We start from the raw sequence: 288358 nt of genomic DNA, 5'->3' as shown, positions 1-288358 counted from the left end.
AGAGTACACAACATTGGTAAGGATGCAGATCTCCAGGCAATTTGGGTCACCCTTCAGATAGCAGGAGTCCAAGTAAAGATGGAATTGGACACTGGATCGGCATTGATGGTCATGAATAAGAAAGATTACAAAAGGTTATTCCAACATATTCCCTTACGGGATACGGAGATTATATTGAAAACATACACGGGGCAAAGAGTGTACCCCATCGGAAAGATAGAGGTAAAAGTGGTCCACAAGGGCGAAGAAAGCCAAGTAATGGACTTATATGTGCTACCTGAAGGAGGTCCACCACTACTGGGACGGGAGTGGATTAGGAAAATGAATATGGACTGGCACTCCTTGAAGGCACTAACGGTAGATTCCGGGGAAACAGATGTCAAACCTAAACGATTGTCCAGAATATTGGATGATGCTAAAGAGGTGTTCCAGCAGGGACTGGGAACACTGAGAGGAATTACGGCAAACATCAAGATTGATGAACACGCACACCCAAAATTTTTTAAAGCCAGACCGGTACCCTATGCAATACGACCTACTGTAGAAGCGGAACTGGAAGCGCTAGAACGTTCAGGTGTACTGTCTAAGGTAGATTGGAGTGAGTGGGCTACGCCCATTGTTCCCGTTATGAAACGTCCTTCGAGCAACAAGCCAGGAGAACCAGGGAAGGTTCGCATCTGTGGAGATTTCAAAATCACCGTTAATCCGGTGCTTCACACGGTGCAGTATCCACTTCCGCGGATTGAGGATATTTTTGCTTCGTTGTCTGGCGGGAAACACTTCACCAAGATAGACCTGGCGCAGGCGTACTTGCAGATGGAGGTTGAAGAAGAGTCACGCCAATACCTCACGATCAACACGCATCGAGGTTTGTACCGGTACAATAGGCTGGTTTTTGGAGTGGCATCGGCTCCAGCAGTTTGGCAGAGGGTCATGGAGCAGGTATTACAGGGAATTCCAGGCACACAATGTTACCTGGACGATATTCTGATTACAGGTGATGGTGATGAAGAACACCTCGCAAACTTGGAACTGGTGCTCAACAGACTGAAAGAGTATGGACTTAGAGTTAATCGGCAGAAATGTGAGTTCTTCCAGAAGCGGATCTCGTACTGTGGTCATGTCATTGACCGGGAGGGGCTTCATAAGTCTCCTGACAAGATAGAGGCAGTTGTAAAGGCTCCCGCTCCGGATAATGTCTCTCAGTTGAGGTCGTTTCTAGGATTGATTAACTATTACCATAAATTTCTACCAAATCTATCCATGGTACTGCACCCGCTAAACGCTCTTTTACAGAAGGGGGTACCATGGGAATGGAGCGAAAACTGTAAGAAGGCATTTCGCAAAAGCAAAGAATTGATCACCTCAGAGGAAGTGTTGGCTCACTTCAACCCGACACTGCCTATTCGGTTGGCTTGTGATGCTTCTCCATATGGTATTGGGGCAGTACTCTCACACAAGTTGCCAAATGGCACGGAAAGGCCAGTCGCGTTTGCATCCAGATCATTGACCTCCGCTGAGCGCAACTATGCACAGATCGATAGGGAGGCTCTCAGCCTTGTATGGGGAGTGAAGAAGTTTAATCATTACCTGCAGGGCCAAAAATTCACACTTCTGACAGACCATCAGCCGTTGGTATCCATTTTTAACCCTAAGAAGGGTGTTTCAGTGATGACAGCACAGCGTCTCCAGAGATGGTCCCTTTTCCTAGGGGCACATCAATATCAAATAGAATTCAAAGGTACGAAGCAGCATGGCAATGCTGATGGGCTGTCGCGCCTGCCACTACCTGAAGAAGAAGAAATGACGAAAGTTGACCCTGTTGAGTTATTTCATTCGACCATCATCGAGTGTTTACCAGTCACCAATGCAAGTATTGAAAGAGAAACCAGGAACGACCCGACACTGTCCAGAGTCTACGAGGTGACAGTGAAAGGATGGCCAACACGTGGTGATCCTCTGTTACCGGCATTCTCGGCAAGGCGAGACCAGCTGTCCGTCTGCCATGGTACTTTGATGTACGGGACAAGAGTGATTATTCCTCCCAAGTTAAGGGAAAGAGTTCTAAAAGAACTGCATGAAGGTCATCTGGGGGGAGTTAAGATGAAAAGTCTTGCTAGGGCTTATGTATGGTGGCCGGGTATTGACCAACAGATAGAGGAGTTGACGAAAAGCTGCGCTGGGTGCCAAAAAGTGCAAAATGCACCTCCGATCGCACCACTACACCCATGGGAATGGCCTTCAGCCCCATGGTAACGCGTACATATTGACTTTGCTGGTCCATTCATGGACTCCATGTTCCTAATTGCGGTGGACGCACATTCCAAATGGCCAGAAGTGATCAAGATGAATACCACTACTTCAGAAAAGACAATTGCGGTGTTAAGAACAATATTCGCAAGGAACGGATTGCCAGAACAGATCTGTTCGGACAACGGACCACAGTTCGTGTCGGAAGAATTCCAAAGATTCTTAAAGAAGAATGGGGTGAAACATTATACCTCTGCCCCATATCATCCGGCGACAAACGGGTTGGCCGAGAGATTTGTCCAAACATTCAAAAAGGCAATAAAGGCCATGAACGATGATCAGATTCCGCTACAGCACAAGGTGGACAATTTCCTAATGGCGTATCGAAACGCCGCTCATGCAGTGACTAACCAAAGTCCTGCCATGATGTTTTATAACAGGAGGTTGCGGTCCAGGTTGGACTTGTTAAAACCAAATGTGCGGCGGGAAGTGGAAAACAAACAGTTCCGGCATATTAATAACAAGACCACTCGAAGTTTCGACGTAGGACAACCAGTGTTGGCAAGGGGCTATGGAAACGAAAAATGGCAGTCCGGAACAATTCGGGCCAGACAAGGACCTCTAATGTACACATTAGATATTGGTAACAATGTGATAAGGCGTCATGCGGATCAACTGGTAGAATCGAGAGCAAGGGTCGAACCCATGGTTGCGACAGAGACAACTGTGGAAGACGTTAATGAACCTGAAGCATCTACCTCGGCAGGGAATGTACCTGAGGATGATAACACCCAATGCATGGGAGACCAACTAGAGGAGTCACCTCAGCAACAGGAATCAGAGACCACTGAAAGGCGTTATCCAAACCGAATCAGAAGGCCTCCTGAGAGACTGAACCTTTGAACTGTTTATACCTGAAGTTATATATGTTATTATGTTATGTTAAATGGGGATATGACTGTTAAGCTAAAAAGGGAGGATTGTGGTGTATGTAACCTGTTCCACCTTAAGAGAACTTAAGCCTGTTCCACCTTAAGTGATGTACTACTTTCTCTGGCTGCTGTATACGTAATACCGGTGGTGACCACCGGTACATAAGCACTGTGTAGTAATATTGTATTTTAGTATAGTCCTGACCCCCAACCAGTAAAGATCTGTTGAACTTTAATCTTGTAGTCTGTGTTAGTAATTACAACTAGAACACACAGACTTAACAATTTCCATAGAAATGAAAGAACCTGCAATTATATAAAGCCTTATTATCACATCCTCAGGATGTTCCCAGGTGCTTCACGTTAAATAAACTGCTTTTGAAATGATGTAGGCAAACACAACAGCCAATTTGCACATAGGATTGTTGGCGAGGACATCTCTTTGCTCCTCTTCAATTAAAAAGAAAAAGAAAGACTTGCATTTCTATAGCGCCTTTCACAACCTCAGGACGTCTCAAAGCGCTTTACAGCCAATGAAGTACTTTTGGAGTGCTGGCACTGTTGTAATGTAGGCAACGCGGCAGCCAATTTGTGCACAGCAAGCTCCCATTAACAGCAATGTGATAATGACCAGATACTCTGTTTTTAGTGATGTTGGTTGAGGGATGAATATTGGCCAGGACACCGGGGAGAACTCCCCTGATCTTCTTCGAAACAGTGCCGAGGGATCTTTTATGTCCACCTGAGTGGGCAGACTGATTTACGGCACATCCGAAAGAGGGCCCCTCCAGCAGTGCTGCACTGGGAGTTTCAGCCTTGATTATGCGCTCAAGTCTCTGGAGTGGGACTTGAACCCACAACCTGCAGACTGAGGCCAGAGTGCTACCCACTGAGCCACGACTGACATCATTAACATCCATCCCAACAGACAGACCGTGTCCTCGTCTTTACATCGCAGCTGAAGTGCAGCGAAGATTCACCAGGCTGATACCTGGGATGGCAGGAATGACGTATGAGGAGAGATTGGGTCGATTGGGCTTGTACTCGCTGGAGTTTAGAAGAATGAGAGGGGATCTCATTGAAACTTATAAAATTCTAACAGGACTGGACAGACTAGATGCTGGAAGGATGTTCCCGATGGCGGGGGAGTCCAGAACCAGGGGTCACAGTCTAAGGATAAGGGGTAAGCCATTTAGGACAGAGATGAGGAGGAATTTCTTCACCCAGAGAGTGGTGAACCTGTGGAATTCTCTACCACAGAAGGCAGTAGAGGCCAATTCATTAAATATATTCAAGAAGGTGTTAGATATATTTCTTAAGGCTAAAGGGATCAAGGGATATGGGGAGAAAGCAGGAACAGGGTACTGAATTTGGATGATCAGCCATGATCTCATTGAATGGCGGAGCAGGCTCGAGGGGCCGAATGGCCTACTCCTGCTCCTATCTTCTATGTTTCTATGAAAGACGACACTACCAACAGTGTAGCATTCCGCTAAAGTGTCAGTGCCAGATTGTGTGTTAAAGAGTTGGAATGGGCTTTGAATCCACAGCCGCATGCCTTAAAAGTGAGAGCACGACCAGCGACGCCACACTCTCGCTTTAAGAGTTACTTTCCAGGAATAGATTGCCATCCAAGCAGCTAATCCTCTGCCTTTGTGGTTGGGACTATGGTTGATGCATTGGCATGAAATATAGGGGGAGGTGTTGTGGTTCATGAGTTGTTATGTCTTTGCGTCATAAATGCAACCATGTAAATAATGGATTTCTTTCGTGGTGCACCATAATTTCCTGATGAAGGCGCTCAAGCTGAAACATTAACCTGCTTTTTCTCCCGTTGACAGATCTGCGATTCTGGCATTTACTGTTTCATGTATAATTTTACATTGCAAATGAAATACAATATTTACGCGGTCACATCTTGAATTGTTGAGTGAAATGGAATGTGTGTCACTCAGTGGCTTCAGGCTATTTTTGTCTCATCTTCACGAAGGTAATCCAAGCTGAGCCCAATTGTAACGGTCCCGCTGGTGGCTACAGCTGGCAGTGTTCGCATGCTACATCAGCTTGGCTCTTCTACCTCGCAAGGGCTGGGAAAATGTGGCATCCTTCAATAGCGTGGGAAGTATCTCTGTCTGAAAATGTGTAAGTCAATCCACCTTCAAAGTCTGGCTCTCATGGGCCTGGAGGCAACACGAACTAGTGTGGTCACAGCGTCTCTCCGTGAGACTTCTTTTTCTTTTGTTTGTTCAAAAGCAGTCCTTCACAACATCTGAGTCCACATCAAATATGCTTGGCGTGGCTCGGATCAGCAGATGAAAGTGACCTCAGGAGTTTTCTGCTGTAAGCAATCAGAACATAAGAAATAGGAGCAGGAGTCAGCCATACGGCCCCTCGAGCCTGCTCCATCATTCAATAAGATCATGGCTGAAATTCTACCTCAACTCCACTTTCCTGCCCGATCCCCATATCTCTTAAGTATCCAAAAATCTATCGATCTCTGTCTTGAATATACTCAACGACTGAGCCTCCACAGCCCTCTGGGGTAGAGAATTCCAAAGATTCACCACCCTCTGAGTGAAGACATTTCTCCTCATCTCAGTCCTAAATGGCCGACCTCTTATCCTGAGACTGTGACCCCTGGTTCCAGACTCCCCAGCCAGGGGGAAACATCCTCCCTGCATCTACCCTGTCAAGCCCGGTAAGCATTTTATACATTTCGATCAGATGGCCTCATGCTTCTAAGCTCCAGAGAATCTAGGTCCATTCTACGCATTGAACAGGTGACTTTGTTGCTAAATGTCCCGTCAGGTATGAGACAGAACCATACATACCAGCAAGATGCAAGGGTGAATTGCCGGTCGGTGCTGGGTTACTTGATCTCACGTTGCACTGTCCTCAGTGGCCTCCCTGGGCTAATAAGGTTAAAAGTCAGCCACAGATGCTGCTGCTGCTAATAACAATTTAGTCACCCTGGCTAGAAAGTGTGGAAACCAGATGAAGAGGGGATTAGGCCTAACTCTGATGGTTAAATAACCCATTGACACCCCACTGCCCAGGCAACAATTTAAGAATTGGGGTTCTCTTGGGTTTAGATACCAGAGGATTGCAACTGTGGAACTCTTCTCTTAGGCAGTCCCTCGGGACCGAGGATGACTTGCTTCCACACTAAAAATGAGTTCTCAGGTGACTGATGAGTCCAATGCGGGACCTACAGTCTCTGTAGCAGTACGGCGTTTCGGTCTGTCGCTGTTGGGGTTGTCCATGAGGGTCCTGGCGTTCCAGGTCCCGAACTTCATTTTAAAGGGTGGCAGATGCCTGTGCGTGAGTTCTTTTAAAACGGTGGAACTGTACCCAGCACGAGTCACTGCCTTGAAGAGAAAAGAAAACTGTATCGATGATTTCTGTTTTAAAAGGCTGCGCAGGAATGACTAGCATCCGTCTTTCGGATGAGACGTTAAACCGAGACCCCGTCTGCTCTCTGGGGTGCAGAACATAATTATACCTGGCATCTATTAATCTGGGTTCCTATTTGTGTTTATTTTTGGACTGCGTGATTCTTACCTGTATTCAGGTAACACGTGCTTTGTGATCTCTTGTTATTGCTTTCTGTTGTGTGTGTGTGTTCAGCTCCGCTGATTGTAAAATGCAGAAAACAATAATTTGGTAAGTGTATATGCACGTATGAGAATCTTATGCATAATTGACTCTAGACGAGTATTTACAAAACAGTGACATTGGATCACAAATAAAGGAGGATCTAGTGACAATAATTGGTACTTTAAAAAGGGCTTAAATTGGGAAATTGAAACTGGAGGCTCTAATGCATGAAATCTATCTACAAAAGAGCAATATGGTAGAATGAGTAAAATGTGAATTACAGTACAATTAGTTTTCTTCAAAGTCTGGGAAAAAAATTATTTCCTTGGATTTCTGCATTTCTCTACTGTCCTCTCCTAAGGGCACTGGGGCATGGCTCCACAAGTGGCTAATCTTCTTGTGTGAGCTTGGATGGAGGGGCCCGGCCGGCTACTTGACTGTGGACGGCATCACATCTGAGCCGATCCTTTCCTCGCCTGACATCTGCGTGTGTGCACTCGCCAGCAAGGGTCGCTCCGTGTCCTCTCCCCCTTCCCCCCTCCTTAGCTGAGGGGTGCTGAAGCCAATCTTCCCACTCCCACTGAGATCAGAGCAAAATGTCAAACTTGGAACCGTCTGGTCTTTGGGGGGGTTAGAACGACACCAGATTGTTCCTTGACATGCTAGGTCATCAGGGGATGACTAGGAATGATATTGTGTGTTGTGATCTGACTTTGGTACTTTTAATAAGCTAGTGGGGGAAATAAAAGTCCAAATTTTCAAATGTGCTGGTGTCCGTCGTGGCTCAGTGGGGAAGCACTCTTCATCTCTGAGTCAGAAGGTTGTGGGTTCAAGTCCCACTGCAGGAACCTGAACACAAAATCCAGGCTGACACTCCAGTGCAGTGCTGAGGGAGCGCTGCACTGTCAGAGGGGCAGTGCTGAGGGAGCGCTGCACTGTCGGAGGGGCAGTACTGAGGGAGCGCTGCACTGTCGGTGGGGTGGTACTGAGGGAGCACTGCACTGTCGGAGGGGCAGTACTGAGGGAGCGCTGCACTGTCGGAGGGGCAGTACTGAGGGAGCGCTGCACTGTCAGAGGGGCAGTGCTGAGGGAGCGCTGCACTGTCGGAGGGGCAGTACTGAGGGAGTGCTGCACTGTCGGTGGGGCAGTACTGAGGGAGCGCTGCACTGTCGGAGGGGCAGTACTGAGGGAGTGCTGCACTGTCGGTGGGGCGGTACTGAGGGAGCGCTGCACTGTCGGAGGGGCAGTACTGAGGGAGTGCTGCACTGTCGGAGGGGCAGTACTGAAGGAGCGCTGCACTGTCAGAGGGGCAGTACTGAGGGGGCACTGCACTGTCGGTGGGACAGTACTGAGGGAGCGCTGCACTGTCAGAGGGGCAGTACTGAGGGAGCGCTGCACTGTCAGAGGGGCAGTACTGAGGGAGCGCTGCACTGTCAGAGGTGCAGTACTGAGGGAGTGCTGCACTGTCGGAGGTGCCGTCTTTCAAATGAGACCTTAAACCGAGGCCCTGTCTGTCCTCTCAGGTGGATGTAAAAGATCCCCGGCCACTATTTTGAAGAAGAGCAGGGGAGTTCTCCCCGATGTCCTGGGGCCAATATTTATCCCTCAACCAACAGCACTAAAAAAACAGATGACCTGGTCATTTTCACATTGCTGTTTGTGGGAGCTTGCTGTGCGCGAATTGACTGCCGCGTTTCCCACATCGCAACAGTGACTGCATTTCAAAATAGTACTTCCACTGGCTGTAAAGCGCTTTGGGACGTCCGGTGCTCGTGAAAGTCTTTCTTTCTTCATTTGGAAGGTAGAGTATGACCTCCTGCCAGACCAAACTGGTTGCACTGACTGCTGTGGGCTTGCTGAAACTATGTAAATGAGTTGAGCTCAATGGCTGTGCTTTCTGGTCCCGATCACTGTGTAACCGTGCCAGAGTTTAGTCTGTTGGAGTGTACATAGCTGTTAATAATCTGCAAGCTGATCCTTTTTACTGTGTTTTACAGTGGTTTAGAAACAACAGTTCTTTCATTCTCCGCATATTTGGAATACTCTGTTTACGACTGGCGGCACATGCGCTGATTTACAACCGGGGCCTGCTCCGGGAGCCCAGCTACAAATATGGAGTTTTAAATGGAGCAAAAATCAACATTATTTCTTCCCCAAAGTAAGCATTTTCGATGCTTAGAGAAAGTTGCATACGTGCCAACCTAGAAAACTAGAGAAAAGCTGACAACTCCAAAAACAAAAACCTGATAATGCGAGAACGGACCAGGATATAGGTGTGTGACATGTCTGTAAGCTGCAGGTATATCCAATTAATTGTTGCTATTATGATGGGAGTTTGTGGCTGAACTTCCAGGAATTCTTCCTCACTTCCTATGGAGAAAGGGCACGCTATTGTGGACATGTGCCGGGGACTCTCTTGGTTTGTTAAATAGTTTATATATCTGTCACGGTGACGCCTAGGCATTCCTCTCATCCCCCACCCAGTTGAAATGAGCTCTCACCTTCCATCCCCTTCCCCCCACCCCACCACCCTCCCTCACCAATGCCCCAGCCCCCGCCCCTCCCTCACCAATGCCCCACCCCCACCCCACGACCCTCCCTCACCAATGCCCCACCCCCACCCCACGACCCCCCCTCTTCAACGCTCCTGGCTCTTACCTGCTGCTGCTGCTCTCAGAGAGGGCAGTCTTCCGAGCACTGTGAGAAGAATTCCCACAAAGAGTGTGAGGCAGTGCTTTATCCCTGGAACTGGTGGAACGGTACAAAAAATAATTTAGAAGGCTAATGGAACGTGGGCGTTTACCTCAAGAGGGCTGGAGTACAAAGGGGTGGAAGCTGTGCCACAGCTACACAGAGCTCTGGTTAGACCCCGTTTAGAGGACCTGATAAATATAAATGTATAAATACAGGGGGGTGTGAGGAAAAACTTTTTTACGCAGCGAGTGGTGAGGGCCTGGAACTCGCTGCCGACGGAGGTGGTGGAAGCGGAGACACTCAGGGATGAAAATTCGGCGCTACCTTCGCCAAGGTTAGCGCCCCTGCGGCTGATTTTCCCGGGTAGCGCCCCGAGAGGGAGGAGGGGCGCTACTGGAAGCGCCCCGCGTCCCTCTTGGGGCGCTGTGAGCCAAAACCACGGCGCTATGTGCCGTGGTACTGCAGGCCTTCCTCCCCTTCTTAAAGGGGGAGGGGCCTGGCCCAGCGCGTCCCGGCGCCCAGCTGGGCCACCAGGGATCGGGAGTGCCGGGCTCACGGAGAGCAGCCGGCACCCCGCGGGGAGGCTTCACGGGGGCCGGGGACGACAGAGCGGGCAGGTGCTGGCAGGCCGGCCAGCAACAAAGATGGCCGCCCGCCACCTCCCGTTTAACTAGCGCCGCCCCTGCCACAGGTAGTTCCCCCTGACCCCGTCGGACATAGCGTCCGGCGGTAAGTCGGGGGGCGCCACCCAATATTACAGCCGGGGCGCGACGCTAACAGTTAGCGCTGCTGCTAACCTCCTGCTGAATTTTGCAGGAGGCGTTAGCGGTGCCATGTCCAGGCGCTAGTTGATTTGCACCCCGTTAGCGCCCTAGGCGCTAACGGGAGGCGCAAATCAACCGAATTTAGCCCCCTATGACTCTAAATACAAGTCTTTCTTTACAGCAATCTTCTTGGCTGTAACATTAAGAGGAGATATCAAGAAAGGAAGGACAATAGTAGCTGCCTGTATGACATGCTGTGTTGACGTATGATCTGAGGAGATAAAACAGCCCAAGAAACGTCAAGAACAAGAAATGGGCCAATTGACCATCAAAACCTCAGCCTTCTACTGTCCTAACTCTTCCATTGAAGTATTCATGTGCAATTTTGAATGTCTCTAATGTTTTATCTCCGCTACCCTCCCTGGAAAAATATCAATCTTTCCGTAAAGCAGTTACAACAAAAGTCATGAAAAACCCTTTCACACCTTCGGGACATCCCAATATGCTTCACAAGCTCATCCAAAACTCGGCTGCCCCGTGTCCTAACTCACACCCAGTCCCGTTCACCCATCACCCCCTGTGCTCGCTGACCTACATTGGCTCCCGGTCCGGCAATGCCTTGATTTCAAAATTCTCATTTTTGTTATCAAATCCCTCCATGGCCTTGCCCCCACTTCCCTATCTCTGTAACCTCCTCCAGCCCTACAACCCTCCCAGATCTCTGCGCTCCTCCAATTCTGGCCTCTTGCGCATCCCTGATTTTAATTGCTCCACCATTGGTGGCCGTGCCTTCAGCTGTCTAGGCCCTAAGCTCTGTATTTCCCTCCCTAAACCTCTTCGCCTCTCTACCTCCCTTAAGACACTCCTTAAAACCTACGTCTTTGGCCAAGCTTTTGGTCACCTGCCCTAATATCTCCTTCTGTGGCTTGGTGTCAAATCCTGTTTGATAATCGCTCCTGTGAAGCACCGTGGGGCATTTTACTACGTTAAAGGCGCTATATAAATGCAAGTTGTTGTTTTTGTTCACAGCCAATGAGTTACTTTTGAAATGTAATCACTGTTAGGTAGGAAAACTAGTCCTTCTAAGTTTTTAATCATAAGGGTTGACTGTAATAAATTAAATGCTTCTTAAAGCTTTCAAACCTTTAATCTATGATAAATATTTACCGCCTTGGAGACCGAAGAAGGAAAATAAAAATACTTAAATCAATTGGTACATTGGTCAAATGGTTCATTTATCTGTTTTGTAATCTGTTTCAGTTTTTTTTTAAACTTCAATTGAAACTTGAAGTAACCTCAACTATTTTGGTTGATCTATCTTGCAGCTGTTAATACTTACAATTATTTAAGGCATTTTGTGCTGTTTGCAAGATGTAATCTTTCAAAATAGCAAAAGAAACTCAAATCATATACTGATAAGCAAACTTCAGTGCATAATCCACAGAGGCTCCGCTGTCCTGCAATCCTTAATCCACATAAGTCTCCTCTAATGTACTGTCCAGCCATCTCTTCGAGTAGTCTTTCCCTGGTATAATGCTCTACTTAACCCATACCAGCATGTACTGTAGCTAGATTTTGTTTTTAAAGTGAAAATGATGAAGCAATGCTCCAGTGTCTGTAGGAAAGTACGAGCAGAGTCTGAGAATGCCAACACATAACGAATGATCAAATAGTCCACACCTGTATTTCATAGGAATACATCGGATTTACAGCACATAAACAGGCCATTCGGCCCAACCAGTCCATGCCGGTGTTTATGCTCCACTCGAGCCTCCTCCCGTCTTTCCTCATCTAAATCTATCAGCATAACCCTCTATTCCCTTCTCCCTCATATGCTTGTCCAGCCTCCCCTTAAATGCATCTATACTATTCGCTTCAACCACTCCCTGTGGTAGCGAGTTCCACATTCTCACCACTCTCTGGGTAAAGAAGTTTCTTCTGAATTCCCCATTTGATTTCTTGGTGACTTTCTTATATTGATCTTTTACTGATCTCCATTTATCTCTTTTGACCTTCTCCAACTTCACCTACTAATGAAATTTCCCTTCTAAAACAATTGCTTCCCTGATGAGGCGAGCACACTCTTTCCTTGTGGGTACACAGCTCATGTACCCAAGCCCAGAAAACCTCAGTGCAGGTTAGCAAGTGCTAAGATTTAGCACGATAGGGTTCCCCTTGTCCTCACCTTTCACCCCACCAGCCTCCACATTCAACGGATCATCCTCCGCCATTTCCACCACCTCCAAAGTGATCCCACCACCAAACGCATCTTCCCCTCCCCTCCTCTTTCAGCATTCCGTAGGGACCGCTTCCTCCGAGACACCCTAGTCCACTCCTCTATCACCCCCAGCACCCCTTCCCCTTCGCCTGGCACCTTCCCGTGCAAGCGCAGGAGATGTAACACCTGCCCTTATACCTCCCCCCTTCCCACTGTCCAGGGCCCCAAACACCCCTTCCAGGTGAAACAGCGATTTACTTGTACTTCTTGCAATCTAGTATACTGTATTCGCTGCTCACGACATGGTCTCTACATTGGGGAGACAAAGCGCAGATTGGGCGACCGCTTTGCGGAACACCTCCGTTCAGTCCGTAAGGGTGACCCCGAGCTTCCGGTCGCCTGTCATTTTAATTCACCGCCCCAATCCCACTCGGACCTCACCGTCCTCGGCCTCTTGCATTGTTCCACGGAAGCTCACCGTAAACTCGAGGAACAGCACCTCATCTTCCGATTCGGCACTTTACAGCCTTCCGGACTCAATATCAAGTTCAACAATTTCAGATCATAACCTCGGCCCCTATTGCATTTTTACTTATATTTTTTATCCACACCTTTGTTTTGGTTTCCCCCCCCTTTCCTTTTTTTTCTCTCTCCCACATGGCAGCTGTCTCCCATTCTGCCAGCGCATTTCACACCTAATCTAGAGCCGTCTTTTGTCTCCACTAGTCCTATCACCATCTCGTCTCGTTTTGAATACCTCTTAATGTCTCTTCTCTTTTGTTCTCTCCCAGCCTGGCCTCTTAATCTATTTCATTTCCTGTGCTTCTTTAGTCTTGACAAAGGGTTCACCCGAAACGTTGACTCTAATTTCTCTCCATGGATGTTGCCTGGCATGCTGAGTTTTTCCAGCATTTTCTGTTGTTACTAAGGTTTAGCATCTCTTCTAAGTGTGTATAGATGAATATACACATGTACCAAATCCTAAATATATGGGCTCTTGTGTCTTGTTCACTGCCCAGACTCCAGTAATGTCTTCCAGGGGCTTATGTTCCAACCACAGTTTCCCCATCATTTAGTTGATGGACATCTGCCTTTAGCAAAGTAGATGGACATACACAAGGCAATTTGTAATGTGCCAGTTACCTGGATGCTCTTGACATTCAAGATCAATACTGTATACTAGTGATCACCAAATGTTTCATTCAGATCCTCGTGTAGGGATCTTTGAAAGAGATGTGCCTACTGTAAGAGTGACTCTCTCTGCAGGCTCTGAAATCTGAAGAGAAAGAACAGAGTGTCCACCTTCTCAGTGTGGCCCTGAAGAACCATGTCCTAGGTGAAACTGCTATCCATCACATAGAAACATAGAAGATAGGAGCAGGAGTAGGCCATTCGGCCCCTCGAGCCTGCTCCGCCATTCAATGAGATCATGGCTGATCATGCAATTTCAGTACCCTGTCCCTGCCTTCTCCCCATATCCCTTTAGCCTTAAGAAATATATCCAACTCTTTCTTGAATATATTTAATGAACTGGCCTCCACCGCCCTCTGTGGCAGAGAATTCCACAGGTTCACCACTCTCTGGGTGAAGAAATTCCTCCTCATTTCAGTCCTAAATGGCTTACCCCTTATCCTTAGACTATGACCCCTGGTTCTGGACGCCCCGGACACCAGAAACATCCTTCCTGCATCTAGTCTGTCCAGGCCTCACAGAATTTTATAGGTTTCGATGAGATCCCCTCTCAATCTTCTAAACTCCAGTGAGTATAAGCCCAATCGACACAATCTTTCCTCATAAGTCATTCCTGCAATCCCAGGTATCAGCCTGGTGAATCTTCGCTGCACTCCTTCCATGGCAAGAACGTCCTTCCTCAGGTAAGGCGACCAAAACTGCACACAATACTCAAGGTGTGGTCTCACCAAGGCCCTGTACAATTGTAGCAAGACATCCTTGTTCCTGTACTCGAACCCTCTTGCTACGAAGGCCAACATACCATTTGCCTTCTTAACCGCCTGCTGCACCTGCATGCTTACCTTCAGCGACTGGTGCACAAGGGCACCCAGGTCTCTTTCTGGTAGATCAAAAGCTGGGGCAGAAACTCCTTGTATCCTCTGATAAATCTCCTTGGCATCCTCTTGAGGTGAACAGAGCCATAATATTGCACTAGGGAGCACCTCACCAAATCCAACTGGTTGGCTCCTTGTTGAAGATGAAGAGTGCAGTGCGCTAGATCCCCAGGTGAGTCCACCAAAACACATTGTAGAAAGCACTACAATTCTTTCAGAAATACTTGCAACAGCCACTAAGACCATCGTGGCGGCATCTTATACTTCACTGATGATGGCATAGAATACAATAAAAAGAAAGACTTGTATTTCACGACCACCGGATGTCCCAAAGCGTTTTACAGCCAATGAAGTACTTTTTGAAGTATAGTCACTGTTGTAATGTAGGAAACGCGGCAGCCAATTTACGCACAATTTTTTTGTAGGGTCAGGCATTACATTACATAGGGCTGGATTTTGTCAATGGGGGCGTGATGGAGGCGGGACTCCCACTTTTTGAGTTGTAGTCCCGCCTCCATCGACTTGTGGCCAACCCACGCTATTTAACCTTGATTGACCTTCTTAAGCCCGCCCAGCATTTCAAGTGCTCATCTAAATGCTTCTTGAATGTTGTGAGGGTTCCTGCCTCTACCACCCTTTCAGGCAGTGAGTTCCAGATTCCAACCACCCTCTGGGTGAAAAAGTTTTTCCTCAAATCCCCTCTAAACCTCCTGCCCCTTACCTTGAAACTATGCCCCCTGGTTATTGACCCCTCTACTAAGGGGAAAAGTTCCTTTCTATCTACCCTATCTATGCCCCTCATAATTTTGTACACCTCAATCAGGTCCCCCCTCAGCCTTCTCTGCTCTAAGGAGAACAACCCCAGCCTGACAAGTCTCTCTTCATAGCTGAAGCGCTCCAGCCCAGGTAACATCCTGGTGAATCTCCTCTGCACCCTCTCCAATGCAATCACATCCTTCCTATAGTGTGGCGACCAGAACTGCATAGTATTCCAGCTGCGGCCTAACTAGCGTTTTGTACAGCTCCATTATAACCTCCCTGCTCTTATATTCTATGCCTCGGCTAATGAAGGCAAGTATCCCATATGCCTTTTTAACCACCTTATCTACCTGTCCTGCTGCCTTCAAGGATCTATGTACATGCACACCAAGGTCCCTCGGATCCTCTGTCCTTCCTAGGGTCCTACCATTCATTGTGTATTCCCTTGCCTTGTTAGTCCTCCCAAAATGCATCACCTCACACTTTTCAGGGTTAAATTCCATTTGCCACTGTTCTGCCCATCTAACAAACCCATCTATATCGTCCTGTAGCCTGAGGCTTCCCTCCTCGCTATTTACCACTCCACCAATTTTCGTGTCATCTGCGAACTTACTGATCATACCTCTTACATTCATATCTAAATCATTAATGTACACTACAAACAGCAAAGGACCCAGCACCGATCCCTGCAGTACACCACTGGACACAGGCTTCCAGTCACAAAAACAACCTTCGACCATCACCCTCTGCCTCCTGCCACTAAGCCAATTTTGGATCCAATGTGCCAAATTGCCCTGGATCCCATGGGCTCTTACCTTCTTGACCAGTCTCCCATGTGGGACTTTGTCAAAAGCCTTACTGAAGTCCATGTAGACTAAATCAACTGCATTATCCTCATCCACACACCTAGTCACCCCCTCGAGTGACTAGGTGTGTGGATGAGGCCTAGTCTACTCAATCTCTCCTCATAGGTCAATCCCCTCATCCTAGGATAACAACAGAAAATGCTGGAAAAACTCAGCAGGCCAGGCAACATCCGTGGAGAGAAAATAGAGTGGACGTTTCGGGTCAAACCCTTTTTCAAAACTGGAAAGGAAATGAAATAGATCGAAAGGCAGGGCTGGGAGAGAACAAAAGAAGTGAAGAGACATTAAGAGGTATTCAAAACGAGACGAGATGGTGATAGGACTAGTGGAGACAAAAGACGGCTCTAGATGAGGTGTGAAATGCGCTGGCAGAATGGGAGACAGCTGCCATGTGGGAGAGAGAAAAAAAAAGAAAGGGGGGGGGGAAGGGCCAAAACAAAGGTGTGGATAAAATATAAGTAAAAATGTAATGGGGGCCGAGGTTATGATCTGAAATTGTTGAACTCGATGTTGAGTCCAGAAGGCTATAAAGTGCCTAATCGGAAGATGAGGTGCTGTTCCTCGAGTTTACGTTGAGCTTCCATGGAACAATGCAAGAGCCCGAGTACAGTGAGGTCTGAGTGGGGATGGGGCGGTGAATTAAAGTGACAGGCGACAGGAAGCTCGGGGTCCCCCTTACGGACTGAACGGAGGTGTTTGCGGAAACATGGAAGAATGGTACAACATGGAAGAACGGGCTCCAAGTTTTTCGGACGCGGCACTGGAGGTCTTGGTGGAGGAGGTGGAAAGTAGGAGAGATGTCCTGTATCTGCAGGGGGCCAGGAGGCCATCCAGACACACGCTCAAAAGGCATTGGGAGCAGATAGCCCTGGAGGTCAATGCCAGGGGTCTAGCCCCGAGGACCTGGATGCAGTGCTGCAAGAAGTTCAATAACCTCGCACGAGTGGTCAAGGTCAGTGAATTCATCTTCAAATGCCATATCCTACCAACTGCACCACTAGCCTCAGCCACTGCTCAATGCACCACACCCCCATCATTCGCCTACATACAATCTCTATCAATCAGGACTCATACCTCACATTCATAGCTTCAACTCACCCTCACACACTTAGCACTGCTGCAAGCCTCATACCCACATCTCACACACACTGCCAGCTATTCAACCATAGCAGCGACATCACCCACACACTGACACACTTCCCTTTTTCTTGTAGTAGAAGGTTGTGCAGAACCAGAGGCAGCAGAAGTTAACCAGAGGGGGACAGGCACGCTCGCATGTCCTAACCCCCATGGAGGAGACAGTGCTGACCATTATTGGAGTGGCCATTGCTGAGCCCGTGACCAGCGGTGGGGCTGAATCAATTGAAGATGACGGTATCCTCATACATAAGAACAAATAAGTACATAAGACGTAGGAGCAGGAGTCGACCATTTGGCCCCTCGAGTCTGCTCCGCCATTCAATAAGATCATGGCTGATCTGATCTTGGCCTCAACTCCACTTCCCTGCCCACTCCCCATAACCCTTGACTCCCTTACCATTCAAAAATCTGTCTATCTCCACCTTAAATATATTCAATGACCCAGCCTCCACAGCTCTCTGGGGAAGTGAATTCCAAAGATTCACGACCCTCTGAGAAGAAATTCCTCCTCATTTCTGATTTAAAAGGGTGCCCCCTTATTCTGAGACTGTGCCCCCTAGTTCTAGATTCCCCCACGAGGGGAAACATCCTCTCTACATCTACCCTGTCCAGCCCCTTCAGAATCTTATACGTTTCAATAAGATCCCCTCTCATTCTTCTAAACTCCAATGAGTATAGGCCCAACCTGCTCAACCTTTCTTCATAAGACATACCTAATCCTCCTTCTCACATCCCACTTCCTCCTCATCCCACAATCTCTTATGACTTACAAGTTGCAGATGATGTAAGCATGCACCTCTTACTTGCCCCCCATCCCCTCACCACAACATTTCTCCTTTCAGATAGCCAAGAAGTGCAACCTGGCCAAGCAATGGAGGAACAGCAAGAAGAGAGTGATGATGAAGGCGCACTGTCACTTGATTTCACGGTCGCGGCCACCAGCTCAGATGCTGATGCTGCGCGTATCTCAGAGGATTAGAGGCGGGATCAGCGCGTGGTGAGACACTGGGCATGAGTGGGCTGCTGCCAGGGCAGAGGGCAAGGATAGCGCAGGTGCCAGCTCCCTGGAGGGCGAGGTCGCTCACAAGTTCTGCTGCAGAGGATTCAGATGAGGACTTGGATGGGGCAGGTTACAGAAGATCGCTGATGGCTATACACAACAAAATGTTTGGTGCATTGGGAAGCCTGCCAGAAAGCCTGCGTTCAATGTCAAGGAGCATGGAGGATTCCAGCACCAACCTTGCAGAGGGCTTTGCACAGAGCCCATTCTTTCCAGCATGGAAGTGATGGCCAACTCCATTAGCACACTTGTGGACCCAACCACGATGCAGCGTCTGATGGCCGATGTCTCAGCTTCCATTGCAACACAAGCAGCTTCTACCAGAAGTCTGGCTGCTGCAGTGGAAGCTCAGACTGAAGACATACAAGCTCAGCTTGCTGCCATGCAAGTTCCGACTGCTGTTAGCATGGCGACAGATACCAGTGTTCAAAGGGGCTTGCAGGGTGTCACAGCAGTCTAGCAATATGTCCTCCAACAGATTATTAGGATTGCTGAGGCACCACCCCGGGGGAGTGGCAGTGAGCATGGAGCATGAACCTGCTGTCCTCTCTCAGGATGACGCATTCATGTTCGCACCACTGCCACTCCGCCAGTGCCCTTGCTGTTGCCTGTCAGCCAGCCAGCCCAGACTGCTGCCGCCCATGCCGAGATGGTGCAATCTGATAAGCCAGGCCTTCTAGGCCCAGGGCGGCTTGAGATCATCCTCCAAGGCCATCTGCAGTTTCCTCTACTGAAATTCAGCAACCTTCAATCAGCCATGTTGCAGCCACTGGGGTAGCACTACGTAGGAGCACTAGGACAGGCAAAGGCACATGGAATAAGACACTTAGGGAATGCACAAGGGTGATTAATTTATGTTTGTATGCAATATGGCATGATTTAATTTATAAAGTTGGCTTGGAATATTTATTTTGTGTTGGCTTTTATTTTTGCATTGTGGCCAAGAGGACGCTGTGATGGTCAGTGACAGAGGGAAGGTAAGGAGTGTGGAACTGTTGGTGAATGGGGAATTGGGTTTGCAGTTACTGGTTTCTTACTTGAAATAGTTGTTCACATACAGCCCGGGCAGAAAGGGGCTGTTTAGGTTGTCGCCTCCCTTCCTCTTCCTCCTCCTCAGGCTCCTCAGCTGCTCGCCTGATAGCTTGTGAGGTTGTGAACACTTTTTAAAAATTTGTTCCTGGGATGTGGGCATCGCTGGCAAGGCCAGCATTTATTGCCCATCCCTAATTGCCCTTGAGAAGGTGGTGGTGAGCCGCCTTCTTGAACCGCTGCAGTCTGTGTAGTGAAGGTGCTCCCACAGTGCTGTTAGGGAGGGAGTTCCAGGAATTTGACCCAGCGACAATATTTCCAAGTCAGGATGGTGCGTGATTTGGAGGGGAACTTGGAGGTGGTGGTGTTCCCATGCGCCTGCTGCCCTTGTCTTTCTAGGTGGTCGAGGTCGCGGGTTTGGGAGGTGCTGCTGAAGAAGCCTTGGTATGCAATAGACCACCATGAATCTTGAGATTTGCTCTGCCAAGTACTGCAGGGCTCCGCCAGAGCAGTCCAGGCAGTGGAATCGTTGCTTCAGTACGCCAATGGTCTGCTTTATTACATTTCTTATGGAGCATGGCTTTCAGTGTATGCATGCTGCCCACGTGTGCGTGGGTTGTGAACTGGAGTCACCAGCCAGGTCGTCAGTTGCCCAGTAGACACCCTTTGGTTTGTCGTGGTGGCTGAAATGCAGTTGACACAGTGGACTGCCGCAGAATGATGGCATCATAACTGTTGCCAGGATACTGGGCGTTGACCCGCATGATGTGCTGCCTACGGTCGCACACCAGCTGGACGTTGAGGGAGTGGAATCCCATTCGGTTCCGGTACATGGCAAAGTTGACATGCGGCGCCCACAAAGCGATGTGCGTGCAGTCAATGGCACCCTGCACCATGGGGAAGCCTGCAATCCTAGTGAACCCTCGTGCTCACTCCGCCTGCTGGTCTCTGCCAAGAGAGAATGAAATGTAGTCAGCTCTCTTTGAATAAAGAGCCTCAGTGACCTCCCTTATGCAACAGTGGATGGCAAACTGCGAGATGTTGCTAATATCTCCAGCTCCAGCCTGGAAGGAGCCCGACACATAAAAGTTCCATCGCCACGGTCACCTTCACAGCCAATGGCAATGTGGTCCTTGCCCTGCTCTGAGCTTGGCGTTCTGGCTGCAGCAGGTGGCAGATTTCAGTGAGGACCTCCTTAGTGAAGCGCAGACGTCTCACACATTGTTCCTCACTGAGGTTCAGGTAGGAGAATTGCTCCTTGAACACCCTGGGTGGATATGGGCTCCTGCTGAGAGCCCTGCTCCCCCTCCTCCTCCTCCCTCTTCCAGCAGCTTGTCCTGCTCTGCGTGACCTCTGCTCATTGTCCCAGTCATGCTCGATTCCATGGTGAAGGCCTACTGGTACACCCATGTCTGGGAGCAGCTGGTTTGTGCAGAAGCCTTGCAGTCAGCAAAAGGTCCTGCAGCACCTGCCCCACTACACCCTGTAGGTATTTGCAACTTGAAACAACTATGGAAAGCACCAAACACTTGTAGAATTGTAGCATCAGCCAGGAGAAATCAACCAGCAACTAACCTGCAAGTAGTTGATGATCCCTTTAAATAGTGCTGGTGTGGGGGGTGTCCCTTCCTGCTGCTTAATGCGTGCTCAGCTGTGTGAGGTTAAGAGCGAGCGTTGGCTGGAGCGTGGAGCTCCAAAATGGCAGCGCTGACGTCAAATCAGCGCTGCATGCTGATTGACATCAAGATCTGCCTGCTCTGCATACTTCTGGCGGGCGTTAGCGCAACGCCTTCACCAAGATAACGTCCGGCGTGATTCACAGCAGAAGTGCGTGCTTGCAGCAGACGCCATTGTGGGCCCCGAGAGGCACCCGTAGCGCCCAAACAACGGGCGCTACTGAGCCCAATTTCGCATGCTCTTGCTTTTCAATTCTACCCCTCAGAAATAAAATGAACCTCATTTCACATCTCTCCCGGTTTCTATTTCCATTGACTATCACACAAGGTCAAAATCTACCCCACAGACTCCCATATTTATATTCGTAACAATTATTAGATTAATTCACTTTCACTTAGTAATGCTGGTGGCAGACTAGTCGCTTGCATTATTTGCCGGTTAAGAATACCCCACTGACCCTGCATGCCACACACTTAGTGTAAGAGATAGATACAGAAAATGCTGGGAATACTCAGCAGGTCAGGCATCAGTTGTGGAGAGAGAAGCAGAGTTTCAGGTAGATGACCTTTCGTCAGAATTGGGAAGGAGTTAGAGATTTAACAGTTTTTAAGCAAGCACAGGGTCAGGGAAAGGGTGCGGGGTGGGGGCGGAAGGAGGGGGGTGAGAAGCTTACATATGCCTTGAATCGCAAATTGGATTATATTACTGTATCGCAGCACTCAAACACTGGGGTAGATTCTGACTGTGTGGTAGTGCAAAACGGGTGAGAGCGAATCAGCCTCCCTTCCCCCTTTCCCTGGCTCTGCTCTTGATTGAAATCTCTAACTTCTTCCAGTTCTGACGAAAGGGTCATCGACCTGAAACGTTAACTCTGTTTCTCTCTCTCCACAGACGCTGCCTGACCGGCTGAGTGTTTCCAGCATTTTCTGTCTTTATTTCAGATTTCCAGCATCCGCAGTATGTTTTGCTTTTGACTCAGTTTAAGAGTACAGGTTTGTGACATGTTTTGTGTGACTTTGCCCAGCCTTTGTGTGTAGTAAGTTAGCACTAAAGGAGGAAGAATTTCAAATTCTAGAATGTTATGAAAGTGATTTGGGCGGTGAGGCGGTGGAGCGGTGGGGCGGTAGGGTGGTGGGACGGTGGGGCGGTGGGACGGTGAGGCGGTGGGGCGGTGAGGCGGTGGGGCGGTGAGGCGATGGGGCGGTGGGGCGGTGAGGCGGTGGGGCGGTGAGGCGGTGGGACGGTGAGGCGGTGGGGTGGTGGGGCGGTGGGACGGTGGGGCGGTGAGGCGGTGGGGCGGTGAGGCGATGGGGTGGTGGGGCGGTGGGGCGGTGGGGTGGTGGGGCGGTGAGGCGATGGGGTGGTGGGGCGGTGAGGCGGTGGGGCGGTGGGGCAGTGAGGCGATGGGGTGGTGGGGCGGTGAGGCGGTGGGGCGGTGAGGCGATGGGGTGGTGGGGCGGTGAGGCGGTGGGGCGGTGGGGGGGTGGGTGCAAGGTAGTTGTATAAAGTCATGTTGAAACACATAGTCAGTTAAATAAAAAGAGGCAACCTATTTGTAATGTCACACCAAAGACCGGGAGTAAACTCCTTTTGACAGACAATCTGATAGTCAGCCAAGTTGATCATTTTCAGTGTAAAGAGCTGCAGGGTGTAACTATCATAGCAGATGAAACAGTCTGAACATCTGGTTTATATATAGTCATACCAATGAGCATGGGTTTACAAAGAGCTTGTAAGGGTAGCAATGCCATTTGATCTGACTGCGGGAGTATTTTTCAAGACCCAGTGTAGCATTGAGGTCTTGCTGGATTGTCAGCGGTGCAGTCTTTCGAACGAGACATTGGGCCTGAATTTGCGATGGGAGGCTTCCTGCGGGCGGATGCCTCCGATCATCAAATTTTCTACGCCTTTACCTGGCGGTCCGGGAGTTGGGAGGCTCGCGATCCTGGTCCTCTCCGGGTAGAAATGCGCAGAGGCCCACGTATCCCAGGGGCGCACACGCGGTTCGCAATCGCCCCTGGGATCACGTGGGCCGGTCCAACCAATGAAAGACGGGAATCCACATTCATACTTATGGGGATTCTGTACATACGGATTTGTCAGAAGTATGAGTGGGGATGACTTAAAAAATACTCCAATGCGTGAAATAAATTTAAAAAAATGACATATATAAAATTAATTAAAATGGCATTTAATTAAATATTTTAAACAATAATTACATTTTTTGAAGAATAAATTTATATTTTTAACGGGGCTAAAAATAAACTTACCTTATTGGACAGGGTTTTTAATGTATACGTGAGTGATAACATTTTATTTTTCTATTTTTTAAAACTCTTATGCTGGTAAAAGCAGGCTTCACGCTTGCTTTGACCAGGCGTAAGTTTTCCACGGCCTTTCAGCGGGCAGAAGTTGGGCAAATAGCGCAACGCTCCGCCCGCGGAGACCCTTTTCCCGTGGATGCGGAGGATCTGCCAAGAAGGTTCTTGGCAGATCGCAAGTGCCGGGTTTCAGCGCATGCGGCTTCGCGTGCCCAAACCCGGCACTCGTGCGGCCCCTACGGGGGCGTGCCCACCTCCTATGCACCCGTGGGGGTCGCAAAATACGGCCCATTAAAAGTCGAGGCCCCTGCATGAGATCTCGGAGGGTTGTAGGACTGGAGGAGGTTACAGAGATATATTGAGAATCCGCAGCTTTCTGGGGTAGAGAATTCCAACCCATTTGAGTGCAGAAATTTCTCCTCATCTCAGTCCTAAATGGCTGACCCATTATCCTGGGCTGAAGACAATGCCCAGAGTCGTTGAATATATTCAAGACTGAGATCGTTAGATTTTTGGACACTAACGCAAATAAGGGATGTGGGGATAGGGCGGGTAAGTGGAGGAATCACTTTCACAAGCAGTGTACTTTTGTTTAGGCGAAGGTAAATGATCCCACAGCACTATTTGACGAAGAGCAGGAAGTTCCTCCGGTAGGCTAGCCAACATTCCTCCCTCAGGCGACATTGCCAAAAACAGATTGTGTCGTCAGTCGTTCATTTGCTGTTTGTGGGACCATGGTTTGTGTTGATTGGCTGGTGCGTTTGCCTGCAAAACAGCAGTGATTGCAATTCGAAAGTAATCTGTTGGTTGTAAAGTGATTTGGAACGTGCTGAGGTTGTGATAAGGTGCTATATATAAATACAAATTCTTTCTTTCATCAAAAGCTGGAGACATTGATCTTGGTGCTCAGTAAATCATGCAGTCGCTACTCCGTATGAACAGGCTCATTGCAATAACTACATGATCCAAATATTAAAGTTTCTCCCCTTTAGGTACCCTGATGCACCATTCGCTGTTTCAAATAGCAAACAACAACAACAACAACTTGTATTTATATAGCGCCGTTAACGTAGTAAAACGTCCCAAAGTGCTTCACAGGAGCGTAAATCAGACAAAATTTGACACCGAGCCTCATAAGTAGCTAATAGGACAGGTGACCAAAAGCTTGGTCAAAGAGGTCGGTTTTAAGGAGCATCTTAAAGGAGGAGAGAGAGGCAGAGGGGCAGAGAGGTTTAGGGAGGGAATTCCAGAGCTCAGGGCCCAGGCAGCTGAAGGCACGGCCGCCAATAGTGGAGCAATTAAAATCGGGGATGAGCAAGAGGCCAGAATTGGAGGAGTGCAGAGATCTTGGAGGGTTGTGGGGCTGGAGGAGATTACAGAGATATATTGAGAATCCACAGCCCTCTAGGGTAGAGAATTCCAACCAATCCGAGTGAAGAAATTTCTCCTCATCTCAGTCCTAAATGGCCGGCCCGTTATCCTGGGCTAAAGACAATACCCAGAGTCGTTGAGTATATTCAAGACTGAGATCGCTAGATTTTTGGACACTAACGCAAACAAGGGATATGGGGAGCTGAGGTAGAAGATGATCTTACTGAATGGCGGAAAGGGCTCCAGGGGCCCTATGACCTACTCCTGCTCCTCTCTCAGGATGACAGCATTCGTGCTCGCACCACTGCCACTCCGCCAGTGCCCTTGCTGTTGCCTGTCAGCCAGCCAGCCCAGACTGCTGCCGCCTATGCCGAGATGGTGCAGTCTGAAGCCGGGCCTTCTAGCAGCCTTCCACCAACCATGCTGCATCGTGGCCAAGAGGACGCTGTGATGGTCAATGACAGAGGGAATGTAGGAGTGTGGATTGTTGGTGAATGAGGAATTGGGGTTGCAGTTACTGGTTTCTCACTTGAATTAGTTGTTCACATACAGCCCGGGCAGAAAAGGGCTGTCTAGGTTGCCGCCTCCCTCCCTCTTCCTCCTCCTCAGCTGCTCGCCTGATAGCTGGTGAGGTTGTGCAGCATTCATTTTTTATTTGTTTATGGGATGTGGGCATCGCTGGCAAGGCCAGCATTTATTGCCCATCCCTAATTGCCCATGAGAAGGCGGTGGCGAGCTGCCTTCTTGAACCGCTGCAGTCCGTGTGGTGAAAGTACTCCCACAGAGCTGTTAGGGAGAGTGTTCCAGGATTTTGACCCAGCGATGATGAAGGAACGGCGATATATTTCCAAGTCAAGATGGTGTGTGACTTGGAGGTGGTGGTGTTCCCAGGCAACAGCTGCCCTTGTCCTTCTAGGTGGAAGAGGTCGCGGGTTTGGGAGGTGCTGCCGAAGAAGCCTTGGTGAGTTGCTGCAGTGCATCTTGTAGATGGTACACACTGCAGCCACGGTACGCCGGTGGTGGAGGGAGTGAATGTTTAAGGTGGTGGATGGGGTGCCAATCATGCGGGCTGCTTTGTCCTGGATGGTGTCGAGCTTCTTGAGTGTTATTGGAACTGCACTCATCCAGGCAAGTGCAGAGTATTCCATCACACTCCTGACTTGTGCCTTGTAAATGGTGGAAAGGCTTTGGGGAGTCAGGAGGTGAGACACTCGCCACAGAATACCTAGCCTCTGACTTGTTCTTGTAGCCACAGTATTTATGTGGCTGGTCCAGTAAAGTTTTTGGTCAATGGTGACCCCCAGGACATGTGCATCGTGGAAAAAGGGAACACTGATACAGTGGATGGTGCTTTTCCCAAGGGTTAAGGCATCTTGTTGAGTATAGAGGAATCACTTTCACAATCAGTATATTAAGTCTTGAAGGCAAGGTTTATGCCATTGCAAACATCCCTCTGTTTGTGTTCGATGATTTTAGCTATCTCAAGGAAAGGAAAAACATTTGCTGCCTTTCTCTTGAATTGTGCCACCTGTTAGATACTTCTTAACATTTTTTTTATTGGTTTCTGGGATGTGGGCGTCACTGGCAAGGCCAGCATTTATTGCCCATCCCTAATTGCCCTTGAGAAGGTGGCAGTGAGCCGCCTTCTCGAACTACTGCAGCAGCGGTTTGGTACAATTGAGTGGCTTGCTAGGCCATTTCAGAAGGCAGTTCAGAGTTAACCACACTGCTGTGGGTCTGGAGTCACATATAGGCCAGACCAGGCAAGGACAATAGATTTCCTTCCCTAAAGGACATTAATGAACCAGATGGGTTTTTATGACAATCCAGTAGTTTCACAGTCACCATTACTGACACCAGCTTTCCATTCCAGATTTATTAATTGATTGTAGTGGGATTTGAACTCACGTCTCTGGATACAAGGGGCTCGATTTTGCCAGGCCCGAGGAGGCGGGTGAGGTGTTACAATCACAAAAATGGTGGGCAGATCCGATCCCGTCTCCAGCCCGCCTCCGAGCACTTTTCCCAAAATCGGGGTTTCAGACCCCGTTTCCATCCCGCCTCCAAGAGGCGGGACAGGCCCTTAACAACCAGTTAAGTGCCTCTATAATCCCATTTTGAGAGGCCGTTGTGAATTTAAGACATTTCCCCCGTGCTGCACGTCTCCTCTGGAACACGCCAGTTAATCCTGGCGGCCTCACAAGTGGGTTGCTTACTAACAGCTGCAGCTCCACCATTAAAAAGGAGTTTTCAGCAATGATCATTTGCAGGTGGCAGAACTTTGTTGCCTCAGGTCTGGGGGAACTTTTAGCGGCCTACTCATTGTTGTGGAAGTTTGGAGCCTGAGATCCATCTCCAGTGTGACCTCCTGGGAAACCCCTCTCCCCACCTTGACTGAGCGCTTCCTCAACTGAGGTATATACCAGAAGGATGGGAACCATTTATTTCCTTTCCTCCTGGACATCAAATTCGGACAAAGACCAGCCGTGGCAGCAGCAGCACCCGGAGCAACAGCAGCACCAACAGCAGGAGCGCCAAGCTGTTGCTCACCCACCTGAAGCTGCACAGACCAGAAGGCGCCAGCACATGGAAGCACTTCGGCGCAGGAGATACCCCCAAAACAGGGTTTACAGACAGAGGATGAACTACCTCAACATGGCTGAGCAGCAGTGCCAAAGGAGGCTCAGACTTTCGCGAGAGGTAGTGGGTGACATCTGCGCAATGCTGCAGCAAGTCCTGGAGACCAGAGGAGCGGGTGGACACCCCTTACCAGTGGCCATCAAAGTCACCACCGCACTCAACTTTTTTGCTTGCAGCAGACATCAGCGGCATCTCCCAGGCGGCCGCACACACTTGCATCACGCAGGTAACCGATGCCCTCTTTGCCATCGCGCACAATTACATCAACTTCTCCAAGGATCAAGCAAGTCTCACGGCGCGCGCGGTTGGATTAGCTAATCTGGCAGGCTTTCCAAGGGTGCAGGGTGTCATTGACTGCACACATGTGGCCCTTAAGGCACCCCATCATAATCCAGGTATTTTTGTCAACCGCAAGGGCTTCCACTCCCTCAACGTACAGCTGGTGTGTGACCACAAGAAGGAAATTTTGCATGTTTGCACAAAGTACCCTGGCAGTTGCCATGACTCCTTCATCCTGCGCCAGTCAAGTGTGCCTCCGCTATTCAGTCCGCCAGACCAACTTTACGGATGGCTACTTGGAGACAAGGGCTATCCCCTGAAGACATGGTTAATGACGCCGTTGAGGAGCCCATCCAACGAAGCTGAGGAGCGCTACAACTCCAGCCACATTTCCGCTAGATTCATAATCGAGCAAACCATCGGCTTGCTGAAGATGCGATTCAGATGCCTTGATAGATCAGGTGGAGCCCTGCAGTACTCAGCAGTCAGGGTCTCCAGAATCGTCATGGTCTGCTGTGCACTTCACACCATGGCACAGCATCATGGCTTGCAACTGCCTGAGGTACAAGTGGCTCATCACATAGCCTCCTCAGATGAGGAGGAGGAGGAGGAGGAGGAGAGCAACAACGACCAGCTTGCAGAGGCACATCAACCAGCGCCAGCAGCACACGAGCACATTGCTTCCCGGGATGTAAGGGACGCACTCATCTTGGCCAGATTTGCTTAGCCTGCCCAAACAAACACTTTTGCCTCGCACCTTCTTCCCAGAGCATCGACAATGGCCAAGAACCTGCGGATTCCTATCACTCTGACCACCATACTGACAATTGCAAGTCGCCCTAAGCCCTCAGTGTGGAAGTCCCATTTGTGAAATGACACAGGCCACAACTTCAACAGTTTGCCATCAAGTTTTTTTATCACAAAGTCACGGATGGCTTTTCAAAAATAAACACAACAGAACACCCAAGTGACTACCCTTGTGACTACTTGTGCTTTATCTTCCTCTTATGCGTGCTCCTACGTGGTGCTTCCACTGTGGCTTCAGCAGATGTGGATGCCCCTTGCTCACTTTCTTGCTGCTCCTGTCTCAACACCTTTGGCGGGTGTCCTCTGGGGTTGCGAGCCTGTGAGGGCTTGGCAACAGTCTGCTGCTCCTGTGGCTGTGCAGGGGCTGAGACGCCGATCTCAGTTGGGTGAGGACTCTGGTGGGGCTCTGACCGAGGGCTCTGCAGTGGCATGGTCGTGTGAGCGCTTGGAGAGGAGCCTGCACTTCCTTGTTTTCTGCCACCAACATCCCTCTCATAGGTCAGCCCCACTTCAGAGCTAGCAAGTGGCTTGACAGCACCTTGCTGCACTTCAGGGGGGCCATGAGGACCCGTTTCTGCACCAGAAGTCCTACTCCAGAGGACTTCCATGAAGGTCTGGTTTCTCTGCTCAATAGCTGACCATCGCTCTTCAAGAGATGCCAGTCTATTCTGAACAATGACCATGTTTTCAACACTCTGGCGACTTAGCTCCTCCATGGCCGTAGCCATCATCTCCTCTACCGTAGCCATCCTTTCCACGTAGGTTGCCATCCTTTCTGGGGTGATGCGTTCATGCGCCAATGCCTCCACAAAGGCTCTGCTCATGTTCGCGATGGACTCCTCCATTCGCTCCACACTCGCCGTGACCCTGGAGATAAAACCTGCCAGAGACTCCTGCACCTGTTCCTGGAGTTCCAGCACCGCTCTCCTTCTGGATGGACCCGGAGGCACAGGGTCAACATGCAGCGGAGTCGAGCTGGGAGAGTCCTGCGCCCTCTGATGAGAACTCTCCACTGCTGTCCCTGTCTCCACCATATGCTGATACTCACTTGTGAGCTGTGATACACCAGGTGACAACTCTACTCTATGTTCTGAAGGTCCCACCGAGGTGTGAGTGTCTGCGCTGGTGCAGGGTGCGCTTAATTCTGCTGACGCTGCGCCCTCAGAGGTTGCAGCTTCCTCTGAGGAGTCTGGGGGCTCAGGCTATTCCTCCTAGACAGTGGGGAGGGGAGCTGTCGATGGTCCTGTGGGGGAGTAAAGGAAAGAGTTAGACATGTGAGATAAACGTTGCATGCACATTGAATTGTGCAGATGATCATAAATCAATCTGTTAGAGCATCAAAATCAATATCAGTCACTCATGCAATGTCAATGAGAGAGATGAAAAACTATTCTGTCACCAGCTTGCTCTGATGCGCCCGTCTGTCTGTCCCCCACTTGCGCATCCTCCTCCACTCCCACCATTTCCAGGGCCGTCTCCTCTGCAGTGGTGAGCTGGGCTATTGAGGGTGGCCCTCCTCCTGTCCTTGCCCTCTCCCTCTTATTGTGGGCTCTCTTTTCCTGCAATGAGGGACACAAGTGGAGTTTGAGTGAGAATGAAGGAGTGAGTGTAGAGAATCCATAGCATAGATGCTTAGAAGGACTCAAAGATGGGGTGAGGTGCCAATACCAAGGGCCCTCCCTGTGTGTTGTAAGTTGTTGTCATTGCATCACAGTGATAGGGAGTGTGAGGGCTGCATAGTCGAATAGTTAAGTGAATGTGAACATACAGAGAGAGGGAATGGTTAAGGGTGCAGGGATGTAAGGGTGAAGTGGGATATGGAGGAGGAGGTTGACAAAACAGAGTGCTGGTGATGAGAGGCGATGGGGATCAGATTGAGGGTCTTGGGGATGGAATACTCACCTTTCCTGTGCAGAGAAGGTCATAAAACCTCTTTCTGCACTGCAGCCAGGTTCTGCTGCACATTGAGATGGCATTCACCTCCTGCGCCACTTGCAGCCACACAGCTTTGGTCTGTTGGGGAGGCTTTTTCCTCCCTGAGGAAGGAAAGAGCACCTCCTTATTTGCTCTTGCTCCCTCCACCAGAGCTTGGAGGGAGTTCTCATTGAATCGGGGTGCACACTTTGGTCTGGTGCTGGACATGGTTGCAGTAAGAATTCCTCAGAAGTATGATGCTAAAGTTGAAAGGCTGAAAAAGAACCAAGGCTGCTTGCAGGCCTTAAATGCAGCTGCATAGATGATGTCATCGGAGGCAAGTTTCAGCATCAAAGGACTCATTGGGCCAGGGGTTCTCATACGCTGGAAAGCAAGTGCCCAATTAGGGCAAAATCGCTCATTTGTCCTGCCTCACATCAGAGGCGGAATCTGGACACAACGACCACCTGACACACCCCCAGCCCGCCCTCAATGACAAAATCCAGCCCATGGACTCATCAAACAAAGAGAATGTCACTGTTTGACAGCTTCACAGAGCTGTCAAACGATGACAATTCATCTGTCAAAAGTTTTTGACAGATGAAACGTCATACGCTGACGTTCTCTGTCACTGGCTTTCCCTTAATTGGCCTGCTAAGCTCGCTGGGCGGGCTTAACAAGGTCAATCAAGGGAAAATAGCGTGGGTTGGCCAGAAGTCGATGGAGGCGGGACTGAAACCCGACAAGTGGGAGTCCCGCCTCCAAAAGCTCCCCATTGGCAAAATCCAGCCCGTTGCATTTGAATGCCAGCCATGTTACAGGAGCGTTTAAAGTTCTGCACCAATAATGGCTGCAGATCATGTCCTCCACCAACTCATCTCCGTGCAGCAGGACTGTTTCTGACAAGACGGGAAACAGGAGCCAGAGTCAGGAAAATGGGAAACCTCTGTCAAAGTAGGATTAACAGGCTCTTAACTGCCTTAACTACCGGTCCCACCGGTTGGAGTCGGTTCAGTTTGGGAGCAGCTGAACAGACACTCAGGAAAATCGTGTGGGGGCGGGATGGAGGCGGTTTGGGTGTCTGAAGCCATTTCTTTCCGATTTTACCAGCTGACACGCCTCCAAACCCACCTCCTCAGGGCTGGTAAAATCGAGCCCATTGTGTCGATTGCGACATTTCATAAAGTCACAAAATGTTAAAGCAGGGAAACAGGCCATTCTGCCCATCAAGTCTGTTTCATTGTTTTTCTCCACCTAGTCTAACCGTGTTCATTCCTCATACCCTTCAATAGTCCTGCTTTTCAAACAACCGTCTCACTCCATTTTAAAGGAGTTTTCAACTCCGCTTCAACACTGTTGCCGGCAACAACAAATAAAGCCACATCCTAAACACTTTCTGTGGAAAGATTTTTTTAAAACTGCATTTTCATTCATTTTTGACTCAATGGCTTCCTTGATCCATAATTACCTTGTGATCTTGTCATGGGTTCATTTGAGTGCTGTATTCTGTAGTGGGTATGGGGGGATATTCTGAGTGAAGAAACTAAGATGGGCTGAATGGCCATCCACAACTGTAATTATCTTGTGATCTCCTTGAAGTCTGGATTTGAGCCCTAATCAGATTCTAGAGCTCAAACGTCTAACTGAACCCATCTCATACTGTTTGAACTTGCCAACCCGGGGGTCTAGAAATCCAATATGGTGTAGAAAAAGGGTTTAAAAAGTGCTTAGGGCAGGGCTGGGGGTTGGGAGGGGAGGTCTGTTGGATCTCCTTTGCGAACCGAAGCAATTTATTTTTAATGTTTTGAAAGTTACGGACACTCCCTGATGTAATAAAACTCACTATGCACTTGGTTCGAGTATAAAGCAAGGCTTTAATCAACTTGTTTCAAAACATGGAGGTCTAGTTATCTTTCACTAGTTCCTGTTTACAAAATGTCCTAGGCAAGCTGGGCCCACGCCCGAGTATTTATACTCCTTGGACGGTGCCACCAGCTGGCCGTCCAGTGTTATTTCATGAATCTTTCTTCATGGATCATAAGATTCATAACACTCCCACTCTCAAAAACTGTATGGTTAGAATCATAGAATGATTACAGCACGGAAGAAGGCAATTCGGCCTGTCAAGCCCGTACCGACTCTCAGCTAGTCCCACTCCCCAGCCCTTTCCCCGCAGCCCTGCAATTTTTTTTCCTTCAGACACTTAACCAACTCCCTCTTGAAAGATAAGATTGAATCTGCCTCCACCGCCATTTCAGGCAGTGCATTCCAGATCTTAGCCACTCGCTGCGTAAAAAACAGTTTTTTCTTACGACACCTTTGGTTCTTTTGCCAGTCGCCTTAAATCAATAAGGTTTACTGTCTGGGAGCAGAACTCTGCACATGCCTGTAACTGTTGTTATTTGCATGTGCAATGCAAGTGTGAATGCAGATCCCCAGTCACGGGCAGCCTGCAGTATAACTCCAGTACTGTCTGCTGCAAACTGCTCCCTGTAGCTACCAATTTCCGACTGGCAGCACGGTATAACCACAGCTCATGGTGACGCGGGTGGGCTGAAAAAAGGATACAATAAAATGGCGCAAAAATAATGAAAATGAGTGAATCTGAATATAATTAGCAAGGATGGCAATGAACAGGAAATGAGATACACAGTAATCCAATCACTTGTCAGGTGGTGGGATTTGCAATCGTAACCCTGATGTTTGAATACGTTTTTGAAATATATTTCAAAATATGGCAAAGAAAACACTTTTGGATTTTTTAATTACATAGGGGGTGACTTTGCCAATGGGGAGCTTTTGGAGGCGGGACTCCTACTTGTCGGGTTTCAGTCCCGCCTCCAACAACTTCTGGCCAACCCACGCTATTTTCCCTTGACTGACCTTGTTAAGCCCGCCTAGTGGGCTTAGCAGACCAATTAAGGGCAAGCCGGTTGCAGAGAACGTCAACGTATGATGTTTCATCTGTCAAAGATTTTTGACAGTTGAATTGTCATTGTTTCACAGCTCTGTGAAGCTGTCAAACACTGACATTCTCTGTAGTTTGATGAGTTCTTGTATTCAAGACCTCATCAAACCTCTTTCTTTCGCAGAAATTAGATGGTTGCTGCACTGGAGAATGCAACGGCCATCTGTCATCTCAAGCGCGGAGGTGCGAGACTCTCCGCATACCCACCGATTGAAGCCTGCAGGAAGACACAAAGGTAAGTACACTTTTACTAACACTTTGCACTTACCTCAGATACTCCCCTCTCCACACTTGCACCCATCACTTACCTTTACAGCGCACTTCTGCACCCTGCAGACCCACTCCTCGCCTCAGTGACCCTGGCGGGTTTCAGAGCCTTCGGGAAACCAGCACTTGTGAGGGCAAAAAGGGGATAATCCTATTTTCTGCCTGTTAACTACCTGTTAACAGACAGTTAATAGGCTTTAATCACTTCCCGCCTCCAAGGAGACGGGACCCGGCGCGGGTCGGCTACCCGCCTCCTGGGAAGGTGGCACGGAGGTGGGATGGGCACCCGCCCCCAGATTCTGCCATTTTCCCAGCAGTCCCGCCTCCATACCCACCTCCCCAGGGCTGGCAAGATCGCGCCCATAGAGTTACATAGAATTACATCGAGCCTACAGCACGGGAACAGGCCATTCGGCCCAACTGCTCCGTGCCGGTGTTTGTGCTCCACACCAGCCTCCTCCCACCCCTCTTCATCTCACCCCATCAGCAGATCCTTCTATTCCTTTCTCCATCATGTGCTTATCTAGCTTCCCCTTAAATGTATCTATACTATTCGCCTCAACCACTCCCTGTGGGAGCGAGTTCCACATTCTCACCACTCTCTGGGTAAAGAAGTTTCTCCTGAATTCCCGATTGGATTTATTAATGCTGCATGCGCCTCTGTAATTTTGCAAGTTTAAAATCCATTTGTGAATTTAGTTTTATGCGATTTAAAGTCTACTGTAATTTTTTTTTTAATGATAATTTAGTAACTGAATTGAATGATAATAGTGACTAAATATATTAATTATTTAGTGTCAGCCAGTGGCTCAGTGGGTAGCACCCTTGCGTTTGAGTCAGAACGGTTGTGGGTTCAAGTCCCACTCCAGAGACTTGAGCACAAATAAATGGAGGCTGACACTCCCAGTGGAGTACTGAGGGAGTGCTGCACTGTTGCAGGTGCCATCTTTCGGATGAGATGTTAAACCGAGGCCCTGAGGTAAAAGATCCCATGGCACTATTTCGAACAAACAGCAGGAGAGTTATCTCTGGTGTCCTGGCCAATAGTTGTCCCTCAATTAACATCATTAAAAAAATTAAGATTATTTGGTCATTATCAAATTGCTGTTTGTGGGACATAATAATTAGGGGCAGGAGTCGGCCATTTGGCCCTCTGAGCTTGCTCCGCCATTCAATAAGATCATGGCTGATCTTCTACCTCATCTGCACTATCCCCATATCCCTTGATTTCCTTAATATTCAAAAATCTATCGATCTCTGTCTTGAATATACTCAACGACTGAGCCTCCACAGCCCTCTGGGGTAGAGAATTCCAAAGATTCACCACCCTCTGGGTGAAGAAATTTCTCCTCATCTCAGTCCTAAATGGCCGACCCCTTATTCTGAGACTGTGACCCCTGGTTCTAGACTCCCCAGCCAGGGGGAACATCCTCCCTGCATCTACCCTGTCGAGCCCTGTAAGAATTTTGTAAGTTTCAATGAGATCACCTCTCATTCTTCTAAACTCTAGAGAATATAGACCCAGTCTACTCAATCTCTCCTCATAGGACAATCCCCCCATCCCAGGAACCAGTCTGGTGAACCTTTGTTGCACTCCCTCTATGGCAAGTATATCCTTCCTTAGGTAAGGAGACCAAAACTGTACACAATACTCCAGGTGTGGTCTCACCAGGGCCCTCTATAATTGCAGTAGATGTCTTTACTCTTATACTCAAATCCTCTTCTAATAAAGCCAACAAACCATTTGCTTTCCTAATTGCTTGCTGTACATAGAAACATAGAAGATAGGAGCAGGAGTAGGCCATTCGGCCCCTCGAGCCTGTTCCGCCATTTAATGAGATCATGGCTGATCATCCAAATTCATAACCCTGTCCCCGCTTTCTTCCCATATCCCTTGATCCCTTTAGCCTTAAGAAATATATCTAACTCCTTCTTGAATATATTTAATAAGTTGGCCTGAAGTGCCTTCTGTGGTAGAGAATTCCACAGGTTCACCACTTCCTGGGTGAAGAAATTCCTCCTCATCTCAGTCCTAAATGGCTTACCCCTTATCCTTCGACTGTGACCCCTGGTTCTGGACTCCCCCGCCATTGGGAACATCCTTCCTGCATCTAGTCTGTGTAGTCCTGTTAGAATTTTATAAGTTTCAATGAGATCCCCTCTCATTCTTCTAAACTCTAGCGAATCGACCCAATCTCTCCTCATACGTCATTCCTGCCATCCCAGGTATCAGTCTGGTACCTGCATGTTAACTTTCAGTGATTTGTGTACAAGGACACCCAGGTCCCTCTGAACACCAACATTCCCCAATGTTGTGTGCCATGGTTCCTACATTACTACAGTGACTACACTTCAAAAAGTACTTCATTGGCTGTAAAGCGCTTTGGGATGTTTAGTGGTTGTGAAAGGCACGATATAATTTCTTTATTTTACACCATGGATTGTTTTAGCTCTTGCTTTCACATCCCAAAACAATCACTGGCTGGCAAAAGTTCTGATGGGTCCAAGCCTTCTTATTCAATGCTTAAAGGTCGAACAGATAGCATCTATTGCTGACCTATACCATGCTGCTTTTAAACTATGTAACTGGCTACCTGGTCAATACAACACTGAAGTGCTAAGAAGATCTGAGGTGGAATATCAGCTTGAAATGACCTTCAAACTCAAGTTTCAAGTCTCTGCCTGATCATAGAGATAGGGTAAAAAAACTAACTTGCAGGTCTTTTAATATAGCAGTCAAGTGGAGATGACTAAAGAATTGTCTGAAGGTTAGATTTCCAAGGGGAATAAATAGATTGGGGGATGGAGATCATAGTAAAATATCTTATTACTGTGTCACTGCAATTTACAGTAGAAATATCACTGTCGCCGCTCAACTTACAAAGTCAGAATTTCATAACTTGGACCATGGTTCCATTTCTATGCAGTGCACATTCTTCTGATAATACACCTATGCAATATTACTCTACACCTTATTGTACAATAATGCTTTTTGATATCTGAATGTATTGTCTTTGGCATAACCAATGTAGTTTAATTTGGCTCAAATATCTATTCAAAGAGTTTAAATTACCAAAGGGCATTCTGTAAATTGCATTGTAAATCCATTTAGTGTAGGAATGTGATTACTTTCCATCTGTGGGTTATAAAAATAATCATTAAGTTGAATTTTACAGAGGTTATGACTGATTAAACAAAATGGAAATAACTGATTAAGCAAGACTGGGAATCTTGAGATTGTAGATGGCTTCATTATCAATTGAGCTTTGAAATCACTGCTCTATACAACCACCGTACCTCAAACCTCAGGTAGAAAATGAAACTTGCATTCTTTTGTACTGACACTTTAACCTTAATAAAATGCAAGATTTTTTCACTTTCAGTCTGACTCAACAGGATTTATGAATTCTCCTGGTTTCTGATATTCATTGGTACAAGTCTCTGTTAAGCATATGATTGGAGTTATATTTGTGGTTAAAGGATTTAAAAAATGGTCTGCCCATCCTTGCTTAAAAGAATTACCTGCTTCCAATTCACACTCCGCTGTACAGCATTGTTTATTTTAAACACAACTTACAATAGCTTTCCTGATGGCTTCAGTGCATAAATACCAGACGATACTATGGTAAATCCACCAAGTAACAAAGAAAGAACTTGCATTTCTATAGCGCCTTTCACAACCTCAGGATGTCCCAAAGCGCTTTACATCCAATAAAGTACTTTTGGAATGTAGTCACTGTTGTAATGTAGGAAACACGGCAGCCAATTTGCACACAGCAAGCTCCCACAAACAGCAATGAAATAAATAACCAGATCATCTGTTTAATTGAGGTTGGTTGAGGGCTTAATATTAGCCAGGACACTGGGGATAACTCCCCTGCTCTTCTTTGAATAGTTTTTTAAAATTCGTTTATGGGATGTGGGCGTCGCTGGCAAAGCCAGCATTTATTGCCCATCCCTAGTTGCCCTCGAGAAGGTGGTGGTGAGCCGCCTTCTTGAACTGCTGCAGTCCGTGTGGTGAAGGTGCTCCCACAGTGCTGTTAGGGAGGGAGTTCCAGGATTTTGACCCAGCGACGATGAAGGATCGGCGATATACTTCTAAGTCAGGATGGTGTGTGACTTGGAGGGGAACTTGGAGGTGGTGGTGTTCCCATGTGCCTGCTGTCCTTGTCCTTCTAGCTGGAAGAGGTCGCGGGTTTGGGAGGTGCTGCCAAAGAAGCCTTGGCGAGTTGCTGCAGTGCATCTTGTAGATGGTATACACTGCAGCCACGGTGCGTTGGTGGTGGAGGGAGTGAAAGTTTAAGGTGGTGGATGGGGTGCCGATCAAGCGGGCTGCTTTGTCCTGGATGGTGTCGAGCTTCTTGAGTGTTGTTGGAGCTGCACTCATCCAGGCAAGTGGAGAGTATTCCATCACAGATCAGAAATTATATCTGCGACAAGTGCCTTGGAATCTTTTGCGTTCACCTGAGAGAGCCTCAGTTTAAAGTCTCATCTGAAAGACAGCACCTTCAACAGTGTGGCACTCCCTCAGTACTGCGCTGATTCGTCAGTCTGGATTCTGTGCTCAAATCAATGGCTTGAACCCATGACCTTCTGACTCAGAGGGGAGAGTGTTACCACGGAATGGAGATGACACTCAGTTCCGCACTCCTCACGGGGGAACCGCAGTTGAAGCTAATGAGTCGGTGAATCGGTGCTGCAGTCCTTGCGAGCACAGGATTACTGAAATGACACCGGGTTATATAGAGTGCCAATGTCGCAGGTGTAATTCCTGATCTGTGCTGAGCTAATACTCTCAATCGGTGACAGTGGTGGGGCACTGTGATTGGCCTCGATGTCCCTAGACTAGGGAGGGGTTAAAGGGCTCGCAACACTGCTGCTAGAACAACGCAGGTTATAGGGTGATATAATAGAAGTGAGTGGATGAGACAGGGTAGATAGAAGCAGACTGTTCCCAGTAGTTGAGGGGTCCAGAACAAGGGGCCATAGATAAAAGATTAAATGTGAGAGATTTTAAACAGAGAACAGGAAAAACCCCTTTATGTAGAGAGTTGTGAGGCTGTGGAATTCACTTCCGGGGTTAGAGCTTCAGGTGGAAGCAATGCCAACATTCAAGTTTAGATTGGGTGGGTAGATGAAGGCAAAGGAGACAAAGGAACATGGGATCAGGATGGGTAAACGTGATTCGGACTATTTGTTCACATGCAAGGTAAACCCCGATATGGACTGGATGGGACTATTGGCCTATTTCTGTGTTGTAATTTATATGTATTTCTATGAACTCACTAACTGGAGTCCATTGGACCAAAAATGGCAATTGTAAAAACTTACCAATTTATGCTTTGAAGGACAATTAATATGGTTGCAATCTGATATGTTTTCCTGTTCTTATGCAATTTTCTCACTAATTCTTCTCTCTAAAGGCAGTGACTCACTTTGAAATGTATATCCACAGGCAATGACTCTACAGTGAAAAGATTTAAAGAAATATACAGCTAGAAATTCGGTGCATTTGTGCCTCTCGTTAGCGCCCCCGGGGGGCGTTAACGGGGCGCAAACGACTTTTCACCTGGGCGCAGCGCCGCTAACGACGCCCGCTAAATTTAGGGTTAGGGTTAGGGTTAGGCAGCGGTAACCAGTAGTGCCCCGCTCCGCTGCACAGGCGATGACGATGTCATCACTGTGTGCATCACCCCGTTTTTGCCCGGCCTGCAAAATTGGCCTGCGCCCCCTGAATCTGCGCCGGGCAATGACAGTGACCGATTCAGGGGGCAGGACCGGAGCAGCAGGAGGTTCGCAGAGTGGTAAGTAAAGAGGAGGTGGTGGGCGGGGGAAAAAAAATCGGCCGACTTACTTGTCGCGGCCTGTTGCGTCTTTGAACCCGGGGTCTGTGCCGCGACCTGGCTGCCCGGCTCTCCTCTCGAGTGCCGGGCCGCTGGCACGGTACCCCGCTCCCCGGTGGTCAATGTGGGGCCCCACAGAGTTGTTGCCTTGTGCCCTCCCCTTTACTGAGGAGAAGAGCCCTTCCATGCGGCAGCGCTACGCGGCCCAGTGTGCAGCGCCGCAGAACGCACCGCCGTGATATTCGGGGTTAGCGCTCTAAGAAGGAAGTGGAGCACTTGAATTAGCTCCACCTCCCTCTTGGGGCGCTAAAACTCAAGTTAGCGATCGCCGGCGCTATCTTTCGCCGGCCGCTAGATTTAGCGCCCAGGCGATGTTAGCGACCCAAAATGGTCGCTGACTAATTTTTCCCCCATAGCACCTTTCACGACCTCAGGATGTCCCAAAGTACAGTACTTTATATCCAATGGAGTACTTTTCAATTGTAGGTTGAGGGATAAATATTGGTAGCATCAGAGAGAACTCCCCCAACTCTTCTTTGAAACAGTGCCATGGGATCTTTCATGTCTACCTGAGAGGGCAGACAGGACGTCAGTTTAATGTCTCATCTGAAAGACGGCACCTCCAACAGTCCAGCACTCCCTCAGCACTGCACTGGAATGTCAGCCTAGATTATGTGCTCAAGTTCCAGGAATGGGACTGTGAACGTTCTGACCCAGAGTGCTACTCACTGAGCCATGGCTAACGCTTCAAAAAAAGTGTCTATTTCTTACGCCCGAGTCGGGATAGGAAGTTATCAGTGGGTTATTTTGTCATTGGGGTCATCTTAGTCAAATCTGACTCTGTCTTCACGTAATGGGGTCAGAGGGACCTTGGAGTGCATGTCCACAGATCCCTGAAGGTAGCAGGACAGGTAGATAAGGTGGTTAAGAAGGCATACAGGATACTGGCCTTTATTAACTGAGGCATAGAATATAAGAGCAGGGAGGTTATGCTTGAACTGTATAAAACACTAGTTAGGCTGCAGCTAGAATACTGCGTGCTGTTCTGGTCACCACATTACAGGAAGGATGTGATTGCACTAGAGAGGGTGCAGAGGAGATTTACGTGGATGTTGCCTGGGCTGGGGAATTTTAGCTATGAGGAAAGATTGGATAGGCTGGGGTTGTTTTCTTTGGAACAGAGGAGGCTGAGGGGAGACCTAATTGAGGTGTATAAAATTATGAGGGGCCTAGATAGAGTGGATAGGAAGGACCTATTTCCCTTAGCAGAGGGGTCAATAACCAGGGGACATAGATTTAAAGTAATTGGTCGGAGGTTTAGAGGGGATTTGAGGGGAAATGTTTTCATCCAGAGGGTGGTGGTGGTCTGGAACTCACTGCCTGAAAGGGTGGTGGAGGCAGAAACCCTCATCACGTTTAAAAAGTACTTGGATATGCACTTGAAGTGCCGTAACCTACAGGGCTACGGACCAAGAGCTGGAAAGTGGGATTAGGCTGGAGAGCTCTTTGTCGGCCGGCGCAGACACGATGGGCCAAATGGCCTCCTTCTGTGCTGTAAATTTCTATGATTCTATGAATTGCAGCATGGGCACTGACCAAGATGGGAAGACAAAATGATTTTTCTTCACTTAAGCTCAGGGTTGCTGTAGCTAAGTGGCTCCAATGGCACCGTGCCCACGATTGACTAACACAGCACAGACCAAGGATTGGACCAGGGACCTTCTGCACATATTTTAAGCAACGTTTTCCAAATATGCTGTAAATCTGACAAATGTTTTGAGAGTAAAGTGCTAAATATTTGGCTCAGTTTTCAATTTTTTGATGTGATAACAATCAGCCAAAAATTTCCCCCATAAAACCAAGAGCATGTGATTCGGATATTATTTTACGGTCAACATAGCAACAAATCAGATGCTTGTGAATGACCAGCATAGCCACAGCAAAATATTCATATTTTCATAAAGTAAATAGTTTGTCAAACTTGTAAATAATACTAAGGGGCACCAGTTAGATTTGTGGAGTTGACTTACTCCGAGGTCAGTGACTGCAATGTTGGAGTCTCTTGAGACCCTATCTAATGGAAATGTAGGGAAGCATATTAAAGGCTATAAGTAAAGCTATGTTGAGAGCGCCCCAGATAGTTCAGCGAGTTTATGCAATCAGTAGCTGTGCCAAAGAAATCAGGAAGGAACTAGGTTTGATCCACGGTCTGTGCTCGGGGCCCCCGAGGGGAGATGGGGGAGTGGGGAGTGTTGGGGCGAGGTGTGGGTAAGGCTGGGTTCCTGCTCTTCATCGTTATCCCGTGGACCCCAGTGTGTGTGATGATGCTGGGCAAGCTCGGCTGTCCATGACCCGTGGTTGAATAATCTTATAGGGTTATATAGAGTTACTGTATGTAGATTCTACAGCACAGAAACAGGCCATTCAGCCCAACTGCTCTATGTCGGTGTTTATGCTCCACACGAGCCTCCTCCCACCCCTCTTCATCTAATGCTAGAACTGGCAACTTCTCTAATAGCCTGGGAATAAAGTCCTTGTCCACTGCAGCATCAGCCATACAGATCTGAATCATAGAATCTTACAGCACAGAAGGAGGCCATTCAGCCCATTGTGCCTGTGCCGGCTCTTTGAAAGAACTGCCCAATTTAGTCCCACACTCTAGCTTTTTGCCCATAACCCTGCAAGTGCATGTCCAATTCGAGTACCTTTTGAAAGTTCCTATGGAATCTGATTCCACCACTTTTTCAGGTAGTGCGTTCCAGATCATAACTAAATCTGTGTGAAAATTTCTCCTCATTTCCCCCTCTAGTTCTTTTGCCAACTATTTTAAATCTGTGACCTCTGGTTACCGCCCCACTTGCCAGAGGAAATAGTTTCTCCCTACTTGCTCTATCAAAACCCCTCATAATTTTGAATCCCTCATAACTGAAGTCTCTTATCCCTGGTATCATCCTGGATAACCTCCGCAGCACCCTCTCCAAGGTCTTGACATCTTCCCTAAAGTGTGGTGCCCAGAATTGTACACAATACTCCAGCTGAGGCCTAACAAGTGATTTGTAAAGGTTTAGCATGACTTCTTTGTTTTTTTATTCAATGCCCCTATTTAGAAAACTCTAGGGGGAAAAATTCGGTTGCTTTGCGCCTCCTGTCAGCGGGAGGTTAGCGGCGGCGGTAGCAGGTAGCACCCCGCAGCGCTGCGCCTCCGGTGATGACATCATCGCGTGCGCAGCGCCCCGGCCGCAAACTTGGCTCGCGTCCCCTGCCTTACCACTGGACGCTATGCCCGACAGGGTCAGGGTGGCGTTTTTGCAGCCGGGGCGGTGATAATTAAAGGGCAGGTGCCGGCGGCCATTTTTTATTGGGCCACCTGCCAGCACCTGCCCCCTCTGGCCTCCTCCTGCGGGGTGCCGGTTGCAATCGGTCAGCCCAGCACGCCTCTTGAGTGCCGGGCTCTTTTGCCAGCAATCCGCTCCCCGGTGGTCTAGCAGGGTTCCAGTGCGTGCTGCGCTAGGCCCCTCCCCTTTAACCAGCGGAGGGAGGCCTGCAGTACCACGGCGCTACATGCCAATGCGCGTGGCGCTGTTGCGCGTAGCGCCGTGATATCCAATGGGAACACCCCAAGAAGAAGGGGGAGTGCTTCCAGTAGCGCCCTGCCTCCTGCTTGGGGCGTTACCATTGAATTTTGAGGCGCAGGGGCGCTAACTTTTTCGGGGCGCTAAAAGTAGTGCCCCGGCGAGGTTAGCGACCCAAAGGGGGGGGCGAGCCAATTTTTACCCCCTTAGGTTTTATTTCCAGTGTATGCTGAGTCAACTGGGGCAGTAGGAGCACTATAATCGGCCTGAGCACCCAAGGGCTAGAGACAAGAGAATCAGCCAAGGGACCTCTCTTTTGATTCCTAAACAGGATCTCCAGCTGGAATGTGTGCATGTGTAGATATTAGGTAAGCAGGTGAGGATCAAGCTCAGCTATGGTGTCCTCTGCAATTGAAGAACCTGCCAACACTTGCTGTCTCTGACTGAGGTACCAAATAGCTGCTGGCATCCCAGAGCCATAGGCAAGCAAGCCTTGAGGAGAGGAAGAGTTAAAAATAAGATAGGGATGGAATCAGCTAAAAAAAAAGACCAACTGCCGTCAACAACAACAACGACTTGCATTTATATAGCACCTTTAACATAGTAAAATGTCCCAAGGCGCTTCACAGGAGCATTATCAAACAACATTTGGCACATAATGAGATATTAAGACAGGTCAGAGCTTGGTCAAAGAGGTAGGTTGTAAGAAGCGTCTTAAAGGAGGAGAGAGAAGTAGAGAGGCGGAGAGGTTTAGGGAAGGAATTCCAGAGCTTGGGGCCCAGGCAGCTGAAGGCACGGCTGTCAATGATGGAGCGGTTAAAATCGGGGATGCGCAAGAGGCCAGAATTGGAGGAGCGCAGAGATTTCAGAGGGTTTTAGGACTGGAGGAGGTTACAGAGATAGGGAAGGGGATGGGGCCATGGAGGGTTTTGAAAACAAGGATGAGAATTTTAAAATTGAGGTGCTGCCTGACCGGGAGCCAATGTAGGGCAGCGAGCACAGGGGGTGATGGGTGAACGGGACTTGGTGCGAGTTAGGACACAGGCAACAGATTTTGGATGAGCTGAAGTTTATGGAGGGCGGAAGATGGGAGGCCGGCCAGATAAGCATTGGATTAGTCAAGTCTAGAGGTAACAGATGTCAGCCGCTCGCCTGTCCTCATCGTGATGTTGACAAAACTAATGGTGACAGGCCTACAGGGGAACGGTAGCATAGTGGCAATGTTACTGGACTAGTAATCTAGTAGGCCTTAATCTAGTTGACTCTTAACTGCCCTCTGAAATAGCCTAGCAAGCCACTCAAAGGCAATTAGGGATGAGCAATAAATGCTAGCGATGCCCACATCCCTCGAATGAATAAAAAAAAATCTATGTGCAGAAGCTTGAATTCTCCCTTATTGTGTATTTTCATAATTTTTTTAATGGACTGGCCAACTCTGAGCAAAACCATCCCAAAATATGGACGCTGGTGACTTTAACAAATAGTTCAATTCAGGTTAGTTTTTGGGTTTTGAATGTTTGGCTCAGTTCTCATCCCTATGAATTAACAAAAAAGCAAGAGGAGCTATTTTAAATGCCCCTTCGCTGCATTAAACCCTTAATTTGTGAAAAGGTTTTCATTTATATCAATTTCTGATCATACATATATTAATAAATGTAGAAATGGAGAACAAGTAACAACAGTAGATGTGATTGTCACTGGGTAGGGTGTGTAAAGGAAATAGCCATATTCCATGAACGGAATTTTGACTTTATTAAAACATGAAAACTGGGTTTAAAAATCTAAAAGCCTCAAAGACACAGGCTGCAAACAGAACACAGGCTTCTGAGATAAGATGAAGTGTTAACACAAAAGCTGTAAACACCATACAAGCTTTTGAAATGGGAATGGGTTATTGACAATAAAACAATGGCCCTATTGAAGCAAACCATTGGAGTTTCCAGAAAGTCTGCAGTTTGCAACCAACACAATTACAATGCCCAAGTAAAGTGTTAAAAACTGACACTTTGAACAGAAACACAGAATATTAAAAAAACCATGTGCCTTGATAAAAGTAACATCAAATGAGAAAGAGGAAACATGATTATATATACAACCAATTGAAGTAGCTAGAAAACAAGTAAATACTCAGTTGAAGTGTTTTCAATTTACATGTTGTAAAATATACAAACGGAACACTTTGTAGATATGAAATCAAAAGATGCACCAAGCAATCACATTGTGTTTGTGTTGAACTTGGAACACATAGGAGGCACGACGTCTGCTTCCAAACAGTTAGGTGATTTTAGAATTGAATGGAAGCTCTTCGATAAAAATGGCATCAAATAGATACATAAGTTATAACCGTTTTTTATGATACGTTTTGAAACACTTATACAGCAGACAGAATTCTGACAGTTGGCAGCTGAAATGACAGTAAGAATAGAAAAGAATTCAACAGAAGATGACTAGAGATAATTAGCTTACATCAGCAGAAAACTTCAAAGGATAAACCACTAAAAAAAGGTATAAAAATAGAGCTTTTCAGATGGAAAGTCAGAAGTCGCTGGAAAGGGGCAAAGTAATTCTCTCACTCTTCAGAGGCATCTCTGTAAGTTTTCAACTCTTTGAGTCTTGGGGATCAAAAAGGTACTCTTATTTGATTTTGGTGGATATTCTGGATTAGAAATAATAAGAAATGTAAAAATGTACGAAGTTAAGATTTGAGAATAAGGATCTCTGAGAATAAGAAATGTAAGCTATTTGTATTTTGAACTGTTAAAGTCACGATTGACTCACATGCTGTTAACTGTATGTCGGCTCTTAAATAAATCTATATATTTTTAGAATTGTCTCAAGTAGTATTTCTGTATCAAACTCGCAAACTCAATCTCTGTACACTCTTTTGTGAGGAGTTGCAGAATTCTGCGGGGGGAGGGGGGGTTCCGGACCCTCATAATATCCGGAATGTTAGAGTCTAGTTAAACTTATTAAAGTGCTATCTGGAGGACGGTAACATCTTCAAGTCGTTCCTTTCCTTTAGGGAGAGATAGCCTGAACATTTAGACCCAATTAAGCGTCTTATAGAATTCGGCTATCTCCAACTTTAGTTGAAGGTGAACGTCTGGAGAATACACCTGATCTGGGATAGCCCGAAAAGGGCTAGGACTAGTAATGATCCCTTCAGGGGTAGGGAAAATATCATGTTTGTGAGACTTCTAGGAGTCAAATATCGCCTCAGCAGCAGAAAAAATTAATTTAAATATGCGCAGAGAGAAGAGTTTGCATGCTCTGATGATTATTTCTTTAGCAGAAACATTAGATTGTAATAGGCTTTAATTCCAGTGGTACATAGAACTTGTTCCACCTTACCTCTACAATCTTCTCCAACACCATGTCCTAGCACAAGTAAGGAGTGTGATGGAATACTCTTCACTTGCCTGGATGAGTGCTGCTCCAACAACACTCAAGAAGCTCGACACCATTCAGGACAAAGCAGCCCGCTTGATTCGCACCCCATCCACTACCTTAAACATTCACTCCCTCCACCACCGGCACACCGTGGCTGCAGTGTGTACCATCTACAAGATGCACTGCAGCAACTCGCCAAGGCTTCTTTGACAGCACCTCCCAAACCTGCGACCTCTTCCACCTAGAAGGCAGCAGGCGCATGGGAACACCACCACCTTCAAGTTCCCCTCCAAGTCACACACCATCCTGACTTGGAGGTATATCGCCGTTCCTTCATCGTCGCTGAGTCAAAATCCTGGTACTCCCTCCCTAACAGCACTGTGGAAGTACCTTCACCACACGGACTGCAGCAGTTCAAGAAGGCGGTTCGAAGGCCTTCTCAAGGGCAACTAGGGATGAGTAATAAATGCTGGCCTTGCCAGCGACGCCCACATCCCATGGATGAATTAAAAAAAACACATCAATCTGCTCTTCTGAATCTTTGGGGGCGATTTTTCTCACTGGAGGCGAGATGGAGGCGGGTTTCGGTTTGGGTGGGTTTTGAAACCCGCCTCAACTGATAGCTTTCAAAAATTTGCGATTTTCTCATGATTGGCCACTTGATTTTGGAGGCGTGGGATGTCCTTGGTCAATTAATATTTTGGGACTGAAACTCACCTCTGCTGACATCACTTTTCCGGTCTGATTTTATTGCTTCTTGCTGCCTTGGCTCTTAGAAACATAGAAAAATAGGAGCAGGGGTAGGCCATTCGGCCCTTTGAGCCTGCTCCGCCATTCAATATGATCATGGCTGATCCTCTATCTCAACACCATATTCCCGCTCTCTCCCCATACCCCTTGATGCCTTTTGTGTCTAGAAATCTATCTATCTCCTTCTTAAATATATTCAGTGACTTGGCCGCCACAGCCTTCTGTGGTAGAGAATTCCAATGGTTCACCACCCTCTGAGTGAAGACATTTCTCCTCATCTCAGTCCTAAATGTCCTACCCCGTATCCTAAGACTGTGACCCCTTGTTCTAGACCCCGCAGCCAGGGGAAATATCCTCCCTGCATCCAGTCTGTCTAGCCCTGTCAGAATTTTATACGTTTCAATGAGATCCCCTTTCATTCTTCTAAACTCTAGTGAATACAGGCCTAGTCCACCCAATCTCTCCTCATACGACAGTCCTGCCATCCCAGGAATCAGTCTGGTGAACCTTCGCTGCACTCCCTCTATGGCAAGTATATCCTTTCTTAGGTAAGGAGACCAAAACTGCACTCCAGGTGTGGTCTCACCAAGGCCCTGTATAACTGTAGTAAGACACCCTTGCTCCTGTACTCAAATCCTCTTGCAATGAAGGCCAACATACCATTTGCCTTCCTAACTACTTGCTGCACCTGCAATTTTGCTTTCAGTGACTGGTGTACAAGGACACCCAGGGCCCTTTGTACATCAACATTTTCCAATCTATCACCATTTAGGACTGAGATGAGGAGGAATTTCTTCACCCAGAGAGTGGTGAACCTGTGGAATTCTCTACCACAGAAGGCAGTAGAGGCCAATTCATTAAATACATTCAAGAAGGAGTTAGATATATTTCTTAAGGCTAAAGGGATCAAGGGATATGGGGAGAAGGCAGGGACAGGGTACTGAATTTGGATGATCAGCCATGATCTCATTGAATGGCGGAGCAAGCTCGAGGGGCCGAATGGCCTACTCCTGCTCCTATCTTCTATGTTTCTATGAGAGATTTGGATGGTGGAGGGATTTAGCAAACTGTCATTTCACTTCTAACCCTGGATTTGATCCCAGTCCTGAAAGAAAAACTCTTCCCTCTGTAAGGATCCTTAATGAAATAAGGTGAACACGAGTCGAAAGTTCAAACTGCTCATAGATTCATAATTATTGTTCAAGTAGTGCAATTTTCTTTCTGCTGATTTTCTCTTCCTAATTTGTCTCATGAAGGTGGCAACTTGTATTAAGCAACAAGAACAACAACAACTTGCATTCATATAGTTTCTTTAATGTAGAAAAATGTCCCAAGGCATTTTACAGGTGTATAATCAGACAAAAAATGGCACCGAGCCAAAGAAGGAGATATTAGGATGGGGGACTAAGAGCTTAGTTAAAGAGGTGGATTTTAAGGAGGATCTTAAAGGAGAAAAGAGCTGAAGAGACGGAGGTTCAGGGAGAGAATTCCAGAGCTTAGGGCTATACAGTTGAAGGCACGGCCACCAATGGTGGGGCAAAGGGAGTGGAGGATGCACAAGAGGCCAGAATCGAAGGATCACAGTGTGCTGCCTTCCTTTAGGAATTTATGTTAGTTTTCCAGTTAATTCAGGGGTTTGAGTAATTTGGGTCGATTTCCATTGTGTGCCGCCACCTAGTGGATATTTGGTACCTAGCAAGTGCAGTAAAGCGCAGTAAAGTGCAGTAAAGCACAGTAAAGTGCAGTAAAGTAAACTACTGTATATCACAGACCTGCAGCCACACATGGTCTGGGAAGTTATATTCTTGTCACGCTCCAGCCTTGGACACTATTTGTCTGTAAGTACTTGAGAATGTCATAGATGATTAGTGTGCACTATATTTTGCAGAAAATATTTAGTTTGTAACTTTTCTCTGTAAGCAAACTTACACAGCTAGCTGTGAAGTGCTCGCTCTCTGTCTAGCTGGTTAACTTGTAGCTGTATTTTGATGCACTATGTACAGGGCTAATTTAAAGAGAATGCCTTTCAGTTTGCTAAATGTATATTCACAGTAAGCTGTGTTTCCACGTGTTTTGGTAAGTTACATGCCAAATGTACTGTGTTGCTCAGGCGTACCTAAATTTGTGTATGCATATCAGTTATGTGCTTGTATACTAATGTGTGCTTCCATTTCTGTATTGTATTTCAGTTTCACAATAAGAATCTTTCAGTAAAGTTTACAAGAAAAGTCAAGCCTTGTGATTTTTATGGGAAGATATCAATTTGTTAACTACCTGTCTAGCTCTGCATAGGAACGCGCTGCAAGGGCAGAATACACAGAGTTCTTGGAGCGAAAGAAAAAGGGAGATAGAAGTACTTGAGAAACTGGAATAAAAACAGAAATAAAAACTATTAGAGAAACTGGAGTTGTTCTCCTTAGAGCAGAGAAGGTTAAGGGGAGATTTAATAGAGGTGTTCAAAACCACAAAGGGTAAATATGGAGAAACAGTTTCCAGTGGCAGAAGGGTCGGTAACCAGAGGACACAGATTTAAGGTAATTGACCAAAAGAACCATAGGCGAGATGAGGAGAAATTGTTTTACGCAGTGAGTTTTTTCTGATCTGGAATGCGCTGCCTCAAAGGGCGGTGAAAGCAGAATCAATAGCAACTTTCATAAGGGAATTGAATAAATACTTGAAGAGGAAAAATTTTCAGGGCTAAGGGGAAAGAGCGGGGGAGTGGGACTAATTGGAGAGCTCTTTCAAAGAACCGAATGGCATCCTTCTGTGGTATATCATTCCATGATTCTACTGGGCTCAGGTCCAGAGCAACAGCCGAAATGCAATTGCGAACGGACACAGAGGAAATTCTAGTTACATAGGCGTGGCGACTATAAGGATAGATATGTCCTGGTTGTAAACGGAGAATAGGGAGGAGACAATAAGAGAGAGGCCAGAGTTAAAGTCAGAGGTCCCGTCGTGGGATGAAGTTTACTTGTGGATCAGCTGGGGTCAGATTGGTGCACTGACAAGCTTAACGTCCAGGTTTGGAGACGGATGTGGAGGTGGAGGGTTTCTGAGTCTAGGAGCTGTTTGAGGGGCAGGGCATCAGTGGGTGCACTGCTGGCGGGATTCTTGTGGAGAATGGAGGGCTGAGGAAGCCTGGAGAATCGACCACGAACCAGCATTAGGTTTGACCCAAGAGTCCAGTGGAGGTGAGTAGTGTCCTCGGTGATTAGCAATGTGCGCCAACGGATCCAGTATACCAGCGGAGGAATATCGGCGGCAATGGGAAGCAGGCGGAAAGCAGCAGAGCAAAGGTCATTCGGCAGCAGTGGAGCAGAATCCTGATCAGATGGCACGCGTCCCACCGAGCCATCAAAAGGTACACACATTTTGTGACGTTCATCAGAACTTTTGTTGTGCCGCCTCATCCTCCCACGTGCCATAAGACAAAATATCTGTCAACCTAGTTCTGTTTTAGTAAATCCATGCCTCATATACAAAAACTGGGGAAGATTCTGTCATCTAAAACAGTCTGTGGGGAAAGCTGACAGAATGACAAATAAAGATGACTGCTCTTTAGGGATTGACATGAATCCTGTCATTCATGTGAAAATGACTTATGTAATAATACTGGGCGGCCTGCTGGTGGCGCTGTCCAGGGAGAGTATAAATACTCGGGCATGGGCCCAGCTTGTGCAGGACATTCTTTAACAGGAACTAGTGAAGGACACAACTAGATCTCCATGTTGTGAAACAGTTGATTAAAGCTTTGTTTAATACTCAGACCAAGTGCCTCGTAGTTTTCTTACATCAGGGATTTTCTTCCCAAAACTTTCAGATGTTTCAGGCGCCTTACTGTAGAGCTGAGAATCATGTTAGAATATAGATCACTGGAAATACTTTACACCTCATGCCTGTTCTGGTTCTGTCACACCGTGATGATTAATAAACCAGGCTAGTTCCTCCTGGAAGAACTATGTGTGACTTGAACCACACTCTGGCTCCGACTATTTGGCTTATAACCAGATAAAGCCGTTATAAAATTACGTTTGGGAAAAGATTGTATTTCAAATTCTTGTATGCAATCAGCTACAGGCTTCAGATCCCTCTCTCCCGACTCACAACTTCTAACTGCAGCTCAGAGATGACTGCACCCCAGATTAGAAAGCGCAGGAAGGCCAGAACAAAAAGCTCAGTAACAAGCAAGCCTTCAGATGAGAAAGATTATGCAGAACGCCATAGGGAAGAAATGAATACTTCCTCAACTGACTAAAGTGGTGAGAACATTGGAAGGCATTCCCAAAGAAACTTGCCGGGTCATGAAAATACAGAAATGTCTTTCCAACTTTATATTTATCTCTGGTTAATTGTCCCCTAGCGCTGCTAAATTCAAAATGAGCGTATCATGGGAAAAAATGTAAGGACATTTGTAACATTGTTTGAATAGTTTTAGTACTAGACTGAGATTAGTCCAGACTAACATCCTGAACAGGGTGTTTTACATTCTCAGATCAACTTCACACAATAAGTGATAGGTATTCTCCTTATGCTTAGTCAAGGCGCTATACAATTGCAAGTTATTATATAGGATTACACAGGATATACAGCACAGAAACAGGCCATTCGGCCCAACCAGTCCATGCCTGCCTTTATGCTCCACTCGAGCCTCATCTATCAGCATAACCCTCTATTCCCTTCTCCCTCATATGATTATCTAGCCTCCCATTAAATGCATCGATACTATTCGCCTCAACCACTCCCTGTGGTAGCGAGTTCCACATTCTCACCACTCTCTGGGTAAAGAAGTTTCTCCTGAATTCCCTATTGGATTTCTTGGTGACGATCTTATATTGATGGCCTCTAGTTATGCTCTTCCCCACAAGTGGAAACATTCTCTCTGTATCCACTCTATCAAAACCTTTCATAATTTTAAAGACCTCTATTAGGTCACCCCGCAGCCTTCTTTTTTCACGAGAAAAGAGACCCAGCCTGTTCATCCTTTCCTGATAGGTATACCCTCACATTTCTGGTATCATCCTTGTAAATCTTCTCTGCACCCTCTCCAGTGCCTCTATATCCTTTTTGTAATATGGTGACCAGAACTGTACACAGTACTCTAAGTGTGGTCTAACCAAGGTTCGATACAGGTTTAGCATAACTTCCCTTATTTTCAATTCTATCCCTCTAGAAATAAACCCTAGTGCTTGGTTTGCATTTTTAATGGCCTTGCTAACCTGTGTTGATACTTTTAGTGATTTGTGTATTTGTACTCTGAGATCCCTTTGTTCCTCTATTCAGAATTCCCTGTGATATTGGAGCCACAGTTAATGGGCCTTATTTGGTGAATGCCCAAATCTCCCTTCCTTTTAAGCAGATTAATCTTAGAAGGATATGGTGATAGGGTAGATGAAGAGGAGTGGGAGGAGGCTCGTGTGGAGCATAAACACTGGCACGGACCAGTTGGGCCGAATGGTCTGTTTCTGTGCGGTAGACTTGATGTAGTTCAATGTAATTCCAAACTCAAAGACATAACTAAAATGTGCAGCACATTCTACATTTAGCTAGGTTGGGAAAACTGATCCATTCTCATGGGCCCGGGGTCACATATTCTTATTCATGAATAACGAGAAAAGTGCGGAGCATGCCAAAGTAGAGGAACAGTCAGCAAAAATAATCAGAGTTGCTTTTGAATAAGTTGCAACTGTTGACCTAAGACAATGTAATCTGCTTAATGAGAGCTGGGCAAGGTGCAGAAAGATGAAGAGTGAGCACCATGTCAGGAGACTACTCAACCGTGTCTTATAAATAACATGTTGGGGTTTGCTACCAGATTAGACGGAATGTTTTCAAGTTACAGTCTGATTAATGTTGCAAGGAATAGTTTTATTCAAAGAAAAGAAATAGCTTGCATTTATATAGCGCCCATCAATGTTCCCGTTAATTTTTTTTGGGGGCGCGCGGCCCATTCAAAATACCGCGCATGCGCAGGAGGCCCAGAGAGCTTAAAGGAAACACTGGCGCCTATCATGATCTCAGGACATTCCAAAGTGCTTTACGACCAGTGACGTGCTTTTGAAGTGTAGTCACTGTTGTGATGTCGGAATATCTCAGACAAAGTGTATGAGATCCAGTAACAGTCAGTTATAGTTGTTACTAAGTAGTACTTTTGTTAATGATATACTACCGAGAGTACTCATGATTCCATAATATCTGTAGTTTGCTACATTACTTTGTAGATGCCGGAACTTTCAATTTAGGTGGGGGTGTAAAGCAGGCCATATTGATATCAATGGAGAGGAAAATTGAGGTTAATAACAGGCTGCTGATCCAATATTGCCTGTTTTACGTCCCCGCTGTAGTTGAAAGTTCTGCCCATAGAGTTTTGCCTTATAATGGAGATGTTATTTTTAAATAATTGACAGGGTAGATGCTGAGAGGATGTTTCCCCCTGGCTGGAGAGTCTAGAACTAGGGGGCATAGAGTCAGGATAAGGGGTCGGCCATTTAAGACCGAGATGAGGAGAAATTTCTTTACTCAGAGGGTGGTGAATCTTTGGAATTCTCTGCCCCAGAGGGCTGTGGAGACTCAGTCGTTGAGTATATTCAAGGCTGAGATCGATAGATTTTTGGATTCTAGGGAAATCAAGGGATATGGGGATCGGGCGGGAAAGTGGAGTTGAGGTCGATGATCAGCCCTGATCTTACTGAATGGCAGAGCAGGCTCGAGGGGCCGTATGGCCGACTCCTGCTCCTATTTCTTATGTTTTTATGTTAAACAAGTTTACAATTGCAATGATTAATATATTAAATTTGCTATGCGTGTCAAACACTTTTTACTTGTGCATCGCAATTCTGTGACACGCTTCTACCATTAGATCCAGAAGGTGCAGATCCCCATACCTATACTGACAACATCATTAATGCACTCTGAGGGAAATTTGCGAAAGCCTAACTTTCCAAGGGCAACAGCACTAAATAAATCTAAATGCTACACTTGTATTTGTCTTCCGCTGACCGGTTTGGCACTTCTTCCTGTTTGCTTGTCTTGACACTAGACATGCTATTGGAGGGAATGCATTATCCATGTCAGCCTTAACTGAGTGGCAGCCTCTCACCTCTGAGCCAGAAGGTAGTGAGCTCAACCCTCACTCCAAAGACTTGAGCATATCATCTGGGTTGACACTTCAGTGCAGTACTGAAGGAGTGCTGCAGTGTCGGAGGTGCAGTTTTTCGATGGGATATTAAACTGATGTTTCATCTACCTTCTCACATAAAAGTTCCAATAGTAATAGGGGAGTTCTCTCGGCGTCCTGGCCAACATTTATCCCTCAACAACAAATTAACTGGTCATTTATCTCATTGCTGTTTGTGGGAGCTTGCTATGTGCAATTTGGATGTTGCCTTTGCTAACATTACAACAGTCACTACACTTCAGCAGTACTTAATTGGTATTAAGATTCCTACATTACAACAGTGACCACACTTCAAAAAGTACTTCGAAATAACAACAGAAAATGCTGGAAAAACTCAGCAGGCCAGGCAACATCCGTGGAGAGAGAAACAGAGTTAACGTTTCGGGTCGAAACCCTTTGTCAGGACTGAGAAAAAAAGGCAGGAAATGAAACAGATTAAAAGGCAGTTTGGGGGCTGGGAAATGGGGGAGGGGATGAAAGAAGAGACATTAAGAGATATTCAAGGCAGCTGTCTTTCACTCTGCCAGCGCATTTCACACTTCATCTAGAGCCATTGTCTGTTTCTTTACCTGTCCTATTACCATCTCGTCTCCCCTTGAATATCTCTTAATGTCTCTTCTTTCATCCCCTTCCCCATTTCCCAGCCCCCAAACTGCCTTTTGTTTCATTTCCTGCCTTTTTCCCCTCAGTTCTGACGAAGGGTTTCGACCCGAAACATTGACTCTGTTTCTCTCTCCACAGATGTTGCCTGGCCTGCTGAGTTTTTCCAGCGTTTTCTGTTGTTATTTCGGATTTCCAGCATCCGCAGTATTTTGCTATCAAAAAGTACTTTATTGGCTGTAAAGCACTTTGGGACGTCCGGTAGTCATGAAAGGCGCTATAGAAATGCAAGTCTTTCTTTCTTTTTATTAAAGTGTTTTGGGCATCCTGCGGATGCGAAAGGGTTGATATAAATACAAGTTCTTCCTTTCTTTGTTTGAATCGTCCACTATTTCATTTCAGGTGGAGGATTTCTGTATTTCCCCCTATTTTCTCACCTCCCAGAATAGTCTCTCTGTCTCCGCTGTACTACAAGGTCAGACGAATAGGATGGTCCACTGCACTAAATCTTCCCAGATAGCATCAATGAAACCCCTTCATTTACCTTCCAGAAAGTGTACCCCAAGTGCTTGCCTTGACACTAGATATGCTATTGGAGGGGCTGCATTATCCATGTCAGCCTTAGCTGAGTGGTAGCCTGGCCATCAGGGTACCGCACGTGCGCATATGTGGGATTGACATCCTTCAGTTCCACTTCGTCAACGAGGGGATCACTCTTAGAGGATCAGACGAATCTTCGGAGCAGCACGGGGCCAGGAGCTGCCAACCATGATGGTAGAGACGTCCCATGAGTGGAGCGACGCTGGAACCCGAAGAATCGTTCCACAGCTGACCTGGCTTTGACTCAGTGGTGAAAAGCCAAGTAGGGATATTATTTGAGAGATGGCCTTGAATAGAGACTCTTTGCTGTGAGCCCAGATTGTAGTAACATTGCACCAGTCTACTTTATTTGTATAGACTGTTTAACTTTAGGAACTTTTCTGCAGTCTTAGGTTGCATCAGCCCCAGGCATAGCTGTACATTAACTTTACCCAGTGACTGGTAAACTGGGTTGGAAGCTGATTTTAGGGCTCGAACAGTTTAGTTGCTGAATTCAGTGAAACCAGCCAAGATTTACTCGATGTGTGGTGTATCTGTGACAGCTGCCCCACTCCATTTCACCAACCAGAACTGATGGTTCGACCTACAGCATGCCTGTCCAGTTGAGCAGTTTTTAATTCTAAGCTGCTCATGTTTTGCTTGTCACCAGAGCTAGCAACCGAACGGTAACTAATACATAGCCTTGCTGAGTGAATTAGGCAATAGCTAACAGGAAACTATATATTAAGTGCGGGGATTTGGTCAACAGGGAATGTTCAGGCAAGAAGTGAGACGTGGTCCCGAAAAGCAGCAGAGTGCTTTATGGCCTATACGCACAGACCTTCTTCATTATTGCCACTAAGCAATGTATGTTTGATTTTTGGATTTCAAACGGTTTTATTTTCTGATTCTCCAGATTTCAGGCAGAACAATCATGAAAGAAAGAACGAACAAACTGGCATTTCTACAGCACCTTTCACGACCTCAGGACAACCCAAAGCGCTTTACAGCCAATTATGTACTTTTTGAAGTGTGGTAATATAGAAAACGTGGCAGCCAGTTTGCGCACAGCAACTCCCACAAACAGCAATGTGATAGTGACCAGATAATCTATTTCTTTTTTTAGTGATGTTGGCCGCGGGATAAATGTTGGCCAGGACTCTGGGGAGAACTCACCTGCTCTTCTTCGAAATAGTGCCATGGGATCTTTTACGTCCACCTGAGTGGGCAGACGGGGCCTCAGTTTAACGTCTCGTCTGAAAGACGGCACCTCCGACAGTGCGGCACTCCCTCAGCACTGCACTGGGAGAGTCAGCCTGGATTATGTGCTCTAGTCTCTGAAGTGGGATTTGAACACACGATATTTTGACTCAGAGACGAGAGTGCTACCCAATGAGCCACAGCGGAGTAAAATTAACTATTTATGACAAACTTAACAGTGGTTCCAAGCCAATCAGTGCTCTTTTTGTTAATTTTTTCTCTCACCAATTCTTCATCACTGTCTTGCCTCCCCATCTCTCCTGAAGGCATTGATTCCTTTCTGGGTTCCGCTATCATCACTTGCTCATTGGTACATTGCCCAAGTGGTCATTATTCATGTGTGAGTCTTGGAGTATCTTTGGGAGTTGAGGTGACTCCAAAATGACATAGCTGGAGATGAAAGATTGAAGCCAAGCCAACCCTATGTGACAGACACGGGAATCCAATACCAGTGCCAAGTAGGTCCCAGTCAGCTACAAGGCACTGTTGATGATTGATCAGCCAGCCTGGCTCATTAATGGGACCTAGAGGGGTTAATCTATCACAGAGGGGCTGGGATTCTGCCTATTTGGCTCCAGAGAGCCTGCAAGCCAATGCCTTAAATGGTAGGGTGGTCCTGGCTGGACGAACACAAAGATGTTTATCAGTTACCTGTGTAGGTGGCTTGCATGGATTTAGCTGGTTAGATCCAGCAGTAGGCCTGCTTACGTTTGGGGCCCTTGTCAACCTCCACATAAGCCCTCTGGACTTAGAGAAGTGGAATGTGTCCCTGAAGGGAGAGAATGTGCATTCCTCATAAAGCAAACATAAATGGCCCAAAACTCTGCTACCTGTATCCTAACTCGCACCAAGTCCCGTTCATCCATTACCCCTGCGCTCGCTGACCTACATTGGCTCCCAGTCCGGCAACGCCTTCGATTTTAAAATTCTCATCCTTGTTTTCAAATCCCTCCATGGCTTTACCCCTCCCAATATCTGTAACCTCCACCAATCCTACAAGATCTCTGCACTCCTCCAGTTCTGGCCTTTTGTGCATCCTCGATTTTATTCGCTCTACCTTTGGCGATCACGCCTTCAGCTGCCTAGGCCCCAAGCTCTGGAATTCCCTCCCTAAACCTCTCCGGCTCTCTCCTCCATTAAGACGCTGCTTAAAACTTACTTCTTTGACCAAGCTTTTGGTCGCCTGCCCTGATATCACCTTATGTGGCTCAGTGTCAAATTTTGGGTTTTGAACTGCCGAAGACTGTGCATCCACTGTCTGAAACCTACAGTTCCGATCTGAAAGCTAACAGATGCTGGGTTAGACAGTCATGTCTGAAGATTTTTTGTTATTTGTTGCTGGGATGTGGGCGTCCCTGGCAAGACCAGCATTTACTGCCCATCCCTAATCGCCCTCGAGAAGGTGGTGGTCAGCCGCCTTCTTGAACCGCTGCAGTCCGTGTGGTGAAGGTGCTCCCACAGTGCTGTTAGGGAGGGAGTTCCAGGGTTTTGACCCAGCGACGATGAAGGATCGGCGATATACTTCTAAGTCAGGATTGGTGTGTGACTTGGAGGGGAACTTGGAGGTGGTGGTGTTTCCATGCGTCTGCTGCCCTTGTCCTAGGTGGAAGAGGTCATGGGTTTGGGAGGTACTGTCGAAGAAGCCTTGGCGAGTTGAAGATGGTTTTGATCTGCCACCAGCTCTGTTACACGCCATCTTTAGCATTGCAGGAACTGCTTTGCAGCGATGCTAAAGATAATGAACCAAAAGAAATATTGGCAGGCTATTTGACTGTAGTGGCATTATCGTGGAGGCAAAACCCTCCTCATCCAAAGTCAACTTCTAGCTTGACAAGGTGATAGCCATGGCTCAGTTGGTAGCACTCTCGCCTCTGAGTCCCGCTCCAGAGCCATGACCACAGAATCTAAGCTGACACTGCAGTGCCGTACTGAGGGAGCGCTGCACTGCTGGAGGTGCCGTCTTTTGGATGAAACGTTACACCGAGGAGGTGTCTGCTCTCTCTCAGGTGGACATAAAAGATCCCACGGCACTATACAAAGAAGAGCAGGGGAGTTCTACCTGGTGTCCTGGGGCCAATATTCATCCCTCAACCAACATCACAGATAAACAGATTATCTGGTCATTATCGCATTGCTGTTTGTGGGAGCTTGCTGTGTGCAAATTGGCTGCCGCGTTTCCTACATTACAACAGTGACTATATTTCAAAAGTACTTCATTGGCTGTAAACGCTTTGGGACATTCTGAGGTCGTGAAAGGCACTTTATAAATGCAAGTCTTTCTTTATAATAATGAGTGCAAACCTTGGCCTGTTTCCCCTTTTGTAACCCAGGGGTGCAAAGGCCAATGGGGAGAAATTGAGTCGCACCCCCTTCAGGGCGCTAACTTCGCCGGGGCGCAACTTTTAGTGCCTCGGAAAAATTAGCGCCCCCGCAGCCGAAGTTGAGTGGTAGCGCCCCAAGAGGGAAGCGGGGCGCTACTGGAAAGGCCCCGCCTCCCTCTTGGGGTGCTGCAAGGGAATAGCGCCGTGCTATGTGCCGCGGTATTGCAGGCCTTCCTCCCCTTGTTAAAGGGGAGGGGCCTTGCGCAGCTCGACCCGGGGCCCAGCTGGGCCACCGGAGAGTGGAGTGCCGGCAAAAGAGCCCGGCACTCAAGAGAAGTGCCGGGCTCATGGAGCGCAGCCGGCACTCCGCAGGGGGGTGGGTCAGGAGGCTGGGGATGGGAGCGGAGGCAGGCGGCCAGTAACAAAAATGGCTGCCCGGCACCTCGCCTTTAAATAGCGCCGCCCCGGCCGCAGGTAGGCCCCCATGACCGCGTCGGTCATAGCGTCCGGCGGTAAGTCAGGGGGCGTTACCGAAGATCGCTGAATTTCGCGGGAGGTGTTGGCGGCGCCGCGCCCGGGCGCTACTTGCTATGCGCCCCGTTAGCGCCATCTTAGGGCTAGCTAGGGTCAGCTAACTGGGCTTAGACCAGGAATCAAACCTGGAATCTACTTGGTCTGTGTTATTCAGCTACTCAAAATTAACTCCACTGAGGTATGGGGGTTCACTCGTCTTCAATATTAATTTTGAAAATATAAATATATTAAAAACTAGTATCAAGAGTTTATTTTGACGTGTTTGGCTAATCTCAGTGAACACTACTGAAGTTCTTCAAAGGAGATTTCTTTTTTTAAAACAATTTAAAAATGCTATCCACAGAAATAGCTTCTGGGGAGGGATTCATTTGCAGTGTCAAAGCTTCTATAGTCACTAAACACGAACCAAGGCTCTGATGAATGGTCCCTTTTCATAAGAAACCGTGCCCGAGGCCCTGAATCATCATCAACTACTCGGAGCTAACTCGGCCCAAGGAATTTAATCCTCAACGGTTTTTGGTCCAAAGGGACCACTGTAATTGATTGCCTCGATGTTTCCTCACTTTTTTCCAAGGTACTGCACCCTGAGAAATATGAAACTTGACGACAAATTGCTGTTTTTCCCCTGAAATATACACAAGTTGATAGTAAGGAATTCAATGGCCCGGATTTTCCATGGTCTATGACCGCGTACGCTGCCGTATGTGCCTCGCAGATTCCGGGTTTACGGATGGGCTGCGCATGCGCGAAAACCCGGAATTTGCGATCGACAGATCCGCCGCATCCCTGGGAAATGGACATTTGCTGGCGGAGAGTTGGGTTATTTGTCCAACTACAGCCCAGTGAATGCCCATGCGACTCTTACGCCTGGTTCTCATCTGAAAGACGGCACCTCTGGCAGTGCAGCGCTCCCTCAGTACTGCACTGGGAGTGTCAGCCTAGATTTTGTGCTCAAGTCTCTGGAGTGGGACTCGAACCCAACAACCTTCTGAGAGTCGAAAAGGTAAATCATGCTTGACTAATCTACTGGAATTTTTTGAGGATGTAACTGGTAGAATAGATAAGGGAGAACCAGTGTATGTGATGTGTTTGGACTTTCAGAAGGCTTTCGATAAGGTCCCGCATAAGAGACTAGCGTGCAAAGTTAAAGCACATGAGATTGGGGGTAAGGTACTGACTTGGATAGAAAACTGGTTGGCAGACAGGAAGCAAAGAGTTGGAATAAACGGGTCTTTTTCCGAGTGGAAGGCAGTGACTAGTGGGGTACCGCAGGGATCGGTGCTAGGACCCCAGTTATTCACAATATATATTAATGATCTAGACAAGGGAACTAGATGTAATATCTCCAAGTTTGCAGACGACACAAAGCTGGGTGGGCGTGTGTGCTGTGAGGAGGATGCAGAGAAACTCCAGTACGATTTGGACAGGTTGGGCGATTGGACAGATGCATGGCAGATGCAGTATAATGTGGATAAATGCAAGGTTATTGTAGGGGTCGCAAAATCCCCTCAGCCCCCGAAGATTGGGAAATATTAATCCACATCGTGGATGAAGACCTGTGTGATTTAAATTGTCTCTGGGTTGGACAATGTTTTAAAACATACCCAGAACCGCAAAAGGCTGCATTAAAAAGTTCGTAAGCTGGGCAGCACTTGGACACTGGAATCAAAGAACTTTGTGAAAATCGCACACTTTAAGATTGTACATTTTATTAAAAGATGTACTCTTGAGTTTTGGACTGTTTAAATTGCCCAGGGCATAAAAATGGCTGAACAGACCTCATGGAAACAGAATTATAAAAAGGCAGCAGAACAGGACAGACAGGCTGTTAGCATATGAAAAAGCTCAGCGCTGCCCTGTAGTGGGTTTGAATGAAGCCCGAGCTGTCAGTCACCCTGTGGTATTGGGCGGGTCTGGTAACCTACAAGCTGCTTGTTTACACTGGGGAGTAGCCCGTTTGAATCAGCCAATCATCGGACAGCAAGCACAATGGGTGGTTTACACACATCCATTCACTGAAATTGACTCTACTACGTGATGTCTCCATGTATGAATGGAGGAAGTTAAAAGCCCTTCTCTTGTGTATTCGGACTTTTCGGCGCAAAATTGCGCACGGACCTTTTCGGCGCGAAAACAGCAGGGACTCCCAGGGTATAAAGATTAAGCCCAGGAAGTCCTCTCTCACTCTTCTCATTTACTTTTTGGACTGCAGGTGAGCAAGGCTTCTGATCCACTAGCAAGACAATCTAGAAGAGAAGTAAAGGGGTGGTAATTTAAGGGAAATGTTGCTAAGATTGTAAGATTAACATTGTAGCCATTTATCCCTCGTTTTGCCATCTGCCTTCCCCTGTTAAGCAATTTTACCGTGATTACTTTGATCGTGTGATATAGTTTCTTTAGTTTTAATAAAATTTGACTTTCTTGCATCCAGACCATTTGTCCGTTTTTAATATATCATCAATTATAAGTTCCTCCAGTCAGAACTGGAAGGGGTGGTTTAGCGATTCGAAACCGCTGATTGGAATTGGTCACAGTGCAGTGGCAAAAGGCTGCCTGACCAGGTAAATTACCGTAAACCAGGTAAAGGATGCCCCTCTACAAATTGGCGACCGCGGCTGGACTGGAGGCAATTTTTGATATGATAAGTGGTCTGGATCTGGAGAAAGCATCAAATATAGGGGTCGCAAAATCCCCTCAGCCCCCAAAGATCGGGAAATATTAATCCACATCGTGGACGAAGACCTGTGTGATTGAAATTGTCTCTGGGTTGGACAATGTTTTAAAACATACCCAGAACCGCAAAAGGCTGCGTTAAAAAGCTCGTAAGCTGGGCACCACTTGGACACTGGAATCAAAGAACTTTGTGAAAATCGCACACTTTAAGATTGTACATTTTATTAAAAGATGTACTCGAGTTTTGGACTGTTTAAATTGCCCAGGGCATAAAAATGGCTGAACAGACCTCATGGAAACAGAATTATAAAAGGCAGCAGAACAGGACAGACAGGCTGTTAGCATATGAAAAAGCTCAGCGCTGCCCTGTAGTGGGTTTGAATGGAGCCCGAGCTGTCAGTCACCCTGTGGTATTGGGCGGGTCCGGTAACCTACAAGCTGTTTGTTTACACTGGGGAGTAGCCCGTTTGAATCAGCCAATCATCAGACAGCAAGCACAATGGGTTGTTTACACACATCCATTCACTGAAATTGACTCTACTACGTGATGTCTCCATGTATGAATGGAGGAAGTTAAAAGCCCTTCTCTTGTGTATTCGGACTTTTCGGCGCGAAATTGCGCACGGACCTTTTCGGCGCGAAAACAGCAGGGACTCCCAGGGTATAAATATTAAGCCCAGGAAGTCCTCTCTCACTCTTCTCTTTTACTCTTTGGACTGCAGGTGAGCAAGGCTTCTGACCCACTAGCAAGACAATGTAGTGAGAAGTAAAGAGGTGGTAATTTAAGGGAACTGTTGCTAAGATTGTAAAATTAACATTGTAGCCATTTATCCCTCGTTTTTGCCGTCTGCCTTCCCCTGTTAAGCAATTTTACCGTGATTACTTTGAACGTGTGGTATAGTTTCTTTAGTTTTAATAAAATTTGACTTTCTTGCATCCAGACCATGTGTCCGTTTTTAATATATCATTAATTATAAGTTCCTCCAGTCAGAACTGGAAGGGGTGGTTTAGCGATTCGAAACCGCTGATTGGAATTGGTCACAGTGCAGTGGCAAAAGGCTGCCTGACCAGGTAAATTACCGTAAACCAGGTAAAGGATGCCCCCCTACCAATTGGCGACCGCGGCAGGACTGGAGGCAGTTTTTGATATGATAAGTGGTCTGGATCTGGAGAAAGCATCAGCTCTTGCTTTTCTTGCTTTCAGTCTGTGGGTAGCCCTGCAGAAGTTAGCAGCAGCGTGTAAGCTGACCTATTATGGTATAGGTGGCTGGGTTAAGGAGGGTGAGATGAGGGTGCGGGAGGAGGTTACAGAGGCCAAGAATCGGGAGTCAGAGTTTGAAAAATGCCAGGCGGAGGTAGAACGCCTCATAAGAGAGGTGAATGAGGCCAGAGATAGTGGGATGAGGGTGCGGGAAGAAAATGCATGCCTCACACTAGAGGTCACGAAATGCCAGGCAGAGATAGAGCGCCTTGTGCAGGAAGTCACAGAGGCTAGGGACAGTGAGATGAGGCTACAGGAGGAAAACGCACACCTCACCCAAGAAGCTAGCGAGGGCAAAAGCCACGCGAGGCACAAGATCGAGTTCCTAAAGTACCAAATTACAGAAGCAAAGAGTAACGAGATGAGACTGCGGGAAGAGAATGCCCGCCTCACCTCAGAAGTAACAGAGCAGGAGGAAAAGGTTAGGGAGGTAAAGGCAGCTTATAAGCTGGCCTGCGACCAAAGGTTTAGTGGAGCAGATCATACCCCATGTAACAGAAAGATAGAGAGTTTGGGTATGGAGTTACTAAGGACTAAAGGGATGGTATGTCTCATAAGTCCGAAGGGAAGTCCGTCAGACAGTACCAGCAGCCCAAATCAAACCGCCCCACAGGCAGCAGCCAGAACAGAGCTGGCTAGGGGATTAGAGATCCCAAGACCGCAGCCCACAGCTCCGAGTTTTGAGGAGCTCTGGCAGCAAGAAGGGGTGGGCAATGGGGTGGTAGGAGAACGCCAGCAGGTCCCGCTAGGCAGGCGGGGACCAGGACCAGTGTACCCCCTCTGACAACAGAGGTACGGTCCGCCCGTGAACGATAATGACCCAGGGGCTGTTCAGCATACCTATCTGGTACCCTATGATACCCAATAGCTCAGAGGCCTGGTGAAACATATTTCCCTGCTCTCCGAAAAGGGAGACCCCTCAATGCACTTCCAAGGGATAGAACAGGCAGCCTGTGTTAACGGCTGTGATGACGAAGAGAAAGCCAAAATGTTGCTTTTCTCTGTAGATAGTAAGCTCTATCAGACCCTTTCAGATGAGGCTAAGAGAGGGCAGAAGGGTTTTGAGGACCTAAAGGAAGAAATACTGGAAGCCATGGGTGCGAGCGACGGCAGTCCGTTCGATCGCATAGGGAAAACACTGCAGAAGGAAGGGGAGACCCCACAGGCAATTGCAGACAGGCTGTGGCCAGTCTACAACAGCGCGTGTACAGGGGGACAAGATAGGGCACACCTGAACCAGCGGCAGCGGACCCAATGGCTTCGTTGCCTGGTGTCCAATTGCCTGCCCCAGATAAAAGCAAAGGCTGATACTTGGTTTGACCACCGAGACCCCCTAGCAACCGAAGAGAGTGTAATCCGGCAGCTCACGGTAGCATATAGGAATGGTAGGAATAGTGGGACCCCCCAGCAAAAGGGTAAGGTCCACGAGGTTAAACCTGGGGCTCAATACAAGAAAAAGTGGCGCCAGGAGGGGAGCCGTCCCTCCCAGAACAAGGTCACTTGTTACAGGTGCGGGGAGGATGGCCACTGGCGCAGGGATTGTAAAAAGCCTGGGAGAGATGATAAAGCCAGGACCCCCGCAGCCCCAACTCAGAAGGCAGAGACAGAAACTCCTCCCGATACAGTCGAGTCTGTCATGGAGTCGATAAAATCTTTCCTCAGGGCCAATCAGGGAAAGGTAGCAGCCATCAGTGGTGCTGCAGCCCCCTCGCCCACATCTGCCTCCCCACAATGACTGGAGCCCGCGCAGCCTGTCTACCTGTGTAATCTCTGGTACGATGAATGGAAGAGACCGCTCGTACAGATGGAGGTAGAGAAGGTTACAGGGACTTATCTATTGGATACGGGGGCATCATGCACCGTGATCCATACGGATAATCCCACCACCTCATCTCTGTCTAACGGGGTTCCATACATACTATCGGGATTCACCGGTCAGGAGCAGGCGGGGGTATACTCCAGACCCCTCTCAGTCCGTCTGGGCACGCTCCAAACTAAGTGGACGTGCATCCTGGCAAAGTGGAATAAGGAGGAAGGAAAGGGGATCCTAGGGGCCGACTTCATGGTGAGCCATGGGATCCTCGTGGATCTCCGCAACCATTGCCTTTGGGGGGCTAGCACAGACAGGGAAGAAGGTGTAGTGGTCATCCCGGGCAAGGGGACCTTGTGTACTGTGAAGCCCAAAGAAGGTTACGACCTCGGGCTCATGGTAAATGGTGTCCCGGAGGCACTGCAGGCAGTCGTGCAGGCAAACCTCACAGCGTTTGTCACCCATAAACACGACTGCGGGAGGATCATAGGGTTTGAGGTTAAAATAGACGGGCCCCCATGCCTCGACCACAGAAGCAGTACAATTTCCCCAAGGAGGCAGAACCCGACATGAAGGCAGCCATCACCTCCTTAGTTAAACAGGGAGTGTTGAGGCCCATAGCCACTCATGTTAATTCTCCACTTTGGCCGGTTAGGAAACCAGACAATTCATGGAGAGCCACGGTGGACTATCGAGTGCTTAACAGCAATATCCCCGCGTGTGCCCCCACAGTAGAAGCAGTGGCTAATCTTATTAGCAGTATTCCAGCATCCGCGAACACATTCACGGTGCTGGACATTTCGAATGGGTTCTGGTCCATCCCTTTAAAACGGGAGGACCAATATAAGTTTGCCTTCACCTTTAAGGGACAGCAGTATACCTGGAACTGTCTGCCACACGGTTTCCACAACAGCCCCAGCATCTTCCACCAATGCATGAAGGATAGTTTAAAAGAGTTCAGTCAGCCCACTCAGTTACTGCAGTATGTGGATGACCTGCTCTTATTTACCGACTCGGTCAGGGAGCATGGCCCACTACTGGCTGAGCTGCTGCAGAGAAAGGGGTTTAAAGTCAACCCCAAGAAGGCACAGATCGGTCAGCAAGAGGTTAAATTCCTGGGTCTGACTGTCCGCACAGGAGAGAGGGCCATAGATAAGGCAAGGAGGGAAGCGGTCCAGGAGTTACCGATTCCCAATTCAGTAAGAGGGGTGAGGTCGTTCCTGGGATTGACGGGGTACTGCAGGGATTTTATAGAGGACTATGCAGCCACAGCGGCCCCTCTGCTCCATCTCCTACACAAGGGAGTGGAGTGGTCCTGGGATGAGGGATGCCAGACGGCATTTGTTAAGTTAAAGGGAGACCTGCAGACCGCACCAGCCCTAGGAGCGATAGATGGGAAAAGGGAGTTTTTTCTGGAGGTAGCAGCCAGTGGAGATAGCCTGAGTGCTGTGCTGCTCCAAGAGCGGCACGGTAGGCTGAGACCCGTGGTCTATTCCTCCCGAATACTCACCGATGTAGAGAGGAGCTACTCAATATGTGAAAGGCACCTTTTAGCCACATATTGGGCTGTGAAGAAATCCCGGATCTTCGCAGGCACCTCTCCCATTACCCTCCTCACACACCACACACCCACTCAGATGCTTTTGGATGGGAGGATTAAAGATGGGACAGTCAGCAGCATCCGCATTGCGCGCTGGGCCCTTCTCCTCTCACAGATGGATCTGAAGGTAAAGGGCCTTTGCGAGCCAAAGCTTGCGGCCAATATGGTATACCCTGGAACAGCCCATCGATGTTCCATAGATGGGGTATGGGAAGTGAACATAGGTTTACGGGCCGGGATACATCCCATGGGCCGCGAGGTCTATGTAGACGGTTCCAGCATGGTATCCGCTGGGGTACGACTCACGGGTTGCGGGATCTTTGACCCAACAGCAGGCATTGCCTTGGCAATCAAGCTCCCTAACACCATGAGTGCCCAGCAAGCTGAACTGTCCGCGGTGGTGTACATGGTTACACACCCGACATCTTCCCTGCCCCGTATACGATTTGCTCTGACAGTATGTTCACTTGCAACTCGTGTACGGAGTACCTGGCCATCTGGTCTCGTCGTGGGTATACCTCCGCCGACGGGAAGCCCTTGACAGTAAAGCCCCTGCTGGAGAAAATCCTGGCAGCTGTGGGGGAGGAAGATGCAGTTTTCATCCATAAGGTGAAAGCCCATTCCTCCACAGAACCCCGCAGCCAGGGCAACCAGCAAGCCGATATGCTGGCCAAGGAGGGTGCACGTGCAGGCACTTTCTGGGACCCATATGAGTCCGGGCCAGTGGCAGCGATTACAGGCAGGGGTGAGACACAGGGAAAATCAGGAATAGTGTTGGCCCCGGGCCTTAAAACGGTCCAGGCACAGGACCCCGTCCTAAAGGCAGTAATTAGCGCAGTGATGGAGGGCAAAAGGATAGAGGGCCCCTACAGCACAGCCCCTCTCACCGTAAGGGAGGGCATGCTGTTCAAGGCAGAACAGTGGGTAGTACCCCAGCAACACCGGAGGGAGTTCCTTCAGCTGGCGCATGAGGGGCCGGGAGCGGGACACCCCGGGCCGGGGACCACCTGGCAACGGGTGGAACAGGCGGGATGGTGGCCAGGACTCCGGGATGATGTCCGCAAGTTCTGTGCTAGCTGACTTGTGTGTGCAGCAAATAATCCCGATCCCCACAAAAGGAAGGTGCCCATGGGACACATTAGGAGGGTCGAGGGACCATGGCAGTTGATCCAGATCGACTATATAGGGCCCTTGCCCACCACCCAGGGAGGCTACAAATACTGCCTCGTCCTGGTGGGTGTGTTTTCCAAGTGGGTGGAAGCCTTCCCCTGCAGGACGGCCACAGCAATGGGGACTGCAAAGATCTTGGTGAAGGAGGTGTTCTCGCGGTGGGGACTGCCCCAGTTCGTGGAGTCTGACCAGGGAAGCCACTTCACTGGCCAAGTCATGCAGAACACCTTCATGCTGCTCGGTATCAAAGGGAAGTGGCACGTAGCCTACAACCCGCGGTCCTCAGGGATTGTGGAGCGTATGAACCATACCCTTAAAGAAAGATTGAGGAAAGAGGCCGTGGGGTCGCCCCAAAAATGGGCAGAGACCCTACCTCTGATCCTCATGGGGATCCGGGCCAGCCAGTCCAAAAGTACAGGGCATTCACCACATGAGCTCATGACCGGCAGAGTTATGAGGACCCCCACTCATGTCCTTGCCCCAGTCCTCACTGAAAGACAACTGCAGGAAATAAACCGGGATAAATTCGCCCGAACCCTCCTAGAACACCTCAAACGAATTTATGGGCAGGCAGCAGACAGCATGGGGAAGCAGCATCGGAATAACCGGCTGCTGCTCGAGCCTAGCAAGAGCCGCCAGTGGGAGATAGGAGACCTAGTGATGGTAAGAAACTATGCCTGGGTGGGAAGTTTAGAGCCACTCTACATGGGACCCTATAGTATAGTTGATAGGGCCAGCCCCATGGTCTATGCAGTAAAACTACCCCGGTGCACAAAGTGGTTCCATGCCAACCAATGTAAATTGTATAAATCTGACCATACAAGTTCAAGTTCACAGGCTGTAAAGATAGGCGCTGTGGCTTGTTTCAAGGGAAAAGTTGTCTGGCCCACCAATTGGGACACTTCCCCGCCCCAGTGGGACCTAAGTTTTGGCCAAAGTTTAAATTTGAACCAGTTATTTAGTTCAGAAACAGAGAAACCGCAGCCTGAGAGTAGAAATCTGCAGGCTGCTGCGAGTTCATTCACAGAAAATCGCTTGGGGGGGGGGCCCCAGGGAGGAGCCGCCCTGTGAAGAGACTGCCCGCGCATGCGTAGTCGCTGGTCTGGAGACAGGAATTCCCCAGTCTTTTGAACGGTCTGTTCGCGCAGGCGCAGTTCCCCAGCCCGTGACCACAGCGGCTCCTCTTCAGTTTTCTTCGCACAGGCGCAGTCGCCTGTTTGAATACAGAGGTTTCACAGCCTCTGCCGTGGGACTCCGGGGAGGAGGTTCGCGCAGGCGCAGTCGCCTGTTTAAAGGGACAAGCTTCCCAGCCCACTTCTAGAGTGGTTCCCCCTATGGTGTGCGACACTGGGGAGGAAGGGATAGCAATTCCTCTTGCAGGGGACATATGGAAGGAGCCGGTACCAGGTTTTGGACCTGGAGAGGAAAATTTTCAGCCACCAGCAGCGGGTGGTGAGGGGATACCTGCCCCCAGTACAGGAGTGGGTAGGGAAAAGGAGACAAACCCGGATTACTGGCAGGTTGCCAGGTATATTAAACAGTGCGGGCTGTTTGCATCAGGGGGAGAAGGTTCCCAGCCAGCTAGGGCTGTGACCCAGGCTCAGGGTCCGCCAGCCAAAGTTTCCCCCACAGAGACGCCCCTCAGAAGGTCTCAGCGGGTCCGCAAGCCCAAGATAAGATGGTCACCAGAGTACCCACCACAAAGAGCAATCTCCCGAGCCCGGGAGGAAACAGATCACAGAGGTCCCCACCTAGCAGCCATAAGCTGCCAGGGACGAGAAGCAGGAGGCAGTCCAGCTTCGTTGCAGGCAGCAGTAATCTGCGACAGTGACACCAGAGATTAGCCTGGCCATCCGGAGACGGGCGGCATTTGTATTATAGGTTTGTGTTAAGTTACCAATGTTTATAGCTTGCTTTTAAGGTGCTTAAATTTTAAGTTTAGAATGTAACTAGTAGTTTTGAGTTTAAGTTTAAAGTTTAAGTTTATAAGTGTGCCAAATGCTTGTATTTTGGTCCGAGGTCGAGGGACCCGGCCATGTCTCCACCTAAGGCAGCAGGTCAGTGAGAGACCTGGCTGCATGTCCTTTTAAGTTCTTTTGCAGGAGAGTGGACAAAGGAGCAGCCCTGTTCGCCCAGCCCGAGCTGGGCATCGAATGAAGATATGGTTATACAGAACGTTGGGGATCACCTCGCCACTGGACAAATCCAGGAGGAGACCCCGCAGCGACCCTCGGGAGAAACCGGACAGGGTCCGGAGGAACCTGCCTACTCATCCTACGCGGAAGAGATGGCCCCAGCTGGGTGGAGCATGGCCCCAACCCAGCACTATCCTGACCAAATTTTACTTGCGGGAGACCTCGCTATTGAGGAGTCATGGTGGGGAAGCGCAGGCACCTTGTCAGATAGGGACGCGTTCCCCGGGAGTGGGTGGTGATGGCCCGGGAAAGATTGTAAAGGGGAGGGGGAGACCCAAGAGTCGCGTGGGCGCGTTCGGGGAAGGGAGGAACTCACCCGGGGCCCACGGGCAAAGTTAGAGTGTAAGTGTGGTTGGGAAGGATGAGTGGGTGGCCGGATCTGGGATCCATGTTTGAGTGTGGGGCCAGTGAGAGCTGCCACACAGGCACCCATCATTTTCTGCAGCCAGTCGAGGGAGGACGGGAGGGGGAGGGACTGGGAGTCGCGATCCCATACTCCCCGGTCTCGGTCTGTGAAACATGAGGGGTACCCCGCCTCCACAAAGGGACAAGGGAAAGGCTCGGGGCTGGTGGATCAGACTGTTCTGTAAAATCCATTCTGTATGTTTTAAAGGTTTAAGACCATTAAAGGGGGGGGTGGAAGGAACATTTACTGCCCGGGTGGGAGGAGCAATACCCACTCGAATTTCACAACCCATCATTGGCACGTGATGGTCGGGGTTTATTTCAGCATTTTGTTTCAAATGTTTAATGAAGATTTTTGTATTTTATTTTACAGTTCCAAGCGGTGCAGAGGCGTAGGACCCTCTCCGTGCTTGGGATCATTTTGATTACATTGTAGAACCAAGATTGCAACATTTTGTAATATGTTATAATGTAACAAGTGGTGCAGGGGTATGAGACCCCACTGTAACATTTTGTAATTGATGTATCTGTAGTTGCCTACCGTACCACGGTTTTTCTCGGATTTGAAGGGAATAGACGGGTCGGGGGATCAGTGGTAGGTAGCTATAGGTAAATACAGGGGATGATTGTTTGTGGGGGGTCAGAAAATTTTGCTCACTTCTTCAAGAGGATACCACAAGCAAGTTGGAAGTATCCAAGGGGGGAATGTAGGGGTTGCAAAATCCCCTCAGCCCCCGAAGATCGGGAAATATTAATCCACATCGTGGACGAAGATCTGTGTGATTTAAATTGTCTCTGGGTTGGACAATGTTTTAAAACATACCCAGAACCGCAAAAGGCTGCGTTAAAAAGCTCGTAAGCTGGGCAGCACTTGGACACTGGAATCAAAGAACTTTGTGAAAATCGCACACTTTAAGATTGTACATTTTATTAAAAGATGTACTCGAGTTTTGGACTGTTTAAATTGCCCAGGGCATAAAATGGCTGAACAGACCTCATGGAAACAGAATTATAAAAAGGCAGCAGAACAGGACAGACAGGCTGTTAGCATATGAAAAAGCTCAGCGCTGCCCTGTAGTGGGTTTGAATGGAGCCCGAGCTGTCAGTCACCCTGTGGTATTGGGTGGGTCCGGTAACCTACAAGCTGTTTGTTTACACTGGGGAGTAGCCCGTTTGAATCAGCCAATCATCAGACAGCAAGCACAATGGGTTGTTTACACACATCCATTCACTGAAATTGACTCTACTACGTGATGTCTCCATGTATGAATAGAGGAAGTTAAAAGCCCTTCTTGTGTATTCGGACTTTTCGGCGCGAAATTGCACACGGACCTTTTCGGCGCGAAAACAGCAGGGACTCCCAGGGTATAAATATTAAGCCCAGGAAGTCCTCTCTCTCTCTTCTCTTTTACTCTTTGGACTGCAGGTGAGCAAGGCCTCTGACCCACTAGCAAGACAATCTAGTGAGACAATCTAGTGAGAAGTAAAGGGGTGGTAATTTAAGGGAACTGTTGCTAAGATTGTAAAATTAACATTGTAGCCATTTATCCCTCGTTTTTGCCGTCTGCCTTCCCGTTAAGCAATTTTACCGTGATTACTTTGATCGTGTGGTATAGTTTCTTTAGTTTTAATAAAATTTGACTTTCTTGCATCCAGACCATTTGTCCATTTTTAATATATCATTAATTATAAGTTCCTCCAGTCAGAACTGGAAGGGGTGGTTTAGCGATTCGAAACCGCTGATTGGAATTGGTCACAGTGCAGTGGCAAAAGGCTGCCTGACCAGGTAAATTACCGTAAACCAGGTAAAGGATGCCCCCCTACATTATCCACTTTGGTGGCAAAAACAGGAAGGCAGATTGTTATCTGAACGGCAATAGATTGGGAAAAGGGGAAGTGCAACGAGACCTGGGTGTCCTTGTGCACCAGTCGCTGAAGGTAAGCATGCAGGTGCAGCAAGCAGTTAAGAAGGTAAATGGTATGCTGGCCTTCATAGCGAGAGGATATGAGTACAGGAGCAAGGATGTCTTGCTGCCGTTGTACAGGGCCTTGGTGAGACCACACCTTGAGTATTGTGTGCAGTTTTGGTCGCCTTATCTGAGGAAGGATGTTCTTGCCATGGAGGGAGTGCAGCAGACTGACACCTGGGATGGCAGGAATGACGTATGAAGAGAGATTGGGTCAATTAGGCTTATATTCGCTAGAGTTTAGAAGAATGAGAGGGGATCTCATTGAAACATATAAAATGCTAACAAGACTAGACAGACTAGATGCAGGAAGGCTGTTCCCGATGGCAGGGGAGTCCAGAACCAGGGGTCACAGTCTAAGGATAAGGGGTAAGCCATTTAGGACAGAGATGAGGAGGAATTTCTTCACCCAGAGAGTGGTCAACCTGTGGAATTCTCTACCACAGAAGACAGTGGAGGCCAATTCATTAAATATATTCAAGAAGGAGTTAGATATATTTCTTAAGGCTAAAGGGATCAAGGGATATGGGGAGAAGGCAGGGACAGGGTACTGAATTTGGATGATCAGCCATGATCGCATTGAATGGCGGAGCAGGCTCGAGGGGCCGAATGGCCTACTCCTGCTCCTATCTTCTATGTTTCTATGAGAGTGGTACCCATTGAGCCACGGCTGGAACGGGGGGGGAGGAGAGGGGCCGTTGCGTCTGCATGCTGATCGCGTTGGCTGGCTCACATTCCCCGCACGACCCCTCCCTCGCTACCCCCCCCCCCCCGAATAATTCCTCTGCCCTTATTGGCTCAAAGTAGTGGAGGCGAGGTGGGGGGTCTTCTTATTTCGTATGCAAATTAAATGTCAACATCCAAGTCAGATATGCGGGCCAAAGCTTCCAGGCCATGTGTAACAGCGTGGGTATCTTGTAGACTACCTGTGTATTTCCTCCGAGGGCAGTGCTCAATGATGTGCTCCAGGGTCTGATCAGGAGCTCCCAAAGTCGCATGATGGGGATGCTTTAATCTTCCATCTATGGAGAAGGTGGCAGCATCTACCAGGGCCAGTTCTGAAGCAGTTGATGACATGGGGACTGGGCAGCCGTACTGAAGAGCCAGCAGAGGACAGTCGGGCGGGGTGGCGCCGCGCCTGCGCGACGGCCGGCTCGCATTCCCCGCCCGCCAGCCAGCGACTAATTCCTGCGCTCCTATTGGCTCAAAGTGGTGGTGGGCAGGGGCCGACGCCGCACCTGCGCGCTCGGCTCCTATTCCCCACCCGCCCGCGACTAATTCCTGTGATCCTATTGGCTCAAAGTGGTGGCGGGGAAGGAGGCCGGCTCGCGCAGCGGCGGTTGTGCGCTTGAATGTCGAGCCGGCGCGAGGAGGGCTGGCTGGTCGGCCGGCGCGTGCGCGGGGGGCGGAGCTCCGAGTCCCCCAGCTCCCGGCGGCAGAGCTCCGAGCTTTTAGCCAGCGCCAGGGCAGAGCGGAGCGGAGCTCCGAGCTGGCTGCCAGCTCTCCCGGCACAGGAGCGCGGCGGCTGCGGGCGGGCGGCTGACTGTCCGGCCGCGTGTGAGGTAAAGCGAGATCGCGGGACACAGAGACAGAGAGAGATCGGTTTCCCCCGCAGGGATGGCCGATCCCTTACGCCGGACCTTATTCGCCAAACTGAGGAGGGGGAAAAAGTCGGCGAGCGGAGGAGGAGGCGAGAGGACGAGGAGCCAGGCAGGTAAAGCCAAGCTTCCCGATCAACAACAACAAGAAGTGGCGGCCGTAGGGCCCGGGGCGGTTGGCAGCGCAAAACTTTTAACCGGGTCGGGGAGTAGTAGAGCGGAGCAACCGGGACCGAGGCGGCAGGAGGCAGGAGCAGGATCCCCGCCGCCGGAGGTGGACGGCACCTCGATGATGCCGGCGAATGTTTGGGGCCCGGCTGACTGGTTGACGGAGGAGGATGAGGAGGAGGATTACTACGACAACCACTTGCCCGGTTCCTGCCAGCCCGGGTTTGAGGGCTCGCAGACGCTGCTCTCCCCGGGCTGCCGCTGTGCTGGTGGTGGTGGTGGTGGTGTCGGCGGACACAGGAGCCGCCGGAACGGTGCCCAGGAGCGGCAGAGGCTGAGGAGCCAGCTGCGAGAAGCCTATTCTTTGCTGATGCGCGCCGTGCACGACGACGACACCCCCACACCGGCGGCGCCGACCCGCCTGTGCAGCCGGCCGTCAGCCAGGGTTGGAGAGCCGCCTTGGGAGCAGATCAGCCCACCGCGGCGGTGGACCCCCCACCCCGGCTCCGACTCCCTGCCGGACTTGGGCAAAGCCGCCGCCGCCGCCTCTCCCAAGAGCCAAAGCATTGGCAATCTCGCCTCTGCGGCGGCGGCGGCTCGACCGCCTCTGCGCCGGTCACTCAGCGACGGGGTGGTCGATTATTCCGCCTCTTGCCTCCGTGCCTCTGGGTTGAAAGACGCACGGTCGGGCCACAGCCGGCCGGCTCACGGTTCGCCAGCCCTTCCGAATGAAGGTCAGCCCTCCTCCTCCTGTAAGACTGGCAGCTCGCCTCCTCCTCCTCTTATTAACACTCCAGAATGGGCTCAGCCCTCTGAAAGTAGCGGGCGAATGTCGCTGACCGACGCTAGCTGGAACGGGAATAAGTCGAGAGATTCCAGTGATCCGGCCGACGGCTCTTGCGACAAGCCGGACGACGGTCAGGGATGCTCTTTAAAGCCGCCCGCGGTGACCGTCAACAAAATGCAAGAGTGGATGCACCGAGGGCGCATGCTGTCCTTGGAGATGAAAGAGCGCATCAGTGGCTCTGTCAAAGGCAGCCTGCCATCTGCTTCACTGCCAGGTCAGGCACCCACCAGCGCCGAAGTGGAAGGGCACAGGACCAGTCTCCCGGCTGCCGGACGAGGCCACCAAGCCAACAAAACCGCACCGTCCCCTACCAGCCAGAGAGTCTTGCTGACAGGTAGGCAGTTGCTGCGGCAACTGGATCACTTCTTTCACTTGGGCCCTTGTGCACGGGGTCTGTACAGCGCCGCACCGTAAAGCATCCAGCTGATGTCTTCCTCTCCAGAATAGGCCGTCTGGAAATGAGATGCTGCCTCTTGTCTGTTTTACTGATTGGTGGCTAACACTGGTGGAGGCTCTTTCTTTCCTTAGACTATTGAATCTGAATTTTAACGGTGGTGATAGGCTGCCACTAACACTGGGCTGTAGCGCACGATTTACTAACTTTCTATAGGTATGCAATATGTGGTGAATTTATTACTGTATCCTAATCAAGTAGGTATTGAAAATCAATGTTGGCAATTCATATTGTACTTACTGTATGGCCGTCACCTTTGTACTTGTTGCATACTTATTACAGGTTTGTAAACACTTTTAAATAATACTCATTAATGGGAAGATTCATGTGAAATATAAATCACAGTACATAAAGGCCAGGGTAGAACTGGAGGTGCTACTTGCTTCCTCCATTTGCAAGCTCATGTTTGCACCCTGGCCAATGCTGTATTCTTTTGCACCATCTTTTGCTGTATATCTATCAGAACAAACTTGGGAAGCTCTTGGGTGTATTTTCTGTTTTGGTGGGTTTTTTCTTGCAACCCGCCTTGGATTAAAGTGTTAAATATAGACAGAATTATTGTAAGTGGCTATCTGGTCACAGGAAATATCTTTTGGAGAAAATGTTAAATATTGGCTTGAAAAGTGCTTCAATTGATGTGCAGCGAAGATTCACCAGGCTGATACCTGGGATGGCAGGAATGATGTATGAGGAGAGATTGGGTCGATTGGGCTTATACTCGCTGCAGTTTAGAAGAATGAGAGGGAATCTCATTGAAACTTATAAAATTCTAACAGGACTAGATGCAGGAAAGATATTCCTGATGGCGGGGGAGTCCAGAACCAGGGGTCACAATCTAGGGATAAGGGGTAAGCCATTTAGGACAGAGATGAGGAGGAATTTCTTCACCCAGAGAGTGGTGAACCTGTGGAATTCTCTACCACAGAAGGCAGTTGAGGCCAATTCATTAAATATATTCAAGAAGGAGTTAGCTATATTTCTTAAGGCTAAAGGGATCAAGAGATATGGGGAGAAGGCAGGGACAGGGTACTGAGTTTGGATGATCAGCCATGATCTCATTGAATGGCGGAGCAGGCTCGAGGGGCCGAATGGCCTACTCCTGCTCCTATCTTCTATGTTTTTATGTAGAACAAATACATTTATCTACTTTGTAAAACTAACTTAATTGATTTAAAAACAAAGCACTTCTTGTCCTTCTATCACCTTGTCCTTCTATCACCTTGTCCTTCTATCACCTTGTCCTTCTATCACCTTGTCCTTCTATCACCTCATTTATCTTAGGACGCAAATTTCCATGATATTTCTTTAACATTATTATGGATATCTTGCATCACTTTATAGCACATGGGGAAATGGTTCTTTTTTGCATCAGTCACTTTGTTTACAAGTCTATTCAAAATGCTTCTACAATCAAAATGCTGAAAAATTGGCATTTGGACATGTGGAAAAGATTCACAACTTTTACAATGTTTAAAAATAATACTCATTATTATCCTGACTATATCTGAACACTTGCATCATGCTCAAATAAAATGGGTGTCATTTTTGGGGCTGGCAATCATCAGAAGGAATCCATTGCACTCTACCATTACTACCTGCAGTAAAATAAGAATTATAAAATATTTCTAACCTGCAAGCCTTACCTGTGGCTAAACCCGGTTCTCTCGCGATGTTGCATTTTCTTTTTGAGTATTGTGGTGATACTGTATGCAGTGAAAATACCATGCTAAACTGGTTATGCTGTGCTACTGATGGCCAGATTTGTGTTTAACAAATTGCTCCCAACTGCATTTCTGTAATTCATCAGTCCTCGTTAGAGATCACGAAAAGGAACTATGTTTATTGATTTAAGCTAAGGTAATTACATATACATAAAATTAATACAATTATATTGCTGTTGTGCCCTCGTGACTATATAAAAACAATGAAGACATTTTTTGAAGAGTGTGTGAAATCGGCGTTACAGGCACTAGATGTATAACATAGGACAGGTCTCTTCACCAAGCACAATATACTGAACGATATTTAGAGTTTGGTATCTGTCACATTTAGTCCAGTGTAAGAAAATATACATTTTATGCCTGTACATTTCTAGTCTACAAAGCTTTATTTCCTGTTGTCACATATTTAACTTTGGTGTCAACCTTTTCTATTATAAATTTCTGTGTCCATTTTAATGGAAACTTCCTGTATTAGCTTGTCACTATAATTACAGCAGTGGTGACGCTGTAGCATCTAACAGTTGTGTATTTCCCAGCTCCTTGGCTGAACTGCAGAGAAACTTCTATATTCTAGCCAGCTCTACTTCCCCAAACTGGCCTAAGTTTTGCTAAACAACTATAAATAATATGAAATCCAAGTATATAAAACTAAGGACTGAGTGTATACTCTGGTCCAGTTATTTCCCCCCCCCCGCGTAACCTTGCTTCACCTGAAGAGAGTACTTGGTCTCGACTACCCCTGTGCAATATGCCGGGAGATCAACCAGTAGTATTTTAAGTGATGCTTTCTAATAGGATTAACTTGAACAATACAATATAAAGATGAAAGCTTTCAAAACTGCATGGCATTCTTGTTGTAGATTGCTCAATGAGCAGTTGAAGTTTAGCATCCAAGTGGCATTTAGTCTAATTTAAATTGTATTCAGTTGCCTTCTGATTTTTTCCCTTCCCCCCCCCCCCCCCCCCGCCCCCTCCTCTTTCTGGGAAAATCTGTGGGCTGTGCTGAATGTGTTGTTGTCCTCCCCCCCCCCCCCCCCCCCCCCCCACCTGATGGCATGACAACTATCAAGAATTCTGAACCTGAGGAATCCGACTTGTGCTTTCCCTCCTACCACAGCATGTTTGTGTTGCACCAGTGAGTTGTCTTGGCTCTTAGTTTTCTCTTATGGCACCTCTACTGAAGACGGTGGCTGAGGATGAGATACAGTTCCACAGTTTGTAGCCATGCAATATTTTGCCTACGTGGCTATTCTTAATGTAGGAGGCTTTTTAATGAATGGTGGGTAAGTGAGCAGGAACTGGAGCCCTGGGGCTGTGGCTGTTTTATTTCCTCCTTAATCTAGGATGTTAATTGTTGTCCTCCTTTGCTATCCGAGCTAAGATTGGGTAACTCAACATATGCTAAGAAAAGAATTATGAATGTTCCTTCTAATTAAGGAAATATCTTGGGAAAGCTCTGGAAAAAATAAGATTTCCTTTTTTTTATCGTGCATGATTGGATTGGCTTCAGGGCTCTGGGGGTGCTGGGTGGGATGAATCCTGCCAGAGTTCTTGCTCCTGGCTGCTTTCTGGAGCCCCTTACTGCAGAACTTCATGCATCAGTATCCTGGGTGATGCTTTTAATATAACACAGCCACTAATTTCTGACATTGCCTCCTTTGCAAGACTCGCCACATCGCCCACTTTCATGTAGACCAAAGTGGTGCTCTAGCTAAAAAGAAAGCTGTAATCAAAGACTGCAATACATTCGCTGTGGTATCTCAAAATCCGACATGCTGTGAAGAGCTTGGATTTCTGTTATGAAGTATATACTTGCGTTTATATCACCGTTAAAGCGATCTTGCAAAATTGTGCTCAAGACTTTCTTTCAAATCCTCACCGTACTTGTTGCTCTTGTTGAGAGGAAAAGAACAACAAAAAGACGTGCATTTATGTCCCACTCTCAGGTTGTTTGAGGAAATTATGATCAAGCCTTTACATTCTTCCTTTTTGTAATGTGAAATGTGACTTGTCAAACATTCTTGGGCATAAATTAGTGCAAATGTTAGTAATTCTTAGAAAATGCTGAATGCACCTGGGTATATAATTTGCAGTACTGTACTGTATTATTACCATCATTTACCATTAAATGTTAGCTATTTCCAGCAAGCTTTATTTCACTGTAACAAAATGAAAAATACTACGGATGCTGGAAATCTGGAATAAACCAGAAAATGCTGGAAACACTCAGCGGGTCAGGCAGCACCTGTGGAGAGAGAGAAACCGAGTTCACGTTCCAGGTCGATGACCTTTCATGCCAGTACTGCATTTGGAAGTAAACATTGCTGCACTGTGTGGGATGACAAAAGCAGAACTGTTAAAGCAAATTACATTCAATCAATATACACAATCTATATCAATGATTTGGATGAGGGGACTAAATGTAACATTTCCAAATTTGCTGCTGATACAAAGCTAGGTGGCGGTGTCAGTTGTGAAGAGGATGTGAAGAGGCTTCAAGGGGATCTCGGCAGGCTCAGTGAGTGGGCGAGAACATGGCAGATGGAATATAATGTGGATAAATGTGAAGTTATCCACTTTGGTAGAAAAAACAGAAAGGCAGAGTATTTCCTAAATGGTGAAAGATTGGGGAATGCAGATGCTCATAGGGACCTGGGTGTCCTTGTACATGAGTCACTGAAAGTGAATGTGCAGGTGCAGCAAGCCATTAGGAAGGCAAATGGTATGCTGGCCTTCATTACAAGAGGATTTGAGTACAGGAGTAAAGAAGTCTTACTCCAATTACATAGGACTTTGGTGAGACCACACCTGGAGTACTGTGTACAATTTTGGTCTTAACCTAAGGAAGGATATACTTGCCATAGAGGGAGTGCAACGAAGGTTCGCGAGATTGATTCCTGGGATGGCGGGACTGTCGTATGAGACGAGATTGAGTAAACTAGGTCTGTATTCTCTTGAATTCAGAAGAATGAGAGGGGATCTCATTGAAGCATACAAAATTATTACAGGGCTTGATAGGGTGGATGCTGGGAGAATGTTTCCCTTGGTTGGGGAGTCTAGAACCAGGGGCCACAGCCTCAGGATAAAGGGTAGGCCATTCAGGACTGAGATGAGAAGAAATTTCTTCACAGAGGGTGGTGAATCTTTGGAATTCTCTACCCCGGAGGGCTGTGGAGGCTCAGTCATTGGGTATATTCAAAACAGAAGTCGATAGATTTCTGACTGGTAAGGGCATCAAGGGATATGGCGATAGGGGCGGTGAATGGAGTTGAGGCAGAAGATCAGCCATGATCTCATTGAATGGCGGAGCAGGCTCAACGGGCCGAACGGCCTACTCCTCCTATCTTCTATGTTGTGTAGCTGGGATAGATTAAAAAAAACTAGCAGAATATCAAGTCTGTTTAGGCAGGAATATTACCAGACATTAAAATATAATCTCTAACTTTAAACACACAATTATATGTTTTTAGATCTTGATTTAAAAAGATATTTAGTTTAAAGGTGTATATGAAAATACTGCCGTGAAGTTTGTTGAAATTATTTCAGTACTAAAGACTGGTCATGAGAAGAATTGTCAGCCTTGGGCACTGATTCCAGACATGTGTATGGTCTGTTGACTCTGGTGTATGTGGAACATTCTGCAGAGTTTTCTTTAGTTAATGTACTTGTCTTAAGTTGAGCCTCAAGCTACAAATTCCCTTCTCTTCCCCCTTTTCTCCCTGACCCAAAAAAAAAGCCTGAATAAATTGCACAGAAGAGATGATCTGTAATGCTTGGGTTAAGGGTATTAAAGCATTTGATTTATGTTGTATGAAAGCTTTAATTGGTGTATAAAGTAGCTACCAAGCTTAGTTAAGGCATTGTCCAGTAAAATCTACAGACCTAAAGCATGACTAGATGAACGGCTGTACGTTGGGAAGGTTATAATTGCGGACAGGCAGCTTGATTAAAGGATGAGACCTTGCCTAGAATCCTTTAATCAAGTGGCTGTCCTCCATTACAAACACAAGTTCATTATTGTGATTCATTTATTTTCTATAGACATCTATGTCTAAAGAAACTCAGTGGAATCAGATGTAGCACTTTATATAAAAAAAAAAAATGAAAGCTGCACGTAACTTTTTTAAGTGTCTTTTAAGTACGTAACAGCAAAGTTACTGGTAGAATTCATTTACCAATTTACATTGCTACCTCAATGAATTCTGTAACAAGTAGGGTACAGTGGTGTCTCAATTTACTGTCAGCATCTCTATGGTCAGTAGTTAGGAAATGTATCTGGATATATTTGCAATAAGGAAATGCTACCACGAAGATCATACATTGCAGTGAGTGAGATCATCTGATTCACTTACTGGATATGAATTTCATGATTTTTCTATTTCCCCCCAATTTACATAACTAGTTTTCTTCCCTCCACATGCTGGGAGGCAGATCTGCAGATGGCAGTCATCCACCAGTACCTCGCCAAAATGGCTAATATTCATTTGTGATCTTTAACTTTTAAATATCAGCAGACCAATCAAGGAGGGTTCACAGCCAAGCTGAATCCCATTCTCTTCTGGTGACCACACAGTCGCGCTTTCAACACGAGTTACTGGATAGTGCTCAGGAGCAGGAAGCTTGGCTGGCTGACTTCACTTCCCTTCCATTTCCAAAACCAGGAGCAGTGAAGCTAATAATAGTGTCCCTGCAGCTAATACAGCAAAGAACTTGGAACCTTTCTGGTCTGTATAGCTCAGCTACTTGCTGGATAAATCACAGCCATCAGACGAGTTTCTGTTAAAACAAATATTAATTAAGGTTAAAACTGATGATCTAGAATGGGCAGGGTGGTGCAATGGTTCAGATAAGGCCCTTTTACTTCTGAGACCTGGGTTGAAATTCATTGTAGACAGAGAAGAGGAAAGTCTTTTCTCCATTGAGGGGCTGAAGTGAAAAGAGTTTAGGGAGTCTTGATCAAATTCCTGGTAAAGGCAAACTCACAGTAAACATCTACCTATATTCAACACCAGTTGAGCTATTTTGCTTACTGAATGCAGCACGTATGAAATACATTAAACATTTGCCACTTCATTTATGCTGGCTGCATTGTACTTAATCTGCAAGCATTGGCTAGTCTCTTTTCTTCCTAAACATAGGCTGCCACTGTGCATGTGCAGTGGTGCTCATTTCAGAAGAACCCAGAACATGCAACGAGTAACCTAGCTGCACAAATATTGTGCCTACCAGCTATTGCGTACTGGCCAAAGGGGTTGAAGTAACCCTGGGTAATTGGCTCATTTGATGGAAGACATGATATGCACCAGATTCTAGGGCATTGCATTGACTTCAGTTGTTATACTGTAATTGCAAAGCATCCAATGCTCTGCCGAACAACAGATGGGTGGGCTCAGTGAATGCAATGCAACTAAATTGGTTGCATTTATTGGCTGTATATTAATGATTTTTTTGCTGAATTTATCCTGCTCTGATTTCATAGTAAGATTGTCACTTCATAAACTTAGATAATATTGAACTGGAGCAATATACATTCCCCCAACCCATTTTTATCAAGTACCGGTCTGGGACAATTTGTTGCCAGCACTGGATGCAATTGAAGGGGTGAACATTACCCAATACTGTCGACGTTAAATGTTTGTATTTATAGATTGCTGTTGACCAGCGGGCATTAAGTCATATTCTGCTAATAGGCTCGAAAATCCTGATGAGCAATTTTCTAGTTCGATCAATAATCAGAAGATAATTCTTGAGAGAGATGGATTTAGTTTGGGATTAGCCTGGAGAGAGGGGGGGAAGGAGCGCCTCAGGCCTGGCCCGATGGACCCCTGCGAAGGAAGGAAGAAGGCGAGCTCTCCCTTACCCTCTCTCTCTCCCTGCTTTACTCTCTCTGCCTCCCTCCCCCCTCCTCTCCCTCTTTTTCCCCCCCCCCCCTCCTCTCCCTCCCCCTGTCTCTCCCTGATTTCCTCTCTGTCCCTCCCTCCCCCTCTCTGTCTGCCTTTCCCGAGAGCCTGGCCGGTGCGCGGCCTAGCGCGTGAGGCCCGGCCGGACTCACCTTAGCTGAGGTCGCGCTCCGGGCCGCCACCGACGTTGACGCGCGCGCTGACTCCCGCCCCACCAGCCTTTACGAAGATGGCGGCGATGGCTACGCTCAACTCAGCCCCGTGCCACCAGCCTTTACCAAGATGGCGGCGATCGCGGGGCGGGCCCAGCGGGACGGGCGGTGCCTAGCTCGGGCGTGGCTGGCAAGGAGAGGCCGAGGCTTCGAGGCCTGCAGGTGGGGTAACCCTCCAAGGTTGCGGCGCCCGGCGGAGGCAGCGAGTCAAGAGGGGGAAAAAAAGGGTGAAAGGTAGGAAAATTCATCAGCTTAGAAAAAATATTTACAAATTAATTTCCTTTTTTTTAAAACAATTTCCCCTCCACACACACAGAAAGTGGGGAAAAATAAACACACAGAAAGTGGGAAAAATAAATAGTTAGAAATCAAGATGGCGGCCACTCACCTCAGCTCAGAAGGATTAGGCCTGCCCACACACACAATGAACTCCCCACCCCCCGTGATGCACCGATTGGTCAACCATCACGTCACTCAACGCTAATGAGCGGAATTTTGCCGTTTTTTGAACCTTTTTTGTATACTGTCGGAACAATTTTTGTCTGACCAAAAAGTAAATACGCCTATTAGACTCCCCTAATAAGCTTTCTTTTGATATAACATATGTGTAGGTACGCTCTATAACTGTTGATTGTATAGCCGGACAGACAAACAGACAGAGAGACAAACCGCTTTACATAGAAACATAGAGATAGGAACAGGAGTAGGCCATTCGGCCCTTCGAGCCTGCTCCGCCATTCAATGAGATCATGGCTGATCTTCCTCTGAGATCTTAGCTGATCTTACCAGTTCAGTACCCCGTCCCCGCCTTTTCTCCGTAACCCTTAATCCCCTTAGCCTTCAGAAATATATCCAATTCTCTCTTGAAAATATTTATTGAATTAGCCTTCACAGCCCTCTGTGGCAGGGAATTCCACAGGCTTACCACTCTTTGAGTGAAGAAATTCTTCCTCATCTCTGTTTTAAATGATTTGCCCGCTATTTTTAGACTGTGGCCCCTGGTTCTGTGCTCCCCTGCCATTGGAAACATTCTCTCTGAATTCAGCCTGTCCAGGCCTGCCATAATTTTATATGTTTCGATGAGATCCCCTCTCAATCTTCTAAACTCCAGTGAGTACAAGCCCAAACTATTCAATCTCTCCTCGTAGGTCATTCCCGCCATTCCAGGTATCAGCCTGGTGAATCGCCGCTGCACTCTTTCCATGGCAAGAACATCCTTCCGCAGATGGGGCGACCAAAACTGTACACAATACTCCAGTTGCGGTCTCACCAGCACCTTGTACAGCTGTAGTAAGGTATCCCTATTCCTATACTCGAACCCCCTTGATATGAAGGCCAACATACCATTTGCCTTCTTAATCGCCTGTTGCACCTGCATGCTCTCCTTCAGTGACTGGTGCACAAGAACACCCAGGTCCCTCTGCACTTCCCCATCTCCCAATCTATTGCCATTTAGATAATCTACCCTCCTGTTTTTACCCCCAAAGTGGATAACCTCGCATTTATCCACATTATAGTGCATCTGCCACGTATCCGCCCATTCTCCCAACCTGTCCAAATCGCACTGTAGCCTCCTGACATCCTCATCAGAGCCCACCCCTCCTCCTAGTTTAGTGTCGTCAGCGAATTTGGAAATATTGCATCCAATTCCCTGATCCAGATCATTTATATATATTGTGAACAGCTGGGGTCCCAGGACAGATCCTTGCGGCACCCCGCTGGTCACTGCCTGCCACTCCGAAAACGAGCCGTTTATTCCAACTCTCTGTTTTCTATCCGCCAGCCAGTTCTCTATCCACGTTAATACTTTGCCCCCAATCCCATGAGCCTTAATTTTGCATGATAATCTTTTGTGTGGAACCTTATCGAAGGCTTTCTGGAAGTCAAGGTACACCACATCCACTGGCTCTCCCCCATCTATTTTACCAGTTACTTCCTCAAAAAATTCCAGCAGATTAGTCAAACACGATTTACCCTTTGTAAATCCATGTTGACTCTGTCCGATCCTTTCCCCATTTGTCAAGTGCTCCGCTATTTTATCCTTAATAATGGACTCTAGCATTTTGCCCACAACCGATGTAAGGCTTACTGGTCTATAATTCCCTGCTTTCTCTCTACCCCCCCTTTTTAAATATTGGGGTAACATTAGCTACCCTCCAATCCACGGGTACTGTTCCCGAGTCAATGGAGTTCCGGAAGATGATCCTTAGAGCATCTGCTATCTCCAGGGCCACCTCCTTAAGTACCCTAGGATGTAGTTTATCAGGCCCCGGGGATTTGTCGGCCTTCAGTCCCCTCAACTTACCCAACACCATATCCCTAGAGATACTAATTTCTGTCAGCTCCTCCCTCTCATTAGTCCCTATGTTTGCCGATATTCCTGGGAGGTTATTTGTGTCCTCCTTTGTGAATACAGAACCAAAGTATGAGTTTAATTGGTCTGCCATTTCCTTATTCTCCATTATATATTCTCCCGAATCGGACTGCAAGGGACCGACTTGGGATTTTACCAGTCTTTTCCTCCTGATATACCGATAAAAGCTTTTGCAGTCTGTCTTTATGTTTGCTGCAAGTTTACTTTCGTATTCTATTTTCCCCTTCCTGATTAATCCCTTTGTCCTCTTTTGCTGTATCCTGTACTGCCCCCAATCTTCCGGTCTGGTGCTTTTTTTTGCCAGTTGATATGCCCTTTTTTTTGATTTTATGCTGTCCCTAATTTCCCTCGTTATCCACGGTTGAGCCACCTTTTTAGGTTTATTTTTATGCCAAACCGGTATAAACATGTTCTGGAATTCTTCCATTCTATCTTTGAATGCTTGCCATTGTCTATCCACTGTCAATCCCCCCAGAAACACCACCCAATCAATCTTACCCAATTCCCGTCTCATACCCTCGTAATTCCCTTTATTTAAGTTCTGGACCTTAGTCTCTGATTCAATTTCCTCACTCTCCATCTCGACTGAGAGCTCGATCATATTATGATCGCTCTGACCCAAGGGGCCTCGTACAAGAAGATTGCTGATAAGTCCCTTCTCATTGCACAATACCCAGTCTAAAATGGCCTGATCTCGAGTCGGCTCCTCGACATATTGGTCCAGATAACCGTCCCGAAAACATTCCAGGAATTCCTCCTCCTCAGAATTTTTACTAATTTGGGTAGTCCAATCAATATGTAAATTAAAGTCACCCATGATGACAGCTGTGCTCTTATCGCACGCTTCTCTAATTTCCCTTTTTATGCCTTCCCTCACCTCCATATTACTATTTGGAGGCCTATATATCACACCCACTAACGTTTTCCTCCCCTTGCTATTTCTCATTTCTACCCATACAGATTCCGTTTCATCCGAGTTAATATCCTTCCTTTCCATTGCATTAATCCCCTCCTTTACCAGCAATGCTACCCCACCTCCCCTACCTTTTTGCCGATCCTTCCTAAATATTGTATATCCCTGGATGTTAAGTTCCCAGCCTTGCCCACCCTGCAGCCACGTTTCTGTAATCCCAATCAAATCATACTTGTTTACCTCTATTTCCACAACTAATTCATCCACCTTGTTCCTAATGCTTCTAGCATTAAGATACAAAGCCTTCAGGCTTGCTTTTTTCACACTCTCATTATGAATTAGTTTGGCCCTTTGTGTTTCTCTCCTTTGCTTATTGCTTCTCACCTTTCTACCATCTATTTCTGACTTCATATGACTTCCCTCTTTTCCACTATCTAGGTTCCCATCCCCCTGCCAAATTAGTTTAAATCCTCCCGAACCGCCCTAGAAAATATTACCCCGAGGACATCGGCTCCCTCACAGCTCAGGTGTAGACCGTCCCCTTGGTACAGGTCACTCCTCCCCAAGAACTGGTTCCAATGCCTCAAGAATTTAAATCCCTCTCCCTTGCACCACTGCTCAAGCCACGTATTTAGCTTATCTATCTTACTCTCTCTAAACTTATTAGCTCGTGGCACTGGTAGCAATCCAGAGATTACTACCTTTGAGGTCCTACTTTTCAATTTTGCTCCTAACTCCCTAAATTCAGCTTGTAGGACCTCCTCCCTCTTTTTACCTACATCGTTGGTACCTACATGTACCACGACAACTGGCTGATCCCCCTCCCCCTTCAGAATGCTCTTAGGTTATAGATAGATAGATAGAGATACTTCATGTTTATTGCTGGTACGGTCTCTTGAAATACTGGTCTACAAAAAGTGAGAGTATTGTTTGAAACTGTATAATTGGCAAAAAATTGTCTGCCAAGGGAGAATGGCAGACTTACTGGTATTTCATAGCTTGCCACCTCAAAGGAGAAAACAACTGTTTATAAATTGGCATTGCCTGATGGTTAATTAGACACTAGAAAAATTTAGTGGCATGGGAATTATTGTTTTACTTCATCAGAATCTGTAAATGCATTCCTGGTGTTATAAGAACACCATCACTGAACCAATATAGTATATTTTAGCAGGCATGAATTATTATACCTTGCATGACAGTCTAGGTCTCAGTAGGACTATTTGAGAATTTGAATAGCTTTTACATTTTTGTCCAAATTCTAAGGGTTTAACCAAAAAACATGGCTTTCCATCAGCACCTTGTTGCATGTGGACTAGTCTGATTTGAAGTAACAAGAACTTGGATTACTGATAAATGTTTAGTATTATTATCAAATGTGCTTGGGCACAGGGTTTCATAGTTGCTGGGTTCAGACATGTATGTGAATGAAAAGCATGCCATCCCTAATGAGCTAACATGCACTTTTCTTTTAAGTGGATGTTTCCAGTTAAAAAGAGTGGTTCGGTTGTGGGTTAATTTCTGGAGTAAGTACATGTTTAGTAAAATGTACCTGATAATATCAGCATTGGGAAAGAATTGAGAACTAGTTGAATCTGTTATCTGGATTCTCCTGGAATGTAGTGCAAGCACAAACGTGCTTGTATCATTTGTCGTCCCTGAAAAGTAGAAATACACCAAAGTGTTGCAGTGCTTGTGTGTTTTGTGACCACTGCATTCCTGTGAAGGTATTTGCCTAGAAGGCAATATTATGTGGTATTGCCAGCCGCTACTGAGAAGAATGATAGTAAACAGATTTTTGCCACGGTGTCTTGGCTCTGTTTATAGCCAGAACATCATGGCAGCCCTGAGTTGCCTGTTTGCCAGGAGCAAGGGGATATGTTATTTGCATGTTCTATTGTAGTGTTCTGACCCAGATATTGAAGGACCTGAGCACTGGTTCCAAATTCTAAGTGAGTCCCTGCACTGTTCAACTGTAACCTACTGAGGCCAGGTATAGCACAGGGCCAGATTTTTCAGGAAATAATATATAGAAGTTGGCTTTCCTTTTAACTATTCCAGTTCCGCTACAATTTCCTATTGCTATAGGACGAGGTTCAACCACTTGAGTTATTTGTAGACTAACACTGGCTTTCACATTTCACAAATTAGGTATACACCTAGGATTTTAAAGAATGGTTCTCTAAATTTTGAAGATTGCAATTAAAAACCTGGTGGTAGTGCCCATTGCGTAGGATTGTTTACAAATCCAAGGATATGTAAGGATTATACAGCATGAAATAGATGTAAAGAGAACTAGGCCGATTCAACTATGAAGTGTGAACTTCTGTAATTAAGTATGCAACAATTGTGAAGACCGATATTATGGCGGTAATTAATACACACTGTTTGAGTTGAATGTAATTGTAGCCTGTGGCTATTGGCAAATCTAATTCCATACTGTACATAGGCACTTAGCTTATAATGAAGTATGGTTTAATTTCAGTAAACTTTATGAATTGCAGAGTTTGAAATGTTATCTATTTTAAGAGGTGTGATGGCACTTGTATTATTGTATTTGGATGTGCCTTTTTCCTGTTTTGAATGGTGTAAACATTTGAAATGTTTTCACTGCTACACTGATGAACTTTTCATTTTTCCCTCCTGATTACAGACATCATTGAAAATGTTCATACCTCTTCAATTATCAAGAGAGAATTGAAAGCCACTGAAGCGAACCAGCTCAACGACTACAGGCCACACATAAACAACATCACGGTGTCCAAAAAACGAAACTGGCTGCAACAAAGCACTCTCAACCCTTATTTGAACGAAGAGCCCAATGCTCCTGTATCAGTAGAGCTAACAAACCATGCGAGTGGTCCAAGCCCCTTACAAGAAAGCAGGCAGCAGCCTGCGGTTCCACCAAGAGAGCCTGTCCGACAAACTGACCCGAAGCATGCTGTAGAGAGCACTCTGGATCATAGTGAAGAAAATGATGCAGACGATGAGGGAGAGATCTGGTACAATCCTATCCCAGAAGATGATGAAGTTGATCTACCACAAGTTCAGTCCCCTCCCAGGACTTCTGTGGCTAAAATTGATAATCCAGGCAGCAGCTTGCAGATGAAGCAGCCTTCAGTGCCTGCTGGTGACTTGATTAAAGGACCAGTGACCTTGGAAACCTCTGCAAATTGCTCTGAAAGCGTGAGGGAAATCCAGGTAGCTCCAGCGATTGATGGGAATCAGGGGAATTCTGTGAATTCTGCAAATTCCACAGACAGTATGCAGCTGCATAGGCAGATGTGTGTGTGCAAGTCTCGGAGTGGAATGAGTGTGGAGGAGATCTGTGTGCACAGACTTCCAGCTTCAGGTAAGCTGTTTGTGTTGCATAACAGGAAACCCTTGCCCTATAAAGATTATGTAGCTTGTAAATACTTTAATATTATCAAATCAGCAATTGAAATTTAAAATTGTAAAGCCCTGTTGTGTTCATATTTTACTTCAAGAATTTTCTAATTATTGGTTTTAAATAAATTTGCCAACACTTCAGTATTTTTTAAGGTAGAGTTCTTCCGTGTAGATTTTAGGCTTTGTAGCCTCTGGTTTCTAGAGGTTTACGAGCCCCCATTTTTACTTTTGAGCTCAGGCGGAGGGATGAGGCTTGCCCTTGTACCCCTAGTGCCTACATTTTTGGTTCCTCAATTTCATTGTGTACAAACCTGCCATATTTGTTCATTGAGCTGGAGCACTGCCCCTGCAGGAATAACTATTATTTGGTAATGCAGGAATAGCATGTTTTATAATAGAGGTAGAATGAATTGAATTGCACTGTTATTGATGGTGGGATATGCATCTTTCGTGGTGTGCAGGAGTTTAACTCAGTGTACATTTGCTGCAATAGAGAATTGGGCTATTAATATTTAACTGAATAGGAGAGAAATGATGAACACCCAAACATTTAAAGAAGAAGTTTATTGAGACAACATTTATCTCTGGTTAGACTGCATTTGAAGTACTGCATGCTTCACTGCACTGCATTTCAGGAAGTATATATTGGCCTTGGAGTGGGTGCAGTGCAGATTTACCAGAATGATAAGGGGGCTAAAAGGGTTAAATTACGAGGACAGGGTGAATAGACTAGGCTTGTATTCCCTTGAGTATAGAAGATTAAGGGGTGATTTGATGGAGGTGTTTAAGATGCTTAAAGGATTTGAAAGGATGGATGGATAGAAAGAAAGACTTGCATTTATATAGTGCCTTTCACAACCTCGGAATGTCCCAAAACACTTTACAGCCAATGAAGTACTTTTGAAGTGCAGTCACTGTTGTAATGTAGAAATAAACCATTTCCTCGGTTGAGGGAGTCAAGAACAAGGGGCATGATCTAAAATTCGAGCTAGACTGTTCAGGGGTGATATCAGGAATCACCTCTTCACACAAAAGGTAGTGGAAATCTGGAACTCTTTTCCCCACCCCTCCAAAAAACCTGTTGAGGCTAGATCAATTGAAAATTTCAAAACTGAGATTGATAGATAGATACTTGTTAGGTAAATGTATTAAAGGATATGGAACCAAGGCAGATAAATGGATTGAGATACAGATCAGCCATGATCTAATTGAATGGCGGAACAGGCTCGAGGGGCTGGATGGCATGCTTCTGTTCCTATGTTCCTAGTTTTTTTCAAAATAGGAGTCATAAATAGGTGTAATGTATGGAGTTAATTAAAATTATTTGTTCACCACAATCACGCTTCAAAATTTCAGTCTACCATCTAAATATTAATATAGCTAATAAACATGAGGTAGTAAGCTTCCAGTTTAGTGACTGAGGCTGTGTATGCTATTTGGTGACTGGGTAGCACAGTGTGTTGGCACATTGTCATTTCACCTCATTTGTTCTTATCCTGGATTCAAATGCAGCCGATATTGGTAAAGTATAAGTAAAATAGGTTGTGCAGTCTCAAACCAGTTTCCTACTCGCAACATTAACGACTCCTTTTTGGCGTTAAGTTGGCAATGTCATTGGGTGGGCTCACAGGATGGTTTGTGTAGGAAATGTCACGATGCACTAGGTGTGTATCTGAGACACTTAGTGCCATGGTAGAGCAACCTTGACTCTGCTGGTACTAGTGCCCAAAATGAAAGCGTTCCAATCTCCAGTACTCACTATGCAGTCATAAAAACCACAAAACAAACTGCTTAACATTCATGGCGGGAAAGTGGAGCTGAGGTAGACTACCTTATTGAACGGCGAAGCAGGCTCAAGGGGCCGTTTAGCCTACTCCTGCTCCTATTTCTTATGTTTTATACTCTGCTTATAATACCTATATTTCAGTCTTAATAAACTGCATGCATGATGTGAGGCACTTGTATTTATATTGGTGCTTATGCAGGTTTGAAAGTCATTAAAACCCCTTACTCGAACATGCAATTTAAGCACCTGGCATTCCAATAAATAAAATCAAAACAATTATTTTCGACGATGTATGTCTGTAGAAAATAGTGTGCTGGGTTTGGTGTACTCCACTGTTTATATTTTTAAACCTTTAAATTCCCATTGATTGGAAAGAGCTGACTTATACCATCAGCTCTTTTTTTAACATTCGAAGCTTCAGTGGCTGTGAAGAGAGCTCTGTGCAAGGGTTCTTGCATGCGTGTATACAGTTCTGACTTCTCTCACTCAGCAGTGCGAATTGCCCATTTGTACCATTGTTATTAAGGTACAGGTGCACGATCCCTTATCCGCAATTCCGAAATTCGAAAAGCTCTGAAAACCGAAAGTTTTTTCGTGGAGCGTTCCCCGTGGGCTGCATTGTTTGATGTGGCTTGTTTCTTTCAATGCGCGGTATTTCCAGTGTAAAAGCTTGAGCAGCTTGCACGGGAGTTTGCAGATTACTGCGTGGCCGTGTGCAACTTTGAGGAAACATTGCTGTTAACTATTTCTTTATAGTAATCTGGTTACCGAGCCAGGTTTGCATCCACCACTAGTGGTGTAGTTGTGGGGTAAACCCGACGGCTGCCTCTTATCCATTTATAAGCATCATCCGTTCTGAAATCCGAAAAATTCCGAATTCCGAAACACAGCTGGCCCCAAGGGTTTCGGATAAGGGATCGTGCACCTGTAGTATATACTTCATCACTTGTAGGGTTAATAGGTTCTCAGACTTGCTGCTGGTATCATGAATGCTAGTATGTAATCTAGTACTGTGCACTTTATTTGTCCCTCCTGCTTGGTTTTTGTCCACAGCAATCACCAGGGCAAATTTGAGACATTTGTCTTTGCTACAGTTCCCTGTGGCTGCACCTTGCCATGCCAGCAGAAATATGTGTATATATTCATACTATAAATATATATTACGCATATAAAAAAACTTATTTGAGCCAGCTTTAATATGTAGGGGAAGGATTAAGATCCCGATAGATTAAAGCATTGATGTTCAGTCGCTGTGATCTAAATATGTTCTCTCCGGTTGTCTTTAAATAGCAGCACATCCGTTTTTTAAAATACCAGTGTATATTTGAATCTTCTCTGAATTGGGTATCTCTTGGATTAATTTTGCTTACAGGAAAGTATTTGTTTTTATCAGTTGTATGAAAACTTTTCAGTATGTTGCAGTAAATGCCAAACAATTCCTAGCATGAATTCAATATATAGAAGTACAGTGTTTTCATGCATTTCAATCTGGCTGCAATTCTGAATCGTTTGCACTCCCCCCCCCCCCCCCCCCCTCCCCCACTGGCTATCTTTTATTTATTTGAACATATTTCATCACAGTAACAAGCGAACTGATTAGTATTGATGCAGCACTAAATTCCTTTTTGCCTGCTGTCCATAGTTGGACTTAATTTGTCAGATGAGCTGGTGTGTTTGTTAGTTGTTGAAGTAGATTGAAATCAGATAACAGGATGTATCTTTTAAAGTCAAAGTAAAGCAACCCGCTGAGCACTTGACAGTCATGTGGAAATGATTTTGAACAGCAGTCAAACAGGAAACTAGACATTTTTAAAATTCCATCTAGCCTCCCCTGTTGAACTCAGGATTATAAGACATTAGCCAGCTGGGAGATTGAGGCTTTTAACTTCTATGTACAAGATATGCTGGAGCTGGAGAGACACATCGATCACTTTGCCGTGCACACTCCAGTGGCATCGAGCACTGAAGTATGATTCGCCTGAAACGACTCTGATAGTGGAGCTGGCTCGTGACTGTGCTAGTAACCTGTCCAGTGAATCCTGGCCTGAATTATCTTTCCTGCTGGTTCACCAATGAAGGCAGTTCAAGTCTGCAACCCAGATACCATGTCCAAAGAAACATGTGTGGTCGCATGTGAGGTTAGGAAAAAAATCTTGGCAAAGGTTTCTGTTCGTGAGGGGAATTTCCTGTAAAGAGGCTCATGAGTGATCTATACATTTTTCTGAAATTGTTACCAAATGAATTTGAATAGTTTATCTTCTGGCATTGAAACTCCTTGTTACTACAAAGATTGAAAATACACCTGGTTTATATTCTTGACATAATGTGCAACTGCAGTTTATAAATTAAACATAAATGTTATAATAAGGCTGTATATGCTGCCAGCACTTGACACCTGTTGTCATAAGAGAAATTCAAACAACTTCCTGCTATGACTAACCTTAGAAGCTTTGGAGTATAAAAGCAGGGAAGTCCTGCTACAATTGTACAGGGCGTTGGTGAGACCACACCTGGAGTACTGTGTACAGTTTTGGTCTCCTTATTTAAGGAAGGATATACTTGCATTGGAAGCAGTTCAGAGAAGGTTCACTAGGTTAATTCCAGAGATGAGTGGTTGACTTATGAGGAAAGGTTGAGCAGTTGGGCCTATACTCATTGGAATTTAGAAGAATGAGAGGTGATCTTATTGAAACATATAAGATACTGAGGGGGCTCGACAAGGTAAATGCAGAGAGGATGCTTCCCCTCATGGGGAAATCTAGAACTCGGGGGCACAGTCTCAGAATAAAGGGGTCGCCCTTTTCGAACTGAGATGAGGAGGAATTTCTTCTCAGAGGGTCGTAAATCTGTGGAATTCTCTGCCCCAGAGAGCCGTGGAGGCTGGGTCATTAAATACATTTAAGATGGAGATAGACAGATTTTTACAAGATAAGGGAGTGAAGGGTTATGGGGAGCGGGCAGGGAAGTGGCTTTGAGCCCAAGATCAGCCATGATCTTATTGAATGGCGGAGCAGGCTCGAGGGGCCAAGTGGCCTATTCCTGCTCCTATTTCTTATGTTCTTTCTATACGCCAAGTACATAAGACTTAATTGTAGGAAAGATGGTGAATATTCTGAGGTAAACTGAAATACTAGGATAATTTTTATGATTCCTGAGGTAAATTTAAGACACCAAGGTAATTTTCTGCTTTTGTTTGAAATAAATGTTGATGTGTAAATTGACTCTTTCCTTCACGCTTGAAATCGGTTAATATACTCAATTACAAAGTGATAGAAGAAAGCAACCCAACCCTAGAAAAGTTTACACCGTCGCTGCGTAACTGCAATTCAGGTTTAAATGGCCTGGGTGAAATTTGAATTCTGCTGCTCGGGAGAGAATTGAATATGTGTGGTTTTATTCATTTGTAGTTCTCCTCTCGTAGCACTTAAATTTTAAACATTGCGGTACTTATGTGGCAGCATCTGCACTACCTAATTGCAGAGAAATGTAAAAAGTGTCAGGGCAGTCCCAGGGATTCTGCTGGACACTTTTTTTGTTAACACCTGGTTTGACACTGCACTAGACTTCCATTCAACAAGATGTGTCACAGAAATGGTGAGGGACTCGAGCCAGCAAGAAGTCTTGCACCACTTTTCTGCAACATCAGATTGGGCCCTGACTGGATTTACACTACAGCCTTCGTGTCTATGCGAAGCAGAAATGTATTGCACGAATGTTGTAGCTGTAGTGTTAAACCACCTTTTGGGGGTACTGCACTTTGAGAAGCTGCAAAACCTTCTCACGTAGCAGTATAGGGAGTGTCTCTCAAACTGTGCTGACTGTATCCTTCTGCTTAGCAGGTAGCTAATGTGTCTCCTTTGCACCTGCATATTACAGTGTTATTATTTTTGACCTGTATGCTATGTTATCGATCCTTTTGTAAAGAGAGAACTTGCATTTTATATAGAGCCTTACATGTCCTAAGGACTTCCCAAAGTGATTTACAGCTAATTAAATACTTTTGAAGTGTGGTCACTGTTGTAATGTGGGAAACACAGCAGCCAATTTGTGCACAGCAAGCTCCCACAAACAGCAATGTGATAATGACCAGATCATCTGTTTCGGTGATGTTGGGTGAGGGATAAATATTAGCCCAGGACACTGGGAGAACGCCCCTGCTCCTCGTGGAATAGTGCCCTGGGATCTGTTAGGCCCACCAGAGGACAGATGGGACCTTGGTTTAATGTCTCAATCGAAAGACAGCACCTGCAACAATGCAACACTCCCTCAGTACTGCACTGATGTGCCAGCTGGATTATGTGCTCAAATCTCTGGATTGGAACTTGAACCCACGATCTTCTGACATTTAATTAAAAAAAAAAAAAAGTGGAAAGTTTGATGAATGGAATTAAATAATTTCTGTGCTATTCTCTTTCTCAACTCCCTCCCTCCCCGCCCCAACCACCACAACCCTGTAACTTCAGCCTGTCAAAAATGATGCACAACCAACAAGCATTTAAAATGCAGGTTATCTATTGCCCTCTTCTTTTGTGATCTTGGGGCTGAAGAAAAAATTGAGGTGCTGTTCAAATGATATTGGCATAAAAGTGAAAAGTTTGGTTTATATTTTCAATATTAAATGGCAGTTTTAGGAAAAATTATTGTCCTTGCCGGTTGATCTAATTTGAATATTATTTTGGAGTACAAAAAGAATAAGTATTGAGGTCTTAGATGTTTAAATGGCTGATGTTTGCATCAATTCTAGCGACTGCTACTTTACAGGAAGCACTGACTTTAATACATAATGGTTATTCTATCTGGATCCTATTCAGATCAGCAAAGCAACTCATTGGGTAGCTTTTCTACTGTTGGGTAGGTGATAAATTATGTAAAATATTACCAGTAAAAGAATCTTGTCCCAAAGGTGAGTTATGGCTGGTTGGCACGCCACACAAATTTGTTGCCCATAGTATTGTATCTTTGTGTTACACCAGAGCACAATAATAATATCAAGGACCACAAAATGGAAATTCTGCTTCCATGACATTGGGCTGGATTTTCTCGATGGAGGTGGGACTGCTGGGTCTGTGTCCCGCCTCCATCAGCCTCTGGCCAACCAGCGGAATTTTCCCCTGATTGACCTTGTTAAGCCCGCCCAGCAGGCTCAGCAGCCAATTAGGGGGAGGCCCCCGACAGAGCACGTCAACATCTGACATGTCATCTGTCAAGATTTCTTGAAAGAAGAAATGTCAGCGTTTGACAGCTCTGTGAAGCTGTCAAACACTGACATTCTGTGTAGTTTGATGAGTCCAAGGGGGAGAAATTGGGTGCGTAGCGCCACCTGTTAGCGCCTAAAGAGGCAGTCAGTGGCTGTAGCGCCACTGGCTGCGTCTCCCGCGATATTCAGCAGGGGCGCTAATGGTGGCGTTAGGCATTTGTGCTGCGCCGCCACCGATGACGTCATCAGTGTGCGCAGCGCCCCATTCGTGCCCCGTTCGTGATGTTTGGTAGCGAACGCTGCAGTTGCGCCGTTCGCTACCCGCGCCCGGTTCACGGGGCCTTACTGTGCCGGCAGCGGCGCAAGTTTAAGGTGGAGGTGCGGGGCGGCCGCTTTTTCGGCGGCCGCCTGCCAGCACCTCCGTCCCCGGCCTCCTAACTCTTTCCCCCCCCCCCCCCCCCCCCCCCCCCCCCCCCGCGGCATTGCCAGCTGTTTCCCGAGAGCCCGGCACTTCTCCTTGGTGCCGGGCTCATTTGCCAGCACTCGCGAGCGGGGATCATGCTGTTGCAGGCACCTCCCCCTTAACAGTGGGAGGGAGGCCTGCAGTACCGCAGCGTGCCGTGCCGCAGCATGTGGCGCTGTGGCACGTTGCGCTGCGATAATCAGTTTCAGCGCCCTAAGAGGGACGCGGAGCACCTCGAGCCTCGCCCCGCCTCCCTCGAGGGGCACTGAAACTGAATTTCTGGCGATCGGTATTACTCCGATCGCTGCGCTAAATCCTGCGCTCAGCCGACTTTTGCGCCACTTTGGCGCCCCAACCCAATTTCTAGGCCCTTGTGTTTAGGACTCCTCAAGCTTTTCAACTTTGCAGAAATCACCTGGCTGTTGGTTCGGAGGATCCAACAGCCAGTTTGTGAAATCTACGATGGAGATGTCGGGACTCCGGATCCACCGCGGCTGAAGGCTGTAGGCAGAAATAAAGGTAAGTGAACATTTTCTAACACTTAGCACTCACCTTGCATACTCACCACTCCACACTTGCACCCATCGCTCACCTCTACATCGCACTTTCAGACCCCTCTGACCCCCGCAGACCTCCTTCACGTCTCCTCCACCCCAGCGGGGTTCTCCGAGGTCGGGAAGCCTGCGCTTGAAAAGGTAAAATGGGACTAACCCTTTTTTCTGCCTGTTAACTACCTGTTAACAGGCAGTTAAAAGGATTTAATCCCTTTCCTGCCTCGAGGAGACGGGACCTGGGGCAGGAGGGCTTACCGCCTCCTGGCAAAAGGGCACGGAGGTGGGATGGGGGCGAGTTTGCCAGCCGCCCCCACATTCTGCAACGTTACCAGCAGTCCCGCCTCCTTGGGGCTGACAAAATCCAGCCCATAACGTTCACCCACCTATTTATGTTCCTCCCACTCTGAAAAATCCTGCTACGCAAGTTTAACATGACCAAATCTAGAAATGGGACGGATCAGATTGGCCAGTTCAGTTCCGTTTGTGTTGTATCCTATAGTGGGCATCTTTGCATGAAAACGGCAGACATTACACTTCTAGCGATTTGACATTGAGGCTTGCAAGAGCCTTTTTTGCCGCCTTTGTCAAACTTTCAAAATTTCAGATCGACAAAGCAACGTTGCAACATGTAACCAGCTTATTTTGTTGTATCACTGACATAAAAAACTGTAATAGAGAAATTTTTCCCAATTCATGGCTAGCTGAAGAATTGTTGATTTCTGTGGGTGTTGTGCAATGTGGTGCTGATATAAACACTCAAAAGTTCTAATTCAATGCATTGAATTAAAGAAAGACTTGCATTTCTATAGCGCCTTTCATGACCATTGGATGTCCCAAAGCGCTTTACAGTCAATGAGGTACTTTTTGAATTGTAGTCACTGTTGTAATGTAGGGAATTACATTAATTTAACTTAATATTTGTAATTTGGAGGCATAATTTAATATTCTTTGCTATTTTTTCCAATGTCACCCTTTTCTCTTCCCCCATCTCTCCTGAAGGCAACAACTCTTGCTAGGGTATGGCTCCATGGACATCTGGTATCTCCCATTCTTTCATGTTTGAGCATAGACTGGGAGTGTCGGCAGACTGTTTGTCCCTTGGGTGGTGTGGGTGCACCACAGCTGAATCCTATCCTGTTCTCCCCTGCTGCCCATGTGCATGCACCTTGCTCGCCCTCCATCATGCTCTATTGCAAGAATGGAAACCCTGTTTTTTTCCCCTTTGCCTTTCTGTTCCACCCCCGCCGCCACCACCACTTCACAAACAAACCTAGGTGCACTGATATAGTGCTCTACTTGCTGTTCCCAGCAGAGAGAGAGCAACAAATCTCAAGAGAATGAAAAGGACTTTCCTGATAGTTCCTTATTGCATCAGTTTTTTAAAATTTCTTTATGGGATGTGGGCGTCGCTGGCAAGGCCAGCATTTATTGCCCATCCCTAGTTGCCCTCGAAGGTGGTGGTGAGCCGCCTTCTTGAATCACTGCAGTCCGCGTGGTGAAGGTGCTCCCACAGTGCTGTTAGGGAGGGAGTTCCAGGATTTTGACCCAGCGACGATAAAGGATCGGCGATATACTTCTAAGTCAGGATGGTGTGTGACTTGGAGGGGAACTTGGAGGTGGTGGTGTTCCCATGCGCCTGCTGCCCTCGTCCTTCTAGGTGGTAGAGGTCGTGGGTTTGGGAGGTGCTGCCGAAGAAGCCTTGGCGAGTTGCTGCAGTGCATCTTGTAGATGGTACACACTACAGCCATGGTACGCCGGTGGTGGAGGGAGTGAATGTTGAAGGTGGTGGATGGGGTGCCAATCAAGCGGGCTGCTTTATCCTGGATGGTGTCGAGCTTCATGACTGCTGTTGGAGCTGCACTCATCCAGGCAAGTGGAGAGTATTCCATCACACTCCTTACTTGTGCCTTGTAGATGGTGGTTAGGCTTTGGGGAGTCAGGAGGCGAGTGTCTCACCTCCTAATACCTAATCTCTGACCTGCTCTTGTTGCCACAGTATTTATGTGGCTGATCCAGTTAAGTTTCTGGTCAATGGTGACCCCCAGGATGTTGTTGATGGGGGATTCGGCGATGGTAATACCGTTGAATGTCAAGGGGAGGTAGTTAGGCTCTCGCTTGTTGGAGATGGTCATTGCCTGGCACTTCTGTGGCGCGAATATTACTTGCCACTTATCAGCCCAACCCTGAACATCGTCCAGGTCTTGTTGCATGCGGGCATGGACTGCTTCATTATCTGAGGAGTTGCGAATGGCGCTGAACACTGCAGTCATCAGCGAACATCCCCATTTCTGACCTTATGTTGGAGTGAAGATCATTGATGAAGCAGCTGAAGATGGTTGGGCCTAGGACATGAACTCCTGCAGCGATGTCCTGGGGCTGTGATGATTGACCTTCAACCACCACAACCATCTTCCTTTGTGCTAGGTATGACTCCAGCCAGTGGAGAGTTTCCCCCCCCCCCCCCCCCCAATTCCCACTGCCTTCAGTTTTACTAGGGCTCCTTGATGCCACACTCGATCAAATGCTGCCTTGATGTCAAGGGCAGTCACTCTCACCTCACCTCTGAAATTCAGCTCCTTTGTCCATGTTTGGACCAAGGCTGTAATGAGGTCGGGAGCTGAGTGGTCTTGGCAGAACTCAAATTGGGCATCGGTGAGCAGGTTATTGATGAGTAAGTGCCGCTTGATAGCACTGTCGATGACACCTTCCATCACTTTGCTGATGATTGAGAGTAGACTGATGGGGCGGGAATTGGCCGGGTTGGATTTGTCGTGCTTTTTGTGGACAGGACATACCTGGGCAGTTTTCCACATTCCACATGGGGAAAATGCTAGAGTCCATTATAAAAGATGTAATAGCAGAGCACTTGGAAAACAGTGACAGGATCGGACAAAGTCAACATGGATTCACAAAAGGTAAATCGTGCTTGACTGATATGGAATTTTTTGAGGATGTAACTGGTAGAATAGATAAGGCGATGTGGTGTATTTGGACTTTCAGAAGGCTTTCGATAAGGTCCCACATAAGAGATTAGCGTGTAAAGTTAAGGCACTTGGGATTGGGGGCAAGGTACTGACTTGGATAAAGAACTGGTTGGCAGACAGGAAGCAAAGAGTTGGAATAAACGGGTCCTTTTCCGAGTGGCAGGCAGTGACTAGTGGGGTACCGCAGGGATCGGTCCTAGGACCCCAGCTATTCACAATATATATAAATGATCTAGACGAGGGAACTAGATGTAATATCTCCAAGTTTGCAGACGACACAAAGCTGGGTGGGCGTGTGTGCTGTGAGGAGGATGCCGAGAAACTCCAGTATGATTTGGACCGGTTGGGTGATTAGGCAGAAGCATGACAGATGCAGTATAATGTGGATAAATGCGAGGTTATCCACTTTGGTGGCAAAAACAGGAAGGCAGATTGTTATCTGAACGGCAATAGATTGGGAGAAGGGGAAGTGCAACGAGACCTGGGTGTCCTTGTGCACCAGTTGCTGAAGGTAAGCATGCAGGTGCAGCAGGCGGTTAAGAAGGCAAATGGTATGTTGGCCTTCGTAGCGAGGATTCGAGTACAAGAACAAGGATGTCTTGCTGCAGTTGTACAGGGCCTTGGCGAGACCACATCTTGAGTATTGTGTGCAGTTTTGGTCGCCTTATCTGAGGAAGGATGTTCTTGCCATGGAGGGAGTGCAGCGAAGATTCACAAGGCTGATACCTGGGATGGCAGGAATGACGTATGAGGAGAGATTGGGTCAATTGGGCTTATACTTGCTGGAGTTTAGAAGAATGAGAGGGGATCTCATTGAAACTTATAAAATTCTAACAGGACTAGACAGACTGGATGCAGGAAGGATGTTCCCGATGGTGGGGGAGTCCAGAACCAGGGGTCACAGTCTAAGGATAAGGGGTAAGCCATTTAGGACAGAGATGAGGAGGAATTTCTTCACCCAGAGGGTGGTGAACCTGTGGAATTCTCTACCACAGAAGGCAGTTGAGGCCAATTCATTAAATATATTCAAGGAGTTGGATATATTTCTTAAGGCTAAAAGGATCAAGGGATATGGGGAGAGGGAAGGGACAGGGTACTGAGTTTGGATGATCAGCCATGATCTCATTGAATGGCGGAGTAGGCTCGAGGGGCCGAATGGCCTACTCCTGCTCCTATCTTCTATGTATCTATTGTTGGATAGATCAGTGCATCTGAGAACATGTAAGTAAACCCATAATGTAATTTTTACCAACCTAATGATCTTGAATAAGGTTCTGGCATTGTGCATAATGCGGTTGATATCCAGTACTGTATCGAACAAGTTACGAGGTTGTTTATCAAAGATTACAGAAAAATAAAAAAATTGAGCAATTAGTATTTTTTTTCAGTTGTCTAAATATATTTGATTGATAAATGATCAATTGCATCCCTAGCAGAGTGAGTGACTGCTGATTCCTGCTGTTAACTACTTAGTTCTCCTGCCATAAGAAAGTAGTGGATTAAAGCTTTTTAATGTTTCACATGATCAACGGTAATTTATTTCAAGAAGTAAATTGACGTGTGGAAATGATGTGGAATGAGTTAATTTGGATTTTGTGCAGCTTTTTAAAAAGCTTCAAATTTCGCACCCTATCACTTTACCTGGAGAATGTTGATACTGCAACCATTTAAGGTTATCACAACCCATTACATTTATGACATCCATTTGGGTAATGATGTAGAAGCATGGTGCACTGAACGGAGTCTCATGGGACCACATTCTGTACTGCACAGCTCTGTCAGTGGGGAGTTCTGAGATAATTAGAGGTGTCATGATGGCAAATTCAATTCTCTTTTTACAAACTAAAATAGGACAGTAGCAATAGACCTTATGTAAAATGATTTGGTGTCTATTCTTGGGTCTGCTACTTAAAATATTACTGGATCTGCTTTTTTAAACTTTATATTCTTAAACTTAGAATAATTTATGTCTTCCATTCGCACACACACTGACTTAGGAATTTAGGTGCATGGAGTGCGCAGGTTATTTTCTCTGTGCCTGAATGATGAGGCCTAAGACACCCCAATATTGGACCTCTGGCCTCATTACAGTGGAACCAGCATGGCACAACAACAACTTGCATTTATATAGCAGTTCTAACGTAGTAAAACAGCAGCCAGCTGGTGAAGAGGAGACCAAGATCACACCACTGCTAGTGTTGCAGCAGCCCTCGGGTAAGTGAAACCCAGGATCGAGAGGGAAGGATAGGTGATTGAGGGTTGGGAGGGAAAAGTTGGAAAACCGGGGTTGGGAAGGAATGATCGGCAGAGGGTCAGAGGCCATCCATCAGGAGAGGCCACCATTGGAGGGTTGTAGGGGGCGGGATTTGGCGGTGACCTTTCGTTAAATGTGGGGCAAAAGGAGGACTTCCTGATGTGAAAAACTTGGCTTACAGGTGGGCCCGGCGTTTAGCTTTACTGAGTGCAGCTGGCGCCAGCTGCCTCAGGGCAAAGCAACCTTGAAGTGGGGCCTCAAACAGGTAATAGGCCCCTTATTTGCATATGCAAAGGGCCTGCTACCTGTTTCAGGCAAGGCTCCTGGATGCCTATAATTTGTGTTTGTTTCCCAGGATGGCGGGTGTCATATGTCCGACTGGAATTGTGTGCTCACTTCCTGCCTGCCATATTCGAGGCTTTGTAGGGCAGTTAAGCGCCTGACAATGGCCGAATTTATAGGCTAGTATATCCTTAATGCTGATGTTTTAATCACATCATAAACTAAGATCTGGCATCTACAGAGGGAGAAGAATGGGACAACAAATGAATCTTGGATACTCACAATTTCAAAAGTGCTAAAAGATTTCCTCTCCCTCCTCATGATCCCCTTACCATCTTGCTATCCACTGCTCTGTACAGTGCTCTGACACATTGTTTGTAATTTGAGCTATACAGTGTCAGTTATTGTAGATGATCTATTTATTGGTGGTTTTTAGTATGCTCATCAATGAGAGAGGTCAGCGCAATCAAACAATCTTTACAGTTTATGTTCTCTGAAATTGAATTGAGGGCCACAGTTCTTCAACTATGCCCAAACAATCTGCAGTAACCCCAATCTGACGAGTGTGCCTCTATTGCATTTTTTCCCATTTTCACACCAATTTTCCTGAGAACTTTTTTGAGTGAGATTGCCAGTCTCCATTGAATCTGCCAGTTTTATGCTGTAAACACATGTCTAGGCTGCCCGAACTCACTTTATATTCGACCCTTACACCTGGCAGAGAGAGAGGGTGCGGCTTTTACCCGCTCAGACTGAAGATCGGTGTGCTGTTCATTCTTCATTCACTGGATTTTTGCGATTGGGGGTTTAAATTGTGAGAGGCTACTTTATAATTTTTCCTATTTAGTTTAAAAAAAAATCTTATTTAAACATGCTGATTAAACATGTTTTTAAAAAGTGCTACGCTATTGGAATGATATTTTTTTTCTTGGCAATGAACTGCCATGTAAAAAATATTTAAAAATTGTGCTTTTCTCACCAAGTTTTTGTTTATAGATTTAAATCGTTTTTAAACGATCAAAGACATGGATGTGACCAGAAAATGGAAACGATTCTGATTCTGTCTTTTGGCTGATGCAGGATTTACAAAAGACCAGCAGCAGGAAAGTGCAGTGAGTCGAATATAAAATAACCCATTTAGAATCTAAACTAATCTAACCCAATAAAACATTGAATCTCTCCTGCCTTCCACCCTATCACAGACCGTCCCTATTGTTCTTGCTTCCCCGGCCTCTGCATCTGCTTAAAAACCTGTTCCATCTCTAACTTCCAGTTCTGACGAAGGGTCACAGACCTGAAACGTTAGCTCTCGTTCTCTCTCTAAGGATGCTGCCTGGCCTGCTGAGTGTTTCCAGCACTTTCTGTTGTTATTTCAGCTTTCCAGCGTCCGCAGTATTTTGCTATTGTAATCATTTTAGTTGGCATACTTTTGGGGAACATTTTGACTTAAAGAAGGAGGGCTGGATTTTGCCAATGGGGAGCTTTTGGAGGCGGGACTCCCACTTGTTGGGTTTTAGTCCCGCCTCCATCAACTTCTGGCCAACCCACGCTATTTTCCCTTGATTGACCTTGTTAAGTCTGCCCAGCGGGTTTAGCAGGCCAATTAAGGGAAAGCTAGTTACAGAGAACGTCAACGTATGACGTTTCATCTGTCAAATTTTGACAGATGAATTGTCATCATTTGACAGCTGTGAAGCTGTCAAACACTGACATTCGCAGTAGTTTGATGAGTTCTTGAATACAAGACCTCATCAAACCTCTTTCTTTTGCAGAAATTAGATGGTTGCTGCATTGGAGAATGCAACGGCCATCTGTCATCTCTGCCGCGGAGGTGCGAGACTCTCCACATACCCAACGATTGAAGCCTGCAGGAAGAAACAAAGGTAAGTACACTTTTACTAACACTTTCCACTTACCTCACATACTCACCTCTCCACACTTGCACCCATCACTTACCTTCACAGCACACTTTTGCACCCCTTCGACCCCCGCAGACCCACTACTCGCCTCGGTGACCCTGGCGGGGTTCAGAGCCTTCAGGAAACCTGCACTTGTGTGGGTAAAATGGTGATAATCCTCTTATCTACCTGTTAACAGGCAGTTAAATGGCTGTAATCCCATCCCGCCTCCAAGGAGACAGGACCCGGCGTGGGACGGCTACCTGCCTCCTGGCAAGATGGCACGGAGGTGTGTTGGAGGCGGGTTGGGCACCCGCCCCCAATTCTGCCATTTTCTCGGCAGACCCGCCTCCCCAGGGCTGGCAAAATCCAGCCCGACGTATTCTAAATCAGACTGCATATTTGACTGAATTATGTACATTACATTCACATGACTTTAAAACCAGTGTACTTTATGAAGAATCATATCCTGCAAACCTAAAACAGGACCCCACATTTATGTTGGTTGAAGTGTGTCTAAATAAATTAAAAATGATAGTCTTTAGAGTTTGTTTCTTTTTGCTCTTTTCCCACATGCTGCTGGTGCTGAAGTATTTTGTTGAGATGGGGGGGGGGGTGGTGGGGGGGTGGGCAATCTGTGTTGTGGTATTCAGTCAACCAACCATGGAGAATTGCTTGCCATGTGAATAACTGCAAAAATGGTTCATTGGATTTTAACTAAAGTACTTGCAGGAACCAGCTTCCTTTGTTCCGACCTTCTTTAAAGAAATAGCCATGCTGCGAACTGTATGCATCCCATGAGTGCAGAACTCCCAAACTCGAGTCATTCAAAACTTTATGAACTTTAAAGTCAACAGATTGTCCACTCATTGGACACTGAGTGGGCTCCTTTCACAAATGAACTTGCTGAGAATCATAGGTATGCATGTATGTGTCTATAATAACAAACGTATTGCCCCAGTAACTCTTAAAATTGCTATCATTGTAAGTACACTTCAAAAGAAACTTCCTCTTCTCTGCTGGGTTTGTTTCAGAAATCAATGTGCAGGTCTTATTTTGGTCTGGAGTTTTCAATCCGTACCTTCAAGGTTCATTTATCTCAATGGACTAGCTGTGCTAAACTTCGGTTTAAACATACACCTTTGGGTACCCTATTACCATTTGATTTCCCCCCCCCGCACCCCCCCCCCCATTTTACAGATGAAAGCAGAAGTTATTTCTATTTAAGTTGATCTATTACAACTTATTCTCATAACATTCATCTTATTCAGTATGATTATTATTTTGGTTTTTCCCATTAAATGTAGAATTTGGAGCAGCTTTTTTCTCCTTCGATTTTTGTCCCTTTTCCTCCTCCTGCTGCTTTAGATGTTGCTTCTGCTGAGTGTGAATTTTTGTAGCCGCCTTACTCGAGCAGCGAGTCTTCAAGTGTGCACCTAAAGAGTGATTGTTTGTAGACTATTCAAGCATGTCGTAGGTAAGAACATCACAGATCCTGTCCTCACTCAAGTTATGTACACCAACTGTCCATCAGTAATCATTGGATAGTGATCAAGAGCAGAAACCTTGACTTTCTCTTTTCTTCTCCCCATGCCAAGCTCAGGAATGCAAAGGCTACCTCAGCTTAGAGGGCCTAATTTATTACAGATGAGGGCATGTATCTGCGACCTTACTTTAATGCAAGCTTTGGAAATTAATTGCCCACTTATTATTTTTAACAAATTCTGGACACATTGGCCCGGATTTTGCGGCCAGCGGCGAAGGAACGGCGTTCATTACACTTGCAGCTGTCCACAGACTTTTCGTGGGCTTTTGCACGGCAACTTACTGTTACTGGAGATCCTTTTCAGCCTGTGTGAGCAGGCCAAGCAACAGCGTGTCTCTTCAACCAATCAGATTGAAGAATCCTCAGTGAGCCATTCAGATTCTAAACCAGGAAGTATAAATTAGACTATTTAATTCATTGTAAAATCATGTACCGAAAGCAGAATAAAGCGAGGGAAAGAAAGATGGGAAGTAGCAAGCCTGAGGATTGGGAACAGTTTAGAGTTTAGCAGAAAAGAACCAAGAGATTGATTAAGAGGGGAAAAATAGATTGAGAGTAAACTTGCAAGGAACATAAAAGCGGATTGTAAAATCTTTTACAAGTATGCAAAAAGAAAAAGATTAGTGAAAACAAATGTAGGTCCCTTATTGAAACTTATAAAATTCTAACAGGACAAGACAGACTAGATGCAGGAAGGATGTTCCCGATGGCGGGGGAGTCCAGAACCAGGGGTCACAGTGTAAGGATAAGGGGTAAGCCATTTAGGACAGAGATGAGGAGAAATTTCTTCACCCAGAGAGTGGTGAACCTGTGGAATTCTCTACCACACAAGGCAGTTGAGGCCAATTCATTAAATATATTCAAAAAGGAGTTAGATATATTTCTTAAGGCTAAAGGGATCGAGGGATATGGGGAGAAGGCAGGGACAGGGTACTGAGTTTGGATGATCAGCCATGATCTCATTGAATGGCGGAGCAGGCTCGAGGGGCTGAATGGCCTACTCCTGCTCCTATCTTCTATGTTTCTATTATGAGAGAGAGACATAAGAGTCAGAAAAAGTTGGCATTTTTTTTTTATATCTCCAACAATAATTAAATTCTGAAGGAATGCGATGCCACACTTGTAAGATTAAATTTTTAGGGTTAGCAAGATTGTTTGGCAGTAATTAATACTTAACATGCCATTAAAAATTCACTTACACCTGAATGCACCAGCCCTAACTATTTCTGGCGTTGTTAGTGGGTAACTAGTGGGTACGTACAGCACCTTCATGTATTTGAATGCCGAATCTCTCGGCGAGATACTGGCGTAGCGAAACTTGTGAAGGAGCAGGTTAAATCAGTCAGCAACTTCCGGATTTCCCTGTTTAACTGTGCGTGTGCGGACGTCGAAAGTTGCTGTCCAATTTACTCCATGATAACAGTGAGCGCTGATGGCCTTACCGTTATTCCTATCGCAAAAATCTGGACTATTAACTTTGCATCGTCTGGCATGTAACAATCCTAAAAGGTGTTGAAGGATTTTTTTTTTTGTCTTGGCACCATTTTAGGATTTCGATGTAGCAGTATTCTCTTGGATAACATTCCTTGCAGTTAATTGCCAAAAAGAACTTGAAGGAGCAAGTTACCTTAAGCAAAAACTGGGTTACATGTGAGGTTGAATTACTTTTGCCTTTGAATTGGTGGGGCTTGATGAAGTAGCTGATATGCTAACATCATGACAAGAGGGTACGGTAGTGTAGTGGTTAAATCCCAACATGGTAGTTTGAATTCAGTTCAAAAGAAAATCTGGAAATCAAAAGTTGTCAGATTGTTCTAAAGTCCCAACTTGTTAACTAATGTCCTTTACAAAAGGAAACCTGCTCTTTTTACCTGGTCTGGCCTATATGTGACTCCAATCCCACACCAAAATGATTGAGTCTTAACTGCCCTCTGAAGTGGTCTAGCAAGCCGCTCAGCCTTATCAAACCACTACCAGCCGTTCAAGAAAGTAGCCCAATGCCAGCTTCTCGGGGGCAACTAGGAATGGGCAATAAAGACCAGCGATGCCCACATGCTGAGAATTAATTTTAAAAAATGACACTACTAGGAACACAAGAATGGAGCTGTGTGGTTATTGGTGCATTATATAGGCAGTGTGGGTAGCAGCATAACCTAGGACAGTAATGATTATTGATCAGTGTGTCAGCCGTGGCTCAGTTGGCAACACTCTCACTTCTGAGTCCGAAGGTTGTAGGTTCAAGTCCCACTCCAGACATTTGAGCACATCTAGGCTGACACTCCCAGTGCAGTACTGAGGGAGTGCTGCACTGTCAGAGGTGCTGTCTTTCAGATGAGACCTTCAATCGAGGCCCCGCCTGTCCTCTCGGGTGGATGTAAAAGATCCCATGGCACTATTTCGAAGAGGAGCAGGGAAGTTATCCCCGGTGTCCTGGGGCCAATATATATCCCTCAATCAACATCACAAAAACAGATTATCTGGTCATTATCACATTGCTGTTTGAGGGAGCTTGCTGTGTGCAAATTGGCTGCTGCGTTTCCTACATTACAACAGCGACTACACTTCAGAAAGTACTTCATTGGGTGTAAAGCACTTTGAGACGTCCGATGGTCATGGAAGGCGCTATAGATATCCAAGTCTTTAAAGCTAGGTAAGATTTTCAAAATTTTCCTTGGTGTTCTTAATCAACATTCAGCATGGTGATGTTCTTCACGTTAAATTTTAAAGGAATATCATTCGGCAGTCTACCTTCAATTATAAAACATTTTTTCCTTACCAGTTGGGACTTCAGAAATACAGACAGCTTTCATTATTTCTCCACAGATGCTGCCTGGCCTGAGTATTTCCAGTATTTTCTGTTTTTATTTTGGATTTCCAGCATCCACAGTATTTTGCTTTTGTTTCATTATATAATTTTACTGATAAAATAGCTAAAATAAATTTTTGGTTTATATTTCCCAATAGTTCTGTGCTTAAGGAGTTGAAGGTGCAAGTAGTACTGTTCTCTTGATCCTTCACGTATACCCCACCACTTCAGCTGCACTCCAAGCCATCAATGTATAATAGTAAATTAAAATATATATTTGTAGTCCAACTAAAACCCAAGGAGGAGGAAGACTGAAGGCAGTAAGTAAAAAAAGTGTGGGAAGAACATACCCACAGCAACTGGAGAGGGGGAGTTGTATATTGTCTTCAGTACACGAAGGAACTGTTGCATTACGTGAGTAAACAGTCCATCTGTCTGTTGTGTTCTAACTCACGTCTCACACATTAACTTCTTGAGCCACTTACTGGGGAAGAGTAGCTGAGGTGGTTTCCCATTGCCGCCTTCATGGTTTTTATGTTGGGAGCACCTTCTCCTAGGTAAGCTGCAATCACAGATAAAGAGCTTTTAGGATGGGGTTAGAGCACCAGCACGAAGTGGACGCTAGTACCTCCGCTGGATATCCATCCAGTATTCAGAGCCAGCCTCTGTGTGCTGGGGCTGTGTGTAGAGTGTGTGGAGCGGGGCCTCTTCTGACTCCAGAGATGAGAACTACCACTGAGCAAGTGGTCACTGCTTTCCTCCCTTCTGCACCGAGCGACTTCTCATCCGCGATGATTTCAACCTTCATCTCAATTCATCATGCTCTCTCTCCTCTGAATTCACTGCCCTCCTATCTCCCCCTCCATGTAAACTCCCCCACCCATATTCACGGCCACCCCCTTGACCGTGCCATCTCAGTGGCTGCGTTACTCCCATTGTGTCAATCACTGATAAAGCCATCTCTGACCACTTCCTTGTATTGCAGTCCACCCACATCCCCTTCCCCCTCCCAACTCTACGTCTTTCTGTGTCTGCCTCTGGAAAAATTCTCTCTCAATTCGCATACAACTGCACTTTCAAAACCCCAACTGTCCAGCCTTTGGCCCTCCATTCACCATGACATTTCTGCAGCTACCGATCTGCTCAACCACACCCTCACCACCACCTTTGATGCCCTAGTCTCTCTTAAAACAATTACCCTCTCTCACCCTGGCTGTTCCCCCTGGTACGGCCCTCATCTCTGCTCCTTTAAGTCCATGGGACGCAGACTTGAACGGATATGGCGGACAACTGGTTTAACCATTCACCACCAGATCTGGCTGGACCACATAAAGCGTTAGCGGGTCCTGCTCTCGTCTGCCAGAACTGCTCACTGTTCCAGGATCATTCTGGAATGCAAAGATAACCTCCGGCTTCTTTTCTCTACTGCAAACCGTCTTCTTAAACCCTCCTTCCCTGTCTCCTCCATCTCACCTCCAACAAGTGCAAGGAGCTCATGGACTTCTTTGTCACAAACATTGAGACCATCCGATCGGCTGCCTCTGGCTCTTCCCTTCCTTCCCCCAGCTCACCGGGCCAAGCTTCCTAAAGGTTCCCGCCTGCCCTAGACCTGAACTCTCATCTTTTTCCAGTTTCTCTCCGATCTCCCCTCATGCCCTCTCCAAGCTCATCTTGTCCATGAGACCCACTTCCTGCTCCCTCGACCCTATTCCCACTAAACTGCTGACCACCCAACTTCCTTTTCTGGCTCCCATGTTGTTAACCGTTCTCCTCCGGCACTGTCCCTCTCCTTGAAATCTGCCGTCACCACCCCTCTCAAAAAGACCAACCCTTGACCCCTCCGTCCTTGCAAACTACCGCCCCAGCTCCAATATTCCCTTCCTCTTGCGTCCTTGAACGTGTTGTCGCCTCCCAAATCCGTGCCCATCTTTCCCGGAAATCCTTGTGTGAGTCCCTCCAATCAGGTTTCCACCCCTGCCACAGTACCAAAACAGCTCTCATCACAAATGACCTCAATTGTGACTTATGACAAAAGTAAACTATCCCTTCTCGACCTGTCTACAGCCATTGACACGATTGACCACACCATCCTCCTCCACCTCTCCACTGTCATCCAGTTGGGTGGGACTGCACTCGCCTGGATCCATTCTTATCTATCTAATTGTAGCCAGAGAATCACCTGCAATGGCTTCTCTTCCCGCTCCCCCATTGTTACCTCTGGTGTCCCTCAGGATCTATCCTTGGCCCCCTCCTATTTCTCATCTACATGCTGCCCCTTGGCGACATCATCCGAAAACACAGCGCCAGTTTCCACATGTACACTGACGACACCCAGCTCTACCTCACCACCACGGTCTCTAAATTGTCAGACTGCTTGTCCGACATTCAGTACTGGATGAGCAGAAATTTCCTCCAACTAAATAATTGGGAAGACTGAAGCCATTGTCTTTGGTCCCCGCCACAAACTCCTTTCAAAAGCCACTGACTCCATCACTTTCCACGGCAACTGTCTGCGGTTGAACCAGACTGTTCGCGACATGGGTGTCATTTGATCCTGAAATGAGCTTCCGATCACACATCCGTGCTATCACTAAGACCGCCTATTTCTACCTCCGGAATATCGCCTGCCTCCGCTCACCTGCTGAAACCCTCATCCATGCCTTTGTTACATCTAGACTTATCTATTCCAATGCACTCCTGACTGGCCTCCCACATTCTACCCGACGTAAACTTGAGGTGATCCAAAACTCAGCTGCCCGTGTCCTAACTCTCTCCAAGTCCTGTTCGCCCATCACCCCTGTGCTCACTGACCTACATTGGCTCCTGGTTAAGCAACGCCTCAATTTTAAAATTCTCATTCTTGTTTTCAAATCCCTCCATGACCTTGCCCCTCCCTACCTCTGTAATCTCCTCCAGCCCCACAACCCTCCGATATCTGTGCTTCTCTACTTCTGACCTCTTGAGCATCCCTGATTATAATCGCTCCACCATTGGCGGCCGTGCCTTCAGCTGCCGAGGCCCTAAGCTCTGGAATTCCTTCCCTAAACCTCTCGACCTCCCTCTCCCCCCTTAAGACGCTCCTTAAAACCTACCTCTTTGAGGGTCACCTGTCCTAATATCTCCTTATGTGGCTTGGCGTCAAATTTTGTTTTATAATCGCTCCTGTGACGCGCCTTGGGACGTTGTTGTTGTTGGGATGCCATTAACCATGTTAATGAACTGAGTGAAAATGCATTGTTATCTTAGATCAAATAATACATAAGAGTACAAAACTGCATCCGTACTAGTTTATTCAGTGACCAAGTTAGTGATTCCATTGATCAGTTCCCTGCATGTTCACGTCAGAAGTGGTTTTAATGAAATCATTCGGGGTATTCTGCTGCAAATTTCCTCCAATTAAATATTGGGAAGACTGAAGCCATTGTCTTCGGTCCCCTGCACAAACTCCGTTCCCTGACCACCGTTCCCATTCCTTACAGTTGTCTTAAGCTGAGCAAGCCCATTCGCAACCTTGGTGTTGTTTGACTCCGAGATGAGTTTCCGACTACGTATCCGCTCCATCACCAAGACTGCCGACTTCCACCTCCGTAACATCGCTCGACTGCGACCCTGCCTCAGCTCATCTGCTGCTGAATCCCTCATCCCTGCCTTTGTTCCTCCAGACTTGACCATTCCAGGGCTCTCCTGGCCCGCCTCCCATCTTCCACACGACATAAACCTGCGCTCATCCAAAACTCTGCTGCCTGTGGCCAATACTGCGAGGCCGCCTTTGTTGCCCATCTCCAGTGGTCTGTCTCGGGGTTCAGTCCAGGGCCGTTGTTCCTGATGCCGAAAAGTAGCAGTCGAGTTAAGGGAGGTAACCAAAGACACTGTTGGCGACAGCTTTTGAGAAATAGCAAGCTGGAGAAGTTTAGGGAGAGTGTTCAAGTGTGGTCTCAAGACAGATCAATTCTCTGTTACTGAAGGTGAACCAAAGGGATGGAGGATGTAAAGGAAGCTAAAGTGAAGAGTTTAAGGCATATACTGGCACATGGGACTGGAGGAGTTGCAGACGTAGGGAGTAGTGAAGGCATGGATAAGTTTGTAGATGAGGCTGTGCAATGGAGTGAAAATGGAAGTAATGAGGAAGGGCTATGGGAAATGATAATTTGTGTGGATAGAGGTGGGACTAGGTGGCCCTGGTGATGGACAACATTTGGGTTGGAAGTTCAACGGAACACAGAGGCCGTACACCATTAGATTCAGCCTAAATGAGCATTTTGGGAAGAAGATGGAATTGAAGTATAGGGTGTGGAGTATTTGGGGGCTGAACAGGTTGGCTTAGGTCTTGCTGCTGATGCATCTGCGAGAGCCCTCATTCCTCAATTCCACAAAGGAGAGATGGTAGGGGAGGCTGGAGAGGTCAAACACCTCGAGAGGTTGGGGAGGACATAGAGATAGTGCTACGGTAGTAGCCACAAAGGATGATGTTGGTTACTCTGCCCAGGGTGGTCTCAATAATCCGATAGTAAATGCAGGAGAAGTTCTAAAGCTTTTTGATTGAAAAAAGGAATTGCAGGACGAGATATACTATGATTGTTTCAACTGCTCAGCTGGACCTCGGTGCTCTCTTCAGTCTTTGACTTGTTATGGCTGTTCTCGTGGTGAACAGTACTTGTGTGTATAATATAGACGGTACTAGGAGCAGTAGGAGGCTTGCTTTTAGCTCTATCATGTCATTGTCAGGCTAAGCTTGCATTTATATAATTCCTTTATGTAGTGTAATGTTCAAAAGCACTTTAGTATTGAGTGGCCACAGAGCAGTAGTAAGATCTAAGTTTTGAATAATTTCCTGGCTTATTGTTTCAAACCGAACATTTTTATTTTTTGTTTGTTTTATTCATTCACGGTATGCGGGCATCACTGGCAAGACCAACATTTATTGCCCATTCCGAATTGCCCTTGAGAAGGTGATGGTGAACCGTTGTAGTTCGAGTGGTGAAGGTGCTCCCACAGTGCTGTTAGGGAGGGAGTTCCAGGATTTTGACCCGGCGACGATGAAGGAACACCGATATATTTCCAAGTCAGGATGGTGTGTGACTTAGAGGGGAACTTGGAGGTGGTGGTGTTCCCATGCGCCAGCTGCCCTTGTCCTTCTAAGTGGAAGAGGTCGCAGGTTTGGGAGGTGCCTTGGCGAGTTTCTGCAGTGCGTCTTGTAGATGGTACTCAGTACAGCCACGGTATGCCGGTGGTGGAGGGGGTGAATGTTTAAGGTGATGGATGGGGTGCTAATCAAGCGGGCTGCTTTGTCCTGGATAGTGTCGAGCTTTTTGAGTGTTGTTGGAGCTGCACTATTAAAGGAAGTGGAGTGTATTCCATCACACTCCTGACTTGTGCCTTGTAGGTGGTGGAAAGACTTTGGGGAGTCAGGAAGTGAGACACTTGCCACAGAATACCCAGCCTCTGACCTGCTCTTGTTGCCACAGTATTTATGTGGCTGGTCCAGTTAAGTTTCTGGTCAATGGTGACCCCCAGGATGTTGATGGTGGGAGATTTGACGATGGTAATGCCGTTGAATGTCAAGGGGAGGTGGTTAGACTTTCTCTTGTGGGAGATGGTCATTGCCTGGCACTTGTGTGGCGCGAATGTTACTTGCCACTTATCAGCCCAAGCCTGAATGTTGTCCAGTTCTTGCTGCATGCGGGCATGGACTGCTTCATTATCTGAAGAGTTGTGAATGGAACTGAACACTGCAATCATCAGTGAACATCCCCACTTCTGACCTTATGATGGAGGGAAGGTCATTGATGAAGCAGCTGAAGATGGTTGGGCCTAGGGCACTGCCCTGAGGAGCACCTACAAGTGATGTCCTGGGGCTAAGATGATTGGCCTCAAACAACAACAACCATCTTCCTTTGTGCTAGATATGACTAGGCAGTGGAGAGTTTTCCCCTGATTCCCATTGAAATTGAAATTTTACTAGGGCTCCTTGATGCCACACTCGGTCAAATGCTGCTTTGATGTCAAGGGCAGTCACTCTCACCTCACCTCTGGAATTCAGCTCTTTTGTCCATGTTTGGATCAAGGCTGTAATGTAAAACATATTGTAGCTATTTTTTTGTTGACATGGAGCAATATCAATTAAGTGTACAATTGATGAGTAGATTCTGTTTAATTGCAAGTTTTCTGCATTCGGTTTCCCCCCCATTTATTGTAATGGATGCTAATGCCTCAAAACTATTGTATCATCATCCATTTCATAACTTTGTCCCTTCCTGCCATTCTAATGTAGGCCATGATTGCATGTTGGGCTTGTTTTAGTGAGGTGTCTGACAGGTAATTCTGCTATGGATTTTGTTGTAACTTTTACAAAGTTACTGTGTGGTTTCTTTTCTTCAAACGATGTGATTCTAGAGCAACTTATTTCTACTTATTTTTTCGAGGATCAGATAGTGAAGGAAAATTTCAGATGAATGCGTTTAAAGTATCAAAGCATTTCACAAATTCCTTTGAAGTACAATGGCCATTTAAAAAAAAAAAAAGTAATTGTCCTTTTCTGTATTTAAAAGAAACCTCCTGGATCCCAAAGCTGAGAGCAAAGGTTTTGTTGATCTAGCCTTCAATTTTCCCTCCCTTCTGTGATAAATGATCAACCTGTCCCCGGTGGAGGGTCGATCCTTGCTCAGCGATGAGTTGGTAAACCCATGTCCAACAATTTGAGTCCAGTGTGCTGATACAACACAAGGGGAAGCCAACATAGCTTGAAATATGTTTGGTATTTCCATCAGTTTCTGCTGCTTTTTCTGAAGCCATCAGTGTCCCAATGTAAGGTGCCTTGCTTTATCTTTTGATCAGTATGGCATTTTAAACCTGTAAAAGTCAAATTGACAAATGTTTCTATTTCCAGTAATACTGCATCTGCAACAGCTGTTGTGATGTGTTTTGGCACCATGATAATTTTGTAAATGAGGTTTCTGTGCTATATATGCACTACCTCGGCTACTTTCATACAGTCCTTGTTCTCATTCTTTCATCTGTGACTCGTTGCATATTTTAGATTGACACCGTATTTAATGAAATTCCAGAGAATATGAAATGTATAGATGATGTCATCGAAAAACTTGTTTGGAAATCCATTTCCTAGGGTTAGCACTGTGATTAAAGGGTAATATATTACCTATTAAAAGTTCACAAATTCTGAAATTTGCATACTTTAAACTGTATAAAAATACTTTGCCTACAGTGCTTCATTATAGATTTTCATAGTAAATATTCATTTTAGGTGTTGCACAAAAGCAGATTTGGATGGGTGTAAAAATGCACCACAGTTTCCATGTACACATATTTCACTATGCATTACTTGATATTTTTGCAAGATTACCAAATTTTCCCTAATTCAGAAGTATAAATGTCCACAATTTTTTTAGCAACCTGCCCCATATACGGTTTTTCTCTTTTTTTGCTTCTCTTTCTCCACCGCCCCCCGCGCGCCCCCCCCCCCACCCCAATTCTTTCACATCTTCACCGATTCTGAAAATAATACCCTGGAGACATGTCCTGTGTGCTAATGCTGCGTTTGATGGCTTTGAAATTAAATCAGTGTGTCATGGTTGTGATTAGTAATTTCATTAGGATTTAGCTGCTAGAATTGATGGACATGCTGGCTCCATATGTGAGAGAGTGGGTGGGATTGAAGTGGTCTGACTTTGGCGTGTGTTTTGGCAAACTTCCAGAATAGATGAAATGCAGAAATAAATTGACTCTTGTGGTTGGGGGGTTCATTTGAAGAACTAAAAGATAATCGGAACTTGATTTCTAGTTCCAGTGGTATTAACTATGATTGGAGAACCACTTGGCTAATTTGGCAGGTGTAGACAGCACTCATGCTAAATTGCAAAAGCTGATTCATTGAAGTCTAGTGAGGTTTGGAGGGGGAGTGAGACAAGGAGGAGAAATGGTTAACGGTCTTTAAGATCAGTACCAAGAACCGCTGACTTGCCTCGGAGCTGGCCTTCTAAGACTGGAGGATGGAATTCTGTTTGAGACGCACACATCTTCAGGTTTCCAGAACCATCATCTGTGATTGGGAAATCTTAATGAAACTGAAAAGAGGAAGATCCCTGACCAGATAATCTGGTTTTTTTAGTGATACTGATTGAGGGATAACTATTGGCCAGGACACCGGGATAACTCCCCTGCTAGTCTTCGAATAATGCCATGGGATCTTTTACGTCCACCTGAGAGAGCAGACAGGGCCTTGGTTTAACGTCTCATCCAAAAGATCCCTGACCATAGAAACATAAACAGGAGTAGGCCATTCGGCCCCTCGAGCCTGCTCCGCCATTCAATGAGATCATGGCTGATCATCCAAACTGAGTACCCTGTCCCTGCTTTCTCCCCATACCCCTTGATCCCTTTAGCCTTGAGAAATATATCCAACTCCTTCTTGAATATATTTAATGAATTGGCCTCTACTGCCTTGTGTGGTAGAGAATTCCACAGGTTCACCACTCTGGGTGAAGAAATTCTTCCTCCATCTCTGTCCTAAATGGCTTACCTCTTACCCTTAGACTGTGACCCCTGGTTCTGGACTCCCTCGCCACCTTTTAAAGTTTGTATATTGGAAGTGTTGGAGGCCTGGGGTGCAATTAAAACACATTCTGGGCTCTTAAGCAATGTGTGAGGCAAGCTGCGACTCTGGGGAAACCAATTTATATTGGTTTCATTTTGTTTTTTTGTAAGGCAGTCAAGCTAGTGCCTTGTGGCTCTTGTGTAGAGCTGGAAGCTATGGGAGTATGTGGCCAAATCTTATATTTTATCCAGTATACTCTCGATCTAAAATCTGTGTAAATATGAACACAAGAGTCATTAAGCATAGTTCTCTTCAAACCGGATTGTAGCAAGGTTGTCAGCCATCGGCCTGTCAGCCGTGGCTCAGTGGGCAGCACCCTCGCCTCTGAGTCAGAAGGTTGTGGATTCAAGTCCTGCTCCAGAGACTTGAGTGCAAAAATCTAGGCCGACACTCCAGTGCGGTACTGAGAGAGAGTGCTGCACTGTCGGCGGTGCCGTCTTTTGGATGAGACGTTAAACCAAGGCCCTGGCTGCTGCTCTCAGGTGGACGTAAAAATCCCATGGCACTATTCGAAGAATAGCAGGGGAGTTCTCCCGGTGTCCTGGCCAATATTTATCCCTCAATCAATATCACAAAAAAAAACAGATTATCTGGTCATTATCACATTGCTGTTTGAGAGCATGTGTGTAAATTGGCTGCCTCGTTTCCTACATTACAACAGTGACTTCACTTCAAATGTACTTCATTGGCTGTAAAGTGCTTTGGGATGTCCAGTGGTCATGAAAGGCGCTATATAAATGCAAATCTTTTTATTGTATTCTATGCCATCATCATAAGATGCTGTCGTGATGGTCTTAGTGGCTGTTGCAAGTATTTCTGAAAGAATTGTAGTGCTTTGTACAATGTGTTATTGGTGGACTCACCTGGGGATCTAGCGCACTGCACTCTTCATCTTGAACAAGGAGCCAACCAGTTGGATTTGGTGGAGTGCTCCCTTGTGCAGTGTTATGGCTCTGTTCACCTCAAGAGGAAGCCAAGGAGATTTATCAGAGGATACAAGGAGTTTCTGCCCCAGCTTTTGATTGGTATTGCTACCAGAACGTTGTGATGTATAGCAGTTTCACCTAGGACATGGTTCTTCAGGGCCACACTGAGAAGGTGGACACTCTGTTCTTTCTCTCCAGATTTCAGAGTCTGCAGAGAGAGTCACTCTTACAGTAGGCACATCTCTTTCAAAGATCCCTACACGAGGATCTGAATGAAACATTTGGTGATTACTAGTATACAGTATTGATCTTGGATGTCAAGAGCATCCAGGTAACTGGCACATTACAAATTGCCTTGTGTATGTCCATCTACTTTACTAAAGGCAGATATCCATCAACTAAATGATGGGGAAACTGTGGTTGGAACATAAGCCCCTGGAAGACATTACCTGGAGTCTGGGCAGTGAACAAGACACAAGAGCCCATGGCCTAGAAATTCAGTGCAGCCACTTTTGGGGCGGTAAAGTCGGGTGGGCGCTAAAGTTAGCGCCCACCGGAAAGTGGAGGCCACTTCGCCGATATTCAGTAGCTTTGGCCAAGGAGTTTGGGCGAGCGCTGAAACTGGCGTTGCACTCCTATCTTTAGGCGCTAAGCCGGCGGTGCAGACTGATAACGCCGAGGCCGGGCGCAGCGCAGGTGCGGTCATGTCTTGATTGACAGCAGACACCCTGACGCCGGCCAGCTCTTAAAGGGGGAAGGGTCGACTTGGTCTGCTGCCACGCCCTGGATAGTGGAGCCCTGCAGCTAGGCCTGAACACTGCTGGTGGACCCAAATAGCGCCTGAAGCCATGCAGAAGGCCCGTGAACGAGCGCAGCGCTTCTCAGAGCATGCTTTGAGGGTGCTGCTTAGGGGTTTGGAAAAGAAAAGAGAGATCTTTTGCCCAGACAGTGGCAAGAAGGCTCCCAGGAGGCAGTACAGGAGAGCCTGGAGGGAAATTGCCCAGAGGGTCTCAGCCAACAGCGATGTCCCCAGGACTGGTGACCAATGCCGCAAGAAGTACAACGACCTCACTCGGTTGGTCAGGGTGAGTACCCTTTCCAGTGTCCTCCTCATCCTTGCATGTGCACCTCACATTATGGGCAAAGGGACCTCAAAGGCCTAATGGCCAGCCCTCCTCCCGCAGCTATGGCACTGGCATGATCATCAATAGCACTTTCTGCACTTTACACACTGGCCAAGCTATTCGACCATGGGAGGCAGTGCACACAATAACAGGGCACCACACTGTACTTAGAGGCCGTCCTTCCTCTTGCAGGCCAAGCTGGCGCAGAATCTGAAGAGCCGGACTGTCACCGGGGGAGGCCGTGTCCAGTTCCAGGAGCTCAGTGACCTGGAGGAGCGCGTGGCTCGACTCATGCGTGCCCGGGTGGTTGGCCCCGTAGCTATTGGAGATGCCGACCCTGTGCTGGGCCCCAATGGTAAGGACATGACCGTTTGGACCTCTCTCGTTCCCCTTGCGCTTCAGATCTACATCCTTTGCCACTGTCCCACCAATGCGCATAATGCCAACACTCATGCCTCCCTCGCTGACGCCCTGTCCTCACTCTAAAGCTACTCTTGTGCCTTCCTGCTTTCAGCTGGTGAGGAGGAGGTCCCTGAAGCTGAGAGTGCCAGTCCCTCGGAAGAGGAGGACGACGAGGACCAAGAGGAAGGTGGCACATCGGGGGAACCCTCATCCGCGCCAGGGGATGGCAATGGAGGGGACACGTCTTGCCTGGAGGAGAGCCAGGGGGAAGTGTTGCAGGGGGGTGTAGCTCCTGGGCCCAGTGGCATCCAGGCACGCGGGAAGGGTCGGGCAGCACGGCTGCCTTCTCCCCAGAGGGGGGAAGTGTTGCAGGGGAGGGCAGTTGCTGGGTCCAGTGGCGTCCAGGCACGCGGGAAGGGTCGGGCAGCTCGGCGGCCTTCTCCCCAGAGGGAGAGTCCGGCCTCCAGTCCGGAGACGGTCCTCGCCCAGGAGGTGCGCCTCCTTGATGAAATGTCCGCGGACTCGGAGCGGCGCCACACCGAGTTCATGGGGGTTGTGGGACAGTTGCCTCAGGCCATTGAGTCCCTGGCTCATAGTGTGGCCGATTTCGGGGACTCACAGGCCAGGGGTGTCGACCAACTCGCGGCAGCACAGGACGCGAGTCGAGAGTTCCTGAGTGGTGCCGTGCAGACACTGGCTGGTCTGATGCGGGCACAGACCAGGGCAGTACGGGCACTCACTTCTGCCACACTCGCTGTGTCACGGACGCATCGCCAGGGCACCCGCCGCCCTGCTGCAGCACAGCGGTCTGGCCTTCACCAGATTGCTGCGCTTGCTGCAGTGCCAGCCCGGCCGAGTGCCAGTGTCTCTGGCGACCAGCGAGCGCCTGGCATCAGCCAGCTTGCCCCCATTGCTGCAGCCGCCACTGCCACTCCCCCAGCCAAGCTGCGACGAGCTGCTGGTGAGACTGATGCTGCCCAGCCACAGCTGCAGCAGTCAGCAGCCGGCCCCTCCAGGGCCGGACCTCGTCTAGGCCGACCCCCAAGGGCATCTGCCGTCACGCATTGTGCCCCTCAGGAGCCTTCCCCCAGCCTTGCAACACCCACAGGGCCCAGGTTGAGGCGGAGCAACAGGTCGGGCAGGGGCCGGAGAAGCCTGCACAAGGACTCGCCCTCTCGGCACACCAAGTAGTGTGTTGCCAACTTTTTTTTATATGGGGGTGTTTGTGTTCTGTATGGGGGGGTTTGTCTTGGTTAGGCCGAGGATGAAGGCCAATTGGATGGACAAGTTTTGTTATTCCTCCCCAGGTTGTGGGAGTGAGATATGTTTTTGACTGTTTTTTGGGGGTCTTGTCTGTTTTTGTGTTTCATGTGGGAAGGGCCCTGAGTTTGTTAAATAAAGCTTTTTATTTATTCAGCTTGTCCAGGTGTCATGTTTCAAGTGGTTGTTGCGTTAACCGGCTGAGGGCTTGCGGAGCGGCTGCATTCAGGTGCGTTCATTGCCACAAGCCATTCCCTGACGGGGCCTAGAAGTGTCGTTCAATAAGCGGACGGCCCTTGGACCTTGTGGCTCCCTCCTGGGCTGGTACTCCTCCTCCTCCTCATGGTCCTCCTGCTCGTCCTTCTGAGGTGGTGGTCCAACGTGAGGTGGCAGTGCCTGAGTCCTGCGGATAGCCAGGTTGTGCAGCATGCAGCAAACGACGACGAACTGGGAGACTCTATCCGGCGAATACTGTAGAGATCCGCCGGAACGATCCAGGCAGCGGAACCGTTGCTTGAGGACGCCAATCGTTTGCTCTATGATGTTCCTTGTGGCTTGATGGCTTTCGTTGTATGCCTCCTCAGCAGGGGTCCTGGGCGCGCGGAGCGGGGTCATGAGCCATGTACACAAAGGGTAGCCCTTGTCCCCGATAAGCCATCCCCTTGGTGGAGGCTGTGCCTGGAACATGTCAGCCACAGTAGTCTGGCGCAGGATAAATGCATCGTGGCTGCTTCCTGGAAAGCGGGCATTGACAGCTAGGATGCGCTGCCTGTGGTCACACACCAGCTGTACATTGAGGGAATGGTAGCCCTTCCGGTTGCGGTAATCCTCGGCATTGTCGATAGGTGCCCGCATAGCCACATGCGTGCAGTCAATGGCGCCCTGCACCATGGGGAAGTCGGCGATCCTGGCAAATCTGACTGCACGCTGCTCCTGCCTCTCTAGGGTCATGGGGAAGAAGATGAATTGGTGTCTCCTTGCGAAAAGGGCATCGGTGACCTGCCGGATGCAGCGATGCACGGCGAACTGGGAGATGTTCGCTATGTCCCCAGCAGCGGCTTGGAAGGATCCGCTTGCATAAAGGTTCAGAGCCACCGTGACCTTCACTTCCACCGACAGAGACGTCCTGCACATCAGCTGTGGACGCAGATCTCTGTGAAGCAGCTGGCAGATCTCTGCAACCACCTCCCTTCTGAAGCGCAGCCTCTTAACACAATGCGCGGCAGTCATGGTGAGATAGGACACCTGCTGCCGGTATTCCCTGAGTGGGTAAGGCCTACGTTGCCGACGCCTGATGGCCCCTCTACGTCTAGGCATAGCTGGCCCTCTCACACGGCGTCTGCGAGCCCTTCGTGCATAATGCTGGAACTGAGGGTTGCCACCCCATACAGCCCCCATAATAAACTTGCAAACAGTGAAATCACAATGAGTCAAATTTCCAAGCTCTGGCCAGAAGCCAAAAATACCTCTCCTATGTTGTCCCAAATCAGTAAGGTCTGTTCCTTGGTCTCTGTCCAGAAATCCAAAGCACTAAAGTCATTGCAGCAAAATGGCTGGCCTTTATAGTTCAGTCTAAGTGCCCTTTAATTAGCGCTCCCCGAGGCCCGCAGGGCCTCTGCTGCGTTCCACTTCACAGTTCTTAACAGCGCCACGCCCACATTGGGCGGGCGCCATTGAATTTCCGGTTTGGGGCGCACAAACAGCGTTGCACGACGAAATGACGTCACAAGCTGCGCGCGCAGCTGAGCGGGCGCAAACACTTTGCGCCGGCGCTAAATGTCAACTGAAGTTGGGCGTAGGCGCAGATCGGCCTGCGCCCGGGCGCTAAGTGCCTAGCGCTCGAAATCTACCCCTCTTATGGCGCTAACGGCTGGCGAACGCAACTGAATTTCTCGGCCCATATATTTAGGATTTGGTACATGTGTATATTCATCTATACACACTTGGAAGGGATGCTAAACCTTAGCACTTGCTAACCTGCACTGAGGTTTTCTGGGCTTGGGTACATGAGCTGTGTACCCACAAGGAAAGAGTGTGCTCTCCTCATCAGGGAAGCAATTGTTTTAGAAGGGAAATTTCATTAGTAGGTGAAGTTGGAGAAGGTCAAAAGAGATAAATGGAGATCAGTAAAAGATCAATATAAGAAAGTCACCAAGAAATCAAATGGGGAATTCAGAAGAAATTTCTTTACCCAGAGAGTGGTGAGAATGTGGAACTCGCTCCCACAGGGAGTGGTTGAAGTGAATATTGTAGATGCATTTAAGGGGGGGCTGGACAAGCATATGAGGGAGAAGGGAATAGAGGGTTATGCTGATAGAGTTAGACGAGGAAAGATGGGAGGAGGCTTGAGTGGAGCATAAACACCGGCATGGACTGGTTGGGCCGAATGGCCTGTTTCTGTGCCGTATATTCTATGTAATCCTATGAAATGAGAAAGAGGCTTGAAGCAAGAGAAAAATAAAATGAAGATCTAAGAAATGATGACATATTCTTAGTTTTTCTACTATTATAACAATTATCCTTGTATTTTGCATTGTGAGCCCACAGTTAGAAGGAACTGGGTTGAAGTTGGCCAAATTTATTTTGCGTAGGATTCCTTTAGCTGACAAAGCTTCACCACGTTGGACTGAATTTGAGCCCGATTCCAGAGGTGGAGGACTATCCATTTGTGATGTGTAAATCTATTTGGTAGCTTATTAAGGATAGAATTCAAATATTTTCTATTTTGCTGCTGCTGAGGCCTCTAGAAGGAGTTGGCTTTCTTTTCATTTCTTTTTAGCTCTGCTTTGTTGAATTTGTCCCCTTTAATTTTGGTTGTCTCCTTCCCTGTTTATGCTCAGAAGTTGCACTTGAAGCAGTTTTTGCTCTGAGCAAATGGCACTTGTGGGAGAGGGGGAAAGCTAGCTGCCAGCAGACACTTCCTGGCTGCTCTTCAGGCACTTTGCATGGGACCTACCACAGATCTGGCTTCTCTAGTTCCAAAAAAAACAATGCGTGAAGGAATTTTAAAGGTGGGGGTGGGGGCCGGGTGGATGCCGCGGGCCTTCTCGCCTTTTTGAATTATTCGAAGGGGATTCATGTACACGGTGGATGTGAAAACTGCTGAAAGATAGCCAGAGTAGAAGCAGCCATGTTAATAGCCACAGATCTGAGTATGGAGCTCAACAGTGAAATGAGACGTCCAGAACAAAAAAAAAGGGTATTAAACGATGTGGGTTTCATTTGTTGTGAACTATCTAAATGAACACTGTTTATAGTTGGGATGAGTGGCAATTCAGCCCATGTTTTGTCACCATAAAACTAGATATAAAGACTCTGGGGTAACTTGTACTGAAAAACAACTGGCTATGTACAGTAATAGCTCTGGGCTTTATATTGGAAACTATATTGTCTTGTGTTCCATTGCATTTGCTTCTCCTCTCCCCTTAGCTTTTAAGTGTCTGCCACTAAAGGAAAGATTAATTTTGCATGGTCTAAAAATGGCACATGTTGTTGATGAGTGCTGTAAGGCAGCCTTGCTCTTGGGATTTTTCTGATTTACAGTACAAGGAGAGGTATTGTCTGAATTTATCAGATGTCCCATTTTTTTGGACTAGTTTCTTGCCAGAACCCCACAGCAAACAGCTGGAGTATAGACCTTTCACTGTTCGGAAATGTCTGCTGCATCAGTACAGAGAGGCAGATAACGAGAAAAGCTCCGCTTTTGTTTCCCTCGGAATCAGCCTCCTTATTTAGTTGTCTTATCTTGAGTTGGGAACAGGCATTCGATGCGTATGTCCATGATACAGTTTCAGTTTTAAGTGTAACAGCACAGTTAGCAAGATGTAGAGTTCCCAGGCCTTATTCCGACAATCTACTTGCATTAAACTGGGTGCTGGAAATTAAGTATGACATTCTTCAACTGGCCATTGGCCATTTTATTCTCTTGCTGTACTTTATTTACAAAGCCTGGCTGCAGATTGATTTAATTAACAAACTGAGCCATTACTTCCATATGCTGATGTGAGTGCACATCGACAGTTAAATTATTTCAAATAAACTTGATGGCATGCTGAAAGTGACTCACGAGATTAGCTCCGCAATAGTAGCTTCTCATAGGGGTGAATACATCTGTCGACTTATTAACTAAAGTAGTGTCTCTGTTCTGTAGCTACTTACATGAGATGCTTAATGAACATGTGATATATTAAAGCGTGCAGTGTGAATCAATCTTTTTACTCCATTTAAAATGAAGACAATTCAAAAGTTGAAGTTTTTTTTTACAGAGGAGATTGTACTGAATTATTCTAATTAATTAATGCCGACATCAACAGTAGTGTTGGAAATGTTTTGAGCACCTTCTCTACTCAGTGTTGACTACTGGGGTGCTGTCATCTGAGCACCTAATACCCCCTGATATCTTGCTCAAATGACCATTATTTATATAAGCGACTTTACTGACTGCCAGCAAGCTACTTCACAGGGTGGTGGGTGTTGGTTGGGGAGGGGAAGGGGGGGGGAGTAGAGAGGAGAGGAATGATGGTGAAATTATAATAGGCAGATTCTGTCCCAATTCACACTTCCAGTAAAGACCAGTGTGATTAGGAGTGGGAGGGCCCCCATCGGTATTTTTTCTTTACGCCTCTCCCCCAACCCATGGGTACTGAGGCTAATTGCAGCGCCCTTACTGCCACTGAAGTAAGATTGATCAACACAGCACAGCCTGGGTGTTACACTTGGTCAATGTGGCACTTCCTAGATTACGTGCAGGACAATTGAGCGAACCCAACTTTGTTTTATTTTAATAAAATATCAGCGGTGCCCACTAATTATTGGCGGGCAATTGCAAATGTGTTACTGATGTTTTAAGTTTTGGTAATTTTTAGTTACAAGTTTTTCAAAGATTCAGAATACGGTGTTTGAATTGAGTTTAACATAATCTTCATTAATTTTGGTTTTAGTAGCTGCCTCTGATCCCTCCAATGGTCCTGTCTGTGCAGTAGCCGTAGTAGCGACAGCAGCAGCAACGACCGAGTTTTCTCCGCCATCCAGCCCCAACCCTTTGAAAAAGGGGACTGCAATTAATTGGTCCTTTCCAGAAAAGATAAAATCTCCACGAACTGTGAGGAAGCTTTCAATGAAAATGAAAAAACTTCCTGAACTCAGCAGAAAATTGAGTGTTAAAGGGACTTCAAGCCATAACTGTAATGATAATAATTCATCGCCCAAAGGCAACCATGGGTCCTCCTTGTCTCCTGGAATTGTGACTAATGCTGCTAGTAGGAATGTCATCAGTCGCTATCACCTGGATACAAGTGTTGTATCGCAGAACTACAAGAAGAAAAGTTCAGGAAGCTCCAAATCTGCCAGCAAGGGTGGCTACCTTAGCGATGGAGATTCACCAGAACTCGTTGCTAAATCGGGCAAGCACTGCTGTGAAAGCAAACCTGCAAAGGGGAACATTGCTGCAACCTCTCATAAAACACACAGTACAGAAATTGACATTGATGCCTTCAGGCATTACAGCTTTGTGGATCAGCCTAAGTGTTCTCAATATATTTCAGGACTAATGAGTGTACATTTTTATGGTGCTGAGGATTTAAAGCCACCAAGGATTGATTCTAGAGATGTATTCTGTGCCATACAAGTAGATTCAGTCAACAAAGCCAGAACAGCCTTATTGACCTGCAGAACCACATTTTTGGATATGGACCACACATTTAATATTGAGCTGGAGAATGCCCAGCATCTTAAGCTGGTGGTCTTCAGCTGGGAGCCAACGCCTCGTCGGAACCGTGTTTGTTGCCATGGCACGGTTGTGCTCCCCACGCTCTTCAGGGTTTCCAAGATGCATCAGCTGGCAGTAAAACTCGAACCCAGAGGGCTCATTTATGTCAAACTGACTCTGATGGAGCAGTGGGAAAACTCATTGGACAGCCCAGATGGCGAGCGGGAGCCAGTGGTGTTTGGTGTTGAGGCACGGAAAATAGTTGAGAAGGAAAATACGGGCTTGAGGGTGCCATTGTTGATGCAGAAATGTATTGTGGAAATTGAAAAACGAGGCTGTCAGGTAAGCCCATAGTCGATTTAAGTTCTAATTAGGAAAGTTCTGTCTTTATAACTACATTATGTGCTGGTATAACTACATTATGTGCTAGATTCCGTGCTAAGTCCGAAGGCCCGTTCCAGAACATTGAGTACATTATCAAGGCTGACACTCCAGTGCAGTATTGAGAGAGTGCTGCACTCAGAGGTGCTGTCTTTTGGATGAAATGTTAAACGTCAGCCATTTTGGGTGACGCAAAAAAACCCCATAGAGTTCTCCCGGTGTCCTGGCCAACATGCATCTCTCAGCCAACACTGCCCAAAAAAACAAATGATCTGGTATTGAATCTCATTGCTCTTGGTGGGATCTTGCTGTGCGCAAATTGACTGCTGTGGTTTCCCTACATTATAACAGGGACTACACTTCAAAAGTACTTAATTGGCTGTGTTGAATTTGTCCTTTTGAGTTATTCCATTTTTTTGAAAGGGGGGAATATCACTGCTGTGCAAGTAGGAATGAATAAAGCACAAACAATGCTTCATTCATTAGTGACTAAAGATACGAAATGTTATTTGAAGGACAGTGGTGACCTTCACTCTTGTGACTGATTAATACAGTACAGCCCTCTGCAAAGCTACCTTTTGGGAGCTGTACAAATAGTATGTAGCAGCGAGTGGTGCGTCATATCTTATGTGGTTTGTCTTAGTGAGGTGATGCAAACCATCATTGTTATGCAACAGTTTGCAGTATATCTGCGATTGTTATGGTGCGGAGAGGCCGTGCGTTATCCTTGCTGTGCGGCACTGAACATTTCTCAATAATGCCTACTATTGGCTAGCTATAGTAATTCCGATTGTGGGAAGAGCAGCTTCAGCCCTAAATCTACCGTATACTAGTTTGCACCTGTGTCCTCTTGTTCTACTCTTGCAATTTAATTAAAAATAATCTTCCAGAATTAACTTTTATTCCTCTAATATCACCTATTAAAGGCATCCTTTCCAAGTTGAAAAGCCCTAGTTTCTCCATTTTTTGCTCTGAATGACCTTTGACGTTGGGGATCAGTCTCGTGGCTCTTCTCTGCACTCTCTCCAGTGTTTCAACATCTCCCTTATGTCTTGATGGCCAGAACACTGTGCAGTACTCAAGGTGCAGTCTGATCAGAGCACTGTGCAGCCGGGTCATGACTTTCTGACTTGTATTCTGCTGTTTTGGCTATGTCGTTCAACATTCTACTGGCTTTGTTGTTTAATCCTTTGCATTGGTTAGACCCCCTGACCATTGAACCTACTAAAACTCTTCCAACTTATCCATGAACTATTTCAACACCTGCGTCTGTGGGTCACTTACCTTTTTTTTTCTTCCTACGTCATTAAATTTATCTGCATTGGCTCTGCTCACTTACATATTTTATCCAACACCACCTTCTGTAATTTATGAGCTGCCTCCTTTAATTCCACGGTCCCTTCTAGTTCACCAGCACACACCCTGCAACAAAGTCCTTCTCACCAACATCTGGGGGACTTGTGCCAAAATTGGGAGAGCTGTCCCACAGACTAGTCTGACATAGTCATACTCACAGAATCATACCTTTCAGCCAGTGTCCCAAACTCCTCCATCACCATCCCTGAGGTGGCGGCACAGTGGTATACAGTCGGGAAGGAGTGGCCCTGGGAGACTTCAACATTGACTCCGGACCCTTTACGTCTCATGGCTTCAGGTCAAGCATGGGCAAGGAAACCTCCTGCTGATTACCACCTACTGCCCTCACTTAGCTGATGAATCAGTACTCCTCCATGTTGAACACCACTTGGAAGAAGCACTGTCCATCACCAAGAGTGGCCTGGTAGCACCACTACTGACTGAGCTGGCCGAGTCCTGAAGGCCATATCTGGGCCTGTGACAGGTGGTGAGAGAACCAACATGAGGGAAAAACCTACTTGACTTCGTCCTCGTCAATCTACCTGTCGCAGATGCATCTGTCCATGACAGTGACCACCGCACAGTCATTGTGGAGACGAAGTCCCATCTTCACACTGAGGACACGCTCCATCGTGTTGTGTGGCACTACCACCATGCTAAATGGGATAGATTCAGAACAGATCTAGCAGCTCAAAACTGGGCATCCATGAGGCGCAGCAGAATTGTATTCTACCACAATCTGTAACCTCATGGCCCAGCATATCCCTCACTCTACCATTACCATCAAGCCAGGGGACCAACCCTGGTTCAATAAGGAATGTAGAAGAGCATGCCAGGAGCAGCACCAGGCATACCTAAACATGAGGTGCCAACCTGGGGAAGCTGCAACACAGGACTACATGCATGCTAAAAAGCAGAAGCAGCATGCTATTGACAGGGCTAAGCGATCCCACAATCAACGGATCAGATCAAAGCTCTGCAGTCCTGCCACATCCAGTCGTGAATGGTGGTGGACCATTAAACAACTATCACGTGAGTGCAAAAGACAAGGCTGAAGCGTTTGCAACCATCTTCAGCCAGAAGTGCCGAGTGGATGATCCATATCGGCCTCCTCCTGAGGTCCCCACCATCACAGAAGCCAGTCTTCAGCCAATTCGATTCACTCCACGTGATATCAAGAAACGGCTGAGTGCACTGGATATAGCAAAGGCTATGGGTGCCGACAACATTCCGGCTATCGTTTTGAAGACTTGTGCTCCAGAACTAGCCGTGCTCCTAGCCAAGCTGTTCCAGTACAGCTACAACACTGGCATCTGTCTGACAATGTGGAAAACTGCCCAGGTATGTCCTGTCCACAAAAAGCAGGACAAATCCAACCCAGCCAATTGCCGCCCCATCAGTCTATTCTCAATCATCAGCAATGTGATGGAAGGTGTCACCGACAGTGCTATCCAGCGGCACTTACTCACCAATAACCTGCTCACTGATGCCCAGTTTGGGTTCTGCCAAGACCACTCGGCTCCCGACCTCATTACAGCCTTGGTCCAAACATGGACAAAGGAGCTGAATTCCAGAGGTGAGGTGAGAGTGACGGCCCTGGACATCAAGGCAGCATTTGACCGAATGTGGCATCAAGGAGCCCCGGTGAAACTGAAGTCAATGGGAATCGGGGGGAAACGCTCCACTGGCTGGAGTCATACCTAGCACAAAGGAAGATGGTTGTGGTGGTTGAAGGTCAATCATCACAGCCCCAAGACATCGCTGCAGGAGTTCCTCAGGGCAGTGTCCTAGGCGCAACCATCTTCAGCAGCTTCATCAATGACCTTCCCTCCAACATAAGGTCAGAAATGGGGATGTTCGCTGATGACTGCACAGTGTTCAGCGCCATTCACAACTCCTCAGATAATGAAGCAGTCCATGCCCGCGTGCAACAAGACCTGGACGATGTTCAGGCTTGGGCTAATAAGTGGTAGGTAACATTTGCGCCACAGAAGTGCCAGGCAATGACTATTTTCAACAAGCGAGAGTCTAACCACCTCCCCTTGACATTCGATGCATTACCATCGCCGAATCCCCCACCATCAACATCCTGGGGGTCACCATTGACCAGAAACTTAACTGGACCAGCCACATAAATACTGTGGCAACAAGTGCAGGTCAGAGGCTAGGTAATCTGCAGCGAGTGCCTTACCTCCTGACTCCCCAAAGCCTTTCCACCATCTACAAGGCACAAGTAAGGAGTGTGATGGAATACTCTCCACTTGCCTGGATTAGTGCAGCTCCAACAACACTCAAGAAGCTCGACACCATCCAGGTCAAAGCAGCCCACTTGATTGGCACCCCATCCACCACCTTAAACATTCACTCCCTCCACCACCGGCGTACCGTGGCTGCAGTGTGTACCATCTACAAGATGCACTGCAGCAACTCGCCAAGGCTTCTTCGGCAGCACCTCCCAAACCCGTGACCTCTTCCACCTAGAAGGACAAGGGCAGCAGGTGCATGGGAACACCACCACCTCCAAGTCACACACCATCCTGACTTAGAAATATATCGCCGATCCTTCATCATCGCTGGGTCAAAATCCTGGAGCTCCCTCCCTAACAGCACTGTGGGAGCACCTTCACCACACGGACTGCAGCGGTTCAAGGAGGCAGCTCACCACCACCTTCTCAAGGGCAACTAGGGATGGGCAATAAATGCTGGCCTTGTCAGCAATGCCCACACCCCATAAACGTATATAAAAAAATTTAAAAATCGCCTTTCATGCGGAACTTTGTCAAATGCAAGTTTGGGTTAGTCACATTGTATGGCTTTCCACAGTCCACTTGGGTTGTCATTTCCTTAAAGAAGCCAACAAGGCTGGTCACCAAGACCTTCCACTCTAAGTCGATGCTGACTGCACTTTACTAGGTTGTTATTGTTTAGCAGTCTGTATGGCAAAAGTTACTGTTTGGCTGAAATGAGGACTTGCCAGTTAAATCACCCAAGTATCCAATTGACTAAATGTGAACAAATCAAAAGCAGTTCAGTTGGTTAACACCAATGAGGAGCAAGTAAATCGCAGAAATCTGTCAGTCACTTTTCTCTTGAAAGCTACCATTTCCCAACTAAGACATCTCAAATTGACAAGTACTAATCAAATTGGTCAAATAATTTTGTGAATTTGATTTGGTCAGTCATATTACATTTTTCACCTACCTGAAGATTTACAGGTTAAAAACAATTATAACATGATGCCCATTACAAATTACACATCAGAATGAAACTCCTAATTGATTAACACCAATTTTGGGGGTGCAGTGTCTCGTACTCAGTCTCCCCCCACCCCCCCACCCCCCACCCCCCCCAGAAGTGCACAGGCAGCCAAATTCAAGTGATCTTTAAGGCCGTCCACAAAAAGGTAAGTAATGTTTTTGAGCCTTTTATTTCTGTGGAGCCAGGTGGAGCTGGGGCTAGTGCCAGCCCGAGCACACCCCCCTACGTATCCCCTCACAACTTGCTTGCGGGCCAGCTCTGCATCAGAGCCAAACAAATTTTTAAAGGCACAATCGGTAAGCTGCACCGGGGAGGCCCAATTGGTGTCCACAACTGGTCAGCTTTATGCAGAGGAGGCCCACAGTTTCTCGGAGTGAAATCGGGAAGCACTTTTTCACCCAAAGGGAAGTAGAAATATGGAACTGTCTTCCCCCAAAAGGCCGTGGGTGCTGGGTCAAGACTGAGATTGATAGATTTTTATGAGTTAACGGTAACGAAGAATATGGATCAAAGCCGGGTAAATGGAGTTAAGGTACAGATTGAATCGAATCTTGCTGCACAGAAGGAACCTGTGCCGGATCTTTAATGGAGCTGTGCAATTTAGTCCCACACCCAGCATTTTTCCCATAACCCCGCAAATTAGCCTTCAAGTACTTGTCCAAATGCCGTTTGAAAGTTCCTCTGGAATCTGCTTCCACCAGCTTTTCAGCTTGTGAGTTCCAGATCTTAACAACCCTCCGTTTGACAAAATTTCTCCTCATTTCCCCTCTAGTTCTTTTGCCAATTATTTTAAATCTATGACTTCTGATTACCGACTCACTTGCAAGAGGAAATGGTTTCTCCCTACTTGCTCTATCAAAACCCCTCATAATTTTGAATACCTCTGTTAGAGCAGTGATGGTTAAGGGGAAACCTAACGAGAACAATCCCAACTTCTCCAGTCTCTCCACATAACTGAAGTCCCTCATCCCTGGTGTCGTCCTGATAAACCTCCTCTTTACCTTCTCCAAGGCCTTGGCATCCTTCCTAAAGTGCGGTGCCCAGAATTGGACACAATACTCCAGCTGAGGCCTAACCAGTAATTTATGAAGGTTTAGTATTACAGTACTTCCTTGTTTTTGTATTCAATGCCCCTATTTACAAAGTCAAGTATCCCATATGCTTTCTTAACCAGCTTATAAGAACATAAGAATTAGGAGCAGGAGTTGGCCATACGGCCCCTCGAGCCTGCTCCACCGTTCAATAAGATCATGGCTGATCTTTGACCTCAACTCCCCTTTCCCGCCCAATCCCCATGTCCCTTGATTCCCCTAGAGTCCAAAAATCTATCTCTCAGCCTTGAATATACTCAAAGACTCAGCATCCACAGCCCTTTGGGGTAGAGATTCACAACCCTCTGAGTGAAGAAATTCCTCCTCATCTCAGTCTTAAATGGCTGACCCGTTATCCTGAGACTATGCCCCCTAGTTCTAGACTCTCCAGCCAGGGGAAACAACCTCTTGGCATCTACCCTGTCAATCCCCCTCAGAATCTTATGTTTCAATGAGATCGCCCCTCATTCTTCTAAACTCCAGAGCATATAGGCAAAATCTACTCAATCTCTTCTCGTAGGACAACCCTCTCATCCCAGGGATTAATCTAGTGAACCTTTGTTGCACCGCCTCTAAGGCATGCATGTCCTTTCTCAGATAAGTAGACAACCGTGCCCCGCTACCTTCAAAGATTTGTGAGTATGCACCCCCAGGTCTGTTTGCTCTTTTATCTCCCTCAAAATAGTACCTTTTTAGATTATACTGCCTCTCCATGTTGTTTGTCCCAAAGTGCATCACTTCACACTGATCCGTATTAAATTGCATCTGCCATGTGTCTGCCCATTTCACCAGTCTGCTCCTATCCTGCTCACGATTTACTATGTTGCCAAGTTTTATATCATCCGCAAACTTTGAAATTGTACTCCCTATACGTAGGTCATTTTATATATAACAAAATAATGGTTCTAATACTGACCCCTGGGGGGACCCCACTGCGTACTTCTCTCCAGTCAGAAAAAGATCCATTCGCCACTACTCTCTGCCTCCTATCCCTTAGTCAATTACGTACCCAAGTTACCACTGTCCCTTTAATACCATGTGCTTCTATTTTCTGAATACATCTGTTATGTGATACTATATCAAATGCCTTTTGAAAGTCCATATATACAACATCTACTGCACTACCTTCATCGATCCTCTCTGTACTCATCAAAGAACTCAGCCAGGTTAGCCAGACACGATTTGCCTTTAATAAATCCGTGCTGGTTGTCCCTTCTCCAAGTGAGAATTCATTTTGTCCTTGACAATGATGGTCTCTAGTCGTTTTCCCACCACTGACGTTGGACTGATTGGCCTGTAGTTACCAGGTTTAGCCCCTCTACCCTTTTTAAACAGGTGTGTAACATTTGCAATCCTCCAGTCCTCTGGCACCACTCCCATATCCAAGGAGGATTGAAAAATTGTGGCAAGAGATTCTGCTCTCTCCGCCCTAGCTTCCCTCAACAACCTAGGATGCATCCCATCTGGACAGGGTGACTTGTTAACTTAGTGATGCAAACCTATTTAGCACCTTTTTATCTATTTTTATCCTCTTCAATATCTCTACTCCCCCTTCCAGCAACATTAACTTCATCCTCTTTTGTGAAGACCGATGCAAAGTACTCATTCAGTACCTCAGTCATGCCCTCTGCTTCCAGAAGAAGAATTCCTTTTTTGGCCCCACCATTCCTTTAACTATCCTTTTACAATTTATGTTTATAAAAGATTTTTGGGTTCCCTTTTATGTTACCCGCTAATCTTTTCTCATACTCGCTCTCTTTGCCCTTCTTGTATCCTATTTCAATTTCCCCCTGCACTCTCTGTATTCTGTGTGGCTTTCAATTGTATTCTGTACCTGATATTTGTCATAAACCTCCTGTTTTGTTTTATTTAAACCTCTTTTTCCTTTGCCATCCAGGGAGCTCTAGTTTTGGATGCCCTATCTTTCTTCCTTGTGGGAATATGCTTGGTTTGTATCCGAACTATCTCTGCCTTGAAGGCCTGCCTTTGCTCATTTACTGTTTTCTTGGCCATTCTTTGTTTCCAGTCCACTTGTGCTGGATCCCTTCTCAAATCAGGGAAATTGGCTCTCTTCCAGTTGGGTATTTTCACCTTTGGTTTTCCTTTGTCCCTTTCCGTAACTACTTTAAACCTAATTATATTATGATCACTATTACCCAGATGTTCTCCCACTGCAACACACTTCACTTGCTCTACTTCATTCCCCAAAACTAGATCCAGCACTGCTTCCTTCCTTGTTGTGCTAGAAACGTACTGATTAAAAATGTTCACCTGTACACATTTTAGGAATTTGTCACTCTCTTTGCTCTTTACACGGTTTTTAACCCAGTCTGTATTGGGGTAATTGAAGTTCCCTACTATTATTTTTACATTTCTCTGAAATTTGCCTACGGGTTTGCTCCTCTGTTTCCTTCTCACTATTTGGAGATCTGTAATAAACACCCAGCCATGTAACACCCAGCCATGATCTGATAGATTTTTATTTGGTAAGGGTATCAAGGGATATGGATCCAAGGACTTGAGGTACAGATCAGCGCTGATGTATTTAAATGGCAGTACAGGCTCAAGCAGCTGAATGGCCTACTCCTGTTCCTATGTTCTTCAGTTACTTTTTAGTAACTATTGTACATAAAAAAACACAGACATTGGCTCCAACCATATTATTGATTTTGGTGAACTATTTTCTAGCAAATGTTCAACAGCATTGAAAGTGTGTTCAATCGTCTACTACAACACGAGTCAAAAATTTAGAGTATTTCGTGTTCTTTTGAAGCCATTTTAGTACAAGATTCTTAGTGAATGCATTCCAAGGTTGTAGTGTGGTTTTCTGTATTAGCCTGGCTCTAGAGCAGTATCGATAGCAAAATACTGTGGATGCTGGAAATCCGAAATAACAACAGAAAATGCTGGAAAAACTCAGCAGGCCCGGCAACATCCGTGGAGAGAGAAACAGAGTCAACGTTTCAGGTCAAAACCCTTCGTCAGGACTGAAAAAACACAGGAAATGAAACAGATTAAAAGGCCAGTTTGGGGGCTGGGAAATGGGGATGAGAGAACAAAGGAGAAGTGAAGAGACATTAAGAGGTATTCAACACCAGACGAGATGGTGATAGGACTAGTAAAGAGACAAAAGACGGCTCTAGATTAGGTGTGAAATGCGCTGGCAGAAGGAGAGACAGCTGCCATGTGGGAGAGAGAAAAAGGGGGGGAGGGCACAAAACAAAAGTGTGGATAAAAAATATATGTAAAAATGTAATAGGGGCCGAGGTTATGATCTGAAATTGTTGAACTCGATATTGAGTCCGGAAGGCTGTAAAGTGCCTAATCGGAAGATGAGGTGCTGTTCCTCGAGCTTACGCTGGGTTTCCGTGGAACAATGCAAGAGCCCGAGTACGGTGAGGTCCGAGTGGGAATGGGGCGGTGAATTTGCCTGGCCTGCTGAGTTTTTCCAGCATTTTCTGTTGTTATTCTGGAGCAATATCAGTTGGTTTGAGGTTGCACTCCTACTGTTTGTAAAGGAAATGCTCTGGGACATTGGGGATGCTTCCCTGTAATTGATGTCATTACAGTGGCCTAGCAGGAAGAGCAAACATACTTAATAATCTCCATCTCAGCAATAAAAAATTATTTAAATGTGAACATTTTTTGAGATTGATAGTGTCTTTAACAAGAGAGTATTTTGAACAAAAAGTAAACTACAGGAAACTTTGGTTTATCCGGAGGTTAACTGTCCAGAATGCTCGAGCCACCGGCAAAAATCAGGAGCAGTTTCGTTAGTTTTTTTTCTTTTCGTTGCTTTTTTTCCACCAGTCAGGCTCTGCAAGGTCTCGCTGAAGCTGTTGCTAAGCTACAGAGACGCTTGCAAGGTACGGCCGACTGTTTAGAAGCTGTTGCTACAGGGTTTGTTGCCAGATACGGAGCTCAAAATCTCCGTATGTTTCAACATTAGCGCTGGTTTGTCCGGCAGTTTTGATGGGACGGCAACAGCTCGGTCCCGTCGGTGCCGGATAGCACAAAGTTTCCTGTACTCTTTAAACTTGCCTTCTCTTAATTTAAAAAAAAAAAAACCACTCGTTCCAAAGAAAATAATTGGGGAAGAGTATTTGTATTGAAGCAATTTAGTCATATATTTTGGCCAGTGCTTTAAAAAAAAATTAAGAAATATTTGGTTGAATTTGCTACTAAAGTAGCTGGAAATATTTCCTCGGGGTCTCCTTCACTTGAGCTTTTTTGCCTCTATTGCCGGCACTCCTCCATTGTTTGTACTGAACATCTGAAGTTTGATGCGTGAACTGCCTCTAGAAGTTAGTGTCAGATGGCCTGAGCTGCTTATGAGCTTGGGTATAGCCTGTTGTACGTAGACCCAGCAATCTATCTACTGAAGATGAGTTGATGTCTGAATTCATTCACCTCTGGATTCAAGTGGATGTTTATTTTAGACATCTGTGCTTTGAGCCCCCTGTAGGATCAAGAGCTGTTATTCCTCAACCATCAGCTTTATTTCAGATAAATAGACTAAGTTTTGACATTGCAAATGTAATCATATCTGTTGCATTCGTTTTCTTTCTCTCCTATATTCTTTAATTGGTTCCACATCAATAAATCTGTTTCTTGTTGCTTCCCACACTGTCGCTAAGTACGGCAACGTTTTAGGTCTGTTGCCCTAATTAGAGATGACATTGGTCCCAGCAGAGGCACGTGGCCTGAAAAATTGCACAACTCTGGGTCTGGTAATGCTAAAGTATTATTAGAAACAAAGTGATTAGATAAGTTGCTCAAGGAAAATAAAATGCTGTTGCTATTTGACGGTGCGGTCAACAGAGCAAGTACAGTGTGAATTTGTGCATCATTCTTCTTTTCTCTTCCTGCCCCCCCCCACCATCACCACTCGACAGATCAAAATGACACGGGATGAATGTTATGGTTAAAAGTCAATACTGCATATCTGTAACAACATTTATAAACAATTCATCCCTGCTATTTATCTAAATACTTTCTCATGGGGGAATTCACCTGGCACCTGAATCAATTTTCTGAATTTCTAACTACCATCTTCTGCATAGTCGTGACCTGGTTGTATATATTATAATTGCTGTACAGTGACCGAGCATGTACACCTCTCCTGTTACTATGCTGAAGTTATATAGCTTTCTCTTGTCAAGCCTGTGTCAAAATCTGACTTTATTGGTTCTCAGTCCAAAAATGGCTAACCCGGTTTTAAGTTCTGCCACCTAACACCTCCTTCCCCCTCCCCCCCCAACCCCCAATAAAATATGGAACAGAATTGAAAGAGAAGAAAGAAAACAAAGACTTGCATTTCTATAGCTCCTTTCGTGACCACTGGACATCCCAAAGCACTTTACAGCCAATGAAGTACTTTATAAAAAATAAAAAAAAGTGTGTTACAGCTGTAATGTAGGAAACGTAGTATCCAATTTGCGCACAGCAAGCTTCCACAAACAGCAATGTGATAATGATCAGATAATCTGTTTTTAGTGCTGTTGATTGAGGGCTATATATTGGCCAGACCACGGGGAATATCTCCCCAGCTCCTCTGCTAAATAGTGCCGTGGGATCTTTTACATCCACCTGTGAGCGCAGATGGGGCCTCGGTTTAACGTCTCATCCGAAAGATGGCACCTCCGACAGTGCGGCACTCCCTCAGTATTGCACTGGAGTGTCGGCCTAGATTTTGGTGCTCAAGTCTCTGGAGTGGGACTTGAACTCGCAACCTTCTGACTCCGAGGCGAGAGTGCTACCAACTGGGCCACAGCTGACACACACCTTGAAAGATATCCTTTAGGGTCAAAAAGACAGTTGCCTTCCAAAGGGACAGTGCAGATGGTGAGAGAAGATAACCAAAGTGATCCCAAAAGATCTTAGTCAAGAGTGGCAACAGTGAGCTATAACTAAAGCAATGGTACATGTGTCCTGAAAGGATGTTGAAAATTAAACTCTAGCAGCCTGCCCACCAAGGCAGCTGAATTGAACTAGGAGGAACAAGAACTATGATCACTCTCGAATAACCAAACATTATTGATGGCTCTAAAAATAAAGTTCCTTTTTTTTTCTCCGGATATGAACGTCACTGGCAAGGCCTGTATTTTTACCTAGTATTTACAGCACAGAAACAGGCCATTCGGCCCAGCTGGCCTCTGTCGGTGTTTATATCCCACCCTGCTTCATCTAACCGTATCAGCATATCCTTCTATTCCTCCTCCCTCACGTACTTACCTAACTTCCCCTTAAATGCGTCTATGCTGTTCACCTCAACTACTCCCATGTGTTAGCAAGTTCCACATTTATTGCCCATTCCTAGTTGCGATGAAAAGGGGAGGCGGACCTTTTTGAACTGCTGGTAACAGTTTGATGCAGCTGAATGGCTTGCTCAGCTACTTCAGACAGCAATTCAGAGTGAACCACGTTGGTGTATGTCTGGAGTCACACATCGGACAGACCAGGCAAATACGGCAGGTTTCCTTTCCTAAAGTATATGAGTGAACCAGTTGGGTTTTTACAACAATCCGACAGCTTCATGGTCACTTTTACTGACACCAGCTTTTTATTTCTAGATTTAAAAAAAAAAAAACTGGATTCAAATTCTCAAATTGTCGTGGTGGAATTTGAACTGACATTCTCTTTTTGATTATTAATCCAAATCTCAGGATTACCACACTACCACCACACACCTGTGGACGGGAGAGCAGCCTAATAAACAGGACCATTCCTGCTCTCGGTGTAACAGATTGAGGGTTGTTGTTGCTTTGGTATCTTCACCCTCTTCCTTTCGAGAATAGTGTGAGGTAGTGGAAGGATTTGCAGTCTGACAGGCTGTTAATGCTTCCGTGCCACAACCATTATTATATCAGCCAATTACAGTTGTTAGTCCTATATGGCAGAAGGTTTTTAATGGGGTCCCACACCGATTTATAAGGGGGGGGGGGTCCACCCAGTCCTATCAGACGCATGTATCCTCAGTGCCAGAGCTCCTTTTCAAAGGTTATACCACAGATATCGATGTTGAACCCTGTACAACGTTTATGCTGTCTTCCATTTTATAAAATGAAACAGCAAAATATATTTCAAACACAAGTTAATTCTCCAAGTTTAATAACTTGGAACAAGAAAACATTTGAAAAGCTATCTAAGCTTTTGAGCCATTGGCATCCGCACCACCACCTCTAATAGCAGAATAGAAAAACCCAGAGAATGTGGCTGCTGCCCTTCTGGAAGCAAGCACTCATTTTTTGGAATGCTGAGTTGCTGCTCGCCAATTGCGGTGAAACTTGAGTCAAACAGTGTATGGCTTGTTAATTGTGTCTGTAGAAAATGATGTCCTTCCGAAAATAATCACTTTAGAACGTTGCATTGTACTCTGAGAATGACAAGCCTCATGATCAGGGTCACCGTGACCTTTTATGGCAATTTGGCAAGCAAAGCTCTGGAGAGGTGCTTGGTTGTACAGGATCCAAGTAGCGTAGAAGAGAACTTTTGGATGACCCCCTGAATTCCTGTGCTATTTCTTTCCCTCATTCTTGATTTTAGTGGTGGACTTGGCCAACTTCCATCTTAGAGAACTGTTAACTCGATCCTCCTGTAAGAGAATTGGGGCAGAGTCTTTCAAGGCGTGGTCTCCTTATCTCCAGGTACAGATTCGATGCAGCTTACAGTCGTTGATGTGGTTGTGAATTCCTTTTTATGTAATCTAGACAAAAAGGACAACTAATGGTGACGGTAGTATCAACAGGGACTCGATTCGAGGCCATACTTTACAGGAAAGTTAGACTGGCACTCTGCACGCTGTTGCATAGCAGTTGGGTTAACAGCTATGACGTTTTAAGTAGCTAGATTCATTCTAAATAAGTTTATGGCAATTTTCATCTTAAATGGCTACAGTTGAACGAGACAACAAGGAATTGATTCATGTAAATGACATTTTGGTGATATAGGTGAAAAAAACATTTTCTTGCCCTGGAAAAACTACCTTTTAAAATCAGAACACCTTATTTTCCATTTCAGTGTGAGAATTTAAATCTTTCAGTTTAGGACAAGATTGGAACCTCAGTACAAGCTTGTTCTGCAAATTGCTGGCACACACAATTGTCAGTATTTACATTTTAGTTCCTATCATTCTTGCCCACCGTACTGTCCTTAGCCACATTCATTCAATGCTTATTGGGTCTTTACACGTCCTGCACAGTGGAAGGTGTATAATTATATAACCATAATTCTGTCTTGCTCTCAGCAGCAGTAGTGCCCACCCATCGGCTTCCAACGGGTCTCTTTTTGTTTGGTTTCTGCCCTCTACTACACTGGCTGAAATCAACAAACTTAGCACAAATTGGAAATTAAACCTTCCTGCTTTGTATAGCTCATCTAGTTACTGGAGAGATGTGCTGAGCTATTGGGGGAGTAGCTGGTAGGTCGCCAGAAATAGAAGGTTTCCTGGGCCAGTTTTTAATGTTTTCAATTTTTACTGAAGTATTAGCTTTTCAATGTTGCTGAAATAAACACTAACTAAGTCTCACAGCACTTCATGCAATGAATTACTTTTGGAGCACACTGACTTATGTAGGCAAATGAGGCAATAATTCCGTGCCAGCAACATCCAATAAATGGCAATGAGATCATTGACAAGTTCATTTTTTTAACCCTAAACTACAAACTTTAAATTCTGTTCACTTTTAAATAAAAATGACTTCACACTGTTTCCTTTCCTCTATTTTCTCTCCCATTTTTATTTTATCATCTTAATACCATCTTAACCATTTTAGTTTTTCCCCTCCCCCATTCTCCCCCCCCCCCCCCCCCCCCCATTTCTTCTTCTTCGGCAGTCCCTCGGAACCGAAGATGACTTGCTTCCACATTAAAAATGAGTTCTCGGGTGCATTTAAAATAAAAGGAGCTGCATATTCAGCTTCTCAGATTCAGGTGATTCGGGATGAGCTCACAGGCAATGCGCATTATAATGGAGCTGCTCTAGCGGCCCCTCCCTATAATTGACGTCATTGGAGTGAATAAGAAATGTGTCCTGAAATCTTGGCTGTAATTTCGCTGACCGAGGCGGATCCGGATCCGGGTCCGGGTCGGTGTCGCAGCCCCAGCCCGCTGCCTACTGCAGCCCGCACTCCAAGTGATTTTACGTTAATAGGGCTTGTTAAGCCCGCTCTGCGAGGTTCCTGGCCAATTAAAAGGAAGCGGGTCTGATGTCATTTGATGACGCATTATCAACTGCTTTCCTTAAAGGGGCCATGTCCAAATTGATCTTGACAGTTGTGCTGTCAGTGTTCTACAGCATTGAGATGCTGCAAACACTGACGGGCAATGCACAAAGGTGCATGGCTGCACCCAGGCTCTCCCATGACTCCCTCCATATGCTTATGGAGGGAGTCACAGCACGCAGGGAGGTTCTCTTCCCTTTCCATGGGCGGATGAGACCTCCCCAGGAGATCAACGCAGCCTGATTGCACAGGAGGGCACAAGCAGGGATGTCGTCAGGAGGACCAGGCTGCAGTGGTGCCAACCTTTCAATGATCTCAGTAGATCACGAAACGTTACTGCCAAGCCACACTCAACCTCATCCTGCTGTGCCTCTCATCACATCCCCATCACTCTGCCTTCCCTACACATCTTTGCTCACACCAACTTACCTTGCACCTCCACCCATCCCTCTCTATCTACATTATCACTTCCCCATTTCAGTAACCACCCCACACTCGCCCTCATCCTACTGCAAGCATACGAACACATAAGGGTAGGCACTTGGGTGGTTTAGCCAATGCTTATGTGAAGTTTTTGGTTATATGCTGTCAAACATTGAAACCTTTATTTTCAGCACTTTGCGTTCTTGGACAGATTTGCGTGCACCTTTGGAAGTGGCTTAGTGAGTTTTAGTGAATGGTGAGACATAAGGGTACTTCCCCCCTCCCCCCCCCCCCCCCCCCCCCCCCCCAGCCTCCTCCACAATGGTGACTAGTGTGAAAGGAATGGCTTGGGCATTGTAATAAGAACATAATTGGGGGTGCTTTACGGTGTTGGTGTAGGGTGGTGCCAACCTGGCGCACCATGTGGCAGCCAGGGTGTACAGCGTCAAGTGAAGTAAATCTGGCCATGGTGAGGCCATCCTTGGCCTCCCGGGCAGCAATGTGGTCGGGTGCTGATGCCGTGTCCTGTGCAGCATCAGTTGATTGCGGAGAAGGCTGGTGTTGTGCTGATGCTGGTGTTGGGGCTGATCGTGGTGGGATTCTGAGGACCAAGGTGAGATAGTTTCAAGGGCACCAATGCTGATGTAATAGATGGCAGCTGAGGTTGAGATGACAAACGATCTGTCAATGGTGAGAGAGGTTGCTCCAGTGAGGTGGCACTGGATAGAGAGTTTGCTCCAAGCTGCAGAAAGCTCAATATATCTTCCAAATGCAGTAAGCAACAGCTTCTGAGCTTGGAAAGTGACCAGCTGTATCATGGGATCTTTTATACAACTTTGGCAGCTGTCAGGTCATGAGATAATTTAATGCTGAATCCACTCACGACGTGCTGAGCTGACGCGTTGCCTGAGCAGCAGGTAACCCATGGGGGAGCACGTAAAATTGAAATGTAGGCTTAAAATAACAGTTAATTGGATGTTAACAACCCATTTAATAATGTGAATTGCCTCCCCCGCCACTTGGTGTCGGGTCTGTTCCGCGCCGACAGACCCGACACTTGGGAGACTCACGTGGAGGCGGGTTGACAGCGGGTTCCCTACCCGCTGTCAATCTTTGCTATTTTGACAGCTGGCCCGCCTCCGAACCCGCCCTCCGCGCGCTGGCAAAATTCAGCCCCTTGTGTCTTGTGGCAGTAAATTTGAAGTTTTTCATAGAATATATATATAATGTTCAATTTTTTTCATAGATACTGTGGAGTACCTTGAACGGAAAGTACTCCACACTCTTTTTCCTTTTCCCTTAAATCTATATTGAGGAAGGATATGGATTTCTGAAGTAAAAACTGAAAATGCTGGAAATACTCAGCAGGTCAGGCAGCATCTGTGGAGAGAGAAACAGAGTTGACGTTTCAGGTCGATGACCTGAGCTCTGATGAAAGGTCATCGACCTGAAACGTTAACTCTTTCTCTCTCCACAGATGCTGCCTGACCTGCTGAGTATTTCCAGCATTTTCAATTTTAATTTCAGACTTCCAGCATCTGCAGTTTTTTGCTTTTGTGATACGGATCTCTGGTTTTCGAAATGGATGTATAATCACCTGGTCAGGTTAAGCCACAGGGATTCTTTTGCAAATGTCACTGTTTCCTTTAAGAAATTTCAACTGAGATTTTTAAAAATTAGCAAAACTCATGGATAACTCATCTTCACCTAAGAATACGTCATCTCTAGCACGTAAACATGGAGTGAGAGAAGATAGTTTATCCCATGTAGCTTATTCTTTCAACTAGGTCTTGTTTCAGGGCCTAATCTGACTATTTTGTTTTTTCCTGCTGCTGAAAACTTGTCAAAAAAGTGACTAATACTCCTATTGACGGGGCCGTTGGATTTTTGCCATTTGCAACAGTTCTGAAAGATAATGAATCTCTAGAAATAAAGCTTTTACCCCTTCTCTCATCTCTGGACCCCACAGGCGCATGAATTCCCAACTTGATCTATACTTTCGTAATGTACGCCCAGTGCATTTCTGCCCTTTATTAAAACTCATCTTGAATATGCTTTGTTCATAAAGTATCGCAGTAATGTACAGTTTACCTGAGGACGCCAGATTTTTTTTTTTCCCCCTTTTGTTTGGAGGTACAGTATTTCTCTTTTGATTTGATTGTGTGCATTCCCTTCTACTCTGGCTGCTCATGAAGTTTGAGATGTGTCTTGCACTTCACTCTGAAACAATACTGAAACACACATTTAAGTCACCAGCGCAAAAGTTTGAACCTGGCTGTAAGATTACTGTGTGTGAAATTCCTTCCCAAAAACCTGTGTTTTGCAGCAGTAAAAATCCCAGTGGATACCATCTGTTGGTTGCTACTTTTGCTAAATTGGCTGCTTTGATAGCTGCAATGTCGGGAGGAAAAGGAAGCAGGAAATTCATAATATTTCAAGATCATTTCAAAATTGCAGTGTCAGTTTAAAATTAAATCATTTACAATCTTGCTAGTTGAGCTGTTTTTATTTTAAAAAAAAATGTAGTTTGGATTGGGCCAATTGTGATGTTCAGATCCTTTAATTTATAGTTTAAGACAAAGCTTTGATACAAATAGTTTCCATGTGAAATGTTTTATTTAATAACGCATTGAAATGCCATCTTTAATATCTTATGAGTTAACTACAGGAAACTCTTTATTATCCGGCACCGACGGGACCGGCGTGGTGCCGGTTTATCAGAGAGTCCGGATTACAGAGAGGTATAGTTAAAAGGTACGAGAGCTCCGTACACAGCAACAAATCCAGGCTTCCCTGTTGCTTAGCAACATGTGCAGGAACTCCGGCCACAGACCAAGCGTCCCTGTTGCCTAGCAACAAGTGCAGGAACCCCGGTTACACAGCCACAGATCCAGGAACGGCCACTAATATGAAGTAAAACTTACCTGAACCTGCTCCTGAATTTTGCCGGTTAACAGAGGTTTCCGGTTATTTAGGTGCCGGTTAACAGAGAGTTTCCTGCATTAAGTGATTACTCCAAATATATTATTAAAAAGATATGACCAGCTGGGGCAGTGATCAGAGGCCAATTTGGACCCTGCAGGTGCATGAATTCCCAAATTGATCTGAGGCAGATAATTTTTTATTTTATTTAAAATTTGAACATTTTTACAGTAAATGACATTTACAGAGCTCAAGTCTCGGCTCTCTGTACAAAGTCACAAGCCCTCATGCCTACAAGGCAGGGGTCCCAGTCTCTTCAAGTTGGCCTCAGAATTCTGTGCTGGAGAAGGGAAGGATCACCCAGGATCGCTGCTCCTGATCACTATCCAGTAACCACTGCTGAAAGCTGCTTGTTTGTGGACATGGTGTAAGGCCTATTTGGTGGCGATGTCTCCTGTGGTTTAACCTCCACCATCAGGTGACTGTTGTCCATTTGAGCAAATTACTGGAGGGAAGCTGCTGTCCATTAACTGTACCCTAGCATACATCAGGGCCTTTAGAGCAGAGGGGAGAAAACTAAAAGACCGAGAAAAGGAAGTTTGAAAACTGTAGTTTAAGATGCATTTACAGCTTTCAGAAAAGCTATTTCTGGAATATTGCTTTGGTGGTATTCCTCCCGGTTTCATGATTTATGCTGCACTTCCACTGGAGGAGATAGGGTTGCTGTTAGAACTTGCAGGAATATCTATCGTAATCTAGAAATATATAGCGTTTGTAGGTGGAGAGATATGACTACTGACCAATGATTTTATGATCTTTTCACAGTTGTGTTGGTAACTTCTCCGTTGCCTCCCTTCTTAATCCCTCCTTTTCCCTTCTTTCCCCTTTCAAAAAACCAAAGTAATAGTAATGAATGGTGTTTAGTGAATTTTGAAGTCCTGCCATCACGTTACTGGTCTAACAGAAGTATTTGTAATTCAGTTTGTGCTTTTTAAACAATCTGTAGTAGCTGTAGTTTACCATCTTGTGACTTTTTTTAGGTTGTGGGCCTTTATCGTCTTTGTGGCTCTGCTGCGGTTAAGAAAGAGCTTCGAGAAGCTTTTGAGCGTGACAGCAAGGCTGTTGGCTTATCTGAAAACCTATATCCGGATATCAATGTCATTACAGGTAAATGTGGGGCAGATTCTGTGCTTTTTATGTGATTTGAATAATGTCAATATCCAGAGAATTTTCAGGGGCTTGGTGCAAAAATGAGAAGCCCCTGAAATTCCTAAACCATGGCTTGGTGCCACATACATAGTATTTGTTATAATTGCTGCAGTATTACTTTTCTGGTCATAACTAATTTTATTAAACTCAATGCAATTTAAGCATTCTGTTACTCATTAAGTTATATAAATGATATCTGAATGTTTTCTTGATTTTTAGCATTCTTAAGACTAAATGAATGTTTAGTTCTGGGTGGAAAAATCTATCAAACACTTCCCAAGTATTGTAGTATTTGTTTGTATCAAAGTTCCTTAATACAGTACAACTATTTATAAAAACAGTACTGGGGAAAGCAAGTACATGAACACAAGCTTACATTTCAAGCCTTTTTCAAGGGAGCAATGCATTTTACTGTCAATAACGGAAGATTATAATGATCTAAAGGGGCTCAAATAATGTTTTTTATTTAATCCCTATAAATACATGGTGGCTGTGAGTTTTCATCAGTTTACAGATGAAAAGAAAAATGTATATAAAATGTAGATTCAATGAACAGAAATCTTTAGTATCCTATTTCAATGACATGTTCGAACAGTATTGGCAGGCTTATTTGACGGATACTAATGCACTCGAGGAAAACTTCCAATTAAGCCAGTGTGCTTTTGTGTTCTCATCTATACTTATGTGATAACTCATCATTCATCACTTTCACGTTAGTCCCCACCACCAGTGACCGATCTGTAATCACCAGTATTTCACCTGTTATAAAACTCACTGCTCTCACCAGGCACAATCCATCTTTGGAAAGACAGAATCTGTAATTATATCGCTGTGTTTTTATGCAGTTTAATAAGCAAACCTTTCAAACAAACTTTGTGGTCTCCCTTATTTATTTTGTTTTAGTAAATCAAACGTTCAGTGTGTGTGTGTGTGTTTAAATATTAAAAAAAACTGGACAAACAGGAAACTTTCTGGTATCCGGCACCGACGGGACCGAGCTGGTGCCGTCCCATCAAAACTGCCGTAGAAACCAGCGCTAATGTTAAAACATACGGAGCTTTTGAGCTCCGTGTGAATCAACAAACCCTGTTGCTTAGCAACAGCTTCAAAACAGTCGGCTGCAGCTTAAAAGCGTCTCTGTAGCTAAGCAACAGCTTCAGCTAGACCTTGCAGAGCCTGACTGGAAAAAAAAAAGCAACGAGAAGTAAAAAAACTTATAGGAAACGGCTCCTGAATTTTTCCGAACATTTAACCTAAACGAAAGTTTCCTGTACAGTGCATTGTCGATGTAGCCTGCCTTATTGTGGGCCACGTTGCTCATTCTTACAGTCCTGTTACTTTGCTTTTTCATTCAGTGACCAGTGTTTCTGTACCACCTCTTCTGTTATGATTGTTTCTTGCCTCTCAACTTATATATGCAACCTTGTTATCTTCTGTCAGAAGAGGCGATCTTTGGTTAGTCCACCTGGATTTTTCTTGATTGTGCAACACATCCCAAGTTTTGTCGTCTTTCAAACGCTGCCTTGTAGAAGTCTGAATGTAAAGAGTGATAATGAAACGGCGGTCTCCTAGTAGTTATGGAGCTGCTTGCAATATTTTGCTTGTTTTAAACTTCTGGTGTTAGTGATTTGCTTCATTTTTTGGGCAGCTGCTGTTTATTATTCATTATCCTGGGCGTGCAAAAGTGAAGATTACTGTACCAACAGGTGAAATGAGGAGGGATGCCTGTTGCTTTATGCCTTTTTAAAAAAAAAAAAAAAAAAAAGTTCAGGTCCTTGTGAGCCTCCTGTTTCTGTACATATAAATATGCACAGCAGTGTTCCCACATGATTAACTGCGTTACCTCTATCCATTACATTTCAGCTAGTGCAGTTAGCAAGGAGCCTTCGGGACAGAACTACCTTTGTATTTCGGAATTTTTTTTTTGTTCAGTTAGCTATTTTATCAGATTTATGCTGTGCCCTTGCTTCAGAATCACCAGCACAAAGAGAGAGAGCTTTTCCTTTTAGGTAAATCTGTGCATTCTTTCAGAATATGACTTTATAAAAGAACTAAAGGAAGAAAAGGAGAACAGGTGACGGAGTTGAAGCAACATTTCCCTTTGTGATTGCCAACAAGGACCATGTCAGATTGGACCACATTATCTTCACACAAGCACTTCCACAAAGGAGAACCAATTAAGAATAGTTGAGAAGGAGAGATCTCTGGTTCAGTGGATTAGCCACAATGCAGCTTGGCAGTCTCAAAATTGCTATAGATATGAACAACACTTGCAAAAATCCAAATAATTCATCCTTTGTATTAAACATGTCTTTTGCCCAACTATAGGATAAATCATTAGGAAAAGCTAGGCCAACCAGTCAGGTGGGCAACCATCATCTAAGACATCAGTGCAACAGACAGTCTTTCTCCATGTGCCAAGTGAAATGTATCTAGCCAAGTGTCCTAGGTAACCACATCAAGAAAGCTCCAAACGGTTGGTACTTTTCAAGGATTGGTATAATTGGAGCCTGCCTATGATGTCTGCAGCACTGGATTTAACACCAGACCATTTCCTTTAAACAATAGAGTTATAGAAATTCTCAAAATAGAAAGGTTGCTTGGGAGACAGCAGTATTACAACAACAATAAGTTGCATTCTTGTATCAACTTAGCAAATCGCCCCATGGAATTCACAGGTTGAAGGAAACGGACATCAAGCTTTTGGGGAGCAATATAGGTTTTATCCTCTTGTACATGGAGTATTTGTAGCTCTTTGCTGTTATGTCTTGATACGATGAGATTATAAAGTAGAATATGCAGTAATCTGTGCAAGTTTTTATCTTCTCTTTTCAGTACAGTAGGAGCAGTTGTTGAAGGGGTCACTCATCCCAGATATTTTAATGTGGCTGTACTTTGGCTCCAGTGCCTGTGCCAGAGTGGTCGGGATCTGTAATTTTTCAACAACTTGGTATTTATATAGCACCTTTAACATAGTAAAACGTCCTAAGGTGCTTCACAGGAGCGTTTTAAAACAAAATTTGGCATCGAGCCACATAAAATGAAATTACGGCAGTTGGTCAAAGAGGTAGGTTTTAAGGAGCGTCTTAAAGGAGGAAAGAGAGGTAGTGAGGCGGAGAGGTTTAGGCAGGGAATTCCAGAGCTTAGGGCCCAGGCAACGGAAAGCATGGCCACCAATGGTTGAGTGATTATAATCAGGGATGTTCAAGAGGACAGGATTAGAGGAGCGCAGATATCTCAGGGGTGTGGGTTGTGGGGCTGGTGAAGATAAGGGAGGGGCGATGCCATAGAGGGATTTGAAAACGAGGATGAGAATTTTTTAATCGAGGTGTTGCTTAACCAGGAGCCAATGTAGGTCAGCGAGCAGAGTGATGATGGGTGAATGGGACTTGGTGTGAGTTAAGACATGGGCTGGCGAGTTTTGGATGACCTCAAGTTTACGTAGGGTAGAACGTGGGAGGCCAGCCAGGAGTGCGTTGGAATAGTCAAGTCTAGAGGTAACAAAGGCATGGATGAGGGTTTCCGCAGCGGATGAGCTGAGGCAGGGGCGGAGGTGGAAATAGGCAGTCTTAGTTTGGCGCAGATACCATTACCATTAATTATACCTTCTGTCTACGCGAATGCAACTAGTTCCTTATCCAACCTAATATCTGCAATCCAAACACACAAGACTCAACTTTCCTTAGCAGCCTTTTATGTAGAACTTCATCAGAGTCCAGGTGCACAATATCGACCCGGCTTCCATCACCCACCAACTTTGTAACTTCCTCAAACAATTTAGTAAAGTTGGTGAGACAGGACCGTCTTTACCAAAAGTCACGCTGGGATTCTCTAAATCTTTTCTCTTTCAAGGTGATCACACCGTGCGCCTATAAAGATCCCTTCCAGCAACTTAGCTATAATTAAAGTTAAAATAATGGGCATATAGTTTTACAGTTTTAACATATTGCCCTTCTTAAATGTAGGTACCATGTGGACACCTCTCCAGTCCATGGGAGCAATCAGACCCCAGTTAGCTGTGTTCTGCAAGTGGCTTGCAAAGCACAGTCCTAATTTATTGAGCCCCATAGGATGAATACCATCAGGGCCGGCAGCCTGATCTGTTTCAATAACTCAAATTCTAGCATGGACTATATCTGCATCCACTTGAACACTTTGGCCTAGAAATTCAGTGGGCTGCGCCACCCGTTAGCGCCTTAAGAGGGCGCTAAGTGGGTCGGAAGCCACTGGCCATGCCTCCCGCTAAATGCAGCGGGACGCTAATGGCGGCGCTAGCCGTTAGCGCTGCGCCGCTACCGATGACGTCATCGGTGTGCGCAGCGCCCCGCTAACGCCCCGATCGCGATATTTAGATGCGCCCCCTGCTTTAACGCCGGGTGCTATTTGTGACCAGTTCAGGGGGGGCCTACCTGCGGCGGTAGAGGCGCTAATTAAAGGAGAGGTGCGGGGCGACCATTTTTTTTGCTGGCCGCCTGCCAGCACCTCTCCGCGCTGCCGTCCCCGGCCTCCTGAGCGCCCCCCCCCCGCGGAGTGCCGACTGCGTTCCAAGAGCCCGGCACTTCTCCTCGGTGCCGGGCTCTTTTGCCGGCACTCGCGATCCTCGATCGCGCTGCACAAGGCCCCTCCCCTTTAAGAAGGGGAGGAAGGCCTGCAGTACCGTAGCGCGCCATGCCACAGCGTGTGGCGCTGCGGCACGTTGCGCAGCGATATTCGGCTGCAGCGCCCCAAGAGGGATGTGGGGCGCCTCCAGTAGCGCCGTGCTTCCCCCTGGGGCGCGCAAACTGAATTTCCGGCGGGCGGCCGCGACTACTTCCGGGGCGCTGCTTTTAGCGCCCTGGCGAGGGTGGCACCCCAAACGGGGCTATAGTGAATTTCTAGGCCTTTCAGTTTTAGCATCAACGCTGTCGTAGTATTGGCAACCTAGCATTATCTTTGGTAGTGAAGACTGATGCAAAGTAGCCACTTATAACCACTGCCACATCCTGGGACTCCACAGAAACCTGCCTGCAGAATTTCGCAATGGTCCTAGACAGTGCTTAATGGCCTCTGAATCCTAACATAGCTGAAGTACCTTGCTATCACTACCTATCCATTATCCTCTTCTCCAATATCCTTTTGGCTTTTGTGAAAGCAGCTTTTCTTTCCCTACACTGAGTCCGCTACCTATCCCTATTCTCTTGATTTATTTACCTTAAACTTGTAAAAATATTTCTGCTTTGACCTAATTTGTCTTTTGATACGACTAGTTAGCCAGTTTGGATTTGCTTTACCATGCAGTTTAGCAAAGTACTTTCAAGCTGGCTGACTATAGTTGGCCTGACCAGGAAAAAAAGAACCAAGGCAAGCCCTTTCATCTACCACAGGAGACGGAGGAAGAGAGAGAGGGGGAGGCAGCTGTACTTTGAATCAGACTCAAGAGGATTAGAGGTTATCGAGATACATTCAACCAAGGAGGAGTCTTGAGCCAGCCAGAATATTTGAAATGGCCTTTTCTGGTCCTATACATTCCTGTGTTTCCATGAATGTTATACTTTGGACATGATGTTGGTGCCTGACAACCTTGAGATGGGGACAAGCTTAATTTAATTCAAAGTCACTTGCAGAGTGAAAACAGCAGTGCCCGTGTGACTTATAAAGAGAGGAGGATGCCATGCCAGTTCTCTCTCCTGGTCCCAGCCCCATTCTCCATTTTGTACTACTACAATAATTTTTTGTAAAAATCCTACCAAGCAATTCTGTCAATTCGAGTGTACACAACCTGATTTTCAGTGGTGGCTGATCTGTTGCTGTCCATTTTGCACCCCCCTCAAAGTTAAATTTCACCCCACTTGTTTAAAGCTGTATAGCTTCTCAGGATCAATTTTGATATCTATTGCTGAGTCAATTATATATTAGGAAATCTGAACAAGCATTTGTAAGTTATTCCCAATAAGTTGCTCAGTATCTGATTGCTCATCTCTAAGATAAGGGGTGACCTTTTGGAGGTATTTAAAATTATGAAGGGGTTTGATAGAGTAGATGTAGAAAGATGTTTTCACTTGTGAGGGAGTCAAAAACTAGGGGCCATAAATATAAGATAGTAACTAATAAATCCAATAGGGAATTCAGGAGAAACTTCTTTACCCAGAGAGTGGTGAGAATGTGGAACTCGCTACCACAGGAAGTAGTTGAAGCGAATAGTATAGATGCATTGAAGGGGAAGCTAGATAAGCACGTGAGGGAGAAAGGAATAGAAGCTTTCGCTGATGGGGTGAGATGAAGAGGGGTGGGAGGAGGCTCATGTGGAGCATAAACACCGGCACGGACCTGTTGGGCCGAATGACCTCTCTCTGCTGTAATTTCTATGTAATTCTGTGCAAGCTGTGTTCTGAGAAGCTAGACTCAATTAGTAACAAATTTACTTTGATGCCCTTAAGACCTGCTTTGATGTAAACAAGAAATACTGAGCAAACGATTTAATAACAGAACAACATAAGAATTAGGAGCAGGAGTCAGCCATACGGCCCCTCGAGCCTGCTCCGCCATTCAATAAGATCATGGCTGATCTTCGACCTCAACTCCACTTTCCCGCCCGATCTCCATATCCCTTGATTCCCCTAGAGTCCAAAAATCTATCGATCTCAGCCTTGAATATATTCAACTTTCTACTACTAAAGAGAGTAATTGAGGAATCTGACAACCCTGACATGGGATACAACTCTGTCCCTTATTCTAAAATAACCAGACCATCTATAAAGGCAGGTTGCAACACTGATGAAATCTTATCATTGGCCTAACCACTAAGGGTTTCAGAAAGTTTGTGATTATTAATAATGCAGTATTTTGAAAGAACTGTTTCAAAAGGTTACCGTAAGTAATAAATTGTATCCAGATAACCAGGTAGTTTACTGAGAACTAACACACAACAGCAGAGGACCTAGCTTCGCACCTAACCTTTCCAGGTCCAGGTTCACAATCCAGCTATAAAAACGCGAAATCAGCAGTGGATATATAATTCAAAATGGCAACAAGATCTCAGTATAGATACTCTCACTCAGAGCTGGGGTGACTGGTAAAGCACCTAAATCAGTGGGTGCAGAGGTAAGCTATTCAGAATAGTTCTCTTCAATGCAAATCCTGTTTTAGGCTTAAAGGACACTGACGTAAGAAAACTACTAGGCACTTGGTCAGAGTCTTAAACAAGGCTTTAATCGACTTTCACAACATGGAAGTCTAGTTATCCTTCACTAGTTCCTGTTTACAAAATGTCCCTGAGCAAGCTGGGCCCGTGCCCGAGTATTTATACTCTCCCTGGACAGCGCCACCAGCAGGCCGCCCAGTATATTTCATAAGTCATTTCTACATGAATGGCACGATTTATGTCACGTACTGCACTTTCATTTGTGGGATTTCCCCTTGAGGTGTGAATAGTTTTTAAGAGGGTAGACGCTGTATTACTGCAACTTGGAATTAGTGTCAAAAAACTGCCAGAATAGCAGGATGTGGTGTACATGGCTCTCTCAGAATCATCTGAGCTCTTGGAAAAAATAAAACGTTCAAGTTAATCACACTGATTAATTACCATCATCCAGAGAATTTGCTCTAGAGGCTAGTCTCAAGGGCTTAGATAGCTACTGGATGAAGACAGAAAATGTTCTGGTTCTAGGAAATTGACACCTATGAATGATAGCTTACAGTTCTGCAATTTAACCACAGCTTCTCGGGTATTTACCAAATAGCCATATATTTTACCTGTCCTCCTGTCCTTAAAAGGCTGCATAGTTACCCTTTATTCTCTCCGAGCCACATTCACTTACTTTTACCAGTGAGTGACTGGAAGAATTCTACCCAAGGTGACATTTATGGAGATCAGGTTTTAGAGCATTACTGATCTAGTTTCTGACGGGCATGTTTTCTGGGCAAACCAAGTGGTTGATTGCTTTCAGGCAAGATCACAGCCAAAGCCTACTTCAAAAGGCTGGTGCTGGTGGCAGCAGTAATCTTTGGAGTCTCAGTTGGCAGACTATTTGTGTATGCTTGAAGAGTTCTTTTATTATTCTAGTACCATGTAGGCAGAAATAAGAATGTCACAAAATTCTCTCAACATCTTTATCTCAAGAGCATTAAAGCCATGGGCAAAAGTTAAAAGTACAACTCATTGGTTCAGTGATTGTATCCCATGTTGAGGCTCATTTTGTATTAGCAATAACCATAAATGAGTAAAGTTTTACCTGAGAGTGCTGAAGAAGACATATTGAGCTATTTTTAGGATTTAGCTGCAGAAGAACTGTTTGGGGGAAAAAACAAATTCCTGACCTTATGACCCCAAGAAACTAGAGTCTCCTAATGCAGCAAATTGTATCTGCACTTCATATCTTTTAATCCCTTCCGATTTCCTTACTTGTTCCTTTTAATATTTTGCCTTCTCTGGGTGGTAGTCATACAGGGGCCATTATATAGGGCGTGGAAGGAAGAAGCTTTGATCATTAGAGCCGGAAGTCTTGAACGATTCCTCAAGAAAAATTTACCTTGTCAGTGGGGTACAAAGGATAGATTAATATGAAGAATGAGGAGAAGGAAAGGTGAGTAATCTTTTCTGCAGCATTCACCTATAGAAGTTGAATTATGTTGTGCCTGCCAATCTCAATTTCTTAGAAAGCATACCTAGGCTTTTATTTGGGAGCGAGGGAGGACAAACAGTAAAACTCCATTCACATCTCAATAAAAATCATCAAATTAGCACTAATTTTAGATATAATTTTACAGCAGCTGCAAGGTCATCTCCTTCAAAGATAAACCTTCAAATAGCAAAATTGAGATTCTGAAGGACATTATTCCTGTAAATTTAGTGATAATTTGTTTTATTTACAAAAAAGTATTAGTCATTTTCCACATTTAAGGAGTGAAGTTATACTGGGAATAGAATGTTAAATCACATTCACCAAAATAAATTTCATAGAATCATTCGGCCCATCATGCCTGTTCCAAAGAAAACAACTCCAACTTATCCAATCATTCCTCATAGCTAAAATTCTCCAGTCTTGGCAACATCTTCATAAATCTCCTCTGTACCTCTTACCAATTACTTTAAATCGATGCCCCCTGGTTATCGTCCCCTCTGCTGAGAGAAATAGGTCCTTCCTATCCACCCTGTCTAGGCCCCTCATCATTTTATACACCTCCGTTAGATCTCCCCTCAGCCTCTTCCATTCCAAACTTAAAAAAAAGTTCTCCTGAATGCATTTTAAGAATTCTGCGGCCTCTATAAATTTAAATAAGTAAAGAAGAAAAAACAAACTTGTATTTATTTAGCATCTTTCACGACCTCGGGGTGTTAGGGCACTTTAGTCAATGAAATACTTTTTGAAGTGTAGTCACTGTTGGAATGTAGGCGGGCAAAAATGCGCACAGCAAGTTCCCGCACACAACAATGAGATAAATGATCAGATAATCCCGATTAGTGATGTTGGTTGAGGGATAAATATTGGCCAGGGCACCAGGGAGAATTCCCCTACTCTTCTTTGAATAGTTCCATGGGCTCTTTTACCTCTACCTGAGACGGGGCTTCGGTTTAACATCTCACCTGAAGGACCTCCCCTCTGACAATGCAGCTCGCCCTCTACTGTACTGAAGTGTTGTCTTGAATATAGTGCTCAAGTCTCTGGAGTGGGACCTAGAACACACAACCTTCTGCCAGAGGGGAGAGTGCTGCCACTGAGCCACGGCTGACAGTGATTTAAATTTAGAATGGAAAAAACGAAATTATAAATCTCATTCCTTTTGAAATACTGAACCCTGTGCTCTTCTAGTCTATTTTTCATCCAAACGATTGCTTTTTTTTTTAGGAGCGCAGTTTAAGTATTGTAAGGGCAGAGCGGTTAATCCCCTCAAAGTGACAGTTTGAAACTTATTTCTATTTTGTATGTTCCAGTCTTGCAGGGGGGACTGCAATGTTAAATTAATGCCGTTCAAATTTTATGTAGTAAGAAACCGATAATTACATTTTACATTCAGACACCAGTAGCTAATTTTAAAAGGTCAGGGTCATTGCAACATTTTCAGCTGAGAAGAAAGAAACAGCGTTGAGACAGATCAATTTTCATTAAATCGTGAGTGTTTATGAACATTTCATAATAAATGCTTTTTTAATTAGTTGAACCTGGGCCAAAAATTGGATAAAATTGTTGGTTGAACAGTTTTTTGTCTGAATTTTTTCCAGATTTTTCTGGAGCATTTAATTTGTTCTCTATTTACAAATTTGTATCGTATTTATTACTATATTGGCTTTCTTAAGAAACAAAGTAGTTCTCATCCTTTTGTACATGATATCAGTATTGTACTTGCCTACATTAGGAAAACCGTTCAGTAGTTGGGATGAACTTGTATTCACCCTGCATAGATGTAATTTTTGGTAAATGAGTGAAGTGCTTGAGTGACGGGGTTAATCTGTTCACCTAGCTACCACTACCCTTGCATGTATGTTATGTAGTTATTTGAAAATAACAGTGGTTATTTGACACTCCAGCAGCAATAATGAAATCCAGTTAAGAAGAAAATGCATAACGCCACATTTTGGCGCCGCTTGTACACTTAGACAGGGCATGGTTCAGGTAATTGACCTTCTAAATGTATGACCCCTGGGGTACTTGAAAGCCTCTGACCCTGGAATGTGAGTCTATATCATTAAACACAAGAGGGACCAATTAATGCTAGCAGACAGCAATATCACTGTGAAAGTTTGCTGTCGGCTCTGACAGACTCTGAAAACAGTGCTGTTCTTGTATTTAACTTTTGAGGACTCAACATTTTTTTTCGTCATTTCACACGTTTGGCATGGAATAAACAATTCAAGTTTTGTAAAGGCCACCACATTTGGTGCTTTATTTTCATTTTTATCTAGTAATTAGCTGAGTTAGCTCTTCTGCAAAAAAAAAAACCCACAAGCAGCCAAATACTATTTGGAATTGTGAGCAATTCACATATTAATGATTCGAAGCTCCCATTGGGGTTTGTGTGCATTGTATTTTTTTTTTTAATATAGTTTTCCTGGCTAAATGCTTGCAATCCTCAGCATTGGTCTATTTACTGGTTTAATAAGCGGCGTGGGGGGGAAGAAAAGAGCTCGGCAGTCTAGATGAACGCCACTGAATAGTTTTTATACACTACAGTTCCATTTCCTCCGTCTGTTCTCTTTTGGAGTTTGCTGTAGTAACTGCTGATTACTGCTTAGACATTGTCTTGCACATTCTGAACCTTAATTTTTATTTACATATTGTGCACGAGTCTGTTACAAAAAATAAACCTTTTAACAGGAATTGAAAAAGTCATGATCAAAATCATGAATTGTCCTGTTCTTTTCCAGTCAGTACAAACCTAATCTGTAACAAACAATTTATCATAAAGGTAAAGTCATTGGAGATAATTCAAATAAGGTACCACTAACAAACTGGATGATGAAATGGGTTAGAACACTGTCCTTTCAACATTGTGATTTAAGCTCAGTCTAATGGTTGTAACCATGGTGTGGAGATGCCGGTGTTGGACTAGGGTGGACAAATGTAAGAAGTCACACAACACCAGGTTATAGTCCAACAGTTTTATTTGAAATCACAAGCTTTCGGAGCGCTGCTCCTTCGTCAGGTGAAGTGGAGAAATGCCTATAGACACATTATATAGTCTGTGTCTATAGGCATTTCTGTGTCTATAGGCATTTCTCCACTTCACCTGACGAAGGAGCAGCGCTCCGAAAGCTTGTGATTTCAAATAAAACTGTTGGACTATAACCTGGTGTTGTGTGACTTCTTACATAATGGTTGTAAGAGTTCAGAGTGTTTAGTCAGTTTCAATCCAGTTCCTACCAGATAAACCTAGTTCCCTACGAAAACCGTCCACAATTCAGCACAAATTGTTACTCTCACTTAGAGAGGCTGAAAAGATGCCTGGAGTGGAAATGGAAATGTGAAACTCCAACATTTAGGGATACTGTTCTGAGATTAAAGCATATTGAGCTAGGGTAGAAGGAGTTTTATCGTGCATCTGATCCATGCTCAGTATGACTTGGAGGTCACTGACACTGGGTTCACCACTAATTTTTTTTGCCCTGTGACGTCATTACACCTATCCAATGCTGCCACCAATGCTAGAGATGGGAATGATTGGTGAATTCAGCTGTCGATTAGAATAATGGCAGATCATTGGGAAGGTACGTCATTAATAAGAAGATGGCAACGGATGATTAGCGAATTATGCTGTTGATCATAAACAGATGGTGGGCAAATGGAAGCTTCCACTGCCATTCAGGAGTGGGTGAGTGATTAGCCACTGTCACTGGCAGTCAGGAGGAACAGCTGATTGGCAGATAACATAGTCTGTCAGGAAGGCCGTTAATCCTGTTGGATGTCAAGAGGAGACGGACAGAATGAATGGGTGGCATCAGTGTTGCAGTACACAAGGGGCCGATTAAGCATGCACAAGAGAAAGTAACAGGGATATAACGTATTTCTCTGACCGGTGTAAGCTTGGTTACAGTAAAAGCTGGTAAATTAGGATCAACAGATACAGCACATGCATACATGACAGCATAAGCTATAGGAGCAGGAGTAGGCCATACGGCCCTCGAGCCTGCTCCGCCATTCAATAAGATCATGGCTGATCTTCAACCTCAACTCCACTTTCCCGCCTGATCTCCATATCCCCTGATTCCCCTAGAGTCAAAAAAATCTATCGATCTCAGCCTCAACGATTCAGCATAGTTATCAATTGGCCATGTTATGGGAGAAGCGGCTTTCTTGGGGAGCAATATAGATTTTATCCTCTTGTACATGTAGTATTTGTAGCTCTTTGCTGTTATGTCTTGATCCAATGAGATTATAAAGTAGAATATGCAGTAATCTGCCAGTGTTTATCTTTTTTCAGTACAGTAGGAGCAGTTGTTGAGGGGGTCACTTTTCCCAGATATTTTAATGTGGCTGTACTTTGGCTCCAGTGCCTGAGCCACAGAGTGGTCGGGATCTGTCATTTTTCAACAACAACAACTTGTATTTATATAGCGCCTTTAGCGTAGTAAAATGTCCTAAGGTGCTTCACAGGAGCGATTAGCAAACAAAATTTGACATTGAGCCACTATTAGGACAGCTGACTTAAAGCTTGGCCAAAGAGGTAGGTTTTAAGGAGGGTCTTAAAGGAGGTAGAGAAGTGGCGAGGTTTAGGGAGGGGATTCCAGAGCTTAGGGCCCAGGCAGCTGAAGGCACGGCCGCCGATGGTGAAGCGATTAAAATCGAGGATGCTCGAGGCCAGAATTAGAGGAGCGCAGAGATCTTGGGCGGTTGTAGGGCTGGAGGAGATTACAGAGATACCTACTATACCAAAAACAACTTTAAGTCTTCCCATACCAATCAATAACTCGGCGCATGACCTGCCCTTAGACTCCTTACAATAGGAAAATGGCAGCTAAGAGACTGGCTAAAATGATCACATGAAAATCCATGCCTTTGTTACCTCTAGATTTGACTATTCCAACGTACTCCTGGCTGTCCTCCCACATTCTACACTACGTACTTTTGTGTTGTTTTTGAATTGTCAACTTTATTTGGAATTTGCGTCCGCTTTACTGAAGCTGTCAATCAACTTTTCCAAGTTTGTGCATTGACATGTATGCAGACTTTCACAAACGTTTATTAAGCGATGATGTATAAATCACAAAATGGTTAATGAGCTGTCAAAGAACACATTCTCATACTTGGTGAAATGTAGATTTGGAAAAGATTGATGAAAATATGTCAAGTTGAAAGTAGCTGCATTATGTTGTGGGGCGGGGAAGGGGCGGTGTCTTTCCATACTAGAAATTCCTAATGTCAGTGCACCTTTTAAAGGTATGCATTTTCACTTTTGTTTTTAAAGGCTGATGATGCATTCAAGTTGGAATTTGAAAGTGAACATCACTTTACCTTTAATAGATCAGGAGGTTGTGAGGGCTGTACATCAGCATGTTTTCATTAAGGCTTCTTCAATTATTCATTAAATCAGATACTATTGTATTTGCTTATATATTGTGCAAATACATATATATATATATATATATATATATATATATATATATCTAGAGATATGCACTTTGCAGCTGTCAGCTCTCGAACTTACTCCTGTAGTTTGCAGATGTCAACATGTCGGAAGTGGCTTTGGCCGTTGGGTATTTGAACATACACGTGTATAATAAATAGTAAGCCGAGAAGGCAAGCCTGGATAACGGAAGGTAATAAAAGCTATTGGAGAGAAAGCAAAAGCATTCCGAGATGCAAGTTGTCTGGGGCAGAGCGGATTAATGATTTGTATAAGGAAAAATTCAGTTTGTAAAAGATCTGTTAAAATAAGTATCTGAATTTAGAAATTAAAACAGTACAAAAAAGTTTGAGTACATGCATAGGCTTACTGATTATAGAAAAGGAGTCAAGATTAATAAAGGTGTGGAATTAGCCAATCGGTAAATGGGTTCTTCAGTTCATTCTTTGGAATTCAAAAGTCATTATCTGGACAGAAGCAAAATAGTTGTTTCAAAAGAGACAGATGGAGGGGTGTAATAGAAATGTTGTTGCTATTAAACTGGTAGCTGGATACTTGCAAAAAGATCCAACTAAATAAAACAACTAGCCACAGCAGGATACCCTGGAGGGTTCTTAAAGAACACAAGGATCAGCTAGCTACACTACTATCAGGTATTTCAAAATCGTAAGACTTGGATGTAAATGATCAAGGGCTATTTGTGTTGACATGAGACAACAGAATGAAGGGACGTGAATTTCCGATGAAAAGAGGTAGATTCGGATGCAGTCTAAGGAAACGTTGCTTTGATTTAAGGGTAGTTGATTATGGGAACAGTTTACAAAGGGAAGTTGTAGTGTCTAGTTTAGATATCTTCAAGGCACAATTGGACAAGTAGCTTAAAAAGAAATGGATTATGAAATACATCTGCTAGGAAGGCAGACTGCATGGACCTATGAGCTGCTTCTGCACTCGCCAGCCCGCACTCTTTTGCCCATTCACTTTAATGTGTGTAAAATGATGGGCCAACGAGCGTTGAAGTAGATAATGACTAGTTTTATCCAGCCTTAAGTTTTCTAGGTCTCTGTTTGTTTCAGCCACTGGTTTACCATGAATTTGTATTTAGTAAAAGTTTGGTAAGTTCATATCGCAATTTTATTTCTGAATTGGTAGCTGAATAAGTTTATGTCTTAACTGTGTTTTGCTTATTATCTGAATAAATGTCTCTATTAAAGTTTCAGAAATACGAATTCATATGATTTGACAACTGTTAACTTTTGGGTGACTGAAAATTAAAACTAAATTTTCTAGATGCTGAAATCTGTTGTCTCAGTAGACTAATATGGCTCTTCACCTTGAAGTCAACTTTTTTAAAATCTGCTACAACAGGTGGACCATGAACAATCATAGGTGCATTCACAATTTAAGCTGGCACGACTATGATCTAATTAAATTAAAAATAGAAATGTTAAAAATTGCTTACTGTATCCTAGAGATTTTGTGACAACTTGGAAGATGCTATTCGATAAAATGTATATTATCCATTCTGCCAAAACTATTGAGCTTGAACAGAAAGTACGTTGCAATGTTTAAACGTGCAGCGATGGTTGTGTTGTCAAATGAAAAACTGTTTGAGGATTATAGTGATGTAGGAAGCTGATAGTCACTTGTTTTGACAAATTTACAATGACCCAGGGATGGGCATTAATGCAGCAAATTTTGACCCAGAAAATAACTGGGTTGGTATTGGCTTACTTCTAATGCAGTGTACTGGCTGCCTCCAGTTTGCTGTCCTGTGTTGATTTTGGGAACAGGCCCGTAGCAATGTTCTTGCATCATGTCTGCATTCATTCGCCTAAATTTGCATGTCAAAGTTAAGCATGTACACTTAACAGTTCAGTGGGTAAGAAAAATGAGAAAGCAATGAAGTGGATTCTGGGTTTAGCTTGCTGTCTAAATTTGTTCGATACAGAAAGTGGCTGTGTTCAGGGTAAAGCACAGCAGTGAGCTGGCAATCAGGGCATTTAAAAAAAGTTAAAGTGGAACAAAAAGCAACAGCTGTTTTTCACGGGGCTAATTTAACTAGGGGAAGGAGACTATTTACAAGTGTCAAAGTTCATCATGGTTCCTCTACTTCAGTATTTAACTCACTAGACTAATTCTAGGCACTTGGCTTTAGTGGCAACAGTTTCACTTTTTAATTATTTCCAGACATGGTAATTTGGAAATATAATTTTCAGTTTAATTCTTCTTCTACTATGCTGCCAATTAAAGCAAACAAAGCCTTTCTGAAATTCTTGACATTTTCATATTGTGTAGTTTACAAAATATACAAATACGTGAAGGGAATATAAATAACTTAATGCTTAGTGACAAAAGCTCAGCTACAAGTAATTTTGCACATTTGACTTATTAGCTGGAGATATGCAGCCTTGACGTTTAACTTTCTGTAGTGTTTCCATTGTCAGGGAGGCAGTGCAAAAAGCAAGGTTTGCAGTTAAGTCTCACTTTTTGTTAGAAAATAAATACTGGCAGAAGTTCGTGGGAATTAGTTGTTTCAGTTGGTAGAAAGGTGCTGTGGGGACAAAGAAAGTTGTCTGACTGTAAATCTGCCTCCGATTTTCTGCAAGAGTGACGGTCCAGCTACGCAGCACAGACTTGTCACAAGACAAATTTCTTGTTGGGTGTTTATACATAAATCTTTGTCCAGATTGAAATGTATATTTGGTGTCGGCTTGTTTTTGTGTCTATCAACCTTCCCTCTCTTCTATAAACGTCTTTATTGGCATGGGCATTGGGATCTGGCTAAGACCTGCCACTGCATATTAATAACCCAAAATATGTGGTTGGTTGATTAGTTGAGAACAGTAATAGTTGATGCCAATTGTTCGTATAGAATTTATTATTTATGCTTGAAGATATGTACATAGATAGCATCATGTGTAAAGGATCTGGATATGTGTCTAATGATGAAGCAAAAATTGTTCACAAGAGTGGGGAGGAGAGGGTCAGCACAGCAGCCATCATCGACCAGGGAAGCCAGCCAGATCGCATGAGTTCCCCACGAGTTCAAAATTCCTTTGTCTGAACCCATTTTATTGATAGGTCAAATAATGGACCATTCAGCTTAAGGAGGGGTCGAATAGCCAGCTTCAATAAATTACTGTTTGTGACAACCTTACTACGTAGCCCAAAGTTAACATTCTGCTGATGCAGTTGGAGAGGTTTTGGAATATATGTATTTTGTACTCCTCTTGAAATTGAAGAAAGAATCCTTACTATCAAACGCACAAGTTTTGAATGGCTGAAGAACAAGCTCCCTCTGGATGGTAGAACCGATTTATAAAAGAAACTCGATGATTTGTGTTGTGATGAACACTTTTACAATGCCACAGTTGCATAAATTACCATTTGGAACTGAAAGATTGATACTCTGGTCTTTGCATCTTTCTGCTGGTCTTGCACAACAGATGGGTTAATTTACTAAAAGCATCTTGACTAAACTTGCATATGTGTCTTTGTCAGGCTATTCCTACAAGGTCATATTGCTAGGGTTTCACTTAGAAACCGAAACAAACAGGTTTCCAAATAAAACTAGGAGAAAATTGATTGTTGTTAATGTGCTATTAATGCAGAAATAAAATAACTTTGTTAAAACAACAAAATCCTTTTAAATCTGCGTATCACTGACTCTTGTTTTATATGTGACTATTTTAATGCTCTGCATTTTACTATAGTTTATAGTGCTGCTTGCAGTTGCAATGACATTGAATTTATTGCCCCCTTTCTAGTTAATGTTGGTGCTCAGCCCTTTTTGCATACGCTACAGGAGATTGTCCACAGCTGTGCCTGTGTAGTTGTTTGAAAGATTGATTTAAAACTTCCAATTGCAAATGTATGTAGAGGCCGATGAGATTGAAACCGAGTGCACGTAATTTTGAACACCTCTTTTAAATCTCCCCTCGACCTTTTCTGCTCTTCTCATTTCTGGTACCATTTTAGTAAATCTGCTCTGCACCCTCTCCAAGGTCTTGACATTCTTCCAAAAGTGTGGTGCTCCGAATTGGACACCGTATTCTAGCTGCGGCCTCACCAGTGATTTATAAAGGTTTAGCATAACCTCCTTGCTTTTGTACTTTATGCCTTTGTTTATAAAGCCAAGTATCCTATGTGCTTTTTTAACAGGCATATCAATTTGTCCCACCACCTTTCAAAGCTGTATGTGTGTGAACCCGCGGGTCTCTCTCTTCCTGCACCCTCTTTAAAATTGTACCATTTTGTGTATATTGCGTCTCCTCGTTCTTCCTGTCAAAATGCATCACTTCACACTGCTCTGCATTAAATTTCATCTGCCATGGGTCTGTTCATTTCACCATTCTGTCTGTCGTCCTGAAGTCTGCTGCTATCCTCCTCACTGTTTTCTACACTTCCAAGTTTTTTGCTGTCTGCAAACTTTGAAATTATGGCCCCTATACCCAACTCCAGGTCATTAACATCTAGCAAAAAGAGCAGTGGTGCTAATACCGACCCCTGGGGGACACCGCTGTATAATTCCCTCCAATCTGAAACGCACCCGTTCACCACTACTTTCGGCTTTCTGTCTCTTAGCTAATTTTGTATCCACGCTGCCTGTTTAATCCCATGGGCTTCAATTTTCCTAGCAAGTCTCTTATGTGGCACTTTACCAAACACCTTTTTGAAAGTCCATATACACATCAAATACACTACCTTCGTCAACCCTCTCCTTTATTTCATCGAAGAACTCAATCAAGTTTGTCAGTCAAGATTTTGTTCCTTCCAAGGCCACTGTATCCTTCCTGAAGTGTGGTGCCGAAAGCTAACTGCGATACTCCAGCTGGGATCAGACCAAGGCTCTATACAACTGGAGCATCATTTCCACCACTTTGTATTCCCGACCCCTTCAGATAAAGGCTGACATTCCATTAGCCTTTTTGATTACTTTCTGTACCTGTGCACTAGCTTTTAGTGATTTGTGTACCTAGACACCCAAATCCCTTTGCTCCTCCACAGTTTCTAGTCTCTCGCCATTAAGAAAATATTACGATTTATCTTTCTTGGGTCCAAAGTGGATGACCTCGCACTTCCCCACATTGAACCCCATCTGCTGTATTTTTTTTCCCACTCTCTCTGATGCTTTGTAGCTTCCTGCTCCCATCCACACAACTTAACTCCTAACTTGGTGTCATCTGCAAACTTGGATAAATAACACACTCTTCCTTCATCCAAGTCATTGATATATATGGTGGAAAGTTGAGGCCCCAGTACAGATCCCTGGGTCACATCCTGCCAAGCTTAGTACATTCCCTTTATCCTGACTCTCTGTCTCCTACCTCCTAACCAATCGCTAACTCCAATTCTATGCTTTCTCATTTTTGCTAATAATCTCTTGTGCAGAACCTTATCAAATGCCTTCTGGAAGTCCATATAGACAACATCCATAGATGCTCCCCTGTCCACCATGTTAGTCACCACATCAAAAAATTTCAACTAGATTAGTCGGATATGACCTACCTTTCACATTTATCCTGACTCTCTGATCAGCTCATATGTCTTCAAATGCTCAGTCATTGTCCCCGATGATAGATTCCATTGCGTTCCCCATAACTGGCGTTAAACTGACAGGTCTGTATTTTCTTGTTTTCTCCCTCCCACCTGTAGTAAATAAAAGAGTGATACTTGCAATTTTCCAATCCAAAGGCACAATTCCTGAATCCAGAGAAGTTTGGAAAATTATGATTAACAAATCTGCAATTTCCCCATCTGTTTCTTCCACCCTAGGGTGGGAACCATCAGGTCATTATTTTCTCTTAACATTGTTTTACTTGTGTCAAATCCAACAAGTTCCTCGCCATGACTTATTTTTAGGTTCCCTTGTCCCATTGATATTTTGCCTTCATCCTCCAGTGAAAGCTGATACAAAGTATTCATTTAACAAGTTTGTCATTTCTTTATTATCCATTATAGTATCGTCTGCATCTGTCTTTAATGGGCTCACATTTTCCCCATTACCACTTTCTTTCTCAATATATTTCTAAAAATAGCATTGATATCTTTTGCAAGTTTTTGTTCATATTTCCTTTTTGCGACCCATGTTACTTTCTAAAAGTCCCCTTGATTAAGCATTTAAAATAAAAAATTTAATTTTTTGAAAAATAATAAAAACATTTTATTCCAGGCCAAAATTTACATAAACTCATTTAAAATATTTTTGTATGTTTTAATCATTTTTAAAACTTTAATTTAACATTTATTTTAATGCTTACGGCCGTACGCCTACTTTTACAAGGCATAAGGGTTTTGTGGGCATTCGCTGGGCAGTAGTTGGGCAAATAGCCCAACTCTGCGCCACCAAAAGTGTTTTTGAGGCGCATGCGGACGATCAGTCAAGGAGAAACTTGACAGATCGCAAGTTCCAAGTTTTTGCGCATGTGCGGTGTATACGGAAACCCAGAACTTGCAGGGCCATTCTGAGGACTTACGGTGTCATCGGCCCCGTAAAATCCAGGCCATTGCCTTTACTTCTTGATCTATTCTGCTTTACCCAGTCTATGTGAAAATGAAAATATCCCTTTATAACCATGTTGTCTCTGCTACATACAGGAAACTTTTGATTTACCGGCACCTAAATAACCGGAAATCTCGGTTAACCGGCAAAATTCAGGAGTAGGTTCAGGTAAGTTTTACTTCATATTACTTGCCTTCCTCGATCTGTTGCTGTGCAATTAGGTGTGGCTGCAGCTGTTGCTAAGCTACAGAGACGCTTGGAACTTGTGGCCATTGTTCTGCACCTGTTGCTAAGCAACAGAGTTTGTTGCTTTATACGGCGCTCTCGGCTCTCCGTATCTTTTACTATAGCTCTCGGTTATCCGGAATTTTTGATGAACCGGCACCACGTCGGTCCCGTCTGTGCCGGATAAAAAAAAAATTCCTGTACTTCCCTGATCTCCGTATTTATGCAGTCCCCCCGCCCCACTACATCACTACTGTCAGGAGATCTGTAGACCTCTCCTACAAGAGTCTTGCATCCTTTACTGTAACTTAGTTCTACCCATATTGTTTCACCCTTACTCAAGTCCTTTCTTTCCACTGCTGCAATTGTATCAGTATTGCTACTCCCCCTTTTCCAATTTCCCTGTCCTTCCTGAACGCTATATAATGGATTTCAGTAACATTTGCTTTTCATTCTTTCCCTGCCCCTTTCCCAATTTACATGTGGATTTATTGTAGCGTTATTCATTGTGGCTTTGCAAATATGGCAGGCTTGCCAAGGGTGCAGGACGTCGTAGACTGCACACGTGGCTATTCGGTCACCACATCACAACCCAGCTGTATTTGTCAACCGCAAGGACTTCCACTCCCTTAACGTGCAGCTGGTGTGTAACCACAGGAAGAACATTATGCATGTTTGTGCCAAGTTCCCTGGCAGTTGCCATGACTCGTTCATCCTGCGGCAGTCTACTGTGCCTCAGCTGTTCAATCCGCCAACCCAACTTTCCGGATGGCTACTTGGAGACAAGGGCTATCCCCTGAAGACGTGGCTAATGACGCCGTTGAGGAGCCCATCAAACAAAGCTGAGGAGAGCTACAATGCGAGCCACATTTCCACCAGAGCCATCATCGAGCAAACCATCGGCTTGCTCAAAATGCGATTCAGATGCCTCGACAGATCAGGTGGAGCCCTACAGTACTCACCAGCCGGGGTCTCCAGAATCATCGTGGTCTGCTGTGCACTTCACAACATCGCACAACAGCGTGGCTTACTGCTGCCTGAGGAACAAGTGGCTCAGTGCACAGCCTCCTCTCCTCAGAGGAGGAGGAGGAAGACCTTGTGGAGGCAGATGTGCCAGTTCCACGAGCACGCAAGCACTTTTGCTGTGAGTAACAGGTCATTGAACCTTTTGCGGCACTGAACCCAGGTGCGTGCACACACAGACCTGGCGCTCACCACCTCAGCAATTTACAGCCAGGCTGCCTTGGTTTGCTGAGGAGGCTTCCTCCGTCCATTTGAGGGGAACTGTACCTCTTGGCACCCTCTCACTCCCTCCACAAGAGCATGGAGGGAGTCATCATCGAATCTTGGAGAGGCCTTTGGCCTTGAAGCAGTCATTTCGCTATGTACCACACCGGGAAGCATCAGAATAGGAATGAAAAACAACAAGGCTGTTATGGGCCCCTTAAATGCAGCTGGACGGAAGACGTCAGCGGAGGCGAGCAGCAGACCCGAACCCACTGATTCGGCCGGGTACCGCGCACGACACGCCCACTTAAGGCAAAATCGTTATTTCAGAGCGGGTTAAAGCGGCAGCGGGACCGGAACCCGCCGAACAGCGAACCTGACTCCAACCTGCCGCCGAGGGTAAAATCGCGGTCTTAAAGTGGGTTGGAAGGTAATACCGTCACTGCCAGAATGCCCGTTGCCAGTTTCTATGTCAGCTTCGTGCCTACTTCTCAATTCAAAATAATTAGTATGTTCAATGTTGAAACATGTATTCCATTCAGTAATTTTCCTCACATTTGAAATTTGTGTAGTCACTGTTTCTAACTGTATCTACAGCAGTTTAATCGGTGTTCAAATAAATCGATTTCTGTGCAGTTAAAATGCAATTTTGTGTGTGGCGTGGTTCGAGACAAAAAAAAAACCAGGACATAAGAGTTGTGGTTTAAAAACTCTGAAAAATGAATAGCTGGAACTGGTGAAGATGTTTGTTGAAGATCCCAGTCACAAATGTGTATTGTGTTCATTGCCTTTGACCAGGACAGATGCTACAGTTGGCTTGATTTTTACCGGGCAAGGGATGAGAAAAACAAAATTGGCCAGGGTTGCCAATTCTAATCACTATTTATTGATTGCTCCTGGAAATTTACATGCGTGAACGTCGAAAGAAGATTGAACTGGGTGCTGATATTATGTCCGCCATGATCGAGTAGCTTTTTCGTACTCATTGCGTCACCCTGAGCATGAGTTGCTGCCCACAGAAGAGAGAAGAAAGTAAAAAATCTTGTGCATTTGTTTTGTGGTATAAAGGTTGAAGTGCACTGAAGAATTCTGCATTTTAAATTGCCTTGTGGCATAAATTCTATTAATAGAATGAACTTTGAAGGATTGGCTTGTAGTTGCATACAAGTACTGTTCATCTAATTATTGTACTGCAAACAGCAGGATGATTGTTCATCTCGTCGCTTGCATTACGGCCTCATGCAAGCATGTGTCGGTCTCGCCTTGTGTTCTAAACATTGCTGGAAAGATTCTGTACAGTCTCAAAGTCAAGAATGTTTTGCACCATCTGCAACAATTTCTGGAAACCTATTTGTAAAGATTTAATTTTTTTTCTTGCCAATTTTCACCCCTCCGCTCCTGATTTGTGCACTGTTTCCATGGGCACTGCTACGCTGTGATGTCGTACCCAAGTGGCAACATTCACGGTGCGTTGTGGCAGACTGTTTGATCGCCTACAGCTGAGCCCAATCCTGACTTTGCCTGATGTCCACACATGCGGACTTCCAGCAGGAACTTCTGGTTAGCGATCAGGAGTGGGAACTCAGTCAATTTCTCCTACCTAACCCAGGACAGCTGAGGGCAATTGTGCCCCTATCACTGCCCTGGCTTAGATAACTAACTGTGCACAAACTGGGGAACAAACCTGGGACCTTAGGTTATATATACTTATGTTATAAATAAAGGGGAAAATTGCATTTATATAGCGCTTCACATGGTAAATTACTTTCTTAGTGCAATTACTGTTGTTAATAGTTATTACTATTGTTATTAGTACCAGTTAAACGTTGGGGAAACCAAAACCATCATCTTTGACCCCCACCACAAACTCCGTAACCTTGCCACTGTTTCATAGAAACATAGAAACATAGAAGATAGGAGCAGGAGTAGGCCATTCGGCCCTTCGAGCCTGCTCTGCCATTCAACGAGATCATGGCTGATCATCCAAATTCAGTACCCTGTCCCTGCCTTCTCCCCATATCCCTTGATCCCTTTAGCCTTAAGAAATATATCCAACTCTTTCTTGAATATATTTAATGAACTGGCCTCCACCGCCCTCTGTGGCAGAGAATTCCACAGGTTCACCACTCTCTGGGTGAAGAAATTCCTCCTCATTTCAGTCCTAAATGGCTTACCCCTTATCCTTAGACTATGACCCCTGGTTCTGGACTCCCCGGCCATCGGAAACATCCTTCCTGCATCTAGTCTGTCCAGGCCTGACAGAATTTTATAGGTTTTGATGAGATCCCCTCTCAATCTTCTAAACTCCAGTGAGTATAAGCCCAATCGACAATCTCTCCTCATACATCATTCCTGCCATCCCAGGTATCAGCCTGGTGAATCTTCGCTGCACTCCTTCCATGGCAAGAACGTCCTTCCTCAGTTAAGGCGACCAAAACTGCGCACAATACTCAAGGTGCGGTCTCACCAAGGCCCTGTACAACTGCAGCAAGACATCCTTGTTCCTGTACTCAAACCCTCTTGCTACGAAGGCCAACATACCATTTGCCTTCTTAACCGCCTGCTGCACCTGCATGCTTACCTTCAGCGACTGGTGCACAAGAACACCCAGGTCTCTCTGCACTTCCCCTTCTCCCAATCTATTGCCATTCAAATAATAATCTGCCTTCCTGTTTTTGCCACCAAAGTGGATAACCTCACATTTATCCACATTATAGTGCATTTGCCATGTTTCTGCCCAATCACCCAACCTGTCCAAATCGTACTGGAGTTTCACGACATCCCCCTCACAGCATACCCTCCCACCCAGCTTTGTGTCGTCTGCAAATTTGGAGATATTACATCCAATTCCCTCGTCTAGATCATTAATGTATATTGTGAACAGCTGGGGTCCTAGGACCGATCCTTGCGGTACCCCAGTAGTCACTGCCTGCCACTCGGAAAACGACCCATTTATTCCAACTCTTTGCTTTCTGTCCGCCAACCAGTTCTCTATCCAAGTCAATACCTTGCCCCCAATCCCATGTGCCTTAATTTTGCACGCTAATCTCTTATGCGGGACCTTATCGAAAGCCTTCTGAAAGTCCAAATACACCACATCCACTGGTTTTCCTTTATCTATTTTACCAGTTACATCCTCAAAAAATTCCAGTAGATTAGTCAAGCACGATTTACCTTTTGTAAATCCATGTTGACTTTGTCCGATCCTGTCACTGCTTTCCAAGTGCTCTGCTATTACATCTTTTATAATGGACTCTAGCATTTTCCCCACCATCCCCATCCCCCACTCTGTACCCTTGCCACTGATTCTATCCCCCTCCCCAACCATTGTCTCACATTGAACCTCTGCATCCTATTCAATCCTGAACTGAGCTTCTAACCCTAGATCCTTCTACCATTGGCATCCAGGCCTTCAGAAGTCTAGGCACCAGGCTCTGGAATTTCCTCCCTAAACCCCTCCGCATCCCCACCTCCCACACCTCCTTTTAAGGCCCTTCTTAAAACCCACCTCTTTGGCCAAGCTTCTGGTCACTCTGAATTTCTCCTCTGGCTCAGCAGCCATTTTCGTCTGTTGCACCTCTGTGACGAGCCTTGGAATGTTTTGCTACCTGAAAGGCACTATATAAATGCAAGTTATGAATTGAAACAAACATTAAGTTCTGATTTGTACTCTAGATTTTACATTTGAGGAAATACCTATGATGTCGAATACACTAACTAGCTTTAGATATTGGCATTCTCATGTAATTTCTTCCTTGACCTGTTTTGCACTCTGGGTGTATGTAAAGCTTTGGACTTTTTGTAATTGATATTCTCTCTACCCAGGCTGGCTCAGTACTTATTGGAGTCTCTACCTATTGATATAAGATTTTTTGTGCTATTCATTTTTTTTTAATGTAATATTTCTTGAGGGTAGTTTTTTTTTTTTAGCTGTTCTTGACAAAATTTTGCTCAGTATTTGGCATGAAAATTGCACATACTATTACTTTGTACGCCCCTCCTCCTCGTACACACTCTGTTACCAGTTAACTTCTTCCTGCACTACACTCTTGAAGGAATTCTAGAAACCTGTTTGCCATTCCTAAATGTTTTAAACAAACATGTACACGACAGGTGGCCTCATTCATTCTTTCTTTCAACACGTACAGGTGTTCTCAAGGATTACTTGAGGGAACTGCCATCTCCTTTGATAACCAAGCAGCTGTATGAAGCTGTTTTGGATACCATGGCTAAGCAACCCCTCAAGATTACCTCTTCTGGATGCGAGAATGACCTCAGTGACTCCGAATACACAGTTGGTCTCTTGGACTGTCTGCCTGAAGTGGAGAAGGTAAGGACGAAGAATCTGTGTCTGAACAAACTTCTATTACTAATTTAACATTTCTGTCTGACATACAATATTTATAGAATGGATTGAAGTTTTAGGGGAACAAGAAGGAATATGCAAGTATTGTGGGACCAATTACTGTATATCCCTGTCCCTTCTAGTCTAATGACACATAAACACAGAATCAGACATGTATCCTTTTTCTGTCATTTTTATTCACTTTTTTGCCTGTAACTAAGTAATGAGATTTCCACTAAGCTGCAAAATATTACTCCAAACGTGAATTGGTTAATTCATCATTTTAATCTTTGAGGAAAACTGCAGCGTACTGGAGCAAGATTGAGTTTTTGCCATTCTTTGATGAATTGAGATTTACAGGAAACTCTTTATTATCCGGCACCGACGGGACCGGCGTGGTGCCAGTTGATCAAAAAGTCCGGATTACAGAGAGGTATAGTTTAAAAGGCACGAGAGCTCCGTACACAGCAACAAATCCAGGCTTCCCTGTTGCTTAGCAACAGGTGCAGGATCCCCGGCCACAAGATCCAAGCGTCCCTGTTGCTTAGTAACAGGTGCAGGAACCTGGCCACAAGATCCAGGAACGGCCACTAATATGAATTAAAACTTAACTGAACCTACTCCTGAATTTTGCCGATTAAGAGATTTCCGGTTATTTAGGTGCCGGTAAATCGAGAGTTTCCTGTACATTAATGATTCTACTCTGTTGCTGGATACTGATCTCCTCTTGCTTTGTTACAATCATTATTCAAATATGTGGGATATGCAGTTAAACTGTGGAATAATTTTGGTAGAATAGACTGTTTATAATAAGGAGAGAGATGAGGAGGAATTTCTTCACCCAGCGAGTGGCGAACCTGTGGAATTCTCTACCACAGAAGGCAGTAGAGGCCAATTCATTAAATATATTCAAGAAGGAGTTGGATATATTTCTTAAGGCTAAAGGGATCAAGGGATATGGGGAGAAGGCAGGGACAGGGTACTGAATTTGGATGATCAGCCATGATCTCATTGAATGGCGGAGCAGGCTCGAGGGGCCGAATGGCCTACTCCTGCTCCTATCTTCTATGTTTCTATGTAAGTATTCAGTAAAGCTTACAGACACAGTGAACAAAAACATTCCCAGAACAAAACCTTGTGAGACACCACTACTCACTTTCAACCACTCTGAGAAACTGCCCTTAACTCCCATTCTCTGTCCTCCCTCCATTCAATCCAATTCCCCTCATTCCATACCCCTTTATCTTCTCAGTAGTCTCCAGTCTCGTTACTCCCCAAGGTTTTTTGGAAGTCCATGTAGACCACATTCACTGCATATACCCCATCCACCATAGCTGTTAGCTCCTCAGAGCTGTCAGCAGGGTCAGGTGAAGAGTGCAAACATTGTCAGAAGTAAAATTAATTCTGCTAGTTACACCTAATTTACATTTTGACTTGTATTATTGTTATAAAGCAGACTTGGTAAGCTTGATGAGTAAGTCCTTGCTTTATAAAACTTGGAGGGTGTACCTTTGATTAATGTTTTCACTTTGGAATAGAATGCTGTAGTGTGTTATAAATATCTTCCATAAAGCTCACTTATTAAGATAAAGAGCTAAAAGATGTTTTGGGAAGTAATTGGTATAAATACTGTGCCATAGCCTTCTAGAAGTAGAACAGAATAGTAAAGTTCAAGAAGAATTTAAATCTAGCCTCTGCCGCGGCACTGAAACTGTCCTAAACAAGGTCGCAAATGACACCTTCTGTGACTTTGACCGTTATGCACGATCCCGCCTCATCCTTGTCGACCTCGCTGCAGTCTTTGATGTGGTTGACCATGCCATCCTTCTCCAGTGCTTCTCCTCTGTTCTCCAGTTCAGTGAGAGTGCTCATACTTGGTTCCACTCTTAGCTGCCCAATCATAGCCAGAGCATCTTAAGTTGGCTTCTCTTCACGCCCCTTCACCATTCCCTCTGGAGTCCCTAAAGGATAAATTCTTGCCCCCTCCTCTTCCTGATCTACATACTACCCCTTAGCGACGTCATCTGAAGACGTGGGGCTGGATTTTACCAGCCCTGAGGAGGCGGGACTGCCGGGAAAGTTGTTGGTGTAAATAAGCTTTGTATGGTTCTAATGTCAATTACAGAGATCCATTTTTGAAGAGGTTACACAATATCTGCAATTTTAAAAGTTTCGAAGCATTCTTGTTACAGTCAAAAAAAACTGTACTGAGAGGGGAAAATATTTTCAATCTGGAGTACTTTCTCCTGCCCATCCCCAACAAAACACAAAATATTTATAATTTAGAATCATAGAATGGTTACAGCACAGGAGGCCATTCAGCCTGTCGAGCCCGTGCCGGCTCTCTGCGAGAGCACTTCAGCTAGTCCCACTCCCCCACCCTTTCCCCATAGCCCTGCAATTTTTTTTCCTTCAGGTACTTATCCAATTCTCTTTTGAAAGCTGTGATTGAGTCTGCCTCCACCACCCTTTCAGGCAGTGCATTCCAGATCCTAACCACTCGCTGCGTAAAAAATGTTTTCCTCATGTCGCCTTTGGTTCTTCTGCCAATCACCTTAAATCTGGGTCCTCTGGTTCTCGACCCTTCTGCCAATGGGAACAGTTTCTCTCTATCTACTCTGTCCAGACCCCTCATGATTTTGAACACCTCTATCAAATCTCCTCTCAATCTTCTCTGCTCTAAGGAGAACAACCCCAGCTTCTCCAGTCTATCCACGTAACTGAAGTCCCTCATCCCTGGAATCCTTCTCGTAATCTTTTCTGCACCCTCTCTAAGGCCTTCACATCTTTCCTAAAGTGCAGTGCCCAGAATTGGACACAATACTCCAATTGAGACCGAACCAGTGTTTTATACAGGTTCATCATAATTTCCACGCTTTTGTACACTATACCTCTAATTATGAAGCCCAGGATCCTTTAAGCTTTTTTAACTGCTTTCTCAACCTGCCCTGCCACCTTCAACGATTTGTGCACATATACCACTAGGTCTGTCTGTTCGTGCACCCCCTTTAGGATTGTACCCTTCAGTTTATATTTCCTCTTCATTCTTTCTACCAAAATGTATCACTTCACACTTTTCTGCGTTAAATTTCATCCGCCACGTGTCAGCCCATTTCACCAGCCTGTCTATGTCCTCACTATCCTCCTCACTATTCACTATACTTCCAAGTTTTGTGTCATCTGCAAATTTTAAAATTGTGCCCTGTACTCCCACATCCAAGTCATTAATATATATCAAGAAAAGCAGTGGTCCTAGAATCGACCCCTGGGGAACACCACTGTATACCTTCCTCCAGTCTGAAAAACAACCGTTCACCACTACTCTGTTTCCTGTCACTTAGCCAATTTTGTATCCATCCTGCCACTGTCCCTTTTAGTCCATGGGCTTCAACTTTGCTGGCAAGCCTATTATGTGGCACTTTGTCGAACACCTTTTGGAAATCCATGTACACTACGCCAACTGCATTGGCCTCATCAGTCCTCTGTTACCTCATCAAAAAACTCAACCAAGTTGGTTAAACCTGATTTGCCTTTAACAAATCTGTGCTGACTTTCCTTAATTAATCCACACTTGTCCAAGTGACTGTTAATTTTGTCCCTGATTACTGTTTCTAAAAGCTTCCCCACTACTGAGGTTAAACTGACTGGCCTATAGTTGTTGGGTTTATCTTTACACCCTTTTTTGAACAAGGGTGTAACATTTGCAATTCTCCAGTCCTCTGGCACCACCCCCATATCTAAGGAGGATTGGAAGATTATGACCAGTACCTCTGCGATTTCTTCCTTCGCTTCCCGCAGCATCCTAGGATGCATCCCATCTGGTCCTGGTGACTTAACTACTTTAAGTACAGTCAGCCTTTCTAGTACATCCTCTATCAATTTTTATCCCACCCAGTATCTCCTCTACCTCATCCTTCACTATGTCTATGGCAGCATCTTCCTTGGTGAAGACAGATGCAAAATACTCATTTAGCATCTGAGCCATACCCTCTGCCTCCATGCGTTGGTCTCCTTTTGGGTCCCTAATCGGTCCCACTCCTCCTCCTCCTTACTACTTGCTATAGAAGATTTTGCATTACCTTTTATGTTGGCTGCCATTCTATTCTCATACCCTCTCTTTGCCCCTCTTAATTTCTTTTTCACTTCTCCTCTGACCTTTCTATATATATTCTGATTCTCAGTTGTATTTGCAAGCTGACATCTGTCATAAGCGCTCTTTTTCTGCTTCATCTTACTCTCTATCTCTTTTGTCATCCAGGGAGCCCTGACGTTAGTTGCCCTATCTTTCCCCCTAGTGGGAATGTACCTCGACTGTACCCGAACTATTTCCTCTTTAAAGGCAGCCCATTGTTCCACTACAGTTTTGCCTGCCAAGCTTTGATTCCAATTTACCCGGGCAAGATCCGTTCGCATCCCACTGAAATTGGCCTTCCTCCAATTAAGTATTTTTACTCTGGTTTGCTCACTGTCCTTTTCCATAGCTAATCTAAACCTTATGATGCTCTGATTTCTGCTAACAAAGAGGAGAGATTGCAAAATTTGGGAGTCATAGAGCAGCATGTGGCGTTGAGTCTTCCAGCCAGTAACGAACCCTTCTGTCCACCCATGTGGCAGGGCTGCTGTGAACATCTTGAGTTTTCTTGTCAGGATTGGCATCTTTCCTGGTCACCAGTTTTAACGTTTAATTAACATGGAAATTGCAATCAAAAGTTTTGTCCTCTTTAAGGTGTATTTTCAGTCACTGTCATGGTTTAAATGTTTATTGTCCATTACAAATAGTAAACTTATCCTAACAATATTTAACTGCTATCCTGAAATAATGTGCAACTGTGTAACTTATTTGGAAAAATCCTTCATGGCTCTTTAGTTACGATGTGTTTGATTAGAATATTTTCATGTGAATGATGGTTGAGGATTGATTGAAAACTGAAATGCATCATTTGCAAGATTTCTTAGTTATTTGAATAAAAGTCATTGCCATTTCAAAACTTAAAAGGAAGAAATTTTGCATTCAGACAGAATTTCCTGTACTGAATAGCAATCCTGAAGTATGAGCCTTTTAGTTTGCTGTTAGGGCTGTGCTGGGGTTGAATCCGGGAGGTCTGCAGTGTATTTGCCGACCTTGCAGTGCCATCATGTCACATTATTGATGTGTTTTTCACTGGCGCAGCTCAAACATTCTTATCACTGGTTTTGTTCCTTTGCATTCTTTGGATACCAGCAATAATCTGAAATTAAGTGGGATGACTTTCTGGGATGAAAAACTTGCTGGTATTTAGGTACTGTAAACAGCTTCCATTTCTGCTAGAATTTGAAACCTGGTCCTCCTTATACAATGAATTAAACTAGCTTAACACACAGTTGAACAATATTTTGTTTAATCCAGCCCACTAAAATTAGAAGTACTTGAAATAAGTGCAGTCAGAGAGTGCCAATTCTGAGAGAGACTTCCATGTGTTTGGACATACAGTGGACTCCCTTTTATAAAGCTGGCTTCAAAAACTGCAGAAAGAGGGTGTCTAATAATGGATCTCTCTTTGTGAGATCACTGTGTCTTTTTATATTAGAAGCTGATATATTTGAGAGCCTTATAAAAGAAGTCTGTTATAGGGCACTAAAGGGTTATTTATATAGCAAAATACTGCGGATGCTGGAAATCCGAAATAACAACAGAAAACGCTGGAAAAACTCAGCAGGCCAGGCAACATCCGTGGAGAGAGAAACAGAGTTAACGTTTCAGGTCAAAACTGTAGAAGGGTTCTGTAGAAGGGTTTCAACCCGAAACGTTGACTCTATTTCTCTCTCCACGGATGTTGCCTGGCCTGCTGAGTTTTTCCAGCATTTTCTGTTGTTATAAAGGGTTATTTCTGATGACTTCTGTCATGCAGCTGTGTTCCTTTCATATACATCTAATGCTATTTATTAAAGTGCATACGAGTAAAATAAAGCAGAGATTCTGGAAACTTTGTTTATTCTTACTGAGAGGTTTTTTCTATAACCACATAATGGGGATATTTTGTTTAATGTTTAACTTTATCTTTCCGAGCTAACTGGCTTGAAGATATTTTTGCAAAGTTTTAAAAACAAACTGGGTTGAATAATTTAACATTTCTACTTGAAAAGATATCCAGTTAGTAAACCAGTTTTGTCTTGTGAATTGCTGATTTTTAAATACATTCACAAAATGATGAAGTGAATATTTCACAGCATTGAACTAAATTCATTCCTAGATTTTTGCATCGTGTGGTGCCTATTTTTCAGGGGCTGCGTGGATGCTTCAGGCCCCAAAAAGTCGGGCAAGATGTGCGCGCGCACTTATGGCCAGATGTGCGATGCCCGCCATATTGGGTGAGGACAAACGAGCCATCCTTTACTCGCGCCTGGAGCAGATGTTGGGGTCTGCTTGAGTTCCCCATTCCAAGATTAGTTTGCCCTGAGGCAGCCTGTGCAATTGCAGGCTGCACTCGGGGAACCTAGTCTTATGATCGCCTGCAACAAAGAAGGCATTAACTTGCCTGAGCGAAGCCAGGAGGAGCAGGTGTGCTCCCGGCCCCCGATTGCCCATGCTCCTGGCCCCTGCAGCTCCAGGACCCCCCCTTGATCCCGACCACTGGCCCTGTGTTGTCTCGCCACCTTCATCCCTGACCCGACCTTGGGATCAACTTGCACGCAGCAGCCTGATTTTTCTTGCACCATGCCGGCCCCATTGCAATGAAGTCAGAAGGCCAACATTGGAGGCGCCTCAGACCTCGCCATTCACACATGGGGATTGTCCCCTGCACATCTGAATTTCTAGGCCATTGTGCCCAAACACCAGTTTACTGTGCTGCTTTCAAACTTTAAGTCATAGTCCTCTCGTTGGTTTAGTGATTTCTGCTTTCTTTCAATTGTACATTCCTCACCCATGTATTTTATGTCTTAGGCAACACTGAAGATGCTGCTGGATCACCTGAAACGTGTAGCTTCATACCATGAGGTCAATAAGATGACCTGTCAGAACTTGGCAGTGTGTTTTGGGCCTGTACTTCTAAGCCAGCGCCAGGAGGCTTCCAATCATAGCAACAGGGTTTTTACAGACTCGGAGGAGTTGGCCAGTGCGCTGGACTTCAAGAAGCACATAGAAGTATTGCATTATCTACTTCAGCTTTGGCCAGGTGAGAGAAACTTGTCAGTTTTTTTCAAAATGCGTAACTGCAACAAACTGACTTTTTATTGGCCTGGATTTTGTGGTCATCGGCGAAGGGACCTCAAAAAGCTGCCCACAAAGATTTAGCGGGCTCTAGAGCATCGATTTTTCTCCTATTCCGACGTAACTTTGTGCCGTAATCTATAAGGGATCTGTGGCATCCAGCAACAGTGATGTAATCAAGCAGGCTGATCAGCCAGTCAGATTGAAGAACTCTCACAGACAGCAAACCCGGAAGTAAAAAGCACAGATTATAATTCACTTTTTAATCATTTTACAGAAAGCAAAATAAAGATTAGGACATAAAAATGGGATTAAGGTAGAAGTTGAAATATCATAAATTTAAAGAAAATAGAAATTAATTTTTATTAAAAATCATCCAATTTTTAAATATTATTGTGAGGTAATAACACTCCACACTTGCTAAATTAGTTTTTCAGGGCCCAGAGAGGTTATTCAGCAGTAATTATGACTTAGTATGGTGTTAGAAACTCAGTTACAGCTCATTCAACAAGGCTTAACATTTTCGATGGCTTTTACAGCGAAAATAGTGCGTAAAAAGTTGAAGTTTGCGTCAAATTCTGTGTTGATTGCATCTACGAAGTCTGCAACAGTGCACCCTGTGGACAAGACGGGTATCACTGACAGCAACTTCCGGATTTCCGCGTTTAACTGCGCATGTGCGGACACCAGAAGTTGCTGTTGGTTTTACACAGTAATGATGGCGAGCGCTGACAATTTCACCATCATGACAACCGCAGATTCTGGGCCAATAAGTTGTATATTGAAAAAAAAAATAGCTGATCTGTGTTGGACCAGGGTACTATCTTCTGATCTATATCAGTACTGTACCTCAACACTGACTTTTTTAATGTCTTATTATTGAACCGTATCAAATTAAAATAATACAGAAGATCAACTCTTCTGTGAACTTTGGCATTTGCATCAGAGGGTATTGTGCTGTGTGTTGGAAGGCATTGGTAGAACCTTTTAACAAATAGCGTAATCTTGTGTTTTTATTTAATTCTCTCTGATTTTCATCCCTTTTCCCCAAAGTCCTGGACTGCTGTTCCACAGGCAACTGGCATGCTCCAGTGCCTCATCCAGGTGGCCATTCTTCATTGTGGCCCAAAGGTGTGTATGTTGGCAGGTTGTTTGACTGTGTGGGGAGGATCAGCGCAGTCAAGCCGGATTCTGCCTTCGCCCAGAGTGAGCAGAAAACCTGGCTGATTTTCCCTACCCTGGCCCTGGGATGCTGAGGCCAATTATTAGCAAGCCCACTGCCACCACAGCTGAGATTAGTTAACTCAGTACAGAACAGGAATCAAAACTGGTCAGTTTTGCTCAGTTACACACTGGCTTTACCAATTAAACCATTAATGGAAGCTCAATTAAACTTTGGTTAACAAATTCTAAATTGTAGCAAATAAATTACCAACATAATCCTGCACCATTCTACTTTAATCGATGGTTACAATGGATTTATTTATTGTTTTCTTTCCTTCCGTCCCTCCAGCAATTTGTGCAACCTTGACCCCATCCCTGTAACCTTTGATCCCAGGCAGATGCGCCAGCACACCTAGTGGCAAGCGAGTCTAGCATCAGCAACAAATCTGGTTTCATGAAATGTACTGTCCCTCCAATAATTCCCTGCTACCATCGAATCCCCTGCCTCCATTAAATCTATCTGTCAAAATAATCACCCCACCGTAACAAAATATTCCCCAATTCACCTGAAATAATTCACCTTTGTCCCAAACCTAATGCACATGTTGAAAAGAAATGGGCCAAATTGCCCAAACCTTATGCTGGGAAGATTTTCTTTAGGGGCAAGTTACAAAGCTCCAGAGAGTGAATGGTAGCAAGGCAGAATGGTTCAGGAACAAGTTCAAAGATAAACCGGTCTGCAGTAATAACAAGCTGGTGACTGTGAATATGTGACTGGGTGTCTGCAGAACCAACCAAAAAAGTCTCTTCATAACTACATAGAATTTACAGCACAGAAACAGGTCATTCGGCCCACCATTCCGGTGTTTATGCTCCACACTAGCCTCCTCCCACCCCTCTTCATCTCACCCTATCGGCAATCTTGCAAGTTCCACTGCGAACAGTCAGTGAAAAAAGGTAGTTTTGGAAATCTCAGGCAAATGTAGAACTGGTACCAGAACAGCTGACTTTAACCCTTGCTCTGAAGTCCTCTTGATTTTATTGTGAAGAAATATAGTTATCAATTTAATATTTTGACCACACAAGGTGAATGAAGATTACGCTTACTATAATGTACAGTATTTTTCACCTCTTCATTTTGTTTTACTGTTAACTAACTGCTGTCATGTCCAGGGGAAGTCCTGTCTCCCTTGGCCAAATAGTTTTGTAAGTTTTCAACCCCTGGACTGTGAAACTGGAAAAAAACATTAATATTACCGAAATAAAACAACTAAAATGTAGCCGTATTACTGTTAATCCCAGTCTACGATAATAACAACTGCCAATATTCTTTCCAAAAATGTAGGCATTTAATTCTGGTCATTCTCTCTCTTCCATCCCCAATCCCAGTTAATGAAGTCTAAAAGATACAGATTGAAAGTCACATCGCCAATGCTATCAGGTTAATTTTTGAAGTGTAGAAATGGATTAAATATAGAAGAGGTTCTGCCAAACAGAAACACTCGGGAGCACACCACGTTCAAGAGAGCACAAATCAGTGATTTAGTCCACAACACTGGTAATGTTTATCCATGTAGTATTAATTCGAGAATGCAGGGAGAAAAAGCTCTCCCTGCTTTTCTGAGGGAAGGCTGCAATTTCACAAGCTAAATTTGTCAAGAAATTAATTTGAATGCCACCCAAGGTCAACTGTAAATTCCCACTCGACCTGTGCAGATTGAAAGTTTTACAATTACATTAATGGGTTTCTCCCTCTGCTGTGTTTTCTCCCAGCTCCAATCTACTACAGCTCTTCAAGGGATGGGGAGAAAATTGGTGAGAACAAGGAAGGAAACAAATGCACTTTTTTTATTGGACAGGGAATTAACACTGGAAGGATTCATTTCTTCTGTTCCTAACTTCAGTTTTAGGCAGTAAAAAGTATATGCGGTGAAAGCACCTTGTGTGTTAATTTCAAAAATTCAAGCACTGATTATGATAGTACAGGAAACTTTGGTTTATCCGGAGGTTAACTGTCCGGAATGCTCGAGCCACCGGCAAAAATCAGGAGCCGTTTCGTTAGTTTTTTTTCACCAGTCAGGCTCTGCAAGGTCTCGCTGAAGCTGTTGCTAAGCTACAGAGACGCTTGCAAGGTACGGCCGACTGTTTAGAAGCTGTTGCTAAGCAACAGGGTTTGTTGCCAGATACGGAGCTCAAAATCTCCGTATGTTTCAACATTAGCGCTGGTTTGTCCGGCAGTTTTGATGGGACGGCAACAGCTCGGTCCCGTCGGTGCCGGATAGCACAAAGTTTCCTGTACATTGTAAATGAATTATTGAAATGTTTCTATTCTCAAATTGGATTGACTCTTCAACCACCTTCTAACTTCAACAGTGGTCAGATTGAAGAAATAGCAAACTACAAAATTTTATTTTGAATGTAGCTTCATTTCTCTTCAGACAATAAAGCAGATGTGTACTTGAAGAAACAAGACTATATCCATAAATGTTTTCAGTAAAGTATATATTTCAAATTTAATAAGCAAAATTGGGAAAAGGCTAAGGGGGAGGAATTGGGCACCTTAGCGCCTCTGGGGGGGCGCTAATGGGGCACTACCAGCTTTGCGACCAGGCGCGGTAATAGTACCAATGCCCGCGAAATTGAGGTGGAGGTTTGCGGCGGCGGTAGCCGCTAGTGCCACGATCCCCTGCACCCGGAGATCGTGACGTCATCCTGGGTGCGCAGCGCCCCGGCTTTGAAATTCACTCTTGCCCCCCTGCCTGAGCACCTGCTGTTAGCAACGACAGGTAGAGGAGGCGGAATGCAGGCGGATGAGTGCTGCTATATAAAGGCGTCAACTTCCGTTTTTCTTTAGTCGGCAAAGAATGCTGCCTTGTCAGTTTGACAAAAGCAAATAGGTGCTTTGAGCAATTTGAGAAAACTTGAAGGAATATTCTGGCTGAGAAAAATTTATCACTTTCATTTGAGTAACATTTGATAGGGCAACATTTCCATTATTTAATGGGGGCTGTACTGGCACTGGACCTCTCCCTCCAGCGTCACCGTCGGAGGCAGCGGAGGCAGAGAAAAATATTGCAAAATGTGGCCAGAGGCAGGAGGGCCAACAGGGCTCTCCACAGGAGGCATTACCCTCCCAGGGTATTCCGGCAACATTTCTTCTACATCAACCTCACTGAGGAGCAGTGTCTTAGAAGGTTCTGCTTCACCAAGGGCGTGGTCACAGAGCTCTGCCACCTCCTGCAGCCAGACCTCAAGCCTCACATCAGGAGTACCACATCTCTCTCAGTGGCAGTCAAGGTCACCGTCGCCCTCAATTTCTATGCCAGCAGATCCTTCCAGTGTGCAACAGGAGACATATCTAACATATCGCAGGTTACAGATGCTCTCTACAGAAGGAGAAGGGACTACATTTCTTTCCCCATGACCAGAGAGGAGCAGGACGAACGTGCATGTAGCTTTGCCAGGATAGCGGGCTTCCCGATGGTGCAGGGCGCCATTGACTGCACCCACGTCGCTTTGCGGGCACCTCATAACAATCCTGAGATATTCCGTAACCGCAAAGGCTACCACTGTGTCAGGCTGTGTTTGTCCACACTACTGGCCAAGACCTCCTGGGCCATTTCCCTCTATATTGCCCTGAAGAGCTGCGGCAATAGCCTCCTTCCAGTGTCCGGGAACAGCACTGCCCTCCTTTACTCCATTCCCGCGACCAATGCCTCATCTCTGGGAGTGAGATTGAGTTGCTTGCAATTCGCCTTCACAGCCAGCAATGCTGATAATGAGGATCTGCACAATGATGCAACCTCCCCTTTAAGAGCTGGAATGAGCCAGTGTGAACTATCATTCCCAATTGCATTGCACCTGAAATTCATTATTGATCTGCTGGTAGTGGCCTACTGAGGTTATTGGCGCTTGATTTACCGCTCCAGCTCTCCCCTGGAGCGCTAACAGCCAATTTAGGGGAACCTCAGATTCATTAGCGCCTGGCGCTAATTTTTCAAGATTTCAAAATTTAGCGCCCCAAACGGGGCGATAACGAATGTCTCCTCTAAGTACTTTCTAATATAAACACCTAGGGGGAAAAATTTGTCCCCTTAGTGCTTCCCATTAGCGACGGTAGATGGTGCAAACGGGGTGCTAGACCAGTATCGCTGGGGCAAGGCGAGGTGAATCCAGCGCCGCACGCCAAATCTGGCGCTCCATAGCGCTGCTGGTAAGAGGTATCGCTGGGAACATCAACGCCAGGTGGATCATGATGTCAGTGAGTGTGCTGACCGCCCGATTTGCAAAATTGATTCTCGCCACTTACCTCACCGCCTGGAGGAAACACCGACAGGGTGAGCTGGCATGCAGCACCAGGAAGCCGGCTCCAGGGACATTATTTAAAGGGATAATCAGTAATCACTCACAGCTGTCAGGTTAGTGCAGTTTCAGTGGCTTTTTTGTTAGTTTCACTCACTGCAACAGTTTCATTCAGTAATTTCAAGATTCTTTTGAATCTTCTGGCAACTAAAAAGTAGCTACATTTATTTGTCAAAGATTCAAACTGCTACACTTGGTAACATTAATGGGGGGTTGTACTGGCATGCCGCCTTGCCCTCCAGGACCTACAGCAGATGGAGCATAGGCAGCAGGAAATAGGGAACATGTGCGCAGAGGGAGGAGGAGGGCCATCAGGGCTCTCACCAGGAGGCCTTACCCTCCAAGGGTATTCTGAGAGCACTTCTCCTACCTTCACTTAAGCGAGGTTCAGTGTATCAGAAGGCTTCGCTTCACCAAGGAAGTGGTCACAGAATTCCAGCCTCAGACCAGGGCGACCATGGCTCTCACGGCTGCCAGTGGCAGTCAAGGTCACTGTGGCCCTCAATTTCTTCACCAGCGGATCCTTCCAGTCTGCAACAGGCGACATAGCTAACGTCTCACAGTTAGCCATCCATCTCTGCATCCAGGAGTTCACTGAGGCGCTCTACAGGAGAAGAGACTACATTGATTTCTGATCACCAAAGCAGGATGAGTGTGCAAATGGCTTTGCCAGGATAGCGGGCTTCCGCATGGTGCAGGGCACCATCAACTGCACCCACGTGGCTTTGTGGGCACCGCATAATAATTCTGAGGTCTCCCGTAACCGCAAAGGCTACCACTCACTTAATGTGCAGTTGGTGTGCGACCACACACAGCAAATCCTCAATGTCAATGCTCGCTATCCTGGCAGCAGCCACGATGTCTTCATCCTGCGCCAGACCCATGTGCCAGCACTCTTCCAGCCACCATGCCATGCTCGAGACAAGGGCTATCTGCTCTCCGCCTGGCTAATGACTCCCTTCCGCAACCCCAACACTCGTGCCCAGCACTCATATAATGAGAGCCATGCTGCCACCAGGAACATCATCGAGCAGACCATCGGCTTATTGAAGCAATGGTTTCGCTGCCATGACCGCTCAGGAGGAGCCCTCCAGTACTCGGTGGACTGGGTGTCCCATTTCATGGTGCTCTGCTGCATGCTCCGCAACCTGGCCATCATGAGGGCGCAGCCCTTCCCAGCAGGGATTGCGGGACCATCTCAGGAGGACGAGGAGGAGGAGGAGAAACAAGAGGGAGGGAGGAGGCAGCAAGACAATTGGCCTTCTAGACGGGATATCCGTGACCGGCTCATCAGACTCCAATTCACATGAATGAAATCCCGGATCCCTGTCGCTCACCACTTCCCCATCATATAATCCCTGTCTCATGTCCTCCTGGGTGCAAAGGTGAAATGAGGGAGACCACAAAATATTCCAAAGACCATTAATAAATTTATCTATAAACCTATCGCACATATCACATGAATTCTAATAACTCATGACCCTTGTGCCTGCCATAGTTGAATAGCTGTCATTGTGTGTAAGGTATGCGACGTGGGTGTGAGTGTTGCTCGGTAGAGATTGTTGGTGGGTGAGCGCTGCGGGTGTGGTGCTTTGGGCAGTGTGTGAAGATTGTGCTACAGATGGTGGTACAGGAAACTTTGTGCTATCCGGCACCGACGGGACCGAGCTGTTGCCGTTCCCTCAAAACTGCCGGACAAACCAGCGCTGATGTTGAAACATACGGAGATTTTCAGCTCCGTGTGAATCAACAAACCCTGTTGCTTAGCAACAGCTTCTAAACAGTCGGCTAGCGTCTCTAGCTGAAGCTGTTGCTTAGCTACAGACCTTGCAGAGCTTGACTGTTGAGAAAAAAGCAACGAAAAGAGAAAAAAGCAACGAAAAGAAAAAAATCCTAACGAAACGGCTCCTGATTTTTGCCGGTGGCTCGAGCTTGCCGGACATTTAGCCTCCGGATAACACAAAGTTTCCTGTATGTAGCATTTGTTGAAGCATTCGCTCACTGACCACCCGAGTGAGGTTGTTAAATTTCTTCCTGTACTGTGAGTGGGTCCTGGGGACCACAGTGCTGCCCGAGACGTGCTGCGCTACCTCCCTCCACATAGTGTGGAAGACTTGTGGTGAGGACCTCCTGCCACTTGCCGGGTAGAGCACCGCCCTCTGTCTCTCCACAGTGAAAACCAATGCCTCCGACGCAGAGAAGCATTTGTGAAATGCCCACTGGCGATTTATTTCTGTCATTAAGCCAAAGTTCTTCTTTCCTAAATTACTTGCGGCTCAGTTATGCCACCACCCTAGTGCACAGAAGGAATTTTTTCCTTGCATTTATTATGGGAAAGGGTGCTGCTGGCTTCCTGCAATTCTAGTTTTCCCAATGAAGCTTGGAATTGGAGTTAAATTGCCTGGGGCTCAGTTATTTCATACGGTTTTAATAACCTTAAATGGTTTTATAGTGTAATGCTGATTCCTGCGTTAGAATCTATTTGAACTGCCTAGTCCTAAGACTGTCCTGGTAAGCACAGTACCTGGCAAGAAATAGATTGTTGTAGCATGTGTTGACTTTTGAGAAAAACTTCCCGAAGGCTAGTTAAAAGGAGTGATGTACCTTGAAGTTTCTATTCAAATGAAAGCAATCTTTCACTAGTAAAGCAGGCACTGTTTAACATGTCTAATTAACAACTTCTGACAGTTGAGATTTCAGCAATATGGTTTCTAAGGATTGATTTGGGTTGAGAGATACAAGAGACTGAAATAACATTTGAATGAATTTCTGCTGAGATGGTCGGAGATCTCACCAGTCATCAGATTTCTGCTGGCGGTTCCGTGGTGCCAGTTGTGGAAACTAGTTTCATTCAGCATTTTTGTCTGATTTATAAAAAAAAAAAAAAAAAATGTTTTGTGACCATGTAGGGTTTACATACACTCTCCCCTCAATTCTGTGGGGCCTGTGTTTGAATTCAGGGCAGACTGTTGGGATGAAGTGTCCTCTCTTGTGCTGCATGTAAAGCTACTGCATGAATTAAAATGTAATAGTCTTAACCCAATTCTTAGTGAACATGGGTCCAGAGCACAATATAGCCCATAATTAAGTACAAATTATCACTAAATTGTCAATCTCACTCAGTGATCACAAGGAAAGTTAATGTAGAAAATGGAAAATTCATACATACTGCAGTAAGGGCTGTTCTTCTGAGTTTCAGTTGGGGCATATTGTTGGAGTCGAATAGAAGCAGATTTACTTTGCCTTTGTCGGTTCTGTCTGGCCATGGAGTCCTTGATGCTGGGACTGAATGCCAAAATGGGAAGCGTTCCAGCTCTAACATCCCTCACCTGGATGAATACAAAACGCTTACTTGTGTATGTGGGGTGGGGGGGATGATTTTCTTTGGTTAGTTCTTTAATATCAAATTCTCTGCACTGAGGAAGAGTATAGAGATTGTATGCATTACAGCTAATTCATTATCCCAATCCAATATGACTGCAGAAAATGAAGAATTAACTGAGTACATGATGGCACTGTGGCTTGGTGTACCAACATCTTTTAGACTCACATCTGGCCCAGACTGATGCCAAACAATGGAAACTTTCATCCCAGTGATAAAATCTAAAGTAATTGATTCTGAGCAGTTACAATTCAGTTTCTACATGTAACAAAACACACTGGCCCAGAAATTCGGGTTGGAGGCTTCCCGCGGGTGCAAGCCTCCGACCTGCACTTACCTAGCGCGCTGGCCGTTGAGCTGTGGGCCCGCGTGGGATTCCAATCCTGGGCCTCCTCCAGCTGCCGGCGCGCAGTGCTTGCGTATCCCAGGGGTGCAGTTAGTTTGAAGCGTCCCCTGGGATCACGTGGGCCATGGAGAGCCAATGGTAGCAGGGAATCTGTATTCATAGATTTGACAGGAAGACCTGTCAAATTTATGAATACAATTCAGCCCCAAAACATCACTTAGTGCATTTTATTTTTGTTAAATTATTTTATGGCACAAGTCAGTCAGAGTAACTTAGGTGTGTGTTTCTTGATTTTAAGTGACTATAGCTTTAGTAGCTTTTAGCTGTTTACTTATTAGATCTCTGCCATCTTTTTACTGTATTTAAATTTATTTTGGAACAATATTTAGAGTTCCTGCATAGTTGATTCTGCTTTTAGCTGAAGCTTTAGCAGTCCAGCTTTCTCCCTCTTTAAAAATCATGGAGATTATCAGCTATTGGTCTTAATGAACAAAAAAGGATTCTTAATGAGAAAGGAGGATGCAGATGTGAAAGAATAAAGGCTGGGCTGGACATTAGCCATCAAAACATTACGGTGGGGGGGTGGGCTGTGGAGGGCAAAGCAGTAGGTTGTGGTTATAACATTGACACCAATTGTTGCTACGACAACTGGCAGCGCAAGAATGTTTATCATGGCTTCGCAGAAATCTCTCTCTCTGACCATTTTCTCTGCTCCTCCTTTCGTGAAGGCATTGACTCTGATTCCACAGTTACTGCTCATGATGCCATTCTTCTGGTCTGAGCAGAGATGGTGCTCGGTAGCAGGCTACTTGATCAAGAAAAGGGCATCACAACTGACCCTGATCCACACAGGTGCATTTCCAGCAGGAATTGCTGATGGCAATTATTAACAGCAACTGTGGCTATTTTCCCTTCTCTAGCTCAGGTGCTGTTTTACATATCTTTTAAATCTTACAGAAACATTTTTCAAATGATGCAGAAACTATGAATAACAAATGTTCAGAATATTATTGCCTTTTTGAAGTTGCAGTACTCCTTAATGATTTATTCATTCAGTAGATCTCACCACACAAAAAAAAAAAGTCAGCTGCTTGAACCACCTGTTTAAATAAAGTTTTAACCGTACACCAAAACAATTTGCCTGCCAGTCATGCTGATGTCGGTGATTCACTGAACTCTATCGGAACAGAGGAACAGGAGGAGGCCATTTAGCCCTTCGTGCCTGTTCCGCTATTCAATGAGATCATGGCTGATCTGTGACCTAACTCCATATACCCGACTTTGCCCCATATCCCTTAATACCTTTGGTTAACAAAAATTATCAATCTCCGATTTAAAAATAACAATTGACCTAGCATCAACTGCCATTTGCGGAAGAAAGTTCCAAACTTTTACCACCCTTTGCATGTGGAAGCGTTTCCTAACTTCGCTCCTGAAAATGTTGGCTCTCATTTATAGACTATGGCCTAGAAATTCGGTCGGGGCGCCAAGCTTGCCTGGGCGCCGGAATTACCGCTCTGGACGGAGCCGCTTGCGCCAGCTGGAAATTCCGTTTCAGCGCCCCAAACGGAAGCGGGGGCACTGCTCGAGGCGCCCCGCATCCCTCTTTGGGTACTGCAGGCCTTCTTAAAGGGGAGGGGCCTGCTGCAGCGCGATCAGAGATCGCAAGTGCCGGCAAATAAGCCCGGCACCGAGGAGAAGTGCCGGGCTCTTGGGAGACAGCCGGCACAACGGGGGGGGGGGGGGGGGGTGCTCAGGCCGGGGACGGCGGCGTGAAGAGGTGCTGGCAGGCGGCCAGCAAAAAAAATGGCCGCCCCGCACCTCCTTTAATTAGCGCCTCTACCACCGCAGGTAGGCCCCCCTGAACTGGTCGCAAATTGCGACCGGCGTTAGCGGGGGGCGCGAACAGATATCGCGATCGGGGCGCTGCGCACACTGATGACGTCATTGGTGGCGGCGCAGCGCTACAGGCTAACGCCGCCATTAGCACCCACCTAAATTTTGCGGGAGGCGTGGCCAGTGGCACTAAACCCACTAAGTGCCCTCTTTGGGCGCTAACTGGTGGCGCAGCCCACCGAATTTCTAGGCCAATGCCCCTTAGTCCTAGACTCCCCAACCAGTGGAAATAGGTCCCCTTTAGCTACCCTATCTGTTGCCCTTAATATCTTGAAAACTTTGATCAGACCACCCCTTAACTTTTTTAATGCTAGGGAATACAACCCTAGTTTGTGTAATCTCGCCTCGTAATTTAACCCTTGGAGTCCGGGTATTATTCTGGTAAACCTTCACTGCACTCCCTCCAAGGCCAATATATCCTCACTAAGGTGTGGTGCCCAGAACAGCTCACAGTGCTCCAGGTATGGGATAACCAGGGCTTTGTACAAAATGTCAACAAAGCATTGAGAATTATTCAGTTGGCAAGAATTTTAATTTGTGCAATTTAACCCTTCCCTTTGGCACTTCAGTCTTAATCTTGACCATAATCTTTAATGGATACGATGTCTGGGCCATTTGTACAGAAGCACACATATTTGACAAACTTGTCTCAAAGTGGATTCTGTCAATCAGTTGTCATTAAGTTCTTGTACAGATCAGCGCTGGTACAATCTTTGTATTGTTTAGGATCAAACCTTAAAATCACTAACAAATGTTGCATATTACACAGTAACTACGCTATATAAACATTTGTTCCCCCAGATAAGTAGGCATTGTGTGTATTTCAATGAATTGAGTTGGGAGTTTATTGCTTAGAAAAGCAATAACAATTCTGTTTCTGTTTGCAGTACGATGCAACTAGCAAAATTAACCACTCATTTATTTTGTGTAAAAGCATTGTATCGATCATCAGTTTTATCAACTATGTTCTACCGTAAAACCCTAAATCTTAAGTGGTTTACAATTTGGAAAAACTCTACTAAAATTGCCTCATATTTGACTCTCTTATTTTGGAGAAACATTAAGACTTGTCACACAGAACTCTTGGCTACTGTGATGGCTGCTTTATTACACCCATTCCTCAGTTTGATTAGACTGAACACGTTGCTCAAAATGTTTTGCCATGTTTCTGTTCTGACAATGTAACTACTGTAGCTGTTTTTGTTTTGAGCTAAATTGCACATGTCCAGTGTTGCATTTACAGTATGCATTGCATTTGCCATCTGTTCCTTGGGGATAATTGCACAGCAGCTAAGACAACTTGAGTACAAGTGGTTTGGTAATGCAAATGTGACAAGAATATTGGAAAATTACTGGAACTAATACGTAAGTGAAACATGGGACTGTAAAAGAGAGTGCCGGATTAAACTGCAGGATTTGAAATGATCATCACTAGGAAACTGTTGTACTAATGGTAATGCTGTTTACAGGAAACTTTGTGCTATCCGGCACCGACGGGACCGAGCTGTTGCCGTCCCATCAAAACTGCCGGACAAACCAGCGCTAATGTTGAAACATACGGAGATTTTGAGCTCCGTATCTGGCAACAAACCCTGTTGCTTTCGCCAGCTTCTAAACAGTCGGCCGTACCTTGCAAGCATCTCTGTAGCTTAGCAACAGCTTCAGCGAGACCTTGTAGAGCCTGACTGGTGGAAAAAAAAAAGCAACGAAAAGAAGAAAAAAAACTAACAAAACGGCTCCTGATTTTTGCCGGTGGCTCGAGCATTCCGGACAGTTAACCTCCGGATAAACCAAAGTTTCCTGTATTTGTTTGTCTGCACCTACTACATGTTTTAAGTTCATGCAGCCAATCGTGCTTCGTGCTGTAAAATGAACGGAGCTAGGCCCCTTGGGTCAGAGCGATCATAATATGATCGAGCTCTCAGTCGAGATGGAGAGTGAGGAAATTGAATCAGAGACTAAGGTCCAGAACTTAAATAAAGGGAATTACGAGGGTATGAGACGGGAATTGGGTAAGATTGATTGGGTGGTGTTTCTGGGGGGATTGACAGTGGATAGACAATGGCAAGCATTCAAAGATAGAATGGAAGAATTCCAGAACATGTTTATACCGGTTTGGCATAAAAATAAACCTAAAAAGGTGACTCAACCGTGGATAACGAGGGAAATTAGGGACAGCATAAAATCAAAAAAAAGGGCATATCAACTGGCAAAAAAAAGCACCAGACCGGAAGATTGGGGGCAGTACAGGATACAGCAGAAGAGGACAAAGGGATTAATCAGGAAGGGGAAAATAGAATACGAAAGTAAACTTGCAGCAAAAATAAAGACAGACTGCAAAAGCTTTTATCGGTATATCAGGAGGAAAAGACTGGTAAAATCCCAAGTCGGTCCCCTGCAGTCCGATTCGGGAGAATATATAATGGAGAATAAGGAAATGGCAGACCAATTAAACTCATACTTTGGTTCTGTATTCACAAAGGAGGACACAAATAACCTCCCAGGAATATCGGCAAACATAGGGACTAATGAGAGGGAGGAGCTGACAGAAATTAGTATCTCTAGGGATATGGTGTTGGGTAAGTTGAGGGGACTGAAGGCCGACAAATCCCCGGGGCCTGATAAACTACATCCTAGGGTACTTAAGGAGGTGGCCCTGGAGATAGCAGATGCTCTAAGGATCATCTTCCGGAACTCCATTGACTCGGGAACAGTACCCGTGGATTGGAGGGTAGCTAATGTTACACCAATATTTAAAAAGGGGGGTAGAGAGAAAGCAGGGAATTATAGACCAGTAAGCCTTACATCGGTTGTGGGCAAAATGCTAGAGTCCATTATTAAGGATAAAATAGCGGAGCACTTGACAAATGGGGAAAGGATCGGACAGAGTCAACATGGATTTACAAAGGGTAAATCGTGTTTGACTAATCTGCTGGAATTTTTTGAGGAAGTAACTGGTAAAATAGATGGGGGAGAGCCAGTGGATGTGGTGTACCTTGACTTCCAGAAAGCCTTCGATAAGGTTCCACACAAAAGATTGTCATGCAAAATTAAGGCTCATGGGATTGGGGGCAAAGTATTAACGTGGATAGAGAACTGGCTGGCGGATAGAAAACAGAGAGTTGGAATAAACGGCTCGTTTTCAGAGTGGCAGGCAGTGACCAGCGGGGTGCCGCAAGGATCTGTCCTGGGACCCCAGCTGTTCACAATATATATAAATGATCTGGATCAGGGAATTGGATGCAATATTTCCAAATTCGCTGACGACACTAAACTAGGAGGAGGGGTGGGCTCTGATGAGGATGTCAGGAGGCTACAGTGCGATTTGGACAGGTTGGGGGAATGGGCGGATACGTGGCAGATGCACTATAATGTGGATAAATGCGAGGTTATCCACTTTGGGGGTAAAAACAGGAGGGTAGATTATTATCTAAATGGCAATAGATTGGGAGATGGGGAAGTGCAGAGGGACCTGGGTGTTCTTGTGCACCAGTCACTGAAGGAGAGCATGCAGGTGCAACAGGCGATTAAGAAGGCAAATGGTATGTTGGCCTTCATATCAAGGGGGTTCGAGTATAGGAATAGGGATACCTTACTACAGCTGTACAAGGTGCTGGTGAGACCGCATCTGGAGTATTGTGTACAGTTTTGGTCGCCCCATCTGCGGAAGGATGTTCTTGCCATGGAAAGAGTGCAACGGCGATTCACCAGGCTGATACCTGGAATGGCGGGAATGACCTACGAAGAGAGATTAAATAGTTTGGGCTTGTACTCACTGGAGTTTAGAAGATTGAGAGGGGATCTCATCGAAACATATAAAATTATGGCAGGCCTGGACAGGCTGAATTCAGAGAGAATGTTTCCAATGGCCGGGGAGCACAGAACCAGGGGCCACAGTCTAAAAATAGCGGGCAAATCATTTAAAACAGAGATGAGGAAGAATTTCTTCACTCAAAGAGTGGTGAGCCTGTGGAATTCCCTGCCACAGAGGGCTGTGAAGGCTAATTCAATAAATATTTTCAAGAGAGAATTGGATATATTTCTGAAGGCTAAGGGGATTAAGGGTTACGGAGAAAAGGCGGGGACGGGGTACTGAACTGGTAAGATCAGCTATGATCTCAGACGAGGATCAGCCATGATCTCATTGAATGGCGGAGCAGGCTCGAAGGGCCGAATGGCCTACTCCTGTTCCTATCTCTATGTATCTATGTAGGCTGCCCACAGGAAGCAGGACTTCTCTCAGTAAACAAATTACACAATGGTCACCTTATCAAAGGCTACTTTTCCAAAATAGAATCAGGTGATGGCTGTATAACCGCCAATATTTACTTTTACTCTTGTTTAATTGTACATTTAGATAATGGTGTAAAACCGCTTTTAAACTATGAATGCAATTAAAACTTTTATTTCTCTATAACTAAATTGCAGTTGTAATAATTGTGCTAGTGGGTAGTTATCCAGGTTCTGTTCATTGGCAGCTGTTTGGTGTGGTTGAAGCTTGAAAACTGAGCCGTCCTCATTTGCTGAATGAGGGTGTTTGCTGCAACCGAATCTAGCTTTATAGGGATGTTTCAGCTTTGCAATTACTTAAAAATATTATCTGTGCTTTAATTTCAAACTGTTCAAAGATGGAGGATGGTCAGTGCAGGAGCTAAAGCTTAAGTTGGGAAGGCACCGTATTGAAGACAGGCCTTCCACTTCACAGGAGGAACTTTGTCATTAGTTGTGAAAGCTGAGTATTATCACCAGTTGTAAAAAAAAGTAATTCTAAATTAACTGGTGTATTTAAGGCGTGCAAAAGTTGTTACAATTTAACTGTAATGGCTAGTTTACAATGAAGTCTTGTAGTGGAAGAACTTAAGTCCCTCTTGATTTGTTAAGTTTTGTACAAGCACCAATATTTCATTTTTGGGGGGTTTGTTCCCCTATATTTTTCCCTTCTAGTGCAAAATGTGGGTACCAAAGAGCATATGGAAAGCGATGGATCTTCTGAACAGGATAAGCCGATCAATTATGTGAGGAGGAGGAAGCAGCGACCTGCAGTGTTAAACTTGTCAAATGCTGAGGTGACTGGGGTACTGCGGCCCAGACAGGTCAGGCTTGACAGCCCTAGTAATCGCTACGCTGGAGACTGGAGCAGCTGTGGCGAAAGCTACCTTCTGAGATCAAAGGAGGATAGCATAGAGGCAGACTATGATGATGTTCCTTCAGAAGATACTGGAAGCGAAGAAGAGAACACAGCAACAGACAGGACACATTACGTGCTGGAACCGCATGCAGAGCCCAAATCCAAAGAGCAAGCATACGAGGCCTATGTAAGGATGCAGAAGATCAACCCAGCACTTGAGCATAGGGTGAACCTTAAGAATCTTCAAGAAAGTATTGACACACTAATTGGAAATTTAGAACGAGAACTCAGCAAAAACAAACTGAATGCCACTTGCTAAAATGTTCTCCTCATTCTGGGATAGAGGAATAATATTGCAGGCCCAACTTAACCGTTTTCTTAGCTGTTTTTTGATGGCAGTAGACTTCTGGATACCAGAAGGAGCATGGACCATTTTGGGTCATCTGACTTATTTCAGGCATTCCAGGACATTTTTATGTATACTTTTTTTTCTTCTTATTGGAAGAATTCCAGTGGATTGACCCTTAGGGGTATGTGGTGCCTTAAAGGCATTTTTTTTTTTTAAGTGTACTGTAGACTGAGCATTGTGTTCAGGTAGGAATGTTAACTGATGCACTTATAAAGCAGGCTTTTGATGAGGACTTTTTGAAGGAGACTAGCCATTGCCACTCAGCAGACACTCTAGGGACTGAATCCTGAGTCATCTTTAAGAAACTAAAGTGTTTAATTCTGATCATTCTCATTTATTGAGGGTGGTTGATGCTGCTTGGCAGATCTTTCTGCAATGTGACAGAGTATTTTTTTCTCTCAGCAATAATTACCAGTTAGAGATTTGCTGGTCACCTTTCATTCGCAATGTAATACCAAGGCTGCTATGAAGAGACCATTTACACAAAAAAAAACCCTGCACATTTTTTGGGTGATGAGAAATATTGTAAACTGTGTTCTTTCTTTATTATTAACACGTCTCTGTAACTGTATTTAAACGCAAATCAAAACAAATGGTATATTTTTCTAACCCAGTATATTTTTGATAAAGTGTGGACACATCATTTATAGTGACACACCTACCAGAAGGCCAAATACTGTTAGATGTACTGCCTGGGAAATGTAGCATATATATAAAGTGCACGATGATGAGAGCTGTGAGGAAGTGTTCTCAACATAACGTGGCTGATCATTGGCAATTCCTGCTGCGGTATTATGTCTTGTCACGTCAGTATTGATAGCTAAGATTATTAACAGCATTAAAACGGGTGTTTTATATTCGAATGGTCCGTATCTTTACACAGATAGGAAATGTGAATGAATAATGACTCAGTTTAAACTGTCAGCCTGTGTTTTTAAAGGAACCTTTGAGAGGCTGATTTGTGTATAGTGTTGGGTACATTTTGCATTCATTTTTATCTGATTCTGGTCATCTTTCTGTAATGTTAACTGATGAATTCCAGTTGTAATGGCCGCAAGATGAGAATCTGCAAAGAATCGCAATCTAAAAATTGGCTCTCGGATTTTGACAGTACTGCAGTGGCATACTAAATGTAAAATTTGAAAACTCTTCAACCTAAATACTTTGCACAAGTGTAGAGTGGATTTTTATTTAAAACCTTTTTTTGAAAACTAATTATTTGTTGTAATCCACGCATCATGGAAAAGCTGAGTCATAGGAACAGGGCATCCAAAGAATGCCTGGCTAACTGGAGATCATCTTGTCCCCTAGAGGAAGGTATTCAGGATGGTTTTCTAACCAACCTTTGTGTCTGTATTGAGAAAGGGACCAGGTGTCTCAATTTTTAGCTTGGCTGATACTTAAAACACTGGTTCCGAGATAGATACAGATCAGGAAGTCGTCCATCCAGAAACTCTGCAGCCCCCTCCCTGCCCCCAACGTCCAACTGCTTCTTAATTGGTGCCAGGGTTTTTGCCTACACTACTCTATCCAGAACAGTCCATTCCACGTATTGATCTCCACATATTGATCATTCTCTGTCAAAAATGATTTCCTGACATCAATTCTAAATTTGTCCATTACTAGTTTGAACCAGCATTCCCTTTTTCCCGCACAGTTTAGTTTGAAGTAGCGTTTAGGATCTACCTTTTCTGAGGTTTCCGGAGCCTGCATCTGACCGATATTCACTGGGCGCTGCGGCCAGAGATTTATGCTTGTGCACTTGTCAGCCAGCAATTTGCCCCATTCATTTTAATGGACGGGAAAATCGCATGGTAGCGAGTGGCGAAGGGGTAGATGGGATCAGCAACAGAAGAAGCAGTCATCTCAAACAGGCGGGTGCTTTATATATTCATTTTGATGAAATAGGTGTGCAGGGTTGCTGGGCAGTGGTAGCTATACCGAAGGTTATGCAAAGGGTATAGTAACGTTAAGGTGAATGCGTTTTAATTATTTTTGCCTTTTTTTTCTCCACTTCTTCCCCCACCCCCCTTTTTTTCAAAGCCTTTGTGCCAGTTGTAAGCTATATGCTGTAAGGATGCCTGCAGCTTCCATGCAGCACAGGGCTGGCACGTGCAGTAACAGTCAATTGCAGCCTGAAACCTAGCTCCACCTTTTACTATTGCAGCATGTCTGCAGAGTTTGAGATCCACCATCCTCACTTCTCTTAAAGAGGAGGTACTTTTCAGTGGTGATTTTGATTAAGTGGCACTAAGTCCAATCTCACTCTTGGTCTATATCAAAGTCTAAACTCAAGGACTTGCTCTGACTGCTTCTCTTCCGTGGTCTTATGCGCTCCCGGGTGGCCATGGAGAGGGACCAATTTTAAACTTGAGGCCTTCCATGACCAGCAGGCACGACAGGACGTTAATTGTACCACTGATCGTGATTTAGTTTTATTTTGCGCTTCTTTCAGTTTGATCGGACCATTCGGAAGAGAGTTTTAATAGTGGTACCCTCCTCAGATTGAAGGGGGCACTTGTGGTGCTGATTTCTGTCCTGGTGACGCTGGTTTACCCGGTGCCACTTTTTTGGTCCAATTAAAATAGTCCCGATGCCGAATCATCTCCATTTCAGCACCCATAAAATGGGGGTCAGGTGTTAAGCTGGTCAGTCACTTGCCTGCACACTTATTCCTGCACCTTAGGCTTTGTTTCATTTCTTTCCTTTAATTTTGCCTGGTTTCTTAGTCCTCTGCATCTTATGCCTTGGCAAAGGCTGCCACTGAGTTGAGATGGCTTTTGAGGATCTCGAGGCTTTCAGAATTTGTCTCCCCATTGTGATTCTTCCCTTTAATTGTCCCAGTCCCTTTAACTTTAACTTTAAATTGCATTTAGTTTTCTGCTCCCACGATCCATTCAAATCTGCAGCCGAAGTTAAGCTAATGAGCCGACCACAGCAAATTGAGTACAAACAGCACATTTACATTTGAGTCTGTCGAAAATACGCCAACAGACATTCTGGCATAACCTACGAAGGAAAATCTAGGCTAACATCTGGAGTGAAGATTTACAGTATCCTTGGATTTCCTAGTTCCATGACTTGGTATGTGAAAAATTATTTAACTTGAAGAATAAGAAATAAAAACTGAAAAATTAGGTAATCTACACTTGAGAGATTCGACTTGGAAGTTTCATTTACGTCCAAAGCGTTAACAATGGGATTAAGATTTTAAACTACTTAACACTGGTACTTTTATTTTTCGAACATTTTGACCTTAAATTTTTTTTTTTTTTTTTTTTTGAAAAACCGGGATGTTTTGAGGACCCAGTCTTAAAACATTTACTGAAAATATGAAGTCTTATCATAACAAAATAAACTTGATAAAAATTGCCAGTGCAGTATATGTCACAAGTGTGTATTCTCCTGTGCCTCAACTTGCTTCTGAAATGATCTACTAATGTGTATACAGTGTATAATGTGAACAAATTTGGTCGTGTTAGTTTTAATTAACACTCCTCACAGCTTAAAGATTCTTTGTAAAAGGGTTTTCAGGCTCTAATTTATCTGCTGAAATTTTTATTCTTGTGTTTTAGTAATCCTGTATACATTATCTGTTACACAAAAGTATAGTTACCTTGAACCTGATAAAGTATCACTAAACATGTAAATATGACTTTATATACTGATTTTTAAGTATTGTGCTATACTGTGACACAAATATTAAAAAATGCATATTTAACAAATTCAGTTTCTCTGATAACGGGGAAAGGGCGGGGGAGTGGGACTAGCTGAAGTGCTCTTGCAGAGAGCCGGCACGGGCTCGACGGGCCGAATTGCCTCCTGCGCTGTAACCATTCTATGATGCTGCTAAAAAAATATATGGTAAACAGACAATTTCTGATGTACAAGATTTTGTGTGCAATCTAGGGTAGTTTAAAGACATTTTTCATGATATCTATACGCACCCATATATTATGCAATATATTTATTTTACTTTGCAAGTCATTTTTTCCATGAGGTTGCATGTGTTTACTTGAACACGCAGTTCATTTGTAATTAAAAATGCCTCGTTAGATTTTTTTAATAATTACACCGCAATATAGTTTGTTATACCACTTAATTCTGAACAGATATAGCTAATAAAAATTTTCCAAACCACCAGGAACAAAAATGTGCTAAATATTACTGAGCTTTGGACTAAAAAGCATCTTGTTTTTGGAAATAGTGGCGGGATTGGTGGCAGGTTGGGTGGGAAAAAAATTTTGACGACTGGTCAGGAACCTTTCCCAATGTCTGGTCTATCAGCGCTGAGCAGACTTGACAGGCGACCCAATTAAACTCATTAGCATCTAGTTGACAGATGATTAACAGGCTTTTTTAACTTAACCTTTTGACTTTGACTTCATGGCTATGGGAACTACACTGTTCGGGGACCACAGCTGTCAACCTGAGGCGGGAGTTCAGTGGCCATTGTTCCAGCTGATTACTTGACGGCTTCAAATGTACAGTAAAATCTCCCACCTGACAGATCATCACTTTCCTCAGCCACAAGCTGTTTCTCTGTCCATTTCCAGCACAGATTCTGCAGGTTTTCCACTTTCAATGAGGTGAGACTGGATGGAGAATGGAAAGAACTCTCACCATTGACAGAATGCTTCTGTCATTACTACTTCACCTGCCATCTGTTCTGTCAACATGGCTGCCCTTTATACTGTCTCACCTTGGTTCTCAGAATCCAACCTCGATCAGCCCCAACACCCGCAGCACCAGGCACACCAGCAGCACCAACATTCTCCACAATCACCTGATGCTGCAGAGGGCATCAGTGCCCGAGCACATTGCTGCCTGGGAGGCCAGGGATGGCCTCACCATGGCCAGATTTACTTCACTTGACGCTGCACACCCTGGCTGCCACATGATGCACCAGGTTGGCACTACTCCACACCAACACCATAAAGCACGCCTACAATGTCCAAGCTATTCCTTTCACCTCATTGCGGGGGGTACCGTTATGTCTCACCATTCACGGAAAGTGTTGAAAATAAAGGGGCCGGCTCCTGAGCTGGTGATGCAGCATCTGAAAGCAGGGAGGTTGAAGAGTGGCTTTAGCAAAAGGACAGCTTGGCAGCAAGGGATGCAAGAGTGCGGCAATGCTATGACGGGTCCACAGTGAGAAAGCATGCTGGCGGGGGAAACAACTGGAAGGAGACAGCTGTAATAGTTGAGAACCTTACCATCGCTGTGGACAATGGGGTCGGCAGCTGCAGTGGTGACAGGACCACTCGGACGTCCTCCAACAATCTGGTGGACTCGCTCCTCGAGATCCGTCAGAGTCTGCAGTTGAGGAGGACCTCCGGTGCGAAGCTGGTCCTTGCGGATCTTCGCCAGCTTGGCCTGCAGGGGAAAGGATGGGAAGTGATGTTACATGAGGCCCTGAGTTATCATCTCATGCCCCCCATGGTGGAACAGCCCTCACATGATGCCCTGAGTTATCATCTCATGCCCCCCATGGTGGAACAGCCCTCACATGATGCCCTGAGTTAAATGTGCATGTGTGTGACCAGATAGGGCCATGGGTGCTTGCTGACAGATGGCCAGTGGGGCATAGCACACCCTGTAGCCATAAAGTCAGGTGTGAATGGAGGGATGCATAAGTTTACATAAACACCACTCACCCTCACGACCCGAGTGAGGTCGTTGAATTTCTTCCTGCACTGCACAGGGCTCCTGGTCGCCATGCTGCTGGAGTTGACCCTCTGAGAAACATCCCTCCAAGCTCGTTGGTAGTCCTTATGATTAGGCCTCCTGCCATTGTCGGGGTAGAGTACATCTCGCTGGCGCTCCACTGCGGCCACCAATTCCTCCAGAGCCTCATTGGTGAAGCTCTCTGCCTCATCCTCTCCATCTGCTCCAAGTTTTTTGCGCCAGAGAAGGGACTGCGCCAATTTGCAGGCCTACAAGGCTCAGAGTGTGGATGCTGGAGCTGCCTGACCCACCCCTTTAAGAGCTGGCCGGTGCCTGGAAGTCTCGTGGTCATCGGTGATTGAGAGCACCTGCGCTGCGCCCGCCCGCCCCGATATTGGGTTGCGCCGGCATGTTAGCGCCTTAGGAGCCCCGTGTAACGCCTGAACTCGCGCCTCAATCACCTTTGGGACTGCAACCCAATATCGCGCGAGGTGGTGATAAGTTGCGTCTGTGTTGTCAGTTGGTATGATTGCACTAGGATGAGGGTGAGTGTGAAGGGTGGCTAGTAAGATGGGGATGTGATAATGTAGATAGAGGGGGATATGATTAGAGGTTTAAGGTAAGTTGGTGTGAGTAAGGATGTGCAGGAGTAGGGTAGGGAAGGCAGAGTGATGGGGATGTGATGAGAGGCACAGGAGGATGAAGGTGAGTGTGGCTTTGTACTAACATTTCGTGATCTACTGAGATCATTGAAAGGTTTGCGCCACTGCACCCAGGTCCTCCTGACCACATCCCTGCTTGTGCTCCGCAGTGTGCAACCAGGCTGTGTTGGTCTCCTGAGGAGGTCTCTTTCGCCCATGGGAACGGAAGTAGATCGTGCTGAGACTCCCGATTGTCAGTGGCAGCACTTCAATGCTGTAGAACACTGACAGCACAAACATCAAAAGTAAGATGGCCATGGTCTCTTTAAGGAAACCAGCTGATGACTCATCATGAATGACATCACCAGACCCGCTTCCTCTAATTGGCCTGGGAAACGCGCTGGGCGGGCTTAACAAGCCCTATCGACGTAAATTCATTTTCCAGAGCAGGATGGAGCCAGCTCCGGGGCTGTGAACTGCCACCGACATCGCTCGCCGCGGTGAACAAAAAACCGGCCCAAAGGCTGGATTTTAAGGAGGTAAGGCGGGAAACCCGGGAGGCCAGGTTTAACGGCAGGGCCTGATTTGCATGCAAGGCCTCGGTTTCAGATTGAGAGGCTTCCTGTGGGCGGGAAGGCCTGCGGCACTAGGCTGTACAGAGGAGGGAGGGAGGGAGTGTTCGTGTGGGGGCCGAGACGTTAAAAGGAACGGGGTGGGCGGCGTCAGGCAGACGATCATGGGTCGGCTCGGGCAGACGATCGCGGGTCGGGAAGACGATCGAGGGTCGGGTTGGGGAGACGATGGTCGGGTTGGGGGACGATCGAGGGTCGGGTCGGTGAGACGATCGAGGGTCGGGGAGATGATCGAGGGTCGGGTTGGGGAGACGATCGGGGGTCGGGTCGGGGAGACGATGGGAGGTCGGGTCGGGGAGACGATGCGGGGGTCGGGTTGGGGAGACGATGGTCGGGTTGGGGGACGATCGAGGGTCGGGTCAGTGAGACGATCGAGGGTCGGGGAGATGATCGAGGGTCGGGTCGGGGAGACGATCGGGGGTCGGGTCGGGGAGACGATGCGGGGGTCGGGTCGGGGAGACGATGCGGGGGTCGGGTCGGGGAGACGATGCGGGGGTCGGGTCGGGGAGACGATGGTCGGGTTGGGGGACGATCGAGGGTCGGGTCGGTGAGACGATCGAGGGTCGGGGAGATGATCGAGGGCTGGGTCGGGGAGACGATCGGGGGTCGGGTCGGGGAGACGATGCGGGGGTCGGGTCGGGGAGACGATCGGGGGTCGGGTCGGGGAGACGATGCGGGGGTCGGGTCGGGGAGACGATGGTCGGGTTGGGGGACGATCGAGGGTCGGGGAGATGATCGAGGGCTGGGTCGGGGAGACGATCGGGGGTCGGGTCGGGGAGACGATGGAGGGTCAGGCCGTGGAGACGATGGGAGGTCGGGTCGGGGAGACGATGGGGGGGTCGGTCGGGGAGATGATGTCAGGTCGGGGAGACGATGGGAGGTCAGGCCGGGTCGGGGAGACGATGGGAGGTCAGGCCGGGTCGGGAAGACGATGGGAGGTCAGGCCGGGTCGGGAAGACGATGGGAGGTCAGGCCGGATCGGGGAGACATAGAAACATAGAAGATAGGAGCAGGAGTAGGCCATTCGGCCCCTCGAGCCTGCTCCGCCATTCAATGAGATCATGGCTGATCATCCAAATTCAGTACCCGGTCCCTGCTTTCTCCCCATACCCCTTGATCCCTTTAGCCTTAAGAAATATATCCAACTCCTTCTTGAATATATTTAATGTATTGGCCTCTACTGCCTTCTGTGGTAGAGAATTCCACAGGTTCACCACTCTCTGGGTGAAGAAATTCCTCCTCATTTCTGTCCTAAATGGCCTACCCCTTATCCTTAGACTGTGACCCCTGGTTCTGGACTCCCCGACCATCGGGAACATCCTTCCTCCATCTAGTCTGTCCAGTCCTGTCAGAATGTTATAAGTTTCAATGAGATCCCCTCTCATTCTTCTAAACTCCAGCGAGTACAAGCCCAATCGACCCAATCTCTCCTCATACGTCATTCCTGCCATCCCAGGTATCAGCCTGGTGAATCTTCGCTGAACTCCTTCCAGGGCAAGAACATCCTTCCTCAGATAAGGCGACCAAAACTGCACACAATACTCAAGATGTGGTCTCACCAAGGCCCTGTACAACTGCAGCAAGACATCCCTGTTCCTGTACTTAAACCCTCTCGCTACGAAGGCCAACATGCCATTTGCCTTCCTAACCGCCTGCTGCACCTGCATGCTTACCCTCAGTGACTGGTGTACAAGGACACCCAGGTCTCGTTGCACTTCCCCTTCTCCCAATCTATTGCCATTCAGATAATAATCTGCCTTCCTGTTTTTGCCACCAAAGTGGATAACCTCGCATTTGTCCACGTTATATTGCATCTGCCATGCTTTTGCCCAATCACCCAATCTGTCCAAATCATCCTGGAGTTTCTCGGCATCCTCCTCACAGCACACACGCCCACCCAGCTTTGTGTCGTCTGCAAATTTGGAGATATTACATCTAGTTCCCTCATCTAAATCATTAATATATATTGTGAATAGCTGGGGTCCAAGGACCGATACCTGCGGTACTCCACTAGTCGCTGGGAAGTTGGGGAGACGACGGGAGGTCAGGCCGGGTCGGGGAGATGATGGGAGGTCGGGTCGAGTTGGGGAGACGATGGGAGGTCAAGTCGGGTCGGACAGATGATGGGGAGTCGGGCTGGGCCGTTAAAAGGATCAGGTTGGGGGGAGAGGATTGGAGCCGGATGATTGTGTTGGGTTAAGGAAAGCTTGGGGGCCGGCCAGTGGAGGATCAGTTGGGGGGAGCGGGGCAGTAAGAGGAGGATTGTGGCCGGCCTCAGGATGATCGTTGGGGGCTTGTCGGGAAAGGCGATCCAGGAGGTTGGTATAAAGGCACTTACCTCCTGGATCCAGCAGTCCCCACCTTGCTGTAACTGCCGGGTTTTACAAATTGTGTCAAACCTGTCCACATGCAGTTAAAAACAAAATGGTGATTAAAAAAGAGCCTCGTTATATTATTTAAATTGACATCCCGCCGCCTAGGAGCAGGTTGGCTGCCCACCCTGTCCCGCCACCCCTTCCCCCCCCCCCCCCCCCCCCCCCGTCCCGCCTCCGTTAAAACCAGAAGTTGGCAGGTTGGAGGCGGGTTCAGGTCAGGAATCCGATTTTTAACCATTTAAAATACCACCACGCTCCAAACCCACCTGTTTTTTTTAGCTATTCAGTATCCCTGCCATTTCAATATCATTTTCCTGTGAGTTTCTCTTGTTCATCCCATGGTGTCCCATCTTAATTCTTTTTTATGTTACTTATGTGCCTATAGAATACTTTACCATTTCTTTTCATGTTCTTTGAAATTTTCATTTCATATTTCTCTTTACCTTCCTAATCGTGTTTTTAACCTCTTCCCTAAGCTCATCACATTCCAGTTTGTCATCCTCTACTTGTTTATGTACTTTGTGTGTGCCTTTCTTTTTAGATTCAATATTACCCTCACCTCTTTTATTTATTCTTGGTTAGTTTGTTATTTTTTTTAGTTCACCCATCTCCCCTGTTCGCTGACCTACATTGGCTTCTGGTTAAGCAACACCTCGATTTAAAAATTCTTATCTTATTGTTTTCAAATCCCTCCATGGCCTCGGCCCTCCCTATCTCTGTAACCTCCAACCACCCCCCCCCCGAGATCTCTGCGCTCCTTTAATTCTGGTCTCTTGAGCATCCCCGATTTTAATCGCTCCACCGTTGGTGGCCGTGCCTTCAGCTGCCTGGGCCCTAAGCTCTTGAATTATCTCCCTAAGCCTCTCCGCCTCTCCTCTCTTTCCTCCTTTAAGATGCTCCTTAAAATCTACCTCTTTGACCAAGCTTTGGATCATCTGCCCTAATAGCTTCTTAAGTGGCTCGGTGTCAAATGTTGTTTTATAATGGCTCCTGTGAAGCTCCTTGGGATGTTTTACTGCATTAAAGGCGCTTTATAAATAAAAGTTGTTAGAATATATTTCCCCTGAACTCTATTGATTTTTCCTTTTAATTATTATCCGCGGTTGTTCTACCTCTTTATCAATATTTGTCTTCTCCAGCTCCTTTCCCAGTTCCTGGGTTGGCTTATTTCCAATCTATTACTTTGGTCTCTGTATCTCTCTTCAATCAGTGTCTTCAACCTTAATCTCTGACATACGAGAAAGGCTAATATAAATCTGTCGAGAACTGCTCTTAAAATCTGCAGGATATCGACTCATTGTTTATCTTACTGATAAGTTTTACATAAACATACATAATACTAGCAGATCTCCTGTGGTATTGTTCAAAGTGAGTCAGAAGAGGTATTGTTTTTATAACAGCGATATTACCAACACAGTATGATGGGGAAGGTTTTACAGGAAGTTATATATGACATTTAAAGAAGTGCATGTTGTGTGCAAATATTTCTTCCCTGAGGGTTGTTCCGCTGTGGAATAAGCTGCTGAGGTATTAAGTATGGATACATTGCAGACTTTTTAAGAAGAGACTTGATAAGTTCCTCCATAAAAAGGGTATTGTGAGATTTTGGTTTGATGGGTTTCAGGTAAGCTCATCTTCTGATGCTTCATGGGCAACCATGGTCAGTGTAGTTCTTTTTACTCCCCCTTCCCTTTGTTCAGATCCCATTTTTCATCAATATCTGTTCTAATGAAGGGCTACGCCTGAAATGTAAACATAGAAACATAGAAGATAGGAGCAGGAGTAGGCCATTTGACCCCTCGAGCCTGCTCCGCCGTTCAATGAGATCATGGCTGATCATCCAAACTCAGTACCCTGTCCCTGCTTTCTCCCCATATCCCTTGATCCCTTTAGCCTTAAGAAATATATCTAACTCCTTCTTGAATATATTTAATGAATTGGCCTCAACTGCCTTCTGTGGTAGAGAATTCCACAGGTTCACCACTCTCTGGGTGAAGAAATTCCTCCTCATCTCAGTCCTAAATGGCCTACCCCTTATCTTTAGACTGTGACCCCTGGTTCTGGACTCCCCCGCCATCGGGAACATCCTTCCTGCATCTAGTCTGTCTAGTCCTGTTAGAATTTTATAAGTTTCAATGAAATCCCCTCTCATTCTTCTAAACTCCAGCGAGTATAAGCCCAATCGACCCAATCTCTCCTCATACGTCATTCCTGCTATCCCAGGTATCAGTCTGGTGAATCTTCGCTGCACTCCCTCCATGGCAAGAACATCCTTCCTCAGATAAGGCGACCAAAACAGCACACAATACTCAAGGTGTGGTCTCACCAAGGCCCCGTACAACTGCAGCAAGATATCCTTGTTCCTGTACTCGAACCCTCTCGCTACGAAGGCCAACATACCATTTGCCTTCTTAACCGCCTGCTGCACCTGCATGCTTAGCTTCAGCGACTGGTGCAGAAGGACACCCAGGTCTCGTTGCACTTCCCCTTCTCCCAATCTATTGCCGTTCAGATAATAATCTGCCTTCCTGTTTTTGCCACCAAAGTGCATAGCCTCGCATTTATCCACATTATACTGCATCTGCCATGCATCTGCCCAATCACCCAACCTGACCAAACTTACCTGTTCTGTCCACAGATTCTGCTTGACCTGTGTGTTTCCAGCATTTTCTGTTATTGCAACATTTGCAGTATTTTTGCTTTTTAGTTTTCTTCGAAGCTTGCTGGATTGACTTATGAAATCAGGGATACATTTCCCAAAACTTGTCTTTTTGCCTCCCCCAGCAGTTAGTATTACCAGAGTTTAGGCGGGCGGTGCATGAGGTGGCACTTGTTGCTTGGATGAGCCAAACGGTCTTTACTCGCTGCAAAGATCATGCCGAAAGCAGGAGCAGGCATACCTGAAAATGAGGTGCCAACATGGACAAAGGAGCTGAATTCCAGAGATGAGGTAAGAGTGCCTGCCCTTGACATCAAGGCAGCATTTGACCAAGTGTGGCATCGAGGAGCCCTAGTAAATCTGAAGTCAATGGGAATCGGGGGCGGGGCGGGGGGAGGGGGGACTCTCCACTGGCTGGAGTCATACCTAGCACAAAGGAAGATGGTTGTGGTTGTTGGAGGTCAATCATCACAGCCCCAGGACATCGCTGCAGGAGTTCCTCAGGGCAGTGTCCTAGGCCCAACCATCTTCAGCTGCTTCATCAATGACCTTCCCTCCATCATAAGGTCAGAAATGGGGATGTTCGCTGATGACTGCACAGTGTTCAGTGCCATTCACAACTCCTCAGATAATCAAGCAGTCCATGCCTGCAAGCAACAAGACCTGGATGACATTCAGGCTTGGGCTGATAAGTGGCAGGTAACATTCACGCCACACAAGTGCCAGGCAATGACAAGCGAGAGTCTAACCACCGCCCCTTGACATTCAACGGCATTACCATCGCTGAATCCCCACCATCAACATCCTGGGGGTCACCATTGACCAGAAACTTAACTGGACCAGCCACATAAATACTGTGGCAACAAGAGCAGGTCAGAGGCTATGTATTCTGCAGTGACTGTCTCATCTCCTGACTCCCCAAAGCTTGCCACCATCTACAAGGTGCAAGTAAGGAGTGTGATGGAATACTCTCCACTTGCCTGGATGAGTGCAGCTCCAACAACACTCGAGAAGCTCGACACTATCCAGGACAAAGCAGCCCACTTGATTGGCACCCCATCCACCACCTTAAACATTCACTCCCTCCACCGTGGCTGCAGTGTGTACCATCTACGGGATGCACTGCAACAACTTGCCAAGGCTTCTTCGGCAGCACCTCCCAAACCCGCAACCTCTTCCACCTAGAAGGACAAGGGCAGCAGGCACATGGGAACACCACCACCTCCAAGTAAAGGATGGTATCAAATTGAAAATGAAGGCATACAATGTTGCTAAGATTGGTGGGAGGCCAGAGGATTGGGAAATTTTTAAAAACCAGCAAAGGATGACTACAAAAATAATAGAGATGAATTATGAGAGTAAACTGGCAAAAAATATTAAAACAGAAAGTAAGAGCTTCTACAGGTATATAAAAAGGAAGAGAGTATCTAAAGTAAACGTTGGTCCCTTAGAGGATGGGGATGGGGAACGAGGAAATGGCAGAGACTCTGAACAAATATTTTGTATCTCTCTTCACTGTAGAAGACACTAACAACATCCCAATGATGGATAATCAAGAGGCCACAGGGAGGGGGGGAACTAAAGACAATCACTATCACTAAGGAAAAAGTACTTGGTAAAATAATGGGACTAAAAGACGACAAGTCCCCTGGACCAGATGGCCTGCATCCCAGGGTGTTAAAAGAAGTGCCTGCAGAAATAGTGGATGCATTGGTTGCAATATACCAAAATTCCCTGGACTCTGGAGAGGTCCCAGCGGATTGGAAAACCGCAAATGTAACACCCCTATTTAAGAAAGGAGGGAGACAGAAAGCAGGAAACTATAGACCAGTTAGCCTAACATCTGTCGTTGGAAAAATGCTGGAGTCCTTCATTAAGGAAGCAGTAGCAGGGCATTTGGAAAATCATAATGCAGTCAAGCAGAGGCAGCATGGTTTTATGAAAGGGAAATCATGTTTAACAAATTTGCTGGAGTTCTTTGAGGATGTAACGAGCAGGGTGGATAAGGGTGAGCCAGTGGATGTGGTGTATTTGGATTTCCAGAAGGCATTCGATAAGGTGCCACATAAAAGGTTACTGCCTAAGATAAGAGCTCACGGAGTTGGGGGTAATATATTAGCATAGATAGAGAATTGGCTAGCTAACAGAAAGCAGAGTGTCGTGGTAAATGGGTCATTTTCCGGTTGGCAAACGGTAACTTATAGGGTGCCACAAGGATCGGTGCTAGGGCCTTTACATTAATGACTTGGATGAAGGGACCGAGTATAATGTAGCCAAGTTTGCGGATGATACAAAGATGGGTGGGAAAGCAAGTTGTGCAGAGGACTCAAAGAATCTGCAAAGGGATATAGACAGACTAAGTAAATGGGTAAACATTTGGCAGATGGAGTATAATGTGGGAAAGTGCGAGGTTATATACTTTGGCAGGAAAAATAAAAAAGCAAATTATTATTTAAATGGAGAGAGATTACAAAATGTTACAGTTCAGAGGGACCTGGGGGTCCTTGTGCATGAAACACAAAAAGTTAGCATGCTGGTACAGCAAGTAATCAAAAAGGCAAATGGAATGTTGGCCTTTATTTAAAGGGGGTTGGAGTATAAAAGCAGGGAAGTCCTGCTACAACTGTACAAGGTAGTGGTGAGACCACACCTTGAATACTGCGTACAGTTTTGGTCTCTTTATTTAAGGAAGGATATACTTGCATTGGAGGCAGTTCAGAGACGATTCACTCGGTTGATTCCTGAGATGAGGGGTTTGATTTATGAGGAAAGGTTGAGCAGGTTGGGCCTATACGCATTGGAGTTTAGAAGAATGAGAGGTGATCTTATTGAAACATATAAGATACTGAGGGGGCTCGACAAGGTAGATGCAGAGAGGATGTTTCCCCTCGTGGGGAAATCTAGAACTCGGGGGCATAGTTTCAGAATAAAAGGTCGCCCTTTTAGAACTGAGATGAGGAGGAATTTCTTCTCTCAGAGGGTCGTAAATCTGTGGAATTCTCTGCCCCAGAGAGCCGTGGAGGCTGGGTCATTAAATACATTTAAGGTGGAGATAGACAGATTTTTGCAAGATAAGGGAGTGAAGGGTTATAGGGAGCGGGCGGGGAAGTGGCTTTGAGCCCAAGATCAGCCATGATCTTATTGAATGGCGGAGCAGGCTCAAGGGGCCAAGTGGCCTATTCCTGCTCCTATTTCTTATGTTCCCCTCCAAGTCACACTCCAGCCTGACATGGAAGTTTATCGCCATTCCTTCATCGTGGCTCGGTCAAAATCCTGGAACTCCCTCCCTAACAGTACTGTGGGAGCACCTTCACTGCATGGACTGCAGTGGTTCAAGAAGGCGGCTCACCACCACCTTCTCAAGGGCAACTAGGGATGGGCAATAAATGCCGGCCTTGCCAGCGCTGCCCAGATCCCATGAACGAACAAAAAAAAAAAAGCTGGTGGAGCTGCAACACGGCTACATGCATACACAACAGCAAAAGTAACAAAGCGATTTTTCCCTCCAACCAGCCAATCGGGTCACAGCTCCACAGCCCTGCCGCAATCCAGCCGTGATTGATGGACAATTAATCAAGTTAACGGGAGGAGTGTGCTCCATGAACATCGTCAACGATGGCAGAGCCCAGCATGCAAGTTGCTAAAGACAAAGCTGAAGCATTTGCAACCACCTACAGCCAGAAGGGCCGAGCGTACGATCCTTCTCAGCCTCTCCCTGAGTGGCTCACCATCACAGATGCCAGTCTTCAGCCAATTCAATTCACTCCACGTGACATCAAGAAATAGCTGAGTGCGCACTTGTTACAGCAAAGACTACGGGCCCCAACAGCTATATTGCTGAAGAGCTATGATCCAGAACTAGCGGTGCCCATAGCTAAGCTGTTCCAGTACAGCTACAACACGAGCATCTGCCCGACAATGTGAAGGATTACCCAGCTACGTTCTGTCCACAAAAGGTTGGAAAATTCCTACCCGGCCAATTACCACCCTATCATCCGACTCCCCAATCATTAGCAAAGTGATGGAAGGAGTCATTAACAGTGCTATTAAGTGGCACTTGCCTACAACCGGCTCACTGATGCTCAGCTTGGGCTCTGCCAGGACCACTCCGCTCCAGATCTCATTACAGCCTTGGTCCATACATGGACACAAGCTGAATTTCAGAGGTGAGGCGAGAGTGACTAATTTTGACATCAAGGCAGCATTCAAACGAGCGTGGCACCAAGAAGTCCTGGTGAAACTTAAGTCAATGGGTATCAGGGCAATTGTCTCCAATGGCTGGAGCCATACCTGGCACAAAGAAAGAGGTCGTGGTTAATGATGGCCAATCATCTCAGCCCAAGGACCTTGCCGCAGGCATTCCACAAGACAGCATCCTTGGCACAAATATCTTCAGCTGCTTCGTGATTAGCCCTCCCTCTGTCAGAAGTGGGACTGTTCGCTGCTGATTGCCCAGTATTCAGCTCCATTCTCCATTCCTCAGATAATTGAAGCAGTCCATGCCCGCATGAAGCAAGATCTGGACAACATCCTGGCTTGGGCTGATAAGTGGCAAGTATCATTCGTGCCACACAAGTGCCAGGCAGTGACCATCTCCGAGAGAGAGTCTAACCATCTCCCCTAACATTCAGTAACATTACCATCGCCGACTCCCCCGCCATCAACATCCTGGGGATGACCACTGATCAGGAACCCAACTGGCCCAGCTACACAAATACCATGGCTGCTAAAGCAGGTCAAAGGCTGGATATTCTGGGTGAGTGGCTCACCACCTGGCTCCCGACAGCTTCTACAAGGTACAAGGCATGAGTGTGTTGAAATACTCTCCCTGGATGAGTGCAGCTGCAACAACAACCCTCTAAGCTCGACACCATCCAAAACAAAGCAGTTTGCTTAAGCGGCAACTCATCCGCTAGTCTAAACTCACACGTCCTCCCAAAAAAAGAAAGGAAAGACTTGCATTTATATAGCACCTTTTGAAGTAAAAAGACTACTGAGCACTTGGTTTGAGTATAAAACAAGGCTTTAATCAACTGTTTCACAACCATAAGATTCTAGTTACATCACTAGTTCCTGGTTACAGAAACATCCTGAGCAAGCTGGGCCCACGCCCGAGTATTTATACTCCTTGGATGGCGCCACCTGCTGGCCGCCCAGTGTTATTTCATGAGTCATTTCTTCATGAATGATAAGATTCATGATACCTTTCATGACCCCCAGGAAGTCCCAAAGCGCTTTACAGCCAATGAAGTACTTTTTGAAGTGTAGTCACTGTTGTAATGTAGGAAACATGGAAGCCAATTTGCGCACAGCAAGCTCCCACAAACAGCAATGTGATAATGACCAGATAATCTGTTTTAGTGATGTTGGTTGAGGGATAAATATTGGCCCAGGACACCGGGGAGAACTCCCCTGTTCTTCTTTGAAATAGTGCCCTGGGATCTTTTACATCCACCTGAGAGAGCAGAAAAATGAAGCACGATCGCAACTCTGCTCCAACTTGCCGACTTCGGGTTTAACTGAGGCGGGTTTGGCTGCGTGCCCGTAACCTGCTCGCTGGAGTCGCCCCGATCATTAGTGCAGGCAAGCGGACAACTAAGACATCATTTCAGATGATAATTGGATGCAAATGAGGGCCTTTTGACATGAATTTAACTCGCCTTCGGATTTAGTGCCGCCAGCGGTTGCCTTTAAATAGCGCTCCCCCAGTCCCTTTCTGACAGCAAAACGCTCCCCTCAACCTGTCGTTGCTAGCGGCAGGCGGTAAGGCAGGAGGCGCCACTCAATATCCAGTCCGGGGCGCTAACGGGGCGTTGCGCACTCGACTGACGTCACGATCTGCCGGCGCAGGAGATCGTGGCAGTAGTGTTTAGCGCCGCCGCAAAATGTCTAGTTAATTCACGAGCAGCACAAACATTGCCGCGCCTGGGCGCGAGTTGCTTTGCGCCCCATTAGCGCCCTCTTAAGGCACTAACGGGAGGCGCAAACAACTGAATTCCCCCCCCCCCCCCCCCCCCATGGAATTAGGCAGGCTTTAGACGAGCCACTGTTGGGAACAATGAGCTGTAATAATTTTTAATGGCTTTTCAGCAAACCTCCCACTGAGCAATTGATTTTGTACTAGGTCCAAATGCAGATTGGCACAACCACACACCAAGTGCACTCCCCAATTACTGCCTGAAAAGTAGACTTAACAAGCTGGAAAATGAGTGCACAAATGTTGTTTATCAACAGGAAGAGCAGTTGCAGACAAACACTGCAGTGTTTAAACACAGTCCTTGCGGCACAACTACAGCTGCAGGTTTCCTGTGATAACTAATTCCAAGCTCAGAGATCACCCCCCCCCTCCTCCCCCTCCCCTGTATGCAAAATATGGGGTCTGATTATAGTGTCATCATTGGATCCCTGCTAACACTCTCCCCTCTGAATCCGAAGGTCATGGGTTCAAGTCGCACTCCAGGACCCGAGCACATAACCTAGGCTGGCGATCAGTACTGAGGGCATGCCCGTATTATCAGAGGTTCTGTCTGGTGGATGAGACATTGAACCAAGGCTGCATCTGCCTGCCCACATGGGTGTAAAAGATCTCACGGCGCTATTCAAGGAAGAATAGAGGAGTTCTACCGGTGTCCTAACTAACAACATCGCCATAAATAGATTAACTTGGTCATTCATGTTTGTGGGACCTTGCTATGTACATTTACCTACAAAATGTCAGAACCTGAGCAGGGCGACAGAGGAAAGGGAAACGAGGATAAAAGCAAAAGACAGGAAGGAGTAAAACAAATGTGGCAGTCAGAGAAATCAACGGTTTAAATCAAACATGGCCACAGTAAATATTGGCCCAGAAATTCGGGTCGGGGGCTTCCCGCGGGTGTAAGCCCCCGATCTGCACGATCTGCGCCGGCCGTTGAGCTCTGGGCCCCCGTGGAATTCCGATCCAGGGCCTGGTCCAGCTGCCGGCGCGTAGTGCTTGCGCATCCCAGGGGCGTGGTTAGTTCGATGCGGCCCCTGGGATCACGTGGGCCATGGGGAGCCAATCGGAGCTGGGAATGCTTCATTCATAAGTCTGACAGGAAGTGCTGTCAAGACTTATAAATACTACGGCCCCAAAATAGCACTAAATCTTCAAATACATTTTTTTTTAAATCACATTTTTAAAATAAACTATAAATTACATGAAATAACTTTGAAACAATAACTTAAATTTTGGAAAAAATAATTTTATTTTCTAACGGGGCTAAAAATAAACTTACCTTGCTTTAAAGTATTTTAAAATAATAAACCTGTGGAAAAAATGTTTTAATTTTAATTAATTCACCACTCGCCTGCTTTTTACATTTCTAAATTCTGGAGGCGTACCCTCCCGGGAAAACCTGTATTAAAAAAAAACAACGTTTGATGCGCATGCGCAGCCTCTCCTGCGCATGCGTTCGACCTCTGAATCCCTTCGTTCAGAGGAACGGAAGTGCCGGTTTCCCGTGCCTGTGTAGTGCATGCAGGAAACCCGCACTTCCATTCGGCCTACGGGTGAGTACCCCGTGCGTACTCACCCGTGAAGACCCAAATTTCTGGGCCAATAATTCTAAAAGGTCTAAGAGCATTAAAAAAACAAGCCTGATGGCTTTGTGTCTTAATGCGAGGAGCATTTGTAATAAGGTGGATGAATTAGCTGCGCAAATAGAGGTAAACGAATATGATTTGATTGGGATTATGGAAACATGGCTCCAGGGTGGCCAAGGCTGGGAACTCAACATCCAGGGGTATTCAATATTCAGGAAAGATAGGCAAAAAGGAAAAGGAGGTGGGGTAGCATTGCTGGTTAAAGAGGGGATTAACGCAATTGTAAGGAAGGATATTAGCTCTGATGATGTGGAATCTGTATGGGTAGAACTGAGAAATACCAAGGGGCAGAAAATGTTAGTGGGAGTGGTATATAGACCTCCAAACAGTAATGCGGAGGTTGGGGATGGCATTAAAAGGGAAATTAGAGAAGCGTGCAATAAGGGCACAGCAGTTATCATGGGTGACTTTAATCTACATATAGATTGGGCTAACCAAATTAGTAACAATACTGTGGAGGAGGAATTCCTGGAGTGTATACGGGATGGTTTCCTGGAGCAATATGTCGAGGAACCAACTAGAGATCAGGCCATCTTAGGCTGGGTATTATGTAATGAGAAAGGATTAATTAGCAATCTTGTGCGAGACCCCTTGGGTCGGAGCGATCATAATATGATAGAATTCTTCATTAAGATGGAGAATGAAGTAGTTGACTCAGAGACTAGGGTCCTGAATTTAAATAAAGGAGACTACGATGGTATGAGGCACGAGTTGGGTAGGATGGATTGGGGAATGTTACTTAAAGGGTTGATGGTGGATAGGCAGTGGCAAACATTTAAAGATTGCATGGATGAACTACAGAATTTGTTCATCCCAGTTTGGCATAAAAATAAAACAAAAAAGGTGACTCAACCGTGGCTAACAAGGGAAATTAGGGATAGCATAAGATCCAAGGAGAGGACATATAAATTGGCCAGAAAAAGCAGTAAACCTGAGGATTGGGAGCAGTTTAGGATTCAGCAAAGGAGGACAAAGGGATTAATTAAGAAAGGGAAAATAGAACATGAGAGTAAGCTAGCAGGGAACATAAAAACTGACTGTAAAAGCTTTTATAGATATGTGAAGAGAAAAAGATTGGTGAAGTCAAGCGTAGGTCCCTTGCAGTCAGAATCAGGGGAATTTATAATGGGGAACAAAGAAATGGCAGACCAATTAAATACATATTTTGGTTCTGTCTTCACAAAGGAGGACACAAATAACCTCCCAGAGATGCTGGGGAACATAGGGTCTGATGAAAGGGTGGAACTGAAAGAAATCAGTATTTGTAGTGAAATGGTGTTAGGGAAATTGACGGGATTGAAGGCCGATAAATCCCCAGGGCCTGATAATCTACATCTTCGGGTATTTAAGAAAGTAGCCCTAGAAATAGTAGATGCATTGCTGGTCATCTTCCAACATTCGATAGACTCTGGAACAGTACCCATGGATTGGAGGGTAGCTAATGTTACCCCACTATTCAAAAAAGGTGGTAGAGAGAAAACGGGGAATTACAGACCGGTAAGCCTGACATCGGTAGTGGGGAAAATGCTAGAGCCCATTATAAAAGATGTAATAGCAGAGCACTTGGAAAACAGTGACAGGATTGGACAAAGTCAACATGGATTTACAAAAGGTAAATCGTGCTTGACTAATCTACTGGAATTTTTTGAGGATGTAACTGGTAATATAGATAAGGGAGAACCAGTGGATGTGGTGTATTTGGACTTTCAAAAGGCTTTTGATAAGGTCCCGCATAAGAGATTAGCGTGTAAAGTTAAGGCACATGGGATTGGGGGCAAGGTATTGACTTGGATAGAGAACTGGTTGGCAGACAGAAAGCAAAGAGTTGGAATAAACGGGTCTTTTTCCGAGTGGCAGGCAGTGACTAGTGGGGTACCGCATGGATCGGTCCTTGGACCCCAGCTATTCACAATATATATTAATGATCTAGACGAGGGAACTAGATGTAATATCTCCAAGTTTGCAGATGACACAAAGCTGGGTGGGCGTGTGTGCTGTGAGGAGGATGCTGAGAAACTCCAGTATGATTTGGACAGGTTGGGTGATTGGGCAGAAGCATGTCAGATGCAATATAACGTGGATAAATGCGAGGTTATCCACTTTGGTGTCAAAAACAAAAAGGCAGATTATTATCTGAATGGCAATAGATTGAGAGAAGGGGAAGTGCAACGAGACCTGGGTGTCCTTGTGCACCAGTCGCTGAAGGTAAGCATGCAGGTGCAGCAGGCGGTTAAGATGGCAAATGGTATGTTGGCCTTCATAGCGAGAGGGTTTGAGTACAGGAGCAAGGATGTCTTGCTGCAGTTGTACAGGGCCTTGGTGAGACCACATCTTGAGTATTGTGTGCAGTTTTGGTTGCCTTACCTGAGGAAGGATGTTCTTGCCATGGAGGGAATGCAGCGAAGATTCACCAGGCTGATTCCTGGGATGGCAGGAATGATGTATGAGGAGAGATTGGGTCGATTGGGCTTATACTCATTGGAGTTTAGAAGAATGAGAGGGGATCTCATTGAAACTTATAAAATTCTGACAGGACTGGACAGACTAGATGCAGGAAGGATGTTCCCGATGGTCGGGGAGTCCAGAACCAGGGGTCACCGTCTAAGGATAAGGGGTAAGCCATTTAGGACAGAGATGAGGAGGAATTTCTTCACCCAGAGAGTGGTGAACCTGTAGAATTCTCTACCACAGAAGGCAGTAGAGGCCAATTCATTAAATATATTCAAGAAGGAGTTGGATATATTTCTTAAGGCTAAAGGGATGGGATATGAGGAGAAAGCAGGGACAGGGTACTGAGTTTGGATGATCAGCCATGATCTCATTGAATGGTGGAGCAGGCTCGAGGGGCCGAATGGCCTACTCCTGCTCCTATCTTCTATGTTTCTAAATATTTAATTGATTGTAAAGTGCATGAAACATCCTGATGATGTGATAAGGTGCTATATAACCAAGCTCTTCTGCTTAGGGACATCCTGAAGATTTGAAAGGCACTATATAAAGTAAGTTCTTTATTTCTTAAGTCAGTACTGGAAGAGTAGAACTGTATCCCAGCATGAACGGGAGGAAGATGGCTTGTTGGACGAATGAGAGAACCAGGCCTTGCTTTCTATTTCCTACAACAACGGCCCTCACCCATTCTTTAAAAAAAAGCCTTAGCCTGGTGACTTTCATTTCAGTTGAGTTAGCTGATATTTGCTGGGACAGCAATTGGGGAAGGTGTTCCCATTAGCATCATTGCCCTTGGGTGAGGAGGAAAGGAATTTCACTCCTGCTCACTATCTAGTGGTTTCTACTGTGAAGTGCGCATGGGGACTGTGAGTGAGGGCAGACTAGGGATCTATTGTAATACCCTCCCTGGTTGAATTGCCTGAGATTCACCGTGTAGGTTCACACAGGAAGTGTGTGATGTCGGGAGGAGGATACGAGTAAGGAACAATATATTTGCAATTACTTGTACTTGCAATCTAGTATACTGTATTCACTGCTCACGATGTGGTCTCCTCTACATTGGGGAGACCAAACGCAGATTGGGTGACCACTTTACGGAACACCTCCGTTCAGTCTGTAAGGGTGACCCCGAGCTTCCGGTCGCCTATCACTTTAATTCACCGCTCCATTCCCACTCAGACCTCACCGTCTTCGGCCTCTTGCATTGTTCCACGGAAGCTCAGTGTAAACTCGAGGAACAGCACCTCATCTTTCGATTAGGCATTTTACAGCCTTCCGGACTCAATATCGAGTTCAACAATTTCAGATCATAACCTCGGCCCCTATCACATTTATATATTTTCTTTTTTTTATCCACACTTTTTGTTTTTTCTTCCCTCCCTTCAGCTGTCCTTCATTCCGCCAGTGCAATTCACACCCCATCTAGAGCCATCCTTTGTTCCTTAACCTGTCCCATTTCCACCTCCTCTTGCCTTGAATGTCTCTCAATCTCTCCTGTTTTCTATCCTATCACCGACCTTCCCTTTTGTTCTTTCATCCCCTCCCCCTTTCCCCAGCCCCCAAACTTGCTTTCCATTTCCTGCTTTTTTTCCAGTTCTGACGAAAGGTCTTCGACCTGAAACGTTGACTGTTTCTCTCTTCACGGATGTTGCCCTGACCTGCTGAGTTTTTCCAGCGTTTCCTGTGAATATATTTGCAATGACTAGGAGCGAGGCAGCAAAGTTCAGAGGTGTACTGACCAGAGTAGTAAAAGTAAAACGATGAATGGGGGAGAGAAGAATTGTCAATCCGACGGCAGCCCTTGTCTCGTATCCAGGCAAAGTGGTAGGAGAGCCTCCAGAGATATGAGCGCAGTTTTCAACTCTTGGATGGATTTAGTAGCTTGAGTTATTGAGGGGAAAGAGGAACTGAGCTCCTTGGAGGCAGATGAGAGTGTTTCCTTTGAGGTTATGGGCCACAAATGTTGACAGAAGAAGGAGGACTAAGGGTGGCGCCATCACGGTAAGAGACCGGAAGAAAAGGCATCTCTTAAAATTTGTACACAAGAGAAAATTCCGTTCTTGGATGAGTCCCAGCTAACCTCGAGTTGTGTTGAAGGTTCACACCGGAAAAGGCTGGCCTTTCTCTTTCAGATGCTGATTGGCCGTGCTGTGGGTTTTCAGCATCATCTGGTTCTGTCACATTGAAGGCTTTCTGCTTACAGTGCAGGGAAGATTTAATTAAACAACGTTTGCCAAGTCTTCCCTCTTTCATGGTTGCAAAAGGAAAAAATTAGAATATGTTCAATCTGTCGCAACGCAGGTTTTATTGGACAAGAATCCACAGCAGTAGATTACCTATAATTAGGCACTTCTTGTCACTCACTCTAATAAGACTTCAATGTAGGGGGGCGTGATTCAGAAGCTTGCAGATGATACAAAAATTGGCCGTGCGGTTGATAGTGAGGAAGAAAGCTGTAGACTGCAGGAAGATATCAATGGACTGGTCAGGTGGGCAGAACAGTGGCAAATGGAATTCAATCCAGAGAAGTGTGAGGTAATGCATTTGGGGAGGGCTAACAAGGAAAGGGAATACACATTAAATGGTAGGACACTGAGAAGTGTAGAGGAACAAAGGGACCTTGGAGTGCATGTCCACAAATCCCTGAAGGTAGCAGGACAGGTAGATAAGGTGTGGATAGGAAGGACCTATTTCCCTTAGCAGAGAGGTGAATAACCAGGGAGCAGAGATTTAAAGTAATTGGTCGGAGGTTTAGAGGGGAGTTGAGAACTTTTTTCACCCAGCGGGTGGTGGGGGTCTGGAACTCACTGCCTGAAAGGGTGGTAGAGGCAGAAACCCTCATCACATTTAAAAGGTACTTGGATATGCCCTTGAAGTGCCGTAACCGACAGGGCTACGGACCAAGAGCTGGAAAGTGGGATTAGGCTGGAGAGCTCTTTGTCGGCCGGCACGGACACGATGGGCCGAATGGCCTCCTTCTGTGCTGTAAATTTCTAAGGTTCTATGAAGGACTGCGTTTCTTCTATAGGACCTCACTGGGTGCTCTGGGGTTTTTTTCTGCCCCTGGCCATTTCTATGGATCTATTGCCTGAAAAATGGGGAGTAGGTAGGAGCACAGCTTCTAGCGTTTGACATCTAGCCGTAGCCAGATGTTCTTTTGATTGTCGTGGGGTCGGGGGGGTGGGGGGGGGGGGGAAGGTCTATGTAGAAAACCTCTTATCTTGCCTCCTTCCGTCAACTGCTCATGGCTGATTCAGAAGTTGCCAAATGATTCAGTCAGTGATCTTTCTTCAGTTCCTAGTGGGTCAAGAATGATTCCGCTCGTTCTGTAATTTAGTCCTAATACAGCAGCTGAGGCCGCGACAGATCTCAAAATTAAGTCGGTCCCTTTTTGCCCTCTGTCACCGGGAACCCGTGCTCACCCTTGCCTTGAGCTGATCGAATCAAAACATCACCACAGTCGTCAGTGCTGCGCCGCGCACTGATAAAACTCCTGCGTGTGATCCTTGGCTCAGCAGAACCCTGTCTTTTAATAAGGGGACAAGACCAATTGTATTTACTGAGTGTTTGGGGAAATTTATTTACACCTACCCAGCAAATAGTCACATTCCCTGTGGCTCATGTAAAACAAACCTGCTGCATCTGTTTCAATAGCGAGCTTACAGCAGATGGCCTTGTCTCCTACAGTTGTCACTGTCTGAAGTAGAAGTGGCTCAGTGAATCCCCAGCTGCAGCGGCTAAACAAAGAAAAGGGACAATTCACTTGACAATGCTGTCAATGTTGGGCAAATGTTAGTTACTTTTATGATTAACAGGCCTGCCACAGATTGAAAACCTATTCAAACAGGTTTAATTTTTTTTTTAAAGAGGGACTTAAGCCCCACATTGAATCAGAGGTCGTCCATGAACATGTTGTCAGCAGCCTCTTGCATTTATACAGCTCCCTTTTAATGTAGAAGAATGTCTCGAGGCGTTTCACAGAGAAGGAAAGGAGCGGTTGCCGAGCATGCGGGTGAGGAAAGTGTGGTTGGAAAGATGTGTTCGGAGAAGGCTTTTAAAGATGGGGTGGCAGAGTGGTTGGGAAGGGAGTCTCAAAGAGCAGGGCACGGGCGCCTGGCGTGTCTCCCACTGAAGGTGGAGCAGAGGAGAAGGGATTGAAGAGAAAGCCATTGTCAGAGGACTATAGGATGCGGGGGGGAGGGGGGGGGAAGACCGGGTTAGAGGTCGGATGGGGTGAAGCATTGAAGGGATTTGTAGATGAGGGCGAGCGCTATGAATTCAATCCGGTTGGGGATGGGGAGTGCATGTAGGTCAGTGAGGATAGGGTGGTGGGTAAATGTGGTTTATTGCCAGATAGGATGCGACATGAATCAGTCATTCATGAAAGAAAGACTTATGAAATAATACTGAGCGGCCTACGGGTGGCGCTGTCCAGGGAGAGTATAAATACTCGGGCATGGGCCCAGCTTGCGCAGGACATTCTGACCTCCATGTTGTAAAACAGTTGATAAAAGCTTTGTTTAACGCTTAGACCAAGTGCCTAGTAGTTTTCTTACATCAGGATGCGAGCGACAGAGTTTTGGACCAGTTCAGGTTTATGGAGGGCGGGTAGGCTGGCCAGGAAGGTGTTGGTGAAATCGAGTCTAGAAGTGTGGATAAAAGGTGAGGGGCGGGTTGGTAGGTAGGAGAGGAACAATGTTGAAGAGGTGGAAGTAAGCAATCATTAGTGGAACTCTGGTCATTGAGAATGTTGAGGTTGTGTGTTACTTGCTTCAGCCCGAGAAAATAGTCAGGAAGGGAGGATAGAGCCGACAATAAATGTAGCAGGAACCAACATCAATGGTTTTGGTCTTCCCAACATTCGTTGCTCAAAAAAATACCTGGCACATCTGCAACTTAACTCGGGTTTCTGCTCCTGTCATGGTACTGAAATTACCCTAATCAAAGTCACAACTGCCACAGTCTGTGACTGTGACCCTGGCGACTATCCCTCCTTGACCTGTCTGCAGACTTTGACACAGTTGACCACACCATCCTCCTCCAATGCCTCACCTCCGTTGTCCAGCTGAGGGGGACTGCTCTTACCTGTCCAATCGTAGTCAGAGGCTTCTCTTCCCACCTCCGCACCATTACCTCTGCAGTGCCCCAAGGGAACTATCTGTGGCCTACTGCATCTACAGCTGCCCCTTAGAAACTTCATCTGAAGACATGGGCCTGGAGATTCAATCACACTCTGCCCGTTTGACAGGTGGAAAATAGGCGGTTAAGGGTCCAATATGGCGAGCGGGGTGCGCAAGCTCATTCTGTCCTGGAAGTGTGCGGCCTGCCATGTGGGTAAAGGATTCTGTGTAGGCATCGGGGCGGGCACCTGAAACAAACATTAGGCCCTTTGTACATGTAAACCTCTGTCTTTCCAAACTACCGTCCCCTCTCCAACCTCTCTTTTCCTTTCCCAAGACCTTGAACGCATTGTCCCAACTCCAACTTTGAACCTCTCCAATCAAGTTTCCGCCCTGCCACCGTACTGAAACCTCCATAATCAAAGGCACAAATGAGATCCTCTGTCACTGCAATTGTGATGCACGATCTCTCCTCATCCTTCTTGACTTCTGCAGCCTTTGACATAGTTGACCACACCATCGTAGTTGGCCACACCAATGCTACTCCTCCATTGTCCGGTTGCGTGGAGCTGCCTGGTTCAACTCTTGCCTGTCATCAACAACAACCTGCATTTATATAGCGCCTTTAATGTAGTAAATCACCCCAAGCAACGTTCCCTCTAATTTGCGATCTAAGTGCGCGGTCCCTTTAAAGGTTTGGTACCCATTTACGTGTGGCTTATCCTTCTACTCAAACACGGTCTTTGTCTGCTACAAGATTGAGAGGTTAACCCTGGCTTCAGCATTTCTGCTTCCTTCAGGCTGCAATACAAACCCATGAACTAGTGCAGAAAATGAACTTTCGCAACATTCTTCAGGATAAAACAACTATTCGCTTCATCAGCAGAAGATTGATTATGTGGGATGGTGATGGGTGAACCTCAGACTGGTTATCATGTGGTTATAGCGATGGGTCAGCCTCAGACTGGTTATCATGTGGTTATAGCGATGGGTCATAGAAACATTGAAACCTAGAAGATAGGAGCAGGAGTAGGCCATTCGGCCCCTCGAGCCTGCTCCGCCATTCAATGAGATCATGGCTGATCATCCAAATTTAGTACACTGTCCCTGCTTTCTCCCCATATCCCTTGATCCCTTTAGCCTTAACCAGTCAGCCTCAGACTGATTATTATGTGGTTATAGTGATGGGTCAGCCTCAGACTGGTTATTGCAACAACAACAACTTGCATTTATATAGTGCCTTTAATGTAATAAAACATCCAAGGGGCTTCACAGGTGCGTTATAAATCAACATTTGACACCGAGCCACATAAGGAGCTAATTAGGGCAGGTGACCAAAAGCTTGGTCAAAGAGGTAGGTTCTAAGAGGGTCTTAAAGGAGGAGAGAGAGGTAGAGAGGCAGAGAGGTTTAGGGAGGGAATTCCAGAGCTTAGGGCCCAGGCAGCTGACGGCACGGCCGGCAATGGTGGAGCGATGGAAATCGGGGGATGCTCAAGAGGCCAGAATTGGAGGAGCGCAGAGATCTCAGAGGATTGTAGGGTTGGAGGAGGTTATTATGTGGTTATGGTGATGGCTCAGCCCTAGGCTGGTTATTATGTGGTTATGGTGATGGCTCAGCCCTAGGCTGGTTATTATGTGGTTATGGTGATGGCTCAGCCCTAGGCTGGTTATTATGTGGTTATGGTGATGGCTCAGCCTCAGACTGCTAGTTTACCAGTTGATTGTTGGACCAGACCAGAATTGTGCCGAATCATCAAAAGTCCAGCAGTAGCACAAAATCATCTTACTGAGACTTTGAGCACAATAACTTATCAGACTGAAAACAAGAAAAGCACTGGCCCTTGTGGACATTAACTTGTGAAATAACTGTGTTCGGGCACCGAACCAAATGGTGCTGTAATTATAAAGTATTTATTTTCCACTGGTGGATCTCCTGTGATGTTACTCAAGTGGCCCAGTGTCAGCTGGGTCTCAGTGGGCAGCTCTCTCGCGCCTCTGAGTCAGAAGGTTGTGGGTTCGAGTCCCACTCCAGGGACTTGAGCCCACAATCTAGGCTGACGCTCCCAGTGCAGTGCTGAGGGAGCGCCGCACTGTTGGAGGTGCCGTCGTTCGGACGAGATCTTAAACCAACTCTCTCAGGTGGACGTAAAAGATCCCACGGCACTATTTCGAAGAAGAGTAGGGGAGTTCTCCCCGGTGTCTTGGGGCCAATATTTATCCCTCAATCTACCTCATTAAAAACAGATTATCTGGTCATTATCACATTGCTGTTTGTGGGAGCTTGCTGTGTGAAAATTGGCTGCTGCGTTTCCTACATTATAACAGTGATTACACTCCAAAAGTATTTCATTGGCTGTAAAGCGCTTTGGGACATCCAGAGGTCGTGAAAGGCGCTATATAAATGCAAGTCTTTCTATTCTTTAATGTGCACAGGCAGTCTAGGGCCTGCTAACCTGGCCTGTTTCTAAGTCTGTTGCTTACATTCTTCCTGTGGGAAAGTGGTTTTATTAGGTCCTGAGGTCAATTAAAGACTCAATACTTTTGTTGTAAGGTTCTATAGTTTGCAGGCCAGTTACTTCTCCTCCTTGGGGAGAGGCCCAGGTTACCTGATTGCAGGAAAAATATCCACTCCCTTTTTATTTATTTTTTTCAAAATATTCAGTTCTGACCTCTTAGGGGAAAAATTCAGTTGGTTGCGCCTCCCGTTAGCGCCTTAAGAGGGCGCTAACGGGCCGCAAACCAACCAGCGCCCGGGCGCGGCACTGCCCACGCCTCCCGCAAAATTCAGCGGGAGGTTAGTGGTGGAGCTAACTGGTAGCGCCCTGCGGCGCTGCGCCGCTGGCGATGACGTCATTGGCGTGCGCAGCGCCCCACTCATGCCCCGGCCGCGATCTTCGGGAGCGCCCCCTGACTTACCGCCGGACGCTATGTCCGACAGGGTCAGGGTCTCATACCTGCGGCCGGGGAGGCGCAATTTAAAGGCGAGGTGCGGGGCGGCCATTTTTGTTGCTGGCCGCCTGCCAGCACCTGCCTGCGCTCCCATCCCAGACCTCCTGAAATGCGCCCCCCCCCCCCCCAAAACCACGGAGTGCCGGCTACGCTCCAAGATCCCGGCACTTCTCTTGAGTGCCGGGCTCTTTTGCCTGCATTCCCGATCCCCGGGGACCCAGTTGGGCCCCAGGTCGCGCTGCACAAGGCCCCTCCCCTTTAAGAAGGGGAGGAAGGCCTGCAATACCGCGGCGCGATGTGCCACAGCGCCCCGCTTCCCTCTTGGGGTGCAACCACTCAAGTTCCGGTGCGGGGACGTTGATTTTTCCGGGGCGCTACTTTTAGCGCCCCGGCGAAGTTACTCAATTTTTAGCCCTTAGTGTTTTATACAAAATCTGGACTGTGACGGACAGTCTGATAACTTTTATATAAATTGATTAATATATAACCTGTACTAACATTTGTTTTTACAGTTCTCCTGCAGGTACAGTGTGTGCGGTTTCAAGGACAAGGTTTGACACAGGAAAAAGGACATTACAGATGACTGATCTGTGGGGTAACAGCATCACATGACAGATACAGTGTAATGGTGCTTTACTGAAATAGTTTTTATCATCAATATTTTGATATGTAAATATGCAGCACCAAAAACGGAAACTTTTCTTTATTCATTCATGGGATGTGGGCGTCGCTGGCAAGGCCAGCATTTATTGCCTATCCCTAGTTGCCCTTTGAGAAGGTGGTGGTGAGCCGCCGCCTTGAACCGCTGCAGTCTGTGTGGTGAAGGTGCTCCCACAGTGCTGTTAGGGAGTTCCAGGATTTTGACCCAGCAATGATGAAGGAACGGCCGATATATTTCCAAGTCAGGATGGTGTGTGACTTGGAGGGGAACTTGGAGGTGGTGGTGTTCCCATGCGCCTGCTGCCCTTGTCCTTCTAGGTGGAAGAGGTCGTGGGTTTGGGAGGTGCTGCCGAAGAAGCCTTGGCAAGTTGCTGCAATGCATCTTGTAGATGGTACACACTGCAGCCACGGTACGCCGGTGGTGGAGGGAGTGAATGTTTAAGGCACTGGATGGGGTGCCAATCAAGCGGGCTGCTTTGTCCTGGATGGTGTCAAGCTTCTTGAGTGTTATTGGAGCTGCACTCATCCAGGCAAGTGGAGAGTATTCCATCACACTCCTGACTTGTGCCTTGTAGATGGTGGAAAGGCTTTGGGGAGTCAGGAAGTGAGACACTCGCCACAGAATACCCAGCCTCTGACCTGCTCTTGTAGCCACAGTATTTATGTGGCTGGTCCAGTTAAGTTTCTGGTCAATGGTGACCCCCAGGATGTTGATGGTGGGGGATTCGGCGATGGTAATGCCGTTGAATGTCAAGGGGAGGTGGTTAGACTCTCGCTTGTTGGAGATAGTCATTGCCTGGCACTTGTGTGGTGCGAATGTTACCTGCCACTTATCAGCCCAAGCCTGAATGTCGTACAGTTCGTGGGAAACTTGGTAAATATATAAGCGATATACAATTACACAAGATCACACAGGCGGTTAACTATTTATAGCCCAGCGCTGTTCCAGTGTCTAAGTTGGTGAAATGGTGTTTTATGATTAAATGATTCGATAGGGGAGAGAGAGAGAGAGAGAGAGAGAGAAACTATTTCCACTGGTTCAGTGGGGGAGGGAGCGGTGAGCGAGGTGGGATGTGAGGAGTCGAGAAGAAGGGAGCATAACATTAAAATTAGAGCCAGGCCGTTCAGGGGTGATCTCAGGAAGCACTTCTTCACACAAAGGGCAGTGGAAATCTGGAACTCTTTTCCCCCCCCCCCCCCCAAAAAAAGCTGCTGAGGCTGGGGGGGCGGGGGTGTCAACTGAAAATTTCAAAACGGAGATTGATAGATTTTTGTCGGGTAAGCGTATCGAGGGTTATGGAACCAAGGCGGGTGGATGGAGTTAAGATACAGATCAGCCCATGATCTGATTGAATGGCAGAACAGGCTGGAGGGGCTGAATGGCCTCCTCCTGTTCCGATGTAGTAAGCCATGTACATGGTCAGGGATTAATCCTGCAGCGGCACTCCAGCCACAGTGCCATCTGCAGCACAGGTCATCACAGTATTTATTTCTTTAAGCGCCTCTGCAAACCAGGGATTTGACCCTCAGAAGTCCCCGGGTCTTGCGGGCTGTTAACTGATCTCAGCTGCCACTGGGCTGCTTGGGTGGCTCCCTGCGGCACGATAACAACGTCTGGAGCAGTCAGTGATGTAAACCGAGGACTGAAACAGGAGTTTGTTTACACTGCCTCTGTTCCATGAGTAAAATAACAACATCATCAACAACTTGCATTTATATAGCACCTTTAACATAGTAAAATGTCCCAAGGTGCTTATCAAGGCACAGGAGCAATTATCAAACAACATTTTACACCAAGCCACATAAGGAGATATTAAGACAGGTGACCGAAAGCCTGGTCAAAGAGGTCAGTTTTAAGGAGCGTCTTAAAGGAGTAGAGAGAGGCGGAGAGGTTTAGGGAGGGAATTCCAGAACTTAGGGCCCCAGGCAGCTGAAGGCACGGCCGGCAATGGTGGAGCGATTAAAATCAGAGATGGTCAAGAGGGCAGAATTAGAGGAGCGCAGAGATCTCGGGGGGTGGGGTTTGGGGAGGTTGTGGGGCTGGAGGAGGTTACAGAAATAGGGAGGGGGCGAGGCCATGGAAAGATTTGAAAACAAGGATGAGAATTTTGAAATCGAGGCACTGCTTAACCAGGAGCCAATGTAGGTCAGCGAGCACATAGAAACATAGAAGGTAGGAGCAGGAGTCGGCCATTCGGCCCCTCGAGCCTGCTCCGCCATTCAATGCGACCATGGCTGAGCACAGGGGGTGATGGGCGAACGGAACTTGGTCCGAGTTAGGACACGGGCAGCTGAGTTTTGGATGACCTCAAGTTTACGTAGGGAAGAAAGAAAGAAATTTTGCACATATTTTGGTGCACAGACTGTGGTAGAAATAGTCAAACACTAAAAATAGGCCGTACCGAGATGGCAGTAATATCCCTTACACTGATATGGGATACGGAGCAGTAGGTTTAATTATCAGAAGTAACAAACAATTTTGAGATTTGCATATTGAGTATACAGTTTACCTGTTCAAAGAAAAACTCAAAATCTATGAATCTTAATATTGACTCCTCCTCAAACTTGGTAAGAAAATTGCGTTTTGTTTGGGGAGAAGGGGTGTGGGGGTGGGATGAGGGAAATTAAAGATGGTGCAGGTTAGGGAGGTACTGCCTGTATGAACTATGCCTTTTGAAAATAAAATTGATGCTCCCTTTTGTTCAATGTAAATGGGGAAAGAGTGGGGGGGGGGGGAGTAGGACCAATTGGAGAGCTCTACCAAAGAGCCCGCACAGGCATGATGGGCCGAATGGCCTCCTTCTGCACTGTAACATTCTATGATTCTATCTGGCAGCTCGTGTCCGCTCTCGCATTCCAGCTGGGATTATTTCAGGTGATGTTGCCCTTCTTCGGCAGCACCTCCCAGACCTGCGACCTCTTCCACCTAGAAGGACAAGGGCAGCAGGCGCATGGAAACACCACCACCTCCAAGTTCCCCTCCAAGTCACACATACCATCCCGACTTGGAAATATATCGGCCGCTCCTCCATCGTCGCTGGGTCAAAATCCTGGAACTCCCTCCCTAACAGCACTGTGGGAGTACCTTCACCACACGGACTGCAGCGGGTCAAGAAGGTGGCTCACCACCGCCTTCTCAAGGGCAACTAGGGATGGGCAATAAATGCTGGCCTTGCCAGCGACGCCTACATCCCATTAAAAACGAATTAAAAAAAAAACCCACCAGAATTTCACAAGTTATTCATTCCTTACAGGGTGTGAGATAGCAATGAGCCAGTAGTCATGATCGGCTGTGCCCACCTTGTGTAACCACCCTCCACGCTCAACATGCAATCAGCAAAGCTGCTCCATTTAATTCCCTCTGCAGTATCTAAATTGTTTTAGAACTTATTTCCATCGAATTTCTCTTCCTGCAGTGACTGATAACTTGCTGGACTGTGGTTCCATGGGCACCCTCCCCTACCTCACCCATGTGCCCATTCTATGTTGCCCAAGGTGGCGAGTGTCAGCAGGCTGTTTCACCTGTGGGGCACCACTGCTGAGCCGGATTCTGTCCTCGCCAGACACGCACGCTTAGCAATGGGGGTTGCTGGATAACGATCAGCAGTAGAACCCTGGCCAATGTTTCTGCCCTGCTGCCTCTCGTCCCTTCTCCTCAACTCCGGGCATTGAGGCTAATCATAGAATAGTACAGTGCAGAAGGAGACCATTCGGCCCATCGAGTCTGCGCCAGCTCTTTCGAAGAGCAATCCAGTTAGTCCCACTCCCCCGCTCTTTCCCCAGATCCCTGCAATTTTATCTCCTTCAAGTATTTATCCAATTCCCTTCTGAAGGCTACTGTTGAATCTGGATCCACCGCCCTATCAGGCAGTGCATTCCAAATCCGAACCACTCGTTGCACAAAAACGTTTTTCCTCCTGTTGCCTCTGGTTCTTTTGCCAACACCTTCAATCTGTGCCCTCTGGTTATTGATCCTTCCGCCACTGGAAACAGCTTTTTTAAATTCGTTAATATCAATTAGCAACGGTCTCTAAGCGTTCCCAGACTCTGGTGCACCCTGTTAAAAAGATCCCCAGATTTTCCCTTTACGATCTCAGCTTGGCTAAACGGCAGCTCTCGCTCCTGCTTCTAAGATTGTGGATTCAGTTGTGGATCTTTGCACCCCCAGTCCCCGTCCGCGAATTCACCTCCAAGCGAGCACTGAATCTATAGCCCTACTGGTCTATATGGCTCAGGCACTCACAGCCTTCAACACCTCTCTTTCCCCCGAAAGGCCATGGATACTGGGGGTCAATTGGAGCTTTCAGGGTGGCGATCGATAGATTTTGGTTGGGTAAGGGTATCGAGGGATATGGAGCAAAGGCGGCTAAATGGTGTGGCGGTGCAGATCAGCCACGATCTAATTGAATGGCGGAGCAGGCCCAAGGGGCTGAATGGCCGCCTCCTGCTACTAATGTTCCTATCAGCAGTTCTGAAGAAGGGTGCGTGCACACCTGAAAAGCATCCTCAGCCGTGGCTCAGTGGGCAGCACCCTCGCCTCTGAGTCAGGTAGTTGTTGGTTCAAGTCCCACTCCAGAGACTTGACCACATAATCTGGGCTGACACTCCAGTGCAGTGCTGAGGGAGTGCTGCACTGTCGGAGGTGCAGCCTTTCGGATGAGACGTTAAACCGAGGCCCCGTCTGCTCTCTCTCAGGTGAAAGATCCCACGGCACTATTTCGAAGAAGAGCAGGGGAGTTCTCCCCGGGGTCCTGGCCAATATTTATCTCTCAATCAACATCACTGACATGAGTCTTGTCATTCATGTGGAAATGACTTATGAAATGATACTGGGCGGCCTGCTGGTGGCGCTGTCCAGGGAGAGTATAAATACTCAGGCACGGGCCCAGCTTGCTCAGGACATTCTTTAACAGGAACTAGTGAAGGACACAACTAGATCTCCATGTTGAAAAACAGTTGATTAAAGCCTTGTTTAATACTCAGACCAAGTGCCTCGTAGTTTTCTTACGTCAATCACTAAAGCAGATTATCTGGTCATTATCACATTGCTGTTTGTGGGAGCTTGCTGTGCGCAAATTGGCTGCATTTCCTACATTACAACAGTGACTACACTTCAAAAAGTACTTCATTGGCTGTAAAGCGCTTTGAGACATTCGGAGGTCGTGAATGTTGCTATTATGAATGCAAGCCGTTTTTCTTTGCTATTTTTGAGTTATCAGGGTTCCTGTTGTAGTTTGAAGCTGCTCTTTTAGACAAAAATTGGTGCAGTTCTGGTAGGACACTTTAAAAATGTGGCGTTTGTTTTTTAAATAAGGAAAGCTCAGATGCTAGTTCGCACCTCTGAATTACATTTTCAGATTAATCAAATTGCAGTCTGTGTAGTTCAAGATATTTGTTGAAGCTTTAATTTTTACCTGGCGCAGGGGTATCCAATAAAGGCCTGAGTTTAAAGACTAGCTGTAACCTTAACATCGCCCTCACCACTGGCCATTAAACTAAGGCCTTGATTGTATTTGATCAATAATTAACTGTGCTAGTTAATATCTGTTTGATGTTTAGGGGCCAAGCTCGGTAGTTTAAGTACAACTAGGCTGGTTCCCAATACTTCTATTTACAGAATCTGGTGGGTGTATTTTGTGATGCTGCAGCTATATAGATGCTTGATGCGTCCGAATCAGTGACCCTCAACAGGGAACAGAGTCGAGCAAAAAAATCAAAGCCTCCCACGTTGTGTTTAATCTGCCTTTCACTGACACGTTTCAGTTCTCAGGGCTCGTGAGATTGGGGGTAATATATTAGCATAATTGAGGGTTGGTTAATGGATAGAAAGCTAGAGAGTAGGAATAAAAGGGTCATTTTCCAGTCGGTAGGCTATGACTAGTGGAATGCAGCAAGCATTGGTGCTTAGGCCTCAGATAGTTGCAACCGATATTACCAAGTATTTACAGCACAGGAACAGGCCATTCGGCCCAACTGGTCCGTGCCGGTGTTCATGCTCCACATCAGCCTCCTCCCACCCCTCTTCATCTCACCCCATCACCATATCCTTCTATTCCTTTCTCCCTCATGTGTTTATCCAGCTTCCTCTTAATGTATCTATACTATTTGCCTCAACCACTCCCTGTGGGAGCGAGTTCCACATTCTCACCACTCTCTGGGTAAAGAGGTTTCTCCCGAATTCCATCAGTGACCTAGACGAAGGGACCGAGTGCAATGTATCCAAGTTTGCTGGCGATACAAAGCTAGCTGGGAAAGTAAGCTGTGAGGAGGACGCAAAGAGGCTGCAAAGGGATATAGACCAGTTAAGTGATTAGGCAAGAAGGTGGCAGATGGAGTATAACGTGGGGAAGTGTGAAATTATCCACTTCGGTACGAAGAATAGAAAAGCAGAATATTTTTTGAGAGACTGGGAAATGTTAGTATTCAGGGGGATTTGGGTTCTTGTACACGAGTCACAGAAAGCTAACCGTCAGGTACGGCAAGCAATTAGGAAGGCAAATGGTACGTTCGCTTTTATTGCAAGGGAGTTGGAGTATAAGAGTAAGGAAGTCTTGCTACAATTATATAGGGCTTCGGTGAGACTACACCTGGAGCACTGTGCACAGTTTTGGTCTGCATACCTGAGAATGGATATATTTGCCTTAGAGGGGATGCAACGAAGGTTCCTGGGATGAGAGAGCTGTCCTATGAAGAGAGGTTGAGTAGAATGGAGTTTAAAAGAATAAGGTGATCTCATTGAAACGTATAAAATTCTTACAGGGCTTGACAGGGTAGATGCTGAGAGGTTGTTTCCCCCTGGCTGGGGAGTCTAGAACCAGGGGTCACAGGACTGAGACGAGGAGAAATTTCTTCACTGAGAGGGTTGTGAATCTGTGTCATTTCTCACTGCATTAGCCTGAAGTAGCAAACCTGTCGCAGGTGGATTCGCTGCACCTGTCAGCACACCTTGAATCTGAAACCGGGAGAAACTCGAGAGACTTGCATTACATAGAAACATAGAAGATAGGAGCAGGAGTAGGCCATTCGGCCCCTCGAGCCTGTTCCGCCATTCAATGCGATCATGGCTGATCATCCAAATTCAGTACCCTGTCCCTGCTTTCTCCCCATACCCCTTGATCCCTTTAGCCTTAAGAAATATATCTAACTCCTTCTTGAATATATTTAATGAACTGGCCTCAACTGCCTTCTGTGGTAGAGAATTCCACAGGTTCACCACTCTCTGGGTGAAGAAATTCCTCCTCATCTCAGTCCTAAATGGCTTACCCCTTATCCTTAGACTGTGACCCCTGGTTCTGGACTCCCCGGCCATCGGGAACTTCCTGCATCTAGTCTGTCTAGTCCTGTTAGAATTTTATAAGTTTCAATGAGAATTAATATTCATGAGCTACAGGGAATTTTAGATAAGTGAGTAATCTGAATCTTGGATTTTTATGATCATATACAATCCTGTATTAGAATCATAGAATAATACAGCACAGAAGGAGGCCATTCGGCCCATCGTCCCTGTGCCGGCTCTTTGAACGAGCTCTCCAATTAGTCCCACTGCCCCCCTGCTCTTTCCCCAGAGCCCTGCAAATTTTTTTCTCTCCAAGTATTTATCCAATTCCCTTTTAAAGCTACTATTGAATCTGCTTCCACCGCCCTTTCATGCAGTGCATTCCAGATCATTATATTGTATTATAATCTATTCAGACACATTTTGCTTAATTTGTCAAATGTATAACATTCCCAGTAGTAATGTGATAAAATACTTCCATAAGGAATCTTTTTGGACATTGTGCATTGCAAGAATTACATCGAGTCAACAGGACAGAAACAGGCCATTCAGCCCAACTGGTCCATGCCGGTGTTTATGCTCCACACCAGCCTCCTCCTACCCCTCTTCACCTTAACCCATCACCATATCCTTCCATTCCTTTCTCCCTCATGTGTTTGTCTAGCTTCCCCTTAAATGTATCTATACTATTCGCCTCAACCACTCTGTGGTAGCGAGTTCCACATTCTCACCACTCTCTGGGTAAAGAAGTATCTTTTGATTCGTTCCTGGGATGTGGGCGTCGCTGGCAAGACCAGCATTTATTGCCCATCCCGAATTGCCCTCGAGAAGGTGGTGGTGAGCCGCCTTCTTGAGCCGCTGCAGTCCGTGTGGTGAAGGTACTCCCACAGTGCTGTTAGGGAGGGAGTTCCAGGATTTTGACCCAGCGACGATGAAGGAACGACGATATATTTCCAGGTCAGGATGGTGCGTGACTTGGAGCTGGTGGTGTTCCCAGGTACCTGCTGCCCTTACTTATCTGCCTTGGTTTCATAACCTTTATAATACCCTTGCCTAACGAAAATATGTCAATCTCAGTTTTGAAATTTCCAATTGACCCCCAGCCTCAACAGCTTTTTAGGGGAGTGAGTTCCAGATTTCCACCACCCTTTGTGTGAAGAAGTGCTTCCTGACATCACCCCTGAACGGCCTGGCTCCAATTTTAAGGTTATGCCCCCTTGTTCTGGACTCCCCCCACCAGAAGAAATAGTTTCTCTCTCTAACGACCCTATTAAATCCTTTAATCATTTTAAACACCTCAATTAGACCAGAAACTTAACTGGATCAGCCAGATAAATACTGTGGCTACAAGAGCAGGTCAGAGGCTGGGTATTCTGCGGCGAGTGTCTCACCTCCTGACTCCCCAAAGCCTTTCCACCACCTACAAGGCACAAATCAGGAGTGTGATGGAATACTCTCCACTTGCCTGGATGAGTGCAGCTCCAACAACACTCAAGAAGCTTGACACCATCCAGGACAAAGCAGCCCACTTGATTGGCACCCCATCTACCACCTTAAACATTCACTCCCTCCACCACCGGTACAGGCGCATGGGAACACCACCACCTCCAAGTTCCTCATCAAGTCACGCACCATCCTGACTTGGAAGTATATCAACCGATCCTTCATCGTCACTGGGTCAAAATCCTGGAACTCCCTCCCTAACAGCACTGTGGGAGTACCTTCACCACACGGACTGCAGCGGTTCAAGAAGTGGGCTCACCGCCACCTTCTCAAGGGCAACTAGGGATGGGTGATAAATGCTGGCCTTGCCAGCGATGCCCACAACCTGTGAAGTAATTTTTTTAAAATGCTTAGGAGGTGAATTTCGCCACCGGGGCACAAAGGGGTTATCGCCTGGTTGGGGGGGGGGGCCATAATAGCAGCTCCTGAGAAATTCAGCGGGGTGCGACTGAGGCGCGAGCCGATAGCGCCACGCTCCCGCCGCTAGCAGCCCGGGCCGCTGCGCCGCCGGCAATGACGTCATCGCTGAGCGACGCAACCCCTTATTGCCCTGCGGTAGAAACTCGGCTGCTCCCCGCGAGGCTGCCGCGGGCAATGTCAGTGACAGCCTCGTGGGTCGCGAACCGGGCCTCACACCGCTGGCGGGGCGGCTAATTAAAGGGGTGGTCCGGCTGCACCCTGCGCTGCCATTTTATTATTTTGTCAGGCCTCCAATTCAGCAGCCCTTGGCCGCCATCGCGCCGTCCGGCATTGCGTCTTGGTGCCAGGCCGCAGCCACAACACCACGCAGCTCTGGTGGGCTAGTGGAGAGCGTCAAATGGCCTGCAGAGCTCGCAGCAGCCCTCCCCTTTAACGGAAAGGGTGGGGCGGTGAAATGCATCAGCGCCATGCGGAGTGACCGCGTAACGCTGTGGCGCCACCGACACGGCCCCGAGAGGAAGTGGAGCGCCCGAGATAGCGCTCCGCCTCCTCGCCGGGGGCGGTACTCCCGCACCAGGCGCTAAATGTCTGCCGCTAATTCGGTTAGCGCCCCCAAACGGGACGTAACTGAATTTCTCCCCCTTAATCTACTAAACTCACAGTAATACCAAAAGCCGAGCTCGCATTGTGACCAGAGGAAGCAACCCTCAGCAAGGAGCCCACACCGACAGGAGCTTGAGAAAATTGGCAGAAAACTGAGCGGGAAGAAAAGGCAATAGAGGTAAAATGACTGCGCTTTCAGCACTCAACTTTCATTAGTGTTCTTCAACAGATCAGCGTTAAAATTGTGTTTTGCTGTGCAACCCAGGTTAGCCCAGCGTTGTATAAAGTGCAGCCCAGCTTTGTAAAGCTCGGAGTCTGTTAAAGACAAGAGTTTGGATGAGAATAACTCTGTGGAGTCATTATTGGACAGGAAAATGCTGCTGGGTTTCTGTGGAAATCTGGTTTTCATTACCGGGAGTCTGAGGTTCAGTTTGTATCTCCTGATATTAGCAGTTCGGCGTAATCCTCCCGAGGTTTGGACAGTTTCACAACGCAAGCTCTTTGAAAGTATGCGGCTGAGAACCGCAGAGTTCAGCTTTTTAATAACTAAATATTTAATGCGCAAGGGAGCCTCCCGAGCTGGAATCCGCAGGTCGTGAGCCTGAACCGTAAAGCAGCGGCCGCTGGGAGACATTATATAACTAAGAGTGCTGGTCGGCTCTTTGACACTAATTTAAAACAGACTCTATGTTTGCTGATACAATGCCAAACAGTCCGTCTTGAACCCATAAAACAGCACCAGTGAAAAGTGGAAGCTGGGCCCACAGACATACTGCAATGATTAAAGAGTTTATGCTCGGCTTCAGAACTGTGCATACCTTCATTTTTTTGCTTTAACCCCTTTAGGGTGGTTGAGAATAAAGTTAGCTGGGACGGTTTGAACAGTTATTGGCATTTTATAGGCAACCCCAGTAACGTAAAAAAAGAAAGTCTTGCATTTCTATAGCGCCTTTCACGACCTCAGGACGTCCCAAAGCGCCTTACAGCCCATGAAGTACTTTTTGAAGAGTAGTCACTCTTGCAATGTAGGAATCGTGGCAGCCAATTTGTGCACAGCAAGCTCCCACAAACAGCAATGTGATAATGATCAGATAATCTGTTTTTTAGTGATGTTAATTGAGGGATAAATATTGGTCCAGGGACACCAGGGACGTCTCTCCTGCTCTCCTTCAAAATAGTGTCATTGGATCTTTTACGTCCACCTGAGAGGGCAGACGGGGCCTTGGTTTAACATCTCATCTGAAAGACGGCATCTCCAACAGTGCGGCACTCCCTCATTACTGCCCCTCCGACAGTGCAGCACTCCCTCAGTACTGCCCCTCCGACAGTGCAGCGCTTCCCTCAGTACTGCCCCTCCGACAGTGCAGCCCTCCCTCAGTACTGCCCCTCCGACAGTGCAGCGCTCCCTCAGTACTGCCCCAACGATAGTGCTGCACTCCCTCAGTACTGCCCCAACGATAGTGCTGCACTCTCTCAGTACTGCCCCTCCGACAGTGCAGCACTCCCTTAGTACTGCCCCTCCGACAGTGCGGCACTCCCTCAGTACTGTTCCTCCGACAGTGCAGCGCTCCCTCAGTACTGCTCCTCCGACAGTGCATCGCTCCCTCAGTACTGCCCCTTCGACAGTGACGCGCTCCCTCAGTACGCCCCACGACAGTGCAGCGCTGCCTCAGTACTGCCCCTCCAGCAGTGCAGCGCTTCCCTCAGTACTGCCCCTCCGACAGTGCAGCCCTCCCTCAGTACTGCCCCTCCGACAGTGCAGCGCTCCCTCAGTACTGCCCCAACGATAGTGCTGCACTCCCTCAGTACTGCCCCAACGATAGTGCTGCACTCCCTCAGTACTGCCCCTCCGACAGTGCAGCACTCCCTTAGTACTGCCCCTCCGACAGTGCGGCACTCCCTCAGTACTGTTCCTCCGACAGTGCAGCGCTCCCTCAGTACTGCTCCTCCGACAGTGCATCGCTCCCTCAGTACTGCCCCTTCGACAGTGCCGCGCTCCCTCAGTACGCCCCACGACAGTGCAGCGCTGCCTCAGTACTGCCCCTCCAGCAGTGCAGCGCTCCCTCAGTACTGCCCCTCCGACAGTGCAGCGCTCCCTCAGTACTGCCCCTCCGACAGTGCAGCGCTCCCTCAGTACTGCCCCTCCGACAGTGCAGCGCTCCCTCAGTACTGCCCCTCCGACAGTGCAGCGCTCCCTCAGTACTGCCCCTTCGACAGTGCAGCGCTCCCTCAGTACTGCTCCTCCGACAGTGCATCGCTCCCTCAGTACTGCCCCTTCGACAGTACCGCGCTCCCTCAGTACGCCCCAACGACAGTGCAGCGCTGCCTCAGTACTGCCCCTCCGACAGTGCAGCGCTCCCTCAGTACTGAAGTCCTGTTCACCCATCACCCCTGTGCTCGCTGACCTATGCTGGCTCCCGGTGCGACAATTAAAGGCGCTATATGAATGCAATTTGTTGCTGTTGAAGGCTGCAGTCACTCGGCTTCTGTTAGTATTGGCGTATAAGTGAACAAATCAGTTTCTTAACGTACGGTGCAAAGCCGGCCAAGAGCCAGGCAGGTGTGGCCTGTTCAGTCTCACTAGCAATATAAGTTATAAAAATAGTCACTGTGTAACAAAATGATTATCCTTTCTATAGATTATATGCAGAAGCCAATGGTCGGTTCCTTGAGGATGCATTCTGCAGCACCAGTAGTGGCCTCCACAGTCTGACATGACACAGCACTTGTGTCATGTGTAGATTCATGCAATTCATGTCATGCAATGAATAAAAAAGATAAATCATAGAATCTCACAGCACAGGAGGAGGCCGTTCGGCCCATCATGCCTGTGCCGGCTCTTTGAAAGAGCTCTCCAATTAGTCCCACTCTGCTTTTTCCCCATAGCCCTGCAAATATTTCCTTTTCAAGTATTTATCCAATCCCTATTTTGAAAGTTACTATTGAATCTTCTTCCACCACCTTTTCAGACAGTGCATTCCAGATGGACATGGATTCGATGGGCCAAATGGCCTCCTTCTGTGCCGTAATGACTTAATGAGATCACAACAACTCGCTGTGTTAAAAAAAAAAAAAAAAAAAATTTTCTCTCGTCTCCTCTGGTTCTTTTGTCAATTATCTTAAACCTGTGACCTTTGGTTACCGACCCTTCTGTCAATGGAAACCCTTCATGATTTTGAACACCTCTATCAAATCTCTCCTTAACCTTTTCTGCTCCGCGGAAAACAATCCCAGCTTCTCCAGTCTCTCCACATAACTGAAGTCCCTCATCCCTGGTACCATTCTGGTCAATCTCCTCCGCACCCTCTCCAAGGCCTTGACATCTTTGCTAAAGTGCGGTGCCCAGAATTGGACACATTGGCCCAGAAATTCGGGTCCCAACGCGTGAGTACGGACGGAGTACTCGCGCGTGGACCCGATGGAAGTGCCGGAATCTTGCATGCACTACGCATGCGCGGGAAACCGGCACTTCCGATTCTCTGAACCAAGGGGTTCAGAGGTCGAACGCGTGTGCGCGGGAGTCTGCGCGTGTGCATTGAACTTCCTTTTTTTTTTACAGGTTTTAACGTGCGGGTAAGTCTGTACATTTTAGAAATGTAAAAAGCAGCCGTAAGGACTTCATTTTCAAAGGTAAGCAGTCAATTATTTAAAATTAAAACATTTTTTTCACAGGTTTTTTACTTTTAAATACTTTAAAGCAAGGTACGTTTATTTTTAGCCCCGTTTTTTTATAAAATTATTTTTTTCAAAAATTTAAATTTTTGTTTAAAATAGTTATTTAATGTCATTTATAGTTTATTTACAAAGTGTGATGTTTTTTTATTTATTTGAAGGTAAAGTACAGTTTTACAGCCTCAGCATTTATACGTTTTGACAGGTCTATCTGTCAAGACTTATGACTGGAGCTGCCTGTTGCTCACGTGATCCCAGGGGACACTTCGCACTAACTACGCCCCTGGGACACGCCAGCACAGCGCGCCGGCCTCTGGGACAGGCCTCGGAGAGGAATTCCACGCAGGCCAAGAGGTCAACTGCCGGCGCGCTAGGTAAGTGTAGGTCGGGGGCTTGCACCCGCGGGAAGCCCCCGACCCGAATTTCTGGGCCATTACTCCAGCTGAGGCCTCACCATTGATTAATAAAGGTTTAGCATAACTTCCTTGCTTTTGTTACTCTATTCCTCTATTATTAAAGCCAAGGATCCTATATGCTTTATTAATAGCCTTCTCGACTTGTCCTGCCACCTTCAACGATTTGTGTGCGTGGACCCCCAGGTCTCTCTGTTCCTGAATCCCCTTTAAAATTGTACCAATTAATTTATATTTCCTCTCCTCATTCTCCCTACCAAAATGTATCACTTCACACTTCTCTGCATTAAATTTCACCTGTAATGTCTTCTCATTTCACCACCCTATGTATGTTCTCCTGAAGTCAGCTACTATCCTCCTCAGTGTTTACTATACAGGAAATTTTGGTTTATCCGGAGGTTGTATGTCTGGAAACCTCGATCTAACGGCAGAAATCAGCAGCCGTTTTGTTAGGTTTTTTTTCTTTGTTTAAAAAAATGCTAGGAGAAGAAAAAAAGTCAGTCTCTGGAAAGCCTCTCTGAAGCTGTTGCTAAGCTACAGAGACGCTTCCAAGGTACAGGCCGACTGTTTACAAGCTGTTGCTAAGCAACAGTGTTTGTTGTCAGATACGGCGATGAAAACCTCCGTATCCTTCAACATTAGCGCTGGTCTGTCCGGAAGTTTTCATAGATCGGCATCACGCCGGTCCCGTCGGTGCCGGATATCGCGAAGTTTCCTGTATTTACAAGTTTTGTGTCATCTGCAAACTTTAGAATTGTGCCCTGTGTACCCAAGTCCAGGTCATTAATATATATCAAAAAGAGCAGTGGTTCCAACACCGACCCCTGGGGGACACCGCTGTACACTTCCCTCCAGTCTGAAAAACAACCGTTCACCACTACTCTCTGCTTTCTGCCTCTTACCTAGTTTCGTATGCACACTGCCCGTTTAATCCTGTGGGGTTCAATTTTACTAACAAGTCTATTATGTGGCTGTTCATCAAACGCCTTTTGAAAGTCTATATACACATCAAGTTCGTCAAACACAATTTGCCTTTAACAAATCCAGGCTGGGCTTAACCCATATTTTTCCAAGCGACAATTAATTTAGTATTTTAGAATACCAAGGACAAGCTTTGATGGTAACACTGACAGCCGACTGCATTTTCTCATGCTTGATTGCGGAGTTATTTTTGTGCTGATAACGCAGTTGCAACATTTTTGTTTTTATCTGATCAAATTTCACAGAATGATACAAAACAGAAGGAGGCCATTCGGCCCATTGTGCCTGTGCCGGCTCTTTGAAAGAGTTCTCCAATTAGTCCCACTCCCTGCTCTTTCCCCCCATAGCCCTGCAAATTTCTCCTTTTCCAGTATTTGTCCAATTCCCGTTTGAAGGTTACTGTTGTACATTGAGTACATTTAGAATGGACACTTACTATGTAAACACGTCACGTTATAATTACACCATCCCCCAGGGGGCGCTGTTTCATTCTAAATGCAGACACGTGAAATATAAAGATACGATAGATAGATAAAAAATTGCATTTCCATAGCGCCTTTCACGACCTCAGGACATCCCAAAGCGCCCTACAGCAAACAAAGCTTTTTTTTTGATGTGTAGTCACCACTGCAATGCAGGAAATTTTATTTTTTGATAAAAAAATATACAGGTTCAAAGATTCTTCAGCCTCCTTCAAATTTTTCCAAGTTGAGCAAAGATGGCTTTCTTCTCTTCTAATAGATAAGCCGCATATTCCTGTTTTAGTTCATTTTCCGCTTGTTCCGCTGTCTTTACTGGTGCTGGGGGTTCCTCCTAAAATGAAACAGAAGCATTGTTAGGAACAGGAAACCAGGCCATTCCTTTATTTTATAGACCGATCACACTTAAATCCACCGATCCCTTCCGAATCTCATCCAGCTGTCGGCCGAGCCCATTTATACTGTCTGCTTAACATGGCCGTTCCTGGTCACTCACTCCGCAAATCATTTGCCCTCTCAATGATAATTCTGCCTGACTTCCGACATCACTCCTGATTTTTAACTTGCGCCCTCTGGTATTTATTAACGTTAGTTTTGATTAAGAATAAATGATTTTTTATTCACCGATTTATTAATTTATTCATGGATGTGAAGGCCCTTGAGAGGGTGCAGAGGAGATTTACCAGAATGGTTCCGGGGATGGGGGCATCTTAGCTACAGGGACAGGTTGGAGAAGCTGGATTTGTTTTCATTAGAGCAAAGGAGGCTGAGGGGTGATTTGATAGAGGTGTACAAGATGATGACGGGTTTGGATAGGCTAGACGGGGAAAGGCTGTTCCCACTAGTTGATGGTACAAGGACTAGGGGACACAGATTTAAGGTTTTGGACTAGAGATACAGGGGTGGGTGTGAGGAAAAACTTTTTACGCAGCGAGTGGTGAGGACCTGGAACTCGCTGCCGACGGAAATGGTGGAAGTGGAGACACTCAGGCCTAGAAATTGAGTTTGCGCTGCGCCGGGGCTTAACGCCGGAAATTTAGCGCCGGTGCTAAGTCGCGCTGCGCGTGCCAAAAATTCAGTAGCGCCGCGCCCAAACGGCTGCCGGCGCTACTGAAGGCTGTTTGCGCCTGAAAACTGGCGCTACGCGCCGCATTGCAGCGCTATTCCGGCGCCCGATGCGGTGCGGCAGGCTCGGGAAGTGCAGGCCTCCTCCTTCAGTTAAGGAGGAGCTGCCTGCACCCGCCCGCTGGCCGGTTAAATCGCCACAAAAATGAGCCCGACACCTCGGGGAAGTGCCGGGCTCGCAGCCGAGAAGCATCTGTTCCGCGGGGGGGGGGGGGTGGGGGAGTCCGGGGAGGGAGGTGCGGGCAGGCGGCCGGCGGGAAAGCGGCCGGCCGCCGCTCCACCTTTATGCGCCGGCGCAAAGTCGTGCAAGACTCTGTTGCCAGAGTCTTAGTTGCGGCTGCCACGGGCGAGGCGGCCGCAACTGAATTTCGGTGCTGGGGCCCGTCACCACGGCAACCGGGACGCTGCGCACACCGATGACGTCATCGGTGCCGGCGCAGCGCTACCGGTGTAACGCCAATGTTGGGCCCTAGTCAATTTCAAAACCGGCTGTAAGTCCAGCGCAATGCCCTCTAGCGCCGCAAAATGGGTGCTAAGCCCACTCAATTTCTAGGCCTCAATGTTTCCAAGGGGAGACGGGATAGACACTTGAGGGAAATAAACTTGCAGGGCTACGGGGACTGACTGGATTGCTCTACAGAGAGCCGGCATGGACTCGATGGGCTGAATGGCCTCCCTCTGTGCCGCTATGACTCTATTGACTCCAAGATTATCTTACGGAAGAACACTGCATATATTGAAGAAAAAAAAATTACAGAGTCTATTCAAAGGTATTTTGTGCTGCTTAAGTACGGCAATGGTTGGAATTCCGATACGGCTGGTTAATCGAAACACTTGTAATGTAACTTTTTGCAAGGAGTGGCTGAAATACATTGACGGCATAATTGTTTGAAACAAGCTACCAGAGCCTCCAGGGTGCAATGAGATGCCTGCAGATTATGTCGACTTTAATTGCCTTCCAGTACAGTCTCTATTTAAGATCGGGCTTGAAAATGCTTTTCCTCCTTTTGCTGATGTTCTCCCCTTTTTCTTTTTGCCACGCTCGCTGCTCCTCGCATGAGGTGCAGTTCTGTGAGAGGCACTGGCCCTCCGAGGGGTCCCGCTCCCCAGGTGCCTGTCCTTCACGCGCGTGTGCGTGCGTGACATCGATTTATAATTTGCCGTGAGCATGACTGATGGAGGAACTGGGAGTGTTGCAGTGCAATGTCCTAAACTTCGGATGGGGACAGCGCTTTTAAAAAAAAAATTCTCTTTGGACACCCACCTCCGCATCTGTAGGACTGAGGGTCAAGCAAGTGGGCCCCTGGTTCTGTGCCAGGTATGAGAGTGTGTGTGTGAAAGTGGATTCTGCCTTTTAAAAGAAACCTCTCAGTTTTTTTCCCACTTGGTGCAGTTGAGGCGAATAGCGTGAATGCCTTTAAGGGGAAGCTCGATAAGTACTTGAGGGAGAAAGGTATAGAAGGATATGGTGATGGGGTGAGATGACGAGGGGTGGGAGGAGGCTCGAATGGAGCAGAAACATTGGCATGGATCAGTTGGGCCGAATGGCCTGTTTCTGTGCTGTAAATTTCTGTCAGGCAGTGAGCGCTGACTGGCTACTCAGTGAGTGTTACAGTGGGCGCATCACAGCCAACTCTGTCCTGTACTCGCCCAATGTCCACCCACTGGGATTGGAGCAGAGGCCGGACTGAGATGAGGAGGAATTTCTTCACCCAGAGAGTGGTGAACCTGTGGAATTCTCTACCACAGAAGGCAGTTGAGGCCAATTCATTAAATATATTCAAGAAGGAGTTAGATATATTTCTTTAGGCTAAAGGGATATGGGGAGAAAGCAGGGACAGGGTGACGTAAGAAAACTACTAGGCACTTGGTCTGAGTATTAAACAAGGCTTTAATCAACCGTTTTTCAACATGGAGATCGAGTTGTGTCCTTCACTAGTTCCTGTTAAAGAATGTCCTGCACAAGCTGGGCCCATGCCCGAGTATTTATACTCTCCCTGGACAGCGCCACCAGCAGGCCGCCCAGTATTACTTCATAAGTCATTTCCACATGAATGACAGATTCATGTCACAGGGTACTGAATTTGGATGATCAGCCATGATCTCATTAAATGGCGGAGCAGGCTCGGGGGGCCGAAGGGCCTACTCCTGCTCCTATCTTCTATGTTTCTAAAACAAGGTTTGTTGGATAGTGATCAGAAGCAAGGAACCATAGGCATTTTCCCCCCTCCCCGGCCCCCCACACACCCTCCTTACCCTAGGGTCGCACTGAGACCAGTTGCTGTGCCTCTACTACAACTGAAACCTGAGTTCAGCTATCGCAACGTGGGCCAGCTTTCAGCGTGGGGTTTAAAGAGCCCCGCGTACCTGGTAAAGACCAAGACTGAGGAAATACTGCATTAGCAGAGCAAGGGAAGGTCATAAGAACCCAGTGATTTGGCGACGGTTTTTATTTAGCACTGGCTGAGAACCTTTCTCAATTTGAAGCTGGGCCACAGCAGTAGAAATAATTAATGGCAGGCTTCAAACTTTAAAACAAAACAGATGTGCGTTTGGGTGAGGTGAGGTGGCGAGCAGTAAACTTTGCGCGTCTGTTCCAAGGTAACGCCGCGCGGGCTTCGAAAGGAGCAAATTATTTTGCTCACGGGTTTCTTTTGTTCTTCTTGTTCTCTTTTCTCATTTCTTAATATTTTTCTCGCTTCAAAATAATCCAGTCGTTTGGCTTCTCTGTCAAAATAACTTTCGACATTGGCTTTCTGGTAAAGAAAATAGAGAGAGTTTTTAATGGCGATTGTTTTTTGACAAGCGAGTAAGAGAAAAGACAGACTTACATTTCTATAGCGCCTTTCACATCCTCGGGACGTCTCAAAGCGCTTTACAGCCAATGAAGTACTTTTTGGAGTGTAGTCACTGTTGTAATGTAGGAAATGCAGCAACCAATTTGCGCACAGCAAGCTCCCACAAACAGCAATGTGATAAAGGCCAGATAATCTGTTTTAGTGATGTTGATTGTAGAATAAATATTGGCCCCAGGACACTGGGGAGAATGCCTCTGCTATTCCTCGAAATAGTGCCCTGGAATCTTTTACATCCACCCTAGAGAGCAGACGGGGCCTCGGTTTAATATCTCATCCGAAAGATGGCACCACCGAAAGTGCAGCGCTCCCTCAGTACTGCCCCTCCGACAGTGCAGCGCTCCCTCAGTACTGCCCCTCCGACAGTGCTGCGCTCCCTCAGTACTGCCCCTCCGACAGTGCAGCACTCCCTCAGTACTGCCCCTCCGACAGTGCAGCACTCCCTCAGTACTGCCCCTCCGACAGTGCAGCTCTCCCTCAGTACTGCCCCTCCGCCAGTGCGGCGCTCCCCCAGTACTGCCCCTCCGACAGTGCAGCTCTCCCTCAGCACTGTTCCCCCGACAGTGCAGCGCTTCCTCAGTACTGCCCCTCCGACAGTGCAGCGCTCCCTCAGTACTGCCCCTCCGACAGTGCAGCGCTCCCTCAGTACTGCCGCTCCAATAGTGCGGTGCTCCCTCAGTACTGCCCCTCCGACAGTGCAGCGCTCCCTCAGTACTGCCCCTCCGACAGTGCGGCGCTCCCTCAGTACTGCCGCTCCGATAGTGCGGCGCTCCCTCAGTACTGCCCCTCCGACAGTGCAGCGCTCCCTCAGTACTGCCCCTCCGACAGTGCGACGCTCCCTCAGTACTACGCTATAGTGTCAGTCCAGATTTTTCGTGGTCCTGTCTCTGGAGTGGGACTTGAATCCACAACCTTCCAGTACAAACAGTTTCTTTGCTCTTTTTATACCCCATCTTTCGCAGCCCATTTCAATGGAAGCTGCTTCATAATTTAACCTGGTTCCCCCTTTCTTACTTAGACTGGGAGGCTGCGGTTATCATCATTGGAGGGCGACGGGATGTCAAAAAGAAAACGCTCTCTTTTCAACCCAACATCATATTGACAGAGCAGAATTGACAAAAGGTTGAAAACGTGGCCCTTTCAGCTTTTTGGAGTTAGTTTCAGAGAGATCCCAGATGGAGTCTTTGATTCTTTACTAACATAGTGATTCCTTCACTGAGAAACAGTTCAGATAGGCTCAATCCCGTTCCTTCAATCCATAGTCTAAAAGTACAATTTACAGCGGGAAGAATGATGAATAAAAGTGTAATGGGTGAAAATTCATCTTGGGCGGGGTCGTAAAGCGGGCAGTATCGGTCGGCCGCACATAATAGGCTGCGCCTGATAGTCAGTCCATCGCAGTCAATGTAACTGTGTATCGGGCACAGCGTACAACGGGCGGGCGAACCGATACCGCTCGGGTTGCGACCCCGTCCAAGAGGAATTTCTAGGTCTAACTTCTTAGACAGAAATGATGGTGCATGTGTGAGTGGTAAATGGACTGGGAAGTGTATCCAAAACTGTTATGTATTGTGTGTTCTCCTCCCACCTGTGGTGGCGCTGTCACAGATAAATGGTTGGGTGTTCTCTTGGTTAAATTTAGCTCTCTTTGTTCGGAACTTTCCAGAACTTCCTTCCCTTCCAATAAAGCACTTCATGTTTGAATCTCTGAGTTCTGAGTCCTACATTGTGTCTAGGTAGAAAGGTACCGACACAACAAGTGGCGACGAGGATCGGATGAATTTGCGTTGTGGGAACTTTCTTGTTTTCGACTACAAAACACTCGGAACAGAGATTGCAGCATCACATTAACGTTACGGCAGTGAGTAAACAGAAATTTTAATTTGAAACGTGAGATGGCTACTATATTAGGAAGCATTGGTGATTTTGATGAAAATGTGGAGCAATGGAGTGCATATACGGAACGTTTTGACTATTTTGTATTGGCGAATGCGGTGGCAAACGAAAAGGTCGTGCCTACCTTTTTGAGTGTAATGGGGCCAAAGACATTCAATTTACTTTGCAGCCTCGTGCAGCCAGATAAGCCAGGAACTAAAACATATAAGCAACTAGTGGAAATTCTTGGAGCACATTTTTCACCAAAACCTCTAGTTATTGCTGAGAGATTTAGATTTCACAAACGGAATCAAGAGGAGGGGGAATCAGTGACAATATTTATTGCTGCTTTAAAAAGGTTGTCAGAACACTGCGAGTTCAAGGAGGTGCTGAAGGACACCATTAGAGACAGACTCGTGTGTGGTCTGCAAAATGCAGCCACACAGAAGCGCCTTCTTACTGAGGACAACCTTACTCTTGAAAAGGCCATTGAAGTTAGTGTCTCCATGGAGATGGCGGAAAAGGAGGCTCACCAGTTGAGTTCAACAGGGAGAGTTCACAAGGTGTCGTCTGAGCCTAAAGGTGCGCGGAACGGCACATGTTACCGTTGTGGGAAAACGGGCCATCACGCTAATGACTGCTGGTGTATGGAGCTGGAATGCCGAAATTGTGGCAAAAAGGGTCACATTGAACACACCTGTAGAGGTAAAAAAAGAACAGACAGAGCTGGGAAGCATGAAAGCAAAATGTTTGTATTTGGACAAGAGAGGAAAAGGAGTGTTCATTCAGTGCAGTATGATGGAACAAGCAAAACAGAGGGGAGCGACACCTCGGAGGAGGAAGAGGTGCACATGCTGACGGTTGCAGGTGGTTCAAATGGCTGCTGGGTATCACCACTGGTGGAGGGACAATCAGTGCGGATGGAGGTGGACACAGGCGCGGCTGTCTCCCTTGTTTCAGACACTGTCTGCAACAAAATGCTAAAGCATCTTACCCTTCAGCCAACAAACATTGTGCTAAAGACGTATACCGGCGAGCCTGTGGCCATGAGAGGCGCCATTGAGGTGACAGTTAAATTGAACGGACAGACTGCGAAACTGCCACTATATGCGGTAAAGGGAAATTACCCATCGCTACTGGGACGTGCGTGGCTGGAGAAAATCACGCTGGACTGGCCTGCAGTCCGCATGATGTCAAAAGGGGAGTCAGGTCTGACTGCAGTGTTAAACAAACATGCAGAACTCTTCAATGGGGAACTTGATAGCATGAAAAAGATCAGCGTGAGACTGGACATTAAACCTGACAGCAAGCCGAAGTTTCACAAAGCCCGACCTGTACCCTATGCAATTAGGCCAAAAGTTGAGGCTAACTTGGAGGCCTTAGCCGAGAATGGAGTCCTGGAGCCTGTGAGCGTGAGCAAATGGGCCACACCCATTGTTCCTGTCCTGAAAAAGGATGGATCTGTTCGAATCTGCGGGGATTTTAAAGTGACTATTAACCCGGTGCTGTCTGTGGAACAGTACCCTCTTCCCCTCATTGATGATCTTTTTATGGGCCTGGCCGGAGGGCAAAAGTTCAGCAAAATAGACTTATGCCAGGCTTATCTACAAATGCATGTCGATGACAAATCAAAGGAGCTGCTGACAATTGTGACACACAAGGGGCTATACAGGTACTGCCGCCTTCCGTTTGGAATTATGTCGGCCCCTGCTCTATTCCAAAGGGCAATGGATCAGATTTTGAGTGGACTGCCAGGAGTCCAGTGCTACCTGGACGACATCCTTGTCACTGGGACAAATGAGGAGGATCATCTTCTGAACTTGGATGCGACACTACAACGACTGAAAGAGTACGGACTCAGAGTTCGTAAAGACAAATGTGAATTCTTTCAGTTGAGTACCTGGGGCATGTGATTGACGCTACTGGCCTGCATAAGGCACCGTCAAAGGTCAAGGCGATCGTGGAGGCCCCAGCACCCCAGAATGTGAGCCAGTTACGTTCATTTCTGGGGCTACTTAACTACTATGGGAAGTTTATTCCAGACTTAGCAACATTGCTGAAGCCGTTACATCAGTTGCTATGTCAAGGCAAAACATGGAAATGGACTGAACTGTGCAACGAAGCTTTCACCCAAGCAAAGAAAGCATTGCTGAAATCAGAGGTCCTGATACACTTCGACCCAAAGCTACCCGTGCAGCTAGCATGTGATGCGTCACCATATGGTGTGGGAGCAGTCATATCCCACATCATGCCTTCTGGTGAAGAGAAACCTATCGCCTTCGCATCACGCACCTTGAACAAGGCCGAGAGTAACTATGCACAGATTGAGCGCGAGGCCTTGGGAATCGTTTTTGGAATTCGAAAATTTCATCAGTACCTGTTTGGGAGAAGGTTCACACTCCTGACGGACCACCGTCCATTGACTTCAATCTTCAGGCCCCACACCGGAATTCCATCTCTTGCTGCAAGCAGGATGCAAAGGTGGGCTTTACTGTTGTCAGGACACACATACGACATCAAATATCGAAAATCAGACTTGCACGGCAATGCAGACAGTCTCTCGAGGCTACCCTTGCCTGTTACTCCCCCAGAGCCTCGTCAGATAGACATCTTCTACTTTAGACAAGTGGAGGGAGCACCTGTCACGGCAGTTCAGGTGCGAAGGTACACCCGCAACGACCCAGTCCTGTCTGAGGTAATGGACAATGTCATTCGAGGGAGAGCTATAGGAGATTCTCCTAGTTTGAAACCTTAGGTTTCAAAAAGAAATGAGCTCTCCGTCCAGGCAGGTTGTCTTCTTTGGGGACGCCGTGTCATCATTCCGCCACCTCTGAGGGAACCTGTACTGCAACAACTTCATACAGGCCACAGTGGGATGGTTCAGATGAAGGAAATGGCAAGAAGCTACTTCTGGTGGCCAGGTCTCGATGGGAATATTGAGGAGAAAGCCAAAACATGTTCCCCATGTCAAAGGGTCTGGAATGTTCCACAGCTGGCAACCCTACACCCCTGGGATTGGTCTGCAGAAGTGTGGCAGCGAGTACATGTGGACTTCGCCGGTCTTTTTGAAGAGAAGATGTTTATGGTGGTTGTGGACGCTCGTAGCAAGTGGCCGGAGGTCGCTGTGATGAGGTCTACCACGGCAGAGAAAACAATTGAGAAACTTGGTGAGATGTTCAGCCGTTATGGCTCACCGGAACAACTCGTAAGTGACAACAGTCCACAATTTGTATCACAGGAGTTTGCAACCTTCCTGCATGTGAATGGTGTCCAACACATCAGGTCTGCGCCCTATCATCCCTCTACTAACGGCCAGGCAGAAAGGTTCGTGCAAACTTTGAAGCATGCCTTGAAGGCATTGCAAGGTCAGGGCTCAATCCACCAACGTCTGAACAGCTTCCTGTTGTCCTACATAGCCTTGTATGCAATGGCATTTCAAGTGCATTTGGATGAGCACTTGAAATGCCATTGCATACAAGGCTATGGACCAAATGCTGGAAAATGGGATTAGACTGGACAGGGGTGGATGGGCGGCGCAGACACGATGGGCCGAAGGGCCTCTTTCTGTGCTGTAAAACTCTATGACTCTATGAGGAACGAGCCGCATGCTCATGATGAAGAGGCAGTTGCGGACAAGTTTTGACTTACTCAAACCTCCAAGGGCAGAACAGGTTGTCCATTGTCAACAACAAGCTCAAGTTGAAAAGAGAGAGAAAAGAGCCAAGGAGAGACGGTTTCACCCTGGAGAGCACGTCCTAGCTCAAAACTACAACACTGGACCGAAATGGGTTCCTGCTACGGTGATCACGCAGACAGGCCCTGTGTCTTACATGGTTGAGACTGCCGAGGACGTCGTCTGGAGAAGACACACAGATCAACTGTTGCTAGGAGCAGAGGCAGCCACAGAGGTTCCAACGGCTGGTTGGCCTGAACTGTTTCCGGATGATACCGCAAACCAGCATCCTTTGCCACAGTGCTCTTCTCCAACACAGGAAGTCATAGAAACTGTTCCACCTGTGCAAACTCCTGACTTTCGACTGACACAGGCACCTTCTCCATCCAGGCCTGTGTCAATGCCTACTGCTGTAGAAGCCAGCGATGACCGCCGGTATCCTGTCAGGGAGCGGCGGCCTCCAAGACGCTTGGATCTGTAGGCTTAGTGACTTACCCACAAGACTGGGGCAGAATAAACCCCAGGGTAAAGTCAGGGTTTGAGGCAGTCTACCTCTACCCTTGGTTCATTGAGTGCATTGAAAGTAACTTACCTGTTGAGGAATAATGTGGACGTTTCATTTAAGAGGGGAGGAATATTTTATGTATTGTGTGTTCTCCTCCCACCTGTGGTGGCGCTGTCACAGCAGATAAATGGTTGGGTGCTCTCTTGGTTAAATTTAGCTCTCTTTGTTCGGAACTTTCCAGAACTTCCTTCCCTTCCAATAAAGCACTTCATGTTTGAATCTCTGAGTTCTGAGTCCTAAATTGTGTCTAGGTAGAAAGGTACCGACACAACAAAAACCACATTCGCTCCAGCACCCTCTCGCACCTCCCATCCCTTGTGTTCTGAAGACACTGGCTCTTCCTGGGTTACAGTTCAATAGTGATTGATGTCCCACCTTTACCCCACCCAAGGGCTTATTCTTCACCTTCAGCCATGGCAGTGAGTGTCAACCGGTTATCTGGCCACAGAGGGCTGAACCCAATGCTGTTCTCATTCGACCTCTGCACCTACACACCTTCCAGCATGGGTCTATACAGGCGTCAACCGTGGCTCGTCTCGGAGTCAGAAGGTTGTGCGTTCAAATCCCACTCCAGAGACTTTAGCCCATTAAACTCGGCTAACACTCCAGTGCAGTACTGAGGGAGCGCTGCACTGTCGGAGGGGCAGTACTGAGGGAACGCCGCACTGTCGGAGGGGCAGTACTGAGGGAGCGCTGCACTGTCAGAGGGGCAGTACTGAGGGAGCGCCGCACTGTCGGAGGGGCAGTACTGAGGGACCGCTGCACTGTCGAAGGGGCAGTACTGATGGAGCGCTGCACTGTCGGAGGGGCAGTAGTGAGGGAGTGCTGCACTGTTGGAGGGGCAGTACTGAGGGAGCACTGCACTGTCGGAGGGGCAGTACTGAGGGAGCACTGCACTGTCGGAGGGGCAGTACTGAGGGAGTGCTGCACTGTCAGAGGTGGCATTTTTCGGATGAGACATTAAACCGAGGCCCCGACTGCTGTCTCAGGTGGATGTTAATGGTACAGTCGAAGAAGAGCAGTGGGGAGTTATCTCTGGTGTCCTGGGACCAATATTTATCGCTCAACCCACATCACTAAAAACAGATTATCCGGTCATTATCACATTGCTGTTTGTGGGAGCTTGCTGTGCGCAAATTAGCTGCTGCGTTTCCTACATTACAACAGTGACTACACTTCAAAAAGTAGTTCATTGGCTGTAAAGCGCTTTGGGACGTCCTGAGGTCATGAAAGGCGCTATAGAAATGCCTTTCCTTGTAAAATTCCTTGTATGACCAGCAATCAAGAACACTTGCTCACTTGGCCACTGGGGGAAGTAACTGTACGTATCGCAACTTTATTTTCACTGAAGCATATTGCGCGCTCGCGCTTTCATTGTGAAGACTTTGGATCATTGCAAGTACGGGAAGCTGCTTCACACTCGGCGCAGCGAGCCCTTAACCCTGCACTGCTCTAACCGAGGCGGAGCAGCTTCAGATGAGCAATTGAAATGCTTCAGGGGACCGACGGATCACTTGCAAGAACTTGTCCATTTTTAAAAATCGGGATATGAAAATGCCGCAACGATATCCCATGACTCACCTCCTGATTTAGTGGACGTCGCAAAGCCCAGGGCACCTCCAGAATGTGCAGTGTACCAAAGTCATCAGATACAGCCAGTAGGTGTTGCTTTGCTGATGATAAAAACACAGATTAGGTTGGGGACAGTGCCAATATTCCAACAGCTTACTGTGCTTTACTTTAACCTGCGTATGATGAATATATAGGAAACTTTCGTTTAAACGGCACCTAAATATCCGGAATTCTCTATTAACCGGCAAAATTCTCACTCTGAAAACAACACCTCAATAACCGGCAATGTTGCCAAGTCCGAGTCTCCCGCGGTGGCCGAGTTAGTCAGTGGGGGTAGTTCTCCAAACTGCCACTACTCGGCTTCTTGGCGCTGTCGGAAGTTGGAACACCTCAATACCCCTGTAACAGGAGTCTGACTCTCCCGCGCTGCCGGTAGTCTCTTCTGATCCGCCATTTTACAGGGGTACTGTGTGTCTCCCACGCTGCTGGTAGTCATTGCATTGCATTACCCTCAACTGGCAGTACTGTACTTAATCAAGCATCTTCCACCATCCATTTAACACAACATTCTGTAGGTGAGTACCCAATTACAGTATACTGCACATTTCTTGATTTTTAAAATTTTTCTTTGTTAAAAATAGCCTTGGTAGATAACCCTCTCCGTCATCCGGAATTTTTGATCAACCGGCAACACGCCGGTCCTGTCGGTGCCAGATACCACAGACTTTCCTGTAGTCACTGGCTTGGCAGCTTCTAGGTTACAACATTCAGCTTCGGGTAGGTTTGAGTTCTGGCGGGTGCTGGAATGCTAACCTAGTGCCTCTGATCAGATTACACGGCCGATTTTTTTCCCCCAGCTTCACGATGTCCTCAGGGAGCCTTGGCCCACAAGCCATGGCTATTGGAAAACAACCAGCACCCTGTCCTCTATTAATCACCCATTAATCATAGGATGATACAGCACAGGAGGCGGTCATTCGGCCCATCGTGCCTGTGCCGGCTCTTTGAAAGAGCTGCAATTAGTCCCACCCCGCCCTATTCTTTCCCTGTAGCCTTGCAAGTTTTTCCTTTTCAAGTTTTTTTCCAATTCCCTTTTTGAAAGTTATTATTGAATCTGCTTCCACCGCCCTTTCAGGCAGCACGTTCCAGATCACAACAACTCGCTGCGTAAAATTTTTTTTACTCTTGTCATAGAATCATAGAAGCTTACAGCACAGAAGGAGGCCATTCGGCCCATCGGGCCTGTGCCAGCTCTATGAAAGAGCAGTCCCACTTTTTGTCCGTAACCCTGTAAATTCCTCATCCTCACCACCTCAAACATTCACTCCCTCCACCACTGGCGTACCGTGGCTGCAGTGTGTACCATCTACAAGATGCGCTGCGGAAACTCGCCAAGGCTTCTTCAGCAGCACCTCCCAAACCCGCGACCTCTTCCACCTAGAAGACAAGGGCAGCAGGCGCATGGGAACACCACCACCTCCAGGTTCCCCTCCAAGTCACACACCATCCTGACTTGGAAATATATCGGCTGATCCTTCATCGTCGCTGGGTCAAAATCCTGGAACTCCCTCCCTAACAGCACTGTGGGAGCACCTTCACCACACGGACTGCAGCGGTTCAAGAAGGCGGCCCACCACCACCTTCTCAAGGGGCAACTAGGGATGGGCAATAAATGCTGGCCTGGCCAGCGACGCCCACATCCCATAAACGAATTTTAAAAAATCCTCAAGAACCCGTCCAACTCCCTTTTAAAATCATTGATGGAATCAGCTTCCACCAGTTTTTCAGGTCGGGCGTTCCCGATCCCCAACAACTCTCCGAGTGAAAAAAATTCTCCTCATCTCCCCTCGAGATCTTATGTCAATGATTTTGAATCTATGCGCTCTAGTTATTGGTCCACTCGCCAGAGAGGATAATTGTTCTCCATCTACTCCATCAAAACCTCTCATCATCTAGAAAACCTCCAACAGGTCACCTCTTAATCTTCTCTGTTCAAGGAGAACTGTCCTAACCTTTCCAACCTCTCCTCATAACTGAAGTCCCTCATCTCGGGTAACATCCTGGTAAACCTCCTCTGTACCCGTTCTAAGGCCTTGACATCTTTCCTCATCTCCCCTCTGGTTCTTTGCCACCTTAAATCGGTGTCCTCTGGTTACTGACTCTTGTACCACTGGAAACAGTTTCTCCTTATTTACTTTATCATAACCCTTTATGATTTTGAACGCCCCTATTAAATCTCTCCTTAACCTTCTCTGCTCTAAGGAGAACCCCAGCTTCTCCAGTCACTCCACATAACTGAAGTCCCTCATCCCTGCTACCTTTACAGTAAATCTCCTCTGCACCCTCTCTAAGATCCTGACATCCTTCCTAAAGCTGTTTCAGCTGTGGCTCAGTGGGTAGCACCCTCGCCTCTGAGTCAAAAGGTTGGGGGTTCAAGTCCCACTCCAGAGACTTGAAGCTAGGCTGACACTCCAGTGCAGTGCTGAGGGAGTGCTGCACTGTCAGAGGTGCCGTCTTTCGGATGAGACTTTAAACCGAGGCCCCGTCTGCTCTCGCTGGTGGACGTAAAAGATCCCACGGCACTATTTCGAAGAAGAGCAGAGGAGTTATCCCCGGTGTCCTGGGGCCAATATTTATCCCTCAACAAACATAACCAAAACAGATCATCTGGTCATTATCACATTGCTGTTTGTGGGAGCTTGCTGTGCTCAAATTGGCTGCCACGTTTCACACATTACAACAGTGACTACACGCCAAAAAGTACTTCAGTGGCTGTAAAGCGCTTTGAGACGTCCGGTGGTCGTGAAAGGTGCTATATAAATGCAAGTCTTTCTTTCTTTCTAAAGTGTGATGCCCAGAATTGGGCACAATACTCCAGATGACACCTAACCAGTGATTTATAAAGGTTTAACTTTTTAGAAATTAGAATTTAACTGGTTGGAAAGCAGTTTTTTTTTGGGTAAGTAAATCTATATATAAGGGAAAAAAAACGTTGGAAAAATTCCTCTCCGACCCCTCAGGCGATCGATACCAGTCCAGGAGATCAGACGGAATGTGTGTTATCGCTAAAGACACTTACCTTATATATGATGCCTGAGGTGGTCGAGGGGGAATTTTCCAATGTATTTTTTTCCCTCAATGGCCTTGGGTTTTTTCTCTTTTTTTTGCCTCTCACAGGAGATGACATGGCTGCGAGGGGTTGGGGGGCGGGGGGGGGGTGGGTGAGGGTGAGCGAGGGAGTGTCTGATCACAATGCTCCGGCCAGCATGGTGTGGGGCAGAAATAACAACAGAAAACGCTGGAAAAACTCAGCAGGCCCGGCAACATCCGTGGAGAGAGAAACAGAGTTAACGTTTCAGGTCGAAACCCTTCGTCAGGACTGACAAAAAAAGGCAGGAAATGAAACAAAAGGCAGTTTGGGGGCTGGGAAATGGGGGAGGGGATGAAAGAAGAGACATTAAGAGATATTCAAGGTGAGACGAGATGGTAATCGGACAGGTAAAGAAACAGACAATGACTCTAGATGAAGTGTGAAATACGCTGGCAGAGTGAGAGACAGTTGCCGTGTCGGAGAGAGAGAAAAAAAGGGAAAGGCACAAACCAAAGGTGTGGATAAAAAATATAAAAATACAATAGGGGCCGAGGTTATGATCTGAAATTGTTGAACTCGATATTGAGTCCGGAAGGCTGTATTTTGCTATCGTATGGTGTGGGGCAGGCTGGATGGACCAGCTGGTCTTTCTCTGCCCGTCAATTTGTAACGCTCGTAGTTCCACTGTTTCCCCCAGCCCTCCAACATCTAGCCCAAGTGGCCTTGCTGGACAATCTCATGGACAACACGACTGTTTTAGGGGGAGAGAAGCGAGAGGTTGCTCATCGCCAAGCACAATCGTATCTTCACGTAACGTCCAGACACACGCTTTGAACGCACTGTGTTGGTCGGTTTGTGTCTTGCCAGTACGATTACGTACCTGAGATAATCCAGGGTTTGATGCAGCTTATTGCGACAGAAGTAATGTTCTGTGTCTGTGAGGGCTCGTGGGTTTTTTCAAGTAAATCCCAAATATCAATGTTCCCGTCTTCTTTTCCAATCATGATGACCCCTGGTCTGGAGACAGACCACTGACCAGTTGTGCAGTGTTTTACTGAACAGGCCGAATGTAGGAGGGGTCCAAGCTGAGAAAAAATAGGAAAATAAATCACATTATATTCACCATAATCTCGATTTGTTAACTTTCGGGTCAGATTCCAGGCTGTTCACCTACAGGCTAATCCATACATTTTGTATTCATTATTTACAAAAGCATGGATGACCGGTTCATCTGCTGCTCAAACCTTCAACCATGCTCCTGTTACCTCCAGACTTGACTATTCCGACGCACACCTGGCCGGCCTCCCATCTCCCACCCTCCATAAACTTGAGCTCCTCCAAAACTCAGCTGTCTGTATCCCTACTCGCACCACGTACCGTTCACCCATTACCCTTGTGCTCGCTGACCTACACTGGCTCCCGGTCCAGCATCGCCTCAAATTTAAAATTCTCTTCCTTGTGTTCAAATCCCTCCATGGCCTCGCCCCCTCCCTATCTCTGTAACCTGCTCCAGCCCTGCAACCTTCTGAGAACTCTGCGTTCTTTCAATTCTGGCCTCTTGTGTATCATCCCCGATTTCCTTTGCCCCACCATTGGTGGCCGTGCCTTCAGCTGCCAGGGCCCTATGTTCTGGAATTCCCTCCCTAAACCTCTTCGCCCCTCTACTACCTCTGTCTCCTCTGTTAGACATCCCGGAGAGATGTATGTTGGACATCTTGGGGAGTTGAGGGTTAACAGTCGAACTTCTTTGTATCTTAAAGCAACAGGCTTTCCGATGTAAACAGGATGACATTGAAGTGTCGTGCGGAGAAGGCGTGGCTTGTTTTCTGAGATGTAAAGTGCTTGTGTAAGGGAATGAGTGTTAGTAATGACGCCACCCATGAATGGTTTAGATTTACGGTAATAAAACAGGGGTAACGAGTCCCTTTGATGAAGATAACAGTTGGTATAGGAAGTTTTATTTAAGGGGAATAGTTCTGAGGTAAGCAATGGCAAACTGTTTACATAGTCTATTTCCAGAGGATTTGGGAAACAGATAGGTCATTTTGACATTTTCCTTTGATGTAGTAAAATATGGTGTCTAAAGGAGCACGGTTTTCAACAGTTTGTCAGAGTGTGCTCAAAAAATACAGCCATCGATTATCCACTCTCTGTAGGCAGTTCAGACTGATCACCTTTACTGTGTATCAATAAAGTCTGTTCCATATACTCCACTACGAAGTCTCGTGCTTACTCGAAACGTGTTATCGTGAACCAGAGGAGGAAGGAGGTTGCTTAACATCCTCCTTTAAGACGCTCCTTAAAACCTACCTCCTTGACCAAGCCTGTCCAAATATCCCTTTATGTGGCTCGGTGTCAAATTTTGTCTGATACTCGCTCCTGTGAAACGCCTTGGGACATTTTACTACGTTAAAGGCACTTTATAACTATAGATTATAACTGTCAGGAAAGGCTGAACAGGCTGGGGCTCTTTTCTCGAGAACAGGGAAGGCTGAAGGGTGACCTGAGAGAGGTCTTTAAGATTATGAAAGGGTTTGGTAGGGTAGATGTAGAGAAGATGTTTCCACTTGTGGGGGAGACCAGAACTAGGGGCCATAAATATAAGATAGTCACTAATAAATCCAATAGGGAATTCAGGAGAAACTTCTTTACCCAAAGAGTGGTGAGAATGTGGAACTCGCTACCACAGGGAGTGGTTGAGGCGAATAACACAGATGCGTTTAAGAAGAAGCTGGATAAACACATGAGGGAGAGAGGAACATAAGAAATAGTTCCGGGAGTCAGCCATTCGGCCCCTCGAGCCTGCTCCGTCATTCAATAAGATCATGGCTGATCTTCTACCTCATCTCCACTTTCCTGCACTATCCCCATATCCCTTGATTCCCTTAATATCCAAAAATCTATCGATCTCTGTCTTGAATATACTCAATGACTGAGCCTCCACAGCCCTCTGGGGTAGAGAATTCCAAAGATTCACCACCCTCTGAGTGAAGAAATTTCTCCTCATCTCAGTCCTAAATGGCCGACCCCTTATTCTGAGACTGTGACCCCTGATTCTAGACTCCCCAGCCAGGGGAAACATCCTCCCTGCATCTACCCTGTCCAGCCCTGTAAGAATTTTATATATTTCAATTAAGTCACCTCTCATTCTTCTAAACTCTGGAGAATATAGGCCTAGTCTGTTTGATACAGGTATGTATCATACTAGCAAGGATATGCTGATGGGGTGAGATGAAGAGGGGTGGGAGGAGGCTGGTGTGGAGCATAAACACTGGCACGGACCAGTTGGGCCGAATGGCCTGTTTCTGGGCTGTAGAATCGATGTCATTCTCCTCCACGGCCTAACTCGAAGATCTTTCTTCAGAAGTTCAGTATTCAGCCCACTCTCTGCGTCCCGACCTGGACTCCAGCTTGTGGTGATTTGCAGAGACAATGGCCCAGAGTTCCTGCATGCCCAAGAGAGACTAGAAAGAAAGATTTGCATTTCTATAGCGCCTTTCACCACCACCGGACGCCCCAAAGCGCTTTCTGATCAATGAAGTACTTTTTGAAGTGGAGTCACTGTTGTAATGTGGGAAACGCGGCAGCTAATTTGTGCACAGCAAGCTCCCACAAACAGCAATGTGATAATGACCGGATAATCTGTTTTAGTGATGTTGGTTGAGGGATAAATATTGACCCAGGACACTGGGGAGAACTCCCCTGCTATTCATCGAAATAGTTGCCGCGGAATCTTTTACGTCCACCTGAGAGAGCAGATGGGGCCTCAGTTTAACGTCTCATTTGAAATCCCAACCACCGCTGATCCATCAGGGGATCTGGCGAACATAGCTCGAGGTTCGCTCTCTGACCTCGGGGTCATTCTCTGACCTCAGGGTCGCTCTCTGGCCTCAGGGTCGCTCTCTGACCTCGGGGGACGCTCTCTGACCTCGGGGGTCACTCTCTGACCTCGGGGACACTCTCTGACCTGGGGGTCATTCTCTGACCTCGGGGTCACTCTCTGACCTCGGGGTCACTCTCTGACCTCGGGGACACTCTCTGACCTCGGGGACACTCTCTGACCTTGCTCAAGGGTCACCCTCTGACCTCGGGGTCATTCTGTGACCTCGGGGGTCACTCTCTAACCTTGGAGGTCACTCTCTGACCTTGCTTGGGGGTCACTCTCTGACCTTGGAGATCACTCTCTGACCTCGGAGGTCACTCTCTGACCTTGCTCGGAGGTCACTCTCTGACCTTGCTTGGAGGTCACTCTCTGACCTTGGACGTCACTCTCTGACCTTGCTCAGGGGTCACTCTCTGACCTTGGACGTCACTCTCTGACCTTGGAGGTCACTCTCTGACCTTGCTCGGGGATCACTCTCTGACCTTGGAGGTCACTCTCTGACCTTACTCGGGGTTCACGCTCTGCCACATGCCCGGTCCAGTGATGTACAGTACACTCTAGAATATATTTGGGCAGGCACATTACAAGCAATGGAATCATGTCCACCCAACAGCATTGCCTTGTTTGACCCTCCAGGCGTAAGGGCTACCTGTTAGATAGAAACAGGAGGCAGCCATTTGTAGTGTATGTACCCGTCTACCTTTAAGGGAACTATTGAATGTAACCGTTCACCTTTAAGAGAACTACTTTAGGTGTGGCACTATTTGTTTGGCTTCTGTATACTGTAATACCGATAGTGACCACACCCGTATATAAGTGTTGTGGCCGGATTGCTGGGGCAGATTCGCCCGGACCTTCGAATAGTAAAGACCTGTTTGTTTGTTACTTCTGAAGTCTGTGTATTTATTAACTGCACAACCCACAGACTTTACACCATTCAGCTCCTCGAGCTTGTCCTGCCACTCAATGAGATCATAGCTGATCTGTATCTTAACTCTACTTAATCGCCTTGGTTCCGTAACCCTCAATACCCTGGCATCACAAAAATCAATCAATCTCAATTTTGAAATTTTCAATTGACCCCCCCAGCCTCGGTAACTTTTTGGGGGCGAGAGTTCCAGATTTCCGCTCCCCTTTGTGTGAAGAAGTGCTTCCTGACATCACCCCTGAACGGCCTGGCTCTAATTTTAAGGTTCTGCCCACTTGTTCTGGACTCACCCAACCCACCAGAGGAAATAGTTTCTCTCTATCTACGCCATCGAATCCTTTAATCATCTTAAACACCTCGATTAGATCAGCCTTTAATCTTCTAAACTCTAGGGAATACAAGCCTGTTAGACTCAGGCCTCCAGTATCCCTGCAATGGGCTCCCAAATGCTAACTGCCCTGAGGCCAGATGGTCAGCTCAGATCGGGGGCGATTCTTACTGATGGTAGATGGAAAAGGAAAGAACGGCGACTGACTTGATGGCTCTTTTTCATTTAGCTGAGGGATGCCACTGATTGAGGAAATGGAACCTTTTCCCAATATTTGCCTAGCATCGCTATCAAAACCCTCTTTACCGCGTTGGCTCGGCCTGCGGACTTTTCCACTGAGGTGATCTGTAGCTAAACATGGGCTCGTGCCCCACAGGAATTTGGGCTAAATGGAACCTAAACTCACTTCACTTCTCAGGTTTCAAGCAGGCGGAGAATGGAGACTTTCATCTGCTGGGTTTGTGCGCAGTTCAAACCCTCCAGGTCCCAGGGATGAAAGGACAGTTTTGTGGCAGGGCAGCTCAAGCCCCGAGATTCAATACGGTCTCAATTCTGTTGCTGCGATGCCGTGTTTGAAACTGAGAACTGTAGCAAGCTCTGTCCTGTGAATAAACCTGCAAACCTAACCGTGGCGACCTCAAGTCAGGAGGCGAGTATCGACATCACACATACACCAAACAGGACGTGGAATTTCCTGCAGTATATGTTCCACACCTCTGTGGAACACCTTTAACTTCACTGAAATACAATCCTGTCTTTAAAATATATATATAGATTTGGTGTGAAGAATAATTGTCAAGTCTGCACGATTTCATAAAAGCTAAGTAAAATGTGACTTAAATTTTGCAATTTTTTTCCTCTAACCTGCCAGCTTTCCGCCAATGTAGCACACAGCTGGGAAATTACAGCAAACTACTGTCTGGAAGCGGCTTGTCTGGTGGCCCAATGGTAAAGGTGTCGTTCTCGGGTGCAGTGTTAAACCGTACGGAGCAGAAAGCCTCCGGTTTAATTCCTAGTATGTAGAGGGGTGTGTGTGGCGGGGGGGGGGGAAGAGGCGGGGGGGAAGAGGCGGGGGGGTGAGTGTGCGGGAGGGCTGTAATGTGTGTGTGGTGGGTGTGAGTGGAGGGTGTGATATGTGAGTGTGTGGGGAGGTGTGTGGGGGTGGGGTGGTGTGTGGGGGTGTGTGATATGTGAGTGTGTGGGGGGTGGTGTGTGTGTGGGGTTGGGTGGTGTGTGTGTGTGTGGGGAGGTGTGTGTGTGGGGAGGTGTGTGTGTGGGGAGGTGTGTGTGTGGGGAGGTGTGTGTGGGGGTGGGGTGGTGTGTGTGGGGGTGGGGTGGTGTGTAGGTGGGGGTGGGGTGGTGTGTAGGTGGGGGTGGGGTGGTGTGTGAGTGTGTGTGGGGTGGGGTGGTGTGTGTGTGGAGTTGGGTGGTGTGTAGGTGGGGGTGGGGTGGTGTGTAGGTGGGGGTGGGGTGGTGTGTGAGTGTGTGTGGGGTGGGGTGGTGTGTGGGTGGGGTGGTGTGTGTGTGGGGTGGGGTGGTGTGTGAGTGTGTGGGTGTGGGGTGGGTATGTGGAGTGGGGGTGTGTGGTGGGGGGCTATTGGGCTCTCAGGAACAAATATTTTGGTGATGCTCTCTGTCTCAGCTCAAACATTAAGAAAGCCCATTGATAGCGGAGGGCTGGGGGTCTGTCCTCGATCAGGAGTCGCTGCGCTCAGGGTAAGGCCATTGATGGCGGAGGGCTGGGGGTCTGTCCTCGATCAGGAGTCACTGCCCTCGGGTAAGACCATTGATGGCGGAGGGCTGGGGGTCTGTCCTCGATCAGGAGTCACTGCCCTCAGGGTAAGGCCATTGATGGCCGAGGGCTGGGGGTCTGTCCTCGATCAGGAGTCACTGCCCTCAGGGGTAAGACCATTGATGGTGGAGGGCTCAGGGTTTGCCCTCGATCTGGAGTCGCTGTCCTCAGGGGTAAGGCCATTGATGGCGGAGGGCTGGGGGTCTGTCCTCGATCAGGATTCGCTGCTCTCAGGGGTAAGACCATTGATGGTGGAGGGCTGGGGCTCTGTCCTCGATCAGGAGTCGCTGCCCTCAGGGTAAGGCCATTGATGGCCGAGGGCTGGGGGTCTGTCCCTCGATCAGGAGTCGCTGTCCTCGGGGGTAAGGCCATTGATGGCGGAGGGTTGGGGGTCTGTTCTCGATCAGGAGTCGCTGCCCTCAGGGGTAAGACCATTGATGGTGGAGGGCTGGGGGTCTGTCCTCAGGGGTAAGGCCATTGATGGCGGAGGGCTGGGGGTCTGTCCTCGATCAGGAGTCACTGCACTCAGGGGTAAGGCCATTGATGGCGGAGGGCTGGGGGTCTGTCCTCGATCAGGAGTCACTGCACTCAGGGGTAAGGCCATTGATGGCGGAGGGTTGGGATTCTGTCCCCGATCAGGAGTCACTGCCCTCAGGGGTAAGACCATTGATGGCGGAGGGCTGGGGCTCTGTCCTCGATCAGGAGTCACTGCACTTAGGGGTAAGGCCATTGATGGCGGAGGGTTGGGGTTCTGTCCCCGATCAGGAGTCACTGCCCTCAGGGGTAAGACCATTGATGGCGGAGGGCTGGGGCTCTGTCCTCGATCAGGAGTCGCTGCCCTCAGGGGTAAGGCCATTGATGGCGGAGGGCTGGGGCCCTGTCCTCAGGGGTAAGGCCATTGATGGCGGAGGGCTGGGGCCCTGTCCTCAGGGGTAAGGCCATTGATGGCGGAGGGCTGGGGCTCTGTCCTCAGGGGTAAGGCCATTGATGGCGGAGGGCTGGGGCTCTGTCCTCAGGGGTAAGGCCATTGATGGCGGAGGGTTGGGGTTCTGTCCCCGATCAGGAGTCACTGCCCTCAGGGGTAAGACCATTGATGGCCGAGGGCTGGGGCTCTGTCCTCGATCAGGAGTCGCTGCCCTCAGGGGTAAGGCCATTGATGGCGGAGGGCTGGGGCCCTGTCCTCAGGGGTAAGGCCATTGATGGCGGAGGGCTGGGGCTCTGTCCTCAGGGGTAAGGCCATTGATGGCGGAGGGCTGGGGCTCTGTCCTCAGGGGTAAGGCCATTGATGGCGGAGGGTTGGGGGTCTGTCCTCGATCAGGAGTCGCTGCTTTCAGGGGTACGAGGGTGGAATTTGGGAAATGATAAATGCTTGGGCTCGTAGCTAACACCTGAACCATAAGTGAGCAGAATGCAGTGACAGTTACTCACAGTAGCACCTTCCTTCCAAATGGCGAATGTCCATCCTCCCACCGTCAGAATGACGTCTCTGAAGAAGGGTGACCTTTGCACTGTGTTAACCGGGCCATCATGGACTGCGTAACAGTGAGTTGGTCTCGGAGCTGTAATATTGACAGATGCCAAAAGCTTTTATACACTTATAAGTTCAAAAAAAAGGCAAGTACTAAACAAAGAATTCAGCTTTACAACAAATGTATTTATCGTTCAGCGAAGAAAAAGCCTCTCTAATAATATGGCAGTTTTAGTTCCATAATTCGGTAAGTTCAATATTGCTGAAGAATCTTCAAAATCAACTGTATTTTGGCTCCATCTAATGAAACTGCCCACTATTAATTATCAGACACGCATGGCTCAAAAGAGCTGATGGGATTAATATTAAACGACATGCAGCTACCAATACCGTTTGATCGGCACCCCATCCACCACCTTAAACATTCAATCCCTCCACCACCGGCGTACCGTGGCTGCAGTGTGTACCATTTACAAGATGCACTGCAGCAACTCGCCAAGGCTTCTTCGGCAGCACCTCCCAAACCCGCGACCTCTACCACCTAGAAGGACAAGGGCAGCAGGCGCAAGGGAACACCACCGCCTCCAAGTTCCCCACCAAGTCACGCACCATCCTAACTTAGAAATATATCGCCGATCCTTCATCGTCGCTGGGTCAAAATCCTGGAACTCCCTCCCTAACAGCACTGTGGGAGCACATTCACCACACGGACTGCAGCGGTTCAAGAAGGCGGCTCACCACCACCTTCTCAAGGGGCAACTAGGGATGGGCAATAAATGCTGGCCTGGCCAGCGACGCCCACATCCCAGGAACAAATAAAAAAAAAATAGTGCAGGTACAAACAAATTCTGTTGTATTTAATAGTATTAAAATTACATGGACACACAAATAATGTTGGTATGAATAATTTGAAAATTAATTAAGTGAGGATACCCGACCAGTTGCTAGCTGGAAACAAAATAAATAAGTAGTTCTATTTTTTGAAAGGTATAAGTTAATTCATTAAATTTTCCCACATTACAACAGTGACTACACTTCCAAAAAAAAGTACTTCATTGGCTGTAAAGCGCTTCGAGACGTCCGGTGGTCGTGAAAGACGCTGTAGAAATACAAGTCTGTCTTCTTTCTTTAAATCTTGCAGGGTTTTTAAATTTTCATCCTTATTTACAAATCCCTCCATGGCCTAGCCCCTCCCTATCTCTGTAACCTCCTCCAGCCCCACAACTCTCCGCGATCTCTGTGTTCCTCCAATTCTGGCTTCTTGCGCATCCCCGATTTTAATTGCTCCACCATTGGCGGCCGTGCCTTCAGCTGCCTGGGCCCCAAGCTCTGGAATTCCCTCCCTAAACCTCTCAGCCTCTCCGCCTCTTTCTCTTTAAGATGCTCCTTAAAACCTACCTCTCTGCCTTAATATCTCCTTACGTGGCTCGGTGTCAAATTTTGTTTGATAATCGCTCCTGTGAAGCGCCTCGGGGACGTTTTACTGCGTTAAAGGTGCTACATAAATCAAGTTGTTGTTGCTGTTGATTGCGTGGTGACGGCATGGTTTCCCTTGCACTGCGTGTAACGTGTAGACGCAAGGCCGAACTATCGGGCAAGGCCGACGAGTGATTAAATCGTTCAGCGAGCCAGCCAGACCCACTGCTTGAAAAATGAAGTAAATAAAGAATCACCTGACAGCTTCGAATTAGTGAGTTAAGGTGGTTTATGTGTTGACGCAATGCGTTCCTTCAATGTCCCTGTGTGAAGTTGGTCGAAGGATGACTGCCCTCTGTGCTTACACTTCTATCGTTCTAAACGTGTGTACAGGTACAATTAACTGATGCGCCGGGGTACAAGGCCAACATGGAAACACACACATTCAGTGAGCGCGCCCAGTATCCAGATACGGCATCTTAAGCCAGTTGTTGGGCTTTTCGCCCCAAATTTGACATCACCGTGAGATTGACTGGCGTGTACTGTAATGCCCAAATCAGCCAGAAACTGTAAATTTAAAAGTAAATTGAGACTAAACATCCATCTCATTGCTAAGGTGCTATATAAAGGCAAGTTGTTTCCTCATCTCTCTTTCTCTTTCTTTGTCATAATTGATCAAAGATCACAGGCTATATTAGCTCCTTGTGATAAAAAGAAAGGGCTAAAAAATTGAGGGCGCTAACTTCGCCGGGGCATTACTTTTAATGCACAGCAACCCAATTTTTCCCCCTTGGATTTCTATAGCGCCTTACACGACCTCAGGACGTCCCAAAGAGCTTCAGAGCCAATGAAGTACTTTTTGAAGTGTAGTCACTGTTGTAATGTGGGAAACGCGGCAGCCAATTTGCGCACAGCAAGCTCCCACAAACAGCAATGTGATAATGACCGGATAATCTGTTTAATACTAATCCCTGAGCAACCCACCGTTGTCCCTCACCCACCCTCCTGGCTCTGCTTTGCTCGGCCTTATAAAAGGGGTTGTCCCGCTTTCCTTTATCAGGTCCGACCAAAAGTCTGAACCTGAAACATTAACTTTTTTTTTTCCCTTCGCAGCTTCGGTGGATCTGCTGCGTCTCAGTTCACATTTCAAGAATTTTCAGTTTTATTTTTGACCTCAACTTTTTATTCTGCAATCGATGGTGGTTGATCTTATTCCATTGCTGTTCCATAAATCATCCTCTGTGAACCGTTGCCAAGACCTCTGGAGATTTAGAACATTTCATTTGACCGCAACGTTTTACCATATCTTGCCGCGTCGAGCAATGTTTACTTACTGGTCATTTTTCCAGTATCGCTGTCTTTTTCCACTTGCCAGTCTACGAAAATAATCTCTCCATCCTAAAGTAACGGATCCAAAATGAATTGTATACTCTCCACCCAACATATGTTCAATGTTACATATTCTGTTTGAACGTCGCCCCGTGCTCGCTGACCTACATCGGCTAGTTCGGCAACAACTTGATTAAAAAAAATTCTCATCCTCGTTTTCAAATCCCTCCATGGCCTCACCCCCCCACCTCCCCTCTCTATCTCTGTAACCTCCTACAGGCCTACAACCCCCCCGAGATCTCTGAGCTCCTCCAATTCTGGCCTCTTGCGCATCCCCGATTTTAATCGCTCCACCATAATATCCTAATATCTCTTTATGTAGCTCGGTGTCAAATTTTGTTTTACAACGCTCGTGTGAAGCCCCTTGGGACGTTCTACTGGATTAAAGGCGCTATATAACTGCGAGTTGTTGTAAGAACACGTGGAACATGAAAAGCCTATCTTGGCCATCAGGACAGTGCCTTGCACAATCTGCCTTGGGGTGGATTCTACCCGACTTACTTACTCATCTGATTGTAGGATCTCCCGATTCCCCCCTCACCCCACTCCTCCCAAAGACGGAGTTACAAAACTCCACCCTATCTACCTACTCGGGCCTCTCTTGTTCGAATTGGGCCCATTACTCTCCCTGACCACAGCACCGCAGTAAGTATTGCACCACACGGATTCGTCAGACTTTTAAAGGGCTTGTTATGTAGAGTTGGGAGAAATTGAGTTCATGGGGTGCAACTTGCTGTTGAGGTTTGAGTTCCTTTCCTCCTAGTGATGAGTTTGTGCCAGGGTAAAAGTCTCTGATGTGAGCTTGATAGAACAATATTACACTGAAAATGCTTTGCTGTGCATCACAGGCATCTGTTTCAAAGAATAACGGGCTTGTCAAAAACAAATAAAAATACCATTACACCACATTGCAGCTTGAATTGATTGTTTTAGGATTAAAAGCTATCACAGATTTTCATAAATAGGATTTAATATACTTTGTGACTAACCATGCCTTTGTTGCTCATGAGTTATGTCAGTAGCCTTAACTATTTACCACAAGGCATGGCTGGCTCTGGTTCTGACATGTAGGCCCCTTTATGACATGCATCCATATAACAACCAGAAAGATTAAGGGGTTGGAGGGATAAGATTCGGATTCATTCGTGGGATGTGGGCGTCGCTGTAGGCCTTTAATTCCCCTTGAGAAGCTGGTGGTGAGCCATCGGCTTGGTATGACTGAGTGGCTTGCTAGGCCAATGTCAGAGGGTAGTTAAGAGTCAACCACATTGCTGTGGGTCTGGAGTCACATATAGGCCAGGCCAGATAAGGACAGCAGATTTCCTTCCCTAAAGGACATTAGTGAACAAGATGGCTTTTTACAACAATTCAGTAGTTTCATGGTTGCTGTAAAGTCCGCGCCTCAATAATACACGGACTTCGGGAGAACAGTTTAACAGGTACTTTACTGAACAAGTGGCAGCTTGAAACTGAAACTACAGAAGCCTGCTAGGGCCTTTTATACAGGGGTGGTCACTGCCGGTACTGCAGTCTAAGACCAGTTATTCCCTTAAAGGGACATACACAACAATTCCTCCCCTTTTAGATAAACAGTACATAACATTCATTTAACAACTAAATAATAACTAATTACAATTACAATTTTCTCAGTAATATATACATCAACTGGAATAGTCATTTATAAGTTCAGTCTTTGAGGAGGCTTCCTGATCCGGACTGGATAGCGCCTTTCTCGAGTATCCTGTTCTGGCGGTGGAGTCAATTCTGGCTCATTGTCATTGGTTGGTTCGTCAGCTTCCAATACCCCTGCTTCTGAGGTAGACGCAATCTGTACTTCGGGCTCATTACCAGGTGTACATGCTTGTGGTACAGGTTTGGCTTGTTCCTGTGACTCTAGAATCTGGTCAGCATGGCGTCTCACGATGCTCTCTCCAACGTCCACTGTGTACATTAGTGGTCCCTGCTGTGTGCATATCGTGCCTGGCTGCCATTTTTCTGTTCGGTAGTCACGGGCCAAGACTGGTTGCCCTATCTTGAAGCTCCTGGTTGGTTTCTCATTTATGTGCTGGAACTGCTTATCCTCAACATCTCGTCTTATGTTTGGTTTGAGCAAATCCAAGCGACATCTTAGTCTCCGGTTGAAAAACAGTACGGCTGGAGTTTGGTTGGTTACTGCATGTGTCGCATTCCGGTAAGCAAACAGGAAGTTATCCACCTTGTGTTGCAGTGGTATGTCGTCATTATACATTGCCTTTATGGCCTTTTTAAAGGTCTGAACAAACCTCTCAGCCAATCCATTTGTGGCTGGATGATATGGGGCAGATGTGTAATGTTTCACCCCATTATTCTTCAGGAGCCTCCGGAAATCCTCAGACACAAACTGTGGGCCATTGTCGGAACAGATCTGTTCTGGCAACCCATTCCTGGCGAAGATGGTCCTTAGGACTGCAATAGTTTTCTCCGTGGTGGTGGAGGACATTTTAATGACCTCTGGCCATTTCGAATGGGCGTCCACAGCGATTAGAAACATTGAGTCCATAAATGGACCAGCGAAATCAATGTGTACCCGTTGCCATGGAGATGAGGGCCACTCCCATGGATGTAGCGGGGCCTGTGGTGGAGCGTTTTGGACCTTCTGGCATCCTGTGCATCTCTTGGTCATATCCTCGATTTCTTTATCGATTCCCGGCCACCACACAAACGCCCTGGCTAGGCTCTTCATTTTTACCCCTCCCAGATGACCCTCGTGAAGCTCATTGAGTACTCTATCTCTCAACTTGGGTGGAATTACCACTCGGGATCCACACATCAAGGTTCCCCGGCACACTGACAGCTGTTCCCTCCTTGGCGAGAATGCTGGCAACAGTGAGTCGCCATATGCTGGCCATCCCTTCACCGTCAAATCATAGACCCGAGAGAGTGTCAGGTCATTTCGGGTTTCCTTCTCAATACTTGCGTTTGTAACAGGCAAACATTCGACTATGGTCGCATGGAATATCTCCACTGCAGGTGCCTCTTCCGCCATAGGCAACGGTAGGCGCGACAGCCCATCAGCGTTTCCATGTTGTTTCGTACCTTTGTACTCTATGTTGTACTGATGTGCCCCTAGAAAAAGTGACCATCTTTGCAGCCGTTGCGCCGTCATCACCGGAACGCCCTTCTTTGGGTTAAAAATTGAGACCAGGGGTTGATGATCAGTCAGTAGGGTGAATTTCTGCCCGTGCAGATAGTGATTGAACTTCTTCACCCCCCACACCAGACTGAGGGCCTCCCTGTCAATCTGGGCGTAGTTACGCTCGGCTGAGGTTAGCGAGCGCGATGCAAAGGCTATTGGCCTCTCTGAACCGTCACGGAATTTGTGTGACAGCACTGCTCCAATGCCGTAAGGTGACGCATCACATGCCAACTGAATCGGTAGTGTTGGGTTGTAGTGGGCCAATACTTCTTTTGAAGTGATTTGGCATTTACATTCCTGAAAGGCACGCTTACACTCATCACTCCATTTCCATGTTACACCAGTTTGAAGGAGGGCATTCAGTGGGTGCAGAATTGTAGATAAATTCGGCAAGAACTTATGGTAGTAGTTCACCAACCCGAGGAACGACCTCAGTTGCGACACATTTTCTGGTGCTGGAGCCTTGACTACAGCCTCAATCTTGTCCGGCGACTTATGCAACCCTTCCTCATCAATCATGTGGCCACAATACGAGATTGGTCTCCTGAAGAACTCGCATTTGGGACGGTTGGCTCGTAGCCCATATTCCTGCAATCTCATGAGCACCTGTTCCAGGTTGGCAAGGTGTTCATTGTCATTTTCGCCCGTAACCAGGATGCCGTCCAAATAACACTGGGTCCCCGGGATCCCTTGCTGGACTTGTTCCATTGCCCTCTGCCACATAGCCGGGGCCGATGCTACCCCAAATACCAGTCGATTGTACTGGTAAAGGCCTTTGTGAGTGTTTATCGTGAGGTATTTCCTAGATGCTTCTTCCACCTCCATTTGTAGATACGCTTGAGCCAGGTCAATCTTTGTAAAACGTTTCCCTCCAGATAGTGAGGCGAAAATATCTTCATACTGTACTGTGTGCAGGACTGGGTTCACAGTCACCTTGAAGTCCCCACAGATGCGAACCTTCCTTGGCTCCCCAGGCGTGCTGGTCAATGCTTTCTTCATTACAGGAACGATGGGTGTGGCCCACTCGCTCCAGTCCACCTTAGACAGCACCCCCGAACGCTCCAGACTCTCCAGTTCAGCTTCCACAGCTGGGCGTATCGCGTATGGCACCGGTCTGGCCTTGAAAAATTTTGGGGTTGCGTTATCCTCAATCTTTATGGTTGCCTTTACTCCTTTTAGAGTCCCAAGTCCTTGTTGGAACACCTCTTCCGCGTCAGATAGAATTTGTGACAGACGCCCAGGTGCGACGTCATCATCTTTTTTGTCAGTCACAGTTAGTGCCAGAATGGAATGCCAATCCAATTGTAGTCTTCGGATCCATTCACGTCCCAATAATGGTGGTCCTCCATCTCGTAGTATATACATGTATAGTTTCTGTGTTTCCTTTCCGTTATATTCAACTGGCACCCTTATTTTTCCTCTGGGGTAGACCTTTTGCCCCGTGTATGTCTTCAATACAATGGACGTGTCTTTTAAGGGTATGTGTGAGAATAGCCGCTCATAGTCTCGTCAATTCATGACAGTTAGGGCTGATCCTGTGTCCAATTCCATCTTCACTGGGGACCCTGCTATCATGAGGATGACCCAAATGGTTCGGTGATCTTCTTTTGCGATCACGTTGTGTAACTTTAAACAACTTAGTCGCCTGCTCCCAGAGTCCTTATCACTCTCCTGATCTTCTGAACTACTATCTGTCAGTTTCTTTACTTTCCTGTACTGTTCCTTAGTAGTTCTTGTCGCGTTGGTCTTCTTTCCCGACCTGCAGACTCTTGCTATATGTCCCATTTTCCCGCATTGCCTGCATATTTTGTCTTTAAACCAGCAGTCCTTCTGCTCATGGGTTGTTTTGCCGCAGCGATAGCACTTTTCGGCTCCACACGCCATTTCGTTAGCGCTGTATTCTTGTGGTTTCTGTTCTATTTCCGCAGCTCCCCGTGCTGCTGCTTCGTAGGATACTGCCACGCTAAAAGCCTGTTCTAGCGTCAGGTCCTTTTTTGAAAGTCGTTTCTGGGTTCCTTCACTCTGGAGCCCGCAGACAAACTTATCCCGTAAGGTGTCTGCCAGTCCTGCTCCGAACTGGCAGTGCTTCGATAACTTGCGTAGTTCCGTAAGATAGTCAGCATTGCTCTCATCTTTGTGCTGGTTTCTTTTATGGAACTTGAATCTTTCTGCTATCAGCAGTGGTGTAGGGCTTAGATGTTCCTGTAAGATATGAACAATCTCCTCAAAACTTTTCTCCATTGGTTTAGCTGGGGTAATTAAATTCCGCAATAGGCCATACGTACTCGCACCCATCAGATTTAATAATACCGACGCCCTCTTTCCATCAGCCACCTCATTTGCCTTGCAGTACACTTCAATTCTTTCCACATACGTGGTCCAGTCTTCTACCTCGTTGTCGAAAGCAGTGATACTGCCACTTTTCGGCATCTTGGCCGATTTAAAATGGCGCCTCCCACGCTTTTGCTTCTTCCCCTTACTGCCACGCTGCTCCTAGCGTTCTACGGGGTAATGGCGGCGACCCGCAGCTTCGGCGCGTCTTGCTTTCCTTCCCCCCCGTTTAGTTTCTCTCCACTGTCCTGTTCTCGAGCACCGACCGCGCCCTGTGCGCTCCACCCTCTCTCTCTTGTTTTCTTTTCCCCGGCGACGCTGCGCGGCACGATTTGTAGAGCCGCTCGATCGAGCTTGAGCCCACTGCAGTCCGGAAGGGTCAGCGCGCTCCCTGCTACCAGCACGATTCGCTGGAACCACAGTCTCTCCCGCAATTCTCCAAACACCGATGGATTCTTTGGGCGGTTGCCCTCGGTCGACGCCCGTTGCTCAGACTACGACCTTCCAGGACCTTCCTTTCAGGCGAGATCCCCGTGAGATGATGCCACACTGCAGGTGAGTTCGAACTTACTCGTCGCCACTGTAAAGTCCGCGCCTCAATAATACACGGACTTCGGGAGAACAGTTTAACAGGTACTTTACTGAACAAGAGGCAGCTTGAAACTGAAACTACAGAAGCCTGCTAGGGCCTTTTATACAGGGGTGGTCACTGCCGGTACTGCAGTCTAAGACCAGTTATTCCCTTAAAGGGACATACACAACAGTTGCCATTACCAATACTAGCTTTTTATTCCAGATTTACTTCATGGAATTTAAATTCCCCAGGTGCTGTGGTGGGGATTTGAACTCACGTCTCTGGATCACTAGTCCAGGCCTCTGGATTACTAGTCCAGTGACATAACCACTGTACTACCGTACCCTAGGAGGAGCTCTTATGTACATTAGGCATGTTCTCACTGGAAAAGGCAAGGTTGAGAGAGGATGTGATTGCTGTGTATGTGATCCTGAAGGGACTAGATAATGTCAACCATGGCAAGCTGTTTCACCGTGTCCAGAACAGCAGAACCAGAGGACGCGGCCTGCGCTTGAAGGGCAAGTTCAAAACTCACCTGAAGAAACAATATTTCAGTTAGCGAGTGGTCAATCTGTGGAACAGGCTCCCGAGGGAGAGGGGGGAAGCAGTTAGCGTTGACTCATTCAGATGCAAATTAGATCGATTTCTCCCAGAAAATAACATTTTGTGCTCCCGTATCTGAGTAATTGGAGACATGAGGTGTGGTGAGTGTAGCGAGCTCGGGAGGAACAGGGGAGTTTGGACCGCTGGTTCCCAAAGCTCTCCCCCACTGGGCATTGTTCCTCGTAGTCATGTCTGGGTGTGTTGTAGACTAGTTGATGGAGATTGATTGCCGTGATTCGTCCAACAGCAAAAAGGATGCCCTCTACATAACCAGATTTTTATGGCCATCAATATATTCTTATGTAAATGAACCATAGTTTCACAAAGCGACCTGCTAATTTCTCATGAGTGCTATCGTACTGGACAACTTACTGTCCTTGTCTAACAAATAATCAGGGCTCGGGTTAATCCGACTTACTTCGGTACCGATAAACATGAATGTATTGACGTCGGTCAGGCTTGTCAGATCCCTGATTGAGGGAACATCCAGGCTGCCATATTCCATGGTTTCCCCTTTGCTCCTTGTAAGGTAGAATTGGGCCTTTTCTGTCGAAAGGGGAAAAATATATAATTGTAAATTTTACAGCATTTGTTTTTAAAGCTTAAAGGATTAAAAAGAAACCATTAAAAAAATATATTATTTAAAAGAAAAGAATTGTTAAAAGGTCTTTAAGATTATGAAGAGGTTCGATAGGGTTGATGGAGAGAAGATGTTTCCACTTGTGGGGGAGACCAGAACTAGGGGCCATAAATATAATAGCAAAATACTGCGGATGCTGGGGGTAGTCACTAATAAATCCAATTGGGGAATTCAGGAGAAACTTCTTTACCCAGAGAGTGGTGAGAATGTGGAACTCGCTACCACAGGGAGTACAATAGCAAAATACTGCGGATGCTGGGGGTAGTTACTAATAAATCCAATTGGGGAATTCAGGAGAAACTTCTTTACCCAGAGAGTGGTGAGAATGTGGAACTCGCTACCACAGGGAGTACAATAGCAAAATACTGCGGATGCTGGAAGTCTGAAATAACAACAGAAAACGCCGGAAACACTCAGCAGGCCAGGCACAGAGAAACAGAGTTAACGTTCCAGGTCGATGACCCTTCGTCAGAACTGGAAGAAGCTGGAGATGGAACAGGTTTTTAAGCAAGTGTAGCGGCGGGGAAAGGGGGGAGGGGAGGAACGAACAAAAGGGAAGGTCTGTGATAGGGTGGAAGGCAGGAGAGATTAAATGACAAAAGGGATGATGGTGGGACCACAAGGAGTAGTTGGGGCGACGAGCATAGATGCATTTAAGGGGAAGCTAGATAAGTACATGCGGGAGAAAGGAATAGAAGGATATGCTGATGGGGTGAGATGAAGAGGGGTGGGAGGAGGCTCGTGTGGAGCATAAACACCGGCACGGACCAGTTGGGCCGAATGGCCTGTTTCTGGGCTGTAAATTCGATGTGATTCTATGTATGTTAATGGTATGTTTTTATTGGCATGACAATGCAATGGTTTAAGAACCTGTCTTGCAACAAGACTCGACCGGTAAACACTTCAGCACGTCATTTAAATGGAGGCAGAGAATGTATTTACAGAGAATTACAGAGAGTCCGCTGCACAGAAACAGGCCATTCGGCCCACCTGGTCCATGCTCCACTCGAGCCTCCTCCCACCCCTCTTCATCTCACCCCATCAGAAAACCCTTCTATTCCTTTTCCCCTCATACGTTTATTGAGCTTCCCCTGAAATGCATCTAAAGTATTCGCTTCAACTCCTTGTGGTAGCGAGTTCCACATTCTCACCATTCTCTGGGTAAAGAAGTTATTATTAGTGACTATCTTATATTTATGACTCCTTGGTTTGGATTCCCCCATGTGGAAACATCTTCTCTACGTCTACCCTATATAAAACACCTTCATCATTTTAAAGACCTCGATCAGGTTACCCCTCAGCCGTCTCTTTTCTAGAGAAAAGAGCCCCAGCCTGTTCAGTCTTTCCTGATAAGTATATTGTCTCAGTTCTGGTATCATCCCTGTAAATCTTTTTTGCACCTTCTCCAATGCATCAATATCCTTGGTCTAACTAGGGTATATGGAGACCAGAACTGTGCACAGTACTCCAAGTGTAGTCTAACCAAGGTATACGGAGACCAGAACAGTGCACAGTACTCCTAGTGCGGTCTAATTGAGGTATATGGAGACCAGAACTGTGCACAGTACTCCTAGTGTGGTCTAACCGAGGTATATGGAGACCAGAACTGTGCACAGTGCTCCTAATGCAGTCTAACCAAGGAATATGGGGACCAGAACTATGCACAGTGCTCCTAATGCGGTCTAACCGAGGAATATGGGGACCAGAACTATGCACAGTGCTCCTAATGCGGTCTAACCAAGGAATATGGGGACCAGAATAGTGCACAGTGCTTCTAATGCAGTCTAACTTGGGTTAGAGTCAATAAATTATACTGCGGCCAGGCCACCATGTAATTTTTTAGTCTAAGTGGCTTAAATCTAGGAAAACCGCGGTCGCTATTGATTTTAATGGGGGCGGAGCTCTGATAATCTTCTAACTGTTTTTGGTGAGGGTAACAGCAGAACATAACCCCCAGGAATATATGGAGCGACATAATTAATGGTGTAAGTCACTTACTCCATAATTTCTCTTTTGCGTCTTCTCTGGGTCCCTCCGCCACAGACGGACCATTATAAAGGTGCAAGTCCCCAGGAGAATCTGGGCCAATATCGCCTTCCTCCTATAACTGTTCCTCTGTTTCTTTCCCACTTTGTACTTCTTTGCGCCAAATTCTCAGTCTTTCTGTTTGTGCTCTCAATCATTCTCTTTCTCACTCTCTCCTTTACTACCTTTCTGTACGTCTCATCTTTCTTCTGTAGGTCACCCCATGGGCCAGAATTTGCGGTGGGTATGACGGCCGTACTCAGAGAGTACGCAAGCCCATACGCTAAATCCCGAACTTGCGATCTGTCCAGTTCCGGCTTGACAGATGATCTGCACTGACGGAAAAACCCTAATTGCTGGCACAGATTGCTGGTGTAATTACCCACCAACTGCCCAGCAACTATGCCTGAAAATTTTATGGCTGGTGCAAACAGGCGCAGGGCCTGTTTGCACAGCGTAAGGGGATACCTCCTGACAAATCCAAGCCGGAAATGGAAGCATTTTAATCCGTGGTTACGCCACCGATCGCAAAATCCAGGCCAATGTCCCTGTCTGGCTCATGCACATCCTGTTACTGACACACTTAATTCCTACCTAGGAACAGGAGGAGGCCATTCAGCCCCTTGAGCCTGTTCCGTCATTCAGTGAGATCACGGCTTATCTGTATCCCAACTCCATCCACCTGCCTTGGCTCCATACCCTTTTATACCCTTGGCTAGCAACAATCTATCGATCTCAGATTTTAAAATTATTAATTGAGCTAGTAGCTATTGCTTTTTGGGGGAGAGAGTTCCACACTTCTACCACCCTTTGTGTGAAGAAGTGTTTCCTAACTTCTCTCCTGAGTGGCCTGGCTCTGATTTTAAGGTTATGTCCCTTTGTACTAGACTCACCCACCACTGGAAAAGTTTCTCTCTCTCTACCCTCTCAATTCCTTTCAAAATCCTAAAAACCTCAATCAAATCACCCCTTAACCTTCTATATTCTATAGCAACAGTGACTTCACTTCAAAAAGTACTTCATTGGCTGTGAAGGGCTTTGGGACGTCTGTTGGTTGTGAAAGGCGCTATATAAAGGCAAGTCTTTCTTCTTCTTAGTTTATATAATCTCTCCTCATAATCTATCCCTTGGAGCCCTGGTAACATTCTGGTGAATCTGCCCTGCACTCCCTCCAAGGCCAATATATAAGGTGCGGTGCCCAGAACTGTACACAGTACTCCAGGTGTGGCCTAACCAGGGCGTTGTGTAGCTGTAGCAAAACGTCCTCCCCTTTATATTCCAGCCCTCTAGTTAAAAAGGCCAACATTCCATGATTAATTTTTGCATCTGACTACTACATTTTCTTATCTTCTTCTTAGTCTCAGGATAAGGGGTCGGCCATTTAGGACCGAGATGAGGAGGAATTTCTTCACTCAGAGAGTTGTGAATCTTTGGAATTCTCTGCCCCAGAGGGCTGTGGATGCTGAGTCTTTGAGTATATTCAAGGCTGAGATCGATAGGGTACTTAAGGAAGTGGCCCTAGAAATAGTAGATGCATTGCTGATCATCTTCCAACATTCGATGGAATCTGGAACAGTACCCATGGATTGGAGGGTAGCTAATGTTACCCCACTATTCAAAAAAGGTGGTAGAGAGAAAACGGGGAATTACGGACCGGTAAGCCTGACATCGGTAGTGGGGAAAATGCTAGAGTCCATTATAAAAGATGTAATGGCAGATAGTGACTTGGAAAATAGTGACAGGATCAGACAAAGTCAACACGGATTCACAAAAGGTAAATCGTGCTTGACTAATCTACTGGAATTTTTTCTGGATGTAACTGGTAAAATAGATAAGGGAGAACCAGTGGATGTGGTGTATCTGGACTTTCAGAAGGCCTTAGATAAGGTCCCGCATAAGAGATTAGCGTGTAAAGTTAAGGCACATGGGATTGGGGGCAAGGTATTGACTTGGATAGAGAACTGGTTGGCAGACAGAAAGCAAAGAGTTGGAATAAACGGGTCTTTTTCCGAATGGCAGGCAGTGACTAGTGGGGTACCGCAGGGATCGGTTCTTGGACCCCAGTTATTCACAATATATATAAATGATCTGGACAAGGGAACTAGATGTAATATCTCCAAATTTGCAGACGACACAAAGCTGGGTGGGCGTGTGTGCTGTGAGGAGGATGTCGAGAAACTCCAGGATGATTTGGACATGTTGGGTGATTGGGCAGAAACATGGCAGATGCAATATAATGTGGATAAATGTGAGGTTATCCACTTTGGTGGCAAAAACAGGAAGGCAGATTATTATCTAAATGGCAATAGATTGGGAGAAGGGGAAGTGCAACGAGACCTGGGTGTCCTTGTGCACCAGTCGATGAAGGTAAGCATGCAGGTGCAGCAGGCAGTTAAGAAGGCAAATGGTATGTTGGCCTTCATAGCAAGAGGGTTTGAGTACAGGAACAAGGATGTCTTGCTGCAGTTGTACAGGGCCTTGGTGAGACCACATCTTGAGTATTGTGTGCAGCTTTGGTCGCCTTATCTGAGGAAGAATGCTCTTGCCATGGAAGGAGTTCAGCGAAGATTCACCAGGCTGATACCTGGGAAGGCAGGAATGACGTATGAGGAAAGATTGGGTTGATTGGGCTTATACTCGCTGGAGTTTAGAAGAATGAGAGGTGATCTCATTGAAACGTATAAAATTCTGACAGGACTAGACAGACTAGATGCAGGAAGGATGTTCCCGATGGTCGGGGAGTCCAGAACCAGGGGTCACAGTCTAAGGATAAGGGGTAAGCCATTTAGAATAGAAATGAGTAGGAATTTCTTCACCCAGAGAGTGGTGAACCTGTGGAATTCTCTACCACAGAAGGCAGTAGAGGCCAATTCATTAAATATATTCAAGAAGGAGTTGGATATATTTCTTAAGGCTAAAGGGATCAAGGGATATGGGGAGAAAGCAGGGACCGGGTACTGAATTTGGATGATCAGCCATGATCGCATTGAATGGCGGAGCAGGCTTGAGGGGCCGAATGGCCTATTCCTGCTCCTATCTTCTATGTTTCTATGATAGATTTTTGGACTCTAGGGGAATCAAGGGATACGGAGATCGTGCGGGATAGTGGAGTTGAGGTCGATGATCAGCCGTGATCTCATTGAATGGCGGAGCAGGCTCGAGGGGCCACATGGCCTACTCCTGCTCTTATTTCTTTTCTTATCGTATTTTAGTGTTCTGTGTACATGGACTCCGAAATCTCTTTGGGCCTCCACTGTTCCAAGCTTTTCACCTTTTAAATAATACTCTGATCTGGCCTGTCTTGGTCCAAAAACAGACGAGCTCACACTTGCCTACGGTGAAATCCAACTGCCGCAGTTTTGCCCGTACACTTAATCACTTTATCTTTGTTAAAGCCTAGGATAGACAAGGTGGCAACCAGCACACCGTGTTTAGGATCTGGTACCAGGATCGAGTGGGGAGAGGCTTCAAAGCCCACACAGTGGTTGGTATTTTATTTTTTAAGGCTGACACTGAAAAAACCCAAGTATATAATAATGTGCTGCATCTGAAACAAAGTGTCCAGTGTTGGACCATCAAGCACACGGCAGCAGTGCCAATCAATTCTCGTGATGTCCACTATAAAGGCACTTGTGTTGGGCATAAATGAAGCTATTGTTTATTCACTATTTGTGCTTGGAGCAGAATTAATGAATCTTTCTCCCATCTCTCCACAGTTTAATATTCTATTTTACAACCTCTGCGATATGAATGAGATGATCTACATACCCCCCTCGTGATAGCATCGTGATATAAATGTGTTAGCCGTGGCTGAGTGGGCAGCACCCTCGCCTCTCTGAGTCAGACGGTTGTGGGTTCATAGTCCCATTCCAGAGACTTGAGCTAGGCTGACACTCCCAGTGCAGTGCCGAGGGAGCGCTGCACTGCCGGAGGTGCCGTCTTTTCGGTTGCGACATTAAACCGAGGCCCCGTCTGCTGTCTCAGGTGGATGTAAAAGATCCCATGGCACTATTTCGAAGAAGAGCAGGGGGAGTTATCCTGGTGTCCTGGCCAATACTTACCCCTCAATCAACATCACTAAAACAGATGATCTGGTCATTATCACATTGCTGTTTGTGGGAGCTTGCTGTGCGCAAATTGGCTGCTGCGTTTCCCACATTACAACAGTTCAAAAAGTGCTTCATTGGCTGCACAGCGCTTTGGGACGTCCGGTGGTCGTGAAAGGCGCTATATAAATGCAAGTCTTTCTTTTAAATGAGATAATGTTTGTCCATCTCGAGGGAGCGCTGTGATGTAAAGCACGTTAACACTGCGAGCACTGTTGCTTGATGCTTTATGACCTTTCAGGGACTGTGTGTTAGCCTTGTAAGTGTCTAGTTGTCAGAGTGTTGCGACGTGTGGTGAAAACGCAGTGTAAACTGCACAGCAGTTACACATTATAAATGGGCTGTTAAACTTTAAATATACAAATGTCAGATTCTTTATTGTTCAGGGCGCTGGATTGGTGATTTGCCAATTCCAAAACTGATGGAAAAGAATAACTCAAAATAATGCATGTGTGCACAACTTAGCGTCCCGACACCATTGTGTGTCAGTCGAACACGGCCAGGCTGGTGTGCGGGGACGTCACCTTGCAGACTCGGGCTCACGCTCATACACGCCTTTGCATGTGCTTTTCCCTTTACAAAGTATTACAAAATATTTACAGCAGAGAATCAAGCCATTCAACAACAACAACCTGCATTTATATAGCACCTTTAACGTAGTAAAACGTACCCAGGCGCTGCACAGGGGCCATTATCAAACAAAATTTGACATTGAGCCACATGAGATATTAGGGCAGATGAGCTGTAGGTTTTAAGGAGCGTCTTAAAGGAGGAAAGAGAGGTTTAGGGAGGGAATTTCAGAGCTTAGGGCCCAGGCAGCTGAAGGCACGGCCGCCAATGGTGGAGTGAAAAAAATTGGGGATGCGCAACAGGCCAGAATTGGAGGGGTGCAGAGATCTGAGGGTTGTAGGGCTGGAGGAGATTAGCGAGGTCATGGAGGGACTTGAAAACAAGGATGAGAATTTTTAAATCGAGGCGTTGCCGGACCGGGAGCCAATTTAGGTCAGCGAGCACAGGGGGTGATAGGTGAATGGGACTTGGTGCGAGTTAGGACACGGGCAGCAACATATCCTTCTATTCCTTTATTTCATGTGCTTATCTAGATTCCCCTTAAATGCATCTCTGCTATTCGCCTCAACTACTCCCTGTGGTGGTGAGTTCCACAGTCTCACCACTCTCTGGGTAAAAAGTTTCTCCTGAATTCACTATTGGAATTTATTAATGACTATCTTATATCTTTGGCTCCTTTAGTTTACGTGTTGGCGATTACACCAACAGAAACCAGATTTAGGCTTATGATTAAAGTTTGCAGGAGAGAGGAAGGATTTGATTTAGGGTTAGAGTGGAGTTATTCAGGGCAGAGACCATATTTTGTTGAAGTGAGGAGTTTATTTTTAGGATGGAGACGCTGTACTGGGATGGATTGGCCAAGGGCAGTGCTGTTACGGGGGAAATTACATTGTGCGACACCAGCTGCCGATCACAGTAATGTTTTCAACTCTCAGTAAAGGGGGATGAACAATGTTCCCTTTAAGCCGGTGGGCCGGCTGCGGGCAGCACAGCGCTCTGAAGCTCCCGTGCAGCTGGCTCACCGACTCACCGGCTTTTAATTGTAAAAACCACGCATGCACGGATTTTTGAATGGGCTACGCGGCCCCCCAAAAAATTAGAGGGAACATTGGTGCTGAACTCTCTCAGTAAAGGGTCATGAACTCTCAGTAAAAGGTCATTAACTCTCAGTAAAGAATCGTGAACTCTCAGTAAAGGGTCATGAACTCTCAGTAAAGGGTCGTGAACTCTCAGTAAAAGGTCATGACCTCTCAGCAAAGGATGATCTCTCAGTAAAGGATCATGAACTCTCAGTAAAGGACAATGAACTCTCAGTAAAGGGTCCTGAACTCTCAGTAAAGGGTCCTGAACTCTCAGTAAAAGGTCATGACCTCTCAGCAAAGGGTCATGAACTCTCAGTAAAAGGTTATGAACTCTCAGTAAAGGGTCATGAACTCTCAGCAAAGGATGATCTCTCAGTAAAGGATCATGACCTCTCAGTAAAGGGTCATGAACTCTCAGTAAAGGGTCATGAACTCTCAGTAAAGGGTCATGAACTCTCAGTAAAAGGTCATAAAAGAAAGACTTGCATTTCTATAGCGCCTTTTACGACCACTGGACATCCCAAAGTGCTTTACAGCCAATTAAGTACTTTTTTAAAGTGTAGTCACTGTTGTAATGTAGGAAACGCGGCAGCCAATTTGCGCACAGCAAGCTCCCACAAGCAGCAATGTGATAATGACCAGATTAAACTGATTTAGTGATGTTGGTTGAGGGATAAATATTGGCCCCAGGACACTGGGGAGAACTCCCCTGCTCTTCTTCAAAATAGTGCCATGGGATCGTTTCCATCCGCATGAGAGAGCAGACAGGGTCTCAGTTTAACGTCTCACCTGAAAGAATTTACCTCCGACAGTGCAGCACTCCCTCAATACTGCCACTCTGACAGTGCAGCGCTCCCTCAGTACTGCCCCTCCGACAGTGCGGCGCTCCCTCAGTACTGCCCCTCCGGCAGTGCGGTGCTCCCTCAGTACTGCCCCTCTGACAGTGCAGCACTCCCTCAGCACTGCACTGGAGTGTCAGCCTAGATTTTTGTGCTCGAGTCTCTGGAGTGGGGACTTGAACCCATAACCTTCTGACTCAGAAGCGAGGGTGCTGCCCACTGAGCCAGGGCTAACACTGGAAAGTTACTGTAAAATTATTGTCACATTCAGCACTCAACTACAAATTATAAATGTACATAACCATCCCAAAAATATCCTGGTTTATACAAATACTAGCTGGGGGGGGCCTAGCGTTGCCAGGGCAGTTTAGAGGGCCGCGCGGTTGATGGCCGGCCGCTGCCGCTCCCCCGCTCTGTGTCTCATGCTGAGCAGTTGTGAGGCCCAGCCCGAGTGACCCCATTGGCCCGATTGACCCGAACTCACCTCCCGCTCCGGCAGGCCGCCGCAGCTGGTAAAAGCAGGGGAAAAAATGGCGGCGAAGTTTCGGGAGGCTGCAGGATTAGGTCTCGCCCATGACACACTGATTGGTCAACCATCAGGTGACTGAACTGTAGGATTGGTCAACCATCACGTCACTCAACGCTAATGAGCGGTAGGATTGGTCAACCACTAATGAGCGGAATTTTGAACGTTTTTTGTATACTGTCCGAACAATTTTTGTCTGACCAAAAAGTAAATACACCTATGACACTCCCCTGATCATCAGCTTTCTTTTGATATAACACATGTGTAGGTACGCTCTATAACGTTTGAGTGTATAGCGGACAGACAGACAGACAAACATATATAGATACCAGCTGGGGGGGGCCCGGCGTTGCCAGGGCAGTTTAGAGGGCCACGTGGTTGACGGCCGGCCGCTGCCGCTTGGGGCAGAGAGAGAGGGTGAGGCAGGGGGGAGAGAGGGGGGGAGGAGAGAGAGGGGGGGGAGGAGAGAGAGGGGAAGAGAGGGGAGGGAGGGGGAGCGAGGGGAGGGAGGGGGAGCGAGGGGAGGGAGGGGGAGCGAGGAGGGAGGGGGAGCGAGGGGGGAGAGGGGGAGCGAGGGGGAGAGGGGGAGGGGGGAGAGGGGGAGGGAGGGGGAGAGAGAGAGAGGGGGAGAGAGGATGAGGCAGGAGGGGGAGAGAGGATGAGGCAGGGGGGAGAGGGGGAGAGAGAGAGGATGAGGCATTGGGAGAGAGAGAGGGAGAGGGAAGGGGGGAGAGGGGAGGGGGAGGAGAGAGAGACAGAGGGAGGGGGGAGAGGGAAGGGGGAGGAGAGAGAGACAGAGGGAAGGAGAGAGAGAGGGTGAGTCCCCGGCCCGCGGCCGCAAATGAAGCCGGGACCGGGCGTGAGCCGGCTTGAGGCTGTGAGAGAGGGCCAGGCCCGGTTGCCGGGGGTAACCCTTCCCCCCGCCCTCCCGAGCCCCGCCCCCTGCCCTCCTGAGCCCCGCCCTCCCAAGCCCTGGCCAGCCCTGCCCTCCCGAGCACCGCCCCCCACCCCGCCCTCCCGAGCATCGCCCCCCCCGCCCGAGCCGGCTTCAAGACCGCCGATTGCGGCTGGGCCTGCGCGCCGCGCGGGAAGAGAGAGCGAGACGCCGCCGCTCAATGGAGCGGGCTCTGTGGGGGAGAAGTAGAAACATCGATATCAGCTTCTAGTCGTTGGCACCAGTCACTCACCGCAGCTTCCAGTCGTTGGCAGCAGTCACTTCGTTTATAGAAAACCCTCCGCCCTCCCGAGCCCCGGGACGGGGCCTTGTAAAGTCTGTGGGTTGTGCAGTTAATTACGACACAGACTTCAGGAGTAACATACAACAGGACTTTACTATTCGAAGGTCAGGGCGAATCTGCCCTATAAATCATGCCACAGCACTTATATACCGGTGTGGTCACCGTCGGTATTACCGTATACAGAAGCCAAACAAGTAGTGCCACACCTAAAATAGTTCTCTTAAAGATGAACGGCTACATACAATAGTCTCTTAAAGGTAGACGGTTACATACACTACAGGCCTCCCTTTTTAGCTTACAACATACGTATTCCCCATTAAACATAACATATATTCAACTTCATGTAAAACAATTTACAGATATAGTCTCTGCGGAAAACAGTTCACAGG

At 46.4% G+C, this 288358-nt stretch overlaps 2 protein-coding genes across 2 annotated transcripts in view; one reads left to right on the top strand and one right to left on the bottom strand.

The window, feature by feature from the left end:
* The first annotated feature begins 74073 nt into the window (after positions 1-74073).
* On the top strand, positions 74074-201904 carry syde2 (synapse defective 1, Rho GTPase, homolog 2 (C. elegans)). Its single transcript, XM_085983543.1, has 7 exons — positions 74074-75673; positions 89567-90265; positions 127337-128445; positions 147796-147922; positions 174107-174288; positions 181226-181457; positions 197587-201904. Exons 1-7 carry the CDS (start codon positions 74344-74346, stop codon positions 198087-198089), a joined length of 4182 nt encoding a protein of 1393 aa, XP_085839669.1. The 5' UTR covers positions 74074-74343; the 3' UTR covers positions 198090-201904.
* A 42528-nt stretch (positions 201905-244432) lies between these two features.
* Positions 244433-288358, bottom strand: part of dnai3 (dynein axonemal intermediate chain 3) — a 207328-nt gene continuing 163402 nt past the window's right edge. Inside the window, exons 17-23 of the mRNA XM_085983542.1 lie at positions 277362-277489; positions 270206-270269; positions 267416-267546; positions 259937-260141; positions 255975-256066; positions 248071-248181; positions 244433-244634 (exon numbers count right to left, since the gene is read on the bottom strand). Of these exons, the coding sequence (XP_085839668.1) occupies positions 244515-244634; positions 248071-248181; positions 255975-256066; positions 259937-260141; positions 267416-267546; positions 270206-270269; positions 277362-277489 (851 nt within the window). The 3' untranslated portion in view covers positions 244433-244514. The remainder of the gene's footprint in view (positions 244635-248070; positions 248182-255974; positions 256067-259936; positions 260142-267415; positions 267547-270205; positions 270270-277361; positions 277490-288358) is intronic.

The sequence above is a fragment of the Somniosus microcephalus genome, chromosome 3, assembly GCF_052327205.1.
Source record: "Somniosus microcephalus isolate GS21.2 chromosome 3, FLI_Smic_1.0, whole genome shotgun sequence".
In the NCBI taxonomy this organism is placed as follows: domain Eukaryota; kingdom Metazoa; phylum Chordata; class Chondrichthyes; order Squaliformes; family Somniosidae; genus Somniosus; species Somniosus microcephalus.
The sequence above is the reverse complement of the archived record's forward strand: the minus strand, read 5'-3'. Positions and strand labels throughout refer to the sequence as shown.

Excerpts from the sequence above, each read along its gene's own strand:
- syde2 (XM_085983543.1), top strand. The coding sequence starts at position 74,344 with ATGGCCGATCCCTTACGCCGGACCTTATTCGCCAAACTGAGGAGGGGG. Across the intron at positions 90,266-127,336 it reads GCACAGACTTCCAGCTTCAG|TAGCTGCCTCTGATCCCTCC; the intron begins GTAAGCTGTTTG and ends TTTTGGTTTTAG. Across the intron at positions 181,458-197,586 it reads TCTACTTCAGCTTTGGCCAG|TGCAAAATGTGGGTACCAAA; the intron begins GTGAGAGAAACT and ends TTTCCCTTCTAG.